The sequence below is a fragment of the Polyodon spathula genome, chromosome 15 (genome assembly GCF_017654505.1).
Source record: "Polyodon spathula isolate WHYD16114869_AA chromosome 15, ASM1765450v1, whole genome shotgun sequence".
In the NCBI taxonomy this organism is placed as follows: domain Eukaryota; kingdom Metazoa; phylum Chordata; class Actinopteri; order Acipenseriformes; family Polyodontidae; genus Polyodon; species Polyodon spathula.
The window spans coordinates 23,074,370-23,356,869 of NC_054548.1; the positions used below are offsets into that span (position 1 = coordinate 23,074,370).

General features: G+C 36.8%; 1 protein-coding gene across 1 annotated transcript; it reads right to left on the bottom strand.

Moving 5' to 3' along the window:
* Positions 1–20,358: 20,358 nt before the first annotated feature.
* On the bottom strand, positions 20,359–130,105 carry LOC121327547 (interleukin-1 receptor accessory protein-like 1). Its single transcript, XM_041271620.1, has 5 exons — positions 129,704–130,105; positions 96,637–96,823; positions 91,730–91,883; positions 24,532–24,606; positions 20,359–20,537 (listed from the first exon to the last, which is right to left on the bottom strand). Exons 1-5 carry the CDS (start codon positions 129,949–129,951, stop codon positions 20,359–20,361), a joined length of 843 nt encoding a protein of 280 aa, XP_041127554.1. The 5' UTR covers positions 129,952–130,105.
* Positions 130,106–282,500: the final 152,395 nt, after the last annotated feature.

The following is a 282,500-nucleotide window of genomic DNA, read 5'->3' on the forward strand; positions in this document are numbered from 1 at the left end:
GATCATTAGCACCTGTTTGGTATAATTGTTTAATCATACACTTGACTATATGCCTACAAAATCCCTGACTTTGTGCAAGTGTACCTAGAAGAATTGATGCTGTTTTGAAGGCAAAGGGTGGTCACACCAAATATGGATTTGATTTAGATTTTTCTTCTGTTCACTCACTTTGCATTTAGTTATTTGATAAAATGAATCTATTAACATGTATATTTTTGAAAGCATCCTTACTTTACAGCATTTTTTCACACCTGCCTAAAACTTTTGCACAGTACTGTATATATATATATGTACAAAACGATGGTACAGCAATAAGATCTAAATTAGGAATGCATTTTGCCAGTACATACATGGGGAAATGGGAAGAACAATTACTTAGAAAATCAGAAAAAGAACCTTTAGAATACATTCGGTTTGTAGATGATATTTTTGGGGTTTGGACACATGGAGAAGAATCTCTTTTCCAGTTTCATAAAATGGCAAACAAAATACACAATAATATTAAGGTGGACTTTCGATGGACAAGAAAAGAAATAGAATTTTTAGATACCGTAGTAAAACTTGAAGGTGGTTCAATTGAGACTGACCTCTTCTATAAACCTACTGACATGCACCAGTATTTACACATGTCCTCTGCACATCCAATACACACTAAAAGGGCAATCCCAAAGGGGCTAGGAATAAGAGTACGAAGAATATGCTCTAAAGAAATTGACTATGTAAAACAAAGACATGTATTAAAAATAAATCTTAAAAAAAGAGGATACAAAGAAAGAATTATAGAGACAGAGTTAAGAAAAGTGGATAAACTAAAAAGAGATGATCTACTAGATTATACAAATAGAGATAAAAAGGTCAAGAGAGTCCCATTAATAATGACGTACTCTAAACTTTTGCCCAATATTTCCAAGATAGTTTGGAAACACTTGCATATTCTACATAATTCAGAAAAATTTAAAAAAGTGTTTCTTAAGGCCCCAGTTGTAGCATTCAAAAGAGAAGCTAATTTAGGTGATATTCTAGTTCACAGTAAACATAAAAGAATAATTGACAGAATAGGTTCTACAAATACTTGCACTAGTACATGTAAAGTTTGTAAATACATAGACAAAAGTAGAAATATAATTAAACATAAGAACACCGCATATCCACTAAAAACTAATACCTACTGTAAAATAGCAATGAAAAATGTGATGAAATAAAATATGTTGGAGAGACTGGAACAACTTTATATAAAATAATTCAGAACCAGCTTTCATTAATTAGAAATAAAAAAATGAATGAGCCGACAGTACAGCACTTCACCAGTCAAGGACATGACATAAATGATGTAAGGTTTTTAGTATTAGAACAGCTAAAATTAGATAATGCCACATATAGAAGAATAAAAGAAAGTAAATGGATAAATAGACTGAACACAATTATGCCAGCGGGACTCAACAGAAAAGAATGAACTAATTAATTCCAATAAATATATAAAAGTTAAAAATAATTAAATAAACAAAATTAATTCAAAAGTTGTTCATGCTGATGCGCTGGGGAGACCATATCAAGGCTGATCCTCAGAGCCAGCATTGCATGATAATATAAATATAAGTTTATATAAAATAATGTTAATTAGAGTTAATATAGATTTAAAGATATAAGTAAAAGTGATGTCACATATAGAACACTATTACATCATGTAAGAATAAATCATGTATTTGATTATAAACAATAACAAGTAGTTGTCATGCTGTCAAATACCTCCAGTGTTTTGATTCAAACACAGGCTCCCTTGAGAAAGATATGTACAACATATCGAAACGTTGGGCAGCTGGCTCTTTGAGCTATATATATATATATATATACACACACACATATATACATATGTATATATACTTCAACACACACACACCACTGCATTTATTTTAAATTGATCAAAATGACTGCATCGCTTAAAAGAGGGCGGTCGTTATACGAGGGTGACCTTTATTAATAATACTACGATTTTCAAATTCTGTAATATTTTATTACAAGATTTATGACATTTTAGAAGTATCGCAGGTGGTTATTTTCTGTAATACGGTAGCCTACCTGTATGTAGCAGCGTGTGTGGCTAACCTACTTTGACTACAGTACATTTATCGGTGACAGTTGCCGAGAGCCTATTAGGTGGGAGTTGGAAGGTCAGGGGAGTACTGTACCAGCGAATCAGGTATATGTATTGGTTGTTAAGGAGCGGGACAATGCTGGTGTGGCAGTTAAGTCCAAGAGTGTGATGTAGATGTTTTTTTGCACAAAAAATTACCTCATCTTATCAACTTGATTTCTGTAAAAACTCAATATATCTTACTTGTTTGTTTTTTTCTCACTGTAACTTGCTTGTTTGTAATTTCTCTGCAAGAGAAACCAAAACTAAATCTTCTCATAGATAATAAGCACATTGTTTTTATTTGAACGGGATTAAGTAAGAGAATTACAATTGAATTGACATGCTTGTGCGACTATGACTGAAGCACATGCACTTAATCACCTAATTAGTGAGACAGTTGATTGGACGCTGGATATGGGATGATTTCAGCTACTGAACTGCAAGCTTGAATAAAAGCAATAAAGAAAATCACAGAAAAACACCAATATGCAAAAGCATGTGTCGCAGATGTACTGCTTGCATTGCTTCCAACGGTGGCCACACATGCTACTAGCTTGTGACTTTCACAGTATCCCCTGTCCCCCCCATAACTATAGATAGTAAAATGTCAATTGTTAATCAGCAAAAAAAAAGTCACTGCACCTTTTTCGATCACATTTAGTGAATATTATCTAAATATAAGTGATAAGTTTCTTTTGGTGCTCAAATATAAGGGGTAAGTTTCTTTTGATTCTCAAATATAAGTGTTAAGTTTGTTTTGATGCTCAGTATATATGATTCATACAATAATAATATTTAGTAATCAGACCATTTGTATTTGCTGTCTTCAATTTTAAATGCAGAAGCCTGGTTATACTGTAACACTAAGACAATATGAGTAGGTTGGCGTTTGAAGAACTACAGCAGCAGTCTGGGGCACTGTCACAAAGATGGCTGGAGTGGGTGGCAACAGACCAGAGCCAGGAAATAAACAACAAGAGAGAGGTGGAGTTTGGTGGAGCTGAGCAAGTGGTTTTGCTCAGCATTTAATAAATAAACAGAACAGAAAATTTGTTGTAAGACAAAAACACACAGGACACGGCACTCATTGCCAAAACAAACAGACAAACAAAACTAACTATACAGACAAAACACGGTGAGCAGATATTTAACTACTTATTACTTTTACAATTACCTCCGTCTCCAATCACGTTCTCCACTCACCGAACACCCAACCCAGAGTGGGTGAAAACATGCAGCTTTTATGCAGCTGTACCAAGATTCGATTGCTAATCAATCATTCAATTGGAGTCACTGTACAACTGCACATGAATTAATAAAGTACAATTTCCCGTGCTTACATATTATTACTTTTTACTTGCACGTGAAGTGCTGTGCAATCCTCGTACCTAAATACAAATATACATTTTAAACACTCGTGTTACACAGACCCATTTATACCCCGTGTACCAATGAATATACACCAACATTAAAACACAACCTATAACACAAAATACACACAGGGGCAGGAACTTTGCCACATATACCCCCCCTTGTGCAACGCACACATGACCTCATGGCCACCTCCCACCTTAAAATCCCACAAGTCTCGCTCGAAGTCCTGGGCCAAGAACAGGGACTTTAAGGGGATGATGGGAGACAATGTTGCCAGTAGCCAGGCTGCTACTGGCCATGCTGTCAGTGGGGTGAATCTCTCCTCCTGCTGTACCACCTGCAGCGGAAATGTTGCCAATGGTGCGCTGTCAGCAGACCTGCTGACAGCTCCCAGACTGACTCCTTCAGCCGGGGCAAGAACAGCAGCGGAAAAGCTGCTGGAGTTGGTGGTCTCCAGACCTCCCCCAAGATATCCGGCCGAGAAATTGCTACGGGGAAAGGTGGTCTTCTGACCTCTCCCCACTTTTTCATAGCCGGCAGCTTCCTCTGGTGGGGCTCCGACCACACTGACCCCTGCGGCCAAGCAGAGCCGACTGCGACCCCTGGCGAAGCAGTTCCAGCGACCCCAGGCGATGCGGAGCGGCTGGTAACCCCAGGAGATGCGGAGCGGCTGGTAACCCCAGGCGATGCGGAGCGGCTGGTAACCCCAGGCGATGCGGAGCGGCTGGTAACCCCAGGCGATGCGGAGCGCCTGGCAACCCCAGGCGATGCGGAGCGCCTGGCAACCCCAGGCGATGCGGAGCGGCTGGCAACCCCAGGCGATGCGGAGCGGCTGGCAACCCCAGGAGATGCGGAGCGACTGGCAACACCTGGCAATGCCAGGCAGGCATCCTTTGGCAAAGCAAGGCAGGCATCCTTGGGCGAAGCGAGGCAGGCATCCTTGGGCGAAGCGAGACAGGCATCCTTGGGCGAAGAGAGGCAGGCATCCTTGGGCGAAGAGAGGCAGGGAGTCAGGACAAGCTGGGGTGCGGGTTTTGGCCCTCTTCTTGGCCACTGCGGCTGGGTGGTTCTTCCCCGTGCTTCCCTCAGCAGCCTATGCAAGGGCTGCTGAGGAACGCCTACATCTATTCCTGGTCCTTCTGGTGCAGGGAGAGGCAGCTCCTGTTCCTCTCTTCGTGATGGTGGGGGAAGTGATACCAGCAGGTATTCATCCTCTGCTGGTGGAAAGGGAACCCAGCAGGCATTTACCCTCTGCTGGTGGACAGGGACCCAGCAGGCATTCGCCCTCTGCTGGTGGACAGGGACCCAGCAAGCATTCACCCTATGCTGGTGGATAGGGACCCAGCAGGCATTCACCCTCTGCTGGTGGAGGAGGGGCAGCTCCTGCTGCTCTGCTCCTGCCGGTGGAGGTGGTGGAGGCTGTGGCAGCTCCTGCTGCTCTGCTCCTTCCGATGGAGGTGGCGGAGGCGTGTAGTCTCCTGGCGGTGGAGGTGGGAGCGGCGTGTAGTCTCCTGGCGGCGGAGGTGGGAGCGGCGTGTAGTCTACCCTTATTACAGGGGACTGGAGCGGCTCTCCCTCACTTGCAGGGGACTGGTGTGGCTCTTCCTCACTTGCAGGGGAGTGGTGGGGCTCTCCCTCACTTGCAGGGGAAGGTGACGGAGGCAGAGGAAGCACCTGCTCCTCTCCTCCAGGTGGTGATGGTAGGGGAAGTGATACCAGCAGGCACTCACCCTCTGCTGGTGGAGATGGGAACAGCTCCCTCTCGGGCTTTGGATCCCCGCGGTCCCCCCGTCTGGGTGCTGGACTCTCGCGGTCCCCCGCCTGGGCGATGGAGACCCTGCTACCTGGACTGCTGTTCTGTTTATAGCAGCCTCCAGGTAGCAGAGGACCATCTCCACACCTTCCTCCAGGGAGTTTGGGGTGCGTTCCCTCTCATACACCTCCCATCGCTCCCTGTCCATCAGCCACCGGTCCCGGTTAGCTATGGGCAAGGACTGGGCCTCCAGCCCAGCATTGTCCTAGATCCAGCCCCTCAGCTTGACGGCGTCTTCTGACTTTTTTTTTTTTTTTTTTTTTTTTTTTAAAACAACAAATTGCGGTTCCTGCTCTGGTCTGCGTCTAGGAGGCGCTTGTAATCTGATAATCCCACCGCTGACACCACGAGTTGGCGTCAGACCAGAGCCAGGAAATAAACAACAAGAGAGAGGTGGAGTTTGCTCAGCATTTAATAAATAAACAGAACAGAAATAAAAAGGTTGTAAGACAAAAACACACAGGACACGGCACTCGTCGCCAAAACAAATAGACAAACAAAACGAACTATACAGACAAAACACGGTAAGCAGATATTTAACTATTTATTACTTTTACAGGCACACACAAACATAATTCACAGAGGTAACTAAGTACAAGTCAGTTCATGACTTATTTAAAAAAAAAAGGCATAATAATCCCAATATTCATTGGAAGCTTATCAAATGTCCTCAGATGGTTCAGTAAAATGGTGACTAGGTTTATATTTAGAAGCACAGTGTCAGACACTTAGATTGAATCATAGTCCTGGATATACCTGCAGGAAACAAGGCATGGGTCCAAAGAGAAAGACTGATGAATGTTGGTGGCTTTTAGAGGTGGCTCAGTAGGCATTCATGTTCTCGTTAGGAACAGAAGGTTGAAGGTTAAAACACTGCTCAGGGGTCTGCTCTCAGTGCATCTATCAACAGCATGTCAGATTCTGCACTGTTGGTAGTGCTGTCTGATCACATGTGATTTATGAAGCAATGTCTTGTCTTAAAGCAACTGAAATCCAAAATGTTTCAAATATGTTTTTCTTTTTTTTCTGCACAGGGTCAGTTTTAAATGTGAATTATTATAATGCATGCAAAACAATTAATATGAACTTCATTTTCACATTGAGCTTTTGTTTGACTCATTTGTTGTCTCTCCATTGCAGTGCTGTGTATTTCACAAAGATTGTTGTGCATTACAATTAGAATAAACTGCATATGATGAAACAGAACACCTTTGGCGGATTTAGCACTTAGAAGTCTTATAGCAAACCAGTGTTCCAGTGTTCACATTCAAACCAATTTAGAAGACAGCTCTAGAAATCTATCTAGTATGTGTTTTTTTTTGTTTTGTTTTTAGGCTTTTTTTTCTCTGTTGTTGTTCAAATGATATTCCAGCGATCACTCACTGTGCCGTATGTTATATGTATGAACTGTGTTTTTAAAATAAGATCTGAGCTAATTTACATTCCACCATAAATATTTAATGTCAAAAGTCCTCCAAACTAACTATGGAAAACTAGGACATAATTCAAGTTGCTAATGGGATTTAGCCTCAAGTATGCATTATCAAATGGGAAAATGCCCTCACTTAAATACTGATGGAACATGCTTCTTGTACTGTACATTCATAACAGCAAAATTATGTTGTAAATGTTGGTTTTAATTCAAGTGCTAGTGTACAATGTATTATCATTTGAAGGAACCGAACAGGATAGCAGTATCAACCAACGATCATTTGGGTGCGGTTTTACAATGTTTAGTAAGGAATTTGTGAAAGGAGGGGGGAAGGGTGGAATGTTTCAGTACACCATTAGGTTGGGTCAGATGTCCAGGGGCAGTGGGGAGATGGTAGAAGAAGAGCAATGCCTGCTTGCTTGCTAGGTCATAAATTCCAGGTTAAAGTGAACATAACAACCGTAACAGGGAGGAGGGTGGCAATCATCCCCCACAGCTATCCTCTAGTATATGAGTTTAGGGGGTAGGGATGGATGAATTGTCTGCTGCGTGCCAAATCCTGATAGGAGCAGGGGATGTTATGTGGAAACTATATAACCCATGCATGTGCTTTACCCCGGTAGAATACATTAGTTACTGATGAAGTGACTGTTATTTTCCGGAGCGTTCTGTATTTTGATGACCACTGCAATAAACCTTTGATGCAACTATTGGTGTGATCGATTGTCTCTGATCATCTCTGCACTTCATTTTGCGACCCTACAAATTAAAAGCTGTACATTTGCCATGGTTGATCCTCAAGTCTTGAACATTTCAGATCTAATAGGTCACATAAGTTAACAGATTAAAAGAATCTTCAGGCTGTCACTTTGAGAATGATACTGAAATTAATGTGAATGTTTTCAAGGTTACTTGAAGTTTGGAAAATGAGTTTGTTGAAGGTAACCATTTTTTTAAATATACTGATTCTGAATTTGAAGCGAGCCCCTTGGTGTTGTATTTAGATTTTTTTTATTGTAACCTGTAAAATAATGATGTGATGCTACAGATACATCTCTTGGTAAAATGACCTACACAAATTTTACTTTTCAGATGAAATATTTCATCATTTCTATTTCATCTTCATATGTGCAATACAAGATGCATATTACAGGTTACCTATTTAAAGTCACAGAAATCACCATAAAGCACAGTTCAACATTTTTCTTTTGATTCTATTAAGCTCACATATAGCGATAATTCTTGTCCCTGTCAATGTTAATAAATCAAGGATAATTTCTTCCATATGGTAATTATTCACATTTAATGGACACTAAAATGGCAAACTATCTTGTGCCGTCAGTTAAATGTGCCTCATTCAAAGCGCTGAGTAGAGAAAAACTTGCAAGAATCTTTACAGATTAAAAAAATAATTCATTCATTTTATTAAAAAAGGCCAGAGAACATTGTAGTAAAAGGTGGAAACGAGTAAACATGTTTACCCTTGAAGGAGCACATTCTTTGGAAATAGATGTTGCCAGGCTTTATCATATGACTTGCTTGATAAGGACAACATGGCAAGGTGTGACATGATCACTCTCAGTGCCTGTGTGGCAGAGCAAAGCTCTGCTCTTTAGAAATTGGCAGGGATGGGGTTAACTTCCCCTACCTGCCTGGGTTTATTATGTTCAGGTGGCTGGGGTTGATTAGTTGATTAGGTTGATTAACGATCAATCAGCGCCCAGCCACCTGATATAAAAGGAGGCCTCTGCTTCTCATTTGGAAGAGGGAGCTGAGGAAGCAGGTTGGTGTTTGTTTTGTGGTTTTTTGAATTTTCTAAATCCAGTGAAGGCATTGCCCAGCCTGGAAACTTTATTTTTGTGAGTTTTGTTTTTGCTTTATTTGTGTTTGAGTATCTGTTATTTTGCCCTTGTGCACTTTATTTTTGTTTATTTATAATAAAATAGTTATTTTTTTTGAACTGCAGTCTGTCTCTGGGCCTCTATCCACTCGCCAGCCTGCCACAGCCTCATTGTTATGTCACCGCATGGAACCACCTGGTAATGCAAACAATTACTTCACAAGCCAATGAGGTGTCAGTACTGGGAAAGGTCATCCTGATTTGGACAAGCAGTTCAACCAATCAGTGGCCAGAGACCAAGAAATTGTAGTAAGGAAAAAGTTACATCATAATTGAGTGGTGCTGAAGCTAACCATAGATGTGGACATAGAGACCTCCACTATATGAATTTTTTTTTGGGGGGGGGGGGGGGGGGGGGGGGGGGGGGGGGGGGGGGGGGTACATCAAGTACTGTGGTGTTTGACTTTGTCATTATGAACCTTGAACTAGTTGTCTCCTCTCTTATTCCCTATTGCTCTCCTTGTATCCTGGCTATTATAATTATTCTTTTACATGAGTGAATGTCAGACAAATATTTGGAAAAAAATGCTGTATTGGTATCTTGCTCTTTGTGAAATCAATGGAAGAGTACAGGGAGTAGAAATGAATAAATCACATTAGTTCCTGCATTTGTTATATTTTTCATTAGTCTGCAATATCACAGGTCCCAGACAACTTCTTCTACAAGACCTATTGTATGGTTATACAAAGGTGATGCACACATTCAACCACAGTCATTAGCATTACAATTGTAAGCAAAGAAAAGACAGAGTTATTGGCAATTAAACTGAAAATATACTAACTTGTTTAATATATTTTTTATTTTAATTTTCATGCTGGCACTTTCAATGAATGCCAACATTTTAAAACTTTCATATCCAATGCTGACTGAAGCTAGCTTACTTCCAATATTCTAACATGTGCAACAGACATACATACTTGACACTTGACATATACAGTGTATTTGCCAGCTTTTTTTTAAAACAAAAAAAATCATTGTGTAATTGAAGCCTTTCTTAAGGCTGGAAGAAACATGACAATTATCCATATGACTTTGGCAGATAAATCATTAAATATAATAATAGATGGTATCAGATAATGTAAAGTGGAAGATTCTCATAGCTCTTTACTCCAAATCACATGTTTTTGTCGGTAATAAACCCACCCAATGAATTTACCAAACGTGTGCAAATAAGATGCAGTTTTGACTTTGAGATCCTTTTTCCAATTACAAAAAGTATCCACCTTAGAGCAGTGTGTGACAGCAAAAAATATATAAGAAGTGTATTAAAACTATTGGTGTGAAAATGGTATATTGATATTGTGCACATATTTCGATATCGATAATATCGATGTCTTCCAAAACACAGAGAAATATAATAACGCAATTCCAATAACAAACATATATACATACAGAGACATTGACAGATATTTACATATGAAAAGCAACAACTTAGTGGTGCTTTGCTTCACAATATCCATGGAGAAAAATAAGATCTTGTTATATTGTTTTACTGTTCTATCATCAGCCACCTCAAAACCAAAATATTTCTATACTTCACTGCGCGCAGACTTTCTAGCAAATCTGGAAGTATTTGAACCTCTAAAATGTATTAAGTACGATGATGCCAAATTTTGCATTATTTTGAGGTGTGTTTTGATGTTTTAATAGTACATCACATTTATAAAACCGAAAGTTCACATTTTAAAAATATATTAACAATAGTGTAATGCAATGAACCACTGACATGCAGTCAGCTTTTGGTACCTAAACGCCAATCAATGGAATAAAATGGTTAAATAATATTTCAGTTTGTGGTGCTTCCTTCTTTGCCTACGAGACTGACAATGATTGGTAAGTATTGGGTTTGTTGAATATTAATATAAAATAAACTTGATTATACTGCATTTGTATTTTTAGCAGTATTAGCAATAAAAAGTATGTCTGTTTTTTGGGCTCACAAAGGATTCTAAATGTATTGCACTGTACTGCTAAGCACTATTTTTTTTACCAAAATATCAACTCAATTTCTAAACTACTCTTTTTTTCTCATTACTTCTACCAGGTAATTCAACCAATAACCATAATTTTCTGTAAAAAAACTGTCTAGATGTGGTAGGCATAATTTGTATTGATGTCTTGCTGTGCAAGCGAGTTAGACATTGGTGACTGTATGCATTTTCTTATCCACTTTCATCTGTAATAACTGAAAGTAAGACATATTAATATTGCATTCAGCCTCTGAATTTTAAATTAATGTTTTGCTCATCCTCTCCTATTCTCTGCAGAGCAAGCTGAAGAAAGATAAAGAGGAGACACAAGGAGAATAATCATGGTCTAATTGAGCGAAATAATATGATATTGATTTTCAGCTTTAATCTGAAACCTGGCTTGCACTATATGCTTCTGGTAATGTGACATTTAAAACAAAATCCACAATTAGCTTCTGTTTATTTTTTTTCTTTGGCATAAAATGTTCACCAGACTGTGAAAAGGCCAAAGCATACCTGTATAGATTATAAAGCAATTATACTCTTTTGATAAGGGTGCCTAAAGTTAAAACGTACACATAGTTATCCCAAAAAGCCATGAACTGGAAATGGTGTTCCTTGTGTATAAAATTAAACCTAACTAAGAAAATCAAATGACACACCCATGTACCAAACACTAAAACAGAAGAAATGTCATAAAACCTTCATATGCCAGCCATATGAGGTCAGAGGTGAAGGGTGCTGTTTTGCCCAAGGAGTTTTGATTACAATTAAATGTAAAAGTTTAGGCTGAAACGGTTTAGTAATTTAGCAGTCCCTTATAAAAGTTTAGTGTATTAAAGCATAGTGAAAGCATGGTATAACATTGGTAAGCATTGCAAATAACTGAGAGGTGCGATAAAGCACCCGGAACAGTAACACACAGGACAGACAGAGACGTAAAGTTTGATGAAGCTGAGCGCTTGGTTGCGCTCAGCATTTAATAAACAAAATAAAGATTTAAACAAAAAACAGCACACCAAAACAGGACACAGCACTTGCAGCCAAAATAAATAGGCAAACAAAAACGTACTGACAGACAAAACAACTGGACGAACGTTAAACAAATAAATACCATGCTCGCCCTCCAGCACGACTTAGCAATTGCTTCTTTATTTTATTTTAACTCTCCTCTCCACACCCATTCTCCACTCACGAACACACAACCCTGAGTGTGTGAAAACATGCTGCTTTTATGCAGTTGTGCCGAGACTCGATTGCTAATAAATAATTCAATTGGAGTCTCGGTACAAATGCACGTGAATTAATCTAGTGCAATTTCCTGTGCTGATTTTGTTGTTGTGTTTTAGTGCAAGGCATGCAGCTGTGGCTGTATTACTGATGATTAAGCATTTTACTGGATCTCCAATTATCAGGGACTAACATTTACATATTTAAAATATTACGCTGTACTTTTATTGTATAAAAAAAAAAAAACAAACAAAAAAAACTGTCACTTAGATTACTAAGTGTATCATTTTTAACGATCTTGTGCCAAGGAAATGTCAGCTGATGATAATTGGGTGGTGATAATTGATAGCAGGGCAGGGTATAATTAGGAAGAGTCTGATTCAGCCAATATGGTAGCTGTGTGTTGTTCAGCTTTTGTAAACAAATTATTTGCTGCAAGATTTAACATGGATTGAAATAAATAGATACACATTGCTGAATAAGGTATACAGCTGGACAAAAGAAAATGAGAAATACCTGTGATCTGTCTAAATGGGATGTCTCTCACATGACTGATTACTGTGCACATAGCATGTCTGTACTGTACAGAAGCTGCACCTCCCTGTTGCAGATTCAATACCAATGGGGAAGACAAGTTACCAACATTCTGGTGACCTTACTTTGCTAAAGATTTCCCTTCAGAACAATTTAAAAGCTGTACTGATTTGTCATGTTGAGACATTGTTATCCTGGCTGCCCATTACACACTAATGACAAAGCTGGTCAGTATTACTATTTAAAGTATTGTCTGGCCTACGAATCATTGGAATAATTTGTTCGGTGGTCAGTTTGATGTTTAAGGTTTGTTAGTACTTAAATATTAGCCAGGACACTTTCTTCAAATGAATTAAAAGCTTTTGGTGAAAAAAAAAAACAACTGACTAGTTCTTTCCTTCTGTGCAAAGCAACTCTGGGATGTTTCCTGTTTGTGCAGTTCCTATTGTCTCTGTATACGGCAAACGCTTCCTGTGATGTATTAGCACTGTGTTTCTCTCAGATGTAAAGCAATTCATCACTGTACAGACCCTCTCTGTCAACAATGTGATTAATGGAAAAGATTCATGCAGTTAAACATTTAGCTTTATTCTGCAGCAAACCCCAGTGGCTTTCAACTGAGCCTAGACTCAAATGTTAGTCATAAAACGGCTGCCAAGTAACAGGCAAACGGACGGCCTGCCCCAGTAACAAGTTAAACAATCTAATATTGCCTAAAATGATTTTTGACAACTGAATATGATGAAATGATTTACAATATTGGCTTTAGGTGGCTTAGAAAGTGTTTATTTAAATGTTTTACATTTTCGACTTACAAAATCACTTCAATAATATTTTTGTATTGAGAACCATCATGTAAAGAGAAGTCAAAGTTACAGTTCTAATGTAATATTTCTATACACATGACACACTGGATACCAGTTCCTGTATTAAAATATATTAATTTGCTACCTTTCTCGAGGGATTTTAAAAACAACCAGACTTCAGTTCCCCAATTTTAAACCAAGACCTCCTCTTCAGCATAATGGTTCTTTCAAGATGGACTTTAATCACATTAGGCAAGGGAAAGCGCCCCTTGTAGCTCCCAATTCTAACTGTATAATAATATAACTGTATGACTAGTGGCAAAAATGACCATAAATCACATGGCTCGGAACCTCGGATCAACCAGCAGTGGATTGCACTGATGTATAGCTGTAGTTCCATCCACAGGTGTGACTTGCATGTACTTCAGAAGCTGAAATGATTATTTCATGAAGGAACAGACAATATTAACTATGTAGAAATCCATCTAATTATTTCCATTTCAGCACTTTGTTGTCTTTCATGTAAAACATATTTAGCTACAGTGTACTCCTAGTATATTCTCCATTATATTTATTAATTATTCTATTTATTCTGCTAGTTTCTGAAATTAGAGCTTACTACCTAGAGATTGACTACCCAAGACTATTGTATATGTAAGAATAATGGACTTTTATGGTTGACTTTAATAATTAAAAGCTACCCATCCTATCTAATATTAGTAAAGTGAAACAAAGAAACACGGAAGTGGTGATGTATACACAAACAGCTCAAATACACTGACAAACTGACAGCTTTTTTAAAGTTTCCCTTTAGTCACCCTTGCCACACATTCCCTTTTATTTGGTAACATGCCCAAGATGCTAAGATATTAAGCTAAGAAAACAAAAATATGTAATACACTGTACTGGTGCATCTCTACTAAACACTAGAATGCAGTGCTCTGCTTATCATATGCCTGGTTTCTCTTTCTGAGACACCACCATAGTGATAGACTGCAGGACATGGCACAAATAAATTCTGGGATTCACTTTGGGTCACAAGAAATCTTTATTGCACTGATTTCAAAATGATTAATGTCCTTAGACTTATTTTTGAATCTCCACAGTTGTCATGCTCTCTCACATGTATAATGAATGTAACTCAATGCACAGGCAGGCGGCGTGGAAACCTGGTACCCTGCGCATATCAGTCAGGTTTTTAAACACAAAAAAAGAGCCAGGCTGTTCTGTACGAGCAGCTACAGCCTGATGTATTGCCATTGTGTGCAGTACCTCATCTACAGTGCAGGGTGCAGGCTCCTATAAACGCTCATGCAATACATATCATCTTTTTGTGTCCATTAGAAAATTTGTTTTATATATCATTTTGATATAATTATACGTGACACTACACCTTCTTTCTTAATTGTTGCTGGACAATAGTACAGGTAAGTATGTGTAGAGCAATTTAAAAAAGCCTAACCGACCCGTAATTCAAATGTATGCTTATCTATGTGTGCAAACACTTCTACCAACCCTCTACAGAGATGCAGTTAACACATGGGTAGTCAGTATTAAGTCGCTTACAGAATACAAATAAATACATAAATTAAAAAAAAAACCTCATGCACTGGAGATTACAGTACATGAAATGTTAACAGTATGCACACCACCTGCCTTTAATTATCTCATGTACTAGTGTCAATGTTAAAATCTGTCTGATTGCTAAACACTAATAAAAGTAAAAAGGGCAGTATATGAAGAACACTGTCTTCATGACTTCCCAAGGCCCATGGGAAGTGTATACAGGAAATGTCAGTTTCTAGTGGGTCTTGATGTCTCATTCTGTAGTTACATGTCTGGCTCAGCCATAACATAGTGTTTTAGGTACTGCTGGTGGTTGAGAGCACATTTTGGAAAGAAGGTATGAAACTTGAGTTGCATTTCCTTGTGCTGAAAATAATTAATCCATTTAGGGGGTAGATACCATTAAAACACTACATGACCTGTGATACTAGTGCTATTTAATCAAACTTCCAAAAATGGAAGAAAACCCTCCCAACAAACACCACACATTAGCAAAGATGTCAAAAACTTGAGTGAACAAACTGTTCATTTAAGCACATTCATTCAAACTAAGCCTCTAGACATTCTGTTAACTTTATTTACTGAACAATCCTACCCTAAGGTAATGCATAGCTGTAATATATGGTATTGTGTTATTAATTAAGAAACAATTGCTCAGTACCCATAGATGAATCTAACCTTCCACCAAATTTTCCTTTCATCTTATTATGATTTAACTTTGCTTTCTAAATAAAACAAAGTGCATTACAACACTTAAAAAACACTGTTTGTCTGTTTGTACATTCAACTTTATTTTATTTTCCTTATTTTAAAAAAAAAAAAAAGAACATTTTGGATTTTAGATTTAACCACCTGTTCTAATTTTTACTAAAAAAAAAAAGAAAGAAAAAGAAAGGCCTCTTTTTCTCAAGTAGTAGAACCTCTCAGATTTGCAGGGAATTTATATATTTTTTTCTTAAGAGCTGGCCCAAAATGTATTGTAGATAGACATTTTTGGTACTTAACTTACTGTGGCAGGGCAAATCCCTGCCTGTAAATAATGGGCCTCGTTTACGAAACGGCATTAAATTTGGAGTTAGCACACACGTAAAGTAGTAAGCCTAACATACGCGATAAATCTAAATTTACTGCCCCATTTACTAACAGAACGCATTTATTTACGTGCACAGTATTTATCTAATTTACATACCACATCATGCACGCTACATGTATTGTGAGCGTTAATTTAATGTGCATGATAATGTCAGAGACTTACTCGTGACCATCGTGATATTAAAAGCCCCTGCTGTCCAGGTGTATCTTTTGGTCAGTAGCTTACTGTGAAGGTGGAGGTGGCTTACATTGACTGAAAATGAGCGATCAACAGACATAGCACTCAGCAGGGGTCAGGCAGAGGCAACGTAAAGTGAAACTGCACTGCTTACCTTTTCATTTTAACATGTATAGTATATAGTTTATAGTATACAACATCACTATGATACGCTGCAGAAAGCAATGTATTTTGAGTTTACTGTAAATTAAAGAAGGTATGGAGTCTCAACAAAAGGAAAGGACTCTTTTAACTTACCTTGGAAGGAACTAAGTGGTGGGATTAGACCATATATGACTAAGCAAAAGAGTGGATTGGCTAGCAGAGCGATGGAAAGAAAAAAATTAAGAAAGAAATGCAGAAGTAACCATTTGCTTACACTGCATTCTGCATCAACAGGCATTATGTGGAAAAGTTGCAGAATTAGAACATGTAATGAGCATTGTTATCAAGTGTGCAAGAAATGAAATCAAGCGTCCTGACAGAAGTCATAAAAAAGGTGCATTTCAAAGTGGTACTGTTTACTATTTAGCATTTTCACAGCTTGTCACTATCTTTTTTTCAGTGCTGTTAAAAGCATTATATATTTTGGAATATAACTTAAATATTGAGACTTATACTCTGACATCTTTTTAAAAACATTTTTTTTACTGTTTGAGACTTCCATTGAAGGTAAAATACTCTATTTCCTCCATTATATTACATTTGCGATATTGATGCTTTTTGTCAGTTCTAGGAAAGCTGCTTCTAGTTAATGTGTTTTGTGTAAAGTAGTATATTGAGTATATTGGCCTACAAACAATTTCTATAGAAATTTTCACGTAAATGACTATGTATATATGTGTGTGTGTGTGTATATATATATATATATATATATATATATATATATATATATATATATATATATATATATATATATATATATATATACACACACACACACAGTGCCTTGCAAAAGTATTCAGACCCCTGACCAATTCTCTCATATTACTGAATTACAAATGGTACATTGAAATTTCGTTCTGTTCGATATTTTATTTTAAAACACTTAAACTCAAAATCAATTATTGTAAGGTGACATTGGTTTTATGTTGGGAAATATTTTTAAGAAAAAAAAAAAAACTGAAATATCTTGCTTGCATAAGTATTTCACCCCCACACATTAATATTTGGTAGAGCCACCTTTCGCTGCAATAACAGCTTTAAGTCTTTTGGGGTAAGTATGTACCAGCTTTGCACACAGTGTCGGAGTGATTTTGGCCCATTCTTCTTGGTAGATTTGCTCCAGATTGTTCAGGTTGGTTGGACGACGCTTGTGGACCGCAATTTTCAAATAGTGCCACAGATTCTCAATGGGTTGAGATCAGGACTTTGACTGGGCCACTATAGGATATTCACCTTTTTGTTCTTGAGCCACTCCAATGTTGCTTTGGCCTTGTGCTTGGGATCATTGTCCTGCTGAAAGGTGAATTTCCTCCCAAGCTTCAGTTTTTTAGCAGACTGAAGCAGATTCTTTTGCAGTATTTTCCTGTATTTTGCTCCATCCATTCTTCCTTCAATTGTAACAAGATGCCCAGTCCATGCTGATGAGAAGCATCCCCACAGCATGATGCTGCCACCACCACACTTCACTGTAGGGATGGTGTGTCTTGAGGCATAGGCAGTGTTAGGTTTGCCCCACACATAGCGCTTTGAGTTTTGGCCAAAAAGCTCTATCTTGGTCTTATCTGACCACAAAACCTTTTCCCACATTGCAGCTGGGTCACTCTTGTGCTTTCTGGCAAACTCCAGACGTGCTTTCAGATGGTACTTTTTGAGTAATGGCTTCTTTCTTGCCACCCTCCCATACAGGCCAATGTTATGCAGCGCTCTTGATATGGTTGACTGGTGCACCATTACTCCACTCTGTGGCTTCTCTCACAAGTCTCCTTGTTTGAGTGCTGAGTTTTGAGGGACGGCCTTTTCTTGGCAGTGCCTGGTGGTGTGATGCAGCTTCCACTTCCTGATTGTTGATCCAACTGTGCTCACTGGGATATCCAAACACTTGGATATTATTTTGTACCCTTTCCCTAATCTATGCATTTGTATTACTTTATCTCTAACTTCTGTAGAATGCTCTTTGGTCTTTATTTTCCTTCAGATTCACAGCCTTACCAATGATCCTTCAACAGTGGGGTTTTTATCCAGAAAATGTGACAGCAGCTTTAATGGTTGACAGGTGGAGGCTAATGGTAAGGTAATTGTGTCCTCGTTAGGGCAATTTCTTTCATTGGTGCAAACTGGGAGCTTCCACAGCACAGGGGTTGAGCAAGATAGTTCAGTTTTTTATTTTTCTTAAAAATATTTCCCAACATAAAACCAATGTCACCTTACAATAAATGATTCTGAATTTCAGTGTTTAAAAATAAAATATCAAACAGAACGAAATTTCAATGTACCATTTGTAATTCGGTAATATGAGAGAATTGGTCCGGGGTCTGAATACATTTGCAAGCCACTGTGTGTGTGTGTGTGTGTATATATATATATATATATATATATATATATATATATATATATATATATATATATATATATATATATATATATATATATATATATATAGTCTGCGGCCCATCAAGTGAACAGTCTTAACTTAAATATCAATTGTTATGACCAAGTAATTTAGCAAGATGTATTTATTTCACATTAATGAATCAGTGAATCAAACAAACAAATCTATTGAATTGATTCACTAAACTGAATGAATGAAACAAATTGAGTCAGTAATGAAGGGATAAGGCACAGTACCAGCAAGTAGCAAGAACATTTTCATCCATAGTGTTGTCTTTGTTACAATATGTATGCATATTCCAAGTAGCAGTATAAAACAGAGCTACATTATATTCAAAAGAAGAAAGGAATTATATTGCTAATGCTGATTACAAGGGTAAAACAGATCCCGAAATGTCTTTATATGAACACACAGAAATCAATATAAACCACAACATAATATAAAAAAAACCGCAGAAACCATATTTAGCAACAACTGTAATTTGCAACAGTAGCACAGCTACCTCCTATGTATGGTACATCTGATGATAATAATAATAATAATAATAATAATAATAATAATAATAATAATAATAATAATAATAATAATAATAACACTATGTAACACAATTTTTGTTCCTGGGTAGTAAGTGTTATTTCCTAATTGATTATGCCTCAAAAGTATAGAAAATGGCTATTATTCCCCACAAACTTTGCTTTTGTGACCAGGACAGCGATATTTCAAAATATCACTATTTCCAGTGGGAAAACAGGCAAATGTGTGTCTTTTCGTTCACATAAAGTCAGAAAAAAACAACATATGAATCCAAATTAACATGTATTTATACTAAAGTAATACAAAAATGACTACAAAAGATTTAGAAGCGAGTAGTTTTTCAAGATTTACGATTATACTGTATTGGTATAATCGTATAAACTGGTGACCTTCTGGTTACAAGCCCTGGACTTTAACCACTGGACCACACTGCCTCCTTAAACTACATTGTCTTGACAAACTCACCTTGTGACCTTTTTTTGATTTCTTTTTTTTTCTGATTACGCATATAAAGGATGGGGGAAAAAAATGGATGACGGACAAAGTGGGCAGGAGAAGACATTCTTCTATTAAAAGAAACAGGGTCAAACTGTACATATTAATCTGTATTCTAAATAAACAATGTGATTAAAGTACAACTTCAAACTGTCCTTCCAAAGAACGCTGACTTAGCCAAAGAGAAAAGTGATGTTGATATGAGACGTACTTTTGATTTGTTTGAAGAAGTTAAGGAGCAGTATCATTTATTTCCAGTAAAATGAAAGTTAGCTGTGTTCAGCAGCTTTAAAGAGTATCAGGATGGCACAGATTCACATATTGTACAGGGTTCCAGCCAGTGGCCATCCTTGGTAGGGTTCTTCCTATTTCAGATAATAATCATTTTTACATCTCAGCCATAAAGCTGAGTATTTTAAAATAGTGGAAGTTGTGAGTAAATACTTCTGTATGTTCATGTCTAGGAATGTATTTATTTTAAAAACATATATATATATATATTATATATATATATATATATATATATATGAAACGCAACACATTGTTCCCCTGAGAACATGATTATATTTCAGCAAGCTGCCTCAACAAGAAGAAAAGCTTTGAAACCTTTGTTTACCATAAAACAAATACATACTGCAGATACAATGCTACTAAATAAATCTTTGAAATCTGTAAGGCATATAAAAGTCAAGAATCTCACAAGTTACTACAGAAAAGGCATGCCCTTATTCTCTGTCTTGCGTTTTTCATGTCCTCCACCCTCCCTTTCTCTTCCATAATGCCGCTCCACCTCTGCAACAATCTCCCTCATGTGAAGCACGTGAAGCTCACTCTCAACCTTAGAGGCCCAGCCGTGCCAGTTTTGTCCTCTTCCAAGAAGGTTCTCTGCAAGCCAGAGGGGGCCCCGGCCAAAATTGTTCTAACTCTCTTCAATTTTTCCTGTAGGTTCCCCTTGGAGGAAGTAACGGGTGCTTCCCAGCCTTTGAGGCCAATCGGTTCTGTCTCACCTCCACGAGGACAGCTCTCCACGAGCCAAGTCACAAAGCACGTCTCTCCTATTCTCAATTCCCGACGTTCTTCCTCCACATAGCCCTTGCTCATGTCCCATGAACTACAGTCCCAGAACTACTATTTTGCTAATATATTTTTATTTTATTTTTTCAGATGTAATACAGTAGTTGTACAGTAGTTGACATATACATCAGACCACCAGCCCCTTGCTATACTTTGCATTGCTCTTGCTTACTTTTCTACAATGCCTAACATTTTATTTCAATGCCTTCATGGACCATACAAGGCCAAATGGAACAAGAGCTATATTTTTACCACCATCTTCAGCCAAGCATGCAGCTCTCAATAAACATGTCCACTACTGAACCTCATGAAACTTTGCTGATTTTCACTTAACTCAAACAAATTAGCAAGCACAGATCAAAAATGCTAATTAAAATGAATCCCTGCCATCTCAGACAACTTGTGTGTCAAGTAATTTGCAGGTGAAATGACCGATTTGAAAATTCCACCATGTGGGCACAGCTGTTCATTAATTTTCTTTCTGGTGACTAGGAAAGCATTGCAAGTAATTTATTAAGAAATGAAGTACACACTATGAAAGTCCTTTTTTGTTAAACGTGGTTGTTTAACTCACTCCTACACATTTTCTCTCCTTGTATTAAAATAACAGTCCCAGTATTTTTCCACCCCGGCAACGTGAACTGGCAACCCAGTGTTTCTCAAGTTGCCTCAATGCCTACAACACTTATTCTTTGTGGATCATATAGCAACTCTGTGTCTCTATGTACAGCATACACTGGGGACCATCAGATCCATCCTTTCAATGAGCTGAAGCTAATGCCATGCATCACACAAAGCATACCAAGAGGGTCTTCCTGTCTTTCAAATAGAGCCATGCCCCTAAGGTCTGTATTTCTAGTGAAACTCTAATGTTTCTTGTTATATGGAAACATACTGTATGCATTTAACAATATGTAGTCATTGATCTTGACAGAATTAACAAATTAAACTACATAATCTGTCTTCTAGTGTTAGAAGTACATTTAAGAGATCTTGAATTGTGTGCTGCATAAATATGATTAAAAATTGACGATGACTTTTCAACAACATTAAAAAACAATCTCAATTAGCACTGTTTTTCCATTTCAGAATTATTCAGAAACGTAAGCATTCACTCCCCCTGGATTTAACTTTAATTATGGCCTCAAATTATGCACCACTGTTTGTGTCTGAGATAAATAACCCAAGTTGGTTTATTTGTGTGAGTAATTTAAACAATGTCAAATTCATTATTTCACAATTTTGCTTTGGCTGTGAACTGTTTAATAATGCCACAAATATAAAAATCACTTCAGACAGAAGAGTGGAGTCTTTTGGTTTTTGATTTGTTGACATACATTCATAAAACATTTTGATCTTAAGCTCTCACACTTAGTCACCAACAAGACCTTTTTATTCCACTGATACTTACATGCATTTGGAAAAATGTTTGTTTATGACCATAATTTCTGATTATCTTGATGTCCCCTAGCATAGCATTACTGAACTTTGAAACAGAGGCCAGAAGCTATACTTTTTTAAAACTGAGAATGGACCGTAAGTTGTATATACAGGGTGATTAGAAAGTAAGTTTACCACATCAACACACCATATCACTGATGTGACTTTCTTTCTAATCACCCTGTGTGTGTGTGTGTGTGTCATTATATATATATATATATATATACAGTGCTCACCCGTTGTAACATGCTTCTTTATGGTGCGGAATCGGTTATAACACAGTAGGGTCGTGGCTCCCATTTGCGCCATAATGCCATTACAGTAGCCCTTTACTCGTTATAAATTCGTCACAAATGCATCCGTGTCCTGACATTATTACACCCACTATATAATGCATGCACATTTTATATATATATATATATATATATATATATATATATATATATATATATATATATATATATATATATATATATATAAAATTTCCCTATTACTGTATAAGTATTTTATTCTGGTCTAATCTGGGTTTACTACTTCAAATCTGACTATAACGTTGTTTTACAGAACAGCTTTCTAATGTAAAAGGTTAAAAAAGGGTTTGCAGCTACATAATTATGTGCCTACTGATTATGCATACTACTGTAGCTCATCTAGTCAAATCAACATAGTCTTGCCATATGGGCTTCACAGCCACTGGCTCATTAGAGCTGGAGATGTCAAGCATCACATCAGAAGAAGTGAATCGACTACCCACAAAGACAAATTCTTCTGCCATTGAAAGATACCATTCATGCTTGACCAGATCCATCAGTATACCGAGTACACATCTGGAGCAAAAGCTAACATGAAAGATTGAAGATAGCGTTCAATAAAATCTGCCAATCTTGTATATTATCCAGTTGGTCAAACAAACAATCGGTCACCTAGTAACAATCGTCCCTTCTCCTATTTACGATTCATAACATGAATACAGCATGTGCGCACAATGTGTGCCAAGAAACAAGTAAATGGACAAATATTTGAAGCATCCAAGGTTATCCAATCCCACTGATAATTTAATTATCCGTGGTTTACAATGTAAATACATTCAAGGGTAAAAAGCTTCAAATCAAATTGAATTATTTTAGTCCTATTGCTATTATTCTTAGTGGTTATGTTGAGCTATACAGCAGTTGAACCTTTTGAAAAGCATTAGTGGCACAACACAAATGGAACTGTGTTCTATTGCGCATAGATTTCATCAATAAATCTTCAAACTTCTTCAATCTCATCATATTTACAGTATATTTTTACTGCTGTAAGTCTTTTTTTGCTTTATTACAATACTGCTTTATTAAAAAAAAAAAACATTAATAACAACTAAATCCATTTATTCTTCAAGTACTTAATAATAAAGAAAAAGCATTGCCAATACATTATTAAAGGAATGCTAATTAAGGCTTTAAAATGTAGATTTTGTACATACAGTAATCCGTCGGGTATATCCGACCTCGGTGGGACCAGAGTATGGGCAGATACAGGAATTCTGTTTAAAATACCATTATACACCACTGTAACGATTACTATATTCATACAATTATTTTTTTGAGATTCAGCTTTTATTAGGGAGCTCCCCTAAACACCTTGTTTAGAAAGATATAGGGTATTAATACTTGTGACCGAGTAGCTGTCTGCAATGTGGGTGCGTGCGTTCGCTGCTGAGTGACAGACAGGAGATCAGATGTAGGCTGAACAGGATTTATTTAGATATCAACACACTGAACAGCTCACGTGACACTACCAGCAATGCACGAAAACTTTGGTCTACAATCTCTGAACAAATCTTCTCTGTTCAATAATAAACTAACATGTAAACGGTTAGGACAGATACGTGATGGGCGGATACACGATGGATTACTGTACTTTATTCAAGATAGATTTCTGAAGTACAACTGTAGATTGCATACAACTCTGTTTCTTCCTGGTATCTGTTCCCTTCTTGTATGGTGGGTCACATAACACGATTGCTGCGAGATCACAAATGAGCTACAGTACAAAGCAGGAAGTGATTTGGTACCAAAAAGCAAAAGAAACGTTTACCTCTGAAGCGTTATCTTTGAAACGTTAGCATATTCCAAATAAAAGTACCATATAAGCCAAAGAACCAAACAATCGTCAGCACGAGAAAATAAGGTCCACTGATTTGTGATAATAAGTGGTAAGAAAAATAGATATTAAATATTAGTTGTCACTTCCTTATTATTTAATATTACCATGATTTGACCATTCAAATCTTGTATTATCGACTACATTAACCAGTATACGAATATAAGACCTAAGTGTGTGGTTATAATGGCATGTGAATAAATTAAAGCAGTGCACTTACCAATTTGTACCTCCAAAACATTCATTCTGTTTTCTGATGGAAACAGGACCTTGGGAGGCTTGTCTGTCAAGGGTGCTGTGAAGACAAGAGTCAGTGTGTCAGGATACATGGTTGATTAGTTTTTTTTAGTATGTTATGTCAACACTGTAAGCATGTCCCAATGTCTGCATGGTCATAAAAGCATGTTACACTTCAGAGTTTTGTAGACATCAATTTTCCTTCAGCACACTTTGCATTCCTGCCTGTGTGTCACACTTACATGTTTACAGGTATCTAGAGAACTGCTTTCCAGTTATGATTAATCTTAAATAAGAGTATTAGAATCTGTTGGCATCCTTTCAGAATGTCAATCTGTATGTCCCTATATGTTTTTACATAAGTGCAGCGCTCGAATTGTGATGAACCCTGGTTTTGATATTCTTTAGCATGTTATTATTAGAATCTGTAGTATATGTCTGTCTTTATGTATATCAAACATGTTTACACAATGTGGTTGTAGGTCATCATGCTATACTATTTCATATTGTATTTACAGCTGTCACTGGCATGCTTGCTTAAAACATTAGCTGATCCTAATGCTGCCCATCTAAAAGTAGTAAACCTGTATCGCCGGTATTGAGAAATCAGAAAGGCAGCAACACATAGAACAGTAATTCTGTAAGGATTCAGGGTCATTTTTAGACAGAACATAAAAAAAATAAAAAATGAACAGCAAACCTTCCACCTCATATTACTTTTGGTATATAACCCTTTTTGTCAGACAAGCCTTGAAACTAATTTAAAAACTGCTGGAAGGTGCTGTGGTTTCAGATATTTGAAAGTATGTTGGGGATTTTCAGTATCAAGTAAGTTTCATATTTGGCATGTTCTGTTAAGAGGATCACTACTTCTGAAAGTATGAAAATTGAAAGAATTGCCCTCCTGGGTCTCTCTCAGGATATGGTTAATTTCCACTACCAGTATGTAATAGTGATGTGTCTCTAATACATGTTGGCAGTTCAGATACACTTTTTTTTTATGCAGAAGATTTTTTTTCATACATACCAAAAAATGATAGATAGATAGATAGACAGATAGATATATTTATAGATAGATAAAGTATGAATCATAAGCAACTTTTTTTTTCATAACAGATAAACAGAATTATCTAAATCAATGTCTAGAGTTAAAACTGAGTAAATGAACATTCAAATCCCAGTTTAGTCATCTCTCAGGACTTCTTTTAACTGAGGACTATACCATTAAGGTTATCAATTTGAAATACCTGTAGGTATATTGTAGCAGGATCAATAATTAAAATCAGAAATAAACCATAAATCCTCCATGCTATAAAGGCTTATGGAGCTAGATTACCCCAAAATGGAGGTAGCATTTTTTTTCGTCATTGTTTATTTTGTCTGAAAGAAAAAACAATACCATTTTCCATTCTAAAACAAAGTTTGGACTTGCCTCTTAATTAAATGTCTGAGTTGTTTATTTCTGATTTTGTAATTGTATTGGATGTGTTTGTATTATCTGAAAATATAATGCTTTGGAGTAATTAGCTTTGATAATCTAATTAATTAAATTCCCAGACAAAACGTTATGACAAATGGGATGTTTGTTAAGCCAAAAATTGCACTGTTTTTTTTTTTTTTTTTTGTAGCTTGAGTAGTTTCTTTGGTTGAATATGACTTATTATCAGGGCAAAGACTAGCCATCAAAGTTCTGAACTATACTGGACTCATAGGTTGGTGAACAGAAAAGTCATCACTTACATGTGCAGTGCAGACAACATTATATCTGTCTCCAGGGTTAACAATACTAAATAAACAGCTTTTTGCAGGTTTGCATGCATACTTGTCATAAGATTTAAAATACACATTAACCAAACATTTATTCATCCCTTTCTGTTTAGTCAAAGGATTTAAAAAGCCATCTTGACAGCAATCAGAGAGTTTGATCAGATTTCCCCCTTTGTCATGCATTTTGTTACAGGTACTTCAAAGGGGATACACAGTAGTGTATATATCAGCTCAACTTTGTAATCAATAAGTATAGATAATAAAAATGCTTTGTCCTCCTTCATTTGCAACATGTTATCATTAATGCCAAATTGATGTTGACATTATATTAGAAGTAGAACTATACATTTAGAGAGAGGTCATATTTATGAGTGTACTATAAGGTCCTCTTCACAGATGCACAGCATACAGCACCATACATTTAATATCACATGTTTATTAAAGCAACTAAGATTCGGATAAAACGTAGGGTTTGATCTCAGTGCAAAAGAACATAGCTGTGTCGTTCTGTAGTGTCCTCTTCAGTGAAAATAAATCCAAAGTTAAAATTAATTAGTACGAGATGAATTATGATTTCCATTACATGAGAGTAGATATTAAACTTCATGCTTATCTTGCCAAGATAAGCACCAACTAAAACGTAGCTTTGTAGTAAACTAGTGTGATCCATCTGCATCTCCATCTATTTGCGTTGTTTCCCATCTGATGATGTAGATATCCTTCTGTCTGGTGTTGATTGCTGAAGTGTAATGCTGGCTCCAGGGATCAGCTCATTTTGCCTCCCCAGCGCATCAGCACACATAACGGCTGCGATGCTGGCTCTGGGGATCAACCCAGTGTGGTCTCCCCAGCACATCAGCATGACAACCATCTGGATTGAGCTAAGTAGGGTACATCTCTGGGGTCTTTAAGTGGGCACATTCCATCCTCTGTGTTTAGTTGACTAGCCCACGACACCTCAGGAGGGCTCAACAGTGATTCTGGCATCCCAGCATCACCCCCCTCCATTCCCCCCTCAGCTCAGCCCAGCTTACTTACCTGGACATCAGCGTTGCTTTCTTTCTATTGTGCTTGAGATCCCCATCCAGAATCTTTCCGTCTCAACCATAGCCAGTTGCTGCTCCTTTCTGCTGCTTCAGATAAGTTCTTCACTGTGCGACGTAACTCTTGGCCAATGAACCCAACGTCTCTGAGAAACCGGGTTGTAGAGTGTGCCACAAATCCTCGACAACCCACCTCCACTAGGTAAACTCAGACTCTCCATCCTCGCTGTCCCGCTTCAGAAGCTAGTTGAGCATACTGAAGTTTCTTCCTCTCATATGCCTTATCCACAGCATTTTCCCATGGCACTGTTAACTCTACTAGATGAACAAGGCATGCTGATCCAGACCACAAGATATTGTCTGGTCGAAGGTTAGTGGTGGCAATTTCAGGTGGAAAAATAAGCCGTTGACCAACATCTGCCAGCATCTTCCAGTCTCTAGCAGCTTCCAGTTATCCTGAGCGAGGCTTGATTTTAACACCTTTTCTTGGTGGTTGCTCTCCTGGATGGAGGAATATTGTCTTTTGTGTGTAATGCTTTGATGGAACTGGTGGCAACTTATTGGTCAGGTTACGCTTGTCTTCCAATGCTAAGGCCAAACATCGCAGCACCTGGTCATGGCGCCAAGTAAACCATCCTTGGCCAAGACCCACCTTACATCCTGTCAAAATGTGCCTTCATGTTGCAGGTAATGAACACAAAACATGAGGGATCCTCACACACCCAGAGGTTTAGGTTCTGTGGTGAAGTGAGAACATTATATTCTGATCTGATGAGGAAACTGATCCTGCTCTGTTCCATTGTTCATAGGTCTTGCCAGCCAATCTTGTGTTGTTCCACACTCTCCCATCTCATCCATTTTCCCTGCTTGACCTGGGAAACGGCCTTTACACACCTGATCCTCTCATCCTGCTTTTGCACCTCATTGACTACCAGCTTCTTCCGTTGAGCCGGGATTGTCTTGTGCCATGTAGGAGGAGCTGAACTGAGACCAAAACCTTCTTTTCCATGCTGAACTTGCCCCAAAATATCTCAGATTTAAAGGGCAGCCTTAGCATCTTCCAGAGCTTTCTTTGCCGTCCATTTTCTTCCAGTTTTTAACACAGGTGGTGCCTCCCTTATGCATTTGTCACGTGAATCTACTAATGTAATTTCCAGGCGGACCTTGGCACACTTAAACTCCTCGGTTAGAGCAGAGATTGGTAGCTGCAGTATTCATTTACCATAAAGTTCCACTCTGCTGAGGCAGCGTGGAACTCCCAACCATTTCCTGAAGTATGAACTGATTAAAGCTTCCACCTTTCAACTGTTGTCAAGGAAACCTCAAACACAGTCAGTGGCCACAGCAGTCTTGGCAGTAGACCAAACTGAAAGCAGCAGAGTTTAAGTTTGCCTGGTAAAGTGCTGCTGCTGCTCAACCCTTCTATTGCTTGTTGTCTAACTTCCACAATAACTGTGTCCTTTAGATCCCCGTTGTACCATCACCCTAGACTTTTCACTGGCTTCTCGGACATTGTTGGTATTGCCTCACCATTAATGTAGAACCTTTTATCTACTACTTTACCTTTAATTATAGAGATGCTCCTTGATTTAGTGGGCTTGAATTGCATTCGTGCCCATTCAATGTCATTGGTTAATTTGCCCAATAACCGATTAGTGTAGGCTACTGTTGTATTCATTATTGTCATGTCATCCATGTATGTTCGAATTGGTGGTAGTCGCATTCCAGAAGCCAAGCGCTCTCCTCCCACTACCCATTTTGATGCCCTTATAATTACCTCCTTTGCCATGATAAAAGCCAGTGGAGAAATGGTACATCCTGCCATTATTCCAACTTCTAGGCATGGCCATGTAGTGCTGAATTCTGAAGTAGAAAAACTAAATTGTAAATCTACAAAGTAGGCTTTCACTAAATTTGTTATTGTCATTGGTACGCTGAAAAAAAAATCAAGTGCTGCCCAAAAAAGTCCATGTGGCACTGACCTATATGCATTAGCCAAATCCAGGAATGTCACATGGAGCACCTACCTCCCTCCTTTTTTGCTGACTGAATTTGTTGCTAGATTACGCTGATGTGTTCTAGGCATCCTGGGAAACCTGGAATGCCTGCCTTTTGTATTGAAGTGTCAATGAAGCAGTTCTTTAATAGGTAGGTTGACAATCTCTCAGCAATAATGCTGAAGAAAATCTTGCCTTCTACATTTAATAGGGAAATAGGACAAAACCGACCGATGCTTGTAGAATCCTTTTCTTTTGGTATAAAGACTCCACCTGCTCAGCGCCATGCTCTTGGTACAACCTGTTTTTCCCATGCCACTTTCATCAATTTCCACAGGACTCCATTAGGCCCTGGAGATGATGATGCCCTTGCTTTTTTCACAGCTTGCTCTACTTCTTTCCACTTAGGTGCACAGTCCTCCATTTGGTATTTGGGTGGATTCAGGTGGGATATCTGAAGGAACTGACATAGGCTCCTGCCTTTTTGAATCTGTATGTGTTTCCTCCAAATATCTCTCCAGCTCAAACTTAGATGATTTTAGTGTGCCATTTCTCTCGCTGGTGAATATCTTCTTTACAAATTTGAAAGGATCTTTATAAAAGTTAGTTCTTGCACGCTCTTTCTTTTTGTAGCGTTTCCGTAGGCGCTCAGCTCTGCGCAATGTTGCAAGCTTATCTTTTATGACCCTTTGTAACAGATTGAGTCCCTCCTTCTGACTTTGTTCTGCTTTTTAACATTGCTTCCTCAACTGCCTCCTTTCTCTAATTAAGTGTTCAATCTCCTGCTGCCGTCTAGACTTTCCAGGAATAGTTTGTACTTTTTCCTTCCTTTTTTCAATTCCAAACCTCTCACTTCCATATGCGTAGATGATGTCCCCAAATTTATCCAGCTTCTCTTCAACTGTTCCATTTAACCTTTCCAAAATAAAACAGAGATCCATGTTTACTGTGTCCCACGCAGTTTTCTCACAAGCTCTTGGCCATTTAACTCCAGGCTTGTGCCTGTTGAGGTTCTTTTTTCTCTTACCCTGGTTCGTATGACCGGGTTCGAAAGGATCATTAGGTTCATCACTAGTTGTATGCACGCAAGTCCTCCTCACATCTATGACAGGTGCTGATATCCCGTGAACTGTGGTTTGCTTCTTGTCAACTGACTTGACTGACTTCGTAAGAAGTACTGATCAATGCAAGGCCCTTGTCCCTTCTCCCTCAAGCATTTCATTCTCCCTTGATGAATCTTAAAACCCCTGACCATTGTTGCCTTGCTCCAGCCACAGACACAAACCTGGAGTTCCATGTCTTTGCTAACTACAGATCTTGAACTAGTCTTTTGTGAAGTACCTGCCGTTCTCATATCCGTTTCCGTTCCTAAGTCATTAATCGTGTTATACAACGTTGAGTCATCTTCCACCCCAGCTCTCGTAGACTCTAGGGGTATTTTCTCTTTAATTACATTATAAAGAAACTAATGTATTAAGAGATTTTGTAAGAGGAGCATCTGTTCATATAGATGGAAAGCAGATAATATTTAAATACTTTACTATCCACACAGGTCTTGGTGCATAAGCACTTGGGGAACACTAATAAAGTAGCTGTATCTCTCTAGTAAAATGTTTTCTTTTCTCTTGCTGCTTCTCTTTGTGGTATTTGGTAACTACTGTACATTCTTAAGCAGTCAGACCAAAGTGGTTTCACAGCCAAACAGTCTATGTTACCTCAGTATAAAAAAATCCTAAGGCCAAGTGATATACATACTATTGTAGCAGTTACCTTCTGACTTGGGTCACAGGGGATACAGCATTTAATGAAAAACTGCTTCTCTTTCTGACATCACTTATCCATTTTACCTGCTTAAATGCAGTCAATGGATTAGGGTCGGTATATAATTGATCTGTGCAGTGCCATTCATCAGTTAAGCAGCAGGTCCCCACTGCAGAATGAGACAAACCAAAGGCCTTGGTAAGAAGACCATGAGATGCTAAAGCATGTGGGAACAGGTGGATATATAATCACAAGTGTTGCCTCCATCAATTTCTTACTATTACACATGACCTGGGGGCTTTATGGGTTGTGGGTTACTGGTACTCACATCATGCAAATAATGTATGTGTACATTATTAAGACATTCCCTACTGTACTTTTCATCCATTATGTAAAAATACCAATAATCCCTCAATCAGCAGTTTACAGTAACTTACAGTTTTATCGTAAATCTCGAAAAACTATTCACTTCTAAATCTTTTGTAGTCATTTTTGTATTACTTTAGTATAAATACATTTAAATTTTGATTCATATGTTGTTTTTTTTCTGACTTTATGTGAACGAAAAGACACACATTTGCCCGTTTTCCCATTGGAAATAGTGATATTTTGAAATATCACTGTTCTGGTCACAAAAGCAAAGTTTGTGGGGAATAATAGCTATTTTCTATACTTTTGAGGCATAAGCAATTAGGAAATAACACTTACTACCCAGGAACAAAAATTGTGTTACATAGTGTATTCAATGAGAAATACAGATTTCCACTTTGTGAAGGAATTTGAGGCAAAAATCATTCCCCAGAAAACATTTAACCCCACAGAAGACTATCGCAACCACTGGCTTTTAACCTCACGCATTAGCAACATACAATATTTTTAAAAAATAAATAAATAAAATAACTGAAGAGTGTTTTGCCCTTGCAATTTGAATAGCTCCATTCCTGTTAACGGTCTACTTATGTAAGCTGCTACCATGTATTAATCACTAATTAAGTTTGAGCTGTGCTACACATCATTTGTGTTTTACAGGGTTTCCCTTCTTTCCAGTGTCATTCACAAGATGATGCACTTGCTTATATCTCTTTTATTCATTAACTGGTACCAGACGCAGTAACTTAAGATTTTATTTGACAGAAATAACTGGGACAAATACAAATTTCACTCCCCCGAAATATGCACAAGGACAATGTTATTACTCAGCTGTACAGTACATCTTGATTTACTCTAGAACTAGCTATTTATATTCATATGGTAACACAGACTGTGGTAGGCTATTTAAAAATGTCTTATTCCTATTTTTACAGTTTTAGAATTAGGACCCAGTTTGACACAATACAATAGGAATGTCCTGCCACCTTAGCTGTTGACAGCCATGTAAATTGGTATCCCCCAACTACAATGACAGATGTTTGAATTTTGCAACAAAACTTGCGCTATGAATACTTCCCTATTCAAAATGGTCTCATTTTAAAACAGCCAAGCCTACACAACCACTTAATGATGCGTCCTAGTGACTTGTTTCATCGTCGAGGTCTCTCTTGAGGGATATTGCTACTGGCAAAGATTGAGTTCCTCAATAGATGTATTCCTTCTCATATGGGGGATCACTTCCCGTTTTTTTTTTTTTTTTTTTTTTTGGGGGGGGGGGGGGGGGGGGTTGGACAGAAACAGTCACATCTGCCACATTTTTCTCTCTCTCCTATGGAGATGTCTCTACTTATTTTTCTTTTTTTCATTTTTTAATTGCTCAGGTGTTCTTCTGCCACATATGGCACCCAAGGAGCAAGTTGTCACATTTACCCTTGTAACCATAAGGTTTGTAGATATCATCTGTGATTTTCCCTTATCACTAGTAAAAACAACAAGACAATATCGGGCCACTTTCCCATTCAACATAATGTTTAAAAGTGGCATTTACCCCCATGTGCTTTGGAATGTTAAATAGTCATACTGTACATCAAGGACAAAGTCCTTTACTTTTTCACTTAGATATTTACTTTTGTCAGAAGCACTCTGTAGAATTTGTAGAATTGTTATTATTGTCTCATAGTTAGCTATTTACCTGCCTTGTGCTTCATTTAATTTTCTCCTTTTTCCTCCTACTGTTTTTGTTTAGTTTTTCTTGAGGGATTCAAGGTTGGCAATGTGTTCGCTTCAGTGAGTTATTTCAACTATGCCTCCACAGGTTCTGCAGTCAGACTGTTCTGCCTTTAGATCAATTAGACAATCTTTAAAGGGTTCTTTGACTTACAGTTTTGAACAGCAACTTTTCTTTGTTTCTCTTATGTCCCCATAAAATGGGTTTTTGCTTTATGTGTCCACATTTTGCATCCTGTCTCTCAAGGTACAATATATTTTTTTGTTTATTTCAATATAATGTCTGCCACATCTTCATAAATGGGGTGTCATTAGTGTGGCCAAAGTGCTGTGTAATTGGGAAGTATGATAGGATAACGTCATGGCCCAAACTGTTATCGGTAGGAAGGGGACTCAGAGTCAAGAAAGCTGCAGTGTAGCGCTGTTGAGCCACTTTATTAACAAAATAAACAAAACAAACACAGGAACAAATCAACTGGCACGAGGACCAAAATAAAAGGTTCACACAAAACAATACAAAACATTTGCCTTCACTATAAAGTTTTCAATCCAAAAACACATGTACTTTAATATAGTTCCTGACAATTAATATTGGTCTGCTTACAGTGTCTAGAACATTATACCTTGCTCTTTAAGGACCAGAATTGCTTATCATGGTGTAGTGTTTGTTTATGTACTACAGCTGTTCCTCTTAAATAGTAGTACTGAGCTCAGTTCCTTCAATTTCTTAGTACATGTCACTTATTAAATGGCTGTCTAGGATGTTCTTGACTCTAGATCTATTCTCGTTACTACTACAAGTAGATCAAGATAACTACTGTAGATGTTAATCGTGTTTATAATGTTTGTTTACAGTACATTGCCAATATAGGCAATGATGATTAAGGACAAGAGGGGACCCACCAAGTACTAAAGCAATTAGTGACATCGGTTGAATCAATTTTGTTGCAGTGATAGATTTATGGACAGTTCAATTCATTTTAAAGCGTATACACTGCACGCTGCACATGTACTGTATAGAAATGTACCTATGTGTACACACAAATTATAGGTAAATGTAACTAATTCCATATTTGTGACCAATACATTATTTTGAAATAACTTTCATTGTAGTATTGAAATTATTTGTGTGTAGGTTTGATGGACTGGTTTAAAAGGCAATTACTTGGGTCAGATTATAAAGAGAATGACAGGAATCCCTGGTGCATTCATTTGGTTTAATACAGGAAGCTGATCGTTTAATTAAAAAATTCAACTAAAACGGAAGAAAAAAAATTAAAAAATAACATGGATATCATCATTAATTATAAAGGCAAATGAGGAGCTCAACAAATGTTCCTGTTCTTCTTGGCATGCCACACTTCACACAGCGAATTTCATTATGCTAATTACCATTTATTTATATAAAATACATTAATTATCTGGTTTACAGAGAGATGTAATTTAAAAAAAAAGCATGGAACATAATTATAAAAAAAAAAAAAAAAAGATTAGCTTTATGCGGCACCAAAAACTAATAAGATTGCTTTTAATACAGCATTTTGTTAGGGACCAGCTAGTATGATACTTAATCATTAATGACAGAGTATCTGTACCTTGTGCCCACATAATGACACACCTGAGAGGTTGTTACTGTAGGGCCAAGGCTGGAGGTTAAGGGACATTGCACACCTACTGTATAGTGTGACATCGAGAGGAACGGTAGTTCCTCGCACCAAGTTACTGCAAAGTGCGAGAACTGCCAGTGATTGAGAGGAAAAGTAGTTCCTCACGTAAGTTACAGTGAAGCAAGAGAACTGCCAGCGATCTCTACAGCACGGATAGTTTACGTGTTTTCAGGGTATTGGCGCAGAGAAAGTAAATTAGCCAAAAGCACCATTCCACATTTAATTTGTAGTTCCCTTACGTGAAATGTTGAAAAAAAGTAAATACCTGTCATACAGTAAGAGAAATTAGTCTCCAAAGGTAGATAAAAATGTCCATCTCCTTTCAATGTATTTTTTTGCAGATTTTTGCAGACCCCATGCACTCCACGCATATGTATATTACAGGACATCCGAGTTTAATGACAATTAACGTATTTTGTCAACATGGAAATATACTGGGGAACACATTTTGACTTATTTTGCCTTCTGTATCATTCATATTAAATGATTTATTGATATTTTAAAATTGACTAGTTGCACGCTTCACAAGCAAAAGACCCCAGGCACTTTTATCCACACATATGTATGTTAAAGCACATTCAACTATAATGACAATTAACTTGTTATGTCTAACAAATAGAAATATGCTAGGGAACGCACTTATTGTGACGTCTGTATCATTTATATTAAATGACTTATTTCTGTTTTAAAATGGAACAATTTGCCTGCAAAGCAGCCCCAAACCATCAGACTCCACCACCATGCTTGACGGTTGGGATGAGGTTCTTCTGTTCGAACGCAGCGTTTGGTTTTACGCCAAACATAACTTTTCTCACTGAGGACAAAAAGTTCCATGTTTGACTCGTCTGTCCAGAGAACATTGTTCCAGAAGTCTTATGGATCATCTATGTGCTCTTTGGCAAACTTCAGACGGACAGCAATGTTCTTTTTAGAGAGTTTCCTCCTGGCTATCCTTCCATGAACATCATTCTTGTTCAGTCTTTTTCTGATAGTTGAGTCATGAACACTCACATTAGCCAAGGCAAGAGTGTCCTGCAGATCCTTGGATGTTACTCTTGAGTTTTTTGTGACTTCCTTGATGATTTTCCAGTTTGTTCTTGGAGAGATTTTGGTAGGACGACCGCTCCTGGGTAGAGTGACTGTGGTCTTGAACTTTCTCCATTTGAAGACTATCTGACATTGGATTGGTGGAGCCCCAAATCCTCAGAAATGGTTTTGTAACCCTTTCTAGACTGATGGGCATCAATAACTGTTTTTCGGAGGTCCTCAGAGATTTCTTTTGATCGTGGCATGACGTCTTTGGTGAAGACCAAACTCACCAACTTACTGATCTTTATATAGGGTGGGGCCTCCCGAACTCACCCCTGAAGGTATACTTATTATTTAAACACCTGATCCCCTTAATTGAGCTGATAAAACCAGGGGTTCACTTACTTTTTCACATACCCTGAATCTTAATTACTTATTGTTTGTCTAATTCATAGTGTAGTGTAGTGTACATCGTTTTGTTTTAAAAGACATGGAATTGGTTAATATAAACCCTATTGGATATTTAAGAAAAGACTGACTTTGATTCAAGAAGGCTATCATGGTAAAACTATGGAATTTCCATAATTATCACTGGGATTCACAAACTTTTTCTCTGCACTGTATTTCCTATAAAATCAGCTTTAGCGAGTAACAGCTAAATGGTTAAGAAAAGCCGGGGAGACTTCTGTTCAGTTTTCAAGTTGCCTACAATTACAGGTAGATGGATGCTGTTTGTACTTTTAAATATGTTATAAATGATATTTCTGTGATTTCATATTAGTTCAGTAAAATAATACATGTAGCACAATGCATTCTGTTAACAGTAAAGGCATATTTTAATTGTACTTAAAATTGTGTTAAACTATTGCAGTATACTGCAGTTTTGAAAAACTGAGAAATATGTCTGGGTTTGGTCTGTGGACAAAACGGCAGCCCTACCCTGAGTACTAGTTCCTAAATATGAACATGTTACAATACATTAAATGAACAGATCAAGCTTATTCATACTTGCTAACATTTGGAAACTTCAGTGGGACGCTCATCATACACATGGGAGGGGTAATGCGCAAAAAACACTCCTGTAATAACAGACCATGCTGTTTTGAAGGCAAAGTGTGGTCACACCAAATATTGATTTGATGTAGATTTTTCTTCTGTTCACTCACTTTACATTTAATTAATTGATAAATAAACTATTAACATGTATATTTTTGAAAGCATTCTTATTTTACAACATTTTTTCACACCTGCCTAAAAGTTTTGCACAGTACTGTATGTGTGTGGTGTGTGTGTGTGTATATATATATATATATATATATATATATATATATATATATATATATATATATATATATATACACACACACACACACACAAACACACACACACACACAAGAAAGTACAGTTTAGGTCCCCATGAAAACAGTACACACAGACAATATTAAGGATTAATTCTCAGTGTGGGGTCATACTGTTACAAAATGTGTGCACATCTACACATCTAGATAGCTAAGGTTTGGTCTATATGCTTTGCTTATAGCATCAAAGATGCTACAGAGAAAGAATGACCAGTTCATCTTGAGATATACATCGGCTTGTTGTTAATTGTAGACTATGTAATAACAACAATAAATAGAATATAGAATTTTTTATTTTTTTTATTTTTATTTTGTGAGGTGATGTGATCCGTTTGGCAGAGTGTGGGTTTAAATTACAAAACTTTCCTTAAAAGTGCTTAGAAGCAGCACTTGAAAGCTAGAAAAAACACCAAACAACAGAGGGTACCTGTAGCACTCGTTGTATGGCACAAATACATGTAATTCTTTCATAGTAAATTGAGGAACATTTCCTCAAGATATTCTGGACCCAATCTTAGACAAGCACCATTCTGAGAACTGTTCAATGTATAATAAAGCAAGAAGAAAACATATTTTTTGTACAATGAATTAATGGAATTATCCAAAAACAATAATTGTTGACGACTGTATTTAGTAGATTTTAAAATTACATAGGTTTTAATTTCTTATCAACAGAATCAGCTTATGTTCAGGCTCAAAGAATTTCTCTGATTTATCAAACAACTCACGTTTATGGATTGTTTATCCAAAGTATAAACCAAGACAGTTAGGAAACGGTGCAATCTAGAAAGTATACTAAAGTAAATAAGAAAACAATTCCTGAATCTAGCAGTCAGATGGATTCAGGCAATATACAACACACAGTAATCCCCTTGAAAGACATTATCAACAAGCACTGAACAACTGCCCTCGCACATACTCTTTCAACTAACCTTTGTATAACAACTCAGGGGACCACTCATGTATACTATATAATTAAGTTTTTATTTTATTTTATCCATGTATACCCTTCAGACACCGGGCAATTAAGATATAAGAGATGCCTGCCTCCTTGATTTGATAACACAGCGGGGGAACAGGCATTATCATGTTCCAATGCTGTGACATCATTAACAGTCACCAGGCTCATTTAAAGCACTGCCTTTCAGTTACTGTAGAAACTGTATCCATTAATGACAAAAGAACAACACTAGAATGTACACTATTCCTGCTGTGTTGCATTTGCTGATATACAGACATAGATTATCTTTTAATATTGATGATGATTACCGTATGCATGTTTAGCAATGTACAGTCTAAAGATTTTGGGGGAAGTAACTGACGGAATGTTTGTATTGTTTGAAACGTGGTGTGACTTTGGTACTATATGCTTTTCAGTTTACTCACATTAGACAATAAACCATATGGCTTTGTCAAATATTTTGCGTATTCATATTGTATTGCATTATAACTTAACTGCTGTGCATACATTCAGTGACAGGTCCACATTATAAAGAAAACAGTATGATTTAATAATGATGTTAAAATTTTAAGGAGAATTTAATCACAAAAAAATAGTGGATCTCTAATAGCTCATATTTTCTGACAAACCACTCTTAAATTTTTAGACCCGGGAACAAGGTCTTAATCAAAATAAAAGAGTTAAGTGGCAAATTTCACCAGTGCTAATCACCATTCCAAGTATCAACCTCATCCTGTGTACATCAGCCATAAAAACGTTAAGTGTCAGATTTATGGAATCCGATGCATCCATGTACAGTGCCTGTATCTAACAAATAGATTTGCTTTGCATTTACCAGATTTCGTTTGGACAGAATGCAGAATCCAATTAAAGCTTTCAGCATTAAGACCCCAGTTAAAATGCACTGACACAGCACAGTGTGAATGATCCACACAGCAGAAACCTCTGCTATTGTCTTGCTAGATGCAATTCTTTGTACAGTATGAGTAAATGTGAGCAAATGCTGCTAAATGGCACTAATTAGATGTACTAACATAATACAATATTTTACACAACAACAGCAACGATAGAACATACACACAGGGGCAAATAATTAAATGATACTACAATTTTGAAAACTTCAAATTTATTAAATGATAACTACAAATTTTTTGAAACCTCATTGGTATATATAAGCCTTCAAAATATTGGTATATATATATATATATATATATATATATATATATATATATATATATATATATATATATATAAAATCAAAGGGCTTTTCAGTGTGCAGTGCAGTTGTCAGCATAATAATGATCTTTTTCATGCAGAAATCAGTGGGACACTGCTATTAAAACGGCTACTCATTAACCTTGGTTGGCAAGATCACATGAAAGTAAATGAGCAGAGATGCTTTTTTAAACCAGACTGCTTCTGCTTCTTCTGCCTGATTTAAAAGGTAATAACCAGAGGTTTGAACAGCTGCTGCTCGGTTCTTTATCAAACTCTGATTCTCAAAAATTAGACGTGCTTTAAGAACAGTAAAGAGCCCACTTGAAACCATTTCTAAAGCAGTGTAATTGCTTAACAAAGGAAACGGCTGTTCTAGCGCTAATAAAGATAAATAAAGCAATCACCTCCTCACTATCAACCCTGAGGCTGTGAGACTAAACTCATCTCATAGGTTTCCGGCAGTGATATGAGTCTGACCAATTACTAGTATATGAACTATTGATTATTCTGAGCTTCAGATTAAATTGGCAGCAATAATTGGTATGGTAGTCATTTGTCCATTTACCAAATAAAAATGGGCCAACTAGCATATAACACAATAAGTGCAATCAAAAGAGGGTTTCTGGATGATTACAAGTGGGAGCATTTTTCTCTATGATACGCTCTATATAGCATATAGAATGAAAGAAGAGCCAAAGTTCTCCTGCACAGGAAATTAGGTATGGATGTCTAGTGGCTATATAACAAAAAAATAACATGATACTGTACACAGGCTTGCTGTAAACCGAGATACATAAATTGAAAGAAAATAGTTCCCTTAAACCCTCAGGATTTTGGTTGAGATTTCTATATGTTCTGGTGCACTTAAGGCAAAGAGTTTTGTTTAAACTGAAAGTGAACAGGTGCCTCTACTAAGCCTTCAGCTCTGAAGCAGTAATGTGTCATAAGTATTTCAAATCTTACAGCGTAATTTTCAGGACAAAAATAATTCTGTAGAATACGACCTAACCAACCTGAGGCACTGTAGATCTCAATGAAAATTTTATTGACAAAAATATCAACATGATTTAAAACACAGGTGTTTCTTTGATATGCGTATAGACACATTTTATGTTGTTTCCATACTGTATCTCTTATATCACATATGCAACATTGTGGGTTACAGCAGCATTATTTTCTCTCTCTTAAAATGCCTTAATTGCTTGCCATTAAGATTACCATAACACATTTTATTGAATGCTGTGTACTTGCATATTTTATTTGCTTATTGAATCTGACAGCATAACAACTAATAGCTACCTGGGTAGCCTTTCAATTCTCTGAGGTGTTATTTAACAAATGTCAGGTATAAGCTGGATTGAAAATTGCTTTCCCAAATGCTCCTAAGGCTTGGGAGAACAGCCAAGGGTAATTCTTATCTCTCCCCAAGTGTTACACTTTTAAAAAGCTGCTGGTACAGCATTGGTCTTGTTCTAGTTACTCACTAAAATGCAAGTGAACAATGTCCTTTATCAGACTATAATTGGGTCCCATGGGCTATGAAGAATCTGCACAGGGACATGCTGTACTGTTTGTTAAACACTTTATAATGTGGCTATAACTTCAGCAGAACAAAATATTTCTTCAGGATTTTTTTATTTGTTTTGTTTGTTTGTTTATTTGTGTATTGCTATTAATAATTACTGGAGTAGGAGTAATGATTTTTTTTTTAAATATACTTTTAGCAATGTGGCAACTGGGATGCATCCTGAGCTGAATGTAATGATGATTAATACAAGTCAGTCAACCACTGGTTGGCAGTGCACAATGCAGAGGGCTTCATTGCTTTTATAAGCTGTATAATATTCCCTTGTACTTGTACTTACATGTAGCATCTTAGATCAGTGTGACTGACCCGAAAGCTAACTGTAATTAAAAGTTATGCGCCAAGGGCTTACCATGCATTGGTCCTGTACTTTAGTAGAGAGAGAGAGAGAGAGAGAGAGAGAGAGAGAGAGAGAGAGAGAGAGAGATCTCTCATTCGGGGCTGATGTGTTTGCAGTGGAGAGAAAGAGAGAGAGCGAGAGAGAGAGAGAGAGAGAGAGAGAGAGAGAGAGAGAGAGAGAGAGAAGGAGCAAACACTCCTGAGTTCACAGAGTGATGGGTGGATGAAGAGAAGCAGACCATGATGAACATTTTAGTAGAACTGTAAATGACTTTGGATGCACATTTACCCCTGACACTCACCCATATAAACCCAGTGACTTAGAGTTTCAAAAATATAAAATTAACAGGCATAAACCAGCAACAGGACAATGAGGACTGTTCTACTCTAAACCCCAATGCTTGATACCTTCCATGAAGTTCCTATAACCCTGCACTGGCCACTTTGCATACACTACATCATAAAAGCTAATATTGTAAGCCCTACAGTTTATGCAGGTATGAAAGTATGGGTCTGTGAGATTTATATTACTGTGGAGTGTAAACACACTGAATTCTAATTCCCTGAGCAGCCACAGCAGCACATCTAGAAAGGTCAAAACCTGCAAATAAAACAACAATACAGTTCTATTACCGATAATACTGGAGAAGAGATTTGACGTGTGGATATCCTTAGAGCCCAGCTTGCACCATGAAATTACTGTTGTTTCAGAAAAGGAAACAATAACTTCCACAGAAAAAACTCAAGAGACAGTTAGCTTCAAACCTAATATTCCAACAATGAATAAACACATAAAATACATTTTATCACATTGTAACACAATAATCTAACAGAACATGAAATTATGGTCCAATTTTCCTCAAATGGCAACAGCATAATTGTCCAATTATTTTCAACAAGTTGGGTCGCGTTCTGTCTTACTTGTGAGAATGTAACTTGAGAAAATGCATATTCATACACATAAACTCAGAACCTTGACAATTTTAAACACTTTGATTAGCATTTGTTTCATGTGACTACACACATCTGGTCCAAAAAAGACAACTATGAAAATGACTGGATTCAAATTTCAGAACTGGTTTTGGTGGTCACAGACTCTCCCAATCAAAAAAAAAAAAAAAAAAAGTTCCCAATGGTACTTGAGTCCAATACACTGGCTCAACAGAGGAGAAATTACATCTCTCAACTAAGCAAACTGGATTTTGCTATCAATGTCTGGACTCAAACAAAGAAAAGTGTAACCAGTACAATGCAGTAAAGTTCCCCATCAAAGCAGTTACATATTGGCATTGTCTCTCAATCACAGTTTAACAAAGTTATGGACAAAAATGCATTTACTAATGCAAGTGCCATGTGAAATTGATGAAGACAAGAAACCAATGTGAGAAGGATGTGCACCAAGTGCAATGCAAAGCCACAGTACAAATACATAACAGCAGGGCACCAGAGACAAAAGGTTAATATCAGTTGTAATCTTCAACCAACAGGTTGAAAGGTGACACACACGGTTTTTACATCATCTTTGCAAAGAAGTTTGAACTTCAGGTCCTAGTACCCAATCTTATCAGCTATACAGACATTAGTAAAGAGCAATAGTGAATGGCATTTAACTGAACCTTTTAAATCCCCTGATCCAATCAGGAATGATGCCTCTCAGTATTACTGAGAAACAAGCTATTGTCATGTTTGTTTTGTCAGAGAATAATCAGACATTTGATTGTTTTGGTTGCTCCAAAGTTTTATAAGAATGGACAACAAGTCACAGAATTCACAATATGAGGGGTTCCGATAAATATAGTGTTATAAGTTCACAGCTATTTACAGCTATTTAAATAACATACCTGTAATTTTTCTTTTCATTGTTAACATCCTGACAACTTTTAACACTTATAACGTTAAATTATGTTTCTTGTGCACTGGGGTTTGAGGTCTGTCCTCACTGCAGGAACAGCAAAAAAAACCATAAACAACAACAACAAAAAAAAAAAAAACAAGTGCTCTGGCTTTTTTGTTCCGTGCTACATCATGGATCATTATTGCTGCGTTACCCGTTTGACAATAGGTCAATAACCTTCACACTATCAGTGCACTAGAGCGGACATTTTGAAAAGAGCTTTGGAACAGACATTAAAGTTCTAAGGGAAAACATTGTCAAAATGAAAAAAATGGCAGGTATGTTGCTTAAACAGTTGTAGCAGCACGCGATGACGTGTAACGCAATATTTTTCAGAACCCCGCTACTTACTCTTTAAGATGGAACCAGGTCAGGTCAGTTTTGCCTGGTGTAGCATCAGAGTGGGTCATACTGTCATTCTGTATATGAAAGTAACAGAAATTAAATATATAGAGGGGGATTTTAAGCTATGCTCAGTGTCTACTTGGTTGCTGGTCACAAACTCCCCCACTGACAAAGAATGCTTTTAAAAAAAGAGTTGTGAACTAAATACTGGACAAATGGCTTATCTCCACCATTGCTGAATGACTCATTTGGTGCCTCAAGCCAGACAGTTCTGGGTGCTTTGACACCTCGGACAGAAAACAGTCTATCTCATAAATCCAGCCGACAGGGGGCGGAATAGCGGACCAATTGAGAACAAGGAGCCGCAATGGGAAATATTCCACGTGGACTCAGGCACTGCCCAATATAACAAAACTATCCAATCACAGGGGTAAACAGAAGATTACAAAAGTATGAGCCCAACACTCAACCTGGGCTCTCGACACAGAATCCAAGGTTATGCAAACAAGTCTATGAACTGTGACAAACTGAAGATCCAGCCTGCGACCAGCTGGAACAGAGATACCGTTTTCGGACTCTCTAATATGAGATAACTATTCTAGTGTTTGCCTTGGAGTGGGAGTCCGCTGCGTAAAACATCTAAAATCCTAAAAGTACTTGTAATCAAGTCTCTAACTTAGCCCTGACTGATCATCTGAGAAAGAGTTAGATGAACATTTGAAGTTGACATAAATTGAAATATATTCAATTTATTGAGCTAGCAGTGCCGAAGTTTGCGCTGGAATATCCCAGACATAACCGGACGAAGAGTACACATATTGGTGGAGGAATTGCTGTTTCAGTGGAATACCTAAATAGTTAGTGACTCTTGTTCTTTGCAAAGACATTTATTTTGTACCCTGAAGTGGAGACGAAACGCGAGGAAGGCAGACCCCGGAACCTGGACCTGTCCTTGCCAGCAGGAGAGCCTTTGAGCGCCTGTATTGTTGAAGACATGGATCAGCTGGAGGAGGCAGGGAACGTCCATTAAGTGCTCAATAAGTAGTATTTAATCCTATTATGATCTCAAGAATAAGCAGACCTTAAAGTAAAATTAACATTTTGTTTTAGATAGAATGTAAGAAAAGTATTATTGCTTTCAATTCATGGTTTGAGTTAATGAACACTATAGTAATTGGTTGTATGTGATTTATACAAATTGATGTAGGTTTTACAAGGCAATTGTCATTCTGCATTAGAAGCTAGAATCCAAATTTAGCTGTCTTGATAATAGATAATTCTCAATAGGTTGTCTGGACGCAAAGAGCGTCTATCTCGCAAGATTGAGAATTGTCTTCGGAACCAAAACTATATATATGAGACTGATTTAACGATGCTTTGATTATCAAATATTAACAAAAGTAAATATTTGTGTTACTAATTATACCCCTGTTAAGACTAACCTTTGTCTTAAACAGCTGTCAGGAATGCAGTTGTAACCTTTAAGGGAATCTCCCATAGATTGCATTGGATCACTGATCAAACTTTTTTTTTCTGTACTGTTTAGTTTAGTTAATTCTTCCTTTATGTATTATTTTAGTTTAGTTGGTGAACCTTTACTTTTTCCATTATTTTGTTTTATTTTTAATAAAACTGTTTCTTCGTATTCAGTAGAAACATTGTCTAGTCTGATTATTTCGATCAGGGTGGGTTCTACATGACTTGAAATAAGGTATTTTATTATTACAATTTCAACTAGTCCAAATACAAATATACCTTGCATACTAGACTGGTGACTGAAAGTACCTGCATTCAGCTTTTAGGCCACCTACAGTTCATGTCTGTCTACAACATGCCATTTGTCTTTCTACAACATGCCATTTATAATCCTCTGAAAAATCACAGAAACACGGCTGGGCTGTCTGTCTTCGTAATCACTAAAGGCAGGTACGTGTGCAAATGTCTAACCCAGAAGAACTTCTGTAGAGTAGCTGCCTAACCAGCAGTGACTGTTTGGAAACCCCAGTCAGAAAACAGCTAAAAAAAAGCTACCATGCTTGTTCTTTCTGAAATCTATGCTATAGGAATAAACTAATGATGCTTGATGCTATATCATGAGATAATTGACTGAAGGCAGAATAAAATAAAATGAACAGTTGTGAGGTACTTAATGCTATCTGAGGCTATCGGATAGAGGGCTTTGTTAATATCAGTATGGATTATGAAAGACTAAATCAGCTATTAATAAGTGCCTACTTCGTAAACATTTTAAGACGGCAAGGTGGCACTTGCTGTGTCTTCATAATACTATACAGGCCATAGGCAGAACATCGTCAATGAACCTCAAATTACACAAATAACTTCCCTACATATTTTAAGGCCCATTATCGGCCAGTTTTACGCACTCTCAAAATTCTGTAGCATATAATAAAAAGTGCACAGGACCATTTTATTTCCTTTTATTTGTGTACTAGGATTTGTTGAGCCATAGATACAATTTCCAAAACCATTATGCAGTTGATGCTGATGTTCAGGGGCGCTGTTATAGACCCATTATCAACATTTTCTCTAGCCAACCTCCTGCTATGCTGAAGCTTCAGTGGCTTGGTATGAGATTACCGTTCTTTATCGCCAATAGAGTCACAGCTGGCATCCTATACCCACTATAGTCAGTACATTCCACATACTCAACCAGGCTCATCAAGCTCCATCCTTACCATAAATGTACACATAAACACACCTGTGGGACTGAATAGGTTACTCCACTCCATGGAAAAACTCATCAACGCATGACATTATTGCATTTTAAATATTTGTTTTATACATTTCTTTATACATGAAAAAGACTTATAAAAGGACCCAAGGGGCTTACAAAAATTAACAGATGTATCTAAATGCACAGCGTGAGAAAAGCAGAGCCTGACCCTTCAAAAAAAACTGTTCCTTTGAGGAAATGATAAATACGAACAGGAAGCTATTTAATTAAAAATGAACTATTTTTTGATTTGCGTGATTACGTTCACAGACTAATAAAGATTAACTTCTAACAGTCACTTGCCTTAACAATGCTCCAAGGACCTACTGCATTGTTTAAAAGCAACACTTAGCAACACTTAACACTTAGATTGTGTTTAGGCTTCACAAGTGTTGTGCTCTCGCCATTTTCTGGCATTAACCCATTCCACACTTCCTTAACTAAAATAAAACAAAATAATGTACTTCTACTTTCAATCTTTAGAACAAAGCTTTCTCATTACATATGACATCAGTGAGATTTCTTCATGAAAATCAAGTTTCTCGTGACATTATCATGCTCTGACATGATGGTGTTGATGACATCCCACTAAACATTTCAAAGAAGGGATATGCAAACATAAAGTACGTCACCCTTTGCAGCCCTAGGAAGCATTGTCAAAAGTAAAAGCATTTTTATAGTAAGTAAACTGTGAGGATGTTTAATATAGTAAATTCTAATCGCTAAGTATTGGAAGCCAGTCAATGAAATCTTCAAGACTCAAAATAACTAATCCTATACATTTCCGCATTAATCGAATGTAAGACCATAAAGAATATTAAAAGAAGAAATAAAACTGTTGAAATCGTTGAATCTCACACTAGCAATATGCAGAAACCAGCAATACACAGCATCCATTTTTCATTTGTCCCTAGCCAGGGATGAGCTGATATTGAGTTTACTTCAGACAGGAAAATAGAAGACAATGAGCCAATTTACATTCTGTTTTCTCTCATCTGAATACATTTGCTCCTTTTTATGTAATTTTTCACTGTTTATTATTTCTGTGATATTTACAGTGTCCCATCTACTGTAAACTCTTTTCCAACTGTCAGTCAGAAATAAATAAATATTATATATATATATATATATATATATATATATATATATATATATATATATATATATATAATATATATATTAACATAGATAAAAGTAGCTCAATTTAACACTACTCCATTGACTCGCAATAGAATAGTATCTTGCTGTGATAGAATATCTTTGGCTACGCTGACCCAAATCACATGTCGGGTTGCAGCGCTTCACAGCTTACACAAAACTACAGTTTTAGTATTAAGTTCTTTGACTCCGGAGCCACGAATGTATCTAATAATTGAATCCACACTGGCTACCTTAAAAAAACAATATTTTTACAAAACACATTCATAAGGAACCCCTGCTCCATGTGAGCCACTACAGTGCCATCAACAACACTAGCTTGCTGAAATGAATGATAACCAATTTCTATATCATTACACAGTCCCTCATCATATATATTACATACAAGTTATTCTGGTATTATGACCCTTAAAATATGTCCACCTATAATGTGGACAAATTGTCATGGGGATGAATTGATGAAATAGTAATCACTCAAAAATCCACTGAATACATTTGATGCTGTACTATTTAAATATAAAACCTTTTGGTTTTAAGAACAGAATATTTACAGCAAAGTGAAATAATACCATTTAACGCAACCTGATATCCTTAGTTAAGCATGAGAAACTTTGAGAGTGATGAAGAAACATTTGCTCTAATCAACATCTGGGCCAATGGTTCAATCCAGAGAAGCTTGGATGGAAATATCCACAACAAGCTGCTGCCAGGACATTGATACGCATATTGTGTAGTTGTGTCTGTCACCAAGGTTGACCCTGCTTTATCGTGTAGCTGACCCGGTTAGAGCATGAAAGGGGTTGATTTTGATTTTCCTTTAGATTTTGGAGTAAAGTCCTTGATAAATCTGTCAGCTGTCAATTCAAGAACGTTCTGTTAAATTCTTAGACATATTTATGTGTGAATTAGTCTGTTCAACATACACTTCTACATTCAATGTTTGTTGGTTAAACTAGTGTTGGGTAGGCTGTACCAGACTATGTTAAAAAAAGAAAAAAAAATGTCACATTTCCAAGGGTTTAGCAGTTCCAAGTATTGCTCTACAGAGTTATCTCAGAATGAAAAGTGTGATCGGTGGTGTAATGTAATTATGTCCAAAAACGGTTAGATAACACAATAACATTTTATTGAGCAGTGCAGTCTAGAATGGAATTGAAATAATGTATATTCATGGTACTGGCTAATTACAACAATCTGTTTTTGCTGTTGGACAGAGAATGGATTATTTACCTATATAAATGGTACCCCCCTTATTGGACTACAGTGATTTGCAGTTTTGACAGTAATTCTCTTATTAATGTGTCATATTAGAATAATGTAAATTGGACCAAGCTATATTATTTAAATAATAACAAACACAATTCTGATGCGTATTATATTTTTTCCAGAGCTGAAACATATCTAAAACCATCATTGAAATACCAGAATGCCAACGCAGATGGTGTAGAAATGCATAATTACTGGTAGTGTATAGACTAGTAAGCTATTCCCCAGAGATCATGTAGAATACCTCCAAAATGTTGTATGTGCAATACTACCAATAAGATACCTGAATGCTATACAAGAAAATGACACTATCTGTTCCCATATCTTGATTGTATGCTATGACTGCAGTTTCATGATTGAGATGATGAATTTCCAGTTTAATAATGAATGCATTCTAAAGAAGTATCCAAACACTGAAAGTTACATCTCCTTTATATCTGTTATCAGGTGATGCAGGCGACGCAAACAATATTTTATTACGCAGGGAATTGGAACTTTGTTTGCAATAATGCATTCTCAGCAAGTGTAGAAGTAGACAGGCAGCTACACCTTAAATCTGAAGTGCTTGACAGTTTATGCCTATAAACTTCAGTATAATTAAAAAAGGTTATTAATCTTACGTGTATGCTTTAATAAATTACACTCTAATTCTAGACATCTTAGAGATCACCTGAAACATACTAAACTACATGCTAGTCTTCCTGTTGTAAAGGAGTGAAGGGAAAGATTATTTGTCCCTACACAGGACCAGATCACAGTAAACATGTTTACCTGTAGTGGGGGATGTAGTAAATGTATTGTAATAAAATACAAAAGGGAAATCTTAATCTTGCAACCCTTACAAATGTTAAAAAATCTCACGGAAGGTACCATTTTGTTATTCAATGTACCCTTTATCATTATGAATCGCAAAATGCATGTAACACAGGATAACTGGCCTGCCACAGGGCAAGCTCTAGGATTTATGTTGTTTTAGGTTATAGTATTGCACTCAAATGTACGTAGAGAAGTACACTGTAAAAGATCTTAGGAATGACGAACTGTAAATTTATACTTGACATGTTAACGAGGGCAAGAAGCCATTTTAACCCTTTAGTGCCAGTTTTACACCCATTAAATTATTATTGTTTGCCAGGTAACATAATTGATACAGTACAACAACAACAACAATTCACATTTCTATAGCGCCTTTCATCACAAGGATCCGAAAATGCTTCACACACACAAAAAATGAACAACTAAATTGCTGAATTAAAAACAGTCTAATACAGAATTTGATAAAACGGAAATTTAGAAAAGAGACAAAATGTGGTTTTAATTGTAAAAAAAGCTGGACCAACAAAGGTGATTACTTCTGATTAGCGCTTCATTAAGGAAGCCTGAAGAGGCGCTGAATGAAAGACATACCTGATGTGCACTCCTCCACTACAAAAGATATGCATGCTTTTATGCATCGAGACTGTTTTCAAATTATACACTATATTCATATTCTCAAATATTTCATACAGCGTGGTAAAACCAAGATGCAGCAAACCTCCTTCAGTAACATGCTGGTCTTATACTTCTGATACATTAGAGCAAGATGGTGGTGATAAACAGTGGGGATGTACTGCAGCCAATTGCCTATCCCTGCATTTGCACATGAATTATGGTTGCATGTTGACAATGGCTCAGGCTGAATGAAAAACTTAAACCACCACTGCTTTGTACCTTATGATGTTAAAATGTTTTGTGAATTCTGTGTTTTAATAGATAGTTTTTTTTTTTTTTAAATAGGAGAGTCAAAACATAAGATCATCTTAGAGGCCCAAGTCCCTGGATTTCCTAAAGTACTCAACACTGAACTATTTTTTTTTTCTTTACAGATTGTTAAGCCTGCAACTTCACAAACTGGCTGTGCCAAAAGTGTCAACAATTGTGTATAGACATAATTAACACAAATGACTTCATGCAAACACAATACCATTTTAAAAGTGTAACCCTTTTAGCGGTGATCTCTACAAGTCTGATTGAATAGCGATATAGAATCTATTGTGTTGCAAATCAGTTTGGTAAGTTTCTATTCCAATCCATCTCTCTCTCTCTCTCTATTTTTACATCAAATGGTCCAAGGAAAGAACATTTACTATAAGTGCCCCTGTAGATGATATTATTCTTGAGCCAATATATTAACATTTAATAGTGCTGGGAAAGTGGTCTTATATTCCAGCTTTAATAAAGTCAAAATCAAGGGTAAAAAGCACCTATTGGTTTGAAGATCTATTTATTTTATGGATCCATTCTTGAAAACAAGGCTTGGTAACATACAGTATATGCTGGTTTCCAGGAGTTATGATTTACAGCCTCTCTTCACTCAGGAGCTCAATATACCTAGCCAAGAGGAATGAGCAGCACATGTAAGACATAGAATAACATTACTTGAAAATAATAACTCTAATCCCCATGCAGAACAGTGGTTATGTAAACCAAATTATTTTAGTGCAAAGATAATAAAGGATACAACTGAGAGGTTGGAACTTTGGCTCACTGATTCCTTACAGGAGGAATAGCTCTTCTAGTGCTTATCCTTGTGGTGGACGAGCATTACATGAGGAGTGGTATGCAGCTGGCATTCGTGTTAAATGAAAGGCAAACATATGCAATACTTATGCAATAGGATTTTGGGGTGGTTTCCTAAGCCTTTTCTTTGTTTACACATTTTTCAGTTTTTACCGTTTTAGTCAAAACTTTATTTTTCAAACTTACAGAACATTGATCTGAAGAGAAACTTGTTATGGGTGTGTGTGATGAGTCAAAAGGATTTCGGTCTGTGATTCAGCCTCCCGACAGTAGATGGCATCAAACCAACTCGGGACTTCCCTTACCAAGATCTCGTGACCATGGCAAAAGTCATCTTTTGAGGGGCGGCACCTTGGTGAGGGGCAGAAGTACGAGTATGTAAATTCCAGCCACTGGAGTCAAGTGAAGGATAAGGACACTTGTCAGTTGGGGATTGGTGTTCCACTGACTACAGAGGCGGGACATTACATACTAAAGGGAAGGTACTACTGTGTTCGGGGTTGGTCCGAAAGTAAAATAGGAGGAGTAACGGGTGGAGGGAGAGACTGGTTTAGTGCAGCGGGATTTTTAAAAACAAAAAACACTAACATTTCTTTTGTCTTTTTTTGTTTATGTATGGGTCGCCATGAAGACAATTAAAGACGAGTCATCACGGTTTGTTTTGGATTTCACCCCTGCACTCCTTCCCTCACACCATTTTGTTTTCTTTTGTTATTTAATTATTTTGTTGTGTATAGATAATAAAAATAAATTATTTTATTTCTGTACACATAATTTACTGTCTGGACATTCCATTTAATACACTCTCGCCTCACAGTGTGACATATCAGAGTTATCTAAACTAATGTATTCTTCTTCTTGTTTCCATTCAAAATAACAACCAAGTGTGTTTTTATTTGTGTAATAAAGACAGGATACATCAGACAACATTCAGCGGGTGATTTTCATTCATGAAGCAGAAAAGGGCCAAATACATTAAAGAATACGTCGACATCGCCTAATAGGGATCCTGATTATTGGGTTTGCTGCTTAAATGGGATACAACTTCGGGTTACGGTTCTTCCCAATGGAATACAGTATTTTCAAATGATGAATGGAGATTGCTTTTGAGAGCAAGATGGGCTGTGCAGCACAATGCAGTCAGTGCAGAGAGTACGTGGTTACGCTGTGACTTGCCTTAACCATGTTTAACTCCTGAGGTGGAAGAGTCGCCTGTGGTTTCTCAGGCTGCTGTTGCCAATAAAGTTGGTGTGTCAACATCGCAGGTGCGATTAATTTTGTTAGGGAATCATAATGTGATGTGATTTCATTATTTTTCTTTTCATTAAGAATCAAAACATGTGCCTAAGGCCATCTTAACTGCCTCCCTTTTAATTGGGACAGACGCTTATTCAGGATATTTTTCCTTCTCCCAAGGCATCCCGATAAAGCGGCACTGATTGTACTGTATTTAAGTATTTTTCAGGTTAAAGGAATGTACAGCTATACCTCTTGCATGCCATGAGTTTAATGGGGGGGGGGGGGGGGGGGAGTGCCTCCCCCTCCCCTCCTGCCCCTGGAGTTCTGCTGCCAGTGTGGCAGGATAGTTGCTCTCCCCTAGCAGACAAAGCCAAAAAAGCAGGTGGAGGCTAGGGAGGAGGAGGCAAACTAGTGCACTGTGGATTGAAGTAAGAAAGGTAACCCTTTCCTTTCTGATTATTGGACAGATTGTTAATCAAGGGACGAATAAGAAACTAGCTATTTGATTGACGATTTAGTCTTAAAGTGAGTGTTAAAGATTTTATCTAACTTATACTCTGCTGCTTTAAACTCTAAGTCCTGCTACAGAAGTGCTAAGTGAAAGAATATCTGAGATAAATCATAAAACCTTCATGCCCATTAGTAACCTTCAGCCAATTGTTATATCACATATAATGATTTATCTTGTCTGGAGTTACCTCAGTAAAAAACGTGTCCCTAGCTACAGTATAAGCACTCAAAGCTATTAACCTGCTATTAACCTGCTTGCACCTGTGACCCTTTTTAAATAACTAAACCACCTAATACCTTGTTTACATTCTACAACTAGACTGTTCTGGGACAGCTTTATTACAGTCCTGGCTTTACATTCTGGAGCCACAGGCCAAAATTATGGCACTTTCCAAGGGCTCAATCATAGGCAACTGTGGTCCTTCCCCTCCCTCCATCACTGTGCCTTGCTCTGGTATTTACATGCTCTATTGTCCCTCCAACTCGACAAGCATCAGAGCAAGCTCAATAGAAGAAGAAACATTGCTGATATATGAACTACAGTATATACCAACCACAAATATGACCCATGGCAAATTAAAATCACCACACATTGGAGGCTGCTGACAGGCTTTACTGGTGTACAACTGTAAAATAATTTCTACATGAATGAGGATTTTATTTGCTTTACAAAGTTTAAGGGTTCAGAAATGTGGTTCAAATTTTTGACCATTAAATGATAAAAGCTTTAAAATACAAGTCAAATCACAGGTATATAAGAAAGGGTTTGCCCCTCAATAAAGGTGTCTCACCAAACATGTAGGTTCTTGTGCGATCCACCAAGCCTTACTATTCACCACCTTCCACTCTGAAAAATAACTGTTTGATGGGCATATCAAATTTTAAAAAAGGGACAATGAAGCTAAAACCTTCAACGCTCGTGCAATAACTTTGCTGTGAAAAATGTGAGCTTAAGCTCTCAAAAATTTATGGATTTATCATATTTTATTTTGGCCAAAGCTTCTTTTTTTTTAACAATTCACCCACTTACAGTATACTTAAATTGTAAAAGCTTACAATCAGTAAAACCTGTAATATAAAATATGAAAATATCTACATACTGGTAGTTTTCTTATGATGTGAAGCCCTTCCTATGAAGCTTTAATAATAACAATAAACCTTAATTGAAGGGAGCACTGGTAAAGGCTTATTGCTCTCAATTTTTTGTACTGTATTTGGTCTCTAGAGTGGCTTCAATATTTCAAGTTAGCCCTATTTGAAAAAGGCAAAAAAGCTGTTGGGATTGTTTCAGGCGAATGATAATGCACAGAAGTTGAACAGCCTGGGAATTCAAGATGATATATACCACCATTTATTTTTTGGTATTTCTTGTACACATTGCATGTATCATAGATATGTCAAATTTCAATGCTGAGTTGTAACTGGAACATAGTTATTTTCCTTTCATTATGAAGAGCTTGTGGCATTAAAATACAGTTGCTTTGTTTTTGTTCTAGCCCCCTTTCCTTTTAATTAGGGGTAGGCAATGATATGAAAATTCGATATCAATATTGCACATGTATTTTGATCGATAATATGAAAACATATGAAAACTATTAACTTACTTTAACTTAGTGGTGCTTTGCTTCACAATATCCATGGAGAAAAATAAGGTCTTGTTATATTGTTTTACTATTCCATCATCAGCCACCATAAAACCAAAATATGTCTATAAGTCTGTGCACACAGACTTTCTCGTCAATCCGTAAGTACATTTCATTTATAATACTGAAACTTAAAAATCAAAAAATACATTAATAATAGCGTAATAATCACATGGACAAATTGCAATGAACCGCCGACACGTGCGCATATCTCAAAATATTGCCAAATAGTGCTTAGTGCAACATGCAAATAGCATTTGGTAGCTAAACACCAATCAATGTAATAAAATGGTTAAATAACACTTTAGCGTGTGATGTTGGCCTACGAGACTGACAAAGACTGCAATGCATCGGGTTTGTTGTACCTTAAATATAAAATAAACTTGATTATACTGCGTTTGTATTTTTTAGCAGTATTAGCAATAAAAAGTATATCACTGCGAGCGTACGTGAATGATTTTTTTCTTTAATCCTACGATATCGTGATAATTAAATTATTCATGTTAAAATATCGATATTGATGCCCATCCCTACTTTTAATAATGATCCACACGCCCCGGGCGGTTAAAGCCACTCTGCTTCGCCTCGTGTTTTATAGCGCACTCGGGGCGTGTGGATATTAGACTATATCCCACACCCTGTCGTGCCTTATTGCTTACAAATCATGCACAACATTGCATTTCATTTTGAATTTACCGACTTTCCTTGATGAAAACTAATCCATGTCCGGGAGGTTACTAGACATCGTCTGCCTTTGACCAACTCTGTGGACACCTAGTTCTTAATCCACTGCAAATCATGTTTAAGACTAATTATAAAAGGTAGTCTGCAACAAATAGGGGAAGTACATGCTGCATCATTAAAACAGTGCATTTTAGGGCAGCATTAACACACATACAGTATCAGGCCTGTATTTTTTTTTTTCCCAGTATAAAACCATGTCTGACATTATAGTAGTTTTAGCTCGCTATTGTGTTTTGGCACCAGCATCAGCATACATATTGAACTCTCAATGGTTTGGTTTACATGCTTGCTTGTTTGATGTTATTTTTTGTGGAATGAACAGGTTTCTTTTTCATCTTTTCATTCTTGTGAAATACATTTGCCCTAGGAATTTGAGCTTTTACTTCAAATCTATACATGGTTGCTCTAGCCTGGTGCTGAGGTCGGTTTCCCACTGCTATGTATGAGCCCACTGACACAAATTGCTAATTAAATATATTTACTGTATGTTTTAGAACCTTACTTTTAAAACTGATACAACAACAAAGTTACTTATAAAGCGATTTTCGTATGAGATCCACTTCATAGCACCGTACATATTGAATATAAAACTACATTAACGATAATAAAATATACAGGTCCAGGCAGTTGCAAAGTTCAAACTAGAAAAATACGTTGTCAAGATGGTTTTGAAGGATTGAACAGAATTCAAGTACAGTACCTAATACCTTTTGGAATTGCGCTCCAAAAATACAAAACAAACAAACAAAAAAACACAATTAAGACCTTTGTATGCTTTTGTTTTCTGTTTGATTAAAGAAGCTTGCCAGGGCTACTTTCAGGAGATCTCTGCAAAAAACTAATTGCACTGCTTTTTAGCCACCCATTTCAGCCATCTCATGTTTTGGCTGTGCACTTCCTATAGTGTGAGGGATGTGCATGGCATGTGCATGCTATGTCATATTCGCATGAAAATGGAGAGAGAGAGTTTCTAAACTGTATGTAAACCTGGCCAATCTTGGTATGGAATAATGTTTAAAGATCAGTTCTGTGCTCTTCATGTTATATTATGGTTTAAATCAATATTTCAAGAAACAAAAAACAAAACCCCACTCCAATTACACTCTATAGTAACGGTTGTTAAATATCTCTTGAAATATATGAAGCATGGCATACTATTTCACATTTCAAGAATGCGACTGCTAAGAACACATAAATTATATTTTATCATCTCTAAAAATACACAGCACATGTCTCGTGTCTCTCAAACACTTTGTATTCTTTGTGTTCAATGTATATGTACTGTTAGATAAATTTGGACTGTGCTATGCTGAAATTCACCAGCAGATGGTGTGCCAGAGCCCTATACTCTTATTTCTTTCTTACACTACAGTATAAGAAATAATGCAGTGAGGTTTTATCTAAACTACTAATGTTATTCAATACGTTCTTCTTCAGAAGACTTTGTAAAGGAGTTAAGTGCTCATTAAATCTCAGGATTTCAAGCACCAAGATCCAGCTACAAAATCTGTTGAGCAATGACATCACCCAGTTAAGTTATTTTGAATATACTAAACATATTTGGTTACCATACACGGTTGGTTTATACTTTCAGAAGCCTTGAATAGATTGATAGTGTTACACTGTACTACCTTACCCTGTCATTCATTGACACGTCACAATACAATTATGTGCATGAAGGCATTAATAAATACATTAAAAAAGAAAACAGAAAGCTAGCTACAATGTTTTCACAGTTATTTTTGTGTCATAACAAATCAAACATCACCCCCGTTTCTGTTGAAATGCTGAACCACTATGTATTGTATACATTTCAATGTTTCTATTATGTCACATATTTAAATGCAAAAGGCAATCTTTACTTGTATAAGCCATACAGGCAGATTACAAGCACATATACCTACTGAAAGAAAAAATCAGTTCTGCATGTTGGTTTGCATGGGTAAGTGCTTATACAACACAGCATAATGAGTTTGTGCATGAGCCTCTCTTAATAGGATAATGAACAAAACTTAGAGGTAAAGAACTGTAACAGAATGAAGCAAATGGTAGTGTACTAGTGCAAGTATAATATTAATATTAAACAATTGCACCTAATGAACCAATTATAAATCCTCAAAACGTCATTCATAAGATTAATCCATGCACTTGCCTAGGAGTTTACATAGTTAAATAACCAGATGTCTTATGCAAATAACATATTACTTCAAACTAGCACTGCAGCGTTTATTTTAAATTGTTAAAAACGGCTGTGGCACGTAATTGAGGGAAGCGTTTATCAGAAATACTATGGATCTTGAATGGTGCAGTATTTTATTACATGGTTTAAGGCATTTTAGAAGCGGCGTCATGATAGCCTCTGTTCTGCAGCAATATACTCTTGTGTGTTTTGGGAGCACGAATGCAGTACATTTACTGACAGTTGATGAGAGTCTATTAGGTGGGAGTTGGATGGTCAGGGGAGTACCGTACCAGCGAATCAGGAGTGCGTATTTGTTGCTATGGGGCGGGACAAGAAGAGGAGAGAGAACGGTAGTTTAGTGTGATGCAGTTGTTTTTCTTAATGGAAAATATTACCTCTGAATATCGGTTTGATTACTGTTAAAACTAAAATATATCCTACTCGGTTATTATTATTTTTTCTCTCACTGTAATTTACCTGCTTGTTTGTAATCTAACTGTAAGAGACACCTAAACGAAATCTTCTCTCATAGATATATATATATATATATATATATATATATATATATATATATATATATATATATATATATATATATATATATATATATATATATATATATATATATATATATATATATACACACACACACACACACACACACACACACACACACACACAGGACTGAGTGAAATACAAAACAAATAAACCCCCTACAAGAAGTCAGCCAGCTTTTGGATAGCGGTTAGAGTGACTCTAACCTCAGTTCCTCTGAGTTTAAGTTTTCACCATCCAAACTGAGGATGCGGTAAACAGACAGCACTTGTTTTATCCCCTGCTGTGTTGGCACTGAACTCTGCTGAAAAAAATAAATAAATACAAATAAAAGGACTGCTGTGCTGGAAGTAGTTCATCTTGTATTATCTGTAGGGACTGTACCATAAAATAAAATGTGCTTACTAAGGTGTGTGTACATTACTTTGTATTACATGCAGGATTGAGGCTGCAGACTCTTCATGGGTGTCACATGTACACAGCCAGAGTTGCGGTATATGGTATATATGAACGGAAGGGAAGTATCTTCAATGTACAGTACATCAACTAATATATAAGCATTATACAGTCTTGTTGGTGTCCTGGTTTTATTTTATTGGGGATGGTATATGCAGGGATTTCAATCCTCTGCCACCCTGCCCTATAAAAAAAATGTACCTCTAGGCTAGCATATCAATCAATAAAAACACATTAATGAAAAACATGTTCTCACCATTCTATTGAGCTTTCTGTTTGCCCATAGTAACAGCTATCATGACCGATTCCCAAAAATCAATATGTAGGACCCTAGTACCTTGAGCCTCAAAGGCTCTCCCACACATACAAACTCATTGGGTTACATCAAATTGGTCATGTGCTGTCAGGTGCCAAAAGCAAAAACATGTTAGATGGAGAAAGAAACTAAAAACAGAATCTCCCTTGATAGGGCATGGCATAATAGTCAGATAGTTAGAATTCCATTTTTCTTTTGAGTATAATTTTAGTTTTGCTGGTTTAGTTTGAGTTTTATACTCACAGGGCTTGGTGACGGCTTTATAGATATATATGCACGAATATATATATATATATATATATATATATATATATATATATATATATATATATATATATATATATATATAGAAAGCTTAAGATTCAAAAGATAACATCTGCAAACATAATAGAAATTGCATACAAAAAGTCTCATTATAGGATACATTGAATACCTAAGTTCCAGGCCAATTTCAGCTGTATTTGCAAGGCAGACTGAAATAAACCTCAAGTTCCATTTCTGTGTCAATTAAGCAGTCATTAGCAGGGTCTACGGTTAACGCTTACTGTATAGAACCAGGACTTTAGCTCAACTTTAATTCCTTAAAACTACAAACCAATAAGCCGGACTTCTATTATATGTAAACTTATGGAAACTATAATAAGATCCAAAATGAAAAAAAAAATACCTATATGATAGCAGTATCCTGGGAGACAGTCAGCATGGTTTTAGGAAAGGGAGATCATGTCTAACTAACTTGCTTGACTTTTTTGAGGAAAAAACATTGACACTTGATAATTGCAAAACATATGAGATGGTTTATTTAGATTTCCAGAAAGCTTTTGACAAAATCCTGCATAAAAGATTAATTCTCAAATAGAGCACGGTAGGGATTCAAGGAAATGCATGCACATGGATTATGGAGTGGATAACATGTAGAAAACAGAAAGTACTGATTAGAGAAGAAACTTCAAAATGGAGCCAGTGGAGTAGCATAGGGGTGAGTATTAGGTCCTCTGCTATTCAAATCTACATTAATGACTTTGATTCTGGTATAGTAAGCAAACTTGTTAAATCTGCAGATGACACAAAAATAGTAGTGGCAAACACTGTTGCAGTAGCAAAGGTCATTCAAAATGATCTAGACAGCATTCAGAACTGGGCAGACACATGGCAAATGACATAGTGTAAGGTCCTGCACGCAGGCAAAAAAAATGTGCATTATAAATATTATATGGGAGATACTGAAATTGAAGGAGGAATCTATGAAAAAAAGATCTAGTAGTTTATGTTGACTGAGAAATGTCTTCATCTAGATATATTGTGAAAAGTGTTGAATTTACAGCAAGGGAAGTAATGTTAAAACTGTACAATGCATTAGTAAGACCTCATCTAGAACATTGTGTTCAGTTCTGGTCACCTCGCTACAAAAAGGATATTGCTACTCTAGAAAGAGTGCAAAGAAGAGCAACCAGAAATATTCTGTGTTTAAAAGGCATGGAGACAGGCTAAAACACTTGAATCTATTCAGTCTTGAACAAAGAAGACTACGCTGCGACCTGATTCAAGTATTCAAAATTCTAAAATGTATTGACAATGTCGACCCAAAGGACTTTTTCGACCTGAGAAAGGAAACAAGGGCGAGGGGTCACAAATGGAGACAAGATAAAGGGGCATTCAAAATAGAAAATAGGAGGCATTTTTTTACATAGAGAATTGTGAGGGTCTGGAATTCCCCAGTAATGTTGAAGCTGACACCTTGGGATCCATCAGAAGCTGCTTGATGAGATTCTGGGATCAATAAGCTACTAACAATCAAATGGGCAAAATGGGCTGAATGGCCTCCTCTCTTTGTAAACTTTCTTATGTTCTTATGTTGTTAAAAGCATTTGACTAATACTGAAGAAGATTGCAGGAAATAACCACCGGTGCCACAACTCTAACTTTTTGAGTCATAACTATACCTACCTATATGTTGACACACTTAAACTATAATAATAAAAACAAATATATTGTTCTTAAGTCTGGGATAGGCTGTTCCATGAAGGTACTAGAATGAATTAATAGCTATCCTCTAAGAAAGATGACATACCCTTTTGTTATGGTGATCACAAACTCTTCCATTTAAGTGGACCCATATCTGAAAATCACCATGACAACTGACATTAATGATTCCATGTCAGTCTTTAAAAAAAAAAAAAACAGGGGGGGTGGAGGTAATATACTCCTACCTGATTTAATACTGCACTTTTTTTTACTGTATACAGTACTGTACAATACATACTGTATAACACCAGTAAAACAAACCTTTGAACAATCTCTTGATCTTATTTAATTATATATATATATATATATATATATATATATTATATATATTATATATATATATATCATAGTAGATCATCATTAGAAACTGTTTGTAATTTGCACTTTCATTAACAAAAGCTTGACAACGTTCTTCACACTTACAGAAAGTTGTACTAATTATGCTCTAATTTGCCACTAATCATCTGCCACCTCAGCCTAATTAATGTTCACAGAAACGTGAAGTCACTACCTAGTGTATAGAATTAATTTACACTTAACCACCAATTGCGAAAAAATATGTAAACTTCTTTATCTTTTGGTGGGGGACCTGACACCAGGGTTGAGCTATACTGTCACCTGGCTCCACTTTGGATGATATTTTCATATAATTTATTCTCTCTCTCTCTCAATTGAATTAATGTATTCCTTTAGTTATTATCGCAAATCTGTTACTCCATCACCCGCTCAACACGAGGAAACGACACAGTGGTTGAGGTGAAACCGTTAGCTCTTTTTAAACTAATGGGTAACTAATGGGTATCGTAGTCAGGTGATAGGATTATGCTGAGTTTAATATAAAAGCTGCCTTTAGGCCTCCGTAGCTCTGACGTCAGTGCCCCGCCCCTCGGGTGCTGAATGACTATGCAGAGCGCAGGAAGCCCAGCCCCTTTTGCTTTCAGTTGCTGGTCAGGATTGAGCATAATCTAATTTGTTGTTTAAAAAATAAAAAATAAAATTCAGTGTTTGTACCCTCCATTGTCTTAATTGTGCACGGGAAGCTGGCGGCTGCCACTTCACCGGGTTTATCACACTGAAAACCTAGTTACGTTCGCTGAGCGCGGGCCGCAATTCACCGGGCTCGGTTGAATTTTGTGCCCGCCTTTAGCTCTCTTAGTCGCTTATTCGAGTGTTCTCACTCTTTTCAGCTTGCTGACTCTTTGAGTCTGTCTCGCTTACTATTATTATTTATTACTTTGAGAGCTTATTGTTATTACCTGTGTATTTTATTACTTGTACTAACATTTGTTTTTCTTTCTTTTACAGAAAAATACAAGGTGTGTGTGTGTTGGCCGTGGGCCAGACAGAACACTACAGCAGCAATCTTTTTAGATCATAGCCTGCTAGACACTCAGCAGCGGTCTTTATTAGACCATAGCCTGCTCCAGACACTAGCTGCAGACTGATTTTTTTTTTCCTGTGTGTTGGCTTAGATCTCCCGATCTAAATTTCAATCAGGTTTTCTGAGGGATTATTCCCCAAGTGTGTCTCACCACACCCTCACAGCAACACGGGCACCCGTGCAATCCCATGCCCTGTGCACTGCTGGGCACCTTGAACACCAGTGCCCATGCACCCCATGCACTCCTGTCCACCGTGCACCGTGCCCATGCACCGTGCCCTGTGCACATCCATGGCCATGCACCTTGTGGCACCCTGTGTACACCTGTGCTCCTCACCCACCCGTGCCCGTGCACCCAGTACATATAAGGCACATCCGTGTCGTGCACCCCTTGCACGCCTGTGCTCCGCGCACACCGTGCACACCCGTGCTCATCCATGCACATCTGTGACCGTGCACCCCGTGCATATAAGGCACATTCGTGTCGTGCACCCCATGCACACCTGTACTCCGTGCAACATGTGCACACACGTGTCCGTGCACCCCATGCATACCCATGGCACCTCCATGTAGCTGCTCACTTCGGTGCCCGTGCACCCCCTGCACACCTGTGCCTCGTGCACAACTGTGCCCGTTCACCCCTTGCATACCCGTGCACGCCCGTGCCGGTACATCTATCCGTGCACCTGTGGCTTGTGCGCTATCCATGCACATCTGTTCTGTGCCAGTGCACTTATCGTGCACCCCATCCGCATACCCGCTCCTGTGCCCTGTGCACATTTGTACCTACCGTGCAACCCGGGAAAGTGCTGTGCACTATGCCGGGTTTCCATGAATATGGCTCTTGTAGCCGTAAAATGCCCCCAGAAGACCTGCATGAATTCTGTGTTTCATGCCTAGGTCCAGAACATGCTGCTTTGGCTCTGTCCGACACAGCATTCTGCGCTATCTGTTCCAGAGGAGGGTCCTAAAGGCTAGAGCCAACAGGGAAGTGGGGCTGGGATCTCCTTCTAGCAGAGGATCTCACTGTGAGTGTGTTCCCCCTTTAGGTGGTACAGCATCATCTCCTTCCCGCCTGCAACTGTCCAGGTCACCCTCCTCGACTCTCGCTCACCTACCAGGAGCGTGGGGCAGTTTTGGCGCTCCTCTCCTAACCTCTCGCGCAGAAGCGTGCGCACCCCAGGTCACCTAGGGACAAACAGCCTAGCGGTGTCTCGGCCCTCACAGACCAGATTGGTCATTTTATGGAGGTGGCGATGGGACAACAGTCACTCATGATGAGTATGTTGTCGGCCCCTGGCACAACGGCTTAGCCGGTTCTCCGGCAGCCCATTCCGACTGCTGAGCCTGAGCCTGAGTCTGAGCTTGAGCCTGAGGCCAAGAAGAGGATCCTATCTTTGCAGGCGTCTGGTGACGACGAGCTTGTGCAGGAGAGACCTTCTTGCAACTTGGTGGACAAGCTCCTTGCAACTCGATCTCCGAGCCTTCAATGCATGGCGGTTCGCCTGTTACTGTGGTCGCAGCCCCAGCTGCCTTTTCTTCAAGCAGTCTCCTCCCTTGGCCTCGGAATGGCATTTCCACCCCAGGGCGGTGGAACGCATCTGGGAGTGGTTCGGCAGAGCACACATAGATCGATTTGCCTTGCGGGAGTGTACGCACTGCCCTCTTTGGTTCTCGATGACAGACCTTGATGGTCCCTTAAGAGTTGACGCCCTGACCCATGAGTGGCCCGCTTGTCTTCTATATGCCTTCCCACCGATACCACTGCTCCCCGCCTTCCTAGAGGGTAGAGAAAGCTACAGTGCTTCTGGTAGCTCCTCAGTGGCCCTGAAGGACCTGGTTTTCGACCCTGGTGCAACTCCTATGGGTGGATCTCCTCTCTCAGGCCCAGGGCGATCGGTGGCACCCAAAACCCCAGCTGATGCAGCTATGGGTCTGGCCCCTAAACGGGAACGCCTGTCAGCTCTAGGGCTGTCATCGGCAGTTATTGCCACTATTCAGAGCGCGAGAGCTCTCTCTACCAGGTCGCAATACACGTATAAGTGGCAGTTATTTCAGGAGTGGTGACTGGCCCAGGGCCAGGACCCAGTTACCTTCCCCATGGCAGTTATCTTACAGTTTTTCCAGAGACTATTAGATGACGGTATGTCCCCTTCCACATTGAAGGTGTACCTGGCAGCCATATCTGCTTGTCACACTTGCATAGATGGGTTATCATCTGGAAACCATTTCCTGGCGTCCCAATTTCTTAAGGGTGCGGGGAGGCTGCGTCCTCCCAGGACATCTAGCCTCCCCTCTTGGCGCCTTGATGTGGTGCTGGAAGCCCTTACAAAAGCCCCACTTGAGCCACTCCACACTGTAGATCTGAAGCTCATGTCCTTAAAGACTACATTTTTACTGTAGTGAGCTGCATGCACTTTCAGTGCACCCTTCTTGCACTGGCTTCACTGGAGACGGGTCTAGATTCTCCATGTGACCAGACTCTGCATTTTTGCCGAAAGTAATATCCCCGTTCCTCATGAACCAATCTGTGGAGTTGATGGCATTCCATCCTCCTGCCTTCTCTTCTCTGGAGGACCAATGGTTGCACATGCTCTGCTCGCTGAGGTGCTATATTGACCATACAAGGGGTGTCAGACACACTGAACAGTTGTTTGTGTGCTATGGTTCTATGACGCTGGGTCAGGCATTGTCTAAACAGTGCCTGTCCCATTGGATAGTGGATGCCATTGCTCCAGCTTATGAATCTGCTGGCCTTTTCCCTCTGGGGCAATTGAAGGCGCATTCTACCAGGGGTATGGCGATGTCCTGGGTCCTCTTTCGAGGTGTCCCAGTGTCTGAAATATGTGCTGCAGCTAGCTGGGCTACGCCACACACTTTCATGAAGTTCTACAGACTGAATGTGCTGGATTTCTCTGCTGCACTCTTTGGAGCTACGGTCTTGGACTCTATTACACCAGTGGAAGAGACCACTTAGTGTTAGACTGGATTAGACTGCTGTACTCTTTGAGAGCGCTCTCCAGCGTTACCCATGTGGTAAGAGTATCCTGGTACAATATCGTACTGTTAAAGACCCTCTGTTCATAGAACAGCGTTAGGACATATGTCTTTCGAACCACACGCTGAGGCGCTGTTCCATGTATATTTTTTACATGTAGACCGATCCTGTCCTACTGCCGCATGGTCTCCCTCGCGACTGCTTTGGTACATAGTACCCATTAGTTGATGGCTATTTCGAATTGAAAGAGAACGTAAGGTTGCGGATGCAACCCCGGTTCTCTGAAAGAGAAAATAGCCATCAAGAAGCGAGATCCCTTGAGGCCTGAAGCAAAAGAAGCTGGGATTCCTACGCTCTGCATAGTCATTCAGCACCCGAGGGACGAGGCACTGATGTCAGATCTACGGAGGCCTAAAGGCAGCTTTATATTAAGCTCAGCATAATCACCTGACGGCGATACCCATTAGTTGATGGCTATTTTCTCTTTTATATTTTTATAGCTTATTATTTCTAATTTATCATGAACTTAATAACGCTATGTACTCAGGGTGATTTTACTCGTTTTGCTATAACATGGCTCTCTCTGCTCTAGCTACTGTAATAAGAACAGAAAATGGTGAAAATTGTAGATTCAACAATGAGTGGACCAATAAATACTTATTTATTTTACCAACTGCAAAGCCAATGTGTTTATTGTACACTGAATGTGTGTCAGTGGTTAAGGAGTACAGTATGAAAAGGCATTTTGAAACCAAACAAGAAGCTTTTGGAAATACCTATCCAGAGGGCACAGTAGTTAGAAGCTCAAAAGCGCTGATCTCTTAGGTTATGCTATTAATATGTCACATACATTTTAAAATGTTTGTAATGGTACTCTGTTAAATTCTCACACTGTTCTATTATTAAAGTACTATTCATATGGTAAACTATCTGTCCAGGGTATACGAGAACACATGTAAGCAGTTTTACAGCAAGTACAGATGAAACTACATATGGGAGAGATAAGTGTCCTGAACATTGTATTTAATTTGTCATTTTATGAAAATTCTATATTTTTGTAACAATGGCCCTCGTTTTTGATGAGTCTGTATTTTGTAATAACAACAATAAGCTGTTTTTTCAAAACACTTGGGTGGCTGAAATAGTTAGCCTGCCAGGCAATGTTCTCCAAAATGCCCATGGACATATAGACAGGGTGCACACCCCACTATTCTGATATCATCATCCACCTGTGGCATGCATGGTTGTTTAGATATATTCTAAACTCTAAAGTATCAAATATTCAGTAATTGAGTATGCCCACCTACACTATATATCTGGGATCTATGTCCAGTGGAGTATTATACAGCAATAACGTGTAGGTGGTATAAAGAGTGGAAAGAGACTGTTATAACGTCAGGGTAAGTTAATAATGAAAGAACTGGACTGGGGTGAACTGGATAAGACTAGTGGAAATGGAAACCATATATACTATACAGACTACACCAAAATATTACCGACAATTCTACAGTGCATACATTGAAGAACATAAATAAACACCATTGTGTATATGGACTGAGATGCCTTTTGTTTTTTATAAAAAAAGAAATCCTGTTAAATTAATGAGGGCAGCATATTTTCATTCAAGTTTTCCCATTCATAACTAATAATATAACTGCATTAGTGGCATGTTATTTAGCGTGGATAATTTATACATTTCTGTTTGCATTGCACTTAAACCACACCACAGTAGTCTTAAACCTAGGACACATATGAGCGGCGTGGCACCACTTGTAGTCTGAAGCCATGTCTATCTCTCAGCTGTTCCTGGTGTGTGTTCCCCTAGTGATGTCACGCCAACTTCGTGCATCTCCAGTGCGTTGTCAGTATTTTCAGGAATTATTGATAGTATTACGTCTGTCAGTACTCTGAAATTGATCATGGAGATTTAATTTCTTGCTCATTATGAAAATAAACCAAGTAGGACCCCAAAGCCAAAAAATTATTTTCTATATGAGATATGGACTTTATCCGTTTAGCTGTCACTCGCATAAGCTGATTTTACAGGAAATATACAGATTCTAGTTACTGACGCTTCGTAGAACAAAAGGATTTTTTTTTTGTTTTTTTTTATTCTTGTACAAAGTTATGATACGCTTATACCAAATATGTCATATACAAGTAGAAGTAAAAACAAACTCCAAAGTAACGGCTGAGATTTGAATGGCTTGGAAAGTATTTAAAATATGTTGCATTGCATTGGTTAAATAAATCCTGACACAACTACTTACAGTACTATAACTGATGTAATATGCTAATTATAAAGCCCAAAAGATCACATCATCTTTCTAAAGGTAGCACCCATTCAACTATATTTAAGTTGTCTGAAAAAGGAAAGTAGAATATTGAACTATTCTAGCAGCATAAAGCATGGGGTTGTTGGTAGTGCTTGGTAACACTTATTCTGTCAGGCTGACAAATTATCTGGTGAAAGGGAAATGCAGCTCTCAACTCCATTGCAAATTAGTCTGTGGCAAAGCGTAAGCCTTGCACAATGGAATATGTAGTTTATTGTATGTTTTTGTGTTAATTGTTAATATTGATTTAATTGTTTAGCTGCTGTGGCGCTCCGCTGGGGACGATTACCCGTCTGCGTGGAGCAGCAGCTGAAAGCAATCAGCTGTTCCAGCAGGCAGGTGGGCGTGTCTCAGCGGAGCGTCAGTATAAAAGCATAGCGATCGCTGTGATCGGGGCTGCTGCAAGGCCTGCCGTTTTCACGGCACCTTTTGAGTTATAGTTTGGGGTATTGTGTTTTATTTTGCACTTTTTGTAACTGTATTTGTCCTCTGTGCGTTACCATCGCTGGTAACGTCACATGACCGCCTTTATTTTACTTTCACTTTCTTTTTGTTGTTAATAAATCCTGCGCGCCTGTGCCGGCGTTTCAACACCACCTCAGTCTCTCTGTATGCTTGAACAGCGGCGACCCACACGCGTGACTCGAGGAAGACCCTGTCACCATAGTCTTTGTCAGAAAAGGTAAGCTAAGTTTCAAACACCTGTTAGTCTTTTTCCCTTCTTATTCAAAAATTATGGACAGCTGCACCATTTCTAAATTTGCGTTGACTAGACGTTGCATGGATTAATCCAAAGGAGACATGGTGGATATTAATCTATTAGATAGTATTGGCTTAAATCAACATTATTATACAGGATAGACAGAAGAATAGATATATTAACCAATGGCAATTTTACTTATTATTTATCTTTATGTATCTTTATCTATTATTAAATTGTAATATTCAATTTACACTATGTAATGGCAGTGAGACACTAAACCAATGGCAATATTGTTTATCATTTATTTATCTTTATCTATTACCAAATTGTGATTAAACATTTCAGCTATTTTAGACACTGATTTCAATATCGCTATCTGGCATCATTGTTTGCTGAATTCCTGCTGGTTTCTTCCCATTTTTACAACAAAATCTGCACTCGGTTCAATACCCAGGGTATGCTTGAGCAATGTATTATTCCAGTAAACCCAACTGTATAAATGGCTACCAGAATTTGTATGCAAAATAACTAACTGTAGTTCGCTTTGGAAAAGAGTTAGCCAAATAAAAATGTTATAAATAGACGAGAGAACCATAGTTCTGACAAAAAATCGTCCAGAACCGATCTTTATTTCACATGTCTTAAGATAAATACCTACGTTTATTCATAAAACCACCCGGAACGCTCAGTTCCGTAGTTCCATTTGGGATGAAAATGATACACATAATAAAACTAAGTGAGTATAACACAATACTACTGAAAAAAACCTACACAAACAACCTTTAAATAACTTTGTTGATCAAACCGTGTTAGAAGCAAATATCAACTGTTTGCCACAATGTTACAAGATTCATCACAGTTGTAATTAAACACAGTCACTAAAATTGTAACTAAACATAGTTACAATGTACATTTTTCTATAGATTCTTTCTGGCTTTAACAAAGTTTGGAGGTTATGCTGTAACAATGAATCTTGATGAATCTTGTAACAATGTGTTAAACAGTTGAATTGAGTTATCCTACAGGCAATACAGTACAAAACAAACCATGCTGATGCATTGCAGGCTTCATATTGTTGTAGGATGCTTAGCTAATAAAATATCCTTCCCCTGTTGAAAATAGAACAAGTACAGTGCGCAACGTCAGAACTGTTCCCATCCCATAATTTGTATGCTAATTAGAATTTTCTGACCGGTATTTTTGCTTCTAATTAGTTAGTAAATAGAGCATGACACTTTGGGAAGTACCATGCGTAGTCATCTTAATTTTCCTAAATCCTAAAAGCCCAAATTACTGCTGTTTAGTAAATGAGGCCCTTGGTACTTAAAACACACAATTCTAACAGCTAGATATAATGGATTGGATTGACATACTTTAAAGCACTGTATTTGGCATTCAGCATGTGGAGAATTTATAAGAATGCCATTGCTTGTGAGTTGCTTCCTGTTATTTGCATCACTCTATGTTGTTTACATTTGTAATTGTTTCTCATGCAAAATGATTTTTCCCTAGTGTGATGGCAGCTCAAGGACCATTGTGTAAATGCTCTGGCAGTGATCAGCAGAGCTCAGTTATTTGTTGAAAGGCTTAGGCTGGGGGCAGCTGGCTGGAAGCAAGACACCAATGTAGATTATCAGGGGATTACTTGTGTGTGAGCCTGAGAAGGTACAACATTACTGTGAAGCAAAGCAAGAGATTTTAAACAAACACTCCCTAAATATTGCATCTTCAATCTGTGTTTTGCATAATCCTGCATTGAGAGCTGGTGGTGGAGTTTCTTGAAATGAGACTCTTGTCTCTCTTGCCCCACTCCAATCAGGTAACTGGAAAACCCACAGATTCTCCCAAGTTTCTTGTAGGTCCCACAGGGCACTTGATCGAAAATAAACGGTTCAGCACATGACAAATCATTGTAATTGATAACAGGCCCCAACATCATGCTTAAAGGACCCTTGATTTGTAGAGCTGGTTGCTCAGTCGAGGGCACATAAAAAGAACATGGTGTACTTTGCTCTGACATCTGCTTTTTTCTTGTCTCTTTCTTGGTATTATTGAGGAAATGGAGATGGAAATGTTAAAAAAGAAGGCTTTAAGTACAGCTATAGTAACACATTAGCTCTTATAGCCCCTAACTCCCTGATCTTTTTATTTATTTTATTTTCACAACTGCACTACACCATTTCTATCTTAAACTGGCACATACAGTAAAGGTGCTAAAAAAATTACATAAGCCCCTTTTCCACTGGCACTCCTACCCAGGTCCCGAACCGGGGTTCTGACTACCTGGGTCACAATCCCACGTAGTGTGAAACCAGATACCTGGGTCTTACCAATGTTTCTCCAACAACTTTTCCACAATTTGTCCTTTCATGAGTGATAAATAAATAAAACAATTTAACAGAATTTGTAATTCAATGTAGATAAATTATGAAATACTTACACAAAGACACTCAGGAGAGAAATAGATGCAGATAACCAATTAGAAGGAGAGCCCTTTTTATGTCTGTGTGGCATTTTAGATTTTATGAACAGTGTTTAACAAAAATGAAAGAACAAAAGAAAATAGTTGGATTATCCTTAAACTTTGTTACAAAGCCTATGTTTCAAAATAAATATATTATATTCCTATAGAACGTGAAGCCTCTGTCTTGCTCCATTTCTATTCAATTTAAGAGGAAACCAATTCAAGACAGTCCAAGTGCAACTTGAAACAGAAATATTGCACATTGTGCACTGCTACCTATTGAGTCATTTTTTAATAAAGGACATGGATCATCATTTATATCCCCAAGATCATTCCAGGTGTAGCTTGCTAATGCAAAAAATGTCACAAGTGCTTGAGGGCATAATCTTGTCAGAATGTGAATTGTGAACCAATTAGATAAACCTTGTGGATAGAGAGTAGCAGTGTACTACACGCACATGTCTTTTTTCCAGTGTGGATTCCAGCATCAGGTGCACCACTGAACACTTGCTATGTTTCTTTATCTTATCTTTAATCAGGTTGTTGGTGCCTGGTTCAGGTACACAGTTTATTTTTTTGCATGTTTTAAACTCTTTATCCAGTTCAATTCTTTTTGTTTAATTCTATTTTTAATTCAAAGGCAGGGTTTATTTTTGTAGCATGAGGATACTTTTTTTTCCCCGCAAAGCCCCTTCGAAATGTTCTTCCCAATACTAATTACCTCTGAATAGTATTCAAGGCATCAGCTAAAATAGGAGGAATCCGGAGATATTAAATATTGATCGTTACGTGGGTCAGCCCTTTTGCAGCCTTCTGGTATAGTAGATGTTGAATCATCTATTAATCTATTAAGTCAAATACCTTCAGTGGAGTGTTCTCTTTTTTTCCGGATTTGATGCGACTGGACTGCCCCTAAATTACATAAAACATAGCTCAGTTAGGCTAAGTCATTACATTGCACACATCTATACCAGACCTGCCACCCACATAGCTTGGAGCTGTGCCTTGGTACAATTCTGAGGACAAAGTCCTGCGTGACATTTTTGTTTCCTTAACATATACTGTTGCTTTTTGTCCCTGTATTATGTGTAAAATAACTATTTCAGATTATTGTTTGTCACTTTGTACAGAAAGCAGCATTTTGATTAATCAGATACCAAGGAATGCTTTAACTGGTCACCTGAGAACATGTATTGCAAGAATCAAAATAATCATTTTGTAACTGTATCCTATTCCATCCACCTGCCCATCACAGACAGTGTTTTATTCCCAAGCAAGGACTGGCTTACATAGTGCAATATAAAGCTCTGGTTTCTTACACTCAAGGGGGAGCGTAGCCTTCCCATCATTGAGATAAACCCCCAAGCAATTGAGATTCTGAGACTCACAGTATTTCCTCAACAGCAAAATCTCCTGCTGGATTCAAACTCTTAGCACTCCTTTAAGGTTGGCACACTAAAGGATAATACTTTCTTGTGTTTAGGCCACAAAAATAAAGGGCTTACATAATCTCTGCAAGTAAGACATTTTAGTGTCCAGTGTGAAAACACAACACAAAAAAATAAATTAACATTCAAAGTTGCATTGTAGTATTAAAATATTCAATATAAAAAAACGGTCACATGCTCGTGCAGAGTAAAAAAAAAAATGTTCAAAAATATGGATTAAAGCGTAACAAGAAAGAGTAATCAATCAAACTGCAGAGTCTGTATAATCTGATCTGAAACTGCCAAACACCACATCTTTGTTACATGAACCGAAAATAACACTAACCCCGAATCATTCAATGTATAGAGCAACTACTTTGAGGGATTTTTTTTTTCCTATTCACATGAGCTGCGATATTTGATTTAATAAACACACACTTTATTAAATCAAACAATTATTGATGACGCCGTTATCAATCAATCAATTTATTTTTATATAGCACTTTTCAGGTAAACAAAGTGCTTCACATAAAATTCAATAAAATAAAAAAAAATACTGATATTGAAACTGTTAAAAAAACAAAAACAAAAAAAAAACAGTTATGTAGGATGCTGTATGCTGAGATTTGCCTTACAATTGAAATCCAAACTAATTCAAATACCGTAATGAAATCGCACATCGTAACTTTTAAAGTATTTTTAAAGTGCTAACAGTATACATATTGAATGCTAAATAAAGGTAAAAACACATGTACCAATCAGCAGCTACAATGACATGAGTGTCATCCAATGGAAGCACCGAAAGATCTTTTGCTGTTGTCTGATTGGATGATTCAGACGACTCTGTCCAACTCTGTCACTCCCCCACCCCCAAAAAAAATCCCAAGAATTGATGCCTGACAACTGAATTGAGGAGGGTTGAGGATTGACCCGAGGAGGATTGAGGATTGACTCGAGGAGGGGTGAGGATTGACTCAAGGGAGGGAGGTCTGATGATTGACTCGAGGGGTGAGAATTGACTCCAGGGGGGTGAGGTCTGATGTCTGACAATTGACTCAAGGAGGGCTGACAACAGATTCGAGGAGGGTTGAGTATTGACTCGAAGAGGGGTGAGGACTGAATCGAGGAGGCGTGAAGGCTGACTCAAGGAGCGATGAGATCTGATGTCTGATGATTGACTCGTGGAGGCGTGATGACTGACTCGAGGAGGGTTGAGGATTGACTTAAGGAGGGGTGAGGTCTGATGTCTGAAGACTGACTCGAGGAGGGGTGAGGAGTGACTGAAGGAGGGGTGAAGTCTGATGTCTGATGACTGACTCAAAGAGGTTTGAGGATTGACTCGAGGGGGGAGGTCTGATGTCTGACAATTGACTTGAGGAGGGGTGACAATGGATTCGAGGAGGGTTGAGTATTGACTCAAAGAGAGGTGAGGATCGACTCAAGGATGGGTGAGGATTGACTCAAGGAGGGTTGAGGACTGACTCAAGGAGGGGTGAGGGCTGATGTCTGATGACTGACTCGAGGAGGGGTGAGGTGTGATGTCTGAAGATTGACTCGAGGAGGGGTGACGATTGACTCAAGGAGGGGTGAAGGCTGATGTCTGACTTGAGGAGCTTTGAGGATTGACTCGAGGAGGGGTGAGGTCTGAGGATGTCCTAAAATGTATGTGTATATGTGGTCCATGGCTACCTCTAACCCTTACCATCCATTTATTTAGCGTTTAAAATATGCTGTTTAAAATATATATTTTTACAAAGTAAAACAGGTTAAAAAGGCACTGAATCTAAAAAGGACACTCAGTACTGCATCTCCAGACAAGCCCCACCCCTTGTTTACTGATAAACCCTCTCCTGATCACTCATTTTATCACCAAACTCCTCAATAATGTGATCCAAATCATTATTTTATTACTATAACATCTCAAAAAGCCCTGCAAATGTCTGTAATACTCTTTGAGTGCTGGATGCAGAAGCAGCTATCTCCTTTGTTGTGTCCATGTTATCTCTGGGGTGCATGGGGCTATCAGATACGCCCCTTTTGTTTCGGCTTCATTCGGCTCCTATCAGTCACACTCGACTATTGAAAGATTTTCTCTGCTTTTTCCAGAGAAAAAGCGACTAGAGACCTGTGCTTTACGTCTTTGTGGTGATGTCAGACAGGGTCTGACATCGGACTGAAAAATGAAAATTGCAATGTCAGACCTGGTCCATCATAGGACCACAAAGGGTTAATTGAGTTGAGAGTGTATTTTCTTTTGCACTCTCAGTATGACAGACCTGATACACCAAACAGTGTGTGAGAAATACAAGTTTGAGAGAAGAGAACGATACATTCATGCTACGCATATATTGTACTAATCATACAATTTGTCTATACCATCAACCTGCCATATTATAAAACACAAGTTAAATGATACTGTACCTGCAGCTACTCTGCCCATTGCCATTTGTTTGGAACCAGGACCATGGCAACTATTTTATGTCTGTATGACCAACTTAATGCAATTTAAAAAAAAAAAATCAAAGCTGTTAATTGGTAGTTATGCTAGGGTAGTCATGGAAACCACAGGCCTACAGTTAACTGTATGTACAGTGCATCTGCTCACTCAAAATAAAGCCGTAAGTAGAACCCTGCTCAGAAATAACCACCATGCAGAAAATGGTTGCTATAGCTACTTGCACTTCCAAATCACACTGTATAAACTATTATTGAGGGAGATTATTACAATGTATCTATCAGTGCATATGTCACCATTATTAAACATTTTGTCAGAAAGTTTCATATGTCAAAGTATCAAACACATTTATTTTTTAGTCTCCTGCAAAAAAAACCCCCAAAAAACCCAAACAAAACATATAAGCACAGCAAGCTGATAGGTAGTTATTTATCAGATCAAATCCTGTCAATTTCCTCATGTGGGAATGTGCAATTTTCTGTTTGTCATGAGCAGAGGATATTCTTATCAAATGGTCATTTCACACAGCTAACAGTGTCTGATATACTATGTGTCACTCTGGAACTATGCCAGTCTAGTAGAAATATGTACTGTCAATCTATATCTCTAAATCTCACGTATTTACAAAAAAATACATTTTAACAGTTTAAAAATATATATATATTAACAAATAAAAGAAATACATCTAAATTCACTTGAATCATGAACATATTGCAATTACTCGCTGACAAAAGTATAGCTTTAGGGTCTTACTGCGCAAATTATTATTAGGGCAACCTGTTAATGTTAATGCTATTACTGATGACCTTGATAGCCAACATAAAACAAATAAATAAATAATGGAAAATTATTAACCCTCATAAGGTAACCTGGGGTCCATTCAGGCTCCACGGTGCTTTAGTATCAGTTATTATGTGGATCTAGTGACTTGATTTTAGTTTGCTTTTAGTTAATTGTCAGGCACCCATCCTGTTACACTATGCAAAGGACAATTCTACTCCAGGTAGCCAGGTTGAATTTCCCAAATTGTTTTAGGTTTGGGGTCCGCATGGACCCCAGGCTTAGTGTATCGGCGATCACAACCTTCTCACGTGAACATGTCAGGCACCATAACAACATAACCATAAGCAAAACTACAGCAAACCAAAACTAAGGCTTCAGTCATGTGACACGAGTCAGCTCCTAAGTTTCATGTGTTGCCTATTACTTCAACAGATAGCACTTTGGTTTCAATGTCATTTAAAGCGACATGACCTTATGAAAGTTAAATGATCATGATCAGTAATTCACAACACTTATTTAATATCTAGGGAACACTGCTATGATTCCCCCGATAAGGTATTGACTTGAAACACTAACAAGCTTATAAAGGCACACACGAGATAAGGTTACAAGCAGCACAAGATTATTTTAGTATCTGCAATTTGGTACTAATTTGGTACTTGGTAAGCTAAAATCATGCTTTCTTTCTGTCCATCTGTACTTCCCTCTACTGTACGGACAGTACCTCAGAAACTACTGTAATTTTCAGAAACAGCTTTGTATCAGTGCAAAACGCTCTCCGATGCACTTTTTCTCATTCCTGTATGAGTTTGTTGTATTCCACACACCTCTGGATAACATGCACTGTTTTCGCTTCCCCAGTATCAGTTCTTAAGACTGCATTCATCTGCATACTTCATATAGCAACATGCAATATACAATGCAATTTGAGGATTTATTTTATTTTGTTCAACAAAATATATTTGAAAATATTTTATTTAAAATAAACTCCCCTTTGAAATGAATAGTAGAGCTAGATTTTAAAATTTAAAGCGACGTCTCCTTCCCTTGTCATCTCTCTCCCTGCACAGCTTCAAATAAAATGAAATGCGACTTCTGATTGCAGAGTGCGATTATACTTCGAAAACCATGGTAAGTAGATCTTAGAGGTCATTGTTACACAGGTCACACAGTTGTGGAAGCCTTAAAGTTAAGGATATCTACAGTATGTAAAGTAATGGGTGTAGATACCAGGAAAAAAGTAATTCTAGGTTGTTTTCATTAGGAGAGAAAAACAAGACACGTACAATCTGTGTACTCAGGTATGGGCTAGACTGTCCTTTTTTATACAGAATGATCTCAGTCTGATTAAACAAACTTATCCATTCCCAATATTTGTCTCGGGAGTGCTCCCTTCTCAAGAATAATCTCCAAAAATAAATAAATAAATAAATAAATAAAATCATTCACACATGGATAAACTGGTACCGTTCTGGAAAAATTAGTGCAAACAAAACAAACACTAAACAAAACAAAACAGTTTAAGCTGGATGGTGGAGTTTAACCTCATCCATGCTGTAAAACAATAACAAAACTGTCTTTTAAACAAACAGAACACTGTTCATTTAAATAATAATAATAATAATAATAATAATAATAATAATAATAATTAGAGTTGCCAGCAACTATAAGGCTTCCAAGGCACTAGGGAAGCATTAGAATATGTGTTCTACAGTAAACATGGCCCTTTCTGCACTATCTAATGAGTAACACGCCATTTGACCGTTAGGAAAGGGCAGAAGTCACAGGCTAACATTATTTTACAGAGCCAACATAGGTTGCTATATGTGTTCCATAGTAACTATGGCTCTATCTGCACTCAAGAAGGAGTTATAATTAAGTTTTGTATTTGAACTTTAGGAGAGGTCAGAGGTCACTGGCAAGAACATATTTTCATAGCGCATGTATGGCTTACTATATGTCTTACATAGTAACCATGACCCTATCTGCACTCTCTAAGGAGTTATAAGTAACATTGGTCCATGCCAGCCATCTTGGATTGATGAAAACTTACCATTTTAATAACTTTTGATGCTCTCATGTTTAATAAGATCCCTGGAAAGTTTCAGTTCAATTGGTCCAGCGCTTCTGGAGGAGTTGCATTTTAAAGCTAAACTACAGAATCCTAAAATGGCGACTACATGTCATGTCATGTGATATGTGTTATTGCACATCCCTCCTCAACACATGTCAGAAGTTTGAAGGCAGTAGCAGCAATATTTTTTGTTGTTATAGTGTCTTCACAATGCGTCACTAAAAATACAAAATACAATATGGCTGCCAAACCATGTGACCTATTCACTCCAATTTTTTTTAGGGTCAACTAGCCATAGCCATGTACCAGTATACAAAACTGCAAGTGATTTCGTGCAACGGTTTTCATTTTATGGGATGTTAAAATCCTTGGCAGACGATAAGAAATAACAACAATGATAATCCTACCATAAGAGAGGTCAAAGGTCACGGGCAAGGACTGTTTTTGATAGAACACATATGGGTTCCTATAAGTGTTCTATTGTAACAATGGCCCTATCTGCATTCTATAAGGAGTTATCGACTATTTTCACTTTTGACCTAAACATGGCCGTCATTATCAAAAACTTTTTCTTTGAATAACTTTTAAAGATTGACCAATCATAAACATATACAGCAAGTTTCAGAGCTCTAGGATAAGCGGTTTCGGAGGAGAAGAGTTTTAAAGTTCCAAAACTTTACAAAAATCCAACATGGCTGCCAAACCATGTAAGCTACATGCTCCATTTTGCATCAGGGTCAACGTCCCATAGGTATCTACCAACATTCCAAACTGCGGGTCTCTGCATGCAACGGTTTTCATTTTATGGGCTGTTAAAGATTTACCATTGCAACAGAAGGAAAGAAAATAATAATAGTAATAATCTTTTGAAGGCTTCTACAAAATAATACAATAAACCCAGGGGGCATACCCCATCACAGGCTCCTTATAATAAAATGTTATTTTCAAGGTTTATCATTGTTGTTAAAAATGTATGCCACACTGAGGTTCACTGGCTATTGAGAGGGTGATTCTTCTGGAAATAGACGGTGATAAAGGTGGACAGCATTTTGTCTGCTGAAACATTCTCTTTGTACGACATGTCTAGTGGAGAGAAGATGTGACGTTAGACGTTACAAAAAAATATTTACCGTATTAATGACTACTGTGGAATATTTTCAGTCACCTCACATTACACATATAGTAAAGTAACGCTATAAGAGGCATGTAATAGGCTTAACTCTGTTGCTGGTAAAGTAGGCACAATGTAAGCGTTAATGAAGGTCTGCATATCCTAAGAGCTTCGATTTCCGGCAAACGCATGTAGCAAATGACAGTTTAACCGCATTGGTTTGACTTATCATGTTCTCAATAATAGAATGTCGACAATTATTTGAGTCTGGTAGCATTCCATTACAATAACAAGCACTGTGTGAAAATAGTGTCAGTCTCAGTTAGGGATGAGTGTCACACCAGCCACGGCAGGGAATGTATGCAGACACCACTCACTGGCTATCTGAAAAAAAAAAAAAAATACTGGGCATATAATTGCTCATTAGGAAATGCAAATATGCACTTTTGCCAACCTCATCAAGTTTGATGTAGGGGAAGGCTGGGTTATTCCAAGGACCAACCACCCACAATGTTTTTTTTTATTATTTTTTTTTTTTAAATGCTCCCAGCTCAACAGATATACAGTAATTGTGACTTATTTCAACGACTCTTTGAATTACTTCATTGTCTACTAATAATTATATTGTATTGCCTTGTTTTTAAGATTTTGTTTATAGTTAACAACAGCTGTTCGGTTTGCATACGTATATCACATCATCATGGGATTAACTAAAGCAAAATAAACTTGAATAACTTAATGGACCAGTTTCTAACAAAAAATCACTTTTCCTTAAAGCAAGAATCTGGCAAAACAACAAATGCAATGTTTGAAAAAAAAAGTCTGACTTGATTTCACACTAGTGTAGACAAAGAGAAGGAGATACCTTTTATTGGACTAACTAAACAATAATTAATCACAAGCTTTCAAGACCTCAAAGGTCTCTTCTTCAGGAGAAAGGAGGAAAGAAAAATTGAATCTATATGGGCAACTATTTTTGCCACAAAAGAATTCTGAAATGCAAAAAAAAAAAATGTAAAATGTGCAAAAGCAAAAATTGTGCCCACTGCAAAAGTAAAGCTATCAACTTATAACCAAAAGACATTTGTGGATGGTCCAAAAAAACTTACAGTAGAAGGAACAGGAGTTTCCAGTTTTAAGTCTAGATCATATGCTACCAGTAACTAGGGCAAACTAATTCATTACTAAATGCTGGGCTATATCTACTGTACATTTTTTTTAATAGCCCACATTGGGGGATTAAGCTATTAAATTTAAAAGTCTTAAAGAAAATGAAATGAAAGTGATCTTTTTCCCTTGAAGCAATAACAGGGGTCATTAAAACTCAAGTGCATGCATAAAGGTTATCTTACAAGTATGTTTGATATTCCAATAGTGTGCAACAGTTTGCTTAGGTGTAGAACACTCTATTTGTCTTGATAAGTTGGTAACATCACTTTTGTGGAAGGAAACATTTGTAATGTATTCTACCAATGTGTTAAACAAACACCAGAACAGAATCTGTTCAAACTGTGGTCATTACACTTAAGTAATCTGAAAATACACAACTTTTTATTCCTATTATTTTAAGGGATATGAAAAACAAAATACAACTTTGAGGTGGTTTGTTAGTGTAATATGTGCTAATCAAAGAAAGGCTGAAGAATGATGGACCCCATTTGAGCTATGAAATTGACTGCGATAATCAAAAGATTCTAATTTCAACACCCCTTAATTAGTCATTTAGCAGATGCTTTTATTCAAAGCGACTTATAGAGACTAGTAGGTGAACAATGCATCACAACTGCTGCAGAGTCACTTACAATAGGACCTTGGTTTTACGTCTCATCTGAAGTTAGGAGCACAAGAAGGTTCAATGACTTGCTCAAGGTCACACACAGTGACTCAGAATCTGAGCTGGGATTGAATCTGGAACCTATTGGTAACAAGACCTTTTCTTTAACCACTGGACCACCCCTGCCATAGTACAAACTAAAAATCAAATCATTCTTACTGATTCTTCACCAGAGATATACTTAAACAACCAGACCAAAAAACAGCTAGAAATCAGGAAGGTGTGTGTTAATGATGCTAGGCCACATATTCACAGTGATTATTATTATATATTTTTTAAACCAAGCTTTAATATACAGTTGTCCCCTGGCTTGACCGTGCTTCACCATGCCTTCAGTACACATAGCTCTGGTTTGTAAACCTCTTAGTTTTCAATTTAAATGAAATTAGTTATTAAGTCAATCAGATGCATGTTTACATTTTCTTATAGATTTTGGAACATTTACTATATTGATTAGAAAACAGTTACATCAGTTATCTTTTATGTATGAACTGAAAATAAAAGTACATGGTGCCAACACAATAATTTGAGCAAATCTTACTTAATATACATATATATTGTTATAATTGTATTGGTCACAGATTTTCCTACATGAAAGAGGTAAAGGAGAATTCAATGTTTTAATGGTGTGGAGAATGTTGACAAAGAATATTTATTGAACGCTCCTTGCAGATACTCCAATGCTGCACTTCCGGTCAACTTTCTAAAGTCCCAGGAAGGAATTAAGTTACCACTGAAAACATAATAAAAGCAGTTCAGTCAGGAAACTCATGCAGGAAACAATATGTATTCAAGCTTAGACAACAAAAACTATGTTACACATACTGTATTTCTTTGGTCTCGTCCTTCAAGGTACCCCTGCCCATAACTAAATTTGCTGACAGTGGAGAGGCTGACCTTAGGGAACCAAGGGCAGGGGGGCTGGATAGCTGCCCTCCCATTCCACTAAGCTGGAAAAAAGTAGTGGCTAGAGAGGAGGCGAACTTTGACGTACAGCGGGGATGAATGGATTGAGGTAGGATAGAAAGCCATTTCTAACTGATCACTGGACGTATCATTTATCGAATGACTAATGAAAGACTAGCCATGTGACTGACAAATGTTCTGGAAATATGCTTATGATTTTAATCTATCTTAAAGTATGTTCCCAGCCTGAACCATCGTTTTGCTAAATTGTTTGAATAGCTCAAGTCATTGTCTAAAAAAGCAATAACTTCAGAATTGTTTGTTTCTAAAAGGACTCAAACTTCCAGAGCTTCCTAAAACAGGAAGTACAGCATGTACAAGAATGCAAGAGAGGGTCTCCAATTTCACTATTATGCATTACCATTGGAAATCAAATACACATTTAACATAACGTGCCTCTTTCATACAGGAAACTGTGAGAACTACAGTGATGGTGATACATATATGATCAAATGTACTGAAATGACTATTTTGTTAGTTGTATTTAAGGTAATAATGAAAGAAAAAAATATAAAACTGGAGAATCGAACTGAATTACATCAACCACCTCTTAATGCTTTCCCATAAAATGCTATGAAGGCTGTAAAATGCTTTAAATCCCAATGGGTTGTAGGTTGATAGCCAAATGTTTTTTCATAGCCAAGAGTCGAAAGGAAGAACTGCAAAGGATAAAGCTGGTTCTCTTTCAATCGAAAATATCCATCAACTAATGGGTATCGCCGTCAGGTGATAGGATTATGCTGAGCTTAACATAAAAGCTGCCTTTAGGCCTCCGTAGCTCTAACGTCAGTGCCCCGCCCCTCGGGTGCTGAATGACTATGCAGAGTGTAGGAAGCCCAGCCCCTTTTGCTTTCAGTTGCTGATCAGGATTGAGCGTAATCTATTTGTTGTTCTACAACACTCTGATTATTAAAAAATAAAAAATAAAATTCAGTGTTTGTACCCTCCGTTGCCTTAATTGTGCACAGAAAGCTGGCGGCTGCCCCTTCCCCGGGTTTATCTCACTGAAAACCTAGTTACGTTCGCTGAGCGCGGACCGCAATTCACCGGGCTCGGTTGAATTTTGCGCCCGCCTTTAGCTCTCGTATTCGACGTGCCGGCTGGCACTGCCCCTTAAGCAGTCGGCTGAGTCGCTTATTCGAGTGTTCTCACTCTTTTCAGCTTGCTGACTCTGAGTGTCTCGCTTACTATTATTATTTATTACTTTGAGAGCTTATTGTTATTACCTGTGTATTTTATTACTTGTACTAACATTTGTTTTTCTCTCTTTTACAGAAAAATACAAGGTGTGTGTGTTGGCCGTGGGCCAGACAGAACACTACAGCAGCGATCTTTTTAGATCATAGCCTGCTAGACACTCAGCAGCGGTCTTTATTAGACCATAGCCTGCTCCAGACACTAGCTGCACACTGAGTTTTTTTCCTATGTGTTGGCTTAGATCTCCCGATCTAAATTTCAATCAGGTTCTCTAAGGGATTATTCCCCAAGTGTGTCTCACCACACCCTCGCAGCAACACGGGCACCCGTGCAATCCCGTGCACACCCATGCCCTGTGCACTACTGTGCACCTTGAACACCAGTGCCCATGCACCCCGTGCACTCCTGTCCACCGTGCACCCCATGCACATCCGTGCCCATGCACCGTGCCCTGTGCACATCCTTGACCATGCACCTCGTGGCACCCTGTGGACACCTGTGCTCCGCATCCACCCGTGCCCGTGCACGTCCCTCCCCGTGCACCCTGTGCATATAAGGCACATCCGTGTCACTGGTTATTATTTGAGAACCTTTATTGTTAATACATTGTTAACTAACACTTTTGTTTTTCTTTCTTTCAGGAAGAAACCATGAGGTTTCTGGGCCTACCATAACTATAGCAGTGGCCTTTATTAGACCTTAACCTGCTCCAGACACCAGCTGCACACAGAGTTTCTTGTAAACACTGTGTGTTAGTTTAGTTCTCCTGATCTAAATTTTAATGGGGTTTTCTGAGGGATTACTCCCCAAGTGTGTCTCACCACATCCACGCAACGTGCGTACCCGTGTACCCCATGCACATCTGTGCACCCCGCGCACACCCGTGCCCCGTGCACATTCATGAACCCTGTGCACAACCGTGCCCATGCACATCCATGCCCCGTGCACACCCATGCCCCGTACACATCCATGCACCGTGCACTCCGTGCACACCTGTGCCCCGTACACATCCGTGTCCATGCATCCCGTGCACCCCTGCGCTTGTGCACTCACCCGTGCATGTACGCCACTGTATGGACGCCATTCCGGCCCCCCTGCGGTTTCAGGGCATTCGACTGATGAATTACCTAGACGACTGACTCGTCTGCGCTCAGTCACAGGAGCAAGCCCTGGCACATACGGCGTTGGTCACAGACCACCTCCAGCGGCTTGGTCTCAGGATGAACCTGCATATGTGACTCCTTACGCCAAGCCAGCAATAGGATATCCTGGGCCTCCACCTGGACTTGGTGTCTATGAAGGCCACATTGACAACTCAGAGAGTTACTGCAATAGAGTCTTGCCTCTCTCTATTCAGGTTGAGGGAAACAGTAAGCATGGTGCTGTGTCAGCGCATGCTGGGGTTGATGGCTGCTGCTTTGCAGGCCCTTCCTTTGGGCCTTCTCCACCAAAGGCTTTTCCAGGCCTGGTTCAACTAGTTTGCGCATCATCCGTAACGGGACAGACATCGCAGGCTGGTGATATCCCAGTCCTGCTGAGAACCCTGCGCTGGTGGAGGATCATGGGTTCCATCTTCCGGAGGGAAGTAATCACCTCAGATGCCTCCAACCACAGCTGGGGCGCAGTCTGGAATGGTGTGGGGACTTGGGGAGTGTGGACGGTGCCTTGGGGCTCAGCCCACATCAATGCCCTGGAACTCAGGGCAGTAGCTCTTGCCTTACAGCACTTTCTTCCAGTGATCCAGAACAAACACGTGCTGTTACGGTCAGACAACACCACGGTCGTGGCATATATCAACTGTCAGGGCGGCCTGAGATCTCCGAGCCTTCAACGTATGGTAGTTCAGCTGTTACTGTGGTCACAGCCCCGGCTGGCTTCTCTTCTGGATCTCATCTCCAGAGGAGGTCCCCTGGCCTCGGAGTGGTGTCTCCACCCCAGGGCTGTTGAACACATCTGGGATTGGTTCGGCAGAGCAGACGTAGATCTCTTCGCCTAGCGGGAGTCTACGCACTGCCCTCTTTGGTTCTCGATGAGAGACCTCGACAGTCCCTTGTCTCTCAGTCGGCTTGTCTCCTATATGCTTTCCCACTGATACCACTGCTCCCCGCCTTCCTAGAGAAGGTCAGGGTAGAGAAAGCTACAGTGCTTCTGGTAGCTCCTCGGTGGCCCCGAAGGACCTGATTTTCGACCCTGGTGCAACGCCTGCACGGGTAGCCGAGGCAGATATCCCTGCGGGCGGATCTTCTCTCTCAGGGCTCAGGGCACCCAAACCCCCAGCTGATGCAACTATGGGTCTGGCCCCTAAACAGGAATGCCTGTCAGGCTTAGGGCAGTCACTGGCATTTATTGCCACTATTCAGAGTGTGAGATCTCCCTCTACCAGGTCACAATACGTGTATAAATGGCAGTTATTTCAAGAATGGTGTCTGGCCGAGGGCCAGGACCCAGTTACCTGCCCCACTGCAGTTATCTTACAGTTTCTCCAGAAACTATTAGATGACGGAAGGTCCCTTTCCACATTGAAGGTGTACTTAGCAGCCATATCTGCTTGTCATGTATGCATAGATGGGTTATCACCTGGGAACCATTTCCTGGCTTCCCAATTTCTTAAGGGTGCGAGGAGGCTGCGTCCTCCCAGGACATCTAGACCTCCCTCGTAGCGCCTTGACGTGGTGCTGGAAGCCCTTATAAAAGCCCCATTTGAGCCACTCCACACTGTGGATCTGAAGCTAATGTCTCTATAGACTGCATTTTTGCTGGCTATTGCTTCAGCAAAATGTGTGGGCAAGCTGCATGCACTTTCAGTGCACCCTTCTTGCCCTCGCTTCGCTAGAGACGGGTCTAGAGTCTCCATGCGACCAAACTCGACATTTCTACCGAAGGTAATATCCTCGTTCCACATGAACCAATCTGTGGAGTTGATGGCATTCTATCCTCCTCCCTTCTCTTCTCTGGAGGAGCAACGGTTGCACATGCTCTGCCCAGTGAGGGCACTGAGGTGCTACATTGACTATACAAGGTGTGTCAGAAACACTGAACAGTTGTTTGTGTGTTATGGTTGTAGAACGCTGGGCCAGGCATTGTCAAAACAATGTCTGTCCCATTGGATAGTGGACGCCATTGCTCTGGCTTATGAATCTGCTGGCCTTTCCCCTCCAGGGCAATTGAAGGCGCATTCTACCAGGGGTATAGCGACGTCCTGGGCCCTCTTCCGAGGGGTCCAAGTGTATATATATATATATATATATATATATATATATATATATATATATATATATATATATATATATATATATATGCTGCGGCTAACTGGGCTACGCCACACACTTTCATGAGGTTCTGCAGTACTGGATTCCTCTGCTCCATATTTTGGAGCATCGGTCTTGGATTCTATTACACCAGTGGAAGAGAACACGTAGTCTTAGTCTGTTGTACTCTCTGAGTACACTCTCCAGTGTTACCCATGTGGTAGGAGTATCCCGTTCGAACTCGTACTTTTAAGGACCCTCTGTTCATAGAGCAGTATTAGGACATATGTCTTTCTAACCAGACACTGAGGCGCTGTTCCATGTATTTTACACATGCTGTGACTGATCTTGTCCTACTGCAGCATGCTTTCCCTCGCGACTGCTTTAGTACACAGTACCCATTAGTTGAATTTTTTTGAATTGAAAGAGAACGTAAGGTACCATATGCAACCCCGGTTCTCTGAAAGAGAAAATAGCCATCAAGCAGAAAGGTCGCTTCAGTAGCCCTTGTGGCCTGAAGCAAAAGAGGCTGGGCTTCCTACTCTCTGCATAGTCATTCAGCACCCGAGGGGCGGGGCGCTGACGTCAGAGCTACGGAGGCCTAAAGGCAGCTTTTATATTAAGCTCAGCATAATCCTATCACCTGACGGCGATACCCATTAGTTGATGGCTCTTTTCTCTTTCAGAGAACCGGGGTTGTATCCGCAACCTTACATTCACCGTGAGATTTATTTTAGATATAACCCCTTTTTAATCAGTCTTACTACAGAGACATGACGTGTGTGAGGTAACCTTAATGGTATATACCTTGCTAATATAAATTATAGATTTTCACTTTCGAGCAGCCATTTTAAAATGTGCATTTAAAGATGCTTGGAAAATGAATGGAAAAATACTGTACACTGGAAAATGTGGGTTTGCCTCAACATTTTATTAGTATAAGTTATTTGGTTGATTGCATATATTGATAGTAGATAAAATGGGATATTCACTATGGCTGTGTTAGCCAATTGCTTTGTGTACTTATCATTGGCTACTGGTAGGTTAATAGAGTAGAAATTGACGTTAAATGACGGCTAGGGTTTTATTTATCACCACCACTTTCATTTATCACTGAAGATCTTTGTAATAAACTATGGGCCATTGACTCTTGATTAATTCCCAATGTTTCTCTTGCTGTTTTATTAGTTCTCATTATAGTATATTCTTAATATTCATTATAGTTTAGTTCATGTAGTTTGCAAAATAAAAGAACAGTCCCAGATTAACCTTAGCTGATTGATTCCACTGAATATAAGACAAAGACCAATGTTAATGCTTGTTTTCTTTTTTTTTCACACATGTGAATCTCAGGTGTATTTGTTTAAGTGTACATAATTCAATTTAGCCCATAGTGTTCTTAGCTTTACATGATCTTTATAATATTGATCTACATTAGGGGTGAGTAAACCCAGACTCAGGGGCCAAATGTGATACAAATAATGTCCACTGAGTGGTAAAAGAGATTGTAAGCAAAATTGCAAACTCCCCTAGTCTGCAAAATGTATGCATGTCATGTAATCCACTAGATGCTTTGTGAGAGTTGTAGGCAACTATTCAACACCACTCATGAGAAAGCGTTATGTCACTCAAGGCAGTGGCTGTGACTCAGCTATCTTCACTGAGCACAGCAGGCTTCAATAACAGGTCACAATGTTTGGGGTGCTTGGTGGAGGTCCCAGTGCATGGTCTTGTGTTGTTGAGCTGAGGTCTGAAAGCAAAGGCTCCTCTCCTGATTTGTCTTATGACACACTATGACCACATAAAAGTAAACAAGTGAAAAAAGACATATCACATCTCTGTTGGACAATACTAGGAACATTAGAAAATACAATAAACAACATGCAACCTAATTTAAACAAAGGGATAATAATCTATAATATGTTTTATCTCTATACTTACTTGACTGTTAATTCTTAGATATATGAATATAGTAGGAAAAAAAACAGAGCTGAAACAGAATATGCTACACGCAATGTAGTGTGCAGATAATTGACAATCCTATCCAGGTACAAATCAAATAAGTCAGAACTCTATATCATCCTACAGCAAGAAAAAAATGAACATGGCATATTGATGTTTACTGTTTAGCATAATCACTAGACAGTAATTGCCTGTCCCTATTCACAGAATAAATGAATTCCGAGCACAAGAAAAATTATAAGGTAGGAATGGATGCGAACCTGCGAACATGATTGACTGCTGCAATTGCTCTTAAATAAAATCAGGGTCTATATTGCTGTGGTATAATAAGCTGTAATCGGATAGATGTAAATTACAAAGTGCTTACTTCACCCCATACCTCTTCTTCTGTAATGGCTGTAATGTGGGGAGAGGGTTAGCTTCCTGAAATGAGGAATGACCCAAATAAAACACACATTTTTTTTATTTTTACAACACATTTATATCTGCTTCTAAACTTGGTGAATTGTTCTGTACTCCCAGGTCACATAAAGCCTATCCACAAGCATGTATAGCAAACGAATATGAAATGTATCAGGGAAAGCACATCAGCAGTACATATACGGTAATCCTAGGATTTACCGATTAGGAATCCCTATAGATGTAAGTGGAGCAGTCAGTCCCACTGTCATATAATACAAAATGCAGTAAATTCAAATACAGGCAGTCCTCGCACTTACGACACAATTGGTTCCTGAAAGTCGCGTTAAGTCGAAGCGTCGTAAGTCGAAGAACATTTTCCCATAGGAACAATGTTATAAATTGGGGTAACATTTCTAACTGTATTCCAGATAATACAGTTTTACAAAAATGACCCGTTATATTGTACTCATGCAAATATTTATGTAACTCTTTACACTCAGCCCGGTGGTTACACGCATATTACTTAGACACCCACCTGGCTTGTTTAAAAGTACAGACTCTGGGCTTTCCAATGACGTGTTCGGTGTATGTATGTGGTACTCCTAGCAGGAAATATGATCGCCTGAAGTTAAGTCCCTCAACATGTGACAGAGTTCACAGCTTAGGTTTCGTTTTGAGTCAATTGCTCTTATCAGTCATTGTTAATGGCAAAAAAAAAAAGTTACATGCCTAAAAAAATAAAAAAAAACACGGTAGACTACGTCAGGGCGCCCACTTCAGGTACTGCGTTTCAGACACCGAGCATGCGCATGACGCCGTGTCGTAAATGCCTTATCAATGTCGTAAAATCTAAGCAGGGTAATAATGCAAAAGAGTCGGAAGTGCTGTGCGTCCTAAGTTGAGGATGGCTTGTAAATTGATACATATATTATTCCATATAGTGCACAATAAATATTATTATACAACTTCAAATAAAGAAATATACTGTGATTCATCCAGTATGACTAACTAATTTTTGACGAATAATAAATTATTTGCCTTTTACAGGCAAAAGATTTTAATTGTGCAACAAGTTTCAGAGGCTTTGTTGCTTAGTGTGATAACTCAGTTTTAATTTTCATATCTCACCAGTGTCATACAACTGTGCCAATCTGAGTGGGCACATTCTGAGTCGTGCAAGTCAAATGTCAGTGTAAGTTACCACTTAACTTATCAATACAACTCTTAAATAAAAATCTAGGGGAGTTATGTTAAATTCAAAAAGATAATAAAGGCACTTGAAGGACTAGATTCCTACAGGTCTTTCTAATACACATGTTAGATCCATCTTACACAGAAGCATTAATGTTTATCTCCTCCCACTCAGCCAGACAGTGTTCAATGCAGCTGCAAATGTATACATTGACAGTTATCACATTAATATCCTATTTACATTCCCAGAATAATGCAGAACTCATTAAACTACTTGATTAAATATAAATGGAACATAAAGGACACACAAAACAAGAGAGAGAGAGAGATTTACAAAGGCGGACAAGACTTACCAAAATTGCTTCTTTAAAATAGAACTACCAGTGCAGAAATATTTTTCCCCCAAATAAGGTCAAGGACAATTAAATGAACATAAACCACTAGACACAATCTGCTGGCAATGTAGATATATGTTAAAGTCTCTATTCATTTTTAATAAATTATAGAATGGTAAGTTCAATTAATGGGAAAATACATCAATTAAAAAAATAAGGTCTGTTTTCGGTGTGAATATGTATATATATATATATATATATATATATATATTATATATATATATATATATATATATATATATATATATATCTATACACACAAACAGGCAGGCACATTACTCGTTCAATTGTCTTATACTAAAGTAGCTTGCGTGTGGTGGAGACAACTGACAAACCCATTGCAGCAGACTGTCCTTGCCAAATCAAGGCAGAAGACTTACACATTATTTCTTAACATTCTTGTTTTCTGAGATATCTGCTTAAAGTTCATGCTTCAATATTTCAAGACTTTGTTAAGAAAAGTGCTGAAGTAGTCCCCAGGTAAATGTATCCCAGACTGGAACTTTCTGCTTTAAACAACAATTAAATAGGAAATGGTTTCTTCAGCTGTAATGTATTGACTAACGCCCCCACCCCATCTGCAGTGCTTCTGCATTGCTTGCAATTGCAACAAAATGTGTGGGCTTTGTGCTAATTATTACAATGGACGCAGCTGGTAATATTTCTTTGTCTCTAAATTGAACTGAAAATGTACTCCAAACAAATGTATTGTTTAATAAATTGTAGTTTGTGCACAAAATAAACTTTGAAACAAGCCTGTATTATTTATTTTAATTTAATGTTTGGATTTCCATTCATGCCAGAACAATACAGAGAATAGGAATGTAATCCATTGTGGTCCATTTAAATTGAACTAAACAGCAGTTTTAACTAAAGTGGCAGTCGCATAGGCAAACATTATCCAAGTAAATGTTTAAAAATTCCAGTGAAAAATGGCACTTAAAAATGTTTATCAAAATCATAGAAAGCACAACATTGCTTATTGGATTGATCCTCATTTGCTAGACCTTTCTGCCTCCCACTTCATGATTGGCCAGGGCTAGTGTGGAGCACAAACTCTTTTCAAAATCACATCAGGGTGACAGGACAAAAAACCCACAAATGAAACAACATACATCAGCACCTTGTTTTCCCTTTCAATCTCGAAACATGAGTTGGGAAATGACCCTTGTGTCACATGACCTGAGTACATGTTTAAAAAGCTGCCTAATAGGCCTGGTGTGACCATGTGTCTGTGCCATTCTGGAACAAGACGCTCCATCACACAGCAACCTTTGCCATTTGATTCCTCACTACAACCTGAGCTGACTTGTAATCACTTGCTCCGTTTTTCGTGAGAATCGCTTTCTCTTTGAGACTGTTTGATTAAGTGATTTACCTCGCTTGTTCCTTTTCGGAAGCTGGCTTGCCCCTTCCTTGGATGCAACGGTAATTTGAGCTATTGATTTTCCAAACTAAGTCACACAACCATGTGGTTTAGTGTGGATTGCAGAGAAGCAGCAGACGCTGTTACAAGTTTGTCGTTGGAATTTCAATCCAGACTGTAAAGTGTTTTAGTGTGCCACGCCTCGTAGCTTCGGCTCAGCGTAATACAGCACACTGACCCGTTGCATAGCACCTTGGGTTTTAATCGGTGGCACATGGCCCTTCCATGTGTAGTACCCCGTACGCTCACCCAGTGCCTCCATGCTCGGCGCTCCTTGGTGCTCCCTGCATTCCCTCGGTGCTCCCTGCATTAACCTGCTGCATAACACTGCCGTGCATAATCCTGTTTCATTAAAGGTTTAAAGATGTTTCAGTGCTTACCTGTTACAGTTAATTCTGTAGTTCTTCGTACTACAAAGTTTCCAAATTGCAGTTCACAAGTGTAATTCCCGATATCATCTTCTCGAACCTCCCGTATAATTAGAGTATCCTTCCTCCGTACAACTGTTTGTCTCCATACTTTTGGCTTGCATTCCTTTAAGTATAAAATAAAAGAAAAAAGAATGGAAATGCAGTTCAGCATTTCAACACATTTTTCAGTTAAAAGCAACAGTCTGAATAATAATCAAAAGACAAACAAGTGGTACTATAAGGCATTACCAGACACAAAATACTGTTGCATTAAAATGAAGGAGCAAGTGGTGTGAGACTGATGATCAAATCCAGGTCTCTGGGTTTTGAGACCAACATACCAGGATCATTCACTGTAGGAGACTACAATCAGCATACCTAGCCACTTTCCAAAGTTTGTATGTTAGTATATTGTGTAGGGGAATAAATCGAATATGTAACCACCAGTAGACATATTTTACCCACTGTGTGCCACACTAATGAAAGCACATCAGCCTAATATATATTGCAGTGACTGAGGACCAAACTCCAGTCTCTACACTTAGAGTCCAAAGTTTTCTGTCCTAAAAGAGCCAGGCTCAAGACATGTATCCCTCAAGGATATTTTGTGAGAAAATAAGATATTGAGGTCTGTAATGGTATTGCTGGACCTCTACTTTTTGGTATTCCTTACCTTCAACTCAACTTACAAACTTCAGCATTGCTTACATGTTTTCTGCTGTCAGGTTGTCTCAGGTATTTTTTTTTTTTTTCTCAATAACACCACCCTTATTTCTTCCTGTGAGGCACACACATTTTAGACATCTGTACTTACTAGGCAGATTAAATTGTAAAAGTAAAATTAAGGTGTCTGAATGTCTGGCAGATCTGAAATTTCACATTCACCCTGCAAATCAGACCAGAAATTTAAAAACAATGAGGGTGACATTGCTTTTAAACCCTTTGATGGATTTGCTTGTTTGTGGCACTGATAAAAAAGGAATGTTTTGAATTGTTTCTAGATAGCAATGTTCTGAATTGTAATGTATTTACTTAACCTGTGTGCAAGTTAAACAGCTCCTTCTCTCATGTATTTAATTAATAATGGCAGCCATGTTTATGTGCTCTTAGTTTACTAAGAGTAACGATATCCCTTTTGAGTTGTAAACGTTTGCAGCAATTACTTAATCAGTTTAATGTTGTGTGGTGTTTTTTTTTTTTTTTTTTTTTTTACTTCAAAGATTAAACAATAAAGATAGAGTAAAAATGAGTAAAAACTGTGGCAAAGTGGCTGAGTGGAAACAGGTACTGGAGTGACGCAGTGTGTTAATGAAACAGACAGAGCCTTATATTCTGGTTTAAAAAGTGCTTTTTATTTTGTATCCAGGTCTGCTGTAACAATAATCCTCCGGTAATAAATAATAAAAAAGAACAAGTATCTGTCCCACAATAATACATACACGGTAACCAGTCTTGGGTGCGTGCAGTAGTGCTCATGGTGGATGATACAGTTTATTTTTGTGACAGTAGTGCAGTGCTGTTCTGGCTTAGTGCTGGTCCTCGGTGACAGCTCCGGAATAGTGTTAGCCGTCTAGTGATTTACAAACAAGACGATTACACACAGACAAACAAACAAAAACACTCACAATACTGCTTCACTGGTTACAGGGTCTCTCACAGTCCTTCTCAATTTCATAATAAAAAACCAAAGCAAATGAACAGATTACGATTCTCTGTCCCCTTTTATGCTGTCACACATGACCACTTGGTAAACCAGTGCAACCGCCTATCCAATCTGCGGCTCCCACATCGTTTCCCTTCCAGGTCAATGCATTATTGCAACTGAGTCTCACCCCCTTGCTAGCTGGCTTACTTCCCTTGAACCCTGGGAAATAACTGTCAGGCCAGCCCATCCAGGGAACTCTGCTCTCACTGCTTAGCACCCTCTCAGTTCGGGAGGGAGATTTACAACCAAGAATCATTGTATTTGTCACAGTGAATTCTTTAAGAACACAGTTAAGTTAGATAGACGCCAGTGCCTTCTTCACTATACTGATTAATAACTGTATTTAGTAATTGGTGTATTTTTATATCTGTTAGGAAGGAGTAGTCCCTTCTTGCGAGAACGCTCTACAAACATCTTTTTTTTTTTTTTACCAGTTTATGATTATGCATTAAAAAATGTTCATCTTAATTGTGTATTACAGTAACTATGTAGTGTTCAGGGCCATTTTAAACACTTATGGGGCCCTGGGCAAACCTCTGCTGGTCGGGCCCTGATGTAACTTAAAAAAAAGGATGGTGAGTAAGTAGAATCAAGAAAATGCACAGAGTCCTTTTCTTCAGTCAGTTGTTAGGTTTATTGAAATATGCAGGGAGTCTGGTCCCAGGTACAGGACAAACATAATACTCGTTCTTACAATTTTTGCATGACATTAAATACCCTTCTGTATAGATGGTCCACCTCCTCTTTCTCTGATACTTAACCAATAGCAAAGGTACAACACATTATTCTGTTACCATATATTTAATTTAGTGTGTGTGTGTAGTCTAGTGTGACGACCTCTGAACTCAGTGCATTCTTCAGACCCCTGGTGCCCAAAAGGTCCATACATCTGGTTTTTGTCATCTTCTTGAGACCCTTTGATTCCAGTGGCATTATTTCTTATTCTCCCTGAGAACCTTTGGGTCCAATGGCAGTCCCTGGGAGTTTTTTAGCCCCTTTATGCTTTACATTCCAAAAGTCTTAGAGCCTGTCCCCTTCTGGTCCACAGCATTGTTATCTTGTTAGCTTGCAGTCAATGCTGGGCAAGAAGCTTGTAGACACAAGGTCTCTATAAATTGTTAGCAGTACATGCAATTTGAACCAAACAGTCTGCTATCTGCAATATTAGTATCTTTTCAGAAAAGAACACCAGTATAGCTCTGCCAGTCCATATGTGTAGCAAACTGCTAATCAATTCTCGATCCATGTTTTCCAACAGGCCCCTATTTATGTTTCCATAATTACACCCCCCACCCATGTTCAGATTATAGCAAATTTAAATATGTATACTATTTATTTCAAAGCATTTACCTTATGTGCCTTTTGGGTGGCAAATGTGTGAATAATGTTCCTGTAGTCAACATTGCGAAGCATGTCCGATTCAGCATTCATTATGGTAATATCTGTGACATTGGGTCATAGTAGTCCATTGCAAGTTTTTGATCAGCTTAATTTTCAAAAAAAGATCGTTCTCCAGAACAGTTAGTGATCATCAATGTGAGATAGATCTTTAAAGCAATTTCTGGTTTAGGAAAAGTAACCTGAACATAATTATACATAAATTGCTCCAGGCTACAGTCTTCTTTTTTCTGATACAAGAAGACAGAGAGGAATGACTGGAACTGAATTAACTCATCGCCAAAGTTGATATCCAGATCACGTATGTAGAAGTCCGACAACTTATCTGCAGCAAGTCTAATGGAGCCTGGACCATCGTTGCAAAGTTTGTTAGAATCCACAGATCACATACTGTAAGTTGCTAGCCGATATTCCAGGCATACCAAAAGCCTGTCGATATACCGCAGAAAGGCCTTAGTACGAAAAGCCTCCTTTGGTGTCAGCTCATCCTCAGCTTCTTATCTCTTGTGACTGGAAGGGGCCCCTGTTACCCAGGGGCCCTGGGCAGCTGCCCTTTTTGCCCTGTGGTAAAATGGCTCAGGTAGTGTTTGCGTTTTATGTGATTGATTTGTATTATTGTTTTATGAGGACTGGATTCATAATGCACTCAGACAGGTGCCTGTAATGCAGAACTAGCATGATACAACCTTTGTATATCGGATTGCACATCTCTGTATTTCAAACCGAAATAAAAAGTACAAGGAATAAAGTCTGCAAACAAACAGTTGAGTTTGCGAGTCTATTTCCTGTAATGAATAATAATGATATTACTAACTTCACTTTAAAAAAAAAAAAAAAAAAAAAAAGAAAACATTTGCAAATGAGACTGCTTTATTTCCTGGTCTAAGTGGTATCTAATTTAAGAAATTATGATTATTTAGTTCTTAAAAGTAGTCACTATAGGTTTCCAGCCAATGGACTGCACAAAAAAAAAAAAACAAGACTCCAAAAAAACATTGAAGTATAAATTGGAGTAAATGTTATGCATTGTACTAACATCTTAACGATCCTGCCGCTGCTCAGGCTGCTGCATATCAGAACCTAAAAATCAGCCATGTCATCCTTACAATTCTAATTGAGGCAACAGCACTCACCATGCTTTTAAAGGGGTAGGGATTTATTCCTGTTTAAAAATACTGGTTATATATTTTAAAGAAAATCAATATGTCCATGTTGAATATTTGCAACCAATAAATTTAAAAAGGTGATTGCCATAAATTTAAATTTCTGCTTCAGCTCTAAATGAGATTGATTTTTTTTTTTTTTTCTGACCTCCCAATTCTGTAAGTGTGTCCATACAAGTAGCAGTCCCATGGATATGAACCCAGAAGGAACAGTGTATTTATGGCAGACCTTGATATATTTGCCACTCTGGAGTCTCCAATATATAGTCTGATTAACAAATGTCCAATTATGCTTCAGTACATTTTTCGTAAACATTTATTTTTATGTTTTCTGTGGGCACACAAGAATGATACAATAATTACTTATAGTATTGTGTTCTAACTATAGAAATAAATATAATAAAAATGTAGCCCTAAACAGTCTGAAAATTGTATGTATTGTGTAGAAGGTATATACTAACAGGAAATGACATGTATTTGCAAACAATGTTAAAGATTACATTTTCTTTGGCTGCTTTTTTTACTTTCAACGCTACCAGGTCTTTTTAAAATAAATATTTGACATGCTGATTTTTCTATAATTCAAATGATGTAAAAATAATGGCGCTTACCTTATACCATACTATATTGGGCTCTCTGTGAGGCAGTCCATAATCCTCGATGTCGGGGCATGAAATTTCTTTGTTTTTGCTAAGTTCAGCTTTTTCAAAGTACCTCATTTTGGAATTGTAGCAGAGATCTGTGTCATTTTCAGCCACAGTCAATGACATAGAAACCTTCATACAATACGTTGAGTTCCTGCAATGAAAGAAATTCTGTGAATGTCAAGGCTTCATTTTCAGAACAAACAAAGCCATTTGGATTGTTGGATTCCTAAACGTTCCAATGCCCTTTTTAGTACACATTTAAACCTGGATTTGACAGACAGTCCCATATGGGTCTTATACAGTCTACACAACATCCTGATTAATAAGCAGGTGGATTTTTATTTAATATTAGTAATATAATATTTAATATTATACTTTCATCCACCTATCAGGGAGATCCATTGCAGAGTATTACCAAACAGCAGATGATTGGGGAACATTCAGAATATTTAGCATAAAAAAACAGAAAGAAATATTGAAACATTGAAAATGTTAAGACATCTGGAAATGTCTTTATTTAATGTCTGCAGTGAATTAAGGTATTTCTCCTCACAGATATAATGAGGATGCACTATGCCATAGTGTGTCACTACTTACAAAAGACCAGTATCTGCTTGGTATTCCCATTCAGCTGTCTGACATTATGCATGCAAAGTTTACAACTAATAAATACTATAAAGCCACAACTTTTCTTTATTACAACACAATTCTGCCAGTTATGCACTGAAACTGCCATATTTCTGACATACATATACCATAATAAGCATTATGAGCATTCATTCTATTACTGTTTACCATGCATGCATTGTTTTCCAAAAATCTTTTTTTTTTCAATACTCTTTTTTCAGTGGTTAATATATGAAGACATGGTATTCAATTTATTAACTTGAGATTGTTTTTTTTCTTTCTACATAGCCTGGAATTTCAAATTATAAAAAGGAGTTTTGGCGAACAAAAACAAAGAATTCCCAGTAGCATAATCGAAGTGGAACTTATTTAGGGAATGATAAAATACAGTTTGTAAAGACACTGAAAAAGAGTGGTCTACATCAATGATATGGTCAGAGGTGAAAAGCAATCTAAAGCAATCACAAATCATTCAACATCACTTGTAATGGAACTTTAGTTAGAGAATCACAGAAAACAACAATTGTGTATCTATAACTATAAATACCCTGTCAAAGCATGTGGTCTGTATCATGATATTGCAGCAGTAAAATGGTTAATTTTTAATGGCCAACACTGGTAATGGAACTTAAGCATGAGAATCAGAGAATACAGTTGTGTACCAAACATTAATATAGCTTGAAGTGTGTACTATAGCGAGAGCTAACTCCAGATCCAGTGTGGGTTTTACACAGAGCACTGTAATAGCTACCCACGACGTTACTCTTTGTATTGTAGGTGTGACCTAGCACATGGATATATTCCAACTTAGCAATACAAGTGAAAGTATAATATTCTTTATTTTTATTTCAAATGTCTCTGTCCATGTTAATTTGCATCCTTGCAAGTGTACTGTAGGTAAAGGTAAAAAACAAAAAGCTAGGAAAGAACCTGACCCAGTGAATCTCTAATACAGCTGCGTGAGCCAAGTATGAAGGCAATATCCCGAAGCGGGAGGTCTTTATAATCTGGAAACCAAAAAGTCACATGACCCCAATATGGCAACCACATAGGTCAAAGTGATTTTTACAGTTAGATTTTGCCCAAGGAATTTCCTTAACACTGAAAATTTGAAGTTGCCAAATGTTTATGAGACATACAAAGTAGTCAGTGCAGCAGCGGCAGCTGGTTTGTAAACTCATATTTATAGGGATGAATAATATGGAGTTATAGGTAAATCCAAAGCTTACTGCAATCAGGTGATCACGTGACCACCAACACAGAGAGTTATTAGGGGTAGAATCTGTATTAGAAAAATCACTAACACTTTATAGTAACCTGGAAACCACAACTAGTAACCACCTTTATAAAACATTTTGTATTATTTCATTGTAACCCTAGCCTAAATCCTAACCCAGTGGTCCTCAAGGTCGTACCCGCGGGCAAATTCGTGCCCGTGAAGCCAGGCCATCGTGCCCGTGGCAGTTGTTCTTAAATTATGGGTCATGAACACATTTCTGGTCGTAGCGTGGGAAAATAAAGAAAGCTTTAAACACGTTTTCCAACAAAAGCGCCACAGCAGTCTGTTGACAGTGCTGCTCGCTTATGCTGTGCTTGTACGTACACGGCGATATAATCAACCAATTGAATATCTGCATTGTCTCTGCGGTAACCCAATCATAAGTTAGCTGGGTGGGTCATAAAATGTGTCTGTTTCAGGTGCAGGTACTGACAGTAAGTTTAACCAATAGGAGAGTCAGATATCTGCCAAGTCTTAGGCAGCTGTCCAATCATAAGCAAGCAGAGGCCGTTCACAGTATTCTGCATGAAAATTGAAGGCGAGTGAGTAGCCAAAGGGAAAGTAAAAGATCTGACAGCTGTCCAATCATTCGTGAGCAGAGGCGGGTGTTAATATGTGGGGTGTTAATATGTTAGTAAGCAGTGAATTTCGCTAATAATACATTTCAGTATTTAGAATTTAATTTTCTGTATTTTTTTATTTCACCAGACAAGGGAAACACCATAGTATATTTGGTTATGAATCCACTTTCTCTGAATAATTGTACTGGAGATGAGCGATCTTTGAAACAGAGTAGTGTTGACAAATCTGTCAAATTGAAACAAAGCGAGACACTATCTACACTTTTTTATGTGAGTTTATTCACGGTTATTTGTGTAAACATGCTATTTAAAAAAACATTTGCATTGTGTATTTTATGTAAATTACACCGTGTAACAATGTTTTTTTTTTTTTTTTTTTTTTTTTGTTCCTGGGTAGTAAGTGTTATTTCCTAATTGCTTATGCCTCAAAAGTATAGAAAATGGCTATTATTCCCCACAAACTTTGCTTTTGTGACCAGCACAGTGATATTTCAAAATATCACTATTTCCAATGGGAAAACGGGCAAATGTGTATTTACAGTATAATCGTAAATCTCGAAAAACTACTCACTTCTAAATCTTTTGTAGTCATTTTTGTATTACTTTAGTATAAATACATGTTAATTTGGATTCATATGTTGTTTTTCTCTGACTTTATGTGAACGAAAAGACACACATTTGCCCATTTTCCCATTGGAAATAGTGATATTTTGAAATATCACTGTCCTGGTCACAAAAGCAAAGTTTGTGAGGAATAATAGCCATTTTCTATACTTTTGAGGCATAAGCAATTAGGAAATAACACTTACTACCCAGGAACAAAAATTGTGTTACATAGTGTTATTTAAAAGAATAAGCGCAGCACGCACAATTACTACCTGAGACTTGGCCTTATTAGAGTGAGCCAAGAATAACCCCACTAAAACTCTAAATAAATAAATATATATTTATATATATATATATATATATATATATATATATATATATATATATATATATTTTTTTTTTTTTTTTTTTTTTGCAGCGATCTTGTTTCCCGCAGGCAGGCTTGCAAAGGAGTCGACTCTTTTGTACAGTGGTATTGATGCTATGCTTTAGTGCGAGAGGTCCTGGGTTCACGCCCGCCCCCTATTGGTGTGTGGATTGCCTCGCCCTGTATGATGCGCCTGCCTGTGGGAACCGAGATCGCTACAATATATATAACATGTTGCGAGAAGGCATTGTGTAAGACAAGAACCTATGCAATAGTTAGCGTTCCCGCAAACAGCCAAGTAAGATTAATTTATGCCCGTGCCAAAATTACTTTGAGGACCACTGTACTAACCTTAACCAAATCATTACTGTGGAACAATGTAACAGAGAAAATTCTAGGTAATTTCATCATTAACTGCTATGTTACTTTTTGTAAATTGTACTCCAGTTCATATAAAATGTGACTGAATAATCTGCACAAATAACTAATCAATCTTAAGTACAACATAATGTTGATAATGTGAATAAGAGGCAAGCAAATAGATTTGATATCCTAGGTTATCCCTCCTTTAAATGGTCTTTTGCAAAAATAAAGTCGTTACATTGATTGAGACCCTTGTTGTCCTACACATTAAGTAAATATAGTGCAAGCTGGCATAAATGTACTTGCCAAAATTGATGTTCTATAACTGGCCACACTACAAGAAGATATTAAAGTATTTGTTACAAAAGTAATTGGAAGACAGATGGAATTTCTTTTATCACTTTACAAAATCATTAACTGCTTGAGACAGGCATTACAACAATAGAGCATAAGAACTAAATAGTTTGTTGTTGTAGTTTTCTTTTAATATCTTGCAACAGGATCACTAGAACACTATTGGGCAATTCCATGAAAATATCATCAATGTACAAACAACTGTTTTCATGGAATAGCCATGTTGGGATGACCGTTTGCAATTCCATTGCTTTAGCAAAGAATGCCAAAGTAAGTGTCCAATGAGCAATCATATATAACAGTACATGACAACAATTCCTCCTCTAACAAATACTTTAATTTGAGTTGTTCTGGATTCTGCATCAGGCTTGTTGTGATTAGCTACCATGTATAATTCCAACACCTGGGCACCTGTACAAATGAGATTCTGTATTCCAGATAGATTCCCCTGTATGAATATTTAAAATAAATAAGCAAATACATTCTGCTTTTGCCAATAGTGTCTAATGCTGCTGTTTCTGTGACAGGAGGCTGGCGAATGGAGTTTAGTCATGTGGTTAGTCATGATCTTAGGAGGGTGCAGACTGTTGAATCAAGAAATGCATTTCAACTAAATGTTCAACATGTCGCCACAGCCCTTAATGACCCCAGAGACTATGTTATGTTCAGGTATCACAGGAAACGTTTTGTGAATGCCACATTGCAATTAAACCACTATATCACAAGATATAAAGTGGAAGTAGAAATTGAATCATTTCCCCAAAAAATTAAATCATTTCCCAAAAAAGACTTTTTCTTGGCTTTTTATTTTTCACACTTTTGGCTAGATTCTCTAGTTTATTCATCAAGGAAAAAAACAAAACACCAAATAAAGTGATTCAACCAGAAATAAGCCACTTTTTTATTTAGTCCAAGGTTATTGATTAGAATTTTATTTGGTTTTTCTATTTTCGTTCCAGAAAAAAATTAATTCTAATAACATTTTGGAGTAAACAGCTCTGAGAATCTGACCCAAAATGTCTAATGTCTAAATTAGACATGCAACCATTGTCATTATACACCCATACAACAGTTAAAAAGCCATGGTAGACTCCAATAGCCATTTTAGGCATTTTTCCCCACACTTTATTTACTTGGATCACAATGACAATAAACTGCCTGAACAATCTAGCATTTTTAAATCCAGTCGCCAGAGAGGAATTATATGTGAAATTATTCCTCCACATTAAAAACTAAAATGTTAACTAAATCACATCATTTTTTAAATGAAATCCATACTTTAAAAACAGTGTGCTGGATTCTCAAAGCTATTTACTCCAAATGTAATCTATTCAAATTAAATTGACTCAAATGTAATGCCCAAGTTGTTCATTTATGATTTGATAACATTTGTGTTGTCTGAAAGAAAAATTAGCTAATGGCATTTTGGAGTAAATAGCTTTGAGGATCTTCACCTAATGAGTCATCGTTAGGAGGGCTTAGCTGTCAAACCTATGTCAGACACAGACTGCAAAGGACATCCATCTTCTGCCATGCAGCAGCTTTAATTTACTTTTACTCAAAGGCCGAGGTTATGAAACTATGAAGTTGAAAGCATGACAGATATACAGGGGGAGGACAGTTTAAAAGAACTGGGACATTTATTGACAGAAAAAGCACAAAATCTTGGCCATCTCCTGTCAGTCTTAAACTTGAATATGAAGGGTAATTTAATATGATTTTTTATATACAGACGATCCTCGACTTACGACGCTTTGATTTATGATGCATGGCACTTACGACTCTTTTGCATTATTACACTGCTTCAACTTTACGACATCGATACAGCATTTACGACACAGCGAGACCTGAGCCATGCGTCATGTGCGCATGCTCGGTGTCCAAACAGCAGTACCATTTTTGTAAAAATATATTATCAGGCCAAAGAGTCAGGAACGTAACCCCAATTTATAACATTGTTCCTATGGGAAAATGTGCTTCGACTTATGACGCTTCGACTTACAATGTGACTTTCAGGAACCAATTGTGTTGTAAGTGCGAGGACTGCCTGTATAGTTATAGTTGTAGTCAAAAGTTTACATACCCCATTGGAAATTTCTAATTTCTAGAAATTTCTCGAAAACAAAAAGTTTTAGGAAAAAAAAACAATCTTTTGTAGCAATAGCTTTGCTTTTGTGGATGAGGGTAAAAAGTTACAAGAAATAGATGTCTACAATTATTTATTTCATCATTTTTTTGGCAAAACTCTAAAAATGCTAATTTAGATCATGATTCTTTAGTGATTTTTTACCATTCTTCAATGCAAAATTGTTCTAGTTCATTCAAATTCTGAAGACTTCTCTTGTGCACAGCCTTCTTTAACTCATACCAAAGATTCTTAGTTGGATTTAGATCGGGACTTTGACTCGGCCATTCCAGAACCTTGATTTTATTCTTCTTTAACCATTTTGAAGTAGATTTTGATACGTGCTTTGGATCGTTGTCGTGTTGGAATATTCAGTTGCACTTTAAACCAGGTTCTGTAGCAGAGGGTTTCAGATGATTCACCAATATCTTTTGGTATGCTATGGAATCCATTTTACCATGTATTGGAACTAAATTTCCTGTGCCATGAGAGGAACAATTACTATTACCACCTCCATACTTGACAGTAGGTATGGTGTTCTTTTCTTTGTATGCCTCACTAGACATTCTCCAAACGTAATGACAACACCGTGTAACAATTTTTTTTTTTTTTTTTTGGTTCCTGGGTAGTAAGTGTTATTTCCTAATTGCTTATGCCTCAAAAGTATAGAAAATGGCTATTATTCCCCACAAACTTTGCTTTTGTGACCAGGACAGTGATATTTTGAAATGTACCTATTGTCCAGAACATTCCAGATAGATTCAGTGCTGAGTAAACTTGGAGTAACTTCTAGAACTTTCCAGTAATATAAATAATAGTATAAATACAGGGGCCTTAAGCCCACCAGTTCAGTTTAGTTCCAGCTGCCTAAGTGGATACATAGCTGCATTTTTCTGAGATGGCATCAAGAGGCTGCAAGCATCCGGCAGACGCATTTTGCTGTGTCTGCGGCCAATTTATCAAGACAAGAGCGAAAAAGTACTCCGTGGAAGCATCTGCTAAGATGTGTGAGGCCTACAAGGCATATTTCGGCATGCCAGTCGGGGATCAAGACAAACCCTGGGCACCTCATTTCACTTGCGAGCACTGCAAAAAAACTCTGGAAGGTAAGATGGACAATTGTTGCTCGGAATTTGTTAAAATTTTAAAAATTGTAAAAGTTTTTAATTTTAAAATGTTTTACAATTTTCAATGTTATTGAAAAAATATATCATATATGAAAAATGTTGCAAGAATCTCTTACACATTAGTCATGGGTGAAATAAATGTATTTTTGTAGGATAGTACAGAGGGGAAAAGAGAGCCATGAAGTTCACTATCCCAAGAATTTGGCGGGAACCCACTGACCACTCAAGCAACTGTTACTTCTGCATGGTGGACCCTTCCAAACGTTGGACTGGCAAGAATGCACCTGCTATCATGTATCCGAACCTTCCTTCATCCATCGCCCCGGTGCCACACTGCCATGAGCTCCCCGTATACACTCCTCTGGAGAGAGAGCAGACGTCTTTAGAAGAGAGCAGCAAGTCAGAGAGCGAGGAAGATGTTGTTGATCCAGATGACAATTTCAGAGGTGGAGCTGAGGAGAGAAACCCATGCTACCCCAACCAAAAAGACCTCAACGACTTGATTAGAGATCTTGGTCTCACCAAGTCCAATGCCGAGCTTTTGATGTCTAGGCTCAAGCAGTGGAACTTGTTGGATGAAAGTGTGCAAGTCACAGATCAGAGGAAGCGTCACCAACCTTTTTCCAGCTTCTTCACCCGTCAAGATGGGCTCTGCTTCTGCCACAATGTGACCAGTCTGTTCGAGGCAATCGGAATCGCCTGTAACCAGAATGAGTGGCGCCTCTTCATTGACAGCTCATCCAGGAGCCTCAAAGCCGTGCTGCTCCATAATGGTAACAAGTACCCGTCTCTTCCCCTGGCTCACTCGGTGCACCTCAAAGAGGATTACAACAGCATCAACACCTTGCTGGACGCCTTGAAGTATGATGAGTATGGCTGGGAGGTCATAGCAGACTTCAAAATGATGGCATTCCTGATGGGTCTCCAAGGCGGTTTTACCAAGTTTCCCTGCTATCTTTACCTTTGGGACAGCAGGGATACCAAGGCGCACTACCACAGGCGGGACTTGCCACAGCGGACTGAGTTCTCTGTGGGGAGGAACAACGTCAAGTGGGAGCCACTGGTGGACCCCCGGAAGGTGCTGATGCTACCACTGCACATCATATTGGGCCTTATGAAACAATTTGTCAGAGCTCTAGATAAGGAGTCGGCAGCCTTCAAGTACCTTCAAGACTTCTTCCCTAAGCTGTCTGAGGCAAAGGTCAAAGCCGGTGTCTTTGTTGGACCACAGATAAAGAAGATCCTGGAGTGCAATTAATTCCCCAAGAAGCTTACTAGTAAGGAGAAAGCGGCTTGGAACAGTTTTGTCGCAGTGGTTCGGGGCTTCCTGGGCAATCACAAGGCCGAAAACTATGTGGAGCTGGTTGAGACTCTGGTGAAGAATTACGGCACAATGGGCTGTAGATGGCTGATGTCCCTCAAAGTCCATATCCTTGATGCTCATCTTGATAAATTCGAGGACAACATAGGAGCGTACTCGAAGGAGCAAGGCGAGCGCTCCCACCAGGATATACTGGACTTTCAACGTTGCTACCAAGGACAGTATAACGAGAACATGATGGGAGACTACATTTGGGGGCTGATTCATGAAAGTGATTTACAGTATAATCGTAAATCTTGAAAAACTACTCACTTCTAAATCTTTTGTAGTCATGTTTGTATTACTTTAGTATAAATACATGTTAATTTGGATTCATATGTTGTTTTTTTCTGACTTTATGTGAACGAAAAGACACAAATTCGCCCGTTTTCTCATTGGAAATAGGTAAATTTCAAAATATCACTGTCCTGGTCACAAAAGCAAAGTTTGTGGGGAATAATAGCCATTTTCTATACTATTGAGGCATAAGCAATTAGGAAATAACACTTACTACCCAGGAACAAAAATTGTGTTACATAGTGTAATTATATATTTTATTAGAAATAATACTTATTGTATTAAGTATTCTATGTATAATGTGGCAAAGTGGTTAATAGTGTGCAGGTGCAGGAATGCAGCAGTGATCAATGAACAGACAGACAATGATAATCCAGGTGCAGTGATTTATACAAAATGTATTTGTACAATCCAACGTCTGATGACAAAATGGCATAAACAATAACAATGAGAACAGGCAATACAGCGGCGTGCATTGCTCTGTTGTAATTCATGCGTTCATCCCAAACTAATAACAGTCCTGTTTCCCAAACACCCACACGTAACACAAACACAAGTCCACAGTGAGTGATTTAGTGCTCGCGATGTAAATATAGTTTATCGTGAAACAAGTGCAGTGATGTGCTGGCCCTTGGTAACAGCTCCATATCGTGTTCAGCCATCTAATTATAACAACAGTAATTATTTAGACATGATAGAATAAAACAAACAAAACATGATTACAATACACAGTCTCCTTCCAGTTCAGCTGTAACCATATAAAGGAACAGATCACTTTGCTACACCCCTTTTGTACAGTCAATCATGACCCCTTGGTTAACTACTGCAACCGCTCCTCCAATGCCACATCGTTTCCCTGCCATGTTGTTTCCCTTCCGGGTCTATGATTTAGTGTACAGTAGCTCCGCCCCCTTTCTAGATGACCAACTTCCTTCTAACCCTGGGAATGAATTGTCTGGCCATCCAGTCCAGGGCATTCTGTTCCCTTTACACAGCACCTCACAGGTCGGGAGAGAGATTTATCACCAAGAATCATTCTATCTCTGTCACACAGTACCATCAGTATTGTACTTCTTGATAATGGAGGATACTCAAATGGTTGGAATTCTTCTTGTATCCTTGTCCAGCTTTAAGGTAATAAATAATTTTCTGCCTAAGGTCTTCAGATAGTTCTTTACTTTTTCCCATATTGACTTATTGGTAATGACAGCAATTATCCTATGCCTAACCCTTTTATACTCTCTTTGCCTAACCCTTTTATGTTCACCTACAATCCAGAATTTTCTAGGCTGTTCTAGAATTAGGTTCTGCATTATCATATTGAAATTTCTAGCACCTTGTAGACAATACTATCATAGTATCAAAGGGTATGAATACTTTTGAATTAGCATTTTTTGAGTTTTTTTAAGATTTCTTCTCTGGGTTAATTAAATTAAAAGTGGCATATGGAATGTTTGGTCTTACTATATTAAAAAGAAACGCACAGGCTATTTTATGGTTTGTTTATTGAGAAATATATTGAAGTAGGTTCAAAGTTAATCCTTTATTCACTACTTTAAAACAAAGTTTTACTCAGAATTGGATTTAAAAGGGCAATTTAAACTTCCTTAAGAGATATGGTGTCCACAAATAAATAGATAAAATACAAACATATGAGCACCAAATACTTCCCAAATGATTTACTTTTCATGGTTTCACTAGGCAACATTTTACTTATTAGAAATGTTTCAGATGCATTCATTACCTTTATTTCTTTTCTACCAAAATCTGAAAAATAACTCCTAATCAGTGCCTTTTCTTCCGTGTTGTTTAACTTGCCCTGGCATTATTTTTTTAAATGTTGAATATCGACACCTACTCATTTTGGAAAAACACCACTTGCATTGTGCCTGATTTAATTCAGATTCTTATTTTAGCCGATGAAAAAAACTGAAAACCTACCGGTACAAATTTGTATCAGTTACCAGTGCTATGTTTCGAATGCAGTTTGACTGTATAATTATTAAAGCGAACTCCACCACCACAGGTACTTTTAGTGTACTCTCCATGTTGTTGTTTTGTTTTTTTCGAGTCTGTGACGAAACTCAAAAATCACTATTTTCCTCAGGATTTTCTGTGATCAGTGATCAGAAATCTCTCTTTGCTTCCCGCCTACACATGATTCCATTAGCGCTCCCTGCTGCTTGTGACGTTATGATCACAGAATGGTGCTATAGGCTAGAAAGGTGTTTTCTGTTTCCTTAACAACTGTATTAACAACCATGGCAGGAACCTGTTTATGTGCAAAATGACAAGATGACTGCGTGTGTTAGAGAGGGGCTGCATGTATTGAAAATGAAATACATTTGTTACTGAATTTATCATAAAGGCAATGCCTCGGGTCAGATGGAAACTTTTTTTGCATGACTAGACTCGAGTCATTTGATTCCGAGTCTAGTCAGTGACAAGTCATTACAACTCTGCATTTTACATTGTCTCAGCTTAAGTGTTCAATGATAAAATTTGAGTTCAATTAAAAAAAAAATAAAAGCCTACATTTGTAACTTAAATAAATCTGTTTCCTCTCTACACGTCTGCATTTGTTGGACAGAATGCGTGACTTTTGTTGAGAATTGCTTTCTGATTTTGTTTTAAATTGGAAGCATAGCTTTGTTTTTCAGAAGCATAACCTGTTTTTGGACTCTATCAGCATACTTATTGGAGTCTGGATTTTTAAATAATTTTACATAGCATTTTTAGTTGGTGCATTTTCACAGTGGTTAATCAATTCTATTTTATTTCATTCATTTTTAACAGCACTTTTCCATTTACAGTACTTAATCTAGTAATTAGAAAAATAAACTGTTTTCCTGTTTCATAGGTATACTATGACCCTATCTCAGATGGGGGTACGCGGTAGATTAAATTATTTGGAAAGGGGTACGGGGACTAAAAAGTTTGAAAACCACTGCTATAGGCTATACTGTCAGGTAGTTGACACTGATTTATGCATCCTGATGCAGAACTACCTGACAATAGATCCTTCATGCATTATATAGCGCTCTGCCCCTGCTGAGTCCTGTTTTGCTGTTTGTAGAGTTTTCTTTACACACAATTGCAAATGCCACCTCACCAATGCTCTGCTTTATTTTGTGAGTTGGCCCCACACATCATTTAAACATTGCAATTCAGTTTTATATTTTTAAATACTGATTCACTTTTGTATTAAACCTGCTGCTGTTTTAACCAGGAGTGATTTCCTGTTTTTTCCTAGTATGAGTACATTTAAAAAAAAAAAAAAAAAAAAAAAAAAAACTCATTTTAAGCACCTTCGGGTTTATGACTCCTCTGCACACTTCTTATATTTAGTGAGTATTTTAGCTGTTTATTTCATTATAATAGACCCAGTAGCGTCTTGTAATTTTACCTTAGAGTTTCTGATTGAGTGTTTGAAGTTATGGGTGGAGCCAAATGTTTAAACAATAATGTGCACTGTTTTTATTTTATTTCTTTTCTGAACAAAAGAGCCACATGTCATTCTGTCTTTAGGAAACCATTTGTATCTTCCTAAGGGAATCATTCAAGAGGCTTTAGAAGTAGTACTTGTGTCAATTGGACAACTAGTTCCAAAGGTAGATATATCAAATCTAAAGGACCTGACAAATAACAACAGCAGTCTTTCTATTCATATCATGTTGACAAAAGCCTCTTTCTCAATGCTATCCAGAGATGACATTATGATTTCCCTTAAGTGACTGCAAGCTTGCTAATGTGCACGTATATTAGCTCATTTTCCTCCCCCAATGCGCTGTAGACTTCAAGTAGTTTTAAATTTTCAGTCGGGTTTTCTTTTATTATTTAAGGATGACCACAGAACAATATCAGTGAACTACATGTAAAATTGTTTATCCCCTACACAATTTTTGAAGACTGTAATTTAAATTAATTCATATATATTGACAGAATGCGTCTTATATCAAACCTATGCTAATGATCAATACTAAACTTGATATGCACCACAAGTGCTGTCGGTACTCAATCAACAGAGGTACACAGATCCGGTCAAGTAATTGAAGTTCAAAGCACATTTCTCACATAAAAGACTTCCCTTAAAGTAAAAAATTATAAAAGATTTCACTGCTGAGTTCATACAGTGTAGGAAAAAAATCTGGATATGCAGGAAGTTAACAATCTATTGCCATCTAAAATAATAGCCTCAGTGCACTGCAAATGGGGTTTGCTTTGACAGTTAAATATTCAAAATAGAGGGGAAAAGAAAAGCCATGTTGATGAGTGCTGTAGATTAAACTGATTCCATAACTGGAAATGACACTTCAAGCTTCATTGTGTCCAATTTTCCCTTCATAAGTACTGCACTAGGGACATCATTTTTGTGGAAATGTATTGTTTATGGTTCATCTTAAGTAGCCTATGGTGTACAGTATATTCTTAAACTGTGAAATCAAATACAGATTGGGATTGTGTTTGTTTGGGAAATTCAGCCAGAATTCAAACACTTACATTCTGACAAAAAAGAAAAAAAAGAAGAGTTTGCTTATGTTTGGTGGATGTGTTTTGGAGTGAACTAAAATGCCTTGAAAATAATAAAAACAAGGCAAATAATATTTAGTAGTTGTCATTTATTTCATTAACAGTAATAATTGAATAGAATTACTTTCTCTGGGGTCCCTGAGTGGCTCACCTGGTAGAAGCGCAGCCGCGTGGCACGCAGGGCAAGTCATACAGCGCAGGTTCTCGTCCTGGCTCTGTGAGTTAGGCCAGCCTTCGCTGGGCACTCCAAAGGGAGCGTTGCATTGGCCCAGGTGTTCCCGTGGGTTAGGGAGGTAAAACCGATAGGGACTGTTTCTGCTCATCGCTCTACTGCGAACCCTGCTGGCCAAGCACCCAGTGTACTCAGGGCAGACACCTGCAGGGCTTGACTTTGTCCCATAGAGGTTGGTAGCTTGCTCACATCCACTCTCGAGTTCCTGGGTGAAAAAGGTTTGGTGATGGGATCGGAGGACAGCAACTGAATTTTCATCTGAGCCATGTGGAAAATTGCTGTGGTGAGGAGAAAAACGATTGGCCATTCCAAATTGGGAGAACATCAGGGGAAAAAATTATAATTGGACACATTTAAAAAAATGACTTTCTTCCTTAGTTTCCTGCAATACTGTACACGTTTCTGTGTTTTTTTCCTGTCTGTTTAATAGCAGCTGGTTTTGCCATATTTTACGTGCAGACAGGATGCGGCACAGCCGATGACCTTGTTAAGAACCACCTGATTTAATCTCTCTTTCAGCTAGCAGGCAGTCTGTTTTATTGGCCACCAGGCCTTACACTTGAACATTGTTCCTCTGGGATGTCAAGTAATGGAGAAGGTTCCTGAAGCGGGACCTCCCTTTTAGTGGGAGCAGCACACGACCCGAGCTTGACCACCTTTTGTTTTACAGCTGTTTTTTCTCACTTTGTTTTGGATTTTTGTATTATGTACATGTGTATTTATTTCCTTCCACACTAGGGATACAATTGCTGGTACCCCAGTGGCAACCACCAACTACTGCAACTACCTGTGGTTAATGAAACCTGGATGTCTGAGTGGCATTTTGAACTACAAGTCCTCTGTGTCTCTCTCATCTCTCAGCGGATGCCCACACAGTAACAGATACCCCTGTTAAAGACCCATACTCAGACAGCTTGTGCTCGATAACAGGGAATCTGTTTTACTTGTGTGTGCTTGCAGAAAACAGCAGAGAATGAATTAAATCTCACCTAATACTTTGGACAACACCTTTTCTTTCTGAAGCACACACATACTGTAGCTATGGTTACAGCCCCCTACACCAACACCACTTACATAACATACCTTTTTTTGGATTGTAACGAAAGGTATCTTGTAATTGGTATTGCACCTATACATAATGCCTATTAATTACAAGATGTCTGTTGTTGCAAATTAAAGACAAATACTTATATATTAATAATACACCGTAATCTAGTGGTAACGAAAATGAAATGTTTCCTAAAGGTCTGTGATTAGTATATTTTGACTGTCCACTGCTGGGTCATGTACAGATTCTTGGAATTTGTAATAAAACTGGTACTGTCCCCAGCAGGTGCAAAGTAATTACATTAATATGTATGAACATTGAAGTCAAGCTGGATTCTAAAAGTAAAGGTTTCAAATACTAAACATTCTAAACATATCCTTTAACATTCCACAGTCTAATTGGAAAGTGTTCTATGCATAAATTATCCATGATTGTCCTTGACATTATTGAAACCGACATGGGCTCTCCATTGTGTTTGACTTTTGATACTGTATGTACCTCACGATACAAAGATTCCTTAAACTCCCCTAGACTTGCCATTCAAGAGGTTTTGACTCTCAGCAGCATGAAATAAGCATTGATTCAATGAACTTGAATATGAGACTCATAAGCCTTCTAATGCTCACTGCATGAAGGTTATCTAATGGATTCGCATAGATCTTAACATATTAGCTTATCCAAGGTTTTCACTGTGATAACCCTTAATCCAAAGCTAAGAAGGATAGCATATCATATATCAAAATATCTTCCCTTCTATTTTAACCAAGGAAAAATGTTTAAAATTATACAGAAATATATATATATATATATATATATATATTATATATATATATATATATATATATATATATATATATATATATATATATATATATATATATATATATATATACACACACACACACACACACACAGTGGCTTGAAAAAGTAGAAGAAGAAGAAGATGCAAATATGTACTGTATTGTCAGAAAGATTCTTGTAATAGCATTATAGCAATAGGTTGGAACGACACACCTAATTTTGAAAGTGTTTCATAACCCCCACCTTTCAGTACTGATGGAAATTATTAACTGTTTGCCCTTTTGATAACATAATCAGCTGGAAATAAAGCATCTTACTCATTAAGACTGGAAAAATGTTGGGCTACTAACAACTGGGAGTGTTGTCTTGTTTATTGCCCAGAGACTCACTTATAGAGAACAATTGGTTGTGCCTCTGAGTCAAGAGAATCTGCATTTCTTATTTCTTCATTGTGCAATCTGTTTGTGGTGGACTAGTCCCTCCTCTATGAATTAGCTTCCTATCCCTCTCATCACTGCCTAGTTGTGACCTGGTGCTTATTTAATATATAATGCACCCATTTTACAAATACTGGGTATATAAGGGGAGTGCATTAATTAATCATGATTACGGAGTAATAGTATTCTATCTATATACAGTAGTATATTAATATATAATACAGTAGTATATTAATCTAGAATATAGACATGTACGTTACACAAGAGGTCATCATTTTAGATGAAGTGTACATTATACATATAACCCAAGGCTGCTCAGTTTTGCACATTAGTCAAAAGTGCTGTTAATGCAACTACTGAGAGGGCTAATATGACATGTATTGGAAACTTGTTCTGTATACTATTGAATACATACATCTTCATTCAGTTTCTTTCTTATTTACAGTATTTGTAACTGTAACCAAACCAAGCTTATTATCAATGCAGGCCTACTGGAATTAATTCCTAATATTCAAAACAAAGCTTGTTCCCAGTCCTATGAGAGTTATATGGAACCAGAACAATTCAATTCCTGATTTGTCCTCAAGGGTTAGACTGCACTGCAGTTTGAGCCATATTTCCACAAAGTTGTATCTCAATATCTAACTAGCCTAGAGATCCGTTTGAGATTTGCCAAATCCTACCAAGGAGGAATACTTGACAAAATAAAATGTGTTCCTATGACGATGCTGCCCCAAGTTGTTGGAGGGTATAAATTGCCCTAGCCATATAAAACAAATTAACAGTGATGTTATATACACGCTGCACTATTTACGTAAAGCATTAACATGCAAGCAAATCCTTATGGTCCTATAGTATGTCTCTTGGTAAGTTAATATTAATGAATATGTATTTAAAATAAATATTGTATTAAGTTGTACAAGCAGAAGCCACATACATCACTTACTGAAAATGATAGAGCTTAGCAGTCCCTGGAAAAGTTGACTCTTATGGCAAATGCATCTGCTAAGTGTGCTGAAGATAACACTGCTTAAAATCATTTCACACCATGCTGCTTCTCTGGTCAGTGGCTACATCATGCAAGAGCAAAAGCAAAAAAACAAATAAATAAATAAACACACACACACACACACACACACACACACACACACACACATAGAGAATGTGATGCACAAACTACATTACTCACCACCAACAAATACTATCACCCATCATACCTTGCCATGCAGAGTGAGCCAGAACTATTCATATACATCTTATAGATCTTGCACAACTGGAATGCATTGAAATATTTCATATAACAATATTTCCAAAAGCTTACAAGGAACAGCATGAATTAACAACTCAATGCCAGCATCCCCTTGTTCTCCATTATTTGCCATTGAGTGTCTAATAGCAGCAGAGAAGATGTGGGAGTGCTGGAGCAGCAAGCTGACCTATAGCAGCTGTCTATCAATGCTGCTTTGGGTTCAGTAGATAACTGGTGTCCATGTGGTGTGTTGAAATCAAAATCAATGTTTAAAAGAAAATGCATTCTGTGAACCTCTGGGAGTGCATAAATATTCCTCAGGCAGCAAAAGAGAAAAAGAGAAAAAAACTATTGTTCCATCTAACAAACCTATCTTTTTAAGAACATTCATCCACCTGAGGTAAAAATTACAATGACCATGCCCAATCAAGATTTTATACACGCAAGTCTGGCATAGTTGGAGTTGTGAAAGGTAATGTATTGTCCCATGTTATTGAGACAGGGCTTGAATTTCATTTTTGTGTGCTGGGTGGATTTCCTCCCCTATGCTACAGCCAATGATTCCAAAATTTTAGGGGGGAGTGGCAAAACAAAATGCACTTTTGCATATATATATATACAGTACCAGTCGAACATTTGAGTACACATGCTGAACACTAAGTTTTTTTCATAATTGACAGTGTTTTGAGCTTGTATTTCAGGGGCAGTTAATCGCCGGTTTCGCAGACTTGTGACTCGAATGAACTTGTTCTCTGATTCTGAGGTCACCCTTGGCCTGCCTGACCTTGTTCGGTCCTCATGAGTGCCAGTTTCTTCAAATCTTTTGATGGTCTTGGCCACAGCAGTTACAGACACTTGCAAAGTTCTTGCGATTTGTCTTAAAGATTGACCTTCATTTCTTAAAGTAATTACAGTCTTTTTTCTTTGCTTAACTGAGCGTATTTTGTCATTTTATGTTACCTTACATTCAGGAATGACAAACTTGTGCCTATGCTACCTATATTTATAGTAATCATGGACCCTCACCTGTTAACAATAGTTGGTGACAAAAGGTTAATGTGTGTGTGTGTGTGTGTGTGTATATTACTGCATCATCATTCACAATGGTGTTGCTTTAAAATAAGCTGCTTTCAGGAGACCTAACAGCTGTTCATCACTGTGAGACTGAGCACTCTCCATTGCTTCTGCCATTGCCTGATGTGAAGTTTTTGCTGTAGCAGAAGAAAAAGGTGCTTTTCTTTTTAACCAGAGCTCCATTGCTTTTTTTGTTAACTCTTTACACTCAGCCCTATTTCCATCCGTTTTTCACTGTTTCATTTTTGTATGATTAACTACTTGAAAGTTTGTACTACATGCATGTAACATATCAAATGAAAGGCCACAAAATGTCATTTCATATTATGCAACAGGATCAGGCATCCTATCTGTGGTAGAGACGAGAATATATGTAAAAGAAAAAAAAAAAAGTTTTTCCAAAATAATCATATTTAGTCACTGCTATAAATATTGTAATCATAGATGGCTCAAAAAAAAAAAAAAAAACCTGCACCATTGAACCTCAATAAGAAATGAACATGGGGGCAAGTTGAACTTCTAAGCTTTCCAATGATACCACCCCTTTCAGTCTAACTGCTACAATGACAGAGCAATAGACACAGAACGAAACCTAAGCTGTGAACTCTATCACATGAGAGGCTTAACTTCAGGCGATCGTAGTTCCGGCTGGGAGTGCCATATACACACCGAATACGTCTTTGGAAAGCCCCTGTACTTTTTAAACCAGGCAGGTGGCTTTTACGTTGCCTGAGTAACATGTGCGTAACCTTAGGTGCGCTGGCGCACCAAAATGAATGGTGCCGAGTTTTAAGAGTTAAAGTGAAAGTCACCGCTTGCACAATAACACCTAGATAGACTTAATATCGTCTTTTTTTTCAAAACTGTTTAGTTACTGCAGTGTACTGAGTTTCTATAATCCTTACGGTAGCAGCCGAGAATCACGTACAAGAGAATAAAGTCTCGCAAAACTATCCAATATAAAAATGTCCAGCACTACTTTGATTTATTTATTTATTTTAACCAGAACTACTCAGAATGCAGGTCATAGTGGTTTCGTCACTGACACCCAATTCCTTATAGATTGTTGTAGCATTTCAGGCATTCTAAATTGGGTGAAACATACAGTAGCTTGGTATCTTAAAATATCTCTTTGGGATTTTCCCGCACTAAAAGTTGCAAATATGCGGGAGCAACTTGGAAAATGCGCGATTCCAGCAATCCCGCGCTGAAATTCAAGCCCTGTAAGAATAAAAGATGTATTCTTTTTCATGTAATGAAGAAAAAAGGATATTAGGAATAAAAGTGTTTCTTATTTTTTAAGGTGTAAAAGACATGCCCTGCTGTGCAGAAAATTAAAATAAAAATGTACCCAACTGCAGCTCAGACTTGTCCTGCTGGGCATTGATATCTTGTAGTACAATCTTACTGAAAATTTTTTGCACTTACAGACAGGTATTTCCCACTCAATAAATCAGATTTTTTTTTTTATCAAGTAAAAATGAATAAAATTTTTTGGATTACCTAATTTCTCAATTAGCATTCACACAGGAGGTCCCTGTTCACATTTAACCTTGGAAAGCAGACTCTCAGCAAAACAGTGTGAGAACAGAATAATACAGTATTTTCTGAAGAATATCCAAACAGTGTCCCAATGGTCCCCAAATCAGACACATTCTTGTGAAATACTTACAGCATACAGGCAAATGTATGCTGCCTACTGTGATACCTCTGTGATATGGTAATGTACTTGAATTCAGACATTAATTAATTATGTTAATGATAAAATAACTTTAGTCTCTTATGGAACAAACATATCTTTGTAATATATGGTAAAAAAAGCATGAACCTTATACTTCTCATATATAGAAATTGGCCCTTTATATATATATATATATATATATATATATATATATATATATATATATATATATATATATATATGGGATATATTTAAAATATATTTTAGTCTGTAATCCATATATTTATTTTATATGGATTACAGACTAATGAAAATATATGGTGCACCTTATATTTTAAATATATAAAAAGGTGCCAATTTCTATATATGAAAAATATAAGGATCATATTTTTCTACCGTATATTAAAAATATATGCTTTTTCCCCATTTAATATACTCCTTATTTTACATTTTTTGAAGATCAAGCTCATTGAACATAAACACTTTCTGCATGGTATTGTTACTTCCAAATTGTGTACCTTCTACAACAATTTCATTTTAAGTAAATGTTTCCTCATATTTGTTTTCAAGCTGCTTTTAGGTCTTTGATATACAAGGGCTTAGCTTTAAGTGGCAACAAAATGCAATAATAAAAGGGTCATTTACACTTACTTTTAAAGTATTAGATTCTGTTTTATCTCTATGATCTCAGACATCAAATACAAATCTTCTATATTGGATGTTTCTGATCCGAGCCTTGCTTGTTCTATGGGAATACTTCCAAACATCCCAGACTTGGTTGAAGCATCTTAACAAACACTGTTATGTTTGACTAATCTTTATATTTTTTATTTTTTTTTTTTTTTTTTAATCTCACAAAGGATGCCCATTGATAGGTGTCATGATATAATGAAGCAAAGTGAAGCAATGTCTGCTGAGTTGAGCCTTCTGAGATTGCTCAGAGTTCAGTGTGAAGGAAGCACTTGTGTCCACTGAAAGAGAACCATGGACTCCCTACCTGCCTATACACCTTTAGTCTTATTAGAAAAGATTTGATAGAATTCAGCCTGTACGAATGAACCCTCTATCAGACTCATGTGGCCCTACTCTTAAAGCATTTTGTTTTCTGGCAGGAATAGAATAAGTTTACATTTTTACAAGTTTTACCTTTTGGCAATATTTGAAATGATTTTGAATGGCGTTGCTGAAATACTGATTTTCACTGATTTATTTATTATGACCTTGCTGTTTTGAAAAGCCCAACTCTGCTGAAGTTGACAACACTGCAGAGATACAGGCTATGTTTACAACAGAAAAAACTGAAAAAAAATGAACTGGTACACTTTTGGAGTACCTTTGTAATACCATAAAAGTTTCAATTTACCTTCGGTACTCTGAAGTGGGCAGTATTGTATTTTAACTGGAGCGGGACTTTAATGAAAGTATAAATAAAGCACAATAAAGATATCATCATTAGCATGGGCTTTTATGGAATAGATGGACAATAGGCAATGTCAGATGGCAATAAAAAAAAAATCATAATAATGTGTATATAACAGTTTTAACTTCCACTTAACTTTTCCACTATTACCTTCAAGTAATATAAAGGGAAGAGTACAACAATTTGAAGTTTATAAATTAGGGCTTTCTGCCTAGGTGATTACATTTCAAGACATTGATTGATTCCTGTACAAGAGTTTCATGAAAAAAAAGTAACCATTTGCTATTTGACAACACCATAGTGATTTAAACTGTTGCTATTAGGATCCAAACAGAAAACAATAAAGGTAACAGTAGATCAGCACATAATCACTGTCACAGATTTTACTGTTCCTTGTAATGCCAGGACAAATAAGAATAAACCCCATTCCCTTTTTTGAAATGGTAAAGACAGGTTTCCTGAATTCAAACCTAAACCTATTTAATTAATAGAACATTTAAAAAAATAAAGTAAAACATCTTCCTTACCTGCGAAGAAACAGTGACCTTGCTATAAATGACTTAAAAGTTGCATTAAAATTTCTGAAAAGGTTACATGATCTGGGCTTTAGTATAGAATGAGTGGGGTGTGTCGAATAATAGCCAATTCTAGGCTTTAATTGTAAATCAGTGAAGCAGATAGGGTTCGTATGGTAATGCTCATGCCAAACTGTTTAAATTTATGATTCTTCTTACGGAAGGTCTTTCCATCTTAAAAAATTAATTTCCAGTGGTTGACCTCCATAGTCTTGTCTCTTAGATAATTTGTAAAGCTTGACTTTACTGCTTGCTGCCATTGATTTGCCTAATCTAAGTTAAGCAACCATTCCAATCAGTGGTGGCTCGTGACCTCTGAGTCAGGGGAGGCACAAGTGCAGGGGTGGGGGGGTGTAATGTATTTATTTGCCATCAATCTCTTCTAAAGGGATTACATTTGCAATAACATTGAACATTTAAACAAAGTAGTTTTTTTTTTCAGTATTCAGTATTATTAGCATTACAGAGATAGGGATTTTTAACATGATTTCTAACATGATTTTCAGCTTTAACATTGACAGGGAGTTAAAGTAACAGGTTCATAAATAACAGTTAGGTCCATATGAAATCCACTTTATTACTTTCTGATTTCAGTTTTTATCGTTTTAAAAAATATAATTAGGTTGATTTAATTTAACTTACTGTATGTACATAGGCGCAGCAAACAACACAAAATTATAAATCTAGAGGCTTCTGTTTTTTCCATTCGGTTTGAGTTCGTGTGCATTGGAGTCAGAGTCGTTTTTAATTAAATTGTATTGAAAAATAGTATGGTTACCTTTAAAAATGGGTTGTGGAAGTAAACTTTAGAGTTAGTTTTTAAAGTTTCTAAGCATTTTATCTGGGGATTTTCCAGTTATAAAAGTCCTCTTTGACATTCTGAAAGGCTGTTACTGTATTCATGAAGTAACTTTGCTTACAGTGAAAAAAAAAAATACACACACAGCACATTGTGTCTCATCTTACCATAGCAAGAACCAGCAACGTCATTTTTTTTTTTTTAGCTACCTGCCTGTCCTGTATAGTATGCATGCCAATTAAAGTTGTACAAGTCCCCTTGAAATATGTAATCTCAAACATAATGCTCGACTGCACGTGAAATTACTTGTTGTTATTACAGTAGCAAATTCAACTTTGGTTATGGCTTCCCTTCAGATTGTATCTTGAGTTTTTCAGTCTAATCTAGCGTGGCAAACTGAGTCTTAATCAGCCAATCAACTGCGTTATCCTGCATTTCACATTTGAAGCCTTCACAAGACAGGCGCCAAAATAAAACAATAACAACATATATTGTGTTTCTTACCACTGATGAGATGCAAAACTAAACAATGCAATTTCAGTCAACACACCTACATTAACTGCACATACAACTGCATTTAAAATTTGTGCCCAGATCAGACGATCTGCCACTGCTAAAATTGTGTTTAATGGGAGAGGGGAGGCTCCAGGACCAGAACACCATCTGCCGCTACTAGTACTGTAAGCACATGTCTCTCAGCAGCCAGAATTGCTGTTAATGTAGGAATGTTGAATCTAGGGTTAAGTTCAAATATCTGTTTTCTTAAATTTTAGCTAATAATTGTATTTTATTTTATTGAACATTATTATATTATAATGCTATAAATATATTATTATTTTTTTCCCTTGAAAAGTTGAGGAGGCTCTGCCATTCATAAAGTGTGTTTATATGGTGTTTAACTTTAGAAGTGGCTAAGAGTTAAAAATGTCTAGGTGAGACGTCTAAGAAATTCCAGCTGGTATTCACAAAACTTAATACAACCTTCTTGCTAGACATGGCTAATGTGAAAGATAGACAAGGTTTATCCTTTGTTAATGCAAACACAAGTACGAATGCATTAACAGCCACATGCTCCAGATGCCACAGTGCTCTGGTATGATTTTAAGTCATAGCTCTACAAATTTCTTCGCAGAGACACTATACTTTTTTTTTAGTTTGTTTAAAAAGTCAATACTTTACCACTAAAGTTACACTCCCTCATACTTTGACAAGACTACATTGCTGTATTTAAAAAAAATGCAAACACAGTGTTCTGAAAGATCTCCCCCTACATGTTTTGTCATCAATGATGCCTGGCAGCTCCCTCATGAACTAGAGGACTGAAGATTAATGGTTGACCTCCATTCCCGCTGCCAAGCTACTGCCCCTGTCTGCAGGCCCTCAAAGAACACTCTTTCTTATAAAAAGCTTAGTTTTCGTTCTGTAGAAAATATATTTCACACATTCAAACAGTATTATTTCATGTCTAACATTAGTTGACATCAGATCTCAGACAATTAAACATTTGCCTCAGCATTTCATTCACCACTTAGAGTGTGCAGCATTACTACTTGCCATTGCGACATTGTTAAAGCCTATACATTTGCAACATTGCAGCCACAAAAACCAAAGAAAGAAAAAAACATGTAACAATGTAACAAACCATGTGCATTTATTATTACTGTACTAAATAAAACAGACATTCTAAAGCAATAGCAAAGTAAGAAAAGTACGGAAGCATCCTACTGCCAATTACAAAAAAAAATTTAAAAAATCCTATGTAGGACTTTTTTTTTTTTATAATCTCCTAATTAGGACTAAAAAATCATATGTAGGAGTTTAAAAGAATTAGGAGATAAAAAGTCCTATGTGGGAGATAAAAAAAAGTCCTAATTAGATTTTACTTTTTTTTTTTTTTTTCATTGGCACTAGGATACTTCCCTAGGGAAAAAATCATGTAAAGAAAATTAAATAGACGCTAGACACTTCTATTTTTCGTAAGACAACTGATAGAAATACGATTTTACATGCGAAAAGTGATCATCCAAAACATTTAATTTCTAATATACCTTACGGGCAATTGTCACGTTTAAAACGTATTTGTTGCAACCCATTATGAAACTAAAGCTTTGGATATGCAGAATCAATTTTGATCTAGAGGCTATAATAATACAACGTTAAAACTAGCATAAAACAAAGAGGTATACTTAACACAAATAGATTTAATAGAGCCCGTTGATAATAACCAACCAAACAAAGAAAGAATGACGTTTGTAATAGAACATAACCACGTCTCCAATCAAATCAAAAAAATCATTTTGAAACATTGGAGCATGCAAAAATGTGACCCTAATCTGGGTATCCTATTGATTATTCCACTGAGATTCTGTTTTAAAAGAGGTAGGAACTTAAAAGATTCAATGGTTTCTTCTATGTACTGTGTAAATCATCTTCCAGTGACAACTGGCTAACAGCAATTAGACATGGTAATTATCGTTGTGGTAAATGCATGCATTGCTCTAACACTTTTAATACTAAGTATTTTAACCATCCACATACAGTAAAAAATATAAAATACAAGGTTTTATCAATTATCTCATGTCATGTATATGCTTAAATGCCCTTGTGTCTTAATATACATTGGTCAAACGAAACAAAATTTAAAAACAAGGATAGCGGAACATAAGGCAGCTATTCGCAATAATAATTTGGATTATGCAATTGCTAGACATTATCAAACAATGAAACAATGTTCAGTTTCAAGCCTTAAATTTGTTGGGTTAGAAAATACCCGATAGAGGGGGAAAAATAATAAAATTAAAAAGGGAAGCCTATTGGATATTTACTATAAAAACAATAGAAAGCATGGCCTTAATGAGAATTTAGATTTAAGTCAATTCTTGTAAATGTTCTAATTGGCATTTTAATAATGAATATAATTGGAATGTTTTGACATGTGAGGGGTTAGCGTCTACCTAATTGTTGTTTGATTTTAATTGAAAAAGAAAATATGGGCTATTCACCTATCAATTGCATGGAGATACACGTATTAATAAAGTGTTATAAGAAGATTTAAATTTTCCATTAACTAGTTAATTGATAGTATGACAGAATGTAATTAACGATGACCTGTATAAAGAGAGTTGCCACTCATATTTGATTACTGTATTCAACCTGACGAAGACTCATTTGAGTCGAAACGCGTCGTGGGCGTGGACTTTTAATCTCTTGTTTGTTTAAATAAAATGAAAATAGTTTTTTAATCTCCGAGTTAGTGTGTATCATTAAGGAATATTACAAAGCGTGCAACCTTAATTGCCTCGATCATCTTGAGCCATAGAAAACTGAAATCTGAATGATTATCCCTTACTTATTGGCATAAATCAAGAGACAATCAAACATAATATAATATATATATATATATATATATATATATATATATATATATATATATATATATATATATATATATATATATTATATATATATATATATACATATGCACATATGTATGTAGTGTAGGGCAGAGGGATCTGTAACACCCCCTCTCTGTGTGTGGTGGGAGGGGTGAGGGGGCGGAGCTGGGACGACTATTTAGTTTGCATGTCCACTTTTTTTGCTCTGTGTATATGCACTATTATTCTATGTTTTGTTATGGTTTGGCATTTAAACGGTTAAAAATGAAATAAAAGTAAGGCATTCAGATGACTCCAGCTGACATTGATAAACATAAATAAATAAATAAAATTAAAAAAAAAGATAAAAGCACCTACTCAAACATATTACAATGCGTTGTTGTAATATCTAGCTATATCTAACATATTAGTACTGGGAATGCCACAGAACACACAGTATGTGAAGATTACAAATAAATAAATAAATAACATTTCTGTTTAGGCTAGATAGTTGTTAGCTTGGTTAGTTTTTTATCTATTAATTAAATTATATTCATTGAAAAAGGAAAGCGACAACCAGACCGTTATTATTGTTTATAGTAACCCTGGTTGTTCTAAGAGTAGGTTTCACATGTTTATACTTTGCCTTTGAGCAAGACGCCTCTGGGTAAGAACTACATCAGAAGCAGATCTTTAGAGAGAACATATTGATTTACAAAAATGACACATTATGGGTATGTGTAAACTAATTGAAATAAGTTATATGTACTTAATACAATTCATTCAATTCAAGATCAATTCAAGAATGAGCCCTAAATTCGACTGCTCATTGATTAGCTTAGACGCATTCAAAGATAGGCATGCTTTACAAATATGGAACCAAAAATAACCACAAAAATAAAAACATTTACACAATCCTAAGACAAAAACGTGTTTTATGAAAACACCACTATATACATTACACAATTATATGCCCTTTGATATATGCTGTAGTGTTTTGTTTTCAAGAGAATGTCTGTACAGAAACATTTAACATTTCAGGGCTGGTAGGGATTTACAAAATATGTGTCACAGCAGAACATTTCAATTACTTGGACTCACAGTGAAAAAAAAACACAACTTAAGCAACTTAGTTTCTTCGAGATTTTTGCTGTACAATAAGTGTTGAGGTAATTTGGTAAATATTTTTGGAAAAGCAAAATAGAACATAATAGTCCAATGCAAACATCTTCATGCAGTGAGGCTCACCCAATTCATGCTTGCATACACAGCACAATCACGAGAGATGATACTCCACAGCATTGTCAACAGAAAAAACGAAACAAAACATTGTATACACTATACAGTTTGTCCAACAAGTGGACATCCTTGAATTACAATACTGTAACATAGTGCCATTAGTATAAACATCTACATCTCAAGGATTGATATAGGATTAGGATATAGATATATTATATATATATATATATATATATATATATATATATATATATATATATATATATATATATATATATATATATATATATATATTCTTTCTCTTTTCCTTTTTCTTTTCTGAATCAGGAGGAAGGGTGACTCTCGACTATGGATTCCCTAAGGTTTCCCCCTGTCGCCTTTTGGTGAGTAAGGATTGTTCCTTACCTGAGTGCTGGACGGTTTAATTCTGCAAGGTGAAGGAACTTGACGTGGGCCTGTCCCAACGGAAAGTGGTCTCAGCTCACTCGCAAGATATGTTTTTTACGTAGTTAGGCCAGAAACGAGGGCCGGCTTTCGAGCTCCAGTGGACAGACCCGGATCAAACAAAGGTTTTCATTTTAAGCAGGTCTGTATTTTGGTGGAGGGTGTTCCTGAGTGTCACTCGTCCCACCCGCTGGCAAGATATGTTCTCATTTTTATTGAATTTATTTTTTCCTTTTAGGTAGTTCAGCCAGCAGAAGGAGCGGCTATATGGCTCCAGTGATCAGACCCTAAATTAATTTGTCAATACGTTACAAAGACTCCTCTATCTTTTTTTTACAAATATCTTATCATAATCGTGAGCTGTGCGATTGGTTTGCATTACAAGGTAGGTTAGGCTACTTCATCCTTTTGGGGGAAGGTGGCCCAGAGTGGCACTTGTCCTGCACGTTGGCATTAGTTATCATTAATCAATACACATTACATCATAGTTCAGCCAGGGTATAGGGATGGCTATCGAGCTCCAAAGAACAAGGCCATGGATAAGCCAAATTATATTAAGTTTTATTATGGTCATTTGTCAAATCCAATAAAGAATCATTCAATTCAAATCTTGTGCATGTCTCCTTTCTGAAAAGCAAGTAGATTTCACTCACCCCAACAACAACAAGAGATGAAAGGAGTGTTGAGGTGTCTTTGCTGCCTTACAGCACAGACAGGGGGTTTAAATAACTGCACAGCTTTTAAGAAAGTGTCCTTGCAGGAGTGATGCAGCGCTACAGGCCATTGAGTTTCCATGACTTGCTCGGTTGATCAGTTTAGACAGCACGGGAAAGAAAAAAAATAAAACATCTATTTGGATTTGGATTTGGAAAATGCACATCTGGCCAACTCCATGAAAATTAGAATGTAACAGAAGATGCGGAGGAGTTAACAGAGTGTTAATATTTTAGCCAGCTTGTCTATGACAGTAACTGAAAAATAAAGAAATGTGTTCACTACCCTGGAATTTAGATATAGTTGTATTCCCTGGCATTTGATTAATCTAGTTCTATTTCCTGGCATGTTATGTAAACAGTTCCCTGGAATTTCAAGTATATACTTCACTCACTGGCATTTTATGGTCACAGAAAATAGTTCCTTCGCATTTAATGTACAGAGTTCCCTGGCATTTAATGTCTATAGTTCCCTGGCATTTAATGTATATAGATCCCTGGCATTTTATGAATAGAATACAGTTCCATGGAGTTAGTTCTCTGGCACATCAATTGTATATAGATCCCCATCCCACAATTTCAAGATAATAAAAAACACCCACTACATGACATCAAAGCATGCAAAAGCAATATGTGTGCAAAATATACATGTTTGTGTAATACATTAGAACACTTATTATTTGTAGTAGTATAATTGCTTAATGCACTTTAATTGTTTGTTTTGTAGATGTGTTTTGCGGTTTATTTTGCACTATTTTTAATTTCTTTTTCACTTAATTGCTTATTTAGAATTTGATTTATATTCACGTGTAGAATGTTTCCAGCCATTTACTTTACTAACGAGGTGCCACGTTAACTAGCTAGAGAAATGAACAACACCTGCTGTTAATGATAGGTGGGGTGTAAAAGACGGGATAAAACATTGAGAGAAGGGTTCCACCATACAATGGGAGGGAAGAGATTGTTTTAAAAATGAAACCAAGCACCAGTTATAGAGAATTGTTTTAAAGAAAGATCGCAGCAGACGAGCATTTTTTAAGCATGTTTTCCTGATATTGAGCATTTGATTTTACTAGGACTTTGCCGCACCTTCTTTTAAACGCGTTATCTGGTTCTTGCTGAGCTTGCCAAAAGGTGCATGCTGAAGCGGATTGTCTCTGGGTTAAACTGCCTGCTCCAGCTGGGTTTAGCGCAGACTTGTTGCATCTACAAAGGATTAAATTAGCGGGACAGTGCTTGGGAGTGTTTTTCCTTGGACACCCTACTTCGGCTGAATGTGGCTTCCTAAAGTAGTTGCTGAATCTGAGAGATGGGGAAGTTCCAGCTACATAGATACCTGGCTAAGTATTTAAAACTAAATGCTGCTGTATCGTTTTGATTGAACAAAAGGTTTCATAATTGTAGGTCTTGATATATTCCTCCTGATTGCCTGTTTGTAATTTTGAGATTATAATTAACGGACTGGGTTTCAGGGAGCCTTTTACTGTTTGAATTTTATTAGTTTATTGTTTTAACGGTCTTTAGTATTTTAACTGGGGACTACATTAGTTGGTGTTGCTCGTTATAAATAATAAATTGTGCTTGGTGTCTTGGGGACAAAGTATGTGCATTAAAAGTACATAAGCCAAAAGTATAGTTGAGGATTTGGTGCTACCTCATTCTAAAGGAGAAATAAATGTTTTGCTGGCTGTTTAAGGTCAGTGCAGACCTGGTTCAAGACTTGTAAGCACTAGAGTGTATTGAGTAGTTTTATTTTTTCAATTTTTCCTGTTTTCTGTATCAATAAATATTGTTATTATGCTACCACAGTATGCTTTGTCATCTTTTGGGATGATAATCTGTGTAATGTGCAACTCCCTTACCAATTTTTCCAAATGGAAAGAACCTGTGTGGGCCAGTTTAAATTGACTTCTCATTTAGTTGTCCCATCATGACTGGTACTGATGTAGTCAGACTATAACTACGTTGGCCACCAAAAAAATTTACTTGGCCACTATGCTTTGAAAGCTAGTGGCCAAATGGCCATCAGCATACACAGTGATTCGTCCCACCCTGATTAGAAGTAATAAAACAGCAGTCAGGTTTTTAGACTGTTTTACATGGCCAACAACTTAAATAGTGTTATGCTGAAAATAGTGGGTATGGATCCACAATCCACTACTCAATTTTGCACTACTATTTATTATGAAAAGTAAACAAAACATTTAGGCTTGTTACAGTTCATTACTCAGGTCTGTGATAATCTTTTGGGTAACACCTTAAATCAGGTGTCTAATCACACTGCAGTTGCAATGTATTAGCATGTGGCTGTATTACAACCACATGTGTAAACACAATGCAATGCATTTTGGAATAACATGCAATTTGCATTGTTATCACACAGTGTGACTGTTATGCTAATATGAAGTATTATCATCTTTTGTAAATGATCCTGTCCTCAAAATGAAGATTATGGTATAGAGCATTGTGTGCATGCTGATACAGTACAGTTACATACAGGGAGACAACCACAGAGCATAAAATTGAACAAGGCAGTGCTTCTTTGAAATGGAACATTCACTTTGGTCATTCCATCCTACACCTCTATGGGTGGTTGCATCAGTCACTCTTTCTCAACTTATTTGGCTTTACAGTAAATATAATTGATGAAACAATAGGTCATTGTAACCTTGTCAAATGTTGTTTCATTTAAGTCACAGCAAGCTAAGGTAGTATACATACTTTAGGTTAAAGATTATTTATAAGAACTATGCAAGCGTCTAATTAAATAATACTTACAAAACAGTGCATGTTGATCGTTGATGATCAAATTAATATAATAACCACATCAGGTTCTACTCAATTATTATTATTTTTGTTTGCCAAAACAAAACTCAAGTCTAGTAAAACGGTCACTTCGCAAGCCCATACAATAAGTATCGAAGTAGCAACAACACACAGCTTATTGTTTGGCTGGTAATATCTGCAGCATTTTGTTACCACTGTGGCATATTTCTGTGATGTATTATTTCTGTGAAAGTGTCCCCAAAAGTAAACTTTCAAACCATTAAGTAAACATTTTCCAGTATTGTATCAGTAACACATATCAACTGCACGGCTCTTGAACCAGTTCTGTGAAGTTACAAATTGGTTCAATTAGACATTTTAGAGAACAGCAGGTCATAGTAACCTGGTCAACTGTCTTGTCACTTAAGTCATGGCAAGCTAAGGGAATGTACATACTTTAGGTTAAAGATGAGTTATGAGCAATAAGTACACTGTGTTAAAAATGTCATGTTTTTTGTATGTGTAAGTCAGATAGTGACATAAAGAGTGGCCACTATATGCTAATCTTAATTCATATGAAGAAGCACTCATTTAAAAATTGCCATTGGTTATTTAATGGATCCCTCAGTAAAAGAGTTTCCAGTAACACACTGAAAAACATGCCTGACCTTATTCTAATGATGGATATCATGCCCCTTAAGTTAATTGAAGTCGTTCCCAAGATAGTGTAAGTCTCGACATGACTACTAAACTAGACCGCTTATAAAGAGTTTTCCCATTTTGCATCCTGCATTAATTGAAGCCACTCCCTGAGCCAATGCAGCAGTGACTGGAAAGAGACCTGTGAATGATATATCTGTCAATGGCACTAAATTTCAAATTGTTCCCCAGGGACAGATTTAAAATGAATTATGCATATTAAGTACGCTGGTCTGCTTTGTTGTGAGGACATTTGTCCACTGGAATCTTGGCTGCAGATTCAAGAAGTATTATGTGGTGACTTGCAAAGGCTTTACAAACTAGACAGATTAATAAAAACCACTGGTGCTAGTACAATCCTAAACAGTTAAACTGGAAATCTCCCATGTAAAAGTTTCAAATTCATGTCCAGTGACACTTTTGGAACTACATTTGGTCCCTTGCCCAACAGAAACAATATGGATTGGAGGAAGGTGGCTTCCTTTTTTTTTTTTTTTTTTAGGCCTATCACACTTATTGAATACTAAAATGTGTCCCTTAAGAAGTGTTTGGATATCCCTACAACATAGTTACCAGTGAGTAAGTATGAATATGTGGTTATTTGTTCACTTAACTCACTCACTGTCAGATACTAAATCAAGTTATCAAACATTTGTCTTCTAGACTTTGTTTTTTATAGTTCTTTTTGAAATTGTTCTTTTGAAAACACGGTCAGTTACGGTATTGCACCGACTATGACAGATGCTTTCCATTCCTGGTTCAGTGTATTTTTGCACAGGTATTTTAAATGTATTCTGAGATACCTGAAGGTAAAATAGATCAGTCAGTGGCTTATGTATATTCATACAAATGTAATCATCTCACCTTAATACACAGGCATAAAGGCCAATGTCTTGTAATTCTGCAGGTCGAAACCATATTGAATCCTCTTCTTTACTCATTCTAACACCATCAAAAGGTATGGGTTCTTCAAAGTCCCCGTGCCCAGTGCTCTTGTACCACATCAGACTCAGTCCTGCACTCTGAGCTAATGTGTAGTTTGCTCTGATATATCCATAAAATAAAGCACATTTAATTCGTACAGGTTCACCGAAAAGCACTTTGTATTTCATGTAGTCCACAGACCAATCCGTGCATCCGTCAGCTGCAAAAGAAAAGGAAAAAAAAAACAGAAATAAATATACTACAGAAGACAAGGACAAGAATTATACTGGTTACTATGTGCTCAAGTAAAATTGGATGACATTAAAATCTTTCAACATCAGCGTTGTGTAATGTTTTCATGGAATGTACACCCTGAAGCTGAAATAAAAATGTCAAAACTTGGTATTTGGTTCTAAGATTAACGATTAGCTTGGTATCACTTGGCCATGTTGCTGGAAAACACTGCTGACTGTACTAGATTTGTTCAATATTACAGTGTGTGTGTGTGTGTGTGTGTATATATATATATATATATATATATATATATATATATATAGATATATATATATATATCATATAATATAAAACATCATAATAATAATAATAATAATATATTTTATTTTATACGGTGACTTTCATAGTGGACCACCATCACAAAGCACTTTACAGAGGTAGGCTGTGAACTGTGCATTATATCACTAGCAATAGGGCATTGATTTAACATCTCAGCCGCACGATGGAGCACAAGGAGGTTAAGTTACTTGCTCAGGGTCACACAGTGAGTCAGTCAGTGGCAGAGGTGGGACTTAAACTAGTGATCTTCTGGTTTCAAGCCCTGGACTTTAACCACAGGACCACCCTGCCTCCTCACTGATACAAATGTTTTATTTTTATTATTTTGCACTTTAATTCAGTGTACACCAGAACTAATGCACACTATAGTGTTAACACATGCTGTTTAATTGTTGCAAGACTAGGTATCAGTAATGACATCTTTCTTGCAAACTCTGTCTACTTAAAAAGCTATCGAGATACAAACAATGATGCGTTAAATCAGTGAAAATCACTTATATGAGGAAACAATGAATAAAGACTAACAAACATAAAGTAACCTGCATTAATATTCACGTATCAGTTTATTAAATTTAAAAAGGTTCACAAGTCACTTGGCATCAATGACTTAAAAACGTGAACTGTTTTAAGACATGTACATACATCTTTATTATAATGGAATTACACTTTGAGTTGTGTAGTGTAATTGATATCAACTACATATCCAAGCATAGATCAGGTAACCAATTAAAAATCTCAAAGGAAACCAAGAAAGGTGATGGGCTTTGTGATTTAATTATTATATAATTAAGAGTGCAATACAAATAAACCTGCTGCCCACACCAGTTAATTGCATATTAGGTACCATTGGGAACAATGTAAAACAGAAAATGTTTATTTTTTTTATTTTTTTAAATTTTTTAACAAATAGAATTTACAACAACAGACAAAGCCACTGCTGGCTTTGCTTTAATGAAGTTTAACAGAAAAACAACTTTTTAAAATGTGTTTGGTTTCTAAATGCACGTTTTCAATGCAAAAACCTAAAATAAATAGTCAAGTGCCTACCGTAAAAACAAAAATATAAGTCGTACAGGTGTATAAATGCCCCCCCTTTGAAACAACAATTTCAGGACAAAGCCTATAGATCACATCAGTGTATAAATCACTCCTCCCTTTTTAGGACCCCCTAAAAATACCTAGAAAATAGACTTATACAAAGGTTTTTACGTGATCAGAATTAATTCTAATTCTATCTGGGTTTATACATTTTATTCAGTCAATTACTATAAACCTCAGTGTTTAGATCTTTTTTTTTTTAAAAAAATAGGTAGAAATACCATAAAAAGGTCAGAAGAGTATTAGCCCTACCTAACTGCTTGCATGTATTATCATGCCACAAGGAGTTGAGCATTTATCTTTGCATGCTACCAAATTGAATGCATGGCAAGAAATAGTCTGCAATTACAACTTTTGTGGAAGACGTATTATAGAACCACCTTTGGGATTCACAATGCTGAGACATGCCAATCATTGTTTATTATGTGAAAACGGATGGGATTACAGAGTCTTGTCCTATAATTAAGACTCCAAATGACTGTAGAAACAGCTGCAAGACATCTTTATAGCGGACTATTATAGAACCAATACAACCACATTCTTCTTGTGTGTGTGTGTGTGTATGTTGTTTTTTTTTTTTATTTGGGGGGGGGGGGGGGGGGGGGGGGGGGGGGGGGGGGTGCTCAAACAGCCGCTGATTTCACGAGGAAATGGATTCAATATTTTGATCACACAACATGCAGTATAAACTAATACTGTGGTGCATATTGTAAACATTAAACATTACTGGCATATTTGTATATTTGTGGTAGGCGTTGGGGAAACAAGCTCTTAGGAGTGCAGCCGGAACATTTCAGGGAAATTAGAAGTATGATGTTTGTTTTTTGTGAAACAGGATCTTTGACGAGAACAAGACTGGGGATCAAGGTCTGGCTTATTTGAAAATTAACATTAATGTCCTTTATCCAGAGTAGGATATACAGTACTGTGCAAAAGTTTTAGGCAGGTGTGAAAAAATGCTGTAAAGTAAGAATGCTTTCAAAAATAGACATGTTAATAGATTATATTTATCAATTAACTACATGCAAAGTGAGTGAACAGAAGAAAAATCTAAATCAAATCCATCTTTGGTGTGACCACCCTTTGCCTTCAAAACAGCATCAATTGTTCTAGGTACACTTGTACAAAGTCAGGGATTGTGTAGGCATATAGTCAGGTGTATGATTAAACAATTATACCAAACAGGTGCTAATGATCATCAATTCAATAGGTAGGTTGAAACACAATCATTAACTGAAACAGAAACAGCTGTGTAGGAGGAATAAAACTGGGTGAGGAACAGCCAAACTCAGCTAACAAGGTGAGGTTGCTGAAGACAGTTTACTGTCAAAAGTCATACACCATGGCAAGACTGAGCACAGCAACAAGACACAAGGTAGTTATATTGCATCAGCAAGGTGTCTCCCAGGCAGAAATTTCAAGGCAGACAGGGGTTTCCAGATGTGCTGTCCAAGCTCTCTGGAAGAAGCACAAAGAAACTTGCAACGTTGAGGACCGTAGACACAGTGGTCGGCCAATGAAACTTACTGCAGCAGATGAAAGACACAACATGCTTACGTTTTCGCAATCGGAAGATGTCCAGCAGTGCCATCAGCTCAGAATTGGCAGAAAACAGTGGGACCCTGGTACACCCATCTACTGTCCAGAGAAGTATGGTCAGAAGTGGCCTTCAAGGAAGACCAAAAAGCCACACCTCCGAAGTGGAAACAAGGCCAAGCGACTCCACTATGCACGAAAACACAGGAACTGGGGTGCAGAAAAATGGCAGCATGTGCTCTGGACTGATAAGTCAAAATTTGAAATATTTGGCTGTAGCAGAAGGCAGTTTGTTTGCTGAAGGGCTGGAGAGTGGTACACGATTGAATGTCTGCAGGCAACAGTGAAGCATGGTGGAGGTTTCTTGCAAGTTTGGGGCTGTATTTCTGCAAATGGAGTTGGGGATTTGGTCAGAATTAATGGTCTCCTCAATGCTGAGAAGTACAGGCAGATACTTATCCATCATGCAATACCATCAGGGAGGCATCTGATTGGCCCTAAATTTATTCTGCAACATGACAACGACCCCAAACATACGACGAAAGTCGTTAAGAACTATCTTCAGCGTAAAGAAGAACAAGGAGTCCTGGAAGTGATGGTATGGCCCCCACAGAGCCCTGATCTCAACATCATCGAGTCTGTCTGGGATTACATGAAGAGAGAGAAGCAACTGAGGCTGCCTAAATCCACAGAAGAACTGTGGTTAGTTCTCCAAGATGTTTGGGCCAACCTACCTGCCGAGTTCCTTCAAAAACTGTGTGCAAGTGTACCTAGAAGAATTGATGCTGTTTTGAAGGCACAGGGTGGTCACACCAAATATTGATTTGATGTAGATTTTTCTTCTGTTCACTCACTTTGCATTTTGTTAATTGATAAATATAAACTATTAACATGGCTATTTTTGAAAGCATTCTTACTTTACAGCATTTTTTCACACCTGCCTAAAACTTTTGCACAATACTGTACATCAAAATCATCTCAAGATATTTATATAACACCTTTCATGGCAGAGCCATCTCAAGCGCTTAACAGAAAACAGTTCAAAACAACAATACAACTGCAAAAACTATACAGACAGTAATACAACTAGCACATAACAATATATCAAAACATCAAAACAGTAAAATAAAAATGAATCAGACTAAAATGGAAACGATAGATCATAAAAATAGGTTTACAATCTTAAAATTTGCAACAGTTGAGGCCTCTCTTATAGAGCCAGGAAAAGTGTTTCACAGTACAGGGGCTCTACAATTGAACACTCTACCACCTTTGTTTTTCTTAACCCTTTGCCCGTTTTAACCGTTTTTTCGTGCATTTTTGACCGATGACACACCCTGTGTTCTGTGATGTCTCATAGCAATAATAAGCCGTGTGGTTATTTATGGGGGGGCATGGCTTACATATTTATTTATTTATATTCCACTAGTTAACAAATTATATCATTGGAAACAGCTACTTCAGACCTTTCTATTAATATATTGGGTTTTAAATTCTGATTTAAGGTTACCAAACAACAAGCAATAAAATACAACATGTTCATGTGCATGTCCAAGTATGGGAGTTCTGATTAGGCGGCAAAGGGTTAAAAGCCCTTGGGACAGTAAGCAGCCCAGCATCCTGGGATCGGAGAGGCCAACCATCAATATAAGGACTAAAAGACAAGTATGATGGGGCCAGACCATTCAGAGCTTTGTATGTTAAGTGTAGGATCTTCAAATCAATCCTAGTCCACACCGGGAACCAATGTAGAGCTGCTAGCAGAGGAGAGATATGGTCATTTTTTTTGCTCTTGTTAAAACCCTGACTACAGCATTTTGCTGCGATCGGGATAAAACAGCTTGGGATATCTGAAAACAGGGTGTTACAATAATCAAGCCTAGATGATACAAAGGCATGCATCAATCTCTCAGCATCCTGTAGCGAAAGAAATCATTTTAGTTTAGCAATATTTCTAAGGTGAAAAAGTGACACTGGTTACATTCCTAATATGAATTTCGAATGAAAGATCTGGGTCAAAAATTACAACCAAGTCCCTCATTTCAGCTTTCGGCAAGAAAGGGAAGATATCCACTAGAAAAAAAAAAAGCTTATTTGTACTGTTTACTTGACACTTTGATCCCAAAAGCATTACCTGAATTTAACAATAAAAAGTTGTCCAACATCCATAGCTTAATATCAGCGAGGCAGGTAGTCAGAATATTTGAAGATAAAGCATCACATGGTTTTAGAGACAATTAAGTATCATAGGCATAATAATGAAAATTAACATCATGTCTACAGACAATATCGCCCAAGGGCAGCATGTATAGGGAAAACAAAACTGGTCCAAGAACAGAACCCTGGGGGACACCACATGTAACTTCAAATAGAAAGGAAGAATCTTCCTCAATCTTAACATATTGTAGCCTATTTGAAAGATAGAATTTAAACCAAGACAGGATACTACCTGACAATCTAATAAGACTTAAGACATTCAATCAAAATAGGATGATCAGTAGTGTCAAATGCTGCACTAAAGAATCTAAAAGAATAAGAACCGAGGGTGAGCCCATATCTGATGACAAGAGCATGTCATTTACCATTCCACTGAGAGCTGTTTCAGTGCTATGGCCGGGCAGAAACCTGAGTGAAATTTCTCATATATATATATCAGGTACTGCTAGGAAGGTATTAAGTTGGTTAGCTACCACTCTCTCTAAAACTTTAGATAGAAAGGGGAGATTACAAATAGGCCTAAAGTTGTTAAGGATTTTGGGAGCCAGAGTAGGTTCTTTAAGCAATGGTTATAGTACATCAACCTTGAGGAGTTGGGAACAGTACCAGATAAAAGCGAGATATTAATAATATTTAAAGCGGAATTATTAATCCTAGAAAAAACTTCTTTAAGCAGTTTAATAGGAATGGAGTCTAAAGCACGTGTAGTGGATTTTGTCCTACTAACTAGGTCAATTAAATCTATTATTAATTAAGGTGAAAGAATCAGGTTTGGTCCAGTGTAGCAGGTCCCAGAGGAGTAGTTTTGTCAGTGTTGCAGCATGGCTTGTTTAAATTGAGTGTACTATTAGATATCAGATTTCTTCAATTTCCTGTACTATTAGAGTATCTGATTTCTTATATCAAGTTTTTTTTTTTTTTTTTTTTTTTTTTTTAGTAAAGTGATTCATAAAATTATTACTGCTGGCTGGCAGAAGACTGTACATTCTTGTCAGGCCATAAACAATTAGGTGACAATCATTAACATGTAGAAATGCTACCTTACTTTGGTGTGGCTCATTCACATCATTTAGTGGATGTCTTTTTTTTTTAAAGTATGCACATTTTTAAAAAGTTCTACAAAGACTAAATAAGTATGTGCTATCTTATCATTATTTAACAGGCAAATATAAAATGCATGTATAAAATATATAATACATGCCGCCTATAGTACCAAATTCAAGATAAATTCCCATAAGAAACAAATAAATCGTAAAGCAAGAAAACATGAACAGACGTTTAAATCTTAAAAGCAGAAAGCAGTTTAACACACGTAAGTCCTTATTTACCTTAGTTGAGTGGAAATGTGTCCTTGAGTGTTATACTTGTGTGTTTTATGCAATCAGTGCCAGGTTACTTTACTGCAGCACATTACTCAATGACATATGAAGATTTTTCTTGATGGTGGAATCTTTCATGAGTGCTAATTACGGCAATTAACTTTTAAGTCACAATTCTTATTAAAATCTAGGACCTGAAAGTACTCACGATTATGACCGTTAGTAATTGAAACTATTCAGTAGTTATATAGATATATATATATATGGTATATATATATATATATATATATATATATATATATATATATATATATATATATATATATATATGTTCCGCATACATCTATAATAAATATGGTTCTCTCTCAAAGGAGGGTTATCATTTACTTTGATATAAGCATAGCAGATTATTTTATGTTTGATGAGTAAAAGGCTTATGATACTACCCTGGAAAGCACATGCACACAGCTTTTCTTTTGAGTTAATATTGGGCATGCAGTTACTTCAGCTACGATTTTAGCATGTCATCAATGCACATGAATGGTATTTTTTAATCAAGCTGGCTATTTATCAGGACCCATGTAGAAAGACCCATGTTGAAAATGTAAAAACCTGTGTTTATTCTTTAAGACTATCCTCTGTACAGACACTAAAATCCAACAGACCAAATAAAAAAACTGGAGCACGAACAGTTCGATCATGTTGGATCTGTTTTATGGTACGTACTGTAGAATGTCATCTTTACACGTCAATTTCCCTTTCCCGTCATATAGCACATAAACAATATGTCCCTTATGCAGCCATTCGGCATTGAGATTCACTTCTGATAAAGAACAGGTATGCTATGACTTCACATAATGTTTTCTCTCCTGACAGATTTGGTTACGTTGTGAACATGGACATATTTTTTTAGATGTTTATTTTTCAATAAATTGTGTTTGTAAATGTGGTTGCTTGATTCAAGAATGTTTTTTTTTTTTTTTTTGAGATGCAAAAAGGCTGTTGAAGTGTTTGCAGCAAATCACTTATTTCAGATTATCATTTATGTATGATTTCTCCATGTTACCTAAGATTTAACTATTGAAGCTCACCGTGCATCTTGAAATGGACCAAGGCAGCCTGAACAGACCTTCTCCTGACTGCTATGTCAAAACCACCGACCATGCAAGTTTACAAATTAACTTTTTTGAGAAATTACAACTAACGACAGTCAACATTTTAACAGTTTCTATCGTAATAACCTCTCTTAAATATTGCATGCATGATAGCATGACTAATAACACATTTCTACTAGCAAACCAGCAGTACATCTGTTAAAAACAGCTCAGTTGACTCTTACCTTGCAAGCATTTGGAAATTCTCTCAGCAGGCTTGGACAACATTAGGTCAGTCTCACAAATTATTTTGATATCCGCATATAAAATTGCCTTTGGGTGCTGTGCGTACCACTTGTCCAATCTGATCTGGGTATACATCCAACGAGATACACAAATACATAACAAAGACAGTGGCAGACATGAAAGGCCTTGCTAGCTGTGCTGCATTATAAATGTGTTTCATGTAAAAGCAATAACCTGTACTAGCCAGTCCTGTGAGTGACACATTCTATTTCTAGCAAACTTAGAAACGTAAAAATGTACCTTCTATATGAATTTGTAGATCAGACATAACTAATTATACACTACTTATACTTTTTTTCGTTAATTGCTGGCCCATTACAACCATGTTAAGTATGATAGTACATGTAAAATGTTACTGTAATTTTCAGAAATAGCCGCATCAGCCAGTATCAGTTCTTAACACTACATTAATCTGCATACTTTGAACAGCAACATGCAGTATATGGTAGGCTACTATCGCTGCCTTAGGACAAGAAAAAGCAGATCAAGCTCAAAGTCTGAAACACACTGTGATTTTGTTCAACAAAAAATATTTAGTTTAAAATAAACTCTGCATTGAAATTATTAGGCAGACTAGATGCAACACCTCCCTTCCTTTGTCATCTCTCTCCCTGCACGGCTTCAGATTAAAATGCGACTTCTGATTGCGATTATGTTTTGAAAACCATGGTAAGTAGATCTTAGAGATAATTGTTACATAGGTCACAAAGTCGTGGGAAGCCTTTAATTTAAGGATATCTACAGAATGTAATGTAATGGCTGTGTATACCAGAAAAAAAAGGTAATTCTAGGTTGTTTTCATTCTAAGAAAGAAAACATATATATTGTTAAAAAAAAAAGACGTCCCTGAAAATGCAAAAAAAAAAGAAAAAAAAACGCCTTACAACTGTGATAGCAATAAAGAATTAAGCAACTTAAAAATTAAAATCATGAATAAAACATTTATATGCATTCTGCTCACCTTTCTTCATTATCCTCATAAATATGTAAATTGATGCATATTATACTTCAAAAGACCACGGTAAATCTAACGAAAAGGTAAGTACATGAAAAATGAATACAGTAGTTTAACATATATTTATATATGCCTACAAACTGTATAATAAACACAAACGCAGAGCTAGGAAGTAAATCGTACAAAAATGTATATCAAATATAATAGAGAAGCAAGTCCAGGTCTTTTTCACATATTCATTTTGTATCGGTTAGCAGTCAATCACATTTCCATTATTTCATAAATTGAAAAATACTTGAATTATTCATTAGTCTTGGAAGTTCTAACAGTATGCAGCCATTATCTCAATTTTAATATGTTGCTAGCTATTGATATTCATAATCTCAGAATAAGTTGACCAGGATGAATTTCATTCACATAGTAGTTTCCATCAGATGCTTCAGAGGATGAAATATACCACGTTACATCACTATCTTCATCACAAAATCATTTTGCTAGATAAACAAGTTCCCTGCAGGCTATACCTGTTGACAGGACCCACTGAACCAAATATTTAACACTTCTGACTGGGTGCTCCCTGCTTTTCTTCCCTTTTCCATGCATCATTTTCAGGAGACAATTTAAGGCAGAGATATAGAAAATTGAGATACTGACTCCTGGGCCCATCTGCCGCAACAAGGGATTGTAACAAAGCCTCAATTCAATTCCAGGTCCAATAGGGTAATAGGAAATTCCAAATTGAGAAAATGAGAACTCTCAGCTATGCATTGTAAGTGGTGAAAACAACACTGATAAGAGCCTCGAGCAAACTCTTTCACTTCACTTGTTTTGAAAATATCCTGTATATAATTATTAAAATAAATACAAACAATTACATCTTCGTCACGTTAAATATGTCAACACTTGTATTTAATGCAAACACGACAGCTAAGTTTGCAATTGAGCAAATTAATAGAGCAAATTAAGTAAGACACACAGGGCAGGATGTTCAAAAGGTCGCAACTCCAGTGTTAGTCAGCAAATCGGAATGTAGCACTGATTATGGCATTTTCAAGCCGTTGTTATTCCAATTTCGTTATTAAATAATCATGCTAATGTGATTTATGAAATGATGACAATTTACGAAATAGTGTTAATATCTTAACAAGCAGTGCTTTTTGCGACTATTTCTTTTGTTTGCGTGGGAATTTAAAAGAAAATCCATGGTAATTGTCAATTTATCATAATTTAATTTACACTTGATAAGGAGGATTTTAATTAACGAACAAGTAATATAACTCACCTTGAAACAGATACAGAGAGAGTGTACAGGACCAGAGCTCATTTCTTACAGACTACCCAGATAATTTAATATTTGTAGTTATGAAAAAGATTTTACCCGTTTATATACTTGTGGTTATGACTGAGATGTATTCACTTACTTTAACTATTTGTAACCATACTGAACATTTGTTGTATTGCTAAAATGATATATCATTATTTGCACCCAGTGTAATGTTACTACCAAAAAATTATTAATGCAAGCCTATCTGAACTCTGGATATATACATTATATGACAGCTGACCTCTACTGTAGATTTTATTTGAATTATACAAGAGTAAATAATGAAGTCTAGTATAGAAAACTGTATTTTAGATATTATAATATCAAAATTTCCTTAGGTGACTATGGATTTGCAATGGGTCCATGGCTTTAAACACCTCTCTCCTATACACACAATGAAGAACGGGAGTCCAAGGGCATACATGTCCACTAGGAATGTGATCGAGATCATTGACATGGATTTTGCCTGAATGTATTTGTAACGTTGTCACACATACACACCCATAATTTATGTACAATGTACACGTTCACCTTCACACGTTTGTATGCATATAACATGTTCACATAATACTGTAAGTGTTCGGTGGCTACTTCTAATCATGTTGAGTTTATTTATTGAGGAGGCGAGCAGAGTACCAGAGAAAATGCATGATTAGAGGAATTCACAAACAATTACTTGTGTTTAAACAAATTGTGTATTGGGTTAGGGAGTTCTATCGTAATTTTAAAAGTGTAATAAATATAGAATTAAGTGTTACATACATGGTATACATGTATAATAACTAACAACTGCAAACACCAATGGAACTTCAAAATACTTATTTATAGCCTACAACTGTACATTCTAAAATACATACAAAAGTAAATTCCAACCAAGCCTACATAGCCTACACTTCATGAGCTATCACACCTACCTCCCCAAACAAAAAAAAAACATAGCAAAATGCACATTAAAATCTGCACATAGTTTCTTATTCTGTTGTTCTGGATCCACGCACCTTGGCTTTTTAACGGCACTTGATAATTTACTATATTTTGCATCACATTACTATTGTAAATTGTATTATTTACTAGTAATACTATAACCACCTTAAAGAACCTAAATTGTCATATACTCCAGTAAAGACCAGTATATGACTATTTAATCTGGACCAACGTGTTTTGCATAACAACAATGCATTAAACAGCAAATCACTGTAGAATGTTTTTATGCTGGAACAGCATAAACACCAATGCTGCTGAGGTAGTCCAGAGATCTTGCAGTGTCAATAGGCTAATGTTTGCAGTCCAAGTAATTTAAAAAGTAGCGTTGGCGAGTCTATTTATTGTCAGTGAAGGGCTTGAGGTCTATGATAAAGGCAAAATGGTAAATAGGTCATATACATCTTCATGAAACAAATAAGTGGCGATAACAATGTTAAGGTTTACATTTTCTGCAACAGTCAGTACAATTAATAATTGTAATAATTTGTATTTCCACCAATATTTGTAGAAGCATACGATACAAAAACATTGAGAATTAAGTGTGTTTTCTAAAGAGGACAAACATGTCCATATACATTTTAGGAAATTTTGACTTTCATGAAAATGGCAGGAGGAATAGCACTCACAGTGGCAAGGGGAACTTCCCCACATTGCCCAGTGAGCTTGCCCACCCAAGCCACCCCCAAAACATATGTGAATGGTTTATTTAATAAAATACACTGCTAACCCTTTAATAGCTAATGATTTTCCTTTCTTTCAGTAACCCTGTTCTACTGTAAGCATCCAACTCACAGAAAACCAATGTTTTCAATCTTACCGACAATAATTTAGAATGATTATCCTACAGCACAATTAAACTGAATCCACGTTGTTTAAAGACACAGCAGTAGATGGATGTACATTTTAATTACGTTTCCACAATATAAATATTCCTTGTCAATTTCAATCATTCAACAGTACTGACAACTGTTCTTTTCTCTCCGTCATCTTTATCTAGTACAATAGCTGTACTTAGTTTATCAGTGCCTAAAAGGCAGAGCATGCCTAAGCATGTTCTGGGGAATGACCCAGAAACTCTTATTGATAACTGAAATCTGAAAAAGAGCTAGAATTTATGAGTGGCCACCCAATCATGTAGCAGTTAATCTATACAAAAAGCAATATACTGTAATAAACCATAATTTTACTATTTATTACAACAACTGCGGCAAACAAGGTATGTTAGTGTCACACATATCCCATGCAAACAATCAAGTTCTGGTAGTTAATCCTGGCAAGTGATGAACAGCTGCCATGACTCTCAATACAGGACCAAGCTCTATGGGAAACTGCAACACAATTGGATTAATGTCATTCCTTTTATGTTTGTGTACAGATCTAGATACTATAACATGACATCCATGTCAAAATCATATCTGTTGTAGATTAGGTGAAATAAGCAGCACATTACTATTATCACATCATGTAACCATGACTTAGACACCTTCAAAAAGTTGTGCAAATGATTGGTCATACCTATTATAATCACATTATATATCTCAACATATAAAATACAAATGCTGTGACACATTCAAATAATGATTACAAGTGTATTCCAATGACAGCTCTGTTGCTCCACTTGAATTCCTTTTTTTTTTTTTTTTTTTTTTTAATTGGAATTCATATGAATTTATCTCCATTATTTTGCATTTTTTTTTTTTTTTTTTTTTTTTTTAATCTGTACACCCCCTTTCCAAAGTGTCTTCAGACTTTTTGCAATTAAATATTTCTTTGTTGAGGTGTCACAGGCTTCTTTCTTTGGAGCTACTGTATTCATGGTATATTGTGGTACGTTCCCACAGCCTGATGTTAAATATTGGTGTTCGTGAGTGTTGAATCTAAAAAATTGGATTTGCCAGCTCAGGCTTCTTTGAACAAAAGGACTTTTTCTTGTCTGATTCTATTCTGCTATTATTTCTCACAATAGCAATTGAGCTGAATGGACTCAGCTTGGCATATCCTAACACCTCCAGTCCTGGTTTCCCTTGTTAGACAGAAAATTAACTTTTCTGCTTTTTTGTTCTCTGATGCTGAATATGTTTATAAGAAGTGGCAAGAGGTCAAAAGAGGTTCCACTTTGCAGCGATGAAGTCAGTATTCTACAATATCTGCTTAATACTCTCCAGATGATCACTGCGACTATATAAATCGAACATTTTGCCTACAGGCTCACAACTGTGGTGCCCAGACAATCTCAAGTGTAAAGAGGGCCTGAAGAATGCACAGTCACACATCTGAAACAAGTCAATTTTAAGCAGTGATAGTCAAAACATATACAAGTAATCCCAGTTCAGAGATGGCAGGGTATGCAGGATGTTTAATGCAAGTATTATTATAGTAATTATAATCCAGTGTAGGAAGAGCAATGAGAGTCAACTCTCATTTACTGTATATACTACTACTGTAAGACTCGAAACACTGCGATATACTTCTGTTACAGGAATCCACCTAGAACTCATTCATCATAAAATCTGAATTAAACTAAATCATATCTGGAAAACATGTTTGAATTACCCAAACATACCATTCTAGAAGGACAATGTAGATAAGTGTTACTTTACCATGGTCAAATTGGGTACCAACAAAAAAAGTGAAACTATACATACTAGTGTGTTGTGTTGCACTGCAAAATACTACTATGACTACTAATACTAACAATATATGTTGACCTTAGTATTTAAAAATACTGTAAAATACTTCCTCTGTTCCACTTTAGTTTTATTTATTTATTTTTAAAATCATACCTTGATTTCCGTATGCTTGGATAATATATGAAACATTGGAACTGTATCCAGCACATTTAAAAAAGGTTGTATAGCAGGTGAACTGTAGTCTACCGAATTCTACTACTATGGCTAATAATAATAATAATAATAATAATAATAATAATAATAATATGCTTTGCTTTTTCGATGGTATACCCCAGACAACTTTTAAAGGGCAACTAATGCTTTATGTCTACCACAAAGTTTGTGTCCTAATATGTGTTTATCCTTGTTTATCCTGTAATCCTTTCTTCAAACCATTTGTGAGCTACATTCCAAGTAAAACATCTGCCACCACAGCTGGTCCAAACCATGACTCCAGAGGCAAGACTTCATTAGGTATTTATAAATATTTTATCAAAAGTAGTAACGAAGCACAAACTAATTAACACAAATTAAACTTGTCATGTACCTGATTACAATATTTTGCCTGTTCTTTTTTTTTCTGTCAGTATCTATCTATCTAGATATATGTGGAATTTTTTCAGAGCAACAGTCTCCTACAACTCATATACAATCATATTATGATATTCTTATTGTTAGCAAATTGTAATCAATTGGCATCTCAGCCCATTGAAGAAAAGGAAAATGGGTCATGTGAATCAGATATACCGTACACTATACTGTGAACTACACTACAATGCACACTTCATCTATGTACAGTACAATAGAATACAGTACAATGTACACTTCGTACTTTATGTTCTAAAATATTAAAAGTTCAATAAGTAATTGCATTATATATTACAGTGTCAAAAATGCATGTACACACTACTTAGAAAACTAGTATCATTAAAATAATTTATTATTATTATTATTATTATTATTATTATTATTATTATTATTATTATTATTATTATTATTATTATTATTATATTACTACATGCCACAACCTTTAAAAAATTGGACTGGTATAGAGGAAGATTCATTTAAGATCTACAAAAAATACACGGTGGTATATTTTAATAAAATGGTGGATAAAAATACAGCCATCCTTCAGCTAAGTGATAATCCCGTTGGTGATCGCCCACAGAGGTAGCTTACTGACCCCCTGAATAACATATCAAACTCCAACAATAATCAGGGAGGTGGCATTAGCATTCTTCACAGTTTATATTGTTTAGGCCTGAAGGCCTGATACTGCCTAGTACGTGTGCAGCTATGGCCCAAAGGTTTTTTTCACCTAGAATTTTAGGAATGTTATGTAAAGTAACATTGTTCAGCAGGTTTCATTTTAGTTAATTCTATGCAAAACATTTGGCCAGAGCTGTAGAACAACTAATGGTTTGCTTTAGTCGAATAGTCAATTAGTCACCACTTAAAAAAAAAAAAAAAAAAAAAAGCATTATTAAATCCTGTATTTGAGAATGGCTGGTGCTCTATTTGTGCAAGTGCAGTTTTGTAACACTATTAATAATTTGTGCCCTTTACTTTAAAACGTTTTATTTACCTATGTATTAATCTTCTAAAATGTAATTTGTATATCGATATGATTACAACAGTACAGGCGTCCATCTGAAACCTTTTGCTTTCTGTACTAGTTCATTCTAGTATACACTTTAAACACACAAAATATTACTATGTTGCTGCTACTGCTGGAAATACCAGTTTCTGAGGTCAACTCGCTTTTCTACTCGACAATTTAGTATACAGTATAGATATATTGTAATACTGAATAGATATATTCAATAGACTACACAGTATTTTACTTTAGCAGCTTGTATGATGTTTACAATGATAATTAAGTTCTGTCTAATTAAGCACCATTGTGTATACAGTAATGCTGCTGTGTTGAAATCTGTAGCTAAATTCAGCACTCACAAGGTTCACTTGCAGCTTAATCATCACCCTTAATTAGCTGCAAAGATTGATCTTTCATGGGAACCATCACTTACCTTTTTTCAAGTAAGTTGTTCACTGAAGTGCAACAAACGGCAGATTTTCATATTATATATATATATATATATATATATATATATATATATATATATATATATATATTATATATATATATATATATATTGCTAAAATAGTATTTTAGGCAGATTTAAAACAACTCACTCTGCTTCTTTTATATTGCCTATTTTCGCCAGAACATGCTCCTTATAAAGTATCATGTTTACTGTAACATACTCGTCTCTAAAGTAGCCTACAATTTAGTGACCAAAAGCTGTATACAAATACAACATTACATTGTCAACATGCTGTGTGTAATGTACTAAACTGAACTAGGTATGCATTAAATCCTACTTTTTGATGGCAGACAAATTAATTGTCTGTGTAGAATGTTATAACAAGTTGATGAGATTTGTCTCTGTCTATGACCTATTTGATATCATTTAACCCTTGTGGAACTAATACATTGGAAAAGGCACAAATGCATTAATCTTTTGATATGACAAACATGACCCAAAGGCAGCAGTCTCCTTGTCTATGTATTCTGGCAGAACCTTGCTTGTTCATTTAATGTAACTGCAGAAATCCACACTGCCTAGGACAGACCACAATGTGCAGCTAAAATATGTCTCCCTTTTGTCGGGTTCAGGTTCATCTTCAAAACATCACCAGGGTAAGCAATATTTCAAAGTCAAATATAAGAAAATGCCCATACCTGTGAACTACTTATATTGCACTTGAACTAAACTTTGCAGTTACTGAAGTTATTAAAGAAAACAAAATATTGGTTCTTGTATTGGTGGATAAGCTTTTTCTTTTTTAACAATAAAAATGAATAATTACTTTTACACAACATCAGTAAAATGTAATTACCGGATTATTGAAAATGATCTTGGTAGAACAGAGTAAATCAAACATATGACTTTCCCTTTAAGATAAAGATCAATAACAGTTACAAAATGCATCTACTGTTTTGCTCTATGCACAAAGTAAACACTTAACAGGCTAACTGAAAGGCTGGTAGACATCACATCCTAATTCAATTCTCTAACCCTAGGGTAATTTTAACACATCCCCAGCAGCAGCAGATTTCCTCAGAGTGCACCAGCATTAAGGCTAAGCCCTGACACTGTGAAAGATGAGAGGGCAAGTCTATCTAACTACTCATTAGCCTCGTGCCATATCAGAGCAAATGCATAGAATTGTTCTAAATTGTTCCAATTAAACGCTGCATGTATAAGCCATAAAAAAAAAAAAGTCATTGTATTAATTCAAGAATATTTGCTGACATTTCTGCAAAACATTGACATTTATAAATATTCCAAAGATTCAATCTCTATTCCGAAAGATATTTTCTTTTTGAAAAGTAGTCACTGCCTGTGCATGAGTTTCTGTGAAAAACTAGTCAGCTGTACATGTTGAAGAGGTTGGGCCAGAATTCCATAAGCGGGTGTGGGACAGAGCGTGGCAACCCACTGTACAGAGACTTGGTATCAGTGTCTGCCAGCCCAGTGCCTTATCAACTGTACAAGAGCCAGGCTTGACAGCAGTGTCTGCCAGCCCAGCATCTTATCAACCGTACAAAAGAGCCAGGCTTGTCTGGGCAAGCAGTTGTAGGCCTGAAGTATTGCCTTTCATGAAGTACATGTTTTACACTGCACTGTATGGACTCCTCCTGCATCTCTTTCCCTGGGCCACTACACTCTACCCTCAAGCCTGCATACATTCATGAACCCTGATCTGTGTCAGCCTTGTACATTAAAAATGACTGAACCAAGTACCGCTGGGAGATTTTTTTTTTTTTTTTTTTTTTTCCCACAATGCATCCTCCTCTAGAAGAGAATTAATAGTAACATCCCTCAAACTAAATGGACCAAGGGCTGACCACATTTTATCTTGGCTTACCATAAGAACATCTTGCCTGTAATAAATTAATTCACTCTAATGTGGATTTACATTTCTACAGATAAGTCTTTAGGCAAAATTCTGACCCTTTTCCCTACTGCCACAGAGGATAACAACCAAGAGGGTACGAAGCAGCAGAGCTATCGCTTACAATGTTGCCATGCTGTTATCTGAGGTTAACCCCCCAGAGACACTCACATAAAGAATATTTACTGTAGGTCTTCACTACAAATAGAGCAGTTATGGAGCTCCTCATCATCCTTCCTATGCACCTCAGAAATGCTTCAACCACTTGAGACAGTTTCGTGACATTACATAAAAAACCTGTCTGAGACCACCAGACCTTATTTGACACTGAGCACCACAGCAGAAGCTAGAAGCAAGATTTGTAGTTGTATTATAAAGGTAGCCTCTACACTTTATCTATGTGCATCTATAAACCTATATACATATTAGTAGGTTGCTAAAATGTATAAACAAACAGAAGTGTTGTGTTGCAAATCTAAACAGAATCATCTGGTAGCTACCTTTGTGTGGGATAGCAGCAGTATTTTAAATTGAAAAGCTAATGACATTTCCTGGTGCAGTCTGTCAATAGACATGTTTTTGATATTATTATCTCAATGTTCGTGAAAATGAGGGATGTCATTATATTGGACGGTGGAAAAGTTAGCTGACCTATTATAAAGTTTCACGCTGACCTATTATAAAGTTTCACACTGAGTCCCGCCTACGTAGCTCTGATTTGATAATGTGTGTTTTGACTGACAGTACAACTTCGCAACGGTTTATTTTTGAACTACCAGGAGAACAGTTTTTTTGTTTTTGTTTTTTGATAACGGACTTTGAAAAAAAAGCGTACAGTTGGAATTGACTAGTTTTTAGTGTTGGATTGTACTGGCTTGTATAAACTATTACTTATCTATTATATCTTGAAAAACAACCCAAAAACTTTGATGTATACACAAGACACTTACAACTGTATCAAATGCATCACCCTATATAATTAACAAATTTTGCTACATAAAGTTGAATGAAGCCTGCATGAATAATGTTACGTTAACATATCAAATTACATAGAACTTTGTAATTTTTCATATAATAATGTAAAACTGGAAAATGTGATATTTCGAAATCTAACATGAAATTCTGTACTACTATTATGACTTTTGCAATATCATTATGTAGTTTCTTTGATTTACACAATGTTAAATAAAAGATCTAAATTATGTTCATGTAGTTTTTTTTTTTTTTAATTTGTTTTATGTCTCAATCCTAAAACTCTAGATGATCCAAACTTTTGTCCATAGCTATAAATTTGGAGCTGTGGTCAATATTGCCTGTCAGGTAATGGCAGCTGAGATGAATATTAGCTAAAACATGTTTCATCTGATGAGCTGCTAGCTATGACTATTAGTTCATTATGTAACAGAATGATGCTATATGAAAGTCATTGCACTTTTGACATTCTGAAACTTTTCAGATTTACATTATTTAAAACAGAACACATTTCAGATTTGACCTCGAGAATACTCTAATGCATGGACACTACAAGGTTTTTAAATAACCATATGGGATAGAACTTTGAGTAATGAATTTCTCCAGTTCTTCTGCTCTAGCTCATAATTATATCATACATCATAAAATAAATGACATAAATCAAACTACTGGCCACAAGAACACGATTTCTCTTCCCTTGTAGCAAGGCTGCAGATGTACACATATTAGACCTCTTTAACCTGAATGTATCCATTTCTATCAATAGGTTCTAGTTAAATATACACAAGCTCAGATGAAAGTCTAGTCTTCTTCAACACACTGTTAAAAATATTGAAGAAAAGGTAATCTTATATAGAGCCACTTCAAGATTTGGGAACTATATTGTCTGTATTAAGTTTTCACCTGAGTAGCTGCCCTTTGGTTGTCTGTCATAGATACAGTTTATGTAACATACCCTAGATTAGTCACTTTTGAAAGAAGTAAGCATCACCTACTGATCTTCCAGTTAGGATCAAGTTTCCTTTTGTTTTGCCGGCAATACACTGCTGTGCATTAGGTGGTGCTGGTGCTTACTAATATAAACACAGAACATCAATCAATTTAACAGATTTAAAGAAAACAAAAACAAAACAATACTTGAGTAATTTCAATAAGAACTACTATGAATGACTGCATGGACAGCAACAATAATTCAAAGCATTATGTAGTTTAATATAAGATTGGCAAAAAAAAAAAAGTGACTCCCTATAAGTTTACTTTAACTATTTAAAAAGGTGTATCATTAAATATATTAACTCTAAACAGTTTTTAAGCAACTTATCATAAAAGCAGTGTGAACATAAACTATTTAAAAAGTCTGGTGAAGGGCACATACACTGAGTGTACAAAACATTAGGAACACCTGCTCTTTCCATGAAATAGACGGAAGAGGTGAATCCAGATGAAAGCTATGATCCCTTATTGATGTAACCTGTTAAATCCACTTCAATCAGTGTAGAGGAAGGGTAGACAGGTTAAAGAAGGATTTTTAAGCCTTGACACAATTGAGACATGGATTGTGTATGTGTGCCATTCAGAGGGTAAATGGTCAAGACAGAAGATTTAAGTGCCTTTGAACGGGGTATGGTAGTAGGTGAGCTTGTCAGAAACTGCAATGCTGCTGGGTTTCACGGTCAGCAGTTTCCCATGTGCATCAAGCATGGTCCACCACCCAAAGGACATCCAGCCAACTGCAGGCCAGTGGTCGAAAATGGCTCATTAATGAAAGAGAACAAAGGAGGCTGACACGAATTGTGCAGAGCAAGACTGACTACAGTTAGTCAACTGACAGTGCAGTACAACACTGGTGCCGAAAGACCCATAAAAGAATGCATAACTCGTTGTACCTTGACATGTATGAGGAATGGCAGCTGACGACCTAACAGAGTTTCAGTGGGTTAAGGAACGAAAACACTGGAGGATTGGAAAAACATTGCCTGGTCTGATGAATCCCAGTTCCTGCTGTTTCACGCTGATGGGAGGACTAGAGTATGGAGAAAACCACATGAGTACATGCATCCATCATGCCGAGTGTCAACATTGCAGGCTGGTGGTGGTATGATGGTGTAGGGTGTGTTTTCATGGCACACATTGGGCCCCTTGATAAAAGTGGAGCAACATTTGAATGCCACAGGATATCTGAACATCATTGCCAATCAGGTGCATCCCTTCACGGCAGCAGTGTATCCATCTGCTAATGGTTTTTTTCAGCAAGATAATGCCCCATGCCACAAGGCTAGGATTGTCCAGGAATGGTTCCACGAACATGACAGTGAATTCAGCTTATTGCAGTGGCCTGTTCAGTCACCAGATCTCAATCCAACTGAGCATCTGTGGGATGAGATGGAACAAGCTATTCGGAGTAGAGATCGACTACCAGCCAACTTGACACAACTGTGGGAAGCATTGGAGTCAACATGGGCTAGCATCCCTGTGGAACGCTTTCAACACCTTGTAGAGTCCATGCCCTGACGAATTGAGGCTGTTCTGAGAGCAAAAGGTGGTGCGACTCAATATTAGGAAGATGTTCCTAATGTTTTGTACACTCAGTGTATATGAGCCATGGCTTTTTAACCATTTAGAAATGTGTTTGATCAAAGAAAGCGAAGTATTCTAAATGCTAATAAGGTACTGTTAATTACTAAAGCAAGTTTTGGTTTGCTTTTGACACATACAGTACATTGCATTAAAATCCAGGGGCACCAAGATCAATAATTTTGAGATGCTGGAAAATACTGCATTAGACATAAAACAGTTTTTAAAAGTATTGCTGGATCCAGATACACATGATGATACCTCATCACATTTACCACCCTTTTTTATTAACTGATTTTCATTACACCATATTAAAGTCTGACTCTTACAGAAATAAATTACCCTAAGAAATGGGACATGTCTATGATTGTAATAAAGGTGAATTGGTTCTAGAGCTTCAGTTCTTTGCCTAGTGTTAAAGCCACACACTCAGTATTTGTTTTTTCTATGCAGTGTTATTATATGAACCACATTGAAGTTCTCTTTACAGAATGACCCTCTTCTTCATGATGTTGTCTCCTGATTTGCTGACAGATTTATTTACCATTGCCCTCATCGTGCACTTTAAATAATACTAAAATCTAAATATTTGCTTAGGTCAGGTTCTTTGTCAACTTTTTAGGAAACAGAAGATACACAATGCTAATTTCCAGTACTACACTAATTTCCAGTACTAACAGTGTAAGGGTCCCTGGATCTTGTAGTTATTCCATACACCGTATTATGCAGAGGAGACTGGATACATACCAGCCTTAGAAAAAAAACAATGTATGTGAAGGATTTGCTCACCAAGACAAATGTAATAGTACAAAATACAATACTAAGATTTCATTTACAGTTTTAAATCGTTTTTCAAAGCTTCTGACAATAATGTGTATATAAAGTCAGCTCAAAATTCAAATTTTAATGAGGTTCACAAATCACTTACAATTCTAAAAGTACATATTTTTAAAACTGCTGACAGCAGCAGGGCTGTTTTTTTTTCTGACTAAGGATTTGATTTTATCGGTACTACATAGAGATGAGTATTTTCTATGAAGAGCTAATTTATGTCAATATAGAATTTAAACCTTCTGAAAAGAAAGCTACTGTAATGTTCAAATTTGCTAGTTTTATTGATTTCATACATTTCTGTTATCTCACATGAACCAATACACACTGGTATTCTGGGTCTTTACTAGTATCTGGTCCATTGCCATATCCAATGCTATTGTGTTGTGGCCTGCTAGTGGTTCTACTAAGGCTTATTCAGTTTTATACACTGTAAATAATAGTATCCAAATGATATATTTTTCACTTTTATTTTAGGGCACTGTCTTGCTCTGGTCATGTACAGTAACTGTGCCAGTTCACAATAACTATATAGTATATTCATTAATTGTATATTTCTTTATGCACACACACAGTTTTACAATAATGTTGTCACATTGATCTGTTTTTTTTTTTTAAATACCAAATGACGTAATACAGTATTTATTGATTTATTTGATATGATAGTTTTAGCAAACTGACATTTTTATTTACTCAGTTTCTCGGTTCAATCTATCATGCAGCTATATTACTACAATGCTGTAGATGAAACCTCAAAGCAATCCAGTTCCTTACCAGGCTGTGTGCATGAATTTCTAATGAAGCAGAATCGATCAGCAATATCCTAACGCCAGATGGTTGGTCACCGTTTTTTTGTACTGAATGTATTAGAATATGTATGTGTTAAGAGTTGAACTCTTGATCACGCCATGACATTTGCCAGCAGGTCTCTGATAAGAATAAGCAAGCCGCTCTTATTCACAAGGACTTTTAAAGTACTGTTCAAGTGTTTGCACAAATTGAAAGCACAGGGGGAATACCAAAATAGAAAACAATGATTTTAAATTTAACCCTGGGAGCAAAAATAAGGTAAGGAGTCACCCCTTTAAGAGATTTTACCACTGCTGGTGGCTCAGTGGATACCTGATAAGACCTAGGTATATTGAAAGGAACCTTTTGCAATTCAGGTTTACTGAAGGTTAAAGGTTGATAGGTATCCAAAGGTAAGGTTTGAGCCGTCCATCACAATCACAACAAGTGTTATTCCTCTTTGACAGTCTGACAGGACCTTTTGAAATCATGTCAATAACTCTGGAAGCATACACTTTTGCTTGGACATTTTAAAAATGTATACAACTCTCTGCATTCCAATATTATGGTATATGGTGACCAAGAGCAGTTCACTTCAATGTTAATTCCTCACTTTAAATGGCAGTTAAAAAAAAAGGTGATGATAAAGCCATATTGTTAAGTACTGTTTTCTAGGGAATGTATTTCACTTTCCACAGAAATAGTCTCTTCATCAAGTATGTGTTAAATACTGAGGAAACCAAGCTCTGGAATGATTTTGAATGATGCATGTAATGAAAAACAGTCAAAGCTGGCTGTTTGAAATAGCTACACAATTAGATTGAAGGTATGTATCTGCACCTGAAATTGTTCTGAATGCGCTTTACAATGGAATTTTCCAGCCTTATCAAGAATACTATAAATTGTCTTAAATAACTACATATCTTTTGTTACCATTTCATCACAGTCCTTGCATACCAGTTTTGACAACAGTTTTATGAAACAAGAAAAGCAATTCAAAGAATCAATCATCAGAACCTGTACAAGAAATTCTAGAGCCAGATGCATGATAGAAGTAAATATAACTATACATGGATCTATTATATTAGGCTTTTTTATTAGGGGTAGCATTTTTCAAAACCCAAATCATTCAATCTTAGCTTATTTGTGTTAGATGGACCTTAAACAAAGCCTTTGATAAATGCCATTACTTTATGGACAAAACACTATTACTTCAATTCTTTACCCTGCAGATGGAAAATGAAGGCTCTGTATAATTTGTTTCTCTTATGATGTTTATGACACTCGCAGCAGGTTTCACGGACCCTACACGTTTCTTCATACACATATAAATTACATTTTCCATAAACAGCTTCTGCTCTCACCCATTATAACGGGCAGTTAGGCTTAAGAGCTAATTAAATAACCATTTCCGAGCAGTGTTTGTTAGTGTGCAAATTTTCTACTATAGGTTAAAGCATATGCTGTTTAAAAGAAAGTATGGTGGTGTATGTAATAGATTGCTGTTAATTATACATGGCCACTTCACTGAAGATAGATGCACTACTAAGATGCACTATTAAATAATTAAAAGGAAAATCAGGGCAGGAGTATATCTCTGTCAGATACCCATAGATAGTTGTTTTGATTAGAAATGATTTTGCTTTCTGCTTATTCAATTAGTGTCTAGAACAACCACTCCCTCCCATGTCTGACCTCAAGTTACATTAGATTGATTTTAAGTATAGAATGTGATAGGCAACATGTGTGAGTATGACATTTTAGAGAATTCTACATAAAGATTTTCATCAAAATCTGAGTGGCTGTGACACATACAGTAGAATTAAAATTCTAAATTCTGTTGATTACTTGCCTCATGCCTGTGCACCAGCAAAGGTCAACTGCACATATTATACACGGTATACAGACCCCTTTTTAAACCCAACAATAATGTTTTAGAAAACATAAATTACTTTTGCAACTTGTTAAAAATAATACAATTGGATTTATAAATATGGTTTCTAAGGCTGAGCATGAACCTGTAGTTCTGTTTGGATTTATCTATATTTTTTCTCCAGGTACTAATGAAATTTCCAAGCAAAAAAATATGAAAAAAATAAATAAAAGAATAATTGTACATTAAAAATGGTGCATTATGTTGTGATTTGTAATATATTAACATGTGCATCCTGTTTGTGATTTATAACAGAAGACTGAACCTTATGCAATAAAACAGTTGACAAACTGTCAGCTGGTGCATAAAATAAATGTTACTGAAATAAGATTACATTGTGGACATTTTAACACCAGTTATTTTCATTTTTCTTGGCTACAATATATACCTGCTGGTATAGAAGTATTATCATAATTTATTGCTAAGAGAAAATATCAAGATTTTATAGTGTTATTTCACTAAAGAAAATCAATTTCAGTTCTGATGGGTCCATATTATAAATCTTTAATCGACTAGCACAACCTTATCATGGAACAAAAGCTCCCACAGGAAAAGGGCACACTGACTTGGTATACTCTTTAAAGTTATTTGAAGTGACTAGACGCGAGTTGTGAAGCCATTTCATTTCTGAATATGAATATGTGTGCTTTTGTTTATTTTTCTCCTACAACTAATTAACTTTCTCACTTGACACAAAATATTTGTTAATTAATGTATAGTTTTATCAGGCCAACAAAAACACACACAATTATTATGTCTGGGACATAGCCAACTGGCCTTTCTTGAGCAGTCTAGACAAAAGCTCCTTTCACACTGGCACTCCTACCTGGGTCACAGTCCCGCGTAGTGTAATACCACATACCTGGGTCGGACCCAGTGACCCACCTCAGGATGTGGGTTGACAGGCTTTGACCTGGGTTGAGTGAGACAAAATGCTTGAAGGCCGTTTGTGAGCCAATACAATAAAAAACAGCCACGTCTGTGTGAAGGTTTCACTTCCACAAGGGATTTCTTATTCTGTTTAGCCATATTTTTATTGATTTGACACCCACCAGGAGCCAGACTGCAGCAGCGATAGAGAAAAATTTGCACCAATCAACACTTGGGCAGATAGTTAAATCCAGAGAAGCTTGGATGGAAGCGTCATTAACAAGCTGCTTCTGAGGCACTGATACGCATATCGTGCACTTGCGTCTGCCACCCAGGTGAACCATGCTTTATCAAAAACAGTGTGAAATCGCGTATCGAACCCACATGACACCGGGTCCTGCCCTTGTAGGTTCTGACCCAGGCAGAGCATGCCAGTGTGAAAGGGGCTTTAGTTTATTTATCAAGAGTTTACTTTAAACTAGATGTCTATCCAGTTAGCTATTCTGGCAGCAGGTACTAGGTCATCATCTACGTTTTGTGCTGTTTGATCCACATTTAGATGTTTCATCCAAGTTTAGACTATTTTACAGATTACTCAAAGCATTTCTGTTCACGTCCAAGGTCAGATAGCATAGACCTGGTTAAACGTACTGCTGCAGAGGCAAGTGTTTACAGCAGGTGGAACAGTACCACATGTTCAGCAGAGCAGAATAGGAATGCATATTGTGTCTTTTAAATATAACTGTGAAGAAGCAGCAATGAAGCTGCATCTAACGCAACTGATGCAAGAAACTGAACTTGACCCAACCTGCCCAAAACATGATAGGTGCCACTGGATTTGGTGGCAGAGCTCTAATTTCTATAGCCCCTTAAAGTGGTGCTTTACAATATTCATTAAGTTATTTTAAGATTAAATGAAAGATTTAAATCACATATTTTTCTGTGGCATCAAAATAGTAAATTTAGTAAATAAAGATAACAATTGGTGGTAGCCAGATGGGAACAGCATGCTGCATATTTAAAATATATCCAACAGAGCTTTATATATATTTTTAATTCTCAATGTTTGTGAAATAACTGGAAGTAAAAAAAAAAAAAAAAACTGTAAAGTGATACTGTAATTGCATTCAACTCCCACACAACATATAAATGATCTGTGCCATAGGCATCTCTCTCTCTCTCTCTATAATGGATACCGTATGTCAAAGCAGAGGATATACAAAGATACATCTACATCTAAGTTTAAGGTCAAGGATATCCAACGTAAAAGAACTAGAACAGTTCAAAGAACATCATTCCAACTTAAGAAATGCACACACTTTTAAAATACTTTATTTTTTAAAACAGAGAAATCATTTCCAGGTCAAAAGTGCCCTACAAGTACAATCTCCATATTTGTTAGTCACCCCCTAGTGATTACTGAGGATGCCTAATAGTCTTTTTACAGTAGACTACAGCCTTGGTTTTCAAGTTTATAGACTTTTGAGTATTTTATTCCATGATTGAAACAACACATGATTCGTAGAATATTATTAAAAGGAACACAAACCCCAGGTATGCCATCGCAGCATGTCAGAACACACAGCTCAGCACTTTACTGAACCTCCTGTGGTAAATGTAATAATATCAACATGCACTTCAAACAGAATTATGATACATGAGATAGGAATACATGTAATAAATACAGTACTCCCCATCAGAAGTGCATTACTGAATTACAGGAGAAGACAATTGATTACATCACAGATAATCTCAGATTAAGTTTTTCTTTATATGGGTGTTACTGCGCAACTCGTAACTGAAAAGGATTTTAAATGGTTTCTGCTTTAAACTGTGTAGAAACACAGTATAAACTAAAAGATAACTAATATAAAGTCAGCGTCAGCGGACATTAATGCAAACTGAATTGACGATAAAACTGGCCAAAAACAATTCTGATATTTTCCTATATATTAAGTGTTGTACGAGAATGGCCGCAAATTCATAATGAATTCCAACTGAGCATGGCATAACACATGCATATCTTATGCACTTATGCAGTTCTGAAGTAATTCATTTTGAATTCAGCCCTGTTCATTCATCAAGATTTAAAAACATCTATGTTCCCCTTTTCCCCCTCCATCCGTTCCTAACAAATGTTTATTCATTGCCAATTAATATCCTCTTACTCTTCCACCAGGGGATTGGGAGAACTGTTAATTCTCGCAGGCCTTCATGTGATCAATATAATGTGTTACAAAGGAACATGGAATGAATACAGGTAATTAAATTCACATGAATTAACAGGGCTGAATTAAAAAATAATTACTTCAGAACTCAGAGGAAGTGCATAAGATATTTAAGTGTTTCTATTGTATTTAGTCAGAATTAATTACGAATTTGCAGCTATTATGTTAACGAGTTATCGTATAAACAAAATCAGATAATTTTCAAAGCAACAAAAACATAATTCAAATGAATAGTTATGTGCTGCGACAGTGGCACTAAAGCCAATTAAAGCTTGAAAAATGTATTTTAAAACCTTAGCAAATTATGTAAATCAATTTCACAAAATGAAACAAAATACTACATGTAGCACGAATTCTAACACTAATGCTAGTGTTTATTCTTGTTACAAGCACTGATATAATCTTTAAAAGTGATGGGCACCAATATCAATATTTTGATATAATATCGATAATAATTGCCATATTGCAATATCGTTCTAATAAAAAAAATCATGTACGCAGAGACATACTTTTGATTGCTAATACTGCTGAAAATACAACCAGTATAATCAAGTTTATTTTATATTGAGATACAACAAACCCTATACATATCAATCATTGTCAGTCTCGTAGGCAAACACCACACACTAAAGTATTATTTAACCATTATATTCCATTGATTGCCGTTTAGGTACCAAACGCTATTTGCATGCTGCATTAAGCACTATTGGCCATCTGTTTTGCATTATTTTGAGATATGCAAATGCTTTAGTGGTTCATTGCATGTTGTCTTGTCATTACTTACGCTATTATTAATGCATTTTTTAAATGTGAACTTTCAGTATTATAAATGAGATGTCCAGCAACATCTTTCTGTCTGACCAAAAGCTCACTGTATAGTTACTTCTTTTCTGGTTTGAACTAATTTAATGCTTACATTACACAGCACAAATTGGGCATTTTAATAGCTCTAATGCATTTTGATTTACTCACTGTACTTGTGAATAAATAGATGGAACATTATTGAAACACAATTTTCAAACTTCACTTAAAAAACACAGGGCCGTTCAAAACACTTAAAGGTCCTAGTGGTGGTGCGGAATTAGAAAATTAATTAAGCCAACTCTGACCCCAGTTAGATACTCATGGTCCTGAGTTGGAAATAAAGTTTCTTGGCTGCTCAGCACACAGTAAGGCACCTTCTTCTGTTTGTACAGATTCCTTTGTCCTGGTAGGAAGCAGAGAGGTGTGTTGAGTAGCTCTGTTTTATATTCTGAAGCTCCACCGGGACACCCTCACCAGCTGGTTAAGGAATCACAGTCGACCACTCTTCAGCCAAAATTCTCAAAACTGATCTGGCAGCGCATCATACATGAACATATAGCCCCTCTATTTACATAAACAAATACAAAGCCACTAAAGAAAAATATAAATATAATAGCGCTGCCACAGTGTTATTGTTTATTTCCATTTGGGTGGGTTAGGAGCTGAGATTTACTTGTGCATTATCATGATTATAAGAAAAACAAAGTTAAGTAGACAAATGCCTCGGTGTAATGATTTCACTACATTATGCCAGGTAGGGAACCATACTTTAGAAGTATTGGGAAAAATAAACAATGCTGAAGGGAAATAAATATTTGTATAGTAAACAAAGCACAGGAGCAGAGGCCAAATTAAATATAGTCGAAAATACATATATATGTATTTGACAGAAAATGTCATTCTGCTATCAACTTTTATTTCGTCACACAAAGAGAGAAAACTTGACAAGTTTCACTTCAATGGACAAAGCCATTTGAAAGTTTTTGACATATTTGGGCTAATTATTTTCAATTTCAAATGTCTGGTTCAACGGGCATATTCTTTTCAGTGCTTCTAAACAAATTCCGCTGTTTTATGAATGGTTATTCAACAAACATATTTCACTACTATATTATCAATAAAACAATATATATACAGTGCCTTGCGAAAGTATTCCTACCCCTGACCAATTCTCTCATATTACCGAATTACAAATGGTACATTGAAATTTCGTTCTTTTTGATATTTTATTTTTAAACACTGAAACTCAGAATCAATTATTGTAAGGGGACATTGGTTTTATTTTGGGAAATATTTTTAAGAAAAATAAAAAACTGAAATATCTTGCTTGCATAAGTATTCAACCCCTGTGCTGTGGAAGCTCCCAGTTTGCACCAATGAAAGAAGTTGCCCTAACGAGGACACAATTACCTTACCATTGGCCTCCACCTGTGAACCATTAAAGTTGCCGTCACATTTTCTGGATAAAAACCCCACTGTTGAAGGATCATTGGTAAGGCTGTGAATCTGAAGGAAAAAGAAGACCAAAGAGCATTCTACAGAAGTTAGTGATAAAGTAATACAAATGCATAGATTAGGGAAAGGGTACAAAATAATATCCAAGTGTTTGGATATCCCAGTGAGCACAGTTGGATCAATAATCAGGAAGTGGAAGCTGCATCACACCACCCAGGTACTACCAAGAAAAGGTCGTCCCTCAAAACTTGTGAGACTTTTGAGAGAAGCCACAGAGAGGCTAACAATCACTTTGAAGGAGCTACAGAGTTCAGTGGCTGGGAGTGGAGTAATGGTGCATAGCTCTGCATAACATTGGCCTGCATGGGAGGGTGGCAAGAAAGAAGCCGTTACTTAAAAAGTACCATCTGAAAGCACGTCTGGAGTTTGCCAGAAAGCATGAGAGTGACCCAGTTGCAATATAGGAAAAGGTTTTGTGGTCAGATGAAACGCTTTTTGGCCAAAACTCAAAGCGTTATGTGTGCCGCAAGCCTAACGCTGCCCATGCCTCAAGACACACCATCCCTACAGTGAAGTATGGTGGTGGCAGCATCATGCTGTGGGGATGCTTGTCATCAGCAGGGACTGGGCATCTTGTTACAACTGAAGGAAGAATGGAGCAAAATACAGGAAAATACTGCAAGAGAATCTGCTTCAATCTGCTAAAAAACTGAAGCTTGGGAGGAAATTCACCTTTCAGCAGGACAATGATCCCAAGCACAAGGCCAAAGCAACATTGGAGTGGCTCAAGAACAAAAAGGTGAATGTCCTACAGTGGCCCAGTCAAAGTCTTGATCTCAATCCCATTGAGAATCTGTGGCACTATTTGAAAATTGCGGTCCACAAGCGTCGTCCAACCAACCTGAACAACCTGGAGCAAATCTGCCAAGAAGAATGAGCCAAAATCACTCCGACACTGTGTGCAAAGCTGGTACATACTTACCCCAAAAGACTTAAAGCTGTTATTGCAGCGAAAGGTGGCTCTACCAAATATTAATGTGTGGGGGTTGAATACTTATGCAAGCAAGATATTTCAGTTTTTTATTTTTCTTAAAAATATTTCCCAACATAAAACCAATGTCACCTTACAATAATTTATTTTGAGTTTAAGTGGTTTAAAATAAAATATCGAACAGAATGAAATTTCAATGTACCATTTGTAATTCAGTAATATGAGAAAATTGGTCAGGGGTCTGAATACTTTTGCAAGGCACTGTATATATACACACACACACACACACACACACATATATATATATATATATATATATATATATATATATATATATATATATATATGATTCCGTAATATTTATCGACTGGATAAGGTGTTGAAGGCAGGTATAAAAGCTGACCTTTCCACAAGCAACACTGCAAACAATAGGTTTGCACATGATGGTCCCAATACTACACATAACACAATAAGCTGGTCATGGTGAATTACATGGTCAAGCTCCAAGCATTTCTTGCCAAATGAGACATGCTTGTAAAATTAAAGACTGCCTGGCTTGTTTTTCATGATTCAGGTATCAACATTTTAAAGGGATTGTTTATTCATTCTCTCTATTTTGAAAAGGAGGCAAATTAGAAAAAAAATGTAAGCAAAGTTTAATCAGTAGTTGTGTAAAATTAATATATAACCGACATGATAGAATCACATAATATAAACTTTTTTTTTTTTTTTTTTTTTTTTTTTTATTATATCATTTTTCATTGCCAAAATATATGGTCACTTGAATCAGGTGAAAAAAACCTCAGACCATTAAAAGCATTGAGCCATATCTGGAGTTTTTTTTTTTTTTTTCCTTTTGTTTCATTGCTAACAATGGCTCAGGTTTGATATAAAAATAAAAAAAAAAGTCTGGGCTTTCTAGGACCACCTTTTGATTTGCAGCAGTACACTTGTAAAACAAAACACCACCCTTTTCAATAAGAAACTGCTGGACACTGAACTGCTTGGTGAATGCTATCAGCAAAGAATTGCATGATCAGTAATGAGAGATTTTAACAACCCTAGAGTTCCAGCTCAGTTCACCTCCATATGGTTCAATCCTCATGACTTATACTATAGTGACTAGTCACATTGTGAAGAGCATCCACCACCACAAACCCCTGCAGCTCTATTGCAGCTTTTGGTTTGCACAAAATATATGAGATTCATCAGGCAGCAGGAAAGCACTGGATAACAATTCAGAGCATGGCATAAAACAGTCCAAGTTTTTAGTTTTTTTTTTTTTTTCATTATGCTTGACAGAAAATAAAAGCTATGAAGCAAGTGGTCCATGAGGTGGCTCTCAAAAGTATTCACCCCCCCCCACCCCTTGGACTTTTCCAAATTTTACTGTGTTACAACATGGAATCAAAATGGATTTAAATAGGAGTTTTTGCCACTGATCAACACAAAAAAAGTCCATAAAGTCAAAGTGAAAAATAAAATTTACAAATTGTTCTAAATTAATTACAAATATAAAACAGAAAATAATTGATTGCATACGTATTCACCCCTTTTGCTATGACACACCTAAATAAGCTCTGGTGCAACCAATTGTCTTTAGAAGTCACAAAATTAGTTGGAGACTGGAGTCCACATGTGTGCAATTAAGGTGTTCCACATGATTTCAGGTTAAATACACCTGTCTCTGGGAGGTCTCACAGTTGGTTAGTACATTTCCTAACAAAAACTACGGCATGAAGACAAAGGAACATTCAAAGCAAATCCGGAATAAGGTTCTTTAAAAGCACCAATCAGGGGTAGGATATAAGAACACTTCCAACGCATTGAATATCCCCTGGAGCACAGTAAAGTCTATTATTAAGAAATGGAGAGAATATTGCACAACTGTGTATCTGTCTAGAACAGGCCGTCCTCAAAAACTGAGTATCCGGGCAAGAAGGGCACTAGTCAGGGAGGCCACCAAGAGGCCTATGGCAACTCTAAGGGAGTTACAGTCTTCCATGACTGAGCTGGAAGACACTGTGCGGCAACAATAGCCCAGGTGCTTCACTAAACTGTCCTTTATGGGAAAGTGGCAAAAAGACAGCCATTGTTGAGCAGAAATATTTTTCCTAATTTTTATAGCGTCAGTTTTATGGCTCGATCTTGATAGAAGATATAGATAGCGAATTACATGAAAGCTTGCAAAAGCAGCAGGAAGCAAGACATTACACATTTCCTGTGTGATTATTCTTGCCTGAAACACTTGGTTGTTACATTAAATGGCAACCAGCAATTAATCAAATAAGCAAAGCAGCTGCCTGTGTACGACAACAGCACATCTGGTGGCAGGAGCCGGTGACGACAGGCAGGATGTAGCTGGTCAAGCTGCTCAACCCCCCCCCCCCCACCTTTGAAAGCCCTCTGATCAGTTTGCAGTATGGAGGGGAACAGATGGGAAAGACCTGTTTGTACAACTCTTCCAACTAAATGAAGGCATAATTCAGCAAACATTATGTCTTGTAGCTGTCTTGGGTAGCAAATATTTTTACACCTATTACTTTCTGGGTGCAAATACAACATGGTATACACTAATCTGTCAAAGTTAACGCCATTTAAAAAAAACAAAAAACATGTTCACATATCAGCACTACAATTCCGAATTCAATGTAACCTTATTTTATTCTTATGCGCTAATAATGTCTTGTGCAGTAATGAGTACACACTTACTTTTCACAAATGGTTTGCTTTCAAGTGAACCAAACCAAGTTAATTTCTAAAAAAAATTAGTAGGGGGTATCAGGACTGGCTTCTTGTCAGATAATGCATAAAAGCAAGTAAACTATGGTTTTGTCTGGAAAAGAACTGAGGTCAGTTAAGTTGAATTGTTTAATGTTCTTTTTCCAGCCAAGTGCTTTTTTTTTTTATTTATTTTTTTCAGTGCAATTTTGTAAGTACATTTTTATAGAAAGTTATATGTGGCAGTACAAACCACTAAAATACACTGTTGTGCAGTGGCACTGGAACAATTTTTAAAGTGGGGGTGCTGAAAGCCATTGAACAAAACTTTTTCACTTTTTCTTTCTCTGCGCCAGACTGCAGATGTCCTGCTGAAGTTCTGGCTACATTTCTCCCCTACCCTTTTCTATAAGAAAGTCTGAACTGTAAATACATTTAAATTTACTCTTGGATCAGGTTTAGTGAGATGAATTGTATGTATACTCTACTCTGCAGTATACATAATGTCGCTCTAATGTCAATTATGTGTCCAAAATAGTGACATCACAACGCTTTAACTTAAACGCATGTTGTTTTGTTTTTTTTATAAATAAAATGTAATATTCATTAAATGTTTAGACTAGACTTTTGTTGAAAAAACTTTAACTTTTTTGTAGCAAAGCGAGGTTTAGAAATATGTTTTCTTGCCTCCTATCAGCACTCCTTGATTGCGTATGAACTTTAATTTACAAAATGCAGATACATGTCAAAACATGATCTAAGGAAAGTAATTCTCTGACTGCTGCAGCTTAGTTTAGGTTTAAACATAATTTATTTTTCATAACATTGCTGTTGCTGTTACATATTGGTTTATGGGGAAAGCAACAGCAAACTCATTTCACACACAAGAAATCTGAATAACTTAAGTAGAAAAATCACAAAGAAGCACCAGTTGGTCATGGTCAAACCCTTTTGTCTACCACTTAACGTTTGATCTCTGCACACACTAGACTCCACTGTACTGTGTGAACTTGCAAACTCTTTTGCACTCAGCCTCTACAAAAGGCAAACCCTAATAAATGATACCTTTTCCATGCATGTAGTAATGGATTGCGTAGGAGTAAACCTGCCTTTCCATGAATATTTGAATTGTAATCAAATGCAGGGCTAAGATATTATTTGACACAAATGTATAATTACTTGTTATTTTTTTTACTCTGGAGAAATAACACGGTGTGGGTGGTAAAATGGCTAGGTAATAGGAAAGTGTACAAAGTATGCAGTACAGTATAGTTCACGGCAAGGCACGTGGTGGCATGTCAAATTAGTTATGTATCTGTAGGAAAAAGAAACCTTTTCACTGAGAATAAATCATGCTATTAGGTACATACTTAATCAAACCCATTTCTATGCAATTTACACAAGAGAACTTTTGCTAAGTAACCTGTCATGTATTACCTGGTATGGTAACACATACATCATCTGCAAATACTATTTTTTTGTAGAATTATATATATAATTTATGGAAAACTATATATATATATATATATATATATATATATATATATATATATATATATATATATATATAGATTTATATATATATCTGCTATTCAAGATAAGAAGCATTATAAAAGCCAAGAGACTTGTTAAGAATTCTTAATATGCAGGCATCACAGTGGAACATCCACAGTTATGCTCTGACCTGTCATATTTGATATCAATGCATGTGAACTAAGGTTGTGTGCTTTCGGAGTGCCTGTACATTACATTGTATTTCGCTGGGTTAGCTGTACCTAAAGGAATCGATTAACTTGTATTCATTTAATTATTTTTTTGTTCAGACTATTTAAAAAAGTTAAGCCATGACTTTTAATGTTAATGGAAAACTGTACATGTACTTGTTCACGAATACACTTATAAAAATTCCCTACATGTACTCTACCTACCATATAGTATACCGTTACATAGATATATATATATATATAATATATATATATATACTATATATATATATAATATATATATATATATATATATTTTAAACAATGCTTGTTTGTACAACATAACATAGTCTGCATTAGAAATTAATTTAAATTCCAACTTCCTATTGAAAATATTTTTAACAATTACAGTATGTGAAATACTTGGCACCTATGGATTAGTAATGTAACATTATTATGTATTATTATATTATTATTATTATTATTATTATTATTATTATTATTATTATTATTATTATTATTATTTATTAAACATCTATTTATCAGCTTCCATAATTTGTATTAAAAAATATACAATATGGTAGGTATGGTATCACAAATATTTCTAATATACACAGCCCATACTATACATATTCAGTTAAGCTGAATAATTGTCATAATTCTTTTCTATTCATGTGTGTAAACCAGCAGCATATTTGCATTTTGTTCCTTTACTTTTTTTTGTTTCGTTGAGTTTGGCATTAACTCTGCAGGGAAGTAGAGCCTCTTTCAGTAGAACCGGTTTTAAAACTAACCAGCAAAGCATTTTATTATGGTCCATCGAAGCACAATAACGTATAGTTTCCTATATGCAGTCTGTTTCCTTTTCCAGACAGGGAAAAGTGTATCCTATCTGAAAGAGCTTCCTTTTTCATACTGCAAGTCTTTCATTTAGCTGTATAAAAGATGCAGAGAAGACTGATTGGTTTCTACAAAAGGAAACACTCTTAATCAAAACATTGAGCCACATAAATGATACAAAGAAATGAAACGTCCTTTGGAAAGATCATTTTGAATGGCTGGCTAATTTGACACATGTTAAGCAATCTGCTCACATGCAAAATGGTGCATACAGTATCTTCTGTTTGCCTTTTGCCATATGGCCTTTCACACAATATTTACATAAGAGGAAAAATCCTTTTGTGTTTCCAACTGACTAATACATTCTCAGCTCACTCTTCAACTTCTTTATATAAGGCTTATGACACATTTCTTTGCTGAATCCCAAATATTTAGATTTTTTTATGCTATAATAGTCCCAATAATCAATATAATCAATATGCATTTGAGGCTCCCCACATCAACCCTCAGTACTGTTACATTTTACAATAAAGTAATAGATTTTAACACAAGTCTCTCTGGTCTGATAAGCCACATGCATACTGTGGATACCTGTCTTGCCAGATTAAAAGATTAAAAGATCCACAAACAGTACTTTATGCTAGTATGGGTGCACCTCAAAATGTAGAAGAATCTGTTTGTTTGTTTTTTCTCTAGCCAAGCTCGGATTTACCTGCTCACCTGTAAAATGTGTGGGAAAACATGATCTGTTACATAAATCTGACATTAATCCAGGTGTAGATATCGATAACAAAAGGCTGACAAAAATATTGACAGCAAACATTGTAAAAAGCTGGCACTTCATTAATATCTGTATAAATTGCATTTACAGCCTTGAATAATTTCATATTCAACAACTGTTCCAGTTAAAGGGCTTTTGAGGTTCTTTTTTTGTTGTTCTTTTTGTTGAAAGCATGAGTAGAGTAGGTTGCAGTATATAAACTGAGATGCTGCTCCTTTTTTTCCTATCTCCTCAGCTGGGAATATTGCACGCATATTAAAAAAAGATTTATACTGGAAACACATAGGGCACCCCTTTAAGTTAAAGTAATCGCTGATATCATCGCTGAGTGGATGTACTCTACAGATATTACACACTTTAAACACTCATACACACTGGGGTAAAACTGTATACAACTTGTACCACTGGGAATTAAGTCATTTGAAATCATTCCTGTTCATTTCAATTGTCAGAAGGCTGTCATCAAACAAGTTTGAAATGGAAGTCTATTATCTCCAGGTAGGACTGCTGGTGTAACAGGCAGTGTTGTGTGATGGACTATAGCCTCTGAGACCTTGTAGGTGAGATAAAGTTATGAGTCTGGTCCTTACAGGCAAGTAAGATAATGAGCATGGATCACCTATGCTGTACTTTACAGAACTCCAAATCTATTAGATGTCACTTCAATTAAGTGAATGTATGGATGTAGGCCTATACCTAACCAAGTGCTGTGGGTTTAATGAAGTCCATACTGTATAAAGACAGCACACACCTTTCACAGTATTAAGGTATTTTAAGGGTTGTTCTGTGAAAGAACTTTCCCATTACATTTTCTAGTGTTTCTTTAAATTCTATTTCAATTTCAGCAATTATTGTCAGGGACTGTTCATTCTTATGACAAGGAAAATATGATAAATCCAATTGCCTTAAACTGAGATAATGCATGTTTGAGCAATCTAGATTCATGTTTTTAATGCATGTTTTTTAATGATGATGTTTGTTATCTACAAATCTGACAGATAAGTGGACTTGTATTTGAAATTTGAGTTTCTGAACATGTGTTCCTGATTATGAAGGTAAATTATGTAAAATACTGTTGGGATAATTAAATAGGCAATTCATAGAATGTGTTTTAATCAATCACACTGTACTCAATTAACACGAGTCTTATATGTAAAACTACTGTATGAGGAACTTAGATCACATTTCCATTTGCAACAGACTGTAGTGTTTCTCATATCATTAAATTATCAAATTGAGGTTCCATCTTCAGTGGACAATCCAGTTGCAATTGGATGTCACTCAAATATCAGAGATTGACAGTTTAACAGAGCAGGCCCTGTATGTCAGAATATGAAAATCTTGCCAGTGTGATATTTTCTTACCAATGGCTCATGTATAGTAAAACTACTGTGTGACCATGAAACATTGTCTGAATGGAGATCAACCACTGCAGTTCATGATAACATAAAAAATAAATTACTCTGCTATATATCATATTTACAGACATTTAGAGTCAAGAGAAGTAACATAAACCTGCTTAATTAAGTTTACAGTACTCAAATTATATTATTAAAATGAATCTCCCTTTTGGCAGTTAATAGTTTATTAACTTCAGCATTTCCCTTCACTTCAATTGACATGTTAATGGACTAATATGTGGTCTGAAATAAAAAAAAAATGCTAATGATTTCTGGAATTAGATGCTTCAAACCTAGACATACTTTCAACACAAAGATAAACAAATCTGATCATTATAAAGTTCATAATCATTCATTTCAAAGCAGGTGCAGAAGACGTGGAGGATGCAGTCAGTTATAATCCATACATGTATAATACAATTGTCTTTTTTGTTCTGTTGAGAAAATTTCATTTTTTTAGAAATATTTTCAGAAGTCGTAACCTAAACACATTTTAACTCTGTAAATCAATGGCAAATAAGTGGTCTTACAATTCAATGATTAACAAATCCACATGTGACCATGAGTACTCTTATCGATTTGAACATATTTCTGAAGCATTTTTTTTTTTTTTTTTTCCTGATGGCTAATAGTCAGGTTGTCTCAATCTTTTTTCTGAGTGAGGTTCAATACTGTTGCCTTTCTGGAGAATATTATGCTTTTACACTGAAAGATTATCCTTGATATAATTTATTGGTGTGTCTTTTTATGCAGACTTTGAAAATGTTTTAAACTTAATGAATCTAGAAATATAAAGACCCATGCAATGGTCAGGATGGAGGCTGAATATTTTATTTGAGCTATTCAAACAGGTTAAAGTGTTCTGCAAGAAAGTCATTGGATTATTTGTGACTAAGAACAGTGTTAAGACACATGGATTGAATCACTGGATTTTATATCTTTTTTAATACCATTTTTAAAAAAACACACTTTAAAATGAAAACCCAAAGTGCTATTTGCAGACTTCAAAGAAAAATGTATGATGTAAACAGATAACAGCAGATAGACTGAGTGAATCTTATTAATAGGGGCTCTTTTAGGTCTCCAGCATCTCACTATATCTGCAGTGCATTGCATTTCATTAAATCACTTATGGTCACTCCATGTCCTTCACAAAAACAGGGACTTACTAAACTACTTCATTTCTTGTGGTTCTGGCAGATGTCATTTTCACACTAAGAAAAGTCCTTTTAAAATCCTTGGCACAGTTCAATGAAACACATAATCTTAAGTTAAACTGACAGAAGCAGAGGGACCCAGCAGTGAATTATTCAAAGAGAAAGTAAGTCATAATGTTTCAGAAGGCAGTGACCCAGTAAGTCATGAACAAAAAGGACAGCTATTCAGTCCAGATTAATATGGCTAACTACAATACGCCCTACAGTAGAAGTGTGTGGTGTTTGGTGATAAATTGACCATCTATAAAATAGTTTTGACCAATTACATTAATACATATGAGTGATACTATAGGAATACTGAATGTTTGCTCTTTGTTCTCAACTTTGACAACATAATGATTCTGTGGTTTAATTAAACAGGCTAATATTTACTGGTACATGTATAATTTAAGCATATATAAGTCTATAAATTGAAGTTATCATTAATTATAAGATGAAAAAAAAAAGTTTGTATCAGATACAGTAGCTTAAACTATTGCTCATCAGATTTTTGATACATCTGTAAATCAAATGTGATTTTTAAAGTAGCGCATTAGTATGCAAAAAATTTACAGTGACACTGTAAAAAAGAGCAGTCTTTTTTTTAAAAACTGAAATTTACCAGGTTCAAATCAGTAAATGAAATACAGTTCAAACTACATACAACACTATTCACCACGCTTACCAACTGTTCCAGTACAAATTGTTTCAGAAAAGGGCTGATTGCGGGAAAGTGTTAACACATAATAGTGTTGTGCTGTGCACTGGAGCCTGTGCAACACTATATATGCTCCCCAATTAATTTCCATGTAACTAGCCTTGAGAAGCTTTTTGAAAAGCAATTTGTGCTGCAATAGTTTGTAAGTGTGGGAAATAATTATCTATTTCTAAAGCTTTCCTGGCTCTTCTCTTTTACTAGCTGAATTGTCAGCATGGATTTAAAATGACCATTCTGTAAATGTTCTCTATATATGTTTAAATTATAAACCACTTCATTCTGCAATAGCAAATTGGCTTTTGTATTGTACTGGGTGTGATGCGATGCAGTATAACTATAAACATAAAAGCAAGTGATCTTTTATTGTGTTCTATTTCAGAATCGCAGATGCATTGAAAATGAACTCTAAAATTAACCTTGTTTTGAGGATTTTGAGGAAGATCTTTTGTTCCATGTGTCCCTACTCAGTCATGCTACTGTCATGTATAATTTGCTAAATGTTTTATAGCTGCCAGAGTACCTGACCTTGTGCTAATAGAGACAAAAAGGAAATTTAAAACCTGAAAGACTGAAATTAGAAGCAAAAACCCCACATACATCAAATTCAATTAGTTAGATATGGAAGAAGGAGAACAAGAAGGCGGTATGCAAAAAAGCACTTCAGTCCCGAAAACAAAGGTGAGAGTCCCTTGGAAATCACATTTCAAGGCAACAACAACAGTAAATTACCATAAAATATTGCATGAGTAAGATTAGTAATCAGTCTGCTTCAAATGAAATGCATGGTAATAAATAACAACAAATCTAATCTACTCAATCTAATACCCAGCTGATGAATTATTTTTGGCTCTCACATGTCCAAAAGCCAATATAAAGTAATGCAGCAATGCTGTCAAGGATGCTTAATCTTTCTGTCAGGAAACCAGATATCTTTTAAAGGATTTCCATATTTTTACAGTGTGCTTTTAGCAGGGTGATTGCCCTGCACATAGGGAAATTAGTGTTGGTGTAATCTATATGTGGAAATAGGTTTGTTTTGTGTGCTTTTTGGAGTTGTGTTTGATTGTTTATAGACAGGCGCTCAAGTGAGATTTGCAGCTACTAGGTTTGTTTGAGAAGAAGGGCAGCAAGTGACCAGCAGGTGGGCGGGTCTCGATTGAGTGTCCGTTAGCATAAAAAAATCCAGTGGGGATCGTTCTAAACAGGAGAGCGGCTCTATGCAAGGGAACTACAACTACGCAACCCTTAAACTGCAGACAGTGCTCATGAAGGCAATGCCCAGCCAAGGCCCTATGAAGAAGCAGGGTTTGTCGTAAGAATACCAGCTCATAAGTAGATTAGTTTAGGGGCTATTGATCCCAAGTAATGTATAGCGAGGGTTACGTAGTGTAGCTGGTTCCTGGAGCAGGATGTCTCATTTAGTAAGGCCAGCGCTCACCATGTGTGGCACCTTTTATTTGTGCTGTGTTTTATTTTGCTCCTGTATGTGTCCTCTGCGTATTACCATCGCCGATAGCGTCACATGACCCATTTGTTTACTTTATGTTTTTTGTTTAATAAATCCTGCGCAACTGAGCAGCGTTTCAACTCCAACTCCCATGTCTCTCTGTCTTGCATATCAGTGGTTACTCACACACGTGACATGAGTACCCTATCACAGTGCTATGCCTCCGATTATTTAACAGTGCAACCATTTCTTGGTAAATCATAATAACCATTTCATGGAACGGTTGACTGTAAATAGAATGTAAACAAAAAAGTGGTTACTTAGATAAGAGCATATATTAATTGAATTAATAATTACCTCAGAACTATGCCCACAGTGACAAAAATATACAGATTACCCCCCAGAAACAAGAGCTAAACAAAAGCAAAAAGAGAGGACTCCAGGCTAAGCAAGATTGTATACATTTGGATATCTAAACTGAAATCGCCTAAAGCAAACAAAAAATACATAAAAAACATAACACTAGAGAAATATGGGCAACAGAAGAAAACATACCTCCCTCAACCTAATGCAGTGTTAATGAGAACAGGATTAGAAATTCATATCAGACAAAGGTAGTTGAGAATACTGCAGCAAGCATAACCAATCAGAAGACAATAAAGCTCAGCAGAAGCTTAAGGACTAGAGATAGGAGAATTTGTATGATATCTCTGAATGCAGCTGAGTCAAAAAGTGGGTCCAGGTAAGAACCCTAATATCTCAGAAATACTGCACAACAAACCACCTGTTCCAGGCTACACGTTACCCACACACCTACATTTTGGACTGAGCAGATAAATCTTTGCAGGCAACCTTCTGGAAAGTTATGAGGTTTGAAGAAACATGTCCGGGGTCTTGAAAATAGGCGCTGTAGATGGGTCTTGTAAAATTTAAAAGTTTCTTTGCACAATTGTCTGTATCTTTCTGTTGGTAAGGTGGTAAGTGAAGACAGAGGGATTCTATCATCTGTGTGTTGTATATTGCTATTATATAAAGCATTTTTTCTATTTTTCAAAATTTCCAAAAAACACACATTTCCTCACTTTTGGCAAAGAAATCTTGATCGTCGCTGCAGATATGTCTGAGTCTTAACAGTTGCGAATAGGGAATCGAGTCACGGCAAGCCTTAGGGTGTGAGGAGTCATACTGCAGATATTAATGAGAATCAATTGGTTTGTAGTAGACAGTGGTGTTAATGGCGGAATTCAAAACAGTGATGGAACTGTCTAAGAAAGATATACGATTGTCTGTTTCTGATGTGTTCCATGTGAAATCCAGGGCTGGTTGGAAATATGTTACTGACTGAATGAACTGTTTTAAATCCTCACTGGATTTGGTGGAAATTCCAAAGATGTTGTCAATGTACCCAAATATATAGTTTAGGTGTGTTTCCATTGTATTGCAATAAAAATTAGTTTTCGACTGATCCCACAAAAAGGCAAACATGATGGTCCCATTTTAGTTGCCATGCTAACACCCCTGGAATCGTTTTTCCTTTGATGGTAATTTTTACAGTCAAGTTTTTGTGGGATCAGTTGAAAACAATTTCTATAGAACCCAGCGTATTTATTGATTCATTTATTTTGTCATATAAGAAATGTACATTTCAGCAGAAGATTTGAATGTTTGGTGCATTAACTCAGTGGATTTTGCTAAGCTGAATACTGAATACTTTCCTGACAGGTTTCAAATATAAGTTTAATCCCCCTCCCCCCAAGTTATTTTCAGTCAAGTTTGACATTAAAATTCAAAGGAAATTACTCATGGTGTACGCTTGGGAATTTCCAACTTGAAAATCAACATGTTTACCATATAACTATAAAATGGAACCCCAGGGTGGTGGGAAGCTATTAAACTTTGACGAAGATTTAAACAGGTTCCTACATACATACAATAATAATAATAATAATAATAATAATAATAATAATAATAATAATAATAATAATAATTACTTGCATGTGTTATTTTAGTGTCGGTTGTGATGGTGGACTTGGCCAGACAATCAGGACTTAAATCACTTGGTTGGATTCAAAGAGTCCCAAAGGTGTAGAACGAGCAGGAAAGTTCCACTTCATCACCCAGACTAAACACCCACACTTTCATGTGATGCATCTGCTTTATACAGCTTTGTTTGTATACTGTAGTTACCAATACATCCACTAATGCATAACCTGCAGCTTGTTTTCCTCCTCTTCTTCCTCTTTACATGCATATCACTTGGTTGTTGAGGTTTCTCTTAGTTGGTAATGCCTGTTGCCCTAGAGTTTCCTGTCACAGAGATGTGAAGCTGACACTAATCTTTGGAATACTTCCCCCCACAGGCACTTTCTTTTTAAAACTAAATAAATAATTTCAGGCTTGTGGTCTCCAGAGTTACTTGCATTATATAACGCTATCAAATATTTAAATGTCGCATGTCCTTAGTGAAGCAGCAGACATTGCAGCAAAATAAACATGAGAAAATATTCAAGTAGAATTAATACATTAAACCTGTGCAATATAACCAGCTCCCATAACAAAATATAGCAGACTCAAAAATACTATAATACTATTTTGAGATATATTTTGTCAAAAACATACAACTTAAAAATTAAACTAAGCCATACACATAAAAATGACTAACAGAAATGTACATATGCTTAAGTTATAGTATAATATCTACATTCTAACTATTGTGAGTGGAACTCTATAAAAAGAAAATAAATAAAAACATACCCCAGATTAATTCTCAAATAGTGCATCTTATCAGGTCACACAATTATAGTATCATATGCATAGATGAAATATTGATTAAGCAATATGTCTTGCAAGTTTAGAAAAGCTTGTCTTTCACTGAAATGTACTTCTTCCCTTGTACTGTTTGATGGTCTACATTACACCCTTTCCCTCCATTTAGCTTTCATTTTTCAACCCAATTCAAGCATCTTTATATCAATTTATAAATAAAATTACAGTTATCCAAAAGTGCACTTAGCCCTTATACTTTACACTTTACCTCATAATTACAGACACAATAATGAAAAAAACACAAGCAGCTTGTGTTCATGAATTACATGAAAGGATGCTTTGATCTATTACAATGCATACTTCAGCAGCTGACTTCAATCATTAACCTGCCTTCATCACATTATATAAAACTTTGTTCTAGGTTACAAACACTATTTTAATAAACATTTATTGGGAGTAAAGTTACATGACTAAAGAAAATCACTGAATACGAAATTACTGTCCTTCAAATACCGTATTCCCTATTGACTGCAATAGAACAGATAATGCATCATCATTATGCAACCTTCAGGTCATATTATAATCCCTCAGGTAAACTAAAATGGGTTTCTGCCATCAAACTTAAATTCAAATGGTTTATTCAATCTTTTCATTGCAAGAGTGTATTGAGGCACACTGATTGGTTTATATCTTTCCTGAACCTCCATCATATCATTGCCTCATTTTGTATTCTGATTTCCATGAGAGCACCTCATCGCTACAAAGTGGCATGTAAACCCGTCACTGTTTCTCTTGCTACAAAAAGTTGGAAATTGTTCAAGCTCCTGAAAAAAAACCTGAAACAGACACAAGTCGCCAAGCAATTGGTGTTTTTCGTTCTGTTGTGTTGTTCATCGTTCTGTTAAATAATTGTGTGCATGTCTTGAAAATTGCTTCTGTAAAGGTACTCATAACACCGTTTAACAATTTTTTTTTTTTTTTTTTTTTTGTTCCTGGGTAGTAAGTGTTATTTCCTAATTGCTTATGCCTCAAAAGTATAGAAAATGGCTATTATTCCCCACAAACTTTGCTTTTGTGACCAGGACAGTGATATTTTGAAATATCACTATTTCCAATGAGAAAACGGGAGCTTTTGTGTCTTCTCGTTCACACAAAGTCAGAAAAAAAACAACATATGAATCCAAATTAACATGTATTTATATTAAAGTAATACAAAAATGACTACAAAAGATTTAGAAGTGAGTAGTTTTTCGAGATTTACGATTATACTGTAAATTTACCTGCACTGTTCAAGTTCACTGTTGAGTTTGAGTTGTTGGGAAGCAGAATAACCAATTCACCCATATTAAAAAAAAAAAAAAAAAAAAAAAAAAAAACATTAAAATAAAATAATACATGTTATAGTACTTTAGAATGACTGTAACCACTGATTAAAACATTACAAAAAAAAAAAAAAAAATATCTAGATGTATTAATAATTATTGTCAACAATCAAATGATTCCGGACTATGCTTATTCAAGTTAATTTGTACAATAAGTAGAGAAGTATATTCTAAATCATGAATGGTCTTGATTTTCATCTTTATCTGTCTTTATTATACAAGAGAAAAAAAAAATAAGAAGTCTGCAAAGAACAAATTGTATTGTTAATATTTTGATTGATGACCTCTATGGCTACACTTGACTATCTCAAGCTAACGGTACATAAAAATAGGTTAAATGGAAACATAAAATGCTTTATTTTTAGCTGTTTGGGAATGTTTTTTGGTCACAGTATTTCGTGTGAATTAAAAAGAAAATAAAGCTATATAATCTATGCAGTGAACTGTATGTACTGTCAGATTTTAAATCCTGACCAATTTATGGTTTGTCAGCAAACTGGACCTTTTGGAGCAGAGCTGACATAATGAATTATAGGAATTCCAGCGATATATGAAACACAAAGAACAACATTCCTCCATCCAGGGGAGCAACCACTAAGAAAAGGTATTAAAACCAAAATTTGTCTAGGACAACTGGAAGCTGCTAGAGACCGGAAAATGCTGGCAGATGTTGGACAATGGCTTATTTTCCCACCTTTTTGAGACTGCCACCACTAACCTTCAACCTGATATTGTCTTGTGGTCTGGATCAGCATGCCTTGTTCACCTGGTAAAGTTAACAGTGCCATGGAAGGATGCTGTGGATGAGGGGTATGAGAGGAAGAAACTTTGGTAAGCTCAACTGGCTGCTGAAGCGGAACAGCAAGGAGAGTCCGGGTTTACCCAGTGGAGGTGGGTTGTTGAGGATTTGCAGCACACTCCACAACCCGGTTTCTCAGAGACATTGGATTCAGTGGTCAAGAGTTGCGACGCATAGTGAGTAACTTATCTGAAGCATCAGAGAGAACTGACTCTGGTTGAGATGAAAAGATTCTGGTTGGGGACCTCAAGCATCGTAGAAAAAAAGCAATGTTGATGTAATGGAAGGTAAGTAAGCTGGGCTTAGCTTAATGGGGGACAGAGGGGGTGATGCTGGGACGCCAAAATCACTGTTGACCCCTCTTAAGGTGTTGTGGGCTAGTCGACGAAACACCAAGGATGGAAGGTGCCCACTTGAAGACCTCAGAGAAGTACCCTACTCAGCTCAGTCCAGACGGTTGTCATGCTGATGTGATAGGGAGGCCGCACAGTGGTTGATTCCTGGAGCCAGCATGGCAGCCATTGTGTGTGCTGATGCACTGGGGAGGCAAAATAGGCTGATCCCTGAAGCCAGCATTACACTTCAGCCATCAACACCAGGCAGAAGGATATCTACATCATCATCAGAAGTCCAATATTTTTTAACACCTACTCTCATGTAATGGAAATCATTAATTTTTTTAAAGTCTGAAAGCCAAAGTCAGTAGAGTGCAAAACTTAAATCCAAGATGGCCACCGTGCAGGAAATGTAGTCGACTTTGGTGCGTAAAAAAGCATTTTAAGTTAAGTAAAAACTATTGATAATAACCTATTTTGGGTTTTGTTTGTTGAAGTTTAAAAATATGTTAGACCACCCTACACTTAGGTACCCCTATGTTTTTGTATAGAGTATTCTGCAAAATACATTGGCGTGTTTGCATATTGTATATTACCAACACATTGGTGACAGTATGAAAGTAGCTTTTCACTCGTTAACATGAGATGCCAAAGTCGATTATAAATTACATAAACAGCTTTAAAATGTGCTGCTGTTCTACTGCCCCCAGGTTCTGAAACAAAAAAGCAACTGATGATTTTTGAATTAAATTGCCTAAAAGCACTTGAGCAGAACACAGAGGGGAATAAACCACAGGAATGGAGAGGATGACAATGATATATCAGTCAAGGCATTTTTTTTTTTTATGGAAGACAAGGTGTGTCCATTTTTCATCATCAATGGGGACTTTATCATAGATTTGGTCAACCCAGTGATTTCACCCTAACCTTGATAAAAATCTGCAGAATACACAAACACAATAAATCAAGGTATTTTAATGGGTTTAGACAACTACACTGATGGCATTACAGCCACATAGAAAAGTATTAGCTTCAAACAGCCTTTTATTTGATTTCTTTTTACATTTATCTCGTGTTCTCAGTGGTCCTGGGTTCTTCAGTGCCAATTAAAAGGAAAACAAATGACATAGGTTCACGAGTCATGCATTCTGGTTACCTTACAAAGACAACATCATAATAGAAACATGACCTACGTGTGTTTAACATTGGTTCTGCCCTCACCATGAGAAAGTGACAATAGGTAAGTCCTAGATTTTATAGCTCTTATGATCTACTTCTGTTGTCAAATCAATATCTACACAGAGTTGGCCATATTGTGAAAGAAGTTGGCCTATATCGTTCACTTCAATTCATTGCAAATATTTAGAAAGGTTTAATTACGTGGTGTGTTGCCTCCAGATGGCTTGTGGACATCTGCAAGCCAGCACCCTTCTAATAGCGTGCTCCTGCTTTCATTACCGACTCTTCCAATAACCAGAATTTGAACATGTGAATCTTTTAGATTATTATGACTGGGGGAGAGGAGGGTGGGGATTTGAACATAAAGTTATCAAAAACACTGTGAATGGTCTGAATGGGTTAGACAGTTTGTCACACAGTGTTGTAGGTCTTGTCACTTGTCTCTCTGTAAAAGTCAGAACTCATCATGCTTCCTGTAGTTCAACTGTGAATTTTAAAGTTAATGGAACCTCCATACCAATCCAATTATACATACTGTGCAATGATCCCTAAATGCAGTGTTTTTATTCAAATACAACGTGCTGAAAAATGATTGCAGTCATGAATGATGTTTTGCACATCACTCTGTACTTCCTAACCATGCAAAATAAAGGTATGTAACTTTCTTGCATAAAGCAAGGGGACCTACAAAAGGCCCAAAGCAAGCAAATCATCCACATTGGAAACGAAAATCAATAGTCTTAACTGCCAACGTGTTAAACACCACACAACACTTTTATAGCCTCTGACTGCACAAACCAGCAGAAATACTAGTTGTTTTCTGCCAGACATACGCTATTCAATTACAATGGGGACACTTTTTTTTTTTTAATTGGTCTTGTCGAACTTTTTTGGTTGGCTAACAACATGGATTCAAAATACAACTATTCTAAAGTACAATATTTTACATAGCAGCTGTTTATAAGAAACAACCTCCGGGAAGAAATGAATGTATTTATTTGGCATGAAAAGGAGTGAGGGAAAGAACATATATTTATTTTAAGCAATAGAACCTTGATTAGAGGGCATTACCATCTGCTAGTTGGCTATGTCAGGAAGGATTCCACCCACAGGCCCCGGCACCACCATAAAGACAAGGATAACTATCAGACAGTAAAGATTTCTAATCAGGGTTTCATTGTGATTAGAAATGGGTCAATGGGGTCTTTATTGTGATGGTTTTTTAAGCTAGACATTCTATCTGGACATTCCATAGTCATCAGCCATGTTGAAATGACTTGTAATTGAGTTTCCTGTAGTTCGTACTGTATTTCGTTTTTACTCTCTTTCACTAGAAGCCCACCTAGTTCTCTTCAGCCTGTCAATACTTGCTTAAATTTGCTTAAATTGATTCATTTTTTACACAAGGATGCATTAAACATTCATCTTCAAATAACAAAAAAAACTAATAATTTACTCATTTTTAAGTAAGAGACAGTAACCAAAATCACCACAGATAAACACCGGTTGTATTACACTCAAGTAAAAAGGAAAAGAAAGAAAAAAAGACCTTACACATTCAAATGACAATTATTCAAACGTGGCAAATCCTGAAGTAGCCTTACTGTAAGGCATGTTAAGTGAATTTAATTGAATTCCATTGAATTCTTTTTTGTTTACCTCATTCCCAGCAGGTATCCAGTACAACAGCAACAATAACTGTAAGTCAAGGATACATCAAGTGAACTCAGAGACAACCATTTCCCTTGCTTGCATAAACAGTTCTACCTTGTTATTTCTTCACTCATGAATACTGGTATCTCCTTCAGCACTCAAAGCACCCTGTAGTCTCTTACTTGTAAAATGCATGTATTATAGAAAGAACTTAACTTCACAATAATATAATATACCTAAATTACGATAAGCAAAGCTTTTGTGATTCCCCGTGACGTAATTACATATTATTATGTTGGAGCGGACCAAAATGAAATAATCAGGTATGCGTCACACTCGTTTAACTGTTGCCAAAATAAAAATTTCATAGGGTCGTAATATGTGAGTGCTGACTGTATCAATCAATACAATAGTATGTGGCTTTATTCAGTAATGTGACTTATGCAAATGCTTGCCAATACATTATAAAATTCAGATGGATTGAAAATATTTTCTTATATTTTACCAAATGGATTTGAGTTCCAAACAAACAAACACTAGCTGTGTATGTGTGTTTATATCTGGACAGGTCATTTCCGGGCCTGGTCAAGTTCCCTACAAGTACATCATGCAACATAAAATTAATCCCCAAAAAAAGCCCTAATTGACCAGAAAAAAAAAAAAACCTTCCCCAATTACACAAAATAAACAGACAGAGAAATTAGATAATGTTTATTTAATATATATATATATATATATATATATATATATATATATATATATATATATATAGATAGATAGATAGATAGATAGATAGATAGATAGATAGATAGATAGTATAGATATAGATATAGATAGATATGATAGATTCTATTATATTAACAAAAGCATGTGGTAAAACTGCTTTGCATACCTCTAGGAGAGATTTTTGTGAGGTGTTGTGGGTACCAAATTGTTTCTTTGTCTGATATTTATTTATTTATTTATTTATTAAATCATTAGAAAAGCTGCTTTAGATAGTTCCTCTGGAATCGTATAATACAGCATGGTTTCTATTTGGGCTTTTATGGTGGAACAAAATACTTAACGACAACACACTTGAAAATGGATTAGCATCCATCCTGTTGAGTAAGTGGGAACAGAAGCTTGTGTTGGTTATGCTAATAAGGAATTATCTGAAATTAATTTAAATTGAGATTAGGAATAGGTCCCACAATGAGGACGCTATTATTATTTGTTTACTAAATCTTCAGTAATCCCCTTAAAACAAGATGTCTGGGAAAAGAATATTATGTGTGTTTTTAAAAATGAATAATACATCAAAATAAGCAGGACATTAAAACCATGCCATATATAGTAAACCCTGATATCGATGTGATGCAGCCACCTGAAATCTCCTGGTATCAGATAGTTAGGCGTGCATAAGATGGAAGTGAGGTCACATTAATAGGAACAACACTAACCCTTACAAAACGTAAATAAACGGCAAACAAAAAATAATAATACAAACACTGCACGGAAAATCTTTGCAGATCCAGGAACTTAACCAAATCCTGGCAAATTTCAAACAGTGTTTTCACAAGAAAGATGGTGAAGAATACCAACTTAATTCTCTCAGAAGTATGGCAGGCAATAAAGGCAGAATTTCCAGACACGGGATGCACTGTTCAATAGATTTTATATAATGTGACAGCCAAGTACCTGGCCGATCGCATGTGCTCGTCAAGTCCGGACCTTTCTCATGGTCAGCATGGATAGTTTTGACACGGAAGCAAGGGTATTGATATAAAAACAGGGCGGCTACTTTAATTTTGAATAGTGTTTTATTATCTTGATTATATATATATATATATATATATATATATATATATATTACACCTGGTACAATATTCTTTGTATATGTTGTAGTCTTTATACATGTAGGAAAATTATATGACAGCTGTGGACCATATACACCATATATGCTATTGGAAAGGTAAATTTTTATTCTGACAAATACAGGGAGAGTTACTGTATTTCAGTACTTACAAATACATAAACTTCAAAAGAGAAAGCATGTATAAAACAATACGTACAAAACATATTACTGTCATGATAATGTATCCTTTATAAACACTACAATTATTATTATTTCTTTTTATCAGTTAAGAAATCGATTCCAGCACTGTAGCTTTGTACCCATAGCCATGCTGTCACACAAGGGCTCATAACAGTCACACATTTTACTTGCAATAGATAAATAAGGATTCCATTAATTCCCTGGAGGGGCACATCATCTGTGATTTGAATGGCCTTACAAGTTACCAGAATGATAATCACTGAGGTCTGATTAAATAAAGTGACAAAGTAAAATGTCCACCCCAACATTTTCCAGACAAATTATCATGAAAGATAATGATGCAGAGTATGGGTAATTATGATCATATACATATATATATATATATATATATATATATATATATATATATATATACCTATATACTATATATATATATATAATATCATATATATATATATATATGATGATGACACACATACTGTAAAAAAAAAAAAAACACCACCACAAGATAGTAATACAATACGGTGTATAGTGATTGTAGCTCAGGGCCACCGAAATTACTGCTAAAGGTGATACTGCAGGCTCCAGCTGTCTTGCCACAACAGTACTGCAGTATCCACCTCTATCACACTGAACTTGCTCTAATAACTGAAAACATTTATCTAAATATTAGCCACTTTTACAATACTGCCACCTTATTACATAGCATGACTATCACACTATCCCATTAAAACCAAAGTGATTTCTTATAGTTTGATGTTTGAATATTATGAGTGGTAAAGAGAAGAGGCATTGAATGCACAGGCATTTTTTAAATACACATTAAAGCTATATATTCAGTGCACCAATGGTTTGAGAAACTTCAGCTGCTCAGCTGTTTGAAGTTTACATGGTGATTGCTACCAGCAACAGCTGAAGACTTTCAAAGTACTTAAATGTAAAACAATAACCAACAATTTGTCCTACTCAAATCGTATTCTGCTATTATAGATAATAGTATGCACAGTCATTTTGAATCAGAAATATTAGTCATGCTGCTTAAACCTGGTTACTCATAAGTGGTTTAGAAAACGCGTGCATCGATTCGCTGTGAGAAAAATCTTTTAAAGGTGAAGCAAAGATAGATGTGTCTGTGCCTACAAATAACTGCCGACTTTACCAAGTTAATTACAGATTTTCTGCAGTCATCGTGGCCAGACAGAAAGTCTAAGAAAGCCTTTATACATAATGTGAATTGAAAACTATTTTCAATCTTGCAAAGCAACAGAAATGAATGATTCAATTAAGACTGCTGATCACGTTCTTTAGCGCTAGAAATAATGGTGGAGGTAGGGTGGGGGTAATGAGTTGACAAAGGCTTATCCCTTTAAAATCAGCCTTTAAGAAGTACATCTGACACTGCATAATTTTAATTTAGAAATATAAAATGAATACATGGGATGAGTCTGGCAGGCAGCCAGTTCAAGTCCAATGTTATTGTCAAGTCCGATCTTCCAGCAGCCTACAGAAATGCACATTTCTGCAGGGTTAGCTCATTCATTATTCATAATGACAAGCTGTAGTAATGTAGCTACCAGAATATAGAATACTGTAGTTCACACAAACCCAGATAAGATATAGAAGATAGGAAGCTATACACTATGTTTATACTTACACCTTTTTTATTTTATACATCACAAAATACAAAAAAACAACAGGATGTCAATCAGCACTATAGATATCTACACAGTAATTATCTATAAGAGGTCACTGGTATTCTGTTACGGAACTTTGACATTAGCCTGTTTCTTGAAACAATGTTTATCAATTCTATACTTTTCGTTTCACTGGTTTTAGCAAATAAAAATGTTGGTTTTAATATCAGATTTGTCAATTTAAAAAATTGACCTCAGCAGACTGAATGGGTTTAGCATTTGTCCGTGGAAATAGAAAATTGAGTTTCTTTTTTTTTTTTTTTTTTTTTGCTGTCTGTTTCCCATTGCAGCACTTCTATAATGTATACTATATCCATAACCAACTAATTGTCATTATTATTTTAACATGTAATTATGCATAGTCATCTAATGTATCCCATTAGCACCGTGGTGCAAATATATGTCCTCTTAATAACATCTGTTTTTACTGAACCTTGATGGATACATCAGTTTTAACAATCATATCTACTGTATTGTTTGCAGTTTGTGTAAAAGGTAACCTCATATACAGTGACAACACAATAAAAATGGACTGCTTGTTGATTGGGTGCTTCTACTTTACACACACAGAGACATGTTTGCATTCTATATTTGTGGGGACTTCTCACTGACTGTCACTATATATGTCTTTAGAATTTCTAACACCACACAGGTTGAAAGTCGACAATAATATATATTTTGGGCCGTTTTCACACATCAGTACCTCAAAGAGATTTTAAAGCAGTATGCAGTGAAGGCAGTTTAGGTTTTAGGTTTTGAGCTTCATGAGAACATTTGATTTCAAAGTAAATATTTGTCAGCAACAGATATGGGTATGTTTATTATGTTTCTCAATAGGACTACAGCATGGCTGTTGAATGATCTTAGAAGGCAAATGCATGTAGTATGTATAGACAAATCTTATCGGGTTTGAGGTTAACGAGATATAAATTCACAGAAGTCATACACTGTTCTGTATGTACTTATGCCTGCTTTATATTTTCTCTCTTAATTGTGACAGCTTGAATAATATATATATATATATATATATATATAGTATATATATATATATATGTGTGTGTTTTTTTTTTTTTTTTTTGGTTGATACAAATGTACAAGAACCCCTAGCAAAACACCCACACCACCTCTGTTTAGAGAGCCTGAACAGATGCACTTGATAGAAGGAAAGGAGAACAAAGGATTTACATCCCTGTGCCAAGCTTAATTGTGATGCTGAGGCACTTCAAGAGAATGATTAGAAATATCAGATTTTATTGATTTAATCAATGTTTTTTTTTTTTTTCTTTGCTGTTTCTTAATCTTCCACATAATAGGTTATAACAGGGAAGACCCGTGCTGACTCTCCGGGCACATTCATAGTGCTGCAGGAAGAGCGCAGCAGCCTTATAATATTTACCTGTCGGTCACAGCAGTGACACGGAGAGGTGGGGCAGAGGGTGTGTTGCTCTTCCTCTCTCTGAGTGGCTGAGAGGCAGGCCTTGGGGGATTGCTGGCCGTATAAAGATTACACTTTGTGTTCCCTCGGGCTACCCTCGAGGATGAAACAAGCCAGCTGGCGGAAGCTGGGATTGCCGGACCGAGCACGGCCGACGAAACAAAAACAAACTAAATAACTAAAAAAAACCATTGGAAAAGGAAAGATTGCAGAAATCGGGGAATCCTTGGGCAGATCCCGAAATGTGTATAGGTGGAGGAAACACCATAGCGTAGGATGTAACCCGGGCCGTGCGGATAGCGACGGTTGGGGTGACGCTGTCAAGTGCAGCATCTTTTATTTGTAGTTTTATTACTGTGTTTTATTTTCTCTTTTTCTTTTGCGTTTTGTCCTTTGTGATTATTATTTCCAGAGCAACTGCAAGTGCATCTGCATTGGACTGTGTACCTGTACTGGTATAACCGTGGTCTTGTTTACCGTTGCCGGTACTCAAGCCACGGACAATCGCGCCCTCTGCGGGCTGGAATGAATCAGTGTGCCTGAGCGGCGTTACAACTAAAAGTTCTGTCTCCTTGTCAGTGAATTGCCCACCATCCTTCCACATAGGTCCTTAAATAACGTGACCGAGCAGCGATGCCTGCTGGGAGAGGGAGGTCCAGAGCAGTGCGGGAGTTCTTAAATAGGTGTTACGTGTCAATGCCCATTCTTTGGCCAGAAGCATGGGCCTGCTTTAGTGATAATGGCTCAAGCTCATGGTATAATTTACTTCCCTTCACACAGGAACACAAATCCAGAATCATACTGTGCCACAGTATACACCCTGCTTCGATCTGCACTGACAGCACTGAATAGAAACACGATATACAAAGACACAACTATTTACTGCATTAAACCAAAACACAAGCTCCCACTGGATTTCTACTGAACCATACCTGCAGTACACAAGAAGCAGGCTTGAGAAAAGGTTGACAGCTAAAGAATGTCAGGGAAAGTTTATTTCTGACCACTGAATGAGAAATATTCCAAGCATACAAGAATTAAATGCTTCATCATTTTTTTTTTAACACAGTTAATTACACAGCTTTCCAATCCTGAGATGAAACAATGTCAAGCAAAAACAGTCTATTTAGGCAAATTATTACCAAATGATGCAATTATTGCTTCACTTTCCTTTTAGAAGGCATAAGGCTAATTAAGGCATTATGTATTTTGCATGATTGCTGCTTTTGTTATTGCGACAGGTGACAATTTATATTTTTTATTGTTACATGCAATGGTTTAGGTTGTCATTTTAGGTTTATTTATTATTTATATTAATTATATTATTTATTATTATAGCACAGTACCTGCTGGGCAGGAACAGGGAAATGTCCCGAAGTCTGTCAATAGCGTACACATCAGTTCAAATACTAAAGCATATCTTACTGATATTAGTCAAGTTTATTCTTTTAGAAGACAAACACATTAATACGTTTGAATGTGCTATTCAATTCTGAGCCTATCGACCTCTACAGTGTAAACATTCTCTACATAAACCACTTGAAACTCACTCATTCTTTTTATCACGTTTTAGAAAGCAATTTGGCTTTTGCATGCACAAATCAGAAACACGTCTGATCAATTTGTCAGCCAGCTACCACAAATCTTTCTTGGCCACTAAATGAAAAAAGCAAAGCTCCATGCACAGAGATCCCACATGAGATTAAATAAACTGGATATCTGTGCACTGCATCATAAGATGGTTGGTTTTGTTTTCAGATCATCCTAGATCTGAATATCTGTGCACTGTATCATAAGATGGTTGGCTTTGTTTTAAGGTCATCCTGGATATGGATATCTGTGCACTGTGTTATAGGATGTTTCTATAGTGATATGTATAGGATAGCACCTGTGTCAAAGTTTGAGTGACAGTGAAATCATGCTTTCTATGACTTGCATATGTTGGATGTCCATTACAGAGTAACCTCACATGACAGTCTAGTGCCACTTGGAAAATAGTGGCAGGCACATGCTGGAGAACTTTGTACTGTATAAAACTGTTTAAATTATTTTATATTCAGATTGGGAATTCACAATTCTGGTGCTAGTAATGCATTCTTTCATGTATAGCTCAAGAAAAACTGTGGCTATAACCAAAGAGGAATTTATGCCCGCATGCTATTGGAGCGAGAGGAATGTACTTCACAGTGTGCTTAATTGATGCGAACGACAAGAGTATGCGAAGGACAAAGGCGTGCATTTAGGGGGTCTTGCATTCCAAAATAAAAATAGTAACATATTATAATAATATAGATTACATCACTCATTTTGTAATTAATTATTGTCCAGTGCACATGCAGAAGCGGGTTTTCTTCTAGACTAAAACAAGCTTATACAAATTTAATAAGCAGACAACTGGGTGAGCAGAAGATTACATAAAATGCACTAAACCACTGGGCTCATATATATTCTTTTGAAAGATGGATATTATGGGAAAACAATGGCAGCATTGTATGTCTTGTATTCCTGCTGCATGTGGGGAGGCCAGGATAAGGACAAGTTGTTAAAATGTCCCCAAAAGGGGTGATGGAGTGGCGCTTTCTCTCTTTACTGAAGAACATTTTTATTATGCGTCGTTTAATTAAAATACTAATATCTATGCTGTTCTTGATGGTTTTTAGTGTAGGTTTTGGGGAAATAAATTAGGGAACCATATTAGTCAGTATTTTGCTAAAAATGCTTGTGTCTCTTAACAGTAAAGCTGGGAGTGCAAATTAATGAGGAAAAGACTGATGGGATACAGTTCACTTATCTAAGAGAAAGGCTTGATCTGTAAGGGGCGGGGGTTAGCTAGGAGATGCTCAGAGAGGACACGGTCACCAGAGGTCATTTAGATATATGGTAAGCTAAGACTTTATAGAACTGAAAAATTGATTTCACTGTAAGATGTTCTCTAGCTTTCTTCAGTTCTCTGATCATGTCTGACTGAGTGGATATGAAACTACAGGATTTCTGCATGAGAATGTCATTATCCTGTGTATCTGGAGGGCACTGGAGGTAAAGAGAAGAAACACTGAACACTTTAAACGAAACAAAAGATTTTTCATAAGCTGTAAACTGCACACAAATATAAAACCAGTAAACCTCAAATACTCTGTTCAGGAATTTATTGGAGTGGTCATTTAATCACAGGGTTTACCGATAATGAAATAAAGCAGCTACACTATATGACTCTATAAACCAATTTACATAAAATTTTCTAAAAAAAGTGACTGAAGCACATCTTGCTGCTTAACTGTACAGAATAAAATATGTAATATTCCAGGCATTTAGTGGAGTAAAGCTAGCAAAAGACATTGAACTGACAATATCCTTGTGTTCTAGTATGCAGGGCAGTAAATCAAATATGAACCTTCAGTGAAAATAGAGAAAAGAAAATGGAACAGAAACTGGTATTCATTTTGATGATGACCTGGTGTGTATGTGTATGTGTATATATATATATATATATATATATATATATATATATATATATATATATATATATATATATAATGTATACTGGACCTTACATGTTAATGTGTTGAAGACGGAAACAAAAGGGAAAACTTGTATCTTCATTTGCTAACAATGTTTAACATGTATTGTTGCTTCACACTGACCCACACTTTACAATATTAATAAAATGCATAGACTAAAAATCTACAAATTTGTTAACCTACTGTAGATTATTTCAAACAGCTAAAGCTACATTAATTAAGTATACATGTTGATAGTGATTTGTGTGCTCAAGAAAGGCTAAGGACAAGTTAAGATGCTGTCACAGTTCAAAAAGTGTGCTTGAACTGAATACCCTCTGCAATTTGGTCCCATTTCCTCTCTTTAATCTTATACAGACTCCCACTTGTGAAGAACTGTCTCAAACTCATTTCACTTGTGACCAGAGTCAGCTTCAAACCATGGCCTCTAGAGGCTCTTCCAGTGGCTCCGCCACCTAGCTTTATAATAGAAATATTCTAACTATAATAGGAGCACCGTTGCTTATGTTTTTCATAAATCACAGAAAGAATAAGAATAAAAAAAAGATCAAGAATAAATTCTCCAGTCTATCCAGTGTGTACAGGATCAGTTTTTTCATTGATATATGAAATGTAGTGGTAGCTTTCATCTGTGCAATTTGACAGCTGGTCTTACATTTCAAGGGAGATATGGTAAACCATCACCTGAAGAGCATGGTGGACCACGGTGTACATGTAAAACACCACTCACCACTTCCCCTACCTTGGGAAGAAAGTTGAGAGAGGTGGTGGACAACAAATGAGCATTTTAGAAAGGGATGGGAGAACCAAAGTTCAGATTTATGATAAAAATAATATCCACAAACATGAAGGAAATTGTGAAGACACTGACATGTGCTTTAGAAAATACTCTGTGTCACTCCAACCTTTTAGCTTGTACACACAAAACTCGGTCAACATGGACCTGTACTAGTTACAGGACATGTAACAATGACATCATCACTACTGTCTGTATTGTAGAAACACATGGATTGAACCTTCAGATTTATTTAGTGAAAAAAAAAAAAAAAACTGTTCAACGGGAAAAATAGATATGTTGATAAGAAATTTATCCAAAATGGTATTATCAGTAATTCCAGATGACCATATCTTAAAAAAAATAAAACAAACAAAACGTACCATAAATACACATTCAATACAACCTTGATTATCGAAAAGACATCTAATTGATTGCTTTTCTAATTGTATAGCGAAGCTTCTTTTTACATACTACTGGACACCTTGAATATCCAAACACTTGAATACCAGCGCACAGCAGCAGTTTTGCCAGTGTCTATTATTAAAGGTGAGTGCCTTCTGTACAGTCATGGTTAAAATAATTAAAACAGGCCCCTTTTTAAGCTGTCTGATTTAAATACAAACAATGCTGCATGAACAGAGGTGGTGTATACCACAGCAGCTTCTTACATCAATAGAAAATACCATATATTTTTATATGCATTTAGGGGTCAGCGGTGTAAGATCTTACAAGCCAAGCATTTATTCCCCTTTAGTTTCAAGTTGAATCCATGCTTTAAATCTACCTACAGCACTGCATCTAAATGTATCCGTATCATGCTTTCAACCTGCCATAAATGCTCAATGAATACTTTTGCACATGAAAAGTTACACTAAACGAAAAGGAAAATCCATTTATCAATTTTTATGGCTCTGTGACTCCATTGTTTTAGACTTAGCAGAAAAGCAAAGCACCTGTGTTTCCTCTGACGAACAGCATACTGAGATAGGAGAGCCAGAGTGTGGTGCCAGGGAAGATTTTCAGCAACACATTTTGTAATTATTTTTTGAAAATGGGTTTGTGATAGAAAAAGTTATATTTGTCCATATACCGTCCCTTCCAAATCGGATCAGCTGTGGAGGTTTATGAAAACATTCTCTGCTGTTGGCATATACTAAACCTCATCTTTAAATTCACAGGGATTTACATCAAAATGTAATCCCTAAAATTGTTATGTGTTGGAACAAATACTGGATGGAAGCATCATTAGCACCAGGCTATGGGAATGCAAGTGTCATGGTACACATAATTTTCTTTTGAATGTATACTCAGCTTATTTTGTTGTATGCAATTTAACACTTTCATAATATTTGCAGTGCATTTTATTAGCAATACAGGACATGAAAAAAAAAAAACTGGTACTAAATGAGTGGTCACACACATGATAATTTTGTATAAAATTTCAAACGTGTATTCTGGATCATATAACAGTAATTTTTGCTAACCAGTTTTAATCATTATGATGATGAGCAAGATTAACAAACTTCCAGAGAACTGTAGGTGCCTACTGGAAAGAACAGTCTGAAAATGATGGCTGTTGTACTGGGTTCTAATTCTACTGGGTTCAATTGCACCATATCCCTACCTCCAATTAAGATGCCCATTCTCCTGAGTGGGAGCTCTTCGTAGTGGGTCTTAAGGTCAAAACATTATTATTATTTATAAGTTTAACAATTTGCCAGTGTTACTTGGAAGAAAACCAAAATAAGTATTAGTGAAACCTTCACCAAAGATACAATATGTTTACAGTGGTTTTTGGATTATTTCTGTGGTTATTTGAATTGTGCTTACAGTATTTAAAACAAAGTTGCACATTTGTATTTGAGATTTGCCATTTTGTGAAGAAGGAAAGCATCTTCTAAATTATTTGCTGAATGATTTTATTTGGGAACACATAGTTGAAGCCTGGCATTTGGAAATGACACATTTGACTGTGAAGCTATTCCTGTTTTATAAACACATAAACACCTCTCCTCAAGGCACTCAATAATTGAAAAGGTGTAATTATCACCTGCTGCTCACATATGAGTATGCATCCGTCCTGCTCCTGATTAAGGAAATATAAGAATTCTCAAAAGCTGACTACAATTCTTAACCCAGCTCAGAAGCAGCATTAACCGGAGCTGGCAATAAATTGTGCACAACGTAATCTTGTCGAATGATTGTACAAAGGTGCTATTGGACATACAATCTTTAGAAAACATCCTTCAAACACGTCAAAGGCAATATTCAGTGCATTAAAAATCAATATCAATATTACATTTTGAGTTTTCCATTTTAATGTATTTCAGAAACCTAATAAAATCTAACCATAAAGCTCTATGTCCAAAGAGTGAATTTCTACAGAAATATAATCTATAGGGGCATAAATAACAACGGAAACCATGTAACCCTTTAACCTACTACTGATAATCCCTCAATCACAGTACATCTGCCCATTATATTACCAAAATATTTCTGTCCTGTAACTTCAGTTGCACTACATCGAGTATTTTTATTTTTTTTCAGAAAGGTAGTAACATTTTAACTTTGACTACAGTATGTATAAAAAGTGTTTTTTAAAAACACTCAACATTTAAAAAAAAAACAAACAAATAAAAAAAACATTAGGCTGATTGAAAAGATACAAATACCATGCAATCAAGCATCCTAATTAATCACTGCACAAACAAACTGCTTATTGATTTTCTTCTTAGCTGGTCACCTGCTTCATATAATTTACTTGGTTGATGCTAACAGATGATAAAAAGAACAAAAACTAAAATGTCTAGTCTTTTTAAATCCATGTCACAAACAATTCCCTCAGTTCAAAATTATGAAATAACATAATTACTTTCTTAATTACTTTCTTTATAGTCAACACAAGTCTTAAATTAGCTGTGGCCAAAGAAGTATCTGTAACACCTAAATGTATTTTTGTTTTAAAGATTCCATAACTTCTAGAAGAATAAAAACATTGAGACACAGCTTTCGTAGTTTTCCTTCCACTAAACGTTGCATGTTTAAAAATCAGATCTGCATTTTGAGTGTTATTAAAAGGTGAGTACCTTCTGTACTGTCATTAAAACATGCCTTAGTCTTTCAATTGTCTGAAGCACTGTACCAGTAACCCGACACTGTGCACTGAATTGTTACAACTGCATGTCAAACCCCCTGTAGGAACAAATATAATTTGCATTTCATGTGACATTTTGGCTTGATTTGTTCAGTGGCTGTGTCTGTCTCTGGCTGGGCACAAACTCTAGGCGAATTCTGAGGCAGGAGATCTATATCTTGTTTCTTATTAATATCTAATATTCTTGCTAAATGTCTCTTTTATTTCCCTAAAGAAGATTTCTTGGCTTTGTACTTCGAGCTTGATTTACCATGACACAGTCGCTATTTTTTCATGTTTCTTCAAATATGAGGTGTCTCTCTATCTGTCTGACTTAATTGAAATCTCGAAAATATAACTCTTTGCTTGTTGCATCTACTAACGTGTTTTGTCAGCAATAAAAATTTTACAACTACGAAGCAGAAGGAGGAACTTTTTTGTCTGCATTACAGTTTAATGCTATTTCTATTTCATGTTAGTTTAAAATGAGCAAGGCTGATGAAAATGCTATCCCCACCAAATGCCTTTCTGCAGTATCAAAAACATTCAGCATTCAGATGTTTACATCAAATAACTTCATTGAATGTAACATTTAAAATCAGAACTATTCCATGCTTCAGGTCTACTTGTTTTGAGACTGCAATTATAAACAGCAGTATGTTGGTTTATCTGTAACAAATAAGAACCAAAAGGCATGAGATTCATGTTTAAAGTCACATTCCAAGAGTTCCTGTAGACTTAGAATGAGGTTGAGGTTCAGGTCGCTCTCTGAACCACAGCCCTGGAATCCAGACAAATATGCAGCAGTACAAAAGGACTCACCAGCAAACAAGGAGCTGATTGAGCGATGGCTATATCTTACACATTCTATATACATTTTCCACTGCTTTTATTCCATGCAGAGTTGTATCTGAAGAGGATGAGAAACGTGAACAGGTTGCATGCCATAACTTATAATAAATTGTGGCTGAATCATAGCTTATCCATGACAAAAGATATATCACAACATCAAGTACTGCAGTTAACCTCTGCAACACCATTGACCACAGCAACATGACCCTCACGTAAGCTCCTGAATTCAAAATGTTCAAAGAGCTAGGAAGCTGTTGCAGTGTTACAATGGTTTACAGCAGGGGTTCCTAAAGTTTTGGTGATGGAGGGCCAATTTCCGGGGGTTGCATGGGATGGAGGGCTGCACAAGAAAATGTACCACTCATGAAACCTGTGTCCCAAATCATACCTTTTTTATTTCCTATACATTTTTGTATTTAAATTAGGACTGCATATTACTACCACTGCAACACCAGCAGCTTTGAAATGTATTTGTATTTTATCCTGTGTCTTGGTGCCACAACAGGCTTAGGTTTGAGCACCAATATCATGATCTCACGTCCTGGTCACAACAATTAAAGAAGATAATACCGAAATAGATACTCTTCAAACTATACCAATTAAAGTATTTTCTTCAGTAGTGAGGCAGAATGCATCTTGACTTGTACAACTAACCACTTCATTAAGAGATGAATGTATGTACAGTGAACTCTGCTTAATTCGAATTTCTGGGGACCGTACACATAGTTTGAGATGTGCAAAGTTCGAATTAAACAAATTATGTAAATTGCCCCATGGCGTGGACATTTAGAGCTATTTCTATAGTAAATGTGCAGAAATAAAACACAGACGTTACTGTATTTTACCTTGATGTTTTTATTTATTTTTTCTTTCTGAATACAACGAAATAATCACACATTTCTATTTAAAGTGCAGCATTAATTTTTCAAAAATGATCTGCCATCACATGACACTTTGCATGCAATTACATACGATTGCTACTTAACATCTACTAGCTACTGTACTGTAGCCTAACTGTAGTATTATTCAGAAACAAACAATAAATATAACACTAACAATTTTAAACTATAGCCGGTACTGTTAGTACAGTAGTACTTTCCCCAATAAAAGATCCAAGTTGAACACTAAAACTACAATACTGTACAAAGAGCATTTTCCCGATGTAGTTGAAGCTGAATACAGTTTTGTTCTTAAAATAATAAAATAAAATCTACAACAGAAAAAGTGCCTGTATCCTGAACCGTAACGTTTCTTGCAGTCGCTCTGTTAACATTACAGAAGCTAGCTAACTACTTCAGCTGCATAAGGTAATCTAACATTGTTTGGATGGTATCTTTATGTCTTGATGTCACAGTCTTTGAGTATCTTCCCCTGTTGAAAGCGATAGCAGACGACAAAATAATTTAAGTAGAAGTGCTTTTTCCTTTCTTAGGAGGTTCCATTTTTTTTTCCTGCAGCACGGCAAATCTACTGTGCAATATAGGCGCCGTGATTTATTTTTTTAAAGGGACAGTACACATACAATGACCGTCTAACTATTAATAGCATGTATTTATATTGGTGAGGTACCCTGTCTGTTTACAATACCAGCCCTGATCATGATAAAGTCTTATGATGATTTTTATTTTTATTTTTTTTATTTTTTTTAATGAATAACTGTGGAATCTTTTTTTACTCACATTAACTTCATACAAACAACATTTACTAAGTAACTACTACACTTAAACCGTAATTACATTGTTATTATTGGAGCATTAATACTTTTAATAAAAGAGTATTGAATACATATTTTTGGTTTGTTACTGTAAGAGCAATCTGTTTATCTATTAACTTTCATTGATGTTGGTTTTCATGATTGTGTGCCAGGTTGGCAACACAATAGAAGCTAAACCCCAAGAAACCAACAGTAATGTCCTAGTCTTTCAGATGATTAATGCATTGCTGCCATGATTTAATCTCCAAGTGAGAGATTTCCAGCTTCACCAACAGCTCTCAGCTGGAAAGTATGTTGTGAAAGTTATGTTTGCACAAGGTTTTCTTCTATGGAACCCTGCAGCAAAAATAATAATATGACACTATTTATTATACAGCTTACCATGGTGAGTACTGCATGCTGGTTGTGCTCTTCTGTCTGTGGCTTAAACGAGACTTCTAGCTCAATGCAATAAAGTAAGCCACACTTAAACTAACATCTGCCCTTGTGCAATATCGTATTCCTTCAAATTTAATATGCACTTTTTAAACCGATTTTTTCTTCTTAAAAATGGCCTGCGTATTAAATTTGATTATAGCGATGTGTATATTAAAATCACTAACAAAAGACGTGACTGCCCGAGTACGCAAACAGGAATGTAACTGACTGCTCGAAAAAAGCTGAACAAAAAACATTACTGCCCAGTCTCGAATCATCCATGACATACAGACAGCCATTTTCAAAGAAGCAGAAGTCTTTGTCTAGGAGATGTCAAGTAATAAAGAGGGCTTCTCCAACTAAGAGGATGATGACTTGGAGAGATGTGATGTTCATTTACCAATATACACTGTGCTGTACCATTATGTCTAATAAATAAGTTTGTAGCAGGTTATTGCAAAAAATTGAATATTCCTTTGTATAAATGGCTCTTATTTGTGCAATTGAGATTGCATCTTTGCAAATGCATCTTTATTTGATGTTTTATTGTTAAATGATGTTTAAAAAACATATGCAGACCGAACTTCCAGGTATCTCTGCCAATTGGACATCTAAATGCAACTCCTAATCAGTTTATTTTTCCCTAACAGTGTATGTCATGTGATGTTGCATAATGATATCTGTTGTGCATTAATGGAAGTAAATGGTGCAGTGGGTAATGTACCAATGTCTGTAATTGCATCTGACATGACCAGCTTTTGTTGTCACTTTATATGCAAAAAAATAAAGCGTAAAACATTACAGGCTTTTACTGCAAGGGATAATCTTAACTGGACCAGTAAAATGTTCAACATAGAGAAGGCAATTAATCTACATAATAGTGCCTTTGGCACGTCAACCCTTAGCACCAGGAAGCTGTAAAACTGAATCCCAGATTTGCTATGAAAATTGATCCTTTTTAAATGATATACTAGGAATTGGTACCTAGACTGAAATGAAACATCTAATTTCTTCTAAGATCCTGCTGTTACCAAGATATGCCGTTTTATTGGACTGAGGCAAAAATCAACCAAAACAAGTCTGATATCACTCTGCAGCAGTGTCTCTGAGTTGCAATTCAAAAACAGGACTGTCTTGGGCTCTAAACTTCAGACCATGTTGTCTGGTATCATGGATGTTAATCCCCACGGGCTCATTAACCCCAAATAGACGATAAACTAATCTGAGGAAGATTGTCACAGGAAAGCCTTTTTAAGCTAAGATAATGATAATGCATTTATAGGTAACTACTCTTTCCAAAAATCATGCAATGCAGTGCAATGTTCTGAAAATAGTAGTTAAATGATTTGGAATACTTAAAAAAACAAAAAATAACAATAAGACGACTGACACAGAGGGAATTGCTAGGACATTTTGGATGACAAAAGGATGCTATATTCTTGCATTAACATAGGGCACAATATATAAATTGTGATGATGTGTATGTCCCGGACCATAATTTTGAGGCATTAGGAGCCTGGGGTTATGGGACATATACTCCATCTTGGTAAAGGTTCCTGTCTATAAGGAGTCCATCATGGTGAAGGACTCTTAAGTGCTTGATTGTTTTAGTAATTGTTTAATTGATTGTTTATCAAAGTGTTTTTTTTTTTTTTCAGTTGGGCTAATTAGAGCCCTTTTAAAAGGGACAGGGATAACCTGTTAAGGGGAGGAGGAAGTAAGAGAGACAGAAGAGCACATGCCACAGTGTGGTTGTGTTTTGAGTTTGTTTGTTTGTTTTGTTTAATAAACACATGCTATAGCATTTAATTACATCCTGGTTTCCTGGTTTGTGTTTTTAAGAGAAACAATGTACTGCACCCACTGACTTCATTATGTGTGGAGAAAAAATAGTACCCACTTCTTTCAGCGATTCATCTTTAACAGTGATCCATTTGTATGAAATCAGTCAGAAATTGGCTATTTTCTGCTTTACTATTTATTACGATTGGATAGTTATAACTCTAATTATAAAAAGTGCTTTGATTTAGGGCTGCAGTGTGCAAATATTAATAAAAGAGTGGAAGGCATCTGTGTTTCACAATGCTTTATATCAAACAGTAATACTCTTCTCCATTCCACTGTCAAGCATCTGATCAGAAAACTATGCTTTCTGTGCTGAATCAGATTGTCCAGTTACTGTCACTGCCAGAATGTTCATTTTGGGAGTGATATATAAAATTAACTCACAATTTTCAAGATGTTATAGGAAAACTATCGATAAATATTACTGAGCTCATACAAACTCATAGAGATGTAATACTTGTAACATCACTTACAAAAAGGTAATTTAAAATAAATGATCACTGGTTTACTTTTTTTTTTTGTAATGATTGGGAAACAATGGTCTGTTATTCAAATTTAGAGAAATCTCTACATGCACTACTTTCTGTGCTAATCTAACAGTATAGGCTTCTGATCACTAAATGAACCTGGTGTAAGGATTAAGTTCAGTGTAAAACATGGAATGCTTACCGCTATGTAGTGTCTTATTTCCATTCCTGCACAGACAGATACCACTACATTATGGAAGGTCTCTATTCACAACTTAACAGCAGAATCGCTGAAGGTGTTCAAGCAGAAATGTTGTATTATCATTTGTATTTCTTTAGTCAGCATTTGTAACCTAAATTTCACACTGCCCCTTGGCCTGTTTTTTCTTGAATTGCTGAATTATTACAGATACAGGGAAACGTTTAGATTTCAGAGGAAAGTAAACATCTAGGAAATGATGAACCACTTGGGTAAGGTTGCATCTAATAACACATTGACTACTCTTGTGTATCGATCAATCTTATTAGGCTTCCAATTCCCTGTAATAGACCTATTTGTTATTGGTATACAAGTAAATGAACCTTGCAATTACAGAAGATTAATGTTTTTTTTTTTTGTTTTTTTTCCCCCACAGTATATACAGGCTAACTTCACTATAATGAACCCCCCTAGGACCTGGAGAAATATGTGTTATATTAGGTTGTTCAATATAACAGGGTTTGGCATTTTTCTGTAAAACAGTAATGTCAAAATGGCAAATTTGAATTGAACATCAATATACAGTACTTTTTATGACGATTTCTTCACATTGGTCAACATTTAAACGGTACTGTGACAAGGCACTCGTGTTACGTGTGTAGGTAATCACATTGCAAGCCAGAGGAGTTGAAGATTAAAACGCCGGCACAGGCGTGCAGGATTTATTAAACACAAAACAGAAAGCAAACAAACAGGTCATGTGACCCTACCAACGATGGTATTCATCATGCATGATTCGTACTAAAATTGGTCATCTTTGAATTAGTGTTATCTTTGAATTAGTCAACCATGGTCTTTGTTTTCACTGAGAGCACAACACACTTGACACTGGAGAAAATTCAGTGTCAGTCAGCACTGAGATTGTTGTATCCGGGTCGATCCTGTACGTGATCGTTCTAGGACTAATTTGCATTGAAGAAATCGGTTCTTGCTGTTGGGATCGTTAAAAATGGGCGTGTACCTTTTCATATATTAATTTTTTAAATATCACATCGAAATATTTTGATTTTTTTTTTTCCTCTGGGGAAAATAATGGGTTAAATGTGACAGGCAGAATCACTGAGCGCTTTACTGGAGCGCAATTTAGAAAATACTGGATTTCTACTGACACGGAATTCTCCAATGCTGAGGCTTGGACTCAATTGCCATGAAAATGAAGTAAACAGCAACTTTTATATTTCTTTATTAAAAAACAAAGTATCGAAGCTATCCTGTTACTTTGTATGTGGAGATAAGAATGCACTATCATTTTTTTTTTTGACTGTTTTGTTTCATAGCTCTTCCACAAAAAGCATACACAGATAAAACCTTACCACTCACTAGGTCATGCCGCATATCAATTTAATCATGTTTGTTTTTTTTTAAATACACCGTGCACACTCTCAGTTCAGGGTCACATTACACACATTAATACACAGAAATGCAAATTTTTGCTCCTTTATATATTGGATTCTGCCGAGTCAATGTTCCGGTTTGAATGATCTTTTTGCTGAAAGTAACATTTTTACCATTAATTTCCGTTTTTTATAAACCATGTGCAAATAATGTCTGAGGGGAAATATCACGGCTTACGTGAATAGAAAAAAAGGCCTAGTGTTTGCTCTGTACATTAATGATTCACACAATTGCTTGCATCATCAATGATGAAGTTCAGATGAGTTTGGTGGTTTCGGATTAGATGATACAGACTCTGCAGCCTGACTCATTATGCTTTCCTATTAGGCTACAATCCATGTTTAAGATTTTTTTTTTTTTTTTAGACATTGCAAGAGCTTGTAACTCAGGCATTTTTTGTATTAAACAGTTCAATGCTATAGTGCTACTTTGGATTTTGTCTTAATGTTTTATTTTCATGCTGTGTTTTCACACTGGATACTCCAATTTCTTACTTAGAGATTATGTAAAGCCATTTATTTAGTGGACCGAAAATGTCACGTGTTTATATATTTTTTACATGTAGCGTCTTTTATTCTAGTGTTTTCCAACTACAAATGTGTTTTTCATGATGTGCTTTTGCACTGCACACTGTAGCTTTAAAGTTTGTTTTGTGAAAATATTTAAAATGACATAATAGTGGACATGCTGCAGCAACTTTTTGAATTGTGTTTCTCCAGTCAATAAATGTTAACTGCACTTCTTGATTGTTTAGTGTGCTGTGCTCTACCTTTGAATTTTAAGCATGCCTAATTATTAATGTAATCTATCTACCTAATGTTAATTATGCGCCCCCCCCCCCTCCATTGCAAGCCTTTTTACTGCTAGACACCTTATACAATTTTTTTTTTTTTTTTTCACATAGCAATATAAGCTTAAATTAATATTTTCTGTTCATACTTGTTTGCCCTTCATTCGTCCAGCATACCATTGGGCGGAATATAATAGGAATCTAATGGCCATTGTCTCCTTTGTTTTGCTTGATATGTCACATATGTGATGAGGAGAGAAGGAATCTGTAGTCCTGCCTCCCAACCAGGAAAGACTCTTGGTAAGAATGGTGTAACTCGATGGTGGGGTGAAACTGGAAGTGGCCATCTTGGAGAAAGGGCATATCCATTGTGATCAGATGTGCAGTGAATGGTGCGCAGTGCCAGGCTGATCACAGGGAGGAGTTTGGCACTACAAAGGTGTCGCAGGTATGGAAGCATGGCCCCTTACACTGGCAGTGACGCAATGCACCACAGGGCCTGCAAAATTTTGGTAATGGTACTTGCCCTATGTCCAAAAAAATGTCAAGTTGCCCATAATTGACATATGGACAGTGATTTGTACAAAGTACACTGTACTCAATATAGGTACAGTATCTCAGGGTATCTCACGCCAAGGAAATGCATGTACATGGATTAGGGAGTGGTTAACTTGTAGAAAACAAAAAGTACTGATTTGAGGAGAAACCTCAGAATGGAGTGTGGTAACCAGTGGAGTACCATAGGGATCAGTATTAGGTCCTCTGCTATTCCTAATCTACATTTTAGATTCTGGTATAGTAAGCAAACTTGTTAAATTTGCAAACGACACACAAATAGGAGGAGTGATAAACACTGTTGCAGCAGCAAAGGTTATTCAAAATGATCTAGACAAGATTCACAACTGGGCAGAATGACATTTAATAGAGAAAAGTGTAAGGTACTGCATGCAGGCAATAAAAATGTGCATTATAAATATCATATGGGAGATACTGAAATTGAATAAGGAATCTATGAAAAAGACCTAGGAGTTTTTGTTGACTCAGAAATGTCTTCATCTATTCATCTAGAGGGGAAGCTATAAAAAAGGCCAACAAGATGCTCGGATATATAGTGAAAAGTGTTGCATTTTTAAAACTGTAGAATGCACTAGTAAGATCTCATCTAGAATATTGTGTTCAGTTCTGGTCACCTCGCTACAAAAAGGATATTGCTGCTGTAGAAAGAGTGCAAAGAACAGCGACCAGAATTATTCTGGGTTTAAAAGCCATGTCATATGCAGACAGGCTAAAAGAATTGAATCTATTCAGTCTTGAACAAAGAAGACAACGCGTCGACCTGATTCAAGCATTCATAATTCTAAAAGGTATTGACAATGTTGACCCAAGGGACTTTTTCAGCCTGAAAAAAGAAACAAGGACCAGGGGTCACTAATGGAGATTAGACAAAGGGGCATTCAGAACAGAAAATAGGAGGCACTTTTTTACACACAGAATTGTGAGGGTCTGGAATTCCCCAGTCATGTCGTTGAAGCTGACACCCTGGGATCCTTCAAGAAGCTGCTTGATGAGATTTTGGGATCAATAAGCTACTAACAACCAAACGAGCAAGATAGGCCGAATGGCCTCCTCTCGTTTGTAAACTTTCTTATATTCTTATGTTTTTATATACTTTTCAACATCAAAATTCCATACTTCTTCCAGATTTCCATTTGTTTTTACCAGACTTGTGTTTTAGTTAGTTTCTACTAGTTGTGTGATAGCTATTCATATAGGCGGGCAGCCGCAGGGCATTATAGCTTTTTGATCCAGAGCATAAGTTGCTCCTGGTTTTCTAAAAGTATTTGTCAGAATCTGGAGGTGCAAGAGACAATGCAGGTACGCAAAAGAGAAGTAAGATACAATCTAAGAAATGTCCAATATTTGAGAACTAGGTTGCATTATTTACAAAAAGAAAATACAGTTGTATACTTCATCTTTGTTCCTTATTTAAAAAAAAAAAAAAAAGTTACTTTGCCGCGCCAGCTGCATAGACCTGTACGAGCCAACATATTTTTAAAAATCAGTACTTAGTCGTATAATTAAGGCGAGGATATAAATAGTATATAGACATATATCCGATACTGTTGCTGCACTTGTTACAATAAGTCACAAGCAAGCACCATAAATTTAAAATAAAATTATCGGTACATTTTATTAATCCTGTTAAAGAAATGAAAAAAGCAATGTCAACATGCTACATACTAAATCTGAGTCAGTGATAATAACTATTCGAATTCGATTGTTGTTGTTTGTTTTTTTTTTTCCTGGGTTGTGAAATAATGTTAACAATTTAATAAAGGTAACAACAATATAACAAATGGTGAATCTTGGTGAGGAGAGTACAGTAGTTTGTAATTCCAGTCTGTAACTTTGTTTAAAAAAATCACAGCCTTCAATATAAAAGTACATACTTTGGCTGTCGTACTGTCTGTTTTAACCTTCGTTTCTGTGAGCAGACATAGTCACGTGACATACACCAGCGCGCTGACTGGACAGGATTGCTCGAGTTGTCAGGGGTGTTACACAGGGCAATCCTCGCGGGATTTGGTCACAAGCAATGTTTACGTGTCCGTCCCCATGGAAATCAAGCATTACCAATGAAAAACATTGATCCCTCTAAACGTGTTTTACCGGGATGATCTGTGAGCGGTATCTCGATTGGGAAACCGCTGCCTGATTAAAGCACAAAATGTTATCTTGTTACAGAATAAAAAAAAAACAGATTGCCTTCGGGGAAGCAGCCAAAAAAAACACGTTGTCTACAGATTTGTTTGTTTGTCCCGGAACGTCGGGTAGCGATTTTGCTAGCCCTGCAGTGTTGCGCTGTTTTTTGTTTACTTTCGTTTCACAGGACTGAGAGCAGAGCTCCAGCACCAGAGCCAGCACAACCCCTGCATTTTCCTGACAGCACAACACATCCAGCACCAGAGCACAACCCCTGCACTTTCCTGACAGCACAGCACATCCAGCACCAGAGCCAGCACCACACACCCCTTGAATACCAGAGCAGTTTGGTGCACCGCGGGAACAGGAAGCACAGCTTCATGCTGGATTACCTGTTATGTACTTTTATTTATTATTTTGGGACTCCATTAATCACCCTGATAATATTGATGGTACAGCCGTGAATTATTGTAATTATTTCCAGTGAAAATATTACAAATACCAGTTTTTAAACCATAGTCACTCTTTTACCCATCACTCACCATCCTTGTCACAGACATATTTGGTACCCAGGTTAAGGTAAACAAGTTTGTAGTTTATATATGACTTCAGCTTCTGCAAGATTATTATACAGGTACCAGTATACTATTCATATTATGAACACTATACCAAGATATAACAAACAGCTAAGCCTCAGTTGGTAGCTTATTGACACTGCATCGCTTTAGATAAATGAATTAGGGAGCTCAATATTCCTTAATGATTATCTGTATAACTAATGTGCTTCCTCTCAACTGACACTTTACTGCTGGCATTGTGACAGAACCTTGAAACCCTTTCCTTGGGGAGCATAGTCTTGTAGTGCCTTCTGAATATATCCATGCTGAGAATACCGTGTCGTATTCTAGTTTTGTGTAAGACTTCCAAAAGTAGAACAAACAAACCCACTGGCAAGTCTGTGCCATTAATAAACTGTGCCACAGCACTACCCAAGGAAGACAAGAATACATGACATCGCCTGCCACTGCATCATATCCTCAACGTTGTTATTCATTCCTGCTGATCTGACTTTTGCTTTCATCCTTTTATACAGTTACCTACTGACATTTTCCTTGCATGTCAAGCCAAGCTCATTGTGCAATAATGACTCCAGCTGATTCTGGTATTCTCTATACTATGGTAATTAATGTAGCCTCAGCTTGCATCCTTTTTCTGGAGCTCGCTGCAGCTGTAAATTCTAGCATCTGCTGCACTGGTCCGTTTCATTTACTAATGTACTCGTAACGTCACATTTGGATTTACAATTACTTTTAGCACTGCACGGTTTTGTATGCTAAATTTATACTCTTAATGGCACCTGTATTTCTAAATCTTGTAGTTCAATTTATTTTTGGCATGACGTAGAAGATATACTGTAATGTTTTGCTGCATATCCATATTTTCAGAACCTAAAGTGGATACAAAAGGTAAGACCGGCAACATCATTTTGTTCTGAAAATTATCTACTATTACTTTTACCAAGCTAACAGCACCAAAGGTACTGTTCATGGGAAGTAATACAATCCTTAATTTAAGAAGCTGTTCTGCGCTTTTATCTTAAGTAAGTAATGCCGGATTGAGCGTCATCCAGTGGCATTGACATACTTTTTTTTTTTTTTTTTTTTTTTTATTCCTGATGTGTATAAGAGTATCACTAACTGACTGAATCTGCCAACTGACATTTTGAACCTTTCACCAGCAGGCCTATGGAAGAAAATTTCCCCCGAGCGACATTTTCATCAGCAAACTGTTTCTCTGACCTGCAGCTTTTCAAACAATTTCGCTGGCATAAACTGGGATAATGTGCACCTTCCAATCTCTCAGCTATCAAAAGATACATGGATGCAATTGTATTCATTCCGCTGTGGACTAGCTGTGGGCAACATTCGAAGCCATGTTATGTGAGGTCGAATCAAAAGCAGAAAGCAATGATCTGCTGTCTTTTGACAGGGATGCAAACTATGAGCTGCAAGTAGTTACATTCTGTTTATGAAGTGGAACAGCTGCAGCAAACATATGGAGCTGCCACGGAAGAAAAGCTGCTGGGTTTGTGGAGTGAGACCCTAATCAAAGTGATTGATGCCGGGCATAGAAATTCACCAGACAACCAATGCAGGGAATAGATGCACCAGAGACAAACTCGGCTATGCTAAATCATTACAATTCAATGGACTGGAATTGTATCATATATTGGGTTTTTCCAATACTGCTACATAACGTGTAACCTACTGTAAGACTTTAAGCTTTTGAAACAAATAAGAGTTACAGTAGCCGCTTCAATAATTTGCCATGCAACCATCGATTCCATTGAGGATGTCTTGTGACATATCATCACTAATATTATTGGCTGTAGGTGGTGGCACATGTCATTTGCTGTCTAACGTGAATGTAGAAACAATTAATTCTGATTGGTCATCATTAAGCTGCATCTTTGACTGGCTAAATGTACTTTCAATTAAATTTAAGTTTACACATATTTGTGGAGAAACCTAAAAAAGTTATTAATATAAAGCTTGTGAAGAGTAATATATAGTACCAGCATATTTGTAAAACAGCAGACTATTATATGCTTCAGAAAGGTAAATTGCTATACCATTCATAGTCTGCAAAAGAAATGGAACAAACAACACATTTACAGCATAAAGTAACATGCCTGATTGAGGTTACTGGCCTTTTGAAGTCAAACACTGTTTCATATATTGCCAATGGTCAGCTACAATTTCCCACCGACAATGAATTTGCAGATAAGATTCATTCTCTCTCTCATATACACGCACACACACACACTAAAGGGATCGTAAACCATACATTAAAACCAAAATAAGGTACATGTCTATATGTGTTTCTACAATGTACTAAAGTATATTCACACTTAAATCATGCTGTACAGTATCCTTGTTCTCTTCATGTCTACACTATTCAGTTCAGAATGCAACTGGGATTTGATCACATACAGTCCAATTAAATGGAATGTTTTGACAACTAACAGGTCACAGAGGTTGTTTTGTCCCATCCTTTGTTTTTGCAGCAATATCTTCATGACAGGTGACATTTTCAGTACTACTGAGAACATCAGCTAGGTGATATCTTTAGTGTCCTCTTCCAGCTGGGAATTAATTCATATTTATTTCATTTATCAGAAAATGTTATTCAAAAAAGCTTAAGAAAGCAATTAGCTTGTTTAAAATACCTTAGGTAAAAAAACAAAACAGTTTAGTATTTCTTGTGTCTTGACAGAACAAACAATATAGTGCTGTAAAAATTAAACAATCCCATTATCTTTATAGAGCTGTTGCTTATAATGAACATATGGCAATCTAGCATTTTATGAGTTAAGCAAAGGATATAAACTGCTGGTTTATCACTTCGCACACATAATGTGAAAGAAAATACAGCTAAAGATCAAATTGCACTTTCACGGCATTCATTACCTCCTTGATAGAAAAGCTCAGACTTTTCCGAGCACCTGCATGCAAACTGCATACATTTGCATTGCTAAATATAAAGAATGAAAAAAGAGTTACATTCACAATATTCCATTGCACCAAGCCACCATGACAAAACAAAGAGAGTTTTCACTGTCGGAGACGAAACGGGTCACGTGAGACCGCTTTCAAAATATTTTAAAATGTTTTGATACAGGTCTGAGAAGTTGATAAGGTAATGATTCTTCAGTTAACATGTTCTTTAGCATGCAGAAGGGCTAGGCAGAAATAAGCTGAGACAGAATGCTGGAAATGTTTTTATCTACTTGGAAATTGTTATGAGCCTGTGGCTAGACATCAGAAGCTTGTAGCCTGCAATAGTTTACTACTCACTTGCTCAGTTTCATTTCAGTTTGTATTATTATTGTTGCTAGAACATCTACATATATCAATACATTATTTATTTCAGGCCTACGTTTGTGTACACTTTTTGTATCAGGGCCTTTGGGTGAGCGGCACACTAGTTTGCTCAGTTTACACAATTACAGTACAAAAGCCAAAGATGAGATCTTCGCCTAGCCTTTGAAAAAATCCTCAATGATTAGTAAACTATGGAAACAGGGAGTTAGCCAATCCCGCTGCTGAGCAGAGTGCAGATACTGGACACACAGAACTGACATCTATACTGCTTACCAAGATACACTACTTTTTAACACAGAAGTACTGCATGAACATGTTTTATATTGGGTATTTAGTAGTGTTCAAAAGTACTTTTTTTTTTTAATACTAATAAATAATACTTTTATTATTTAAAACATAATCTGTAAAACCAATATGTGGTAGACAGCTAACCAGAAATACCGGCAACTCAGCTTTAGTCACATTATTTACACCTGAGACATAACACCGCCACTGTTCCGACTGAATACAACTTACCCCACTGCTTAATATTTTTTTTTGTGTGTGAAGCTTTTCATAATGAGCTAAATAAACCCTTCTAACATTATACTTTCATTACCATTTGTATGTACAATGTGTTGAGCCAGAGAGCTAAAACAAAAAGTCCTAACCTTCCCCCTTTATATTTATTTTACTTCTTTTGAAATGAAAGAATGTCATGTTACTAGTACATTAAATTTGAAAGACCTTCTCCTGTATACTTCTTATCTGGATCATGCTTTGTCTTTAGACAAGCCCAGCGAAGGTGACTGTCAGTGTCAGCGTGTGACCTGATTAGAGAGCCTTGCACTGTCAGGCATGCCAATATGTCACTTCTCGCTAACAGGCTGTGTCACTGAATTAATAGTAAAGGCTTTTGGAAATGAAATTGTTTCTGATGTTGTTCCCTCAAAGGTGCTGATGCATTTAAACCTGGAGGCTGCTCTTTGTTTTAAAGATTGGGCTTGGGTCCAAGTCTTGATTTTAGTTTTTCATATTTTCAAAATGCTGAAGATTGGAGAACACTATTTATCCAAGTTGCGTAACATACTGTAAGACTATAGCAATTAATCCAATTATGAAACAGCAAGACTGTTTCCATGGGCACATTATTAAGCATCACCTGGTGTGTGTCAATTTATGTTGCTTAGTTTTAATTGAAATCGAACAGGGGTACAATATTTTTTGATATGTGCATTTCCTAATTAAGTCACATGAAATGTAAGGAACAAACAGTAAAGGTAAATATTTCGGTAACACATATGTATGATGAATAAAGGCTGCTAATTCATAATGAATTCTGGCTGAATACCACATAAATAACACCTGAATATCTTATGCACCTCCACTTAGTTCTGAAGTAATTAATTTTGAATGCAGCCTTGTTAATTCATGTGGATTTAATTACCTGTATTCATTCCATGTTTCTTTGTAACAAATTAAGTTGATCACATGCATAAGGCATGCATTCATATCCTCTACTCACCCACTGGGGGATTGCGAGAAGTGTTCATTCATGCATTTCTTTAGGGTTCCATATTAACATTAAAAGCAGCAAAATGCAGTATTTTCTATAGGAAACACCCTCTTAATAAGTGGCATCCTTTAATGGTAACTATTTCCACAGCAACACCGAAAGGTAAAATTCTGAAATCACTCTGTAGTTCACACACCTTGCAATGTTCCAAAATTTCCACTTCATTTTCTGCAGGGACTTTTCAACCTAAAATAACATAGCCTCACCAAAAACAACTTGAAAGTGTTTCCAGAGCTTCAATGAGCAAAAGGAAAAAATAAAAGCACGTAGACATACACACACAAACAGATGGAGTTGGGAATAGTTGCCAAAGAAGCCTTATAAAGACACAAAGTCATGTGTTGTACCAGCATTAGGCATACAAGATGAGAAAAACACATAAAAGTGACTAAGAATACAAGACAACCTTCTGCTACATATTTTCATGCAGTACTTCTGCTATGTGAAGACTATAACTAGCAGGTCAGTGACATTTGATATTTTGACTCTGACATTGTAATAAGCAGCCCTACACTGTATCCTAGGATACAACAGATGTTCAGACATCAGAATATCAAATAACGTTCAACTGTGGTTCTCTGTAACTTCACAAAAACATTATCACCTGATTATGTTGGCCAATCAAAGTCTGGTTATTGTGGCAATTGCTGGGCTTAGTAACTAGGAGTTTGATCAAAAGCATAATATGTTTAGTGGATGAGGAATGGGGAGAAAACGTAAATCAGTTTATGGATATTCAAAAGAAAACCAATGTTTAGAAATACACAAAAAGCAAAAATAGCAGAAGTGGGTCAGATGAAGCAGAGGATGCATAGCATTACAAATACTGCTGCAATGAGGTACATGTTCCCACTAACAATAAAAGAACATACTGAAAAATAAGCGACACGTTAAACTAAAACAATAAAGTGAACTGAAAGACAGTCAATCAATTTATGCAGCTTTTATATGTGTTTTAATAAAAAGAGAGCACAGTATGAGTGTGTTAATGAGTTTCTCGGAGCGCTGTGCTTTGCTGGACAGCCACTGTTTATTGCAGAGAGGTATGTATTGGTGACTTTGTGCGACAGTCTATCCATCAGCTAAAATACTGTCTAACGCTGACAATCTTAATTATAAACTTTTTACAGAAAATGGTGATGCTTTAGTTGGTACTTATGGAACGCATTGATGGAAATGTCCAGTGTGATTTTTGACGTGTCTCCCGATGGCTTGCACTGTCCAGTTCTGTCAATTTTCTTTTATGATTTCAATGCGAAAAAAGCTATCTTATTTTGTGCTGATGTCATGTTCATACCTTCTGTATATCCTATTTCCGTCAGCACAGCGACTGCCCAAACATTTGGAAAGTACCATCTAACATTGGATGTGGCTTCGACTTGCACAGATTCTGCTATAACATACATGCCAGTGACATTAAACTTAATCAGAAACCAGAACTGCTACACATGATATTCCACATGGAAAGTGCATATACTGAGATTTTTCCCAAATTCAATTATATATATCTTAATATATATATATATATATATATATATATATATATATATATATATATATAATATATATATATTTTTTTCCAAGGTAAAAATGAATATCTGGAACACTAACTAATTAAAGTAGTTGAAGAGCATAAACTTTGTGATTACTTTTGAATGGCTAGATCTATTAATAAGAGGAGCTACCTTTCATATTGCAATATGATTACCAAATGAATGAGCGAAGGAGCCTGAAAGTAGGACAATACTTTTAAGCCACAGTAATGCAGCTATTGCTAAGCGACACAGCAATCCAAACAAATGTACGTGAACATGGGTATAAAATGCTGAAATCTTTCAAAGGAGAAGACAATGCTGTGAGTGACATAATAGCATCAAGGTCTTTGACCAAAGGTTTTGCAATAAATTGGGCTTTGTGTTGAGGAATGTGTAACTAGGGTTACTTTACAAATTCACCATACGTCTAACATACTTCAGCCTGCTAGTGATTATTATTACAGGCTAACAAAGTAGAGCTGAGGAGTGGAAAAAAAAAAGTCTGAAATAAACTAAATAAAAATTACTATTTGGCCTGTCTTTTCATAATGTGCCAGACACAATTGAACAACCAGCTGGTTTTGATCTTCAAAACAGATTTCTGTTTTTGTATTTATATATAGCAAAGCTAATCAACTGGCAAATTATGACAGATTTGTAAAGCGGAGATGGAAGCTCTATTAATTCTGCATGCAGTTCTAAATTTCTAAAATACTACATCTGTTTTTTAATTATTAAAAAAAAAAAAAAAAGAGGCCTTCAGCATATATTCATGCGTGATGATATTAGTGGCAGAGCAGAGTGGCTTTGATGAACAGATAATTACTTTTATGACATGAAAGCTGGGGAAATAAGTGGAACATGACTGCCACGAACAGGATTATTTAGCTAAGAACAGCGAGATTCATGTCAGAGCAAACTGCAGAAGGAGTGTACTAAACCCTGAACTTTACACAAAGGGAAGGGGTTCTAGGGAAAGCATGCCATGTGCTAAGCCCATATGAAAAGATGTAATGATCTGTTGCTGCTGAAGTTAGCTGCTTTGACCCTCTGAATCACACAAAATAACAACTGCAGAAGTTATTCAAAATTCCAAAGACGGTCATGCATTAAAGCATGGGAGGCTATGGGAGGCTATGGGAAAGAGAGCAGACTCAGTGGGCTTTTGAGATTCATGATTAATAAGCGTTCACGCCAGTAGTCATGGTAGATGTGCTGATTGATTTCTGCTTCATATTAGTGTTTATTTCAGCAGATTACACACTGTATCTTTTTATATACACTACACAGATCATTAGTACTAGAATGAGCAGTACAGTAGATCTATAACCACAATAACAAATTCTAGTTCTAGACAGACCAGAGACTATAAAGCCTATAAGCAAAGCACTTCCGATCTTTATTCTTACAAAAGTATAATTTGTCAAAAAGAATGCTGCATACTCTATAGCACAGCAGTTTAGTTGTGTAAAGAAATGTGATGCTAAAGAATTCCTTTAAAAAGTGTTAACTTGAAAATGGCATCAGGCAAAATCCCAGAAAGGATTATGGCTAAATTATGCTAAACTGTGGATGGATATACATAGGTTAGGATGTAACAGGCTTGTCATTTTAATGACGATGTAGATGCTGAATACGTCACCCAGGTTTCAGTGTCTGAAGTAAATACATGAAAATTACATTGTAACCTAAAACACAACATAAATGGTTTACTTATTTCAATGGTTTTGTTAAGTACACACTACATGTATGTATTACTGCAGTATGTAGTATTATGGGAATAACTTCTACTGTACTTCTACTGTGAATATCTTTACAGTCTCAATATTGACAAAAACGAGGGACGTGAGGAAGACTAATCTGCCAGCAGACAGGTGCGAAAAGTCATTCCAAACCTTGGTGGAGAAACTCACAACCACCCTCGTACATGGATACGCCAACTACAAACTACAGTTTACCTTCCAAGTTGACGCGTCTGGAAAAGGCCTTGGAGCAGTGCCCACACAAATGCAGGAGGAAGTGGAGAGAGTCATTGCGTATGCCAGCAGAGGATTGAGTCCAGCGGAAAGCCGGATGATTATATATATATATATATATATTATATATATAAAATCTCACAATACATGTTTTGCCAAATACTGTGGTCTTCTGGAAAGTGTATAGTACATATCTATAGTAATGTCAATTTCAAATGAGTAGTTTCTAACTCACCTGCAAAAAATAAATAAGTAAGTCAATCAATCTATGCAGTATTTACAAGATTTAAAGAGAAATTACCTATCATCCAAACCACTATCTTGGCCCAAATCCAAATACAATAAAGCATTGCTGGAATATAATTATTTCTTAATACATTTACATCAAACCCTGGGTGAACCACAATCCAATTTCTGTTGCATATTAGTTTAATTTGTAATTATTAGTCTATAATATGTTTTTTGTCAGGAACATTAAGGAAGGGCAGTAGGTCATCATTAATAAATTATGATGTATGTTACCACCTGCAATCAGTCAGTTATAGCAGGACATCTCTCCAGCAAGTTTAAAACAGTTAATAAGCACTTGAGTGGAATTAAAATACTTACAGGGACTAGTTTTGAATGTCATTGCTTGCATTCCAATCCAGTGGTGTACCGTACTGCTGAAACTGACAGATTCAGCTCAAAGTTCTGTCTAAAAAGATGGTTGCAAAGAAGCCTTAAACATGGTTCAAAATTAATCCATGTCGAAGCACAGCTTGTTGAAAATGAAAGCAAAGATCCGACAGGTAAAATATATTAAAGATATTACTGCTGTTTATTTTTAAAATGTGCTTGTGGTGCACTGTAGGATTGTTCGTGGTGTACTATCAGGGCTCGTGGTTTGTATTGGGACATCCTCACAATGGCAGATAATGTAGATTACACTTGCTCTGTTCTGTAGTGGAACATTTTTATTGCAATATCTATGTCTTTAGGTAAAGTATTATGTTATGGGTGAGAAAAAAAAGTCCACCTCACATTTAATTTCTCTGCTTCATCATGTACTATTCTCTGTATAACTGCAGTGCTGTCTGGAGGTATGAGGCATAATGAAAATGACCGCCGTTTTAGATAAGGGAAAAGGTTTGTGTCGGTTAACTGGACTGTAATATGCCAGTAGTATTAAATACAAAAATGAATCATCAATTCATGTAACAAAATAACAACAACAAAAAAGGCAGGTAATACAACATGGGCCCATGGCTTTAAAGCTATGTACGTGCTATTGATTTGCAATGTGTAATATCATTCTTATTGTGAACTAGGAATATCGCTAATTCTCATAATTTTGAAATTTTCAGATTTAATTTTAAACACTGAAAAACATATAGCATCCTGACAGAAGTATTCATTTTAGTCTTCAAGATAATCAGGCTTGTATAAATATTCCTTCCACTAAGCACTTTCTAATCAATTATACAAGATGAGAATCTAATGATTAAAAGCCTTAAATTAAAACTGCTCAAGCTTTTGATAAAATGTGGGTAATCTTTCCTGGTGCAAGTATACAGCCATCCCAAAGAAAATAATAGATGAGTTCCTTTTTAAAGTGATACCAGGACATAAATTAGGTTCAGAATTATAACAATGCGTCTGACTTATAAAAGGTTTTAAATCTGTATATATGACGCCCCGATAAAACGAGAGTGCCTGTACAGTATTTGTTATGAGCCTATTTCTTTTTCTATGGGTCTCTCGCTATATCACGGCCCTCGATATATAGTGGATTTATACTGGGCCCCGACACCCGCAATATATCGAGGGAGCACTATATATATATATATATATATATATATATATATATATATATATATATATATATATATATATATATATATATAGACAAACACACACAGTGCTCCCTCAATATAAGGATCTCGATTATAAAGCGCCTCGGATGTAACGCTTACAGCATATCCCCGTTCCCTATATTAGTGATTCAGGCAATATTTCTACAGTAAATACAGTGCCGATGTTGTTCAAACTATAAGCAACTTCTCAGTCTAACTTCCGTTTCTGTCTCCCCCTTTTGATACAGTATCTGAACTGAAGAAAGGCTGCGCTGGCGCTTTTATAACACAAACATCTCATTAAGCATTCGTTTTATAACTTAATAAATATTAGGCCCATTACATGGTTATCTGTCTTAATGTTTTATTTTTTTTATTTTTTATCTTTTTTTTTGCTGCGAGAGGAGCTGCGGCTTTCTCCTGGAGACGAGACGCTTCAGCTTCGCTTCAGACCGGCTCTGGCAGCCGAACCTGGGGTGAGCCTATTCCCTCTTCCGAACCGCTGTCCTCTCATTTGGTTTGCTTGTGTCACTTAGCCAGGCTCTAGTTTATAGTTTAAAAAGTACTAATTAAAATGATCCATGAGTGGGAATGTTACCTTTTTTTTTTTTTTTGTAAAATGTACAGCATTGATTACATGGTGCTTTACTGGTTAATTCACGGAAAGTTTGGGATAATTCAGGACGATAATTCGCTAAGCTCGGTTTGTTTGTGCAGGCGTGAAACGTCAAAAATACTAGTTTCACACCAAAGCGCACCAAAGAGGAGGACTACAATTCACCAGAAAGGGTGGTCTCGGCTCTATTGAGGGGGAACTGTAATGCATTTCTCCCCCAAGTCGTCCAGTGTGAAATCAATCGCGTTAGAATTCACAATGCAACAGAAACCAAACCGACTGGTGATGTAATGCTTAAGAAAGTTTTGGAACCCTTAATTTTAAACAATGTTATTCACTAATTTATTATTTAATTTAGTTTAATAAATACTGTTTATTAAACTGTATTTATTTAGCAATGATATGTGTTTGATGTTTGAAGTATTGGCACCCCCTGTCTTAAATCAAATAGCTTACCTGCAATCTTTACAGTACTGGCTAGCATGAACGAGTGTTCAAAATACATAGCATTGCTAAATAAGTATTGTTTAATACACAATATTTATTAGACTAAATACATCGGAGAATAAATTTGTTTCCAATGCTCATTTTATTCTACCAGTGCACTCTATACGCTTATGCTTACCAGAATTCATTGGACAGTGAGTTGACAAGCCTGAACTATCCCAAACTGTCCTGCTGAACACGGAGCCATATGGTGACCTTAACGAGAAAGGCTGATAAACAGGGATTGATAGGGACTGCTTACAACTCACCGTCTGTCGGTTAATGCTACTGGCAATCCAACAGCTGACAAAGATTGAAACAAAGCATTCCTCCTCATTTGTAGCCTTTGAAAACAAACGTCTCCTCCTTGCACATAAAGCAGCACGAAGGCGTTGGTGTTGCTCAACAATATTTATTATCCGGGACCTTCCATGGTTAGTAATGAACATCCGTCTGGGCATTAAGAGGAAGATACCATTTTGGTCACGTGCACAAATCCAGACGCTCAGATTCTCTTAACAAATCGCAGTGTGAAAACAAACAACGCTCATACTGTGTGTCGCCTGAGAGCCGCGCTATAGCGAGGGAGAAATGTATATAAAAAAGATGAAACGATAGGTGTTAAGAGATGCCAATAATAGGTTCCCAAAATTAGTCTAACTATGTATTACTATTACCATTTAGAATCACTTTTTTTTTTTGTGTGTGTGTCCCTATCTATATTAGGTTGACTGTTTTGATTTGATGAAGCTCCATTTTATCAGGCTGCTGAAGGTCTGTAAATTGTGTTTGACAAGCTTGGATTTACATATCCGGATCTCACTAGTTCACCCGGACTCCATATTTTATATTGTGCCAAAAACTGACCTTACTTAATCCATCTTTTATAGTCAGTTCGACAATTCTGAACATTAATATCTAGGGTCAGACTTGAGCAGGTCCAGGCATCACAGTCATTTTGGCTAATACCATTCCATTTTGTGTTGTTGTTTTTGTTTTAAACATAATCATGTAGTTCTTTTCTAAAGTTAACATGTTCTGCATCACACTCTTTTGAGCTCTTTTAACACACTAAACAATGCTTTATGAAATATTTAACATTTTCAGTGGCATTAGGGAGCCTGGACTATGATGAGGAAATCAGTTTCTTCCCAATGCCCATGTACTGTTTTCTGAGTTCATGGTCTACACAGTCGAAGATGTTTTCTCATTCTCAAAAGGACATGACAGACATTCATGATACAGGGCGAAAACTAAGACAGCACAAAAAACAACCTCTACAATCGGTGAGCATCGGTGAAGGAGTATGGATCAGAACCGAGTTCTCTTTCTCAAGCAAGCTTCTAAGGTACCTATCCTCGTTAACTAAAATCCTTTTAACTCCCTCTATGGGTATCCATAGGTCCGAGCCTAATATAAATATATATATATATCTATATAATATAATATATATATATATATATATTATATATATATATAACCGCAAAAGAGATTGCATTTTGATGTTTTTATATGCATCTACCGTTTCAAAACTAGACTGCAATACAAAAAACTCAAAATATGAAAAGTCATCTTTTCCTTTTTCTTCTTAAGCTTTACGGTGTCCAGTTAGACCCATTGTGCTTACAAATCTCTGTTTTATGTGTGACCTTCACAAGTGGTATCTTTAAATATGACCAAAAACAAAAATCATAGCATAACATGTAAACATATATGTTTTTTATCATTTTATCACCAGGTATCAGTAAATGATATTGTTTACTACAGTATTTGTTTACTTGGGTAAGTAAATGTATCTTGCTGATACCTTGAGCAAGAGGATCTCTCTTTTTTGTGAGAGTTTTGCTTTGTTATCATCTCCTCCCACTAACAGAAAGCTGATGTTCTTAAATATCAGTGCAGAGAAATTGGATGCTCTCCATCATGTCGATATCTGAGCCTATGTACTGTCACTCATCCTCAGGCTGTAGCTTCAACAACTCAACACAACTGTTACACAAAACCTACCACTAAATGAAGCATTTAAAACTTGTTTTCTTACAATTTGAGATAATGTAAATATACTGACATTCAAATCAAAATAATAACACGTAATAAAACAAATACATATTGGCATTACCTAGAATAGGTTTAAGTGAGCGACTATGCTTCCCCGGCCCTTCTATCAATGCTATGTATCTTAGGGCATACCAAGCCTCAAATAGCTTGTGTAACAATACTATATACTAAGATGTATCTGACATTATCAATTTCAGTTTGCCAGCTTCCCTGCAAGATTTTCATAGTAAAATATTTAATATTAAACTGAACTTTTTTTATTATTATTATTAAATTATTATTTTGCATTACGAGACACAACCTTTATAACTTTCATTATTTAAAAATGTTCTAACAGATCCTACCAAATTAGAAGGTAAGTTAATAGGCAACTAAAGAAACACAAATCAGTGAGAAAAAAATTTGTGGAGTTGTGTGTTTGAAAAAATGCACAAACTTAAATATCTGAATGGACCCTTAGAAAATGATTCCATTAATGATTACTCAAGCGTAACACCTTTTGAAGGCCATTCAAATGTACCAATAAGTATAAAGTTCTAAGTTGTTGTTTGAACTCCATATTTCCTACATGGGTAAGAGATGTGAATGAAGTACTACACTCTCCTGTACACTTACAAACCAGTGAGAAGATGTGCAGGGTACTCAACAGAGCATCTCAGAGGGATGTTGGAGATGTAAACAGGACCTGTGCTAGCAGGACTGAAATGCCTCGTTTCCACTGTACAACTGAGCCGTGCCAGGGCTGTACTGAGCCCTCACGGTGAGGTTAAGGAGAGCCTAGGTGGTTTTTCCACTGCAGAGCCAAGCCGTACTACTGACGTCACATGAAACGAAACACAGTTGTTATTAATTATTTTATTAATTTACTCAGTTTGCCAAAAGATGCACAAACAAGTGTTGTTCAAAAATGAATAGACCAACGGTACAGCTGTATCTTGTATGGCTATATTTTGTAAATATATCTAGGAATTTATTTATAATCCACAAATTTTACTGATTATATCAACTTAATAAAATTCAATTAGTTCTGTTGAAAGGGAGAAAAAAAAAAGTTTTTAAAAATATGATTTGCCAAAGATATCCTCTTTAAGGATAGTTGTCTTTTTTTCTAGAGTTGTTTTTTGTTTGGGTGCTCAGAAAAAAAGAAGCTGCACTAGCACAAGGAGAGCCGTAGTTGTATGTGTGGTTTGTTTTACAGTATTTTTTGCAACTAAGTTTAGAATTTTTTTTATTTCCCAATTTTTTCTTTATATTAACATAATAAAGACCAAGGATGAGAAATGTGGTAGCATTTTCTGTTTTTGAGTGTGTGAGTGAAGTCTGCCGTATCCACAGTTTAATCCCATTTGCTTCAAATCGTTAGAAATTTGGGTATGAACTTTCTTATTTCTGATGCATGACTGCAGATCTTCCTGAACCATCTGCCCACAGAGAAACTAGAGCCTGTACTTCCTCAGCGTCCCAAGGCTGTACTTTTCTCTCATCACTCTTGCTTGTTTGTTGTTTGTCTTTTTGGAGTGCACTGACTGATGCAATGTAATGCTGAAAATCCTTAACCTCACAGCCGGATTCAGATGTCTTGTGAGGCCAAAGTTTCACGGTTTGGTTCTCGCTCGGCTTGACAAATAGCCAGTGGAGAACCACCCGTACTCTTACCGTACCGAGCCCTTATGGGTCGGATGTGCCAGTGGAGAAGGGATAAAAGAGATGCTAAACAGAACAGAAAAACAGCTTGTGTTACTAACAGCTACATATAAGAGTGTTAAGAGTCTGCTGACACATATGTTATAGAAAAACACAATAAAGTGGCTGCATATGCAAGTGACAAAACTGGAAGAGAAGCTTATGATGATACGACAATGCAAAAACAGCAAAGCCGCATTTGTGTTTTTTCAAACACGTTTGATAATAATATGTTATTTAGGCAGTAAATAAATAGATTTGTTTTGTATTAGTGTATTATTATTATTACTACTACAAAGGGCCCTATTCATAAAAGTACTTGCCGACTGCCGTAAAAAAATGTATTTAGTTTAAAACTAACGAAAGTCGTCCATATTGCTATTCATAAAATGATCTGAGCAAACTGGCGACTGTCGCAAAGCACTTTATGAATGGGTACACAGTGGTTCAAGAACGAACACTGCCTCTTTTTGATGACATTATCAGCATTATTAATGTTCCCTGGGTGGCGTCGATAGCTGTTGCAAAAAGAAAAACGGAATCCACTGACAGTAGCCTACTACTGAAACCCAAGTCTGCAGCAGCCAGTCACGGGCAGTCTGCCAAAAATATAATTTAGAAAAAAAAAAAGTATTTTTTAAATAAATGCTTTGTATTTTCATTTTGTTTGGCAATGCTTGTAAACACATTTCCATATGCACACATAATATTTCCATTCTTAACTGCAAGACCAAAAAAAAAAAATGTTAATCTTACAAATTCTCAATTATTATTATTATTATTATTTATTATTATTATTATTATTATTATTATTATTATTATTATTAAAATAATAATAATAATAATAATAATAATAATAATAATAATAATAATAATAATAATAAAAATAAGCCCACCAAGTAGGGAATCAATCAGGGATGAGTTTATGTTTATGAATCAGTGAAAGTTTCATACCATAATGCACACTGTACACAAAATGGATCGTGTTGTTGCACATGAAAAAAAAAAAAAAAAAAAACAGGTTCACACAGGCAGTATTCCTCCAAACTGTTTATTGTGAACACAGATAAAATTAATAAAAAGAAAAGGACCGCTGTAAGCTACGGATCATGGTAAAGAAATAATAACTGTCTATTCTCAGTCTCTCACTTGCTCTCCGCTTCACAGCACTGTTTCAAAATGATTATGCCAGAGAATGTGTTCTTGTGTCAGTGTATATTTATCTTAAACACTGTCCTTAATATAAAGCTACAGATTTTTTTTTTTTTTTCAAAATAGGCAGTGTTAATCATGGGTATGTCAAACTGTATAACAGCAAGTGTAGTAATAAAATATGTCTTTAAAAAAAAGTCTACTGAGGCTGTCTTTAGTTTAGACTTGACTTTAGAAAGTGTTCAATAACTCCTAGTTATCTGCAGCATTTTGCTGTCGTTCACTCTTATGAGTAGCAGGTTGACACTCAGGACTGGTGACAACTTTATGCTATTGAGGTAATCATTAACTTTTCTCTTAATTCGTTACAAACATGCCTTAATAAACGAAAATCATTGGGGCTTAACAACACATTTGAATTATCGCTTATGAATAGCAACTGTCATTCATGTACTCTTGTTTTCTCATTTTGACAGGCATTAACCCTTTATGAATAGACCCCATGGAGACCATTATTGTAATTGTTAAACTAAAACCCTGCAAAATGTAGTTTCATTTACATGGATGAACTAGTTACTAGGAAGACTTTTTAGTTATATTATTTTAAATACCAAGATAACAACCTTTGATTTAAAAAAAAAAAAAAAAAAAGTCTTTATCAAACAGCAGTAAAATAGAATTAAACTGGCATAGAATTATAATGTCATTCATTTGCCCGGATATTAACTTTTATAGCTCACTGCTTTTGCTGAATGTGTATTTAAAAATAAAAATGTTCATTGGTATAACAACAGCATAGACATCTGAACACTGACAAAAGATTGACATGGGATCTGATCTGTGCTAAATCTTTTTTAAGAATGGTGTGAGAAAGGCTAACAAAATTTTCACACTCCAGTTCATTTGCTTTGGGATCTGAGCACAGAACTCAATGCTTCAGCCCCAGTTAACATTGAGTAATTGACCGAGAGCAGCAATCTTCACGCAGAAAGATTGGTCCAAGCTGGTCGTTTCTGTCTAATCTGTTATAGTGTAAAAGGTGAAGAGATGAAATTGTGAGCACAATGCTCCTACACAGTTTATATCTTTAAAAATGGAAAACCTAAATTACACTTCTTCTCACCTTGGCATGATAACTTTATTTCAGAAGAATTAGACTAAGTGTTATATTTTGTCAGAGAAACAGAGGATACTCCATACACATGTGATGGAGTACAGTAGTTATTTGATTGAGGATGTATGCATAACTGACAAGAGGAGGACAAGTGAGTGGTTTACGACCATCCCTATGTGAATATATGGAAAAGGATTACTATTTAAATAAGGGAATTACATTCACTATGTAAATCTGTGTGCTTGCTTCACCAGGGTAGAGCTGCCATCTGTCCTAGCATTCCCAGGATGAAGTAATATTAAAAACTTTGAATTTATCGGAGAGAACAGCTTTTTTTTTTTTTTTTTTTTTTTTTTTTTTTTTTTAACGCTACTAGATTGTTACATATACAGTTCAATCTTGCCTTAGGAAAAATGCTTATAATGGAATATGAGGTACCGTAGGTCTAGGTTACACAAAATATCAATATTATAGCAATAAATTGTTATTTATCTAGTTTAGTAGCATTTACTGTAGGTTTTTATTAAAAAGATTTGTTATCTAGAAAGTAGTCATGGATAACTTTGGATAAATCGGATATCTACAGTATTTGAATTTACACTTTAACATTTGCATTTATAAAGGCAATCTGCAAATGTAATTGAACACCACACGATGGACTAAATAAATAATATATATACTTGTGTAATATCTATAAACAAATCCCTGAACACATGTCAGGGAAAATCTTTGGCAGATATAATGACTTATAGAAACATATCTATATTATAAATATATATTATAGTAATATATATATATAATATATATATATATATATATGTGTGTGTTGTGTGTGTGTGTGTGTGTGTGTGTGTGTGTGTGTGTATGTATAATATATATATATATATATATATATATATATATATATATAAATAACATTTAACAGTAACCAGTGGAAATGCTTTGCTGCAAATTATCGATAGGCTTTCAGCAATATAAGTACGGACCTTCCTTCACTTAAGCATATAACCAAGGCAACATCAATGCAAGCAGGTTGATGCTAAATTCAATTAGCTTATGTTACAGAGTTAAATAGAACATTCAGCTCTTTTCAGTGTCAAAGTCTAAAAATTCTTAATTGTAATCAAATTCAGTTTCCATTTTATGGGAAGTATACAATGTTTATAAAACACTTGAACTGGATACCAAATACAGCAGCAACACTACTAGTACTAAATACTAAAATATAGACAACTTGCAGTGAAACAAGTGAAACACAAGCAGGGATTTCAAGAGATCATAAACCACAAGAGTGAAAGTCGCATGCTTTAGTAACCTGACATCCCATAATTTTTAATTATTCTCTTTATAATAGATGATACATCCATCTTTAACAGATTGCAGTACTAAAGCAATACATTTTTTTTTCAATGAGAGTAAAACAAAATGCCAGCAATATTTGACAGTAAACTTATGGAGTTTTTCAAATAAACTGAGCAAAGGTAAGTCAAAAACTTGTTTGAAATATGGTAATACATTCTGAATAAGCATTATGTGGCTGGATTACAAGGCAGTTTATAATGGGTAGGTTATCCCGCTCATAAGCAAGCCAGATCGTATCCACTATCCAATGTGACAATTGCTGCTTGGGAAGTGCCTGACTTTGAGTACGCGATCCATAATACACCAATAACTGGGTTATCACCATGATTGAGACCTATCAATGTAACACCTCAGCGTCCTGACAGGGTAGAATGCATTAAGTCTCTGATCTTCTTCAGAAGAGAAGGGGGTGGGTGGAACGCCTCCAATTCCACCAACTGGTTCAAGTGAAACTGCGAAACAACCTTAGGTAGAAAAGCTGGGTTACTGCGTAAAGTAACGTTATCACCATTGCTGGCAAAGCGCAAACATGAAATCTCTATGGAAAGGGCCAGCAACTCACTGACACATTTGGCTGACATGATGGCTAGGAGAAAGGCTGTCTTAAAATACAAGTATGTAGGTTCCACTGAATGCAAAGGCTCGAAGGGAGCCTTTGTAAGAGCCAATAGAACTAAGTTCAGACGCCAGGAAGGAATCATCGGTTTAAGGGGATGGCGGAACCGCCTAGCCCCTTTTCAAAATTCACTGCCAAAAAATCCGGTAGACACTGTTGCTGTGCCCAGGTGAGCAACTGTAATGCAGCTTGGTGCAACCACGAAGACCGTAGCTCCCCCTGGCGATTGACATATGCCATGATAGTGGTTTTGTCCATGCGCACTAGTACATGCCTGCAGTTCAGCACCAATTGAAAATGGTGCAGGGCCAGGTGCACTGCCCTCAGTTCCAGCGCATTGATGTGGGTGGACTGTTACCTGCCAGACCCGACCCCACGGGTCCCCCTGCCATTCCAAACTGCCCCCCAACTGAGGTTGGAGGTGTCCATTGTCAGCACCTTCCTAAGATATAATACACTCATAGTTACTCCTTCGCTGAGGTGTCGAGGATTCTTCCACCAGCACAGGGCACACCGGCGTTATCTCTCTCAGGTTGGATGAACTACTTGGGCATTGAGCCATGCCTGCAAGGGGCGCATATGTTGGAGACCGAGAGGGAGGGCACAGGAGGCTGCGGCCATCAGACCTAGCAACTGTTGGCACAGCACCACCTGCACTGACTGTGAAACAGGGACAGAGAGGCTTGCAATACACATGGAGCAGGAAGACAGCCGGATCCTCAGGAAAACTGACACTTGCGCCGGCTGCAGGGAGTTCTTCAAATTGAGCATGAGCCCCAGCCGGGTAAGATGCTCCGTTACTAGAGCCGTGTGAGAAATGGTTTGCTCCCACGACTGGCCACAAATTGTCCAAGTAATTGAGTACGAAACAGACCGAGCACTGTGGCTCGCAGATGGCTCATGCAAGGGGCTCTTCGAGAGTGTCAGCAAAGGCCGCGGAGTGCCAGAGGAGGTGGAACGACCTTCAGCACGGTCTGCCCTCTTAGCTATTTTGAAAGCTAGCGCACACAACACAAAAGGTGGGATCTGCCAGTACTCGCCAGGCATGATCAGCACCCAGGCATTGGACGCACAAATTGTGGCCGTCCTGTGGAGGAAGGCTGGCTCCACAGCTCACACAATCATGGAAAGACATGGTGATGAAGTCATGTACAGATGGATAAATGTGCTATGCACCTGTACTGACACAGGGTAAGATACTGGTGCTATGTATGGGAGTGCTAAGTATTGCGGTGTACTGGACATGGAGACACTGAGCAAGTGCACAGGGATGCACAGCAGTGTTATGTGTACTGGGCTATGCACCAAGTTAATCCTGATGAATGAGGGTGCTATGCACAGCAGTGCAATGTACTGGTGTGCTGAGTGTATCTGGGCTACAAAACAATTTTTTCGAGGATAAAATCCAAAATGGACGAGGCTGGAAAACAGTAGCCGCTGCTTCCCAGCCGCCAAAACCACACAGCCGTGTAGTTTAGATGAACTATAATAGAACTACCGTCTCATCCAAAGGAAGGAGTAAGCCGGCTTCCGAGGAGGAATAGCGAGATACTTTTATTACCAAATCCGAAGAGAAAGAGATTCTTATGAAAACGGAGCAAGTGAAGACACGTCTGCTCAGGTTGGAGAGAGGAATCAAATGGCGAAGGTTGCTGTGTGACGTAGCGTCTTGTTCCAGAATGCAACAGACACATGGTCACACCGGGCCTATCAGGCAGCTTTTTAAATATGTGCTCAGGTCCTGTGATATGAGGTGCATTTCCTCATAATGGTTGACATTTCAAGATTGAAAGGGAACAACAAGTTACTTAAAAGAAAATAAGCTCAGCTTTGTGTGAGAGTTTGTGCTTATGGGAGGGTCAAAGTATCATTGATTTTAACACATCTTAAATGTCCTTACAGATAATAGCACATTTAGATCTAAAGTAAAGCGAATCCTTCCGGCCCTCAATAATCACAGACTCAGCACTAGCTTTTGAACACTTGCTCTAAGCAGACATTAACAAGCGTCAACACAAACTATTGATCATTGAAGGGATACTTCAAAAGCAGCTACGTTTGAGGGATTATACACTAAGAAATAGTACAAACACGTCAAAACAGCACAAGCCTAGTTGGCCATTGCCAAAAGATTACTGATACAGTGGTCATGGTTGCCTGTTTTGCTTAAAAAAGACACAAACAAAAAAAACATTAGGAAATACTTAAATCTCGTATTAGTTACAGCCCTTTGAAAGAGAATGTATTTATACAAATGTAAAACATAAAAATAAAACATACAGTATTTGTACTAAACCAATGAAATGGGAGTCTATGATCAAGCCTTATATCATTGTTGGCTATGAATATTCAAGCAAAGTGCTGAATTTATTTATTTTATGATTGCTTGAAAGCTGGGCAGCACATAATTTGTGACCAGTGCAGCTACACACTATTTTATGATTTTATTGTTGAATGTATAAGTATTTGATAGTGAATATGTAATGGTATGGTAGTGTGCAATATGTAATGGTTTGGTATTGTGCAATATGTAATGGTTTGATAGTGTGCAATATGTAATGGTTTGGTAGTGTGCAATTAGTAATGGTTTGATAGTAAATATGTAATGGTTTGGTAGTGTGCAATATGTAATGGTATGGTAGTGTGCAATATGTAATGGTATGGTAGTGTGCAATATGTAATCGTTTGATAGTGTGCAATATCTAATGGTATGGTAGTGTGCAATATGTAATGGTATGGTAGTGTGCAATATGTAGTGGTTTGGTAGTATGCAATATGTAATGGTTTGATAGTGAATATGTAATGGTATGGTAGTGTGCAATATGTAATGGCTTGGTAGTGTGCAATATGTAATGGTTTGATATTGTGCAATATGTAATGGTTTGATAGTGAATATGTAATGGTATGGTAGTGTGCAATATGTAGTGGTTTGGTAGTATGCAATATGTAATGGTTTGGTAGTGTGCAATATATAATGGTTTGGTAGTTTCAGTCTAATTATAACCCTAGCAGTGCCAGATCAGTGGTTTCCAAAGCTATCCCTCACTGTATGTCAGCCAAGCACAGATGCTGTTTCATCTTCATTGATTTTAGTGTAAATGCTCAGAATCAATCTTCCTCTGGTACATAGGCAGGAGCTAGGTGGAAGTAATTTAGCCCATACTTTACCAATCTAGATGTGACAGTATATTATTATTATTATTTATTATTATTATTATTATTATTATTATTATTATTATTATTATTATTATTATTATTATTATTATTAAGATATTCCAAATTTTACATTTAAGAAATACAGCTTTGTTTCAAAACAATTGCAATATCTCCCAATGTTATCAGTATGCATGGGTTTGTGTCTCTTGTCTTCATGCCTTAACTTAATACACCTGCCACTTTACGGAGAATAGTTTTATTCCCTGTTGGGTTCACATGCTGCCCTTTAAAGAAGAACACTTCCCTCTGGAGGAACAATCACATTACCAATAGGAAGGACATCCCAGTTAAAAGGTGCTTTTCTTGATGAAGATAAATTGCTTTCTAGTGAACTCATGATGGGCTATTTTATCTTCTCCTACTAACAAGCAGTGAAATGATAACAAGAGTAAGTAAGGTGAAGTGACTTTGAGGACAATGTGCACTAAGCAAAGCATGCATTACAATAAATAACCAAATGCTAGATTTTAACCCAAGCTGTGTAGTAGTCAATGTCACGTGTAATCTTTGTCATCAAGACACACTTTAAAAAGGTAGTGAATTTGACTATTGGCTGGTTTTACTGGCCCTGATTAACTCTAATCTTGGACCACTTTATCTATTACTGCTATGTTTTGAAACAAATTATGTTTATATGTGGATACAATATTAACTGAGGTGATGAGATAATGGAAATGGAGTTTGTTTCATACATAATCGTAAACATTTTACAATTGAGTACATTAACTCTGCTATGGAACATGGTTTCTATATGACTCCAGCATACCACAAAACAGCAGCTATAACATAATTTAATCCCCGAGTTAGACTAAACCATTTACATGTATCTCTCTATTGTTTTCTTTATGGTGTAAAAATCAGCTCTAAATATGCCTGCTCTTTGACTCCTGGGGTGGTTTATTACCCCCATTATTAACATCACTAAATACATTTTTTTTTTTTTTTTAAACGAATACAAAAACAACAATTATAACAGATTCAGGACAGAGGTATTTACATTGAAATGAATTTAAAAACACAGCAGAGCTCTGCCCTGTATAGACTGGCAGGGATGGGGTTAAATTCCCCTACCTGTCTGGGTTTATTGTGCTCAGGTTGCTGGGGATTGATTGGAATAGTTAACGATCAATCAGCACCCAGCCACCTGACATAAAAGGAGGCCTCAGCTTCCCATTAGGGAAAGGAACCAAGCTGATGAGTGTGCTTGCTGGTTTTTTGGTTTGCTGTTTTGTTTTTGGTATTTTCTGGTCCAGTGAAGGCATCGCCCAGCCTGGAAACCTTTATTTTGTAAGTTTTGCTTTGTGTTTAAATACCTTTGTTTTGGCCCTTGTGTCCTTTTATTTTGTGTTTATTTGTTAATAAAAGTTTTTTTTTTTTTTTTTTTTTTTTTTTTAACTGTCTCTGGGCCTCTATCCACTCACCAGCCTGTCACACTTGGTTTTAGAGGTGGGATATAGCACCTCCAGGAGGCTCAGAGCAGTATTGCAGGGATTTAAAAAAAAAAATTGTGACAGTTTAAAAAAAAAAAAAAAAAAATGGGAAAGAAGAGCAGGCAGTGGCAAAAGTAGAAGGAGATGCAGCAGCTGAAGAAATGTAAGCTGCTGCAACAACAGCCACCACTGGAGGACCCGGCCAGCCTCTTCCCCTGGTATTCCTGGTGTGGGAAGAAGGACCACCGCTGGAGGTCCTGCCCAGAAGGGCCACCGGCAGACTGGTGTGGCCGTTGTGAGGTGGACGGCCACAAATGGGCAGGATGCTCCTACAATCAGGCCCAGGAAGAGGAGCAGTTCCCACCCCGGGCATCAGCGGCCACCCCACTAGCTCCACCACCACCACCGTCCCAGGAGATTTGGGACTGGCTGGTGCACCCTGAGATGGACCTCTTACACGACCTCCCCGGAGCGATCAACACGCTGTGGTGTCGAGATGGGGGGAGGTGGACATCATCCTGTGTCCTTCCCAGATGTTGCCCGCATGGTCCAGAATTGGCGGTAGACATGGGAGGGGTCCCAGTCATTCAAAAAGAGGAGGAGGAGCTGTCGTCCCGAGAGCCAGAGGGGGAGGAGCTGTCATCCCGAGAGCCAGAGGGGGTGGAACTGCTGCCCCGAGAGCCCAGAGGGGAGGAGCCATGGACCAGGGAGCCAGAAGGGAACAAGGCTGATGCTCCACAGCACCTCTACATGTAGTGCTAAGAGGAGACCAGAGGAGAGCTGCAGTTCCCGCCTCTGCCACCAGAGAGAGCCAGGCTTCCGTTCCCGCCTCCACAGCTAGAGTGTCCAGTGCCGCAGGAGGGTCCGACGCTGCTAGGGACATCCGAGGAGGCCACGCCCACACTGTCCAGGGGTGCTGTCTGCCCACCAGCGCTGCATCTGCTGGAAGGTCCAGGTCCCCTGATAGTGTCGCCTTACTTCTTTGGAGGTCTGGGGCCCCCTCAACCAAAGAAGGCTTGCGGGCTCTGACATCAACCCCGCCCACCACTGCCAGCCGAAACAGCCCACCCAAGGGACATAATGGGACTCTTGGGGGGGGAGGGCTTTGGTTTAAAGGGGAGGGGGGAGTGGTGTGTGGCTGAGCAGCTCTGCCCTGTATAGATTGGCAGGGATGTGTTTAAATTCCCCTACCTGCCTGGGTTTATTGTACTCAGGTGGCTGGGGATTGATTGGAGTAATTAACGATCAATCAGCACCCAGCCACCTGACAAAAGAAGGCCTCAGCTTCCCATTAGGGAGAGGAGGGAGCTGAGGAACCATGCTGATGATTGTGCTTGCTGTTTTTTTGGTTTGCTGTTTTGTTTTTGGTATTTTCTGGTCCAGTGAAGGCATCGCCTAGCCTGGAAACCTTTATTTTTGTAAGTTTTGCTTTGTGCTTTGTTATTTGTTTAACTACCTTTGTTTTGGCCCTTGTGCCCTCTTATTTTGTGGTTATTTGTTAATAAAAGTATTATTTTTTTGAACTGCAGTCTCTGTCCACTCGCCAGCCTGTCACACACAGCTATTTATGGATGTGTGTATGACAATATATAAAAACAGAATAGAATAACTATTACAACGGTTAAATGTTCACATGATACATATTATCATTTTAACATTTGAGCAGAGGATGTTGAGTTGAACAAAATAATCCATGACATGTCAGAACCTAATTTAAAAAGTATGCCTTTGGCACTGAAGAAAAACAAAATGCAATATGAGGGTCAACGGCTCAAAACTCATGACAAATGATTACTGAAAATAAGCTCTATTGCCTTTCTGCAATATTGTGCGGTTTTAAAATTAAATATAAAAATACTTCTCTTAAAATATAACCCGATCTTATGTTCTCGAGACTTCAGATTACCAATAATCATTTCGAAGGCCAGATATTTCTCCAGGCTAAACAGGGTTTTGTATCTATATCAGAGATGCCAACTGCTATGTTTTGGCCGTAGCAACTATGGTTTGCAGGCTCTGCTACGGTGATACGGGCCAAGTTAAAAAAATACATTATTTTTTAATTAGACTTGCGTCAGTGCTCCTGTGTTAATTAAGGTGTGGGTTTCCGCGTTCCCATTTTTGTATCCGATTCACACGCTGTGATTGGCTTGTGGTTAAAAAAAAACATACAGTACCTAGACCATTTACAATGGGACATGCACCGTAGTCAAGGCTTTGCCACTACTGAAAAAAAAAAAAAAAGACGATCAGTGATTGGAAGGCCAAGATATAACAAAAAGCGCCTCGGCAGCAAGCAAATGGTAAATAGCAGCGGTAACTTTTTCATTCAATTTTTAATAAAGGAAATGACAACACAAAAAAGACCGCGGCTGAATTCACAAAGGTTCAAAGAGGATTACATCAAGAAGTATACATTCATAAAAAAAAAGTAAGATATCGGAACATCATGCTTACTGTGAGTACTGCAGGTGCGATTTAAGTGTCAAGCATGGGAGAGAAATTTGCAGGGAGCTCAGGAAAATAGATCATTGGATTGTTTTTTTAAAACAGATGGGGGAAATGATGTGATTAAAGTGGAGACTCTTTTTACGAACTTCATTTTAGAGCACAATTTACCAATTGCTGTTGCAGATCACATAGGCCCACTTGTGAAAGTGGCTTTTCCTGATAGTAAAATTGCTTCCAAGTACGGCTGTGCGAGGAGCAAAACGACAGCAATCGTTGAAACTTTAGCATCTGTTTCAGCTACTGAACAGGCTTCGGTTTTGAAAAGTAATTTTTTTGCCATTTCAACCGACGGCAGTAGTGACATCGAGACTCAGTTGTAACCAGTTGTAATACCTTACTTCAGTGAAGAAGTGCAAGAGTGCCACTTATACTAAGTTACATATGTGAATAAGCCATAAAATTGACCGACCATCACCGACACTGAATTGTGTTCTTTAGTTTACATTTTTGTATCCTTAGCATAATAATCTGTAGTGGTAAAAAGCTTTTTTTTTTTTTTTTTTTGGCTGAAATTAAATGCCTTTTTTGTATTGTTTCAAGAATCAAAGATATAACAATACTATTCTGATCGAATTTAAGGATATAAAATCAAGTTATAATCCATGTTAATCCATATATATATATAATATATATATATATATATATATATATATATATATATATATATATATATAATATATATATATATATACGTCATATATAATATCTTTATTAAGTAAGAAATTTATTTATCGGTTCAGAGATGCTAATGCATGTACTTCCTTGTACATAAACAATAAATACTCTGTACTGTGAAAAATGTATGCTGAATCTCCTTGTCCACTGTTTTTTGAAAAGCTGTAATTTGAGTCACAGTCAAGAAGACATAAAACTATGATTTTAATAAAACCTGTATTTTTATGACAATTAACTAATTAACTCTGAGTTACATTTCTGTCTAAGCATTATATTGTTGGATATCGATTGATTTTCTCCTTAATTGCCTGAAGCGGGCGTGGTTAGGGTATGCTAGGGTTTTCTTGATGCTTCGCTCACCAGATGCTAGGGTTTCCATTTTCAAATGTTGGCATCTCTGCTATATCCTTAACTAATAAACCACAGTACCATGAAAGCTACGGATCTTTATCTGAAAACAGATCAGACATAACCATCCCAGTATATTTGACTACATAGAAGCAGTAAAATATCTTCTTCAATCAATCTAATAATCTAATACAAATAGCTACTGAAATTACATATACAGGGGTAGGCACAAAATCAATTTTAGGAACACTGCAGATGGGAAAAGTGACGGATGGCTTAATAAAGCAGTAATAATGACCTCAAAACAAGCTCTGAATCTTTGTAACAGAAACACATGATGTAGCCCTATTTTCCTAATGTGTTGGTTTTTTTTCAGCACTTAGCATGATTGCCTCACATTTAGGTCCAGCTTTAGCTCTGTTTTGGGAACTAACAAGGCTGTAACACAGGCACTTAGTATACCCACCAACTACCTAAAGTTTATGGCTTTCAAATGTATGCTGTCCCCAAAAATAACTCCCACATAAACCTACCACTAGACAGAAACAGGAAGCTGATGAAGGAAGCTCACACTCTTTAGAATTTAGGGTCAGGGATAACTTAAAAAGTAAAAAGATTGCAATGTTACTTTAATCACATTTTTAACATTTCCTACCTATTTAATGGGTTAAAATAGGGTTTGGCTGCTCCTTTATTGAGTTTCACCACGTTTCTCTAAATCTGCCTTTTGGGAAAGGGCCGGAACAAGCAACCTTGCATTCCATTTAAATCACGTGACAATGTTACCTTTCAACTCAGTGAACCCCAACTAATTGTTCTGTTTAAATATGTATAGAGAATGTGGGGCTAGCAGAGTCACATTGGAATAAGGAAGGCTTTTCATTCCTGGCACACAGGATACTCCAGACAAGCTCAAAGCAGTTCAAAGACAGGGAAATGCAGATTTAGAGAGAAATGACAATAACTGACTGCTTGTCTTTCTTAAAAATGGTTATAGTTTTACTAACCACTGCTTATGTAGGTTGGATTACAGTACAGCCAGGTGTCACTTCTGTCATATATCCCACTTCTAACCCAGCGAGTAGACTCAGTCTCTATCCCTAAAGAATAACATGGACATACAACATACATCTATAACTGTACGTCGCAATGGTGTTCTGTCAGAATTCTCTGTTAAGAGGTGTATTCTTTGGGACAAACTCCTTAAACTGAGATCCTGTCTTGTTTGATACACATGCCCAGGCCTGAGAAGTGGTTATTACAGATATGATGGACGATGTGTAGCTAATGAAACTTAACGGGGAGTGGTTATTTTCCTGGAAGCTGTCCCTAGTGGCTTAAGCCTTTGAGGGGTTACCGTTCCATTTCTCTATGTGGACAGTGCTCAAGTAGAACCACCAACACAGTAAATACATGGAGGCAATGAATGCCTTCTCAGATTTTTGTTAATTCTGGCATTCAGACACTAAAAATCCTAACAGCATTCACCAGCCTTCAGCATAAGAAGGTTGCTAGTGTGCCTAAGCTTAGAAACCTTCGTACTGTACTTTGGATTCAAAACCTTAATACCATCAGGTACAGTAGCAGTTTATTATTTTCCAGCAAGCCGCATTATTAACTTTCAGGACAGTGAATAACTATAATGTACTGAGAGTATAATAAAGCTTTCCAAGTAATTCATTCCCCTTACTCGGCAAGGCCTCTGGGGAAACCAGTGATACCTGTGAGTTCATTCTGGCTGCATCAGCGAAAATAAGAGCCACCAGGGAAAACTACAAGAATCTTTGAATCTTATTTGCAGGCATTACTGCAAGAATTACTAAGAAATTAGAAAGAAAATAAGAAATTATTTTTAACACATTTGTTTGTCAAATACAGGCTTAAGCTGAACTAATATTAATGTCAACCTCTGAAACGGTAAATGTAATTAAAATTTATATTCGCTTTAGTTTGTGATTAGCCTTGCTACTTTATTTTAATCAGTAAAGCTCGTTAAACGTCGAATTCCCCAAAAATATGAGTTTGACTGAAAAAATTTATATAGCATAAATGTCGGTAAAACCACTCGCTATTTTTTTTATTCTTGCAAAAAATAATAAGCTAGCCAGGCAAGCAGGAAACTGGTTTGGGATGTCACTCTGAAGCCAACAATGACCTTGAGAGATCTACAAAGTTCTGAGTCTGAGATGGGAGTCAGTGTTCACACATTAAGCCAGTCCCTACATAAAGCTGGCCTGTATGGACAGATGGCAAGAAAGAAGCCATTACTCAAAATGTCTCATCTTAAAGCACGTATGGAGTTTTCGAAAAAGCATGTAGATACAGCAGACATATGGAAAAAGGTTTTGTGGTCAGACGATACAAAAATTTTACTTTTTGGTCTAAATTCCAAGCTTTACGTCTGGCTCAAGCGCAGCACTGCACATCACCCAATCAATACCATCCCAACTGGTGGTGGCAGCATCATATCATTGGTATGCTTCACTTCAGAAGGGACTGGGAAGCTTGTCAGGATAGAGGGGAGAATGGATGGTGAAAAATACAGGCGAATCCTTGAGGAAAACCTGTTTGAGTCAGCCAAGACTGAAACTGGGGAGGAAATTAACATTTCAGCAAGACAATGACCCGAAGCACAAAGCCACACTGGAGTGGTTGTACAAGAGAATTAATGTTCTTGAGTGGCCCAGTCAAAGTCCTGACTTGAATCCAATCAAACATTTATGGCTAGATTTGAAGATTGTAGTCCATTGACGATCCCCAACAAACTTATCGGAACTGGAGCAATTTTCCTGTGAAGAATGGGCAAAAATTCTACTGTGTAAAGCTTGTAGAGACCTATCCAAAATGACTCATAGCAGTAATTGCTGCAAAAGGTGCTTCTTCCATGTACTGATTTAAGGGGCTCAATACTTATGCAACCAATAAATTTCATTTTGTACATTTACTTTGCAGGTTTTGCATTTAACCTTCTCCTCATATAAGAATGTTCTGTTTAACCACTACAGCTTTGAGTAAAAAGTTTTTTTGAAAAACTGTGCATACATTATTTGTATTTCAACAAAATGTCACATTATTGGTAGGGGTTGAATACCACTGTATATACGGTGACAGTTACTAGTCTGAATTTAAAATGGAGCACAAGAGGAAAAGCTAGATTCCTTGCCCCAGGCCCTTGCTCACTAGATCATCAATTACTCTTCTAAAATACATTCATTTAAAAGTGAAGTAACAATACAGAGACTTCATAATCTACTACAATGTAAATCAACCAATTGTGTCTTTTAGGTACAGAGGTCAGTTAACTATTCTACACCTTTCATATAAACACCAGTTTAGTTTTGAAGGTGACTTCACAAATATCAAATAGAATATTAAAGAGTTCCCAAGCCTCTATAAACATTTCTATATTACGTTCAGGTACACATTCTACATCTATTAAACTGGTGTTTAAACTTCCTTTACTGATTGAAAAGGTTCAGTGCACTCAGTCGTTCTTGAGAATTTCAACTGGCTTCTGAGTCGGTCTGTGCTATAGCTAACCATAGTCTTCAACAGTATTTATTTTGCCATGCACAGTAACTAGCATGTATTGCATGAAAGCATCTATCTACAGCTCCAGGAACATTTGCTCTGGTTTAAGCCTGGTGCAGCTAGATTATTACATGTGCCAACCAAGTTTACTTGCAATTCCCAAAACATCTGCTCTTCCTGCTGCAAACAGCTTCGCCCTCTCCCTGCCACTCAGCCTCATGGGGATTTTACAAGGCTTTAAACGCAGTATGCCCACTCATATTCCTTTCCAAACAAGACTGAAGTTAAGATGGTAATTAATTTTAAAGCCTGACAATATTCTGTTTTTGGATCTACATGTAACTTTTCTTTAAGTTAATGGTACCCCCAACATTAATTCTGTATAGTGCATTTCACTTGTCAGTTTCTATCATGATGGGTAAGATCTTACAGACTTCAATAGAGGGCTGATAGTAAGCAATTGGTTGGCAGCTGCTTCCTTGTAAAATATTTAAGGATAAGTGATGACTCTATGGGATTTTCTGGAGACAAACTTTGCTGCAGATTTAAACACCAACTTCCGAAAGGAAAATACAGGCAACAATCATTGAGGAAAGGCCAAATAACTGTATTTAGTTCCCTGAATCAACCAGTCTACTCTGGCAGACAGAATATAAGCTAAAGCATGTTATATTTTTAAAAAATGTATTTCCATGGTCAGCCCCCTTTCTTTTGAAGGCTTACATATAATTATCTCCAGATTTGCAATTCTGTGAACATTATTCACTCCCAAGAGACCTTCATATTGTAATCCATTTAATTAATCGTTCTATCTGTTACACCTACAAAAGTTGATGCCCTTGCTGCTGTTTTCCTGCAGAGTAAGGCTCCCTTGCGTGGTATTACATTTCTACAGTGGGGAAAAATGCTGTGCTAAGAAGAGACAGGCCATGATGGGCTGAATGGCCTTTTTTCATTCTCAAACTTTTCATATGTTCTTATACTGAAGCACAGTCATAACTGACTTTCCTCAACAATGTCATTCTCTCACCCACTTCAATGTCTATGCCACACTCTGCATTGAAGCATGTCCTCAACTGACATTTGTACGTTATATTGGAATCTGAGAGGCACATGAAATAACAAACACCACCTAGAATTCTAGGACTGAGACATCATTTAAAAAATAAATAAGTAAATAAATAAAAACTATGTGAACATAATTTAGATCTTTTATTTAACATCGTGTAATCAAAACTACAAAAAGTTATCGCAAAAGTATACAGTAAGGCATAAGGAAGGTGGACTGCATACCAAAAATGTAGCATGTGCACTTTGAAAAAGGACAACTCCTGTTTCCCGAGCCAAGGATGTTGTTGGCTTTTTCACTCACCAATAGTTTAAGTGTCTACGTGTCAGTTTCAGGACAGGGTTTAGGGCGAGGTGTGGGGGCTACTTCAAGGTTCTGAAACATTCCATACTATATGTAGGCAATAATGATATATATATATATATATATATATATATATATATATATATATATATATATATATATATATATATATATATATAGGTAATTATTTCTTACCAGTGTTGTCAGGGGGCTTAACTGTAATTATGTGCCTGGATGATGGATTAAAATCATATATGGGATGTAGATGGAATAATACTACTAACCAAACTAATTTCAAGTGCCTTTATTCAATTCAGCCAGTACAACACAGCTATAATTATATATTTTATTAGAAATAATACTTATTGTATTAAGTATTCTATATATACTGTGGCAAAGTGGTTAACAGTGTGCAGGTGCAGGAATGCAGCGGTGATCAATAAACAGACAGACAACAACAATCCAGGTGCAATGATGTTTTATTTGTACAATCCAAAGTCTGATGACAAAAGGCAGTAAATAATAACAATGCTAACAGCCAATACAGTGGCGTGTATTGCAGGGGCGTAGCTAGGAATGGAAATTTGGGTGGGCCCCAACTTGGGGTGGACGGGCAAGTGCCTAAGGTCTGACATCACACGAAATAGTTTACATTACAAAGATGATTTAAATCAATTAAAACTCTGAATACATCAAATATCTCCCTGGGGTTTTGAGCAGAGTAAAGTAGCCAAGACTGAAAATGTATGGTGCCGAGTGAAGCAAGGTGAACATTTTTTGCAGTTTATAACAGTAGTTGCACGTATATACTACAAATACAAAGCACACATGCATACAACCTACAGAAACAAACACACTGTGCACAATAATGGAAAAAACCTTTTCATTTGACAAAAAAAGTGCAAACAGAAACTAAGAAAATCCCCAAATAAAAAACTGTAGTTTTTTTTTTTCTTAGCTGTATTGTAATCTATTAGCTATATTGTAATAACTTGTTACCTCTGTAAGTTGCCCTGCATAAGGGCATCTGTCAAGCAACATTTAAAATCATGCTAAGCTCCTGCTGCCTTCAAACCAAAACTAAAATCTTAGCTGTGCTGAGAATACCTCGTTTTAGCTAAATGTGGTTGCTTTTGTTTTCACTGCATTTTCTCAGGTACAGCTAAACAAAGATATTGCGTTTGCTGCAACAAATGTAACAAGCAGACAAAAAATAGATGTTTTTTAAAACAGCCTTGAGTGACAAATTCAGCAATGTTTTTCAAGTTTTGTAAACCTTTTAAAATTATGTTGACCTGCTAATGAAATGGAACTTGCAATTTCCATATTTTGCTGCCTTATACACGGGAAAAAGGTTAATGGCAAACCTTAAAGTTTTTGTATTCCTTTACATATAATACTACGTAGAAATAATTATGAAGTTTTAAAACCACAGATACCTTCAAACTATTAATAAATTGTAACATCATACATGCCACTGACTCGCTACGTCATTGCAGTATGACTTAAACACCAATCATGAAGTTGGTATTTGTTTGACTGCGTTGCCATAGTAACCAAATACATAGAGCTGATACAAGTAGGAATTCACAGAGTGAAATACTGTAAGGAAAATAAAAAGCCTATTTTTTTACTGTAAATTGCAAGAAGAAAGAACCTGAAAGCAACTTTTATTTTTTGCTTACGAAATCAGCTGTCGATTCGCCAATACCCACCATTGCCACAGTACAAATTCCAAACACACACTCATTTTTCAGTTCCCAAAATATTTTTAAGATGGAAAACTGTCTATAGACGGAACACTCCCAACCACTATATCTCCCATGTAAACCATTTAAAATGTTTTAAGTAGACAGAAAATAAATGTACTTACATATCGCACAGTGAATGCACTTTAAAAATTCAAACAGGCAGTGTCACCAAACCAGCGAGAACACAGTATTATATTTTAAGCAATTACTAAATACAATGAAAGTCAATTACTTACCATTGCCTAGTTAGTATCCTCTCGTCTCTGCTTGGTGTGTGCATATTTATTTTGCTATGTTGCACTACTACTAACTTATTTTAAAAATGCACATTCAAATAAACATATGTGACTTGAACAGACTTTCAAAAGATCTGCGCCAATTGCCTCACAAGCTGTCAATCAAACGTGGCTCACACAAGTCCATAGTGAGTGCGATAGTGCTTGTGTTGTAAATACAGTTATTCGTGAACAATGCGCAGTGATGTCCGGGTAAGTGCTGGCGTTTGACGACAGCTCCAGATCGTGTTTCAGCCGTTTAAAATCAACAAACAGTATATTTAGACACGACAAAAACAAACAAAATACTCACTATAACAACACAGGTTTTTTTTTTCCGGTTCAGCATAACCATACAAAGGAACAGATCACTTCACTACGTCCCCTTTTGTACCGTCAATCACAACCCCTTGGTTAACTAGTGCAACCGCTCCTCCAATCAGCAGCTGTCACATCATTTCCCTTCTGAGTCGATGATTTAGTGTACCGTAGCTCCACCCCCTTTGTAGTTGGTCGACTTCCATCTAACCCTGGGAATAAATATACTAGCCATCCAGTCCAGTCCTGTTCCCTATACACAGTGCCCTCACAGGTCTGGAGGGAGATTTATCACCAGTAATCGTTCTGTCTCTGTCACAATACTCATTTAAATGCTGACACAAATTGTGGTTATCTGATGTATCTAAATGTTCTTGTCGATGACCCTGCTCCAGACACGCAGGCACAGTTAATATAGATAAGGATGACCTTGCACACACAATAAGATGAAGTTTATATACAACAGGTTTTATAGTTATGTTGCAGGAAATGCATTAACTGCTGTAGCTTGTATAAGTTATTTATAAGGAACAGCAAAGGGTGAGAATGTAGGTACAATTGATATGTACATTTGATAAAATTCCACTGACAGTTGAAATTGGTTTTGTTTGCTCTGGGCCAGGAGATGCTTGGGTTGTGTTTTTTTACTTGCATAGCAAGGTGTTCTTGAACATTCTATTGGGTACATCCCATGTTATCAGATAGTAAGTATGGTAACCATTGGAGAAGCCGTTAGATGCTGTGTGCTGGTGGCTATACATGTCAAATAAAAAGGGGGCTGCTTTGTAATCCTCTGTACCGTGGAGTTTACCCAGCATTTTATACTAAACGTGCTGTACTGCTATGAAGATTTCTACTCAATAAAAACTATTCAGCTGAAACACAATTGACAAGTGTCCAATGAGGAAATGTTTCGGTTTTTAATTCCACTGCAGTGTTCAATGAGGAAATGTTTTGGTTTTTAATTCCACTGCAGTGTTCAATGAGGAAATGCTTTGGTTTTTAAGTCCATTGCAGTGTTCAATGAGGAAATGCTTTGGTTTTTAAGTCCACTGCAGTGTTCAATGAGGAAATGCTTTGGTTTTTGGTCAATCTTTTAGAAAAAAAATGTGTTGAATTCATTTTTTAATGTTGCCAAGCTGTAAAAGTCCCTGGTAACAGCCTTGGTATGAACTTACCTATTACAATCTAAAAACAGTGTAAGAGTTGAGTCATTTCTATCTGAACAATATAAATCCCTGATATTTTCATATTAACATCAATTTATAGCACACATGTATGCTGGATTCTGTTTTGGTAACAATAAAAAATGAATTCACCAACCTTTCCCTCCAGACTGATGGGCTGGCTCATGGAGTATATTGGTGTAATCAATGCTGTAAAACCAGGGTTATTTGTATGTTTTTCCAATATACCACAATAATTTGTGCTTACATCATGAAATCACTATTTGATTAAAAAAAAAAAAAGCCAAACAAACAAAAAAAAAACAACTTAGTTCTTTTAAGTAATCAGTGTCAATTGAGTACTGTTTGGGGTGTTTTACAAACAAGCACAGTACCTGCTCAACAATGGTTCTTTCCCAATCAATCTTTCATGTGGCAATTAAAAAGTCCAAAACACTTTCTACACCAAATTAGTGGTATGTTCTCATAATCTTCAATTAATTAAATATGTGTACCCAAGCATGTCAGCAATAACAGCTTTTATCTGAATAACAGAACAAGAAACCCTGTTGAAAGTGAAAATTAAGCTAAATAATTCATCAGGAAGGCAATAACCATCCTGGAATAGTTTCTGATCTTTTTTTTTTTCAAATCCAATTAGTGATGCTTAAACTAAAAGCTCCTATTGTAAAAAAAAAAAAAAAAGAAAGTCAATGAACATGTGTGTTAATAATAATAATAATAATAATAATAATAATAATAATAATAATAATAATAATAATATTTTCTATGTCATTGTTGTGAACATGTTTTAGGCTTTTTAACAGGTACAGGTAAGATTAATTGGGAAGAATTATGGCTAAAAGGTAAATGCTTTTTTTTCTACCACACTCACCTCCCCTAAAAGCAGCATTCACACCACTGCTGGTTCCATTGTATATAGAATGTAGTGGTCTTTTACAATAATTGAGATGTCATTATACCACCATTATAATACATGGCCTGGATATTGGAAATGCATGTTTAAACAGTTGTACACTGTAAGGGCTGGATGCAGACATGGTTGGCTTTACCAAATATGTCATTTCGAACCATAACATTACTCAGGCAAAAATACACTTCCTGATATACTAAAAATCCTCAGTGTTAAAAAGTGTTTATTGCAGAAGTGTAATAGTTGGGGGGGGGGGGGGTGCAGGGCTGTGACGCTGCATATGGGTGCACATGTGTTTGGGAGTGTTGATAAAATGTTTAATTGTTCAATTGAGTGATTAAGGTGTGATTGGTAAAATGCGGAATGTGGCCAGGTGGTAATTGAATGCTGGATTGTCATTACCACAGGTCACACCCTGTAAAAGGAACAAAGGAATGAGTGTTTGGGGAGGATTGTGTAGGAGAGTTAGGAATGGAAAAGGCGTGTGCTGTGAGTAAAAAGTGAGTAAAGAGTGAGTTAGTGTAGAACACCGGGGTAACTTTGCTTGGGTGTAGTCATTGCGCTGTGTGTGTGTTTAGGAGTGTTTTGTTGGTATGTTGTTCCTGTGTTTTGTTTGTTGCAGGATGTAAGAATATACTACAAACTTAATATTTGTTTCCCAAAACAAAGAGGTGTTGTTTATTGTTTTACAACATTACGACGAAACAAAACAAATAACCAAACAAACACCTAACTCCTCTTGGGAGTGCTAACAATACACAGATTCCTTAACTAATATTCAGAACGGCTAAGCAGTTTGTCCAACACAAACAGCAGAATGGAAATACAATTGTAGTAGACACAGGATTCCAAATAGGTCTGACTCACACTGAGTGAGCAGAGGTTGCTTTATTCACAGTCGTATAATGACAAGAAGATATTTCATTTGTTATTTTCTGTTTATCACTCAGTTGCATCTGCTTCCTACATGCCTTCACCCTGAGGCAAACACAAAGAGCCTCTGAAATAGGGCATCTAAATGAGAAGATTTGTGTTCAATTAAAACAATTGTACACACCTGATTTAAACCTTGACATTGTTAATAATTAGCATATTGCAGGCAGGTTAAACAATGACCTCTAGTGGGTAATTATAATTTGGATACAAAGGCCGTTTCATTCTCAGGCTCACATACAATACACACAGACTAGACTAGACTAGACTTTACCACACACCCCTTCCCTCAGCTCGAACCCATGGGTTAGAGAGTAAGATTTTGAAAAACAATGTAGATAGACCATCTGCATTTCTATTTTTACAGCCACTATAGTGTCCTATATTAACTTGGTACGGCGGTAAAGCTAGAAACCACCTTGCTACCCTGGAGTTCTTTTCTTTGTTGACTTTCATCCACTTGAGGTGTGCATGACATGTGACATGTGTAAACTTCCTGGGGGGGGGGGGGGGGGGTATTTTATTTATTTATTTTTATTACAGCAACATCGTAACCTAAATCATATAACAAGCGATTAATTTATTTTGCCTTTATTGGCAGTTTTGATTGGCTCACCAATAATATGTCCACCAATCAGAGTGCTGCATACAGTGCCCACAGTGATCCCACCCTCTGGCAGACTGGTATACAGAACAGGTTAAAGAAGCCTAGGATGAGGGGAAGAATATGTCTGGTGTCAAAGAGGATATGAGAACGCCAGTGGTGAAGCTCTTGAAAGCATTAAAAGTAGACCGGACTTTTCCGTCAATGGATTTAAAAGACTGATGATGTGATTAGAAACCCAGAGGCAGTGTAACTGCACCTGCTGGTGTAGTAGGACTGTTCTTTTTTATGTTATCCATTTTTGTGTTATATTTTTACAAGGGTTTAATTAACAGCCAAAATTGTTTGTGACAGACTTGTTATTGTCGGTACGTTGTAGATATGACTATTAATGAAGACACCCACGGTGCAGGTATCGCAAAGTCCATAAATAAAATAAATAAACGTTAAAATAAATTAGTTCTGCACCATCTAAAACTGAGCTGATTTTGCCAGTGCTTGCTAGTCTATTAACCAGTTTGAAATTATTTAGAAGCAAATTAATACATTTTCGTTTGTGCTTCATTGTTAAAGTTTTCACACGTGGCAATACTGCTCTACAATTACTGCCGGATACTTTGATCATTCCACTGTGTTATGTTGTGACCCATAGCTACATTTAAAACTGAGAGATAGCAAATGCTTATCTTAAAAGTTTACTGGTATCTTAAAATTAAGCACCATATAAGAACAACAGATACTGTGATTGATTTTTAGAAAGCCTTCTTTCTTGTTCTCCATGTTGCTGCAGTGACTTTGACTTTTAAGTGTTATAACGAGTTAAGTGAAAACATTAACCATTTGCAGTCCTATGTCGGACCAGGTCCGACATTACAATTTTCCCTTTCCAGTCCGATGTCGGACCCTGTCAGACATCATCAAAAAGACGTAAAGGAGAGGTCTCTAGTCGTTCTTTCTCTGGAAAAAAACGAGAAAACCTTTCAAAGGCTGAGTGAAACCGATAGGAGCCGAATGAAGCCGAAACAAAAGGGCGTATCTGATAGCCCCATGCGCCACAGAGATAACATGGACACAAACATCCAGCACTCAGAGAACATCACAGACATTTGCAAAGCTTTTTTGAGATGTTATAGTAAAAAAATAATGACTTTGATCACATTATTAAGGACTTTGGTGATAAAACGAGTGATCAGAAGAGGATTTATCAGTATGCACGTCTATAAAGAAGTATGTGAAAAATACAGCAAGCAAGGGGTGGGGCGTGGCTGGAGATTACTGTTAAAAAAAAAAAAAAACGTTTAAAACAGCACGTGTAAAATAAACAGCGCATGTGAAAATAAATTGGACCTGACGCACCTGACAAGCACTGAATAAATTGACTGCAAAGGGTTAAGTGAACGTGCTAAGTGAGGTAGAAAATTGGCTGAATTTAATACCAGCCAAAATTTCTTACTATACTGACTGTATATATTAACTTAACACTAGAACCGCTGAGATTTCAGACTACATACAACTGCCGCACCCGCAAAACGTGTGGCTCCATTTTAAAACGGCTTCGATATGAAAATGAAAAACAAACGGATACAACTTAATATTTTGTGCATTTGCCACAGACTACCTTTTCACAACGGGCGCAGACATCAAAAGTTCTGTTTTTATTGCATTTAGCAACCTGGCATTGTCTTTTATTCCATGTGCCAGTGGGCACAGCGCTGGTTGAAGGTTGGGGGGGCATTTGCCAGCCAGCTTTCGTGTCTCTTATCAAAATGTTTCTGCCGTAGCTCCAGGGCTAGCTGCAAAATGAAGCCCCTCCAAATGATTGTGTTGCCGGTGCACTCCTTACAAAACCAAAGCGTTGATGCCTGACAGGTCCAAAACATTATAAAAAAACAGCTGCAGGCCCCCTGCGAGTACCACCTTTGACAAAATACAGCCATGCCATTTGATCCAATATATCCACATCGTACTTTGTTGCATTGTAAAAAGCATTTTTTACAAAGCTCAGACTAAATTGTGCTGCTATATTGTATTGATTTTAATATGCCGCATAAACTGTGAGTCTGGCGGTTGAAGAAGCGAGTGCTTATAACTTATGGGTATTTACTTCAAATATTTAGTAACACTTAAGAACGGACATGCACAGGATATTCACAAACGCACAGATATTTAAATTTGAATTGCAAAAGCCGTTCAAAAAGCGGCTATTGCGGTGCTAGTGTTAAAACAAATCTTTCTGCTGGTATGTCAAAGTTTGTAGATGGCGTTGTGCATCTGACTGGTGCCTTTTTAATTCTGCATATTTTTGGATTAAGTCCACTGCCATCTGGTAATGTATGTTGTTTATCAGCTTGCTATGTAGTAAGCGCTGGTCACAATCGGTAAACTGTAATTTGCATTGATAAATTTGCTCTTACTACGATGGATCATGGCTGGTTCATGCAAAAGGAAAAAAAAAAACACAACAGTGGTGACATACAGAGAAGCCAAAGGCATGTTGGATTTTTATTTATTTTTTTGTTTTAATTTTTTTTTCAAAAGTATGTAAACTTTTTTGTCAAAAGTTTACATACCCCAATAGAAATTTATCATTTCTATAAATTTCTCAAACAAAGAATTGTGGGAAAAATATTTTGTAGCAAAAATTGTGCTTTTGTGGATGAGGAAAAAAAGTTATAAGAAATAGATTATAGACAATTATTTATTTCAGCAATATTTTTGAAAACTCCAAAAATACTAATTCAAAAGTATTCATACCCAGACAAGGAAAATTTAATTAATAGCTAGTTGAGGCAACAATAGCAACAATAACGTCTTTCAAACAATTAGGATATTTGTCAATGAGCTTTCGGCATTATTTTTTTTGTGATTTTTGACCATTCTTCAATGCAAAATTGTTCCAATTCATTCAAATTCTGAGGACTTCTCTTGTGCATAGCTGCCTTGAACTCATACAGATAATTCACTTTGAATATCTTTGGCAGTCAATCTCGGATTGCTATTAACCTTCCTCACAATTCTTCTACTTGTTCTTGGTGAAACAACCATAGGTAAAAAAGTCTGAGAACTACTGCCTTAGAGCTCTAATTCCCCACTTTACTGCTAGGCATGCTGTTTCTACAATGGCATATATACATTCTCTAGGAAGTAATTTGTGGCAAAGGTACAATACCGGGTGTTCTTCTCCACCCACACATTGTGACAACACTGTTCTCTATCCTCCCATGGCTTTAACAGAGTTATGTGATATACAATAGAATCAATTGTCCAAACTAATTGAGACCGATACTAGTTTGCATAGTCGATTTGTATGGATAATCAAACAGGTATTAATAACAATTACTGTACCTTTAATAATGTATAGAATATAGTTAACGTACACAAGTACCTACTGATGATATATAGCTGATAACCTATTCTATCACATTAAACAGTAATTCTAACATAGTAAAACTTTAACATCTACAGTTGAGGTAATGAAATACTGTAATAAACGCACCATACACCAAACTTTTAAAATCATCAAAGAATACAATTCGGTACAACTTGGGCTCATTACAGAACTTTATCTATTCATAATTATGGTCTGAATCATTCTGTAACTTATTTGCCTGAGTCTGCTGGTCCTCATAGCCGTTTTGGCAGCAGAAGCTGCACGCGTAATACAACACACATAATTCATCACGTGATTACAGGTGAGTTTGGTTGATTGGACAGTACAGTTGATCAAAGATCAGATAATTGACTCTCTACTGTATTTGGTTTAGTTGTTTTCTTCAGTTCCGGGCTGGGACCATAGGGGGGCGCTATTCCACCACTACTACTATATGTGGTAATGTGACTGGCGGTCAAGGCTGGCCAGCGGCAGAAATAGCAACCCATATACAGAAACTGTAGTTCAGCGTTTTCTGCACACTTTTAATAAAAACAAAACAAACAAAACACAGGAACAAAATAACAGTTTGAACAAAAACATTCCTAAGCACACGCAGCACAAGTATAACACGCAAGCTCAGCTATCCTTACAGCTACACTTACTCACCTTTTACTCACAAAGCGCACATATACACACACACACACACACACACACACACACACACACACCTTCTCCGCTCCTAACTTTCCTACACGACCCTCCCCAAACATTTATGCCTTAGTTCCTTTTATAGGGTGTGAACTGGAGTAATGACAATCAAACATTCAATTATCATCTGGTCACTTTCCACACTTTACCAATCACACCTTAATCACTCAATTAAACAATTAAACACAATCGCATCACCACACACCCAAACAGAGCCCCTGCTCTGCACATATCCTCCCCCTACTGTGTTACACAAGGCATCACACAGGTGGACTTATTTGATGTGCTTGTTGTACAGCATGACAGATATGATGTGGGTAAGAGGTTTTCTGAATGAATGAATACTGCATCACAGTTTTAAATCACAAAGCTGCCGAGTAAGTTGTACTATGTGCTGAAACTGAAGGGAGATAAATGTTAATTAATGTAGACCAACACAACACATGTTAAAAGTGCAGGTCCTCCCAATCATATTCAACTGCACAGTGTGCAATATAATTTTTTGACAGTTTACTAGATTATTCTGTACTTGTGTGCATTCTATTTTAACCAGAGAACAATCTGAAGAGCCTTGTTTGTTCACACAATGCTGTTTTGAATTTTAATTGCTAATACGCTTCGTCTTGAACCCTGCTTACCATTATATCACTACATGAACAAAACATTCTCCCACATCTACTATGTGACCAAGACATTAATTTTTCTTTTAAAACACACTTGTGTAGAAACTAAAGCCTTGCAGTGGCTTGGGGGGGGTGGGGGTCAGGGCACCTTTAGCAATGGCCAGATCTGCAAAGGATGTTTTCCCATTAGGAGGGTTGGGAGAGGCATATCTCATACTCAAAAATTTAAATCATTTTATAAATAACCTCCACTTAGCAAAGGTTTTCATATTTATTTTGTATTATTTTTGCAGTACCATACCAGGTCTGATTGAGTTATTCATTAAACTATCAATGTAGTAGTTTTTAAGCAGCATGCACTGCATACATATTATTTTCATATTTTGGATGTTTACTTGTGTGAGGCTTATAACTTCTTAACACCTTGTTAGGTTGAACAAAGCATACAAAACTGGCACTGCTGCAGATTGTTATAACAAGATTCCCCCAAAACCCCCAAACCAACACACCGGCTGTTAATAAATCTATGAGCATAATTATTTTCAGACCACACACTGGTGTGATTGGCCAAACACTTTTCTCATCTAAATTTTGGTTACAAAGCAATATACACATATACCTTTTACCAGTTTGAATATATTACTTCCTGAGCCATCATACATTTGAATTAACAGGAAAAAAGTGAAAGGGAATGCTTGCATTTCAATTCTCCCTAACACACGGTCGAACCTTTGGTAAAATAAGCTTCTTTACATTATCTTGTTAGAGTAATGCAAATGCAAAGGCTTATGCTAATCCATCTGTTTTTACTCCTGATTGTCTGCCCAATCTGGGCTTTTAAAACTCTTTATGCATGCCAGTCTAAGGTGAAAGCTTGAGTTGGATTCTGAAGACTTAATTACTATACTGCCTTATTTATTCTTGCAATATTCACTTGTGACATTTAAAATGTAATTTAGAGGCCTAAAATAGATTGTTGTTAGTTGAAATTGATTGTGGCTCACTTGATGTTTCTACACTCAAAACCACAAATACCTCCAACAAAAACTTCTACAGTATAAAACTTCTACAGTTCTAAATATAATGGCAATTTCAATCCGAAATAAATTCTCCACAAAGCAAACTCCCCAAAACACCACGCAATTTGATTCTCAAATCAATGTACTCACACTATGAAAAAGACCTGCCACTGTCAAAGCAGCCATAGTTTTTGCAGAGAAGCAGAGCAGTGAAGACAGCCAGAGTAAAAGTAAATCAGATGTATTTACCCAAGCCTGTTTACCAAGTCTGTAATACGTGTTTAAAACAGACTTACTGCAGTCTGATGCATAAGGAGACATGGCAGATTTGATTGGTGCTGTTTTGATTTTTATTCTACAATTTTAACCTAACAGAAATGTTCATACCAACGAACAGAACAGAACAGAACCATTATCAACTAAAATAGCATATGAATGTGGAACAAAATGAATAACAACAAAATCAGACATGACATATGCATCCTGCTAAGAACATTTAGATGATTTTGTAAATTTTAATACCTGTCAGACACTTCAGTTGAATATTTACTTCATAGTCATTGTGGTCTGCATGTTTGAGCAGAGTAAACTCTATTACAATGTAATCTGTAAGCGACAGCAGACGGCAGTCATCGTCATCTATCAATCAGTTTGCTGCTTCCCTGCATCACCACCAATGTGTCCTCCTTTACACACGTGGAGTATGAAAAATGATAACATAACATGACCAATACACATGTACTGTTTTATTTGTTGTGTGTAAAATTGCTCTCTAAAACATTTAGTACTAATTAGCTACAGTCGGCACAAGGGCATTTTATGCTTTTTTTGGGGTGGGGGGTTAGCCAGTGGCCATACTCCTGACAGAAAGGAAAGTCTCTGAAAATTGTTATCCTTTATCTGCTGCTATAGTTACAATAAACTAATATGTTTCTGAAGGAGTTTGTGTCATGGAGCAAACATGTTCCGTGTTAGATAACACTGGTTATCTGAGTAAAATTGAATCCCTGCTTCAAAAGGCTGTTTCCATCCAACATTCCATGCGGCCTGTCTGGTCTGCTTTTTTAAGCACAGATCTTGTATAGATTGTCAGATCAGATTTAATGTAGAAGTTTCTGGCACTTTAAAGATACCTGCACACTAATATGAATTTATGGTTGAGAGTTTCCTCTGCTTTTTTATCTTCTTTTTATGTACAATACATTTGGTCTTACTGCATTTACCCATGAATTCTGTAGCAAGACACCATTGTTATATGAAGAAAGCATAAATAATTAATTCTGTTGTCTTACTATTTCAGGGTCTTTCTCACTTACTACATAAGCAATGTTTTGCTAATCTTAAAGATGTTTTATTCTTTAACCAAACAGCAGCACATATGGAGAACATAATTTATTTTACAATTTGCGCAAAAACGTTTAAGTTTTCGCCAAGGAACACATTCTTCAAAACTAAATAAGTCTACAACTTTAAACCTTGGCTGGTAGGTACACTGTCATCCACATTGTTCATTGCTTTATTATATTATTGGCTGTCTCAACTGCCAAAAGTACTCGGATTTCAGAAACACCCAGTGGTGTTTCTGAAATATTCATACTGTCACAAACTCAACCCCCCCCCCATGACCCAACACAAGGTGTAATTCTCACTTTAATAAATACTTAATGATAGCGATATTTTTGTTGAATCACATTCTAATACTGTTACTGTATTGTGATTCACTTTAAAGACCCTAGGCCTACTTTGTTTATTACACACACTTCTTTTTAAAAACTGTATGAACCAGTGTATGTTTTACAACTGGATATGCTATTTGCTTAAGGGAAGGATTTTTGTTATACATAAATTAAAAAACAATAACAATGAATGCAGGTAAGGCCTAAGCCCTCAGGACACCACATATTAATGACAAAAGATACATTCAAAAGCTGTAGCTGAACTAGATGATAGCAATTAACGGAAGCTTTAAGGAGCTCTAACTTACAGGTGAGAGGAAAGACAAAACATGAAAGAGATCCACAAAGTAATTATGTAAAGAACCACAAATTGAATTTTAAGAGAGTTTCCCTTATCTTTCAATAAGTTTAAGCTTCCAGGATATTTTGAACAACTTTACCGGTGTTTGTATGAGTTTTAAAGGCAACAAACGTGCTGTCTTAATACTGTATTTTGATATTAATGTGAACAATGCTCTAGAATATATTTGAAAGTTCTGTTATCTGTAACATGATGTTATACTTTGCTGTATTTAAAAGAATGGCCAGAAGACAAATGTATCTATCTATTGTTTGTCAACAAATTGTATAGTAGCTGCGAACAGATGTGCAGAACCCGTCCATACATTCAATCTTACTAACAAAAGTTTGACTGGTATTCTTGTAAAATTAAGAATACCCTCTCCCTTGGTAACTCAAATGCCTTTCTTGTTTCAACTTTTGACAACGTAACATCCCAATTACGTTTTTCAAAAGAAACCACATGCATCCAAGCCAAAGTTCAACTGTTTATCTCACAATGGTGTGATTGCTTGTTATCTGCATTTCCTGATGCTACAATAAGAAAAGCCTCAGTGTCTGCCAGGCAGAGTAACTTTGTTAAGAAATCAATGAGTGGAACTCCATTTACTACACTATGGACAATATTATCAAAGCTATTTACTCAAAATTGCAATTTTTGTCAATGAAAAAAAAAAAAAAAAAAAAAAAAAAAAACACAATTATAATTCTAAATCTAAACAACTCTACACTACTCCAAGGTCCATACATTAAATAAGTAATGTATTTCTGGTTAAGTAATTTTATTGGGTGCACTCAATTATGCCGATTCGGAGTTAATAGCTCTGAGAATCTAGCTCTATATGGTTAATAGAAATTACAATTAACCCATCAATGTTTCTGGTTTTTATACACAAACAATTTAATCAATTATGCTACATGATTACCTTATATGTTGTCTGGGAAAAAGTTTGCCATGCAGACTATGAATCATATCTTCATTGGTTATCTTTATCAGTTATATCACCTGTGTGTGTGTGTGTATATATATATATATATATATATATATATATATATATATATATATATATATATATATATATATACACACACCATACTGTAACGAGTTGAGTCATTCAGTGAAGTAAAACTTGGAGAAACCAGATGGGATTACAAACTGACCATTTTATTTTCTCACAAACTGATAGAACAGCAAATCCGTGTTAGGGGGCGGGGGATTCACGCCAAAATAATAAAATGTTCCCTACTCTCACTTCTCTATTGTTTTCTCACTCTCCCTCACTTCTGCTGTCCTCTTCCCCTCACATTTCCTTTCTTCACATGAACTCTCGTTCTCTGCTCTCCAGACTCGCTCTGGGTTCTTTCACTGCTTCACTGCATTACCTTCTCTCACGCCTCTCTCTCTCTGTCCCTCACAGTCTCACTTCGAAGTCTGCGCTCGTTCTCCTCCTCAAGGCTCATGCCCCTCTCACTTATAGCCTCAGGGAGGAGGGGGGGGTCCTGCCCCCTATACACACACACCATACGCACGCGCACACACACACACACACACTCTAACAGTGTTCCCTGTTCCCTTACAATACACATAATACCAAACAATACCTAAGCAACAAACAAGTCAAACAGAGTGTCCAGGACAACACAATCACAGGATCGTTACAATACTGTTGGATACCCCCATTATGATTAAAGCATATAAATTGTATAATGGCTATACCTATGACAAGAACATTTCTTAGGTCATTACCATGGACAAATGCAAACATAACCTTTCTTATTGTTTTCCTTAGATGGGTTTATGTTATTACCTTAATCCAGAGTGTGACCAGGCATAAACAAGCTTCAGGTTCTCGTGTTTTATTTTTTTTTCAGACAGTCAACAGGTTACAACTTTGCATGGGCAATGATTAAGGCCATAATGATCCAGGCAAACATGTATTCCTTTTCTAAGACATGCCACCAATACAGGCTGGAGTTACTCTTCTCCTTTTAGGTTCCAAATGTCACTTTTAGAAATTGACTATTACACGTACTGTACCATAGACACGATCTCTGAACATGGCTGTAATTAGCTATGAGGTCATGTCCTCGGTTGTCTTTTTTGCATCATCAATACTGATGCTTGTAAAAATTTGGCTAAAGTACAAAAGACGCCTTCATTTTCTCTGTTGGGTTGCTGTGTAGCATAGATTTGGAGGTTGAATAGTAAATACCAAGCAGTCATATATATATATATATATATATATATATATATATATATATATATATATATATATATATATATATATATATGCACTGCCAGCTATAGCTTGAAACCTAAGTTTGACCTTGGCAGAATGTCAGCTTTGTTTACAATGCTGTCTCTGAATGACCCTGTAGCACCACAATCAAGTACTCATAGTAATGTAAGTTAATGTTAATTGTGGTCAAATTGTATGAACATAGGAGCTTAAGATATCATTTGAAATTTCACCACTGGCCAGCACTGGCTTATCATGCTGGTTTAATGCTAGTTGAGAGTTTTCAAACCCTCTTTACTGTAATACAACAGTTTGCATGTGGAACACCTTAATTGCACACAGACGGACTTCCGTTCAACTAATTATGTGACTTCTAAAGACAACTGGTTGCACCAGAGCTTATTTAGGTGTGTCATAGCAAAGGGGATGAATACTTCTGCAATCAATTATTTTCTGTTTTATAGCTGTAATTAATTGAGAACAATTTGTAGATTTTATTTTTCACTTTGACATTATGGACTTTTTTTGTGTTGATCAGTGGCAAAAACTCCTAATTAATCTAATTAAATCTAATTAAAAACTAATTAAATCCATGTTGTAACACAATAAAATGTGGAAAAGTTCCAGGGGGGTGAATACTTTTGAGACCACTGTATGTCATAAATTTTGAGTGCAAAACACTACAAAATGAAAATACAATGCTTCAGCCCACATATCATATGCTTACAGCTGTCATTTTAATGCATTTACAAGTTTAATGTAAACAAGAACCTGGTGTTAATACATTAATACAATACAACTTTAAACACAACTGTTGTATTATCTTGAAGAAACAATTCTCATCGACTACCTTGTTGGGGTGGATCTATATATTTATGTCTGAGGTTCAAAAATGCAGTAATTCCATCACACATACACCTTATTATAACCCAGAAACTAAACCAATTTCCTCAAAGAATCGAGTGAGAGAATATTGTATTTGACTCAGCTGCGGTGCTTGGTTACCTTGGTAACCAAACCCTTTCATCTTGCAGCAATAAATTATTCTAAGGTTCTTTTGGTGAACCCGGTATATAACTTCTCCCATGTACCTCAGAGAAAATGATATAATAATTTCAAGCTCAATTGAGCCTCTAATTAGCAGCATACATTTTTCAGATTTCAGAAAGGCATTGTCTACAAAGTCACTATTAAAGTATACACATCCACATTTTTTTGTTTTTTCCATTAAAGGAGGACACACTCTATTAAACGGTGTTAACCAACTTACTAGCCTGCATGTAATTGGGGTGGAACCTGCATGCAAATTGTTTGGCGGCTTCACCTTATTTCTGAGTTGAAATTGTATGAAGTGCCAGGACATTTGAAATGACTTACCTAAAGCATTGTATAGTACGGGACACTCTGCAAATGTAGAAGCTTTAACCACCAGCTTAGACAATAAGGTAAGTACTGTGTACTGTATTTCAAACAAAAATATAGCGTGCCTCTATATCTGGTTTTAGTCAAGAATCGTATCGCACACCTATGTGCACAGGCCTTCTAAAACAGGAGTTTCAAGTCTTGTTCAAAAGGGACATATTTAATAAAACCACTAATTCACATCCCTTGTAATGATTCTGCAGTAGCAGGACACATCCTTCTAAAGTATTTCCAATCAGGTAGTCAGCACATGCAAAAGGAGCAAGAGCGCTTCAACCCTTAGGGGTGTAGTGTAAGCAATGAGCTCTAGAAGTGGGAACCTTTCCGATGTGTGAAGGAATTAAGCACTGATAATAATATAGGCCAAATGTGTTAATCTAACAGGAACTGAACTTATTCTGTACACTCAAATAAAATGAACAAAGTGGTTGATTTTATTCATCCATTCAATCTCGCTCCCCTGCTATCTCCAAGGACCCTGCTGTCGTGTGTGAAGAGCCTCTCCTGCTACCCAGACCAAGGGGAGATTTACTCATAAAAATCAACTACTACAGATACTTGTTACTCGGCACACCAAAAATAAAAGCGAAGCGATGCTATGCTAGAAAAGCTTAAGAGAAATTGTGCACACTTTCAGAATGGTCCTACAGTCTGTCAACAGAGTTATATGTCACAACCAGTTTCCTAAAATACATCTGCAAATGTGCGTTCACATATTCATGCACCACACTGGAATGTGGAAAAAAAAAAAAAAAAAAAAAAAAAAAAAAAAAAACATAAACAATTAATGCACCTTAAAAGAGACCTGCAGAAAAAAGAGAGACATTGTATTTGCTGTACAGACCCTTTTCATTGAAGAATACTCTATGGAGGCAATGCACACATTTAAAAGATATTTAGACTAAAGGAGGTGCATTACAGTAAATCTGTAGCAATGTGGCAATATTTCTTTAATTTGCTTTGGATATTTAGTATAAAACAGATGTAAAATATTTAAACAAGATTAGGAGCCTTTTATAATTTTCATCTTAAGCATGGCCAGTGCTAGGGGCATTAGTTAACTATGAGAATTTGAATATCCCTGCTGAAAAGGAACTGTGGACATCCCTGCTTAAAAAGTTTCACTAAGCACCGTGGAAGGCAATAATTGTAGACTTCCACAGGTCTGGATAAATCAAAATGGGAAGAGATGCCCCAGAGCCAGTGCAGGAAATTTGGGAAAATCACCCCCTTTTATCAAGCACCAAGACTACATGGACCTCTAAACTCACTGACTTTAATAAAGCAACCAGGAAATTTAAGGTGCAGCTGGCAATATCTGGGGAAGAAATAATATCCATATCATAGTCCATTTAGAAAGTCTTTATATTTTTTTATGACAGCAAAGAACAAATACAAAGCTTTACAATGTTACACAGAAATATCCAGGGTAAACAAGTGAATGAAAGGACCCACACACAGACTTTCAGGTAATACACAATATTTCCTAAAGAGTTCTAAAGCCACCCAGATCACTAGATTAGTCAACATACAGTGCTGTGAAAAAGTATTTGCCCCCTGTCTGATTTTTTTGCATTTTTGCACATTTTTCACATTGAATTTGGTCAGATCTTTTCGTGGCTTGTAGTAGTATATACAGGGAGTTTAAGAGAAAAAAATGACACCATTTTTCATTTGTTTGGTGTGCAAGGCAATCAAACATGCAATATTCAAGTGTGAAAAAGTTATTGCCCCCCTAGTTAACTCAACCCAATTAAAGTTATAGTTAGGGTCAACTGTTTGAATATTTTGGTTAACAATCAGGTCTGATTTGGGCCAGCCCTGCCCAATATAAATCTGACTAACTGCTACCCTTACCATCAGAATGAAGTTGTCAGCACACAGGTTCTAGAGGCACATCATGCCACAATTAAAAGAAAGTCCTGAAGACCTCCGGAAAAAGTTGCTGATGCCTATCAGTCTGGAAAGCCATTTCTAAGGCCATGGGGACTCCACCAAACCACAGACAGAGCCATATTGTCCAAACAGAGAAAGTTTGGGACAGTAGTGAATCTTCCCAGGAGTGGCCGTCCTGCCAAAATCTCTCCAAGAGCAAGGCGTAAAATCGTCCAGGAAGTCACAAAGAACCCTCGGGTAAGGTCAGTGTTCATGACACCACCGTCAGAATGACACTGGGCAAAAATGGGATTCATGGCAGAGTAGCAAGGCAGAAACCATTGTTACCACTGAAGAACATGAATGCTCATTTCAAGTTTGCCAAAAAGCACCTGGATGATCCTCAAGAGTTCTGGAACAATGTTCTATGGACAGATGAGTCAAAAGTGGAACTTTTTGGCCAACATGGGCCTCGTTATGTCTGGCGAAAACCAAACACTGCATTCCACAATAAGATCCTCATACCAAGGGTCAAGCATGGTGGTGGTAGTGTCATGATTTGGGGATGCTTTGCTGCATCAGGACCTGGACGACTTGCCATCATTGAAGGCCACCATAAATTCCGTTCTGTGTCAGAGAATTCTATAGGAGAATGTCAGGCCATCCGTCCGTGAGCTGTAGCTGAAGCTGGTTCACGCAGCAAGACAATGATCCGAAACAAACAAGCAAGCCTACATCAGAATGGTTGAAGAACAAGAAATTTAAAGTTTGGAATGGCCTAGTCAAAGTCCGGACCTAAACCCCATTGAGATGTGGTGGCAGGACCTGAAATGAGCAGTTTATGCTCGAAAACCCACAAATGCCACTGAGTTGAAGCAGTTCGGCATGAAGGAGTGGGCCAAAACTCCTCCACGGCGCTATAACAGACTGATCAATAACTACAGGAAGAGTTTGGTTGCAGTTATTGCTGCTAAAGGTGGCGTAACCAGTTATTGAGTCTAAGGGGGCGATTACTTTTTAATTCAATAAGTATCAACATTTTGTGTTATTTGTTCACTCATGGTCCCTTTTATCTAATATTAGATTTTGGATAAAGATCTGATAACATTCAGTGTCAGAAATATGCAAAAATGCAGAAAATCAGACAAGGGGCAAATACTTTTTTCACAGCACTGTACATGCTGTATTTGTCAAGTAAAATTATAACCTTTTCAATTACTAATTCTGTTAAAATTTTATTTAAATTTATTTACCCTGCACACTCCACTAGTTTCAGTCTCTCTTACTGCCCACGACTTGCAGCTCCACCAAGCAGGACAGATCACAGTGTCTATTATGGTATGCCTTGGCAGTGGCTAAGAACAGTTCTGTTATTTGAGATTAGAGGTAAAAAATATTCATGCATAATGTGGGTCATTACATTTTGCAGGAGTTTTTCAAAATTTATATTTTTTTTATATTCCAGCAGTTAATCTATTTATCTTTCTAAAAGTTTTTCATTTTATAAAAGCAGATTGTGTTATTGTAGTTGGGGGGGTGTGGGGGGGTAACAACCCTCACACCTGATCAATTAGAAAATGAGGATACTGTGTATCAATTTCCAGATAAGGATGAATGCATGCAAAATGATGTAAATCGTCCTTAAGCCTGATTAGTCCATCTCTCTCCTTCAGCCCTCCCTTAGGTTGCCTTTAAGTGTAAGCAACTCAAGATACATTCTATACATAATGAAATACAGTTAAGGTTAGGTTGGCTATACCCTTACAGAATACACTTGACAAATATATTTAACATTATGAGCAACTGCAACACAGTAGATTTGAAATAACTATGTGCCAATACAGTAACACACTAGTACTGCAAAAATTAATCAGTGTATTGTTTGGCTCACTTTATTTGATATCACTATTGGTAACTCATATCATTATGGCTGCCCTTGTGCAACAGAACCAATGTAACACAATATGATGGCTGTGTCACTGCATAGAATAAGTTAATATCTCTATATGGCTAGGGATCACATTTGCGTATTAGAAGCTTTTTGGTATTTGAGATGGAATACTTAATTCTACTGGGCTTTAGCAAAACTACACCTCAACATTTCCAAGCGAGTTCCTATTTCTCCAGCATACATTCACGTACTCTCGTGGCCAATTATACAGCTTCGAGATTTCAGTTAACATTATTGTTATTATTATTATTATTTGCAGATGCCTTTATCTAAGGTGACTTACAGAGACTATAGGGAGAAATGTTCGAATTGGAAAAGAAAATGGGATCTTGGCTGAATCCTTTTTTTTCTTGTGTCAGAAATATGTACATATGTACACAACATATTTACTTTGATTTTTAGTCAATTTTTTTGTCAATTAGGCAAATGGATCTGTAACTAAACTGTGCCAATTAACAAGATTAGTGTTGCATGAATCGATTTATAAATATGTTGAAAATTCAATTGATTATTACATTGGTCATTACAATTAAACTAATTTGGCAATCCAGTTAAAGTAACTGAGAGCTGGTGAAAAGTTAACAAAATATATATAACTTTTGTTTATGTATGTATCTTTTTCAACACAAGCAATCCGCATTCATGACATAAACCATCACAGCATGCAATGTATGTGTACACTTCCCATCTTCATTGCCCATTGCTCACAGTCATTTGGCTGTATTAGGTGGTCTTTATATTATAGGAAAATACATCTTTAGAGATGATATTGTGTGAATCTGATATAAAATTAAAAACAGGACAAGTTCAAATGCATTTAAATGTTCTTAACTGTGAAACTAATTTTGTTGCAACATCAGATTTGATCCCGTTATCAGTTCAATTTACAGATTACAATCTAAAAAATTATTAAACAGTTCAAAGATCATCTGTGTAGAAACAAATATGCCTGAAGCTGTACCTTTCTCTGAGTGGTTTGCATGTGGACTATTTTTGGGTTGTCTCCAACAAAGCCATTTGGAGATACTGATTCTGGCAGCTGGAAATTCTCAATAGAAATAAATTGAAACTTAGTAATAAAAGTAGGCAAATATTCAGAGAAGTCGTTGTCATTACATTATAACTGGGGCTGACATAGTCCCAATTCAATGTTGCTTAGAAAAAAAAAGGACAGATAAGTTCATATCTTGTCAATTCTACACTAAACATGCACCTTTTTCATATTTTTCTAAGAATGACTTTGTGTGATATACAGGACCCACAGCACACTTGAATAATAGTATTCAATATAGTAGGGGTGTGCCAAGTACACGGATCATAGCATCAAGTGATCATGTGATTATGGCAATTTGGCCGAGTATGAAGACTACACAAGCAAAATAACCCTTTTACTCGTTATTTGTTGTTTACTCGTCTTTATTGAACAATGCAGAAGTCAGTTCTTCTTAATCCAAACTTTTTTTTTTTTTTTAAATAAACCCAAAAACACTGTTTGGTTAGTTTCGAAATTAAAATACAATGCATTTGAAGGCATTTCGGTTTCTGACAGGGTACAGATGCAGTGTGCATTATACAAATTGCGTGCATGTTTAGTTTGAAAGTATTAAGTGATTTGCATTTCTTCACTGATGTAAATTACTGTAAAATGAATAAAAAATAAGCTTAATCTGGATATGGCATTCATTTGCAACATATACAGTGCTTCATAATTAAAGTAATGGCAATTTGCATGTGCTAAATTGTTTAACATTAACCTAAAAAAGCATTCTAAGGTTAAGTGTTATGAGCAAAAATAATTCTTATTGCCATGTTTACACTTCCCTAGGCATTAATTACTTTGATATAATTAAAGGTTCCAATTACTATATTATTGGATTGCAGTTGTATAAGTGTTTTTATTTGCATTTAATGAGCATGGAAATCTAACTATTATTGCAAATTATGAAGTGACATTTCATGCATCCTTTGTGAAAGTATTGCTTAGATGCCATGAAAGTAATTTTAATGCATCTGGTGGTGAGTGTAGTGCAACATGACCAGATTCAAACCTTTCATCCCATGCTCTGATCTAATTACTTTCCCACTGCCTAATTTGTACTAACCCTCCTCTTGACTAAAATTGAACATGAGCTTTAGTGGCTAGAATAAAATTCAAGGATGTTTGGTGATTAAAATACAGTTTTTCATTCATAATTCAAGTATTTTATGTCACTAGTGATTAACCTAGAAATTCAATTACACAAAATCGGACATAAAGCAACAATGATTTGCATCCTTTACTGTTAAAGATGCTGCAAGCAATCTATGCTAATCTTTAATTTGCATATTAAAACAAAGCCAAGCCTGACACAGAAATGTGAGATCCTATTGTTCTATCCTACAGTTGCCTACATGTGTGAATTCCAGATGGTACACTTGAAATAAGAAAACAAAGCCCCCAAAGAAACTACGGCAACAATACTTTAAGCTGAAGCCTAAAAGTAGTTAAATACTGTAATCAAATCTAAAACCAACGTAATGGAAAATAACACAAGGCAGAGTGATGTGACTAAACAAATTAGTTATTCCTCTAAACTATGGGTACCAATTCTGGAATATTTTGTATAAATTGAACAAAGAGATCATTATTACTTCAGTTCAGCTCATTTCGAGAAACAAGCATTCATTGATTCTGCAGCAGCAGCAGCAGTTGTGATGTATAGTTCACCCCAAGTCTCAGTAAGTCCCTTTGGATAAAAGCATCTGTTAAATGACTAAATAATAATATAATAATAATAATAATAATAATAATAATAATAATAATAATAAATCTTATAATTTATCACATAAAATGACCCAGACAGAAAGAGGGTTAAATTAAACCATAAAAGCATAAAACCTACATATTTGTACTCTATACTGTATTGCAATGGAAAAGAAGGGTATTACCCTCGTAAAAACCTAAAAGTCAGTCTTGAATGGCTTGTATTTGCATTTTCTTTGGCCTTGTTTCTGTACTGGTAGGTACCAAGATAGCCAAACATAGCAGTCACATAAAGTTTATGACATTTCTTTTCATATAACGTTTTGACATTCACGGTTAGAGCAGAGGAAACAGAAATGACTGTTAGTAAGACAGTCCGAGGGAGTGATGCTTGGCCAAAGATAGAGGCTCAATCAAGGTTCATTTCGGTCCCCCAAAGCCGGGAAAAAGCTCCCACAAGGAATCAACAACAGAAAGAAGGGTTAATCTGGGACTGGGCACTGAGAGCGTAAAGCGGGCCATGTCCCTAGTGAAGGAAGGACAGCACCTCACATGGTGAGGTAGAAAAGCACATGAGCTGCGAAAGCATAGTGTGGCAGGGTGACCCTTCTGACTCACTCGCTGAGAACCCCCTAAAGCGAGGTCAGGGTATTGTAGCAACCTGAGGTCGGGGGAGTGAATCCACACCCCCCCCCCCCCCCAAAAGGTGGTGGACCCCTCATTCCCAGCAGAGACCCTCACAGTGAGCCAAACAATAGTCACGCCAGTGCATAACATACAAGAAACAGCTGAAAAAATATGGGAAAGGAAGGGACATACATGACAAACTGGAGAGGTAAAAATAGTGTTAGTGCGGTATGGATATGTAATTACCTGCCACTCAGTGGAGAGGAAAAAAACATTTCTAGAAGGGGAAAACCTCTGGTGGCCCCAGCGGTCAGGTAGCCCCTATTCCAGGCATGCTAGCTCGTCATTGATGGCTATTGCTATGTAGGTAGGGCATGAACTGATGTATGAATCGACTGCAGAAGAGGACCAGCGCCCCATGCACCTTGACCTGATGGAGATCGATGTTGGTTCTGGCTGCGGAAGTAGCTGCTCGATCCAAAAAGAATGGGGAGGAAGCCGGTTATTCAGAGATTTGGGTGTCACAACTCGTCACTCTCTTAATAGTGGAACTCCTTAACTCATAATCAAGACAGATTTTCAGTCTCGTACTTCATCTCTCACCCTGTATTAAAGTTTGTAGTATTTGAAAGGATGAGCGGACATATGACTAGATTTCTGAGGAAGTCAAGCAGAAATGGCTGCCACGATCCGAGTATTGGAGGCAAGCTGGAGCATTTGGAGCTCTGAAGGAGGGCAATTGCAGTTTTAAACAGTAAACTAAAGTAACTTTTGCCTGTTGCAACAGTAAGCAGATCTGAAGAGGGAGCCGAGATCTGCTGTAGTAATGAGCGATTAAGGGTAGAGGGCAGGATCTGCTGAGCGGTGCAGTTATGAGGAAATAAACAATGGAGTGCTTCAGTAGCGTACAGTGGCCCAGCTGTAAAAGCAGAGATCTGCTGAGCAGTTATATGAACTAGTGAATGGTGGACTGCCATCGTATTGTGAGGTGGCCAGCTGTAGAGCGCAGAGAGCTACTTAATGTGAATATTGGACTATGAGTGTTGAGGCGGTTTAGATGGAGCTGAAGATAGGGCTGGCTTCGGGCAGAGATGAAGAATGCGAAGATATAACCTGAGAATGAAGAATGCATTGCTCTGAGGCTGCTGTGAAACCTACTGATTTGATTAGGAGCAGACTATGAGTGTATTGTCCATTGTAGAGTAGGAGGGCACCATGACTAAAATGTTGATAAAGTAGGACATGGTTTCCTCCGACGTGCGTCTCACATCTATGAAATCTTAACTTCTGAAGTAAAATTGGTCCTGACTTGAAAATACATGACTTAAGCAATGAAAGAGGACCCGCTAAAATGTACAGAACTTGTGTGTTGTACTGCCCTCCAGAGGTTATGATTAAAATAAAACTGTTGACTTGGGAAAGTGATGCAGGGTAGAATATTTGATTATTGTGATTAATAGCCCTTGCGATTGGAATGTTTATCCCAAATGCTCTGATGCTGTATCGTGATTGTATTTTTGGACAAAGGGAGGTAGAATGCACCAAAGCCTGCGAACTCTGCTCACGAAACGCTGAAAATGCAGTTAAAAGATTACTAAAATCAGGGTAAGACCGAAAGGGTAAGACCGATGTTTATCTGCTGCTGAGATGGCAGCGGATTTAGCAGAGAATGTTTTAATAGCACTCATAGAACATATTACCCCTGTATCTAACAAGGCTCGATAATGTAGAATAAATATTGATCCAGCTCTTGATGGTGGTGTGGAACTTAATGTTGTGTGACTTGGTGTAACACTGATATCTTTACCGTTGATTATTTATTTGGTAAAAGACTGTTTAAATTATGTTTCCAGTTGGAGGAAATGGATATCTCCTAATATTTGCTTTCGAATGTTTGAAGAGAGTGTGGTGCCTAATGGTACAGGCTGAAAGAGAACTGGATACAACTGCTGATGCTAAAATGTAATCGGGCTATGCTTGATGATTCCTTGCAGTGTGAGATGGACTGTTGGGATAGATAGCAAGATAGGGGAAAAACTGCCAATAAAACGATAGTGATACTGGATCCCACTAATGTGTGATTTAATTGTGCCTGGAACCAGATGGAGAAAGTCTCTTGCATGTGCAATTAAAGCAAGGATCCAATCTTGATTGAATGGATAGGAAAACTGAAAGCAGTTACAGCCTGTGGTGCAAGACAACCCTGTGGATGGAACACCTGCAATGGGTCTGGAGCTGCTATTACAATGAGCGTGCGTAATTATAAAACCTCTGAATCCTCGAAATGAGGCATCTGTGAAAAAGGACGAGTTATGGGGGCTGAGATGTAGTCCATAAAATAGTGAAAACCCGTTCCAGTTTTGAATTAATAATGCACACATTTTGATGTCTTTCCTCGATTGTGTGGATATGCTTTTCTGAGCTTCCTTGGTTGATGCTGTAGAAAGGAGAGACACGAAATGAAGGCTGTACCCCTGGGATGATGCGAATTGCTTAACTGAAATGGTCCAGTAAGGATAGCAGATTCCTTTTTTTTTTTTTTTTTTTTTTTAGAAATTAAGTTTCTGAGGTTGCTAAGTGCAAGTTATTGAGAACGTGCAATGATACATTATATTTCACTTTAGACCATGGCAGTGAAACTGGAAGTGTACAGGATGGGAAAACCCAGTACGAATAGCAATATAAAGCCATTCAAAACAGTTTTCAAAATAAACTTGACAAAACAACAACTTAGCCATATCTTTAGTACTTGAAATTAGTCTTAAAATAGAACTGTACTTGAAAATTTTTTTTCAGAAAATAAATTAATGAGCTGGAAAATAGCTTTGAGAATCTAGCCGCTAATATTGCAAAAGTATCAAAACTATAAGCCATATGTGGTCGCTGGATTTCTCACTACAGAAGCATGCTATGGACCACTGAGGGAGCTGATACCAGATTGTAAGTAGGAACGTCAAGCGGGGGGACCATAAGTGACAATGTGGGGAAGCTATAAAAAAGGCTAACAAGATGCTCGGATACATTGTGAAAAGTGTTGAATTTAAATCAAGGGAAGTAATGTTAAAACTGTACAATGCACTAGTAAGACCTCATCTTGAATATTGTGTGCAGTTCTGGTCACCTCGCTATAAAAAAGATATTGCTGCTCTAGAAAGAGTGCAAAGAAGAGCGGCCAGAATTATTCCGGGCTTAAAAGGCATGTCATATGCAGACAGGCTAAAAGAATTGAATCTATTCAGTCTTGAACAAAGAAGACAACGCGTCGACCTGATTCAAGCATTCATAATTCTAAAAGGTATTGACAATGTCGACCCAAGGGACTTTTTCAGCCTGAAAAAAGAAACAAGGACCAGGGGTCACTAATGGAGATTAGACAAAGGGGCATTCAGAACAGAAAATAGGAGGCACTTTTTTACACACAGAATTGTGAGGGTCTGGAATTCCCCAGTCATGTCGTTGAAGCTGACACCCTGGGATCCTTCAAGAAGCTGCTTGATGAGATTTTGGAATCAATAAGCTACTAACAACCAAACGAGCAAGATGGGCCGAATGGCCTCCTCTCGTTTGTAAACTTTCTTATGTTCTTATGTTCTTAAGTGTTCAACTGAGACAGCCGCCATGATTGGAGTAGTGAAAACTGGCTTGATAGAGACCTGTTTGTCCACATCCTTGAGCCGCGTATTAGTTGAAGAAAATGAGATGGTAAAGGGGTGAATGAGGGACTTCATGTCCTCAAAAATGCTGTTTATGAAGCTGAAGGGTGGGATCGTTTTTGGCTGCGCTGGGAGGAGAAAGTGACATGACAGGAGCGGAAGGCGGTGCTGCTGCCTGTCCTGCAGCTCTGGGAGCGAGTTTCCGGAAATAAGCTTGAGAAGCATGGAACATGGTGTAGTAGATAGAAAAGGTACAATAAATATTGAACAACATACTATAGCTTCCAGCTGGAATGTTGATATTGTTGTCTTGTAGGTTTTTTTTTTTTTTTTTTTTTTTTTTAAGAGAGGCCAATACTTGTAAAGTAGCTGACCCTGCTGCGGGGTGTTTTGATCTCCATAATGCCGCGGCAGTGGGTCTGGTTGCTGGGAGAAACTGTATTAGAAGTAGACGGTACTGAGTTTCCATTGGAGAATAAATGAGATGTTGCTGAGGAGAATCCGGCAGGGAGGATTCCTGATCTAAATTGGAGTCGGTTCACGCTGAAAATTAAGATTTTAAAATTTAAATTTTGCGCAGTGAACTGATCACAGCGAATGCAAGAATGTGAAATGCTAGACAGAGAAGGAGTGTGAGATTGGGGTTTAAATAGGTTAATGATGTTAAACATTAATTAATTAATCAGCCCAGCTACCACCCCCAGAATTTTGCTCTAAGGCTAACATAAGTAGTCACACCAGGGCGCTTCAGCTAAATTAAGTCTGGTATTTGCAGATTTAATCACAAAACATGGCCTCCCTTCGTGCTTTTCAAAGTACATATACATTTGACACATAAAATAGAGATGGAAGTTAAAAGTGAAAAAATGCTTTCTTTGTTAATTTACTGACTAGGGACCTCTGCTGTGAAAGACACCAAGAGTTAAACTTCCTTTCAACAGCAACACCCTTCATCTTTACACAGCTGAGCAGCAAGAAAAAGGGAATCTTAATCCTTTTTTATAAAGTAGATACAATGAAAAGAAATGCTGAGGATGCAGAAGAGGGATTGAAATGCTTTCTGCCACAGGCACATCTGTACGCCCTGCTTCTGTTGGTATGAAATTTGACTCCTGCTGATTCAGTATGAAGTGTTAGTCGGCACTGAAAGATACCTTATCTATTTTTTTTATTTTATTTTACAGAGCCACAATCATATAATGGGTAGATTAAGGAAAAACAAAATAATAATGACAATAATAATTTTATTTCATGGTAGATTTTGCGTTCCCTCTTAAATCATGTGGAGGTTTGCAATGAAAGCATGTTCTTATGAAGTTCTTTCAGGGCTTTGAAAGATTCTTTTTACAAATGCGTTTTGTTTTATGTAGAAAAAAAATTAGCAAATGGCTGGAACACGTAAGGCAGCATTCAGTGTCAAGCACTGTATCAGATTAACAATTGTATTTAGTTATTACCAACAATTAACAAATGTCCATTTGCTATTTGCAACATACCAAATATCTCAAAGATGATAGGCACTGTGAGAACTATAAACTATCCCATTGAGACACTGCAAGCAGTTCAGTCTGCTGAGACACTTTACCACAGATGGAAAGGGAAAACAAACAAACAGTACTTCAGTTTGACATACCAGTAGCAAACAGAAGCCACCCTCCTGGCTGCCAGAGCTAATCAAATTTAATTGGCTCAATACTAACCTGAAATCAAGCCAAAGCAGATATGTTTGCCTAGGTCTGCTTCTTCATAATACACTGCAGGTTAATCAAATTACTGCAGATGACACTACCACTCAAGACCGGTAAATTAATGATATATTTTTTTCTATATGCTGAACTTTTTAACGCAAACAACGTTCTATTATTTATTAATGGACCGAACTTCCAAAAAGTTACATTTGAGAAAGTCATTGCAAATACAGCAGTATACTACCTAAAACAAAAAAAACAACTGTTGCCACCATCAAATCACATTTCTGAAGATTTCTTTTTTAATACCTTTTTTTTATTTCAATCAATTTTCAGTTTTCATGCTGGTTGGCTGTGTGGGACTTTTAACAATAGAACCACCACGGCAGTCATTTTGACGGTTTTCACTTTTAAAGTTTAAATTACTCTGCGTGTGTGAAAGATATGCGGTTGTCCGTTCTTGACTTTTCCTAAATACATGTATTAAATACCCTAATGGCGTTTGAAAGGCAGGATTGCAAAAATAAATAGTTATAGTCCCGCCTACCAGAGCAGTCATTTTGACTGCCTTTTACAATACATGTTTTTATTTGAATATAACTTTATATACAAGCTTGTTGTTATAACCTGGCAGACATCAATTATTTCAATGTTTACTAGGAATACACCAGGGAAAATATCAGTAGGAGAGACTGCATCTTGAAGCTAGCCACAATGCTTTGGCAGAAACATTTCCATCAGAAAACTACAAAGCAGCAGGCTGCTGCAGCTCAGCCTGGATTCTGTGCTGCACCAAGTGACATGCAAGAGAAAACATATGATACTTACATTTTAAAATTCGTTTTTTCAGTTTTGTATGTACATATACCTGTGTACATGCTAGTTTCTTTTGAAACACATATTTTCTTATAGTTTTTCATTTGTTGTAGTGTTTAATATGTTGTCAGTTAAAAATAACCCTTTTTATGTTTAATTGTTCATGTAAATACAACGTTTCGGCTGTGCAGATGTTTGATATTATCAATCAATCAATATTTATTTTATATAGCACCTTTCATAGTGGACCACCATTACAAAGCACTTTACAAGATAGTGAGGAACAATGCATAATACATTAAATACAGTGAAAAACAGGCCATAGTACATTAAATACAAACAGTACAAAAAAAAAAAAAAACTATAAAAAAAGCTGTTTACTGGCTGAAAAACACATAGTACCTTTTTCTTTAATACGACTGATAACACACACACAGTCAGGCTCTTCACTTAGCAGCGGCCCTGAACAGACTACCTAAATACACAGCACCGAGCTCTAACTTACAATAATCACCATGTGCAGGGGATAATTAATAATCAAACAATTAACAAAACAATTAGATAAACGTGTTATGCAGGGAGGATATTAACCCCCTCCCTGCTGTGTTACACACTCTGACTCACACCTCCCCTAAAACAGAACCACCCACCCGCAAGTCCCATCTTCACCCTGCTTCTTGGGTGAACTGGAGGGAGGGTCGGATCCTTTACCGGCACTGGCAGGTAGGGATTGTGACCCTGTGATGAGGGACCCTACCAGGCTGACTGGGGCGACTGCAGCAACAGCCTGGGAACAGGCGGCTGCAGCAGCGGGCAGAGGTCTGCCACTGGTCCGCGGTACCTCTTGCTCCCTCGGCTTCCCTTCCTCTGGCTCCGGGAAGGACTCCCCCACTCAGGGCACAGCACCACGTCCTCTGGTGTAGGAAACCGCGAGGCTTCTCTCACGGGGCTGTAGACGGCAGTGCCTCTCTTGCCTGCTCCCACTTGTGGTGCAGCAGCCCTAGCTCTGTTGGCTCTCGCTCCCTTGTTTGCAACAGGGCCAACCCCAGCTCTCTCTCCTATCTCTCGTTCTGTTCTAACTGAGCAGCAGTTTTCCTGTTGATCCTAACAATCTCTTCAGTGCTTTTTATTCTCTCTTTCTCTGGGTCTTTAGGGAAGCCCACACATGCTGCCACCATATGTGATCGAGCGATCACTCACAGAACGTTCGTTGCCCCTTTAAATGCAAGACCCAGGACACAGAAATGGAATTTCAAAAGCGTTTGCGCACTATTTTTAATAAACACACAAAAAACAAAATAAACAAAAATAAACACCTAGCTCCTTTTTGAGCACTGACTAAACAAACACTGGAGCCTATTCTAATAAACCAGGCAGCTAAACTGTTTACCGGCTGAAAAACACACAGAAAAAGAACACATAGTACCTTTTTCTTTAATACGACTGATAACACATACAGTCGGGCACTTCACACAGCAGCAGCCCTGAAAAGACTACCCAAATACACTGCACTGACAATAATCACCAGGTGCAGGGGATAATTAATAATCAAACAATTAACAAAACAATTAGATACACGTTATATATATATATATATATATATATATATATATATATATATATATATATATATATATATATATGCTTGTGTGCAGCCGGACTACTATAGCCATCCGATATTATTTGTTAATATATAGTCACATGAATGGGGTTAAAATTCCCACTCATGAAAAAACCTCGTGCAGAAGGTGACCCTCTCCCATTGATTAATTGTTGCTAATTGGGAAATGGTCACTTGTACAAAAGGGTGTTTGACAGTGGAGAACAAGTGAGGAGTTAGGAGGTAATAGCAAATTCAAAGTAAACAATTGCTATACGTGCTGGCTCAAAACCAGCACAATACTTGTTTGGTTCAATTTGTTTGTTTGTTTGGCCAACATGCTCTTTTGTTTTGTGTTTGTTTAACAAAATCCATTTCAGCCATACCTTTTATGGTTTGTGTTGATTCTTCCTGGTCTGTGACGTCAACACACCTGCGCACTGCAACCACTCTGCCACAAGATAATAAGAGATATCGGGCTTAAAGAGCATTGAAAGCAAGAGAGAACAAGTGGGTCTTGATGGTTGATTTGAAGCGAGCGACTGTGGGAGCTACACGCACTAAAGCTGGGAGAGAGTTCCAAAGAGTCAGGGTCATGAAGCTAAAAGAGTGCTCTCCGAGTGTGGTGCACTTTTGCTTGGGTATAACAAGCAAGACAGTCAGAGGTTGGAGAGATTCTCTGGACCTAGATGATGAAGGGCTTTGTAGGCAAGGAGGAGAATTTTGAAAGTAATCCTGAACTTTACAGGTAGCCAGTGCAGCTGGGCAAGATAGGACATAATGTGAGCATGTTATTTCCATCTGGTAAGGACCCTAGCAACGACATTTTGAACCAGCTGCAATCAGTTTATGGCACCTGACGGAAGACCACCATAGAGAGAGTTGCTGTAGTCGAGGCAAGAGGAGACAAATGCATGACAGAGTATCTTTGCATCTGGGAGGGAAAGGTAGACGGACCTTTGAGGTGTTTTGGAGGTGGTAGAAGGAGGATTTGGACTACTGAGGAGATTTGGGCATCAAAGGAGAGGTTATTATCTAGAAGTACACCAAGGCTTTGTACAGTGGGGGAAGGCAGCAGCAGACAGTTTCCAAGGTTCAAGGCAGCAGTATTGAGATTCTTGAGTTTTAGATCCTACTAGAAGAAGTTCAGATTTGTTTGTGTTGAGCTGAGGAAAATTGGCAGATATCCAGTTCTCGATGTCTTGGATGCAAGCTGAGAGCGGAACATGATGTGCTTGAATAAAACTTTTGAGTTGTAGCCAATAGTTTGTCTGTCATTTTAATTGAAATATTTGCATACCTGACCTGACGATCTCCACAAATATCATAATTTCAAACATACGCTATTGAAACTAAGTATCTTCTGTGTAGAGTCTATTTGTGATTTCCAGTTAAAATGTAAATGAATAAAGAAAAATCACTCTCAATTAATCATATCTCATTTACTTCCTGTCCTAATAATCCAACACTGCATGATTTAAAAGACAACAGGTTTCTTCAAAACTTTGCTACCATAAATAGCCAAACATTAAGATGCTCTTGCAATTTTGCATTATCATTTTGAACAAAAGAAGTCAAGTACGACTGACTTGGCCCAGCTACAGGATGAATACATCCCTTTTCAGGGTGCAGCTGCAGAGATGAATTTCCCATCTTTCTGCTGCCATATTTCAGTAGCATTTTGCAATATTTACATTGTACAAAGCCACATGGACTTTTATTATCGCTGAATACAACAGTGCTGTAATTTTCCCAAATAGTTGATTTAGACATACCCTTTCGAGCAAGAGAACATTCCACTTCTACACATTCTCCTGTTGATGGCTTTTTTTATTACTCAATCAGCCTCAATATTTTTAATGTAGAGAATCTTTCCTTCGTTCACATTGTTAGTTAACTGACGTGCATGCTAGAAGTCCTCGCCACTCACAGCAGCACTTCACTTTCATGAAATATTTTTAGACAAGAAAAAAAAGAAGCAGGAAATTAGTTTTAGGAAGCACTTGCACACACAGGAAGAAAACAATCGTCACTGAACATAAAAAACAGCATAATGAACTCACTGATAACACACTTACCCGAGCCTGAACTAAAATATACAAACTACACTCAACCCGACCTGACCCGACCCGAATCTGACACTTCGTGTTGGGCTCGGTCAGGTAACAAGGCTCTACTTGTATATTGATTATGATTCTCAAACTGACAGTGTTATTACAAATATTTAGATAGTGGCTGCGTATAACTAGGAAAGTAGCCTTAATAGTGGATACACACTAATACAAATACATAAATAAATCTGCAAGTAAGTATCTGCAAGTTTGTAAATAAGTGGAAAGTACTGTATTGGATTTCCGTTTCAGGTACTATAAATGTAATATACTTTAAGAAAATGCTCTTAGACTAATTAATTTCCCAAATATCATTATGCTACTGTACATGCATATTTCAATTGCAATTGATCATCAAACATACCTAAAGTATATTATTTGCAGTTCAATTTTAGTATGATAATCTTCTATTACTATACGTCATACAAACAACTAATATATGACTGGCTTCTTGTAAAATATTTACTATCTACAACCTGACTGTATTATCCACAATGCTGTAAACAAAATTTAGTAATTTTTGCAGTTTATTTGGCTGATAAGTGGCTTCTCAGGATGTATATATCTACTGACAATCCTTGGACCTGACAGCAGAACTTAATTAATCCATTTAATGTATTGTTCAGTTCTCTTGTAAAAGCACCTTGCTTTTAAAATGAGCCCTTTGCTCATTTTGAGTTACAGAAGTAAATGTACGACTTACACTCAATACAATGATAGTTTAAACCCTCTGTTCCCTTTCAATTCGAATAACAACCATTACCGAATGGGAAGAGCCTCTCTGACTGTCAATCACTGAGCATATATAAAAAAGCTGCCCTATCAGGGCCAAGCTGTAAGGGGGAAGTCCCTCCCACCTCCTGTTGAAGAGAGACATCCTTGAAATTGCACATCAGCATTTTCTCTCTCATCTCACTGAGACAGGTCATAGATAGCTTTTGCTTTCTGGTACCGAATTTGGCTGATTTGTTTGGTGTTTTTGACCAAATAAATTTATTGATCCACGGTAAAGTTATGCTCTCGAGCATTGGTGAGAGTGCTTTTGCCTAATTCGCGCGTCAGTTTTCTGAACTCTGTGAGCATGCTTGCCTCACTGTCACAAGACAGGATTCTCGAGGTGGCTACCATCAGCCCCAACAACCTATGATATTCTTTGACCTGTTGACCTGGGTGGCAGATGCGATACGCTTGGCATATGAACAGACGGACTCCCTGTTACCGGGGGACATTACGGCCCATTGTCCTAGAGGCCAGGCAACTTCGTGGGCTTTCCTTCATGGCGCCTCCTTGGATGAGTTATGCAATGCTGATACATGGACAGGTAGTCAGACATTTGTATGTTTTTACCACCCTGATGTTCCAAACTGAACGAGACCCTCTCTGAGCTCTACAGTGTTGCAGGTGGCATGCTCTTAGACGTCATGTGGGCTCTGAGGCTATCGCCGTGAGGCTGTACTGTCGGTAATCTGGAGCCACGACAGCTTTGGTACAGCTTTCCCATTCGGTAATGCTTGTCATTCGAATTGAAAGGGAACATTAGGTTATTACCATAACCCTGGATCCCTGAAAAGAGAATGACAACCATTACCTTTGAGGTCGTGTCCCCAGCTGACCTCTGTTTTTGAAAGAAAATGGTGATGTTCTACTGTGAGGACGTATCCTCTTCAACAGGAGGGACTTCCCCCTAAAAGCAGTGCCCTGATAGAGCAGCTTTTTTATATATGCTCAGTGACCGACGGTCAGAGAGGCTCTTTTCATTCAGTAATGGTTGTCATTCTCTTTTCAAGGAACCAGCTAAGAACCTAACGTAATATCTAGCTATTCACACTGGACATTCTTACAAAAATTATTATTATTTCTAATATATTATATATATATATATATATATATATATATATATATATATATATATTTCAGGGGACTGTATCTGACTAAGCATGTCAAATGTAATCCTTGTGTTGACATGTTTATATTGAAGTTACCCACAACAAAAAAAATGGAACAGCAATCATAGTATCAGTACTTGGTCTGAGCAGCGCAATTCCTAGTTCACAAAAACCTGACTGTCAGATAAAAAAATACTTCCCTCATGTTGGAACATTTTATTTAGATATAAATTAATTTTTGGTCTTAGAATACAACTCACATAATGGGTTAAAGATTAAGCCAGATTTTGGTTAAATATCTACTTATACAGTACAAATTAGAAATAACACAGGTTTCTAATGGACAATTGGACAATTAACCAAGTGATAACAGATCTGTGTCTTTTTCTAATTGGTTTAAGGAAAAATGATGATGCCATTGAGAGACAGCATTTAAACTGAGAATACTGAAATGTTCTTGGTATTGCTTTGAACTGTGATACCTGCAAACCGTTGTCACCATGTAACCTTTAAGACGTCTGGTTGTAACTTTGAAACTCAGAAATTATATCTTCAATAAACTACACTTATCTGGACTCGAAAAGAAGAAGCCCGTGAATTCTCTTTCATTTCTTCTTTTATTTCCTATTTCAACACCTCACAAAACCAAATGGTGGTCCTTTTGAGTTTAAAAGAAAAAGAAAAAAAATCACTTTTAACCCTTTGCAGTCCTACGTCGGACCAGGTCCGACATTACAATTTTCCTTTCCACTCTACTGTCGGATCCTGTCCGACATCATCAAAAAGACATAAAGCACAGGTCTCTAGTCATTTTTTTCTCCGGAAAAAGCCACGAAAACCTTTCAGTGGCCGAATGAAACAGAAAAAAAAAGGAGGGAGATCATAGCCCCATACATTACAGAGATAACACAGACATAAAAATGGAGGTAGCTGCTTCTGCATCCAGCGCTCAAAGAATATCACAGACATTTGCAGAGCTTTTTGAGGTGTTATAGTCATAAAATAATGACTTAGATCGCATTATTGAGGAGTTTGGTGACAAAACGAGTGATCAGTAGAGGATTTATCAGTGTGCACGTCTATAAAGAGTTAGGTGAAATATAGCAAACAAGGGGAGGGGCTTGGCTCTAGATACAGTACTGAGCTTTTTTTTTGCGATTCAATGCCTTTTGAACCTGTTTTACTCTGAAAAAAAATAGATTTTAAACAGCGTGTGTAAAATAAACAGCGCATGTGAAAATAAATTGAACCTGACATGCCCGATGAGCGCTGAAGGTTACGTTCATGAGAAGACACCACCAACAAACAATTATTTACAGTAAACTTTAAACAAGAGAAAATGGGCAAGACTATCTAAGGGTGGATTTCATGCCTTTTTCTTTCTTTTCATTTAAAGCTATGTAGACATGGAATCAGGATAACATTGCAGCTCCAAATTCATGTCAAAGAATACTGTAAACACAAAGATACTTGCTGAGGGAACGTGGAACTCTATACTAATTGGCTTCTGTTTTCTCAAGTATTCTAAATGTGTACACTGTACATCTACCAAAAAAATGGCAAGCTAAACTAAAGCTAGGGATTGAATATTAATAATGGATTTTATATATATATATATATTCACATGCTCAGTAGTTTTATGGGAAATGGTTTCTAGAAGCAGAATCCACCCTCTAATCAACACATCATCTGTGTGTGTCTCATGTTGCTCGTTTCGCTTGGCCTCTCAGTCACGCATGGTGAGGCCAAAAAGGAAGACGGTCGTCTTTACAGCTTGGAAGGGCTACCCTCAGCCATGGATTCCCCCTACCAGCGAGTAGGGTTTTTTCCTTACCTGAGTGCAGAGCTGTTCGTATTTAGTTTCTGCAGGGTGTGTGACAGGTTGGAGAGGCTGGGCTCTCCCTCACTGCAGTTCATGCTCTGGGGGGTGGGCCCATGTCTCAGTGGATTGCTGTTCATTCATCCTTTTGCTATCTTTTGGGGGTAGGTGACATTGCGCCACTGTGGGTGTTGTATTAACCATCCATCCATTTTAATTTTATCCAGTCATGGTTTGGTGGCTTTATCTTTTGGGGGAAGGTGGCCCTACGTGCCACTTCCTATCTGCGGCACTAGATTACATTATATCGTTCATATATTCGCTAGTCGGTCAGCATTGCAGGTAGCTGTCGAGCACCCATGGACAAGGTCTCCAGCCAAATTCATCATCCATCATTAAATCGTCTAGTCAACTGCAATTTAAGTCATCCACATTGCAGATTCCCCATCCTGAATTAACCTTGAAAAGGGTTGACAAAGTTTCAACAGTTTAGTCATCTAAATTTTTAATTTGAATTGTGGAGCTACTCTGCCAGGCCTTAGCACGAAGAGTGCTGTATGAGAGTAAATGTGTATTGTAATGTGACAATACAGATTTACCGGCATTTGTACAAACACTCATAACAATGAAACAGTGAAAAGAGCGACAGAAATTACATACAATTACATTTACAATTACATACAATATTATAAATTCTGTGTGGGTAAGGGTTTTCCCAGTAAAAATTTTCAGTGGTTTCCTCATCCTATACCTATTATAAATTAAAAGTTTCCCTGGGGCCACCTTGAATGTTGTCCTAAATCCAAGATGGCCACCAAAAAGTTAAAATAGCAGTCATAATCCCTTAAATTGCATTTCTGTAGCTTGTATTTGTCTCATTTTTTTATGTCTAATAGGAGGTTTTCGGAGCTGAGAAAATCAACTGTATAAAAGATTATGCTCTTTGAATAGTAAGTTGTGCTCAAATTTGATTGGAGAGCCAAAATCTCACATTCAATGATTTGGAGTTGTGTGGGTAAAAATGTGTCAATACAGGCATGCCTTTTACTGCATTTGTTAGTGTAATTTTATTTCATATAATGCACAGTCAGAGTGGTTCAAATCAGGTCGCCCAGTTGCCAAATGCGATCTTCAATTTTCATATGATCAGTAGATTTTCACATAAAGCTGCCAAGTTGGCGACTAAGCATTTACAGGATATACAACAGAACTTTGGCTCTGTAATAAAGGCTTTCTGCTTAGCTGTCAGAATCTGCACTGCCCTGTTGATCTTGCAGAGCCAAACCTTTAATGGAACTAGCCTCCTTTTCTTGTTTCCATAGTAACATGCACCAGCCAGAAGTTAGGGTAGAACATAGGACATGATCATTCTGAATTCATTCTGCAGGTTTGAAGTTCGGAAGAGACGGCCATTACCAAGAAAATTAATAAACTAAATAAACTTTAAAAGGAAGTAGGTTCCCCTCACCCCAACAACAACAAGGACGAAAGTAATGTTGAGATGTCTATGCTGCCTTATGGCACAGACTGGGGGGGGTTTAAAATAACTGCACAATTTTTTAAAAATGATCTGTGTTGCAGGAGTGCTGCAGCGCTACAGACCATTGAGTTTCCATGACTTACTCAGTTGATCAGCTTACACGGGAAATAAAAAAAAAAAAATCTCTAAATATTTTAATTAAATGAAATATTTTACCCTAAATAAAATGTCAATAAAACAGAATGAGAATGTAACTGAAGATGAGGAGAAGCCAACAGAGTGTTAGTATTTTAGCCAGTAACTGAAAAAAAAAAGAAATGTGTTCACTTCCTTGGATTTTTTTATATAGGTATCTTCCTTGGCATTTGCGTTCTCTGGCATTCTATATAGTTCCCTGGAATTTAATGTATATAGTTCCCTGGAATTTCATGGAGTTAGTTCTCTGGCATATCGATTGTATACAGTTCCCCCCTCACAATTTAAAATAATAATAAAAAAAAACACCAATAATAATAATAATAATAATAATAATGAAAAAAGCATGCAAAAGCAATGTGTGTGCAACATATACAGTGGTTTGCAGAAGTATTCACCCCCCTGCAAAGTTTTCACATTTTGTTGGCAACTGAGCGTACTCCACAACGCTTTCAAATTAGAGTTTACATGTACAATCTACACAAACTACTCCACATTGATAAAGTTAAAAAATGCATATAGAATATAAATAAGTAAGATTTACTGAGAAAAACAGATTAATCTCAATTGCATAAGTATTCAACCCCTTTGCTACTTCAGCCCTAAATCAACTCAGGTGCAAATTACTTGTTTGTAAGGTCACGAAATTAGTGAAATGGTTTCAGCCTGTGTGTACTCAAAGTGGTTTAACTTGTAGATAATTTCCCTCAGGTATATAAAGACTTTCAAGCTGCAACTCACATAGTGGTCCAATAAAGCAACCATGAAGACCAAGGAGCTTTCGAAACAAGTCACAGATAAAGTGGTAGAGAGGCACAGAGCAGGAGAAGGGTACAAGAACATTTCAAAAGGTGCTGATTATCCCTCTTAGCACGGCGAAGTCCATCATTAAGAAGAGGAAGATGCATCATACCACCCAGACATTACCCTGATCAGGTCACCCTCCCAAACTGAGCAGCCGGGCAAGCAGGAAACTGGTTTGGGATGTCACTCTGAAGCCAACAATGACCTTGAGAGATCTGAAAAGTTCTGCATCTGAGATGGGAGTCAGTGTGTGGCCTGTATGGGTGGGTGGCAGGAAAGAAGCCATTATTTAAAAAGCTTAATCTTAAAGCACTCACGGAGTTTGCGAAAAAGCATGTAGATGACACTGCAGACATATGGAAAAAGGTTTTGTGTTCAGAAGAGACAAAAATGTAACTTTTCGGTCTAAATTCCAAGCATTATGTCTGGTGCAAGCCCAACACTGCACATCACTCAGCCAACACCATCCCAATTGTCAAGCATGGTGGTGGCAGCATCATGTTATGGGGATGCTTCTCTTCAGCAGGGACTGGGAAGCTTGTCAGGATAGAGGGGAGAATGGATGGTACAAAGCACAGGCAAATCCTTGAGTAAAACCTGTTTGAGTCAGCCAAGACTCTGAAACTGGGGAGGAAATTCACATTTTAGCAGGACAATGACCTGAAGCACAAAGCCAAAGACATACTGGTGTGGTTGAAAAAGAAGAGAATTCATATTCTTGAGTGGCTAAGTCAAAGTCCTGACTTAAACCAATTAAAAATTTATGGCAAGACTTGAAGATTGAAGTCCAATGACAATCCCCAACAAACTTATCAGAACTGGAGCAAAAGTTCCTAATGTGCAAATTGCTGCAAAAGGTGATTCTACCAAGTACTGACTTAAGGGGCTGAATACTTAAGCTACCAGTAGATTTCATTTTCTTTGCAAGTTTTGCTGACATTTAGCCTCCTCCTCATATAGCAATGTTCAGTTTAACCACTACAGCTTTGAATAAAAGTTAGTTTGAAAAACTGTGCATACATTATTTGTAATTCGACAAAATGTGACATTATTAGCAGGGGGTGAATATTTCTGCAAACCACTGTACATGTCTCCTCATATTGTCCCCGTTTGAAAATGCTGGCCACCAGCATACAAAGTGATTTGTCCTACCCTGTGTACAGTACATACATGTATTCTGTACAGCTCAAAAACACATGTGATTCAGCCAGCAGCACCAAAACAAATATGATTTGAACATTGGCTAGCACACTGGCGAAAAAATGCAAATAAAATGAATACATTGTCGTTATTTCTTTAGTGATACAAGATAAATGGGTGGTTTTTGTTAGCCTATTATGAGACAGGAGAAACAGTGTCTTAATTATCATCACTGAAATGCCTAGGATATGTACAAGTGAAATTACAATGGCTGAACAAATCAGGAAAAATCATTAGATTGATAAAGACGATGTAAACAAGAGTCCCAATGTCCCTCCAATCATTAATATAACAACTGGACCATCAAATTACTTAGCAACTAAAACACTATCCTTGCTGTGCCTTAACTTGTACAAGTGAAGCCAGTCAAAATTATTCTTTGATCTATTAAAGCTGGTGTCATTTCATATTGTGTGCCTCTTTCTGGGTGCAAAAGGCATTTACAGTATAGAATATTATATGCTTAAGTAGTTAATTAGTTATCAGCAGGGCCGTCGCAAGGGGGGGACAACCCTGACAGCTGTCCCGGGCACGAGCTCTGGGGTGGCCCGGGCCTAAGCTTTATTTATTGTTTTAATTGTATTGCCAAAGCACATTTCATTATAAGTCCTGGAATATTTTGTTACCATACACCAATAATTTTTGCTTTCAAATCATACCATAAGCTTTAACGCGGGTCATCCCCCGGGGTCCCCGGGGGAGGGGAGGGGGGAGGTGGAAAGGCACCGACTCTTTACCAAACGAGATTTGCCTTGTGACACTTGCGACTGACAGACTGTCTGTAGTGTGTATGTATGGCAGTAGCGGTCCCTAGGGCAAAAAAAAAACTTTTTAAACTACAGTAAAAAAAAAATAAAAAATAATATAAAAAATCTGCATTATTCCACAATTAAAATAAAAGGCTAAAACTGAGCCCCCACAGTCATATCACAAATAATAATAATAATAATAATAACAACAATAATAATTATTATTATTATTATTCATGAATATTTTATGAATGCGACACGGATGCCTCATTCAACCTTGCCGCCTATTCACCAGAAGCAGAATTGTCTGTATTGATAAGTATATATAATAAGTGTATTGATTTGGTTATTAAACAAACTAAAAAAGCCTTGCATGTCTTTTGCCCGACCCAAGTGTAAAACAAAAAATTCTCAGACACCATTAAAAATCCCTGTTTTTCCGCATTATTCCAGAGCAAACAGATTCTTATGCATTATAATCGTGCTCAGTGCATAAAAGTGTGATTGTAGGCTGATGATTACAAAAAAAAAATGTGTCATCATAAATCCAGCTTGCAAAAGAGAGAGAGAGAGAAAAGCAAATTGGAGCTGAGAAGCAGGAACCCTATCTTAAAGTATTTTGTAAGTGAAGTGAAAAACAACAAAGAGAAAGGTCGTTGACCTACTGAATGCAATCAACAAAATTAAACTGCAAACTGTTTTGAGAAAATATGCATCTCCATTAGGATCTTTTGCACACTGCCTGTGACTTGCTAAGGGAGAAAGAGCTTTCAGAGTAAACTTTTGATCACCAATAAAGTTCTCAAACATATAGTTGGGATAGTTATTATTATTATTATTATTATTATTATTATTATTATTATTATTATTATTATTATTATTATTATTATTATTATTATTATTATGACAAAGGACTACTATTTTTATTGTTTTTTGTGGTATGGTAACAAAATGCACAAAATATAACATAGGTTTGTGTGTTCTGTTGTTAGAATAATGAGGTATTGGCTATCACTGTAAAAACAATTAAACACATTTCTGCAACACTTTCGGAACACCTTCTAATGGCATTTAACGTTTATTATTTAAATGCATTGGTTTTCTAGGAAAAAACCACACACACACACACACACACACACACACAATAAGCTTAAGAAAATTGTTTACGAAAGGAAATAATTGAAATATGTATATATTTAGCCTTGGATGTTGCATATTAATATTATTTTCAAAATGTTAAAATTAGTAAATGCTGTATTATTTCTCAAATTAAAGCAAACACAACATATTACAATAAACTAGTTGGACATTATAAAAAGACATTGCATTTTCAGAATCTGAACAGTGAGTTTTATTTTTAAATAGTGTGTTTTAACTAATAAACATCTAAAACCACTTCCACTGGTCTCAATTTATTACTGGCTATAACACCAAGCAGCTAAGCTACTGTCTGTAACTCAGTTTTTGCTTCTTTGACATGGGCTATTAATCATAGGGGAATATTTACATACAAAAACATATGAATGTGTATATCAAAACAGTTTAGAAATAAATTATAGGTCTTCTACTATTTTTCATCTTTCCCACAGGCAATTGCAGCTGAATGCATATCTATTCAGTTTCAAAATTGTTAGATGCTCAGCTGGGCATGGGCAATTTTCCTGATTACCTTACTACACTGCACTGTATTACAGTCAACTCCAAGTAATTGTATTGCATAATATACAACAAGGCCACCTACCAACAAGCCTGAAGTCCCCACAGAGGTTCAGCTGATCAAGAATGAAGTTTAAAGTTTTATATTCCTGTTAAAAGCTGAATTTTATCTTCATAGCTTCTGCTAGCCCCGTGTCCTGCAACCAAACCCTGAGATTATGAATAACGATGAGACTTACTGAACTTACAAACCTACATGTGACAGACTGACCCTCAGTTTTAGGCCAAGCTGCCTTATGGCAGCTCCCAATTAGCTTGACATTATTGTCAAATGTGTCTTCTATTGCATTTCACTCTCCACCATCATTTTTTCTTTTTAATCACTGTATGACCTCGAGGAAAACCAAAAACTAGCAGCCTTGGCTATCAAAGTATTATCAATAATTAATGAGTGCTGCTAAGTCATGCTCCAAAAGCACATTCTCTTTAAATATAACTCTGGTATGTTTATTGCATTGAATGCAAGAATCAATAGAATTCATCTGTCATCAGACTCCTTTGACTTATTTAAGACATTAAAAGTTTTAGACTATCTTATTTTTATTCAGATTTAAAATGTGTTGAGTAATAAAGTCAGCTTTAAAGATTCTAATGAATAAATATTGGCTGCATAAAAACAGAAGACAACCCCATCCATGTTTCATAGTCACATTATGCTTTAACAGACAACCTCTGAAATTATGTTATAGTGAATTAGGTATACAATTTATTTAAATATAAATTAGTCTCTATTCGCCCACTCAGGGACGTCATAAAGTAATAAATGAGACATACCATATTTAAGTTCTGGATCATGTAGAACTTGGATTCCCTTCACAATAACCGACATTCACACAATATGTCAGAAATATAAAACAATAGTTTATTTAAAAACAAAAAAGAAATAGCATTTTCTACAGTTAATTTCTCAAGTCATAAAATATTTAATATGTTGAATACTTATTGATTTTCAACAAAGAAGTCAATCTGCTTTGTTGATGAACACTGCAGCTCTCTCTCTGGATCTGAAATTCCAATGAAAGAAACAGTACTTTGCTTGAAGTAAAAACAGACGTAACTCAGTTCAGATAATGTGTTGCAATTGGAAAGTTATGTAGTTCGTAGAAGTGTTCTTTTTGCAATTCTTCTGTAAGGCTAGTACGTCACCTTAGGTCTAGCTGCTGGCTATGGTTCCGTTTGTTTCGTGGAGCGACGTGGTAACCAAGACTCGCTTTCAGATCAAGTCAACGTCCCGTTTACTGCTTTAGTCTCTCGTAGGGTTTTTAGCCATCCTCAGAACATAATTTTAGCCAATCTTCACACATTGTTTCATCCTTGCATTCCGTGAATTCGAGCACTTATGTTGGGAGCATTCTTTCTCTTGTGGGAAGCACACTCTGTTTCCTGCCTGGAGCTTTCTTAGCGTGGGAAGCACGTCCTTTGAAAGTTGCACGGCTGCTTTTGTGATTCTTTCTTCAGCCATGTGATTGGTTAATTGGTTTATTTTGAGCTGTGCCCGAGCCCACATGGGGTGTTTTGTATTGGTTGTTCTTGTTCCGAGATGGCCTCTTGTTCTCAATTGGTCCGTGGTTTCACCCCATCGGCTGGATTTATGAGATGGACTATTTCTGTCTGAGATGTCAAAGCACCCAAAACTGTCTGGCTTGCCTTCTGCAAGATATTGCCAGCGCCAAAGGATGCCAAAGGATTTATTCAACGATGGTGGAGATAAGCCACTTATCCAGTATTTAGTTTACAACATTTTTTTTAAAAGCACTCCTTGACATTGGGGGAGTTTGTGACCAGAAACCAAGTAGACACAGAAAATGGCTTAGGACCCCACTCTATATATTTCAATTCTTTTAATTTAATACACAGAATAATATTATTTCCCATTGTGATGGTACAATATAAAAATTAACTCTTGCTTTGCTAGGGATCTCTCTTGCAGAAAGGCTCAGAAGAGTCAGGATTCTTAATGGTGCTTTTCTTAAGCTTTATATCATTAAATATTAAACATCAATTACCATGTAAAACCTTGTGTATCACAATCCATAGCGGATTAA

Bases quoted from the DNA above. Each gene is read 5' to 3' on its own strand.
- LOC121327547 (XM_041271620.1), bottom strand. From the start codon at position 129,951: ATGAAATACAAAGTGCTTTTCGGTGAACCTGTACGAATTAAATGTGCT. The intron at 91,884-96,636 runs GTAAGCGCCATT...TTATACTTAAAG, and splicing joins CCAATATAGTATGGTATAAG to GAATGCAAGCCAAAAGTATG. The intron at 24,607-91,729 runs GTAAGCACTGAA...TTGTCTTCACAG, and splicing joins TACAGAATTAACTGTAACAG to CACCCTTGACAGACAAGCCT.